At 40.4% G+C, this 245,259-nt stretch overlaps 4 protein-coding genes across 18 annotated transcripts; 1 reads left to right on the top strand and 3 right to left on the bottom strand.

Moving 5' to 3' along the window:
- Positions 1-19,595: 19,595 nt before the first annotated feature.
- Positions 19,596-26,787, bottom strand: NDUFA12 (NADH:ubiquinone oxidoreductase subunit A12). Its single transcript, XM_052667402.1, has 4 exons — positions 26,645-26,787; positions 25,414-25,496; positions 24,992-25,079; positions 19,596-19,873 (listed from the first exon to the last, which is right to left on the bottom strand). The coding sequence occupies exons 1-4, from the start codon at positions 26,731-26,733 to the stop codon at positions 19,693-19,695; spliced, it is 441 nt and encodes a 146-aa protein (XP_052523362.1). The 5' UTR covers positions 26,734-26,787; the 3' UTR covers positions 19,596-19,692.
- Positions 26,788-30,536: 3,749 nt separating this feature from the next.
- NR2C1 (nuclear receptor subfamily 2 group C member 1) lies at positions 30,537-81,487 on the bottom strand. Of its 10 annotated transcripts, none has more exons than XR_008202599.1 (17): positions 70,959-80,906; positions 69,852-70,035; positions 67,865-67,940; positions 62,715-62,822; positions 56,888-57,118; positions 53,604-53,685; positions 50,487-50,666; positions 50,152-50,299; positions 49,983-50,070; positions 48,808-48,992; positions 43,828-43,990; positions 42,716-42,837; positions 40,849-40,988; positions 39,677-39,814; positions 35,883-35,988; positions 34,859-35,365; positions 30,537-33,481 (listed from the first exon to the last, which is right to left on the bottom strand). XR_008202599.1 is itself a non-coding variant. In XM_052667380.1 (17 exons), exons 4-17 carry the CDS (start codon positions 67,916-67,918, stop codon positions 35,191-35,193), a joined length of 1,920 nt encoding a protein of 639 aa, XP_052523340.1. In that variant the 5' UTR covers positions 67,919-67,940; positions 69,852-70,035; positions 70,959-71,076; positions 81,397-81,487; the 3' UTR covers positions 34,806-35,190. The 10 variants fall into 10 exon arrangements, 9 of the variants coding, with proteins under 9 accessions (XP_052523340.1, XP_052523339.1, XP_052523341.1 ...); XM_052667380.1 differs by lacking the exon at positions 30,537-33,481 and adding an exon at positions 81,397-81,487 and having other exon boundaries at positions 34,806-35,365; positions 70,959-71,076; XM_052667379.1 differs by lacking the exon at positions 30,537-33,481 and having other exon boundaries at positions 34,806-35,365; positions 70,959-71,076; positions 77,796-80,906.
- A 2,771-nt stretch (positions 81,488-84,258) lies between these two features.
- Positions 84,259-151,504, bottom strand: FGD6 (FYVE, RhoGEF and PH domain containing 6). The gene is made up of 21 exons (XM_052667363.1): positions 151,340-151,504; positions 140,096-142,526; positions 125,748-125,889; positions 122,684-122,751; positions 122,561-122,591; positions 114,511-114,662; positions 113,623-113,779; positions 112,339-112,426; positions 105,798-105,848; positions 103,024-103,082; positions 102,854-102,925; positions 102,276-102,344; positions 100,824-100,907; positions 99,606-99,685; positions 94,755-94,857; positions 94,096-94,242; positions 93,381-93,483; positions 91,679-91,806; positions 90,901-91,029; positions 89,458-89,606; positions 84,259-87,396 (listed from the first exon to the last, which is right to left on the bottom strand). Exons 1-21 carry the CDS (start codon positions 151,350-151,352, stop codon positions 87,360-87,362), a joined length of 4,293 nt encoding a protein of 1,430 aa, XP_052523323.1. The 5' UTR covers positions 151,353-151,504; the 3' UTR covers positions 84,259-87,359.
- A 178-nt stretch (positions 151,505-151,682) lies between these two features.
- VEZT (vezatin, adherens junctions transmembrane protein) lies at positions 151,683-201,545 on the top strand. 6 transcript variants are annotated; one of them, XM_052667365.1, is made up of 12 exons: positions 151,683-151,822; positions 166,288-166,422; positions 172,881-172,970; positions 174,555-174,730; positions 177,339-177,614; positions 182,106-182,243; positions 185,995-186,142; positions 186,904-187,235; positions 188,053-188,246; positions 193,125-193,225; positions 193,645-193,852; positions 196,796-201,545. In XM_052667365.1, the coding sequence occupies exons 1-12, from the start codon at positions 151,787-151,789 to the stop codon at positions 197,380-197,382; spliced, it is 2,421 nt and encodes an 806-aa protein (XP_052523325.1). In that variant the 5' UTR covers positions 151,683-151,786; the 3' UTR covers positions 197,383-201,545. The 6 variants fall into 6 exon arrangements, with proteins under 6 accessions (XP_052523325.1, XP_052523324.1, XP_052523328.1 ...); XM_052667364.1 differs by having other exon boundaries at positions 182,094-182,243; XM_052667368.1 differs by lacking the exon at positions 196,796-201,545 and adding an exon at positions 195,980-196,782.
- Positions 201,546-245,259: the final 43,714 nt, after the last annotated feature.

Below are 245,259 nucleotides of genomic sequence, written 5' to 3'. Positions count from 1 at the left end.
TTTGACTATAATTAAAAGAAAGAGAGCTGGAACTCCAAAGTCTGGGTGTTGCAATGCTTAACTTACTGACATGTGGTTGTTAGTGTATCCCAACCACATTCCTCAGCACTACTGCTTTCTATGTACTAGGAGAGTCCCATATCTCAGAGCAGGTTTCCTAACAGTCTGTTCTTCCTCATGGTCCAGAGGCAATCTAAGGTCAGTTCCCAAACACGGTTCCCACAGAGCAGCCCAAGGACCTCCAATGACAGGCTGTTGGCTCCCCACTCCAGGGCCCAAGTCTTTGTCCTCTCAAAGTGCAGGGCTGACCCATTTGCCCTGGAGATAGACCCTGGTGTTTGTATCTTTCAAAAGCTGCGTTGGATCACTCACCAGATCACTCACTGTAGGCTGTTTTCATTTGTTGTCTCATAACAGCAGGAATACTGCTGTCTCCTTCTATTGTAGATCTTTTCTTTTCTTTTCTTCTTTTTTTCTTTTCCTTTATTCTTTTCTTTTCTTCTTTTTTTCTTTTCCTTTATTCTTTTCTTTTCTTTTCTTTTCTTTTCTTTTCTTTTCTTTTCTTTTCTTTTCTTTTCTTTTCTTTTCTTTTCTTTTCTTTTCTTTTCTTTTCTTTTCTTTTCTTTTCTTTTCTTTTCTTTTCTTTTCTTTTCTTTTCTTTTCTTTTCTTTTCTTTTCTTTTCTTTTCTTTTCTTTTCTTTTCTTTTCCTTTCTTCTCTTTTCTTCTTTTCCTCTCCTCTCCTCTCCTCTCCTCTCCTCTCCTCTCCTCTCCTCTCCTCTCCTCTCCTCTCCTCTCCTCTCCTCTCCTCTCCTCTCCTCTCCTCTCCTCTCCTCTCCTCTCCTCTCCTCTCCTCTCCTCTCCTCTCCTCTCTTCTCTTTTTTTTTTTAAACAGAAGTTTAAGTCCATCCCTTTATTTGGAATACACAAATATTTTACAGTAGATGAAAAGTTTGGATTGCAGACCTGTAGGAAAATGTAGCAGGCAGAGGACTTTTGATAAAACTCCAGGGCCATCTGGCCAACCAGCAGCAAATAATTAACTTTGCTGACTTGTCTTGTCTGAGATAACATCATTTTCAGCGCTTCAGCACTGCTTTTGTTTTCACTCTTTCACCACATCACTGTTTTTGTGTGATCTCTTTCAGTTCTGATTGCACGCAGCTCTTGGCACCCACTCCTTCTTCTGCCCCTGTGTTACTGTCAGCTCCCTCTGTTCCTCCCCAGCACACCCACTCCTATGTCACCCTGTGTGCCACTCTCCTACAGTTTCAGCTCATTTGTCATTTGTGCAGTGTGGGGCCTCTTCAGAGGAGCTCTGGCCATGAAGCAGTGTGTGATTTGGTGAGTTTGATCCAAGGTCTCCAGGACCAACCTTTGATTGTTTCTGTGTACACAGATGTACTCCCTCCTCCAAAATTCATACTGCACTGTTATTTTCAAGCTTGTTCTGATAAAGCCATCCTACTTTGCTGGTCTTCAGAGAGTTTTTCTTATGTGTGATAGTGCCACTTGATCACAAACCGTGACCGGATATTCCATCCCTGGTCAGCTCAGATAAACTCAGATAGAGAGTAACAGAAGGGCAACAGCATTCAGCAGGACGTTGCCTGCTTCTTCTTCTTTCCTCTGTCCTTTTAAAGTGTCTTCCTTCTGATACTTGGCAATAAATTCAGGGCCTTCAGCAATTAAATCAAACTCAGCAAACTGACATTTTCTCTTGGGAAGGTCTTTGTTCTTAGTTAAGAAGGACATCTGGAGCCCAAAAGCCGACTGTCAACATTCCACCAGCCTTGAGGAGCTACAATATAGCCTTCTAGGGTGGATAATAGGCACCATAACAAGGTCAAAGTGCTAATTAAAAACTCATGTCAACAACCACTTCTGAAACCACTCTGCTTTTGCTTTCCTCCCTCCAAAAACTTTGGGTAGTAACTGACTGCCTTTTAATACTGGGACTATTTTACTGTTTTACGTTACCAAAGAATGGTGTTTCACTACGTGGTGCTTTCAATTTGTTCCATTTTGTGTATGTACCAATAACACTGATATTCTTCATGTCATTATTTTGCTTATTGGTGTGCCAAAGTAGACACAGAATTCAGTGAACTGAAAAGTCAGAGGATGAATTTCCCTTTAAATATCACCGTATATGAACAATATTGTTCATAAAATGCTACAACACTGATCTATTCCATTTGTGGTTCTGTGCTCCCGGATGACTTTCCATCATGTTTTCCTGGACAAACCTACTGTGCTGACATGCTGACGTGCACACTGTGCCACTGATCTGTGTCCCTCCAATGAAATCCTGGATAAATGTGTGGAATTTTCCAGTTCTGTCTGAACAGGATTTGTGGTGAGTGAGAGCGTTTGGCTGACAAAACACAGATAGATGGCAGCCGTAGAGGAAGGACAGGTTTATTCACCCCCCTTAGAGACTCCTTTGAATTTGTTGTGTCCTGTCCTTCTCTCCCAATATTTTGCAAAAAATAAAAATACTCCTGAAGTTAAATTTGTTCCTCGTCTTGTTCCTCTGTCAACACCAAAGCTGAGTTCATTCTTCTTTAGCCACAAACACCACCCCTGTGTAATGCATGGTCGAACTTTGCCCTGTGAAGTGCAAAATACTGAGCCTAGACTGGATTTGTCTTCCACTCCTTTTCCATTCTGCACCAGCCTGTACTGGGAAAGACTTTTTCCCCTATCCTGTCTCACCACTCTGGAAGAGTTCGGCAGCCCTTCCCTTGCTGCTGTCCCGTATCTCTGACTCAGCTCCCACATGGGATTTCTGGTCCCCAGCCTCCTCACCACTTCCCTCCACATTAGTTTTCACAACACCACATTCAGCGCTGTCTCAGCTGAAGGTGAGAGAAGAACTCTTTACAAAAGTGGCACCAAAGCTTTGGACTGATTTTTACCTACAGTTGTGGTGTTTATTCAACAGCCAATAGTAAAGCTTAAAGGTTCTTCCCTGCATGCATATTCCAAGAAGAGTTCAAGTGATGCTCCACTGCACATCTAGTATCAGCAGGCTTAAGTTTAATGCATTGGGTTTTAAAGGTTTTTCTTTTTGTTTCCCTGGTGTTTGCTAAGTAATTGCCATCAACAAAAACACATCATAGAGCACAAGCAGCTCTTTAAATGCAGCATGTTTGACATGCCTCCAGGCAGCCTCATTTCTGCAGGCTCAATGCTAAATGTTGCTATGGGAACAAAACCTTCTCTCCACCCAATCAGCCAAACCAAGAGGATTTTATTTTTTTTAATTACAAAGATTGTCTATATCTGCGCTTCACCTAATCAGTCAGCATGAAATAAGAATTACTAGTTTCACAGTCAAACTGTGGAAGGATATGGCTTGTTAACTGCCCCCTCTCCCTGCCAATAAATAAATAAAAAATAAAAAAGGAGCCTTTTACAGACAGGAGATTGCCATCTTACTGTAGGACATGAACGGCGATAACTCAAACTGATAAATGGATCCTACTTGACAAGAAAATCAAGGAAACAAATGGGCATGAGGCTGTTCAAACCACAAATTGTACAAATGAAACCAAATCTATACATAGAAAAGAAAGCATTTGCTTGAAGAGGTGCCCAAAGAATTTGGAAGAGGAGTATTCCAAAGTATTTTGGAAGAGGACGAGATTCAGTGCTGTTCTGTGACTGCTTCATTTACCCTGCGTGCATACAGAGATGGCTTTAGGTGGCAACTCTCTTTTCCATGAGTTGGCTCCATGCTCCCTGAGCTGCCTCCCATGGCACTGCAGGGGTGATGGGCTGCCCTCACACAACATACAACCAACTGTACCATGAAAGCAGAGGGCACCATTGGCTTCCCCCAGTGGCTGGTGCTACACGCTGCTGCGGACTGGCCCAACCTCCAGCAACCTGCAAAACTACAGCAAACAGATATTTAAGTCCTGCCTCAGGTCAGTCTGTGAAAGAAAATGTATTTTCTAAAGGGAAAAAAAAAAGAAAGTTACACACCAGTGATTTTGTGGTATTTTTTAGACTAATTAAAGTCCTGTTTATTGATTTTTTTCTACGCTGTCAAGTAAGGGGAAAGTACTTAACCAAACTTTAATAATAATAATATCCTTCAAAAATGTTTTAAATTGACTAACAGATTCATGAATGAGAATAAAGCAAGTCTTCATTAATGAGTAATTGAGCTGTCAATCTCCATTCTTTCTTAGTCATTATAATGAATGAATGCACACCCGTATCAATCTTGGATTCTATACACATGTCACAGAATCACAGAATTGTAGGGGTTGGAAGGGACCTCCAGAGATCATCGAGTCCAACCCCCCTGCCAAAGCAGGTTCCCTACAGCAGGTCGCACAGGTCGGCATCCAGGCAGGTCTTGAACATCTCCAGAGAAGGAGACTCCACCACCTCCCTGGGCAGCCTGTTCCAGTCACAAACTGTCTCTCCTCCTGGAGCTGTCAGTTTAAAGTTTTGAAGCAGGGCAAAGGAGAAAGGAAGTAACAGTGCATTCAGAAGGCCCATAAAAACAAAATAACACCATATGCATCTGTACAAACTAAAATTTGAGCATCATTTTAGTTCTTTTCTTCGTAACTAATATAAAAGAACGATCTGTGTTTTGTGGTTCTTACCGGTTGATAGGAAATTATAGTGGCATAACTTATTAGATTACAGATCAGCCTATAATCACATCTAATATAAGCATTAACGTTTGTTTTTTTTAAATTAGTTTATTAGAATGAATTTAAAATTTAATTTTTAATTAATTAATTTTTTTAGCAGTGGGATTTAAAGCAGGAAATGGTGATAGCCTGTGTTATGGTAACACCTCAGTGTTTCTCTTGCTGTCAGGGTGCTGTCAGACACAGTGCTAACTCAGAAGCAGCGGCACACTCCAGGTTCAGCCCAGGCTCAAACCCTTTCAAGGACAAGTAAGTCTTCAAGGACAGGTCCTTCCAATGTAAGTACTTCAACAGTGCTTAAACTTGGAGCATTTTGTCAGTTTATTTCTTATGCTGAATTTGTTAAACTGAAGTCATCGTCACAGAATCACAGAATGGCATGAGTTGGAAGGGACCTTAAAGATCACTGAGCTCCAAACCCTGCCATGGGCAAGGCTGCCCCACCAGCTCAGGCTGCCCAGGGCCCCATCCAGCCCGGCCTTGAGCACTTCCAGGGATGGGGCACCCACAGCTTCTCTGGGTGAAATTTTCCAGTGCCTCACCACCCTCTGAGTGAAAAATTTCCCCCTAATATCTAATTTTTAAAGCTGCTTTACTACTGAACTGCTTGTTCCATGGACCTTCTGGTTTATACTGGTTATCTGGTGTTGTATGCATAGGTGCTTGGTGATAAATGACGCACAAGTAATTTAACTTTATTAAGTGGTTTTGTTTTCTCATTTGAAATTCCATTTTGCTGTAATATTCTGTAATACTCTCTTGCTATTTGCACATCTCAAGCTATGCAAAGCAACCTGAATGAGCTGTCTGTTCAAAACTGTACCTTCCTTTGCACAATTTCCAGGAAGCAGTCACTCAGAGTGAAGAGATACAACTATGAAGTGTGTACTTATTTAGAGTACCCTTTTTTTCCTAGAAATCTGAAAGGCATGTCATGTTAATCCAACAGCTGCTTCTGTTCCTGCCTCAATAAATGTTTTCAAATATACTTACCAGGAATTTGGTTATTACTGTAAAATGTAGCATTGCTCCTCATTCACAAAATAAAGAATTGGCTTACCTTTGCTCACCTGTATGCTAGCAAAATTGCAGTATAACTTCTAACTCACTGTGAATTTAACTGTTACATGCTCAGGGCCATGGTAGGGCACTTCATGCTCTGGCTTTTCAGATGGCTACTTGGTTGGTTTTGCTGCCCCTTCTGATTTGCCTAATAATTCTACATACACAAAGCCAAATCCTGTCACTGTTCACATACATTTGTCCCCACTGAGGGCAATCCTTAATTCATAACTGCATGACATTGTGCTGATAGCGTTGACTGAGGCAGATCCACAGCTTCTCATGTTAAGAGTGGATTTAAGATCTTGTTTGTTCCTAGGGCACCTGAAGTCAGAACACAATTGCTGTATTTTAAATAGAAATTATATAAATTGTGTCTTTCCTCTGCCTGCATAAGAGAGAAATACTACAATATATTCTTTCCAGCTTCTGTACCGAAGAGCATGGCAACTTCTAAGAGCTCCATAACAGATGCCTTGTGCATTCCTTAGTCATCATAAAGCAAACCATCCATCCAAAAACATATGCTCATTCACCTATGAACTCCAGATCAAGTGGCCATCGGCAGACATTAGGGTAAGCTATGTAGTCCCATGACTGCTAGCCAGACTGACTGAACAAATGAAGTGTGCATAAACAGCAAACATCCATCACCATAGATCATCCTCAAACTCCCCTTTCAAACACAGACATCCCCTCACATCTAATGCTTCTCAGACAACCTGCGACAACTGTGGCCTGAATCCTGCAAATGACTAGACTGGGTAGGAAACGTGCTCTGTAAACATGTTGTTCATTATAGCTATTTTACCTTCTGCCAGATGGATTGATTTGAAATGGTTTATTGCTTACTCATCCTTTTGCGTACTTGAATTAAATGAGTTAGCCTAACAGCTAGGAATCGAGTGCTTCAGTCAGGCAGAAAATTTGAAACGGCCCTTCCTTTTCTTCCCCCATTGGAAGGTGTGGGAGAGTAGAAAATTGTACATGGGAACATTTTTATTTGAGCTGTTGTAAGACAAAAGAGATCAGCTTCATAAAGTAAGCATTGCATTTCAAATAGGACTTGTACATCCAGCCTTTTCACAGGAGGAACAAATATAAAATATTATACCTTAATAATTGGTTACAGTATTGTCATTTTGATATGTTTTTAGCAACACATAGATAGACAGATCTAGATGTATAAGGAATGTAAGAAAGTTAATATTAAAAAGATAACTTCTCCCAAAACAGAAAAGAGAAAGGGGTTATAATGAACATATACATGTTCTGTGTCACTATTTCAATATCATCAGTCCTGAGGTGAAAATTATTACACTGACAGCATTACTACCACCATCTAGCATTTATTATTAAAGAAAATACAGACCAGTCAAACCACATAAGCCAATATTTTGAAGCACTTGAGTAGTCTTGAGGGCTAAAAATGTATTGAAATAAACAAAATATTGCAGTCAGGCTGAACAGACCAGAATTAATAGAAATACTGTGTGCTGTGGCTAATGAAACAAGCTCAGCCAGAACTGATGCTTTTCTCCAGTACTTACATAGCAAGATGGCAGGTAGCTTCCCTGCTCTTTATGAAACTAAGTGTGATTTAGCTGAACCCAGCATATCAAGCTGCATTCAGTAGATGCCATTCTGTTTCAAGCCTGCAGACTTTCTGAAAGATACAAAAATATTTTTGTACTGGGCTTCACCTTCTCTATAGATACAGTACTTCTCCCCCAGCTGCTGTAAAAATAAGCCCAGCCTTTGCTAGGGATGGCTAATTCAGATATGGTGCTTCAGCAGGGAAATATTTTGCATCTCTTGACTGACACTGACATTTGAGAGTGCCTGCCCTCCGGAGGGCTGTCTGGGCTGTAGATGATTTATCAAAGTGGGTTTTGACTTCAGTTTTGCATTCTGCCTCTGCTGACAGAATTCTGAATTTTATTTAAATGATCAGATATTGGTTCTGACTTGGGGAAGTATGTTACAGTATATCTTAGTCTCTTAAACCTTGCTTAAAGTGCTTTAAGTTTAGTACTTGTTGAAAAGATTTCTTGAACTTACAGAGCACTAGACTGTCCTGAAATTGTGTTACCTTAACATTGCTTTCCACTGCCTCTGTAGAAGAAATGTAGGTTTAGAAATATTCCTGCACTTCCTTCCTTCACAGTCCACTGCTAATACCTTCTCTGCATGGAGGATGATGCTGAGGAGAAGACCCCTTGTTGGGAATTATCAGAAAAGGCCGAGTGCTGAACAGGTGTACGCATCCACCCAAAACTGTAAATGTGGGATAACTTGCTGTACGTAAAGCACCGTTTCAGAGTTCTAACAATGACCTACTTTTGTTAGCAGCAAGGATTTGAAAACATAGTCAGCAAGACCAAATGGAGAAGCGTGTATCTGCCTTGAACAGTTTGTGTATTTCTTGGTGGGTATTCACACGACAGATGCTAAGAGTCTAGCTCAGCTGTTGGAAAGTTGTTTGCTTTTGTCTTGCTCATAAGGAGGTTTTTTATATGGCAAAAACATAGAGGTATCATAGGCAGTGTTAATATCCCCTTCACCATATAGAGGTAACATAGGCAGTGCAAATACCGCCTTCACTCAGCCCATCACCCCAAGCCAATAATTGTAGCCAGTTTCTTTCTTGCTGAACAGAGAACACTTTAAACAATAGGAATAATGAGAGAATAAATGACAAATCTGGCACAGAAAATGTAACATTTTCCAGAGTCATTTGGACATCAAATCGGGCCCCTTAATTCCCAGGTACAAATAAAGCTGTCAGGCATCTACTTGACTGGTTTTTAAGTGATTTTTAGCTCACAGAGTGGAATAAAAATTGTAACTTAGCGTGCAATGTCAGATCAAACAGTTTGTCTGCTGTAGATTAGAATGCAAGAATATATTAAATCTCAGGATAACAGCTGGTTTTTCAATTCAAAAATGGAATCTCTCAGGCTTGGAAAGATTTTCACCAAGAAAATTTCCATTTAAAGCTGAGCAATATAAACTGCGACCAGATCGAAGACCACAAGAGCTACTGAACTCAGAAACAAGACATGGAAAAGCTGACTTTCATTAGCTAGCATTTTCCTATCTGTTAACTCAACATAGTATGCTGCAAGTGGAATTTGGGCTGTGCAGAGCAACATGGAAAGCCGTGGATGGCTGCACTGAATTAGCTAAAGAAGGCAAGTATGTATGGTGGGTTTTATGAAATAGGAAACTTTAGATGTAATCATGCAAAAATCATTTCTTATACAGAAGATGTTTGTGTATGTTCTGACTGTTGACTGGTAAAGCAAACACTAGAACTACAAGTTCAATATGTGATGCATCCTGATGTAGGACTTTCTGTTTGCCTGCTTTTAGCAATTGCTATACCTAGTGGACTACATTTTCTTTTTTCTTTCATTTGAAAACATTTATTAAAATATAAAATAGATCTTCTGTGGCAGCACATATTAAATCAATTTGGCTCTAGTAGATTGGCAAGAGAAGGGAAGGGAAAGAACATGTGTCTACTGCAGCGTCATTCAGTCAAGCCATAGAAGGTCACTCTTTCTAAATAGAAAAAAAAAAATCCATTGGTAGCGTAGACAACTGGTAAAGATGGGGTAACATTTGACTTCATTATTGGGTTTATTATTTTCCAAAGATCCAGCTGATAAATGTAGGTAAACACAAACACTACCGCACAATTAATGTAGAGTGGAATGAGCTTGTGCCCCATGGCCTCATGTGGCCATCAAAACAGCTTTGTTTTTTCACCCTACATGACCCCATTGCATGCCATGTTTTCCTGAGCTCCCTTCATATCTCAGTGCTGCTGGTTGCTGTCCCACTGGTCCCATTGCATGCAGACCGTACAGACCAGCTGCGACATGGTAGGCTGTACTCACAGCCACAGCGCTGCTGTGCGTGAGGAGTTTAATTTACTTCGATTTCCTTCACCCAAGTGTCACTATGTATAAATCTTGCAGGGGCTTGACATCCCTGCTACCTGCACATCTCGCTTTCTGCTTGGTAGCACATTTTTATTCTCTGTGAAACAGCAGCAGACCTGGCGTCTTCAAAGCAAAAATGCAGCCTTGAAGTGGTACCAAGCTTTTCATAGGGTGCACATGTCAGAAAGCTGGTGATTCAGGAAGCACTGGTGGTGATAAAAAATCCTAATGTGTAGCACATTCAGAAACAGGGGAAGTGTAGTTTGGTTTCATAGAATCATAGAATCATAGTATGGCCTGGGTGGAAAAGGACCACAATGATCATCCAGTTTCAACCCCCCTGTTCTGCGCAGGGTCACCAACCACCAGACCAGGCTGCCCAGAGCCACATCCAGCCTGGCCTTGAATGCCTCCAGGGATGGGACATCCACAGCCTCCTTGGGCAACCTGTTCCAGTGTTACAGACAAGTAACACTAAAGCAGTGTGTCCCTAGACCCCCATGCACTAAATGCCATCAGCCATCAGCCCTGGCCATCAGCCTGGGGGTCGCCTGGGAGCTGCAGAGCAGAGCAGGGACAGAGGGTCCATCTCCAGGTCTGCCTGCAGGAGCCATGCACGCAATCCCCAGCAAAATGCGCCAGGGTGTCTGGAGCCCGCTGGGTAATTGTGCACTAAACAGACAAACAAGGTGTAATTTTAGCTTTTTCTGCTTCCCACACTCTAGTTTTGTTACAGCCTTGCAACGCAGAAAAAATAGACCTGCATTCCCTTGAAATGTCTCTGACGCCAGTGAGAAGTAAAGTTATTGAAAGGATTGCCACAAAACATATGCAAGAGGAGAAACAAGCTCAATTTAAACGAAACCTGAAACATTTAGAATATTAGAGGAAGCAGAATGTAATGAGAAGTCTGGCTTTGATTTTTTGTTTAAATTCTTATTTCCCATTTGATTGTAATGGATGTTGATCAGGGCAATGACAATCCTCCCTGATGATCAGGGAACACAGTCCTAGTGCAGCACTGGTGTTGATAGAAATGGAGAAAATCAGGAACACTCGGCAACTAAAAGCACAGCAAGAGCTTCCAGTGCTCTTTAAAACTCTGTTACTCATCAGGTGCATGTATGAGTCAGTATGCAGTTCTGGGGTCCTGAGGCAAAGCCAACTTGGGCAGGCAGCCCAAGGAACTCCGGGGTTCTGCCTTTGCCTGTGAGTGCTACCTGTTTCAGAAGGTAAGTGCACTGCTGTGGGTCACACTGCTCCTTGAACACCAGCCTGACAGAGGTCTTTGGTCAGCAGCATCTAAACATTGCTCATAAGATTGATTGTAGACCAAGGCAGAGCACCACAAGCTGATGCACATCAGGCACCCAGCAATCTTATGGAAAGGCATGCCGCGCCAATCTGAGCGCAGGGCAGGTTGCACTCACCCTGAGAAAAAGCACTTATCCTTGCCAGATAGAGCACTGTGAGTCATTGATCATTTTAAAACTTGCATTAGCTTGTGAGCAGGTTATCATCAGCAAAATGATTAACAGCCATCAGCAATGGGTGGCGAGCAAAAGCTGCTCCACGGCCTGCTCTTCCCTGCAGCTGTCATCGGCCTCATCACACCTCTGAGGGAGCAGTTGCCCAGCTCCTCTGGTGCAGCAATATGAGGAACACAAACACTGATGTGCCTAAACATCACACCGTCCTGCTGAGGCTAACAGCAGAAGAGAAGTCTGTGAAGAGCAAAGCGCCTTAGAGAGGGAGATGGATCAGAACTGCAAGGCAGAAGTGCCAATAAAACAGAGCAGTTCAATATTATTTGTTTTGTATCTAGAAAGAAGTAGGATTATTTGCTCATATCAAGTGGAGAGGAATTATTCTTTGATGGTAACTGAGGAAAATGGTTAAGACAGACACTGCTAACCTGACATGTTGAGATGTACCAGTCGACTCCAAGTGTGGTAGAAAAATTGACTGAGGATACTTCTTTTTCACAGGCCTGGATTTTGAAGGCACTGGGGGAATTCTAGAAGACTGGAAAAGTTCTTATTTTATACTAGTATATAAGATAGATAAAGATAAATGTGCACTAACTCTGACCAGGAGAATGGAAAGACTACCAGTGAAGACAACAGGGGGTGACAACACTCAAAGAACTGATGGTAGGTACACAGTGTCTTACTGTGATGTTCTGAGAATTGCCAAAGAAATCTCATTTCATCATTTTGGATTACAGGTTTGTACAGGTAAATGTGGAGATATAACACACCTAGATAATTGCAAGGAGTTTAATTCTGTACTGTGTAAAACCTGATGAAAAGTTAGTGATGTGCCATGTCAGAAAGCACTTCCTAAGAGGTTTAAGAACTGGTTAGTTCAGCAGCTTGCATGAATACATTTTGTATTTGGCTATTCTCTCATAAGGATATGTTCCAGCCTGTCCTTGCTCTCAGGGTCTGCTAACAAGCATTGCAGCAGCTCTTAACCCAGCTGTGCCTGAGAGCAGAGCTGGAGTAGCATCCCACAGCACAGGGGTGAGGAGGAATGGAAGGCACAAAAGGTAGATCTGGGGCACAGATCAGCGGTGCCCAGCACTGGAGCTGGAGGAACCCTGGCGTGAGAGCTGCCAAACCCCAGCAAAGTCTCTCAGATGGGACCTGTTTACCCACAGCTTTTGGGACACGTTTTCTGCTTCCCAGCTGGGAAGCAAGTGGACAAACCAACGGAGTTCAAAGTGAAATTGCAAAGGGGGAGACTCAGTGCCAAAGGGACAAGTTTCTTATGGGCCATGCAGTAGCTCTGTCTGGGACACTCTAAGCTGGATCCTGAGTGAAGACCAGTGTGAAGAGTCAGAAGTCAACGTGCTCCTACAGAAAGTGCAGGCTGTGCCACAGAACGGCAGCAAGCAGCGACCTGTGGAGAGATGCGGTGGGTTTTGGTGGAACACAGCTCACAAGGACCTTTTTTTGCCTGCAGAAAAAGGCAGAAAGAAAAAAGAAGAAGGTTAAATGTTGTTGATCTCTTGCCACACATGATGGAATAAAGCAATCAGGAGGAGAAAGACCATTTTTACAATCCATTTTTACACTGTGTGCAGGCTTGGTATGATAGATAATCCTCATTCTGAAAAGTCTGATGAAAAACCGAGGAGTGTAGAGAACCTCAAAAATGACATAAGAAAGGTGCTTTTCAGTGATAGATCTACAGTTCTGGCTCTGTCTGGTCAGCTAGAGAACTGAGAGGTGACTCCATTACAGCATACGTGTGCTTTCCCAATCAGAAAATGCTGGGCATCTCGTTTTGCAGAGAAGCACAAGAGGATCCAGCAGCTGAAAGCTGCAGACAAGCTAATTAAATTAGAAATTAGCTCTGTAACAGTGCAGGCAACTGGTCATTACAAATCATGACCGAGTATAGATCCCTCTACAGAGTCAGCCGAGATGCTTCACAAGATGTGCTTTAGCCAAATCTAAGATGGTTCATACAACCCTGAGAGATATAATGCAAGCTAGTAATCTCCAGGATGAGAGGCTGAATACTCAAACACTTTGTTTAAAAAAAAAAAAAAAACAACTTTCTGTTTTGAAGTGCTTATTAGCTTATTTTGCTCAATTCATGGGTGTCCATCTGATTAAGGGAACAAGGTGAAATCTTTCCAGTTGCTGTGGGTCACAAAAGAACCATGCATACATGGTTATGAATGATGAACTAGCAGGACAAAGTGGAAACCTCACATCTTCTGCTCAGTTCCTCTGTAGTGATAAGTTACCATTCAACCTCCCTGAGAGGTTGTTTCAAAAAAGAAAATGAGAGGCCAGCTTTAGAGGGGAAACTGGATTGAAGCAATTGCAGAGAGCACTCAGTTCCATGGGTGATGAGCGCAGTATTATAACACAGTGAAGGAGAAACCTGCAGAATTAGACAGGAAGTGAGAAAGGCACAGAGCTCCTGCCATGAGATGGGAGAGCAGAGCCTGATGTGGGAAGCAAGGGGTGGCACGGGACCTAAGCTGTGGGTGAAAGGAGATTGGATGTAAGGCAGCACACAGAGGTGATTACAGGTACAAAATACATTTGTGCTCCCAACCTCCCACTGCCTGCTGCAGTCATCACTGTAGAGCTGGGGAGAAGCCGTGCTGTGGTGCAGAGGTGGCTCCCAGGTCCCAGAGGTGAAAGCTGCAGTGCTCTCAGCTGTGCTTTGAACAATCCAGCACAGCAAGTGAAGAGCTTTTCAGTGCTCTTTGCAATTTCACTGCAATGTAGGGTTAAAACACACTTCCCCCAGGCTTCAGCTTTCTTGACCCACTACGGCACAGCATTCAGGGAGTGCATGAAGAGAAGTGGGAGCTGCAGGCAGTGTTGGAGGTGGAAGCAAGTCCTCCATGGATGAAATGCAGAGCTACTAAAAGAAATTGGAGGTTCAAGCAGCTCGGGTGATAAGCACAAATATTTCCTTACATAACCTTTGTGTGTATAAAGGTATGTGTGTATTTATAAATCTCTGCTCAGGATGTCAGTCTCTCTCCTGGGAGAGTATTGTTTTTTTTTTAATGGAGGCATAGAGGAAAAGCAGAAAGCAGAGCAGGATGGTGGTACCCATTGACTTACTGTTCCCTGTTAGTATAGGCAAGCTGCTCAGGAGTTATATTGTCCAGGCGCCCGCGAAACGCCATCCTCTCTGACTGACCCATATGAATTTTAATGCACCACAGTGAATCTTCAAGCAGCTTTTAAGCATCTGATGCTAGGCAGCATATGGTAGGTGATAAAAGTTGTTTGTTTCCTTGATGTATTTCAGTATCAAGATGCTGGTTTGTTAATTGCAGTGCATGAAGTCAATTATGCTGTATAATTATGCATTGTGACATGAGGGAATGACTAGCTGAGCATCATTTTGCCCAACACAGCATCAGATAAATGGGCAGAGGTCTCCCCGCCACCATCAGGCTTGAGCTGACACGCTGTCAGCCTTCACTTGTGTTTTCCTGTTGCTCAGTACCAACAGCAATTACAATCCCTGCTAACAGGAGCTACACAGAGACAATTCCACTCAGGTTTTAGAAGAAACAGAAGCATACCCAACATAATTTGACAGCTGCTACAGCACAGATTAATTACTGCTCACCGCTTTGCTTTTGTAGGTAGCTAATTGTGCTCTCAGCTTGGATTTGGAGGATCTGGTCTGTGCTTGGCTGTGACAGAGAGGTGGCTGTTTCAGTGTTAACTTTTGGATACAAGTTTCCAATGGCCTGTAGCACAGGTGGGTGACAGAGGCACTGACAGCCCTCTGTGGCTGTGGAGAGGCTTCAGCTGCACGATGTGTGCTGTGTTGTGCATTGTACAACCTTTACTTGCTTGTTTGCTCTTGGGTTTCATCTCTGTGCCTGAGTTTTTCTTGTCAGAGAGGCAAACAGCCATAAGTTCCTGCAGCAGTGGGCAGCACAAAGATGGTACAGGGCAGCACTGTGCATGGGGCAGGCACCCATGGCAGATCCAAAGGCTCCCAGTGCAGAGTGTGACGTGCAGGACAGCACAGAGCTCAAGAGTGCAGAAATTAATTCGGCACAAATTGCTTCTTGCTGCTACCGACCATGAGATTAACTAAGAACTGTGTTAAGCATGGTTTCTTCTTGCAGCGTTTGAAGTGATTCTGCCAGGATGCATTTGCCTCTGCTGCTGTTTTTTCAAATTGTAAACTTTAATGGCCAAATCTTTAGGCTTTAAAACCAACAGATGGGTAAGGCATTGTTTTTTGGAAGAAGAAAAAGCCATCAGAAAATATCCATCAGCAATCATTTGAAGTCCCTCAGAGATCATCTGAAGCTGAGAAAGCACAAGTTAATCCTCCCTGCTAGTTCCACAGCAACAGCACTGCAGGCTGGAGAGCCCCAAATTGGAACTGCTCATAAGCAAGAATGAAACCAGATCCTGCTGGGGGGTGGGGGGTTGGGGGGAATGCAAGTTAAAGAGTAAGAACTGCAGGAAAGCCAGATAGATTTCAATCTAATAGCTCTGGGTGTTTTGTTTGTTTGTTTGTTTTTATAATAAAAACAAGAGTAGTAACACTTTCATTCTGAGCAAATAGCAAATTCTTGAATGAAGGATGTCTTGCTCTGCCTGCCTGGGCAGACTCCAGCAGATTTCTGGAGACCAGAATGACTCTCACATGTTCGGCAGCTTCCTGGGACACCTGCCATCTTTTCACCTGTGATGTGGGAGACAGCAAAAGTCACTTGTTGACTTTTGTTCCTATTTACAGAATCATTTTTCTGAAAAGATTCACATTATTAATGGGCTCTCTGGGCACAGATACATGGATATTAAGCTCTGACATATCCAGAAGACTGCCAGTGCTGCTGGGATTCAGCACCTTACCCAGACCTGCACCAACGAGGACCACTCAGAGGTGGAGGTGACCTCCCTCAGCAGAGGCTGAGAGGTCCCGTCTCACCTTGCCCAGTCCCTTGGCTGGGCCCAGGGAGCTGCAGAGGTCAGGCAGGAGGTGCTGAAGGGAAGAGGTGCCAAATGACAGAAACTTCTTGCTTGTGCCAGCAGTGGTCTTATGGCTCTGTGGGCACACGGCTTGTAACCGAGGACCATGCTCCAAAAACCTGTCCCTTTCCTTTCCAAACAATAAAGCTAAGCGGCCCCATGAACTCCAGAATACCCAGAACAAACAAATCCTCTTTTCCTTTTTAACAGCTGCCTCAAATTAAAACCCATTAGGGTTTGCTTGCTTTCTCTGGACACTGCTTTGCTGCAAGGCAGGAGGGAAACGCCACACAGACAGATACTGCTGAATTTGGTTTTGCCTCATTGAATTTTCATGGATGGTTACCCTCAAAAAACAAACTATTAATAGGGCTGTGTCTGAATGCTCAACCACATGAGACTGCATCTGTTACGTGCAGGCTGTGTTCTGATGGATCGCTGTTCCATCAACTGAAAATCCTTCAGGCAACGAAGGAAATAGAACGGCTCTACAAGCACTTAATCTAAAACTAATATTTAAAAGATAAATTGCAGGTTAAAATGAAGTAGTCCATTAGAGGGGCGGAAATAAATTACCCCATAGAAAAAGAGAAACAAATAGGCATAATATTCCAGGAATATAAATCAGTGTAAAGCAGAAGTCTCTTGAGTGGCAGTTTGCCGAAGCGATGCTAACAGCAGTATAGATTATTTACACAGCTTCTGTATCCGTTGCTGTTATAGCAGAGATTAAATGACACCAAGCACTTAGTGTGGTGGTTTGTGAGTAATTTACATGAGGTGTAAGATCGACTCCTAGCATTTTAGTTTGCTGCCTAATCCTACATAATTGAAACAATTCCAAAAACCTCTGGATTTCAGAAACACACCTATGAGCACAAAGGAAAATGTTTGGTTGCAGTACCAATGTCTTCTGCCTTTTTTGTAGTGCAGGATAAACTGACCTAAATGAAGTGATTCCTGATTTCAATGACAAACATTTTACTTCATAATCCGATGTAAATCTTCATAATCTGATGAAGAAAGTTCAACATTGTTTGTTGGAAACATTGTAATACAACTTTGCTACTAACTACAGTCTCTATGCTAAATTTAACATTCATTATTCCTAGTTCAAATATACCTATGCACATGCGTGTGTGCAGTTGCTGCTTAGCACACATGCATTCATGTTCTAATTGTTTTTCAGTCTGCTGATATTTAATAGGAGAAAAATCCTGAATCACAACATGTAAGTAAAATGCTTAAAAGAAATTACAAATGTAGGTCTCAAAGCATTTATTAAAAAAATAAAATTAAAAATCCTGTAGGTAATTACTTCACATATAAACTAAAAGAAGCACTGCCCTTTTCTCAAAACACTGCTTTGGGTCTGCACTTTGTGTTCATCACATATGGTCAAGTAACATTCCTGAGCATCTGCAAAATCTTCCACTCTGAGCAACGATGTTGTGTGGGTGCAAGAGATGTGAAACCACAGCAGAAATGGCCAGGCCCAGGGAGAGGCACGGTGCCAATGGATGCCATCAATGGAGTCCTCTTGAAATGGTAACACTGTGCTAACCCGGCCTGTTGCACTACTAGGGCCATGCTGAATTCTGCTAGCAGTCACCTGTATGGAGGGGACAGGGCTGGTGTCCTGCTGTACAGCTCCAGTCAGCTCAGTGGGCCTTGGATATGGCATACAAGAGGTGCACGTGGCACTGCTTAAAGGCCTGTCTGGTCTCAGCCATTCTTCTCCAGACTGGAGACAGGGCAGAAGGTGCAATCCAGGCAGCCACGAGGGAAAATGGTTTTAAGTTGAGGGAGAGAACATTTAGGTTGGATTTTAGGGGAAGTTCTTTACTGTGAAAGTGGTGAGGTGCTGGAACAGGCTGCCCAGAGAGGTTGCGGATGCCCCGTCCTGGAGGTGTTCAAAGCCAGACTGGATGGGGCCCTGGGCACCCTGGTCTAGTATTAAATGGGGAGGTTGGTGGCCCTGCATGTGGTAGGGATGTTGGAGATTCATAATCCTTGAGGTCCCTTCCAACCCTGGCCATTCTATGATTCTGTGAGGAAGGAAGCAGTGCTCTGTTGCAGGAAGGGCCAGCCAGGACCACAGGGATGTGCAAAGGTACTCCCAAAAACCCAACTTTAAAAGCAGGCTTCAGCACTGCACTGCAACTGAAGGAGGGAGCTGTCTTCTTAATGGGACATGGTTTATGTGTCTGATAGTTGCTCCTTTTAAAGTCATATTTAGGAGAACATTCCTGTTATTGCTTCAGTTGCACTTGGTTGAAGATACCATCTGCTGCAGCACTCAGCTGGCTTGCCATTTGAAGTGTCATTTAGATCAGAAAACAATTGAGCATCCTCCATCTACTGAGGCAGATGTTATCAGCAAAGGTGAACTTCCACAAGTGAAGGACGTTGCAGATACACCGAGCTGAATAGCAGAGTGTTTGCACAGAGCCCTGTGAAAGACTGCAGGTGTTCCTTCACATGCTCACTTAATCTCCTGTACACATCTTCAGCAACCTACCACAGGAGGCAGTGATACAGGTGCTACCAGTGCAATTCCAGTTTTGAAGTCCAGCAGATGCGGTCCCTGCAGTTTACAGAAGGATCAGTGAGTTTGGGTTTGCTCTCCAGTGATGGGACTGACAGTATTTTCCAGCTCTCGAAGCCCAGGCTCACTTCAGCTCCATGGGGCAGGAGGAAGAGCCATTTTCCTGCCTTCCTCTGGGGTGCTGCCACACACAAACCTGCATAAAACTCCATGCTGAAACATGTTCAAGCTGCAGTCCAAAAAACCCATGCGACAAAGGAAGAGGCATGAAATTAGGTAAAACACATTAAAAAAGTTGAGGCTAGCAAGAATCAATGGCTCTACCCTGGTTTGTGCCTGTATGGCAAGCACAGAGGCAGGAAGGCAGTGGAGCTCTTCAACAGCTCAGGGAAATCTCTTCAGGTTCTTAAGGTCAGCGCATCTGCCAAGATGAAAAGGTCAGATTCCCACACCTGCTGCTCATTATTCCACAATTTGCTTTTCATGGTGCTCTGTGCTTTTGTTACCTTAACACAGGTTAAACAACATCCTTTTAAATTAGGTTAGGAGAGCTCAATAAGGGCTACTTTCTACTAACAGAAACGCTGGGACTGTTTCACAGCACTGAATGAAGGCCACGTGCAGGGTGTGGGTGTGCTGCCACTGTCAGAGTGGCACTGTATTCTTTTGAATGGTACAACTGCAAGAAGTAACTGCCATGGAATGATTACCATGCTAAAACAAGTGAGGGTGGCTTATATAAACACAAGAGCCACTAACAAAATGACAAAAAGCTGAGTATCTAGCAGAAGACTTGCTGTGTATTCTGTCCTCTACTTCTTCCCAGTGTTTTCTCACTTGGTTTTCCCCCCAGCTCAATAAACGAAACTACAGCAGTCAGAGGAAGCTTTTACTTTAAATAAAATTAGCGAAAACACAGTTTGCACTGAAGGCCAAAGTGGAGGCAAATCACTTTTTGCTGTTGTTTTGCCTGTTACTTGCTAGCTGTTGTAGGTGGGACCCACTCCTGTATCTTCTTGCGTGTGGTAGAGTAAGGGACGTACTGCCCAGGAGTACCACTCTGGTTGAACTTATGGTTCTCCCAGATAAATTTACGAGCAACTGGAGGATGAGTAGTTGGAGGGTCATCCGTCATGGAGTGAAGCCAGCGATGCCTTAAGAGGAAAAAAAAAACACCACATTGTTAAGGCATAGTAAGGGGTATTACATGACCTATAATGAGCAAGAAGTCAGGTGGTAAAAGTGGCACCAAAAAAATTTGTGGTTTTTTTCTGTTTGCTTTTAATCACCAGAAAATTGTGCTGCACAATGATATTTCAATAGCCACCTCCGAAGTCTTTGTGAAGCTGCCACTTGGGATATGGGATAATGATTTAAGTTCACCTAAACAATCACATAAATGTTTACTGGCTCCACAAAAAAGTGATTAATACCAGTCAGTAATGGAGCAATTAACAAGTGAGTATAGTCACTACCTTCTACCTATGAACTACATGTCAACTCTACCTCCCCTGCAAATAACACTGATGTTCAAGGAAAGCATCTTCCATAATAATTCACAGAAACACTGCAGCGGGGATAAACTGAATTGATTTTATCCCATTTCTATTTCAGTGCCCAAAGCAAATTTCAAAACTGAATCATTTTTGTTATAAGCCAGTTAACTGTGCATGCAGCATGAAGTACGTGTAATGAGACAGAAGTGAGGCTTTTTGCAAGCTTATGGATGTTTTTACTGAGATGGGATTAAAACAGGCTTCTGCTTATCAGCTTTTGTCAAAGAATTCACCTAAAAATATGAAGTTCTCTGATACTAGTTGTTATTAGAAAGCCTGAAAATTACATCTTCATCCTTTAGCAACAACTCCTGCAGACTGCACTGATACAGCAATACAAAACCTCAATAAAAGTAGTATGAGAGATGCACGTGTCTGACTGACAGAAGGTTGGGTAGTTTTTCAGTTGAGTAGATTCTAGGTATTCGTTTAGAAAGAAAAAGAAATCAAAGCCTTGGATATTACTTTAGTTTAAAAAAAAACAAAAACAAAACTTAAAAATATAGAATCACAGAATGGCTTAGGCTGGAAAGGATCTTATAGATCACTGAGCTCCAACTCCCATTCATGGGCAGGGCTGCCACACATCAGATCAGGATGCCCAGAGCTTCGTCCAACCTGGCCTTGAATGCCTCCAGAGATGAGGCATCCACAACCTATCTATGCAGCCTGTGTCAGAGCCTCACCACCCTCTGAGTAAATAGTTTCCTCCTAACATCTAACCTAAATCTCCCCTTTTTCAGTTTAAAACCGTTCCCCCTCATCCTCCCCTATCACACCATGTAAAAAGTCAGCAGATTTCTGTCTGGAAGAAGGAGATCCCATAGCAACTTGCTTCAAAAAAAGGTGAGTTTGGAGAAGTGGGGTCATACACTTACACTCAATAACCCAGCATCCCACTGCTAACAAAATGCAATGCAATTGTCACCATACCCCACCATCCTCCCATGTCTCCTGCCCCCCTGGAAAGCAATACACATCGAGAGGGAAAACAAGTGTTTTCTTGGCTAAAAATGCAGTTACAAAAGCCCTGACAAAAAAGCTGGAGCAGATGGAGCACAAGAAATGCTTTAAAGCTCAATTAAAATTGACTACAATTCAAGCTTACACAACATCTCCCTTCCAATACAAGTGTATGCACTCTCACTTCCTGAAATGTGAAATTATTGTAATATTGAGTTTATTTACTCATGTAACTCAGAAGACAGAATAGTTTTATTCTCCATTTCAGAGTGACTGCAAAGCTATCCAGTCTAAGACTAAGTCCACGAAGTTTTCCAAAACACAGTATTTTGGAGAAATGCTCTGTTTGCTTTCAGGACTTTCTGGCACACCATCAATTCAAAACTGAGGTCAAGTTTCAATGGACCAGCAAAAAAAGCCCCATTCAGTCATATTTTCTCACTGAAAGTAGAAATAAAATTGCTCACCACAGGTGCTGAAAGAATTTCTCCAGAAGAGATTTACAACATCTGTGGTCTCCTCCCCATTTAAAACATACAAAACTGAAAATTTCACTTTGGAAAGACTTTCCCCTTGACAGCATCCCTCAAAGAGTCCTTTGAAGCCTCGGTGTCTCAGACTCTACTCCCAGATGCTCAAGAAAAGCTCTTCATGCATTAGACTGAACAGCAGAAATAAAGAGATTTGACATCTTGCAGATGGCCAGATTTCTGTACAAACTCTGCCTATAAATCCATGCATGAAAAAATAGGATTCAAAAGCAAGTAATGACTTAGAACCTGAAAAGGAGCAGACGGCTTATACAAAGCAAAGAAAATGAGGAGAGCAGCAGCTCGAAAGAGGCTGAAGCAGTTTCCTGAGACACAGAGCAGCACTACCAATACTGAGGCAGGTAAAGCCTCCAAAGTTCTGCTTTGGAGACAGGAGACCCCTTAAAATACCTTCAAGTGCACTCAAGACCATGTGGGATGCTCTCCCCATTCTTAGACAAATATTTAAAAGCGGAGTGATTTCAGACTGAAGCTACGAAGGACTAGAGCCAATCAGATGTTGTATGAACTGTCAAACAGGAACTGGTGCAGCACGAACTCCAGAGCTACTAGCTCTATGTCCATCTGCAAGGTTCAGTCACTGGCTATGTAAGCTCAGGCTATTTGCCAACTTCCTAAAATCCACTTATTTTTTCCCAAACGAGCCAACCATGCTGCAACAAGAAAGATGAAGGGGTGTGCTACAGTCAGAGGGCATTTCAGTGCTGTCCCAAGTACTTTAAGTACAAAAGCAGGAATTTAACTTTGACTTAGTGTAACCAGAGTGTTTTTTATATTCTTACTAAAGACAGCCTTCATTCATCCTCCCAGGTCTGCGGATGGGAATAGAAGGAAAAAGGGACAAGAAACATCTCCCTTGTGTACCCATGGGAGATTGATTTCTCTGCAACTGATTTCTCATGCAAGCTTCTGCCAGATAAACTGTACAGTAATGTGACAGAATGCCACTGACCCAAAAACACTACACCAGCATTTAATATAGTTATGAAACACAAGTTTATTGTGAAGCTGCTAAATGGATGAAAATTCCCTCCCTCCTCTCCTTCCTGATTAAACTCTTATTCTCACAGGCAGACTTGAAAAAGAGTGGAAAAAAGAAAAAGAGGAAAAATATATTCCTTTCCATTTTGGGGTATGCTGGCACTTAAGTCTGAGATGCTACATTCCTCCCTTTTCTGGCTGCCTGATCAGCTAACGTAAACAGTGTTAATTATGAAAATTAACTTACATTTGAAATTTCATGTTATGAAGTTAGCACTCCTACAGCCTGCAATGCTGCACAGGTTAGTACCAATCGTTCCACAAGTGTCAAAAGGATTTAAAGAAATCAAAAGTGTCTCCAACGAAGTAGATACCATCACCTTGATTCTGATGCTAAGAAACCCTTGAGTAACGAGGTTAAATAAGATCATGTAAATCACAACAAACCAGAAGGCAACATATTCCACTAGGGCAATTTCTTAAAACAGCTGCAGCCCCAATTCCCTGCATAGCACACATCTGTCAAAGCAGCTCTTGATTTCCTTCATGCTGTGATTCCAGCACATCACTGTCAAAAGACATCACACCAATTATTTCAGAATCTGAAAACTGCAAAAATGGTGCTGTGCTGTATTACTGCACGAGGCATTCTTCCTTCCTGCTTTTCCCTTCTTGCCAATACCTGGCAGACAGCTAACGCTGACAACATTAATTCCTATTTCATTTTTTTCCCAGCCAATCGTTTTCAGAATTCTCCAATATGCCAAAGTGTTTTTCCCCAGTTCATCATGCATGAAATGCAAGGTTCACCTGACTGCATCTCAACAGTCCACAGCATTCCACAATCCTGAATGCACGCAGCTGCCCACAGAGTTATCCTTTAAGATGCATGGTGTACTCAACAGCCAGAAACATGGAGCTTGCTCAGCTTGAGTGAACAATCCCAGTTCCCTCAGCTGCTCCCCATCAGACCTGTGCTCCAATTAAAAAAAACAAAACATAACAAGAGCAAAAAATACTGCACAGCTACATCTCCTGACGCTTTCTGTGCACGTGTAACCTTTCACGTCTCATTGCACCAATCAGTGCTGATAATAACGACGAGCCTACTGTTTCTTCCAGTGCATTTTTACACAGTAACAGGAAAGCTTTTCACCTCGCTGCTTTACGTGATGTAAACATGCCATTCTACCTAGAAACATGACTGATACTCAGAAATAAACTTGGTAGAATATTGCAAGGACACAGCTAGTGACACATAAGCACGAGCAAAGAAGGAAAACACTGCCTCAAAGAAATGATAATAGTGAAAAGGATAAAAAGTGGAATCAAACAACAGTTATTATGCAGTCAATAAGGACCAGCTCTGCACTGGCATAAACATGCTGGTCATGGAGATTTCAGATATTAATGTCACTTCTAAAAACCGATGCCACAAAACTCATACTAGAGATGAAAGAGAAAGCATTAACTGCATTAAATGTAATTTGAAGACAGGGGGAGTTTGAAGCAAAACTGACTGCCTAGACAGCCTACCCACGCACTGCTCAGATGTTCTAATAAGAGCCACGTCACTCTGTCTCCCATGCCCACATAATTTTTAACCTATTCCATACATCTGCACATATATACAACATTTTACATTTCAGTTGCAGTGTCTGAAAGCTGCATTGTTGTTTTTTTGTGGTTGTTGTTGTTGTTTTTTGCTGGAGTAGGCACAAATCAAAAATCTGGGTTGTGGTGCTTGCCAGAGCCTAAAGCATAACCTGCCCATCCTGTGATCCTGTGGCTGTTCCAACATTTCTGAATACTGAACACCTCTTTCCAAGAAAAGAATGGGGCTTTGAAAAGGAGAGAAGCTACAAGAACAGGCACTTGTGCCTGCACAGAGCACTCCTGGACACACTGAGCAGCACTGTAGATTTTCTACCAGCTTTCTCCTCTCTCTCATTAACCAGCGTGCAGCTTAATCAAGGAAGAACTTCTGTATCTATGGGAACATTGTGTCAAATGGTACCCTTCTTCTGCAACTTAAGCATCCAGCAAAAACCTTTCTAACCTGAAATGAAAACTAAGCAGTCTGAAGCCTTTTTATCATGCTGCCTCCAAGAAAACTTATTGCCAAAAACTGACGTATTATTTTTTATCTTCTGCTTTGTAATACAAGAACACATACATGCAATTACACAACGTATTCAAGTTACTAAGTCAAATGTCTTACCATTCAGGGGGCACCATACTTCCATCAACTTCCCAAAATGTATTTTTGCCATTCATTTCACTAGTATATATGACCCATCTGTGTCGACCTTGATTAAATGAACAGAAACACTGTATAAACTTAAGAAATTAGTTTCACATAAAGTAGAAAACGCATGAAAACATAAGGAAAACTATTTTGCCTAAAAATATCTGCTATTATGGGCCATCACTGCAAGATAAGTATAGCTATGACTAGGAAGCAGATCAGGATTTGGTTCTTTTTGAGTTTTCTGCACTTTTATTGTCACTGCAGTCTCACATTACTGAACTCAGTGCTCTCACACAAGTAAAGAGCAAGGAAGATGGGCAGGCAATAAATCCTAATTCACCAGCAGTAGAGCTGGGCTGCCACTCAGGAGGTGGTCACATCAGCACACGTACCAAAGAAGTTTCTTTTGTCTTCATAGTACTTGTTTCCGTATTTGTCAACTCCTACCAGTGTACCAGTCTTCAATTCGTTGACCCTGTGAATTCCCAGAACAGCTTTGATTACCTTTGTCTCAGAGTGAAATTGCAATATCAGTTTTTGTTAGACGTTAGCAAAAATCTGTAATTAAAACTCAAACACGTGTATCTAAAGCAAAACAAACAAAGGAACCCCAAAATACTCAGACTTAAGTAGTGCAAAACGTAATCACCAATTCCTGCAACTGACAGCAGCTTGCCTTCACTGTGTGCCCCACTGACAGGACAATGAAGTCATACAGACAGGCCTTGGGGGGCTGTTCAGAAGTTCATAAACCTTAAATATCATGTGAAGTGAGTACCACAGGCACACCTATGACTTGCATTCCACTGACATGTTTTAAAGTGTTTTCCCCCACCTAGATCTGCATATTTTTCCCCCCTCTTCATTGACATTCACCTTAGGCAGGATCACATAAAGTTTCAGCTGCCTGCAGTGCTCTGGGCACTCTCCATCCAGAGCCAAGTGACAGAACACATGTAAACCCATGCTTCCTTGGCTGCAGTTCACTTATCACTTAAAAAAGCACTCAGACTCCCACGTTACTTAAGCCTAAGCAACTAACCTCAGGAAAAGGGATGTTCCATCACTGCTCTCCCTTCCTTCTTTCCTTCCCCTCCTCGTAAGGGTTGTTATGCCTTGTCCTGGCACTCGTGCCCTGAGCACTGACACCAAACACTAAGAGGCATTTAGAACCTCCAAAGGACGTTTCCCAGCAAATTTCAGTGAGCCCCGACCAAGGAAAACGTCTCCAGGCACACAAAGCCAGAATAATTTGATTTTTGGTGTACTGATGTTAAAGACTGTCCTGTTCTATTCTGCAGCCTCACCTCAAGCACTATGTGTGGGCACTACAGTACAAAATGGTCATAAAGCTACTAGAGAGCACCCAAAGGAGGGCTACAGAAATGGTGAAGGGTGTGAAGGCAAGGTGTGTGAGGAGCAGCTGCGGTTCCTCGGTTTGCACAGCCCAGAACAGAAGAGCTGAGGGGCAGCGCTGAGCTCTGCTCTCCAGGCACAGCCGCCAGGGCCCGCGGCCCGGAGCGGCCGCCAAGGTGACCCCACGGGACGGGGAGGGGGGGCGAGGCGAGAGCCAGGAGCCGCCCGCTGCTCGCTCCAAGCGCGCCGCGCCGCGCTCCCTGTTACCTGAGCAGCTGCAAGATGGCGCCGCGGACGCCACCGTGGCCGCCGAGGTGCTTGAAGGCCCGCTTCATCACCTGCACGTACTCCGCCATCTTGGGACGGCGCCGCAGCGGCTCCGGCACCGCCCCGCGATTGGCGCGCACGGGGCGGGGCGGCGGTGATGGGACGGGCGGAGCGCCGAGCTCCGAGGCTGCGCAGTGCTCGTTCGGTTGTTCTTTAACTTCACAAGCCGTTGTTTTGCTGCAAGAAGAAAAATCTGTGAAAAAGAAGTTTTTAAAAAGAGGGCAGCCAACTTTTGGATCACTAAGCAGCTGCAACTCCCAAACCAGTTTCTAAGGATATTCACGAAACTGGTGAACCTGGTCATCTTCACTAAGAATTTAATTCTGAGAACGTTTTCTCTGCTGGCAGCGGTCTGAGAGGTTTGTTTGTATCTTTTTCCCCGAGGGTTACAATGGATAAGCTGGGTCATTTCATGGATCCACGTGGCACTGTGTGTCCTTGTGGTTACACTGAGACGGCTCTGGAGGATGGCACTTTGTAACTCCAAGCTGGCAGAAGGGATTTCAGGCCTCACCTGCAGTACTGTGTCCAGTTCTGGGCTCCCCGATGCAAAAAAGACAGCGATCTCCTGGAGAGAGTCCAGCAGAGGACCACAAAGATGTTAAAGGGCCAGGGCCAGGAGCCCCTGTGAAGAAAGGCTGAGCGAACCTGTTCAGCCTTGAGAAAAGAAGACTGAGAGGTGATCTGATTAATGTTTATAAATATCCTACTAAGTGGGAGTCAAAGAGACACGGCCAACCTCTTGTCAGTGGTTTGTGGGATCAGGACAAAGGAAAACAGCCATAAACTGGAGCATAGGAAGTTCTGCACCAATATGCAAAGGAACTTCTTCAGAGTAAGGGTGACAGAGCACTGAAACAGGCTGCCAAGGGAGGCAGAGGACTCTCTGTCTCTGGAGATGTTCAAGACCTACCTGGACGCCTACCTGTGCAGCCTGCTGTAGGGAGCCTGCTTTGCAGGGGGGCTGGAGTCGATGATCTCTGGAGGTCACTTCCAGTCCCTACAATTCTGTGATTCTGTGATTAGTGTCATAATGCAACCTTAATCGTACAGCTTATTGAAGCTTTTATGGAACAACATTCATAGAAGCAGGAACTTCTTACAGCATCTTCACATTGCATTTTGATTCTTCCTCAAGCCAAGTAAGTCTCCACAAAGAATTTCATTGCTATTAGTCCCAGTGCTCAAATCCTATTGCATCTACTTACAGTGCTTTTGCTAACATCTGGTTACCATTCATGAAAACTCTATCTTACTGCTCTGTTCAATGTTATCTTCAAACCCTATGCAGATACCATGATTGAATAATGTGGAATACAAGCACAAGCGTAATGCTTTCCTAAGAATTTATATTGGGGTACCTTTGGAAGATAGCATTCACTTGACTGTAAAACTCATGGTCCCATAAATAATTCTTTATTCCCAGTTTCTAAGATTTGATGCCAAATCTCTGTTAGATACGCTGTGCCCCTAGTTTTGTATGTTGAACCTCACTGTCTTAAAAACTGCCTAATCAAATTTAATGCTAGTTTTTTTTTCCCCTGTGGTTCCAACAAGTCGCACACTTAGTGACAGAATGCCATTCTACACAAGCCCTGAACATATCAGTTAGCTCTTTCTTTTCTAATACAGAATCACAGTGTAGTACACAAGAACACATTTTTTGAAGATAAATCCATTTCTTGAATGATTCAATGATTGCGAAGAAGAGTCTCACTGAATCCTATGTTTTATTTTTTTAAGAGCTTTATTCAGTGATAAATTGATTTTGAGAAACCTAAGTTCAAGTATTTCACAGAAAGTGTAAAAAACCAACCCACAGAGCAATTCAATATTTACATTTTACCTTACAATATATATAATTGTTTATCCCACTGCAATTCCTTCTGTTCTTTGTATGAGAAGTCATAAAAGTTTATGTTGCAATGATTTCGCAGCTAAGGAATATACATTGGCATAATTAATTGGAATTCCTCTTGCAATTAAAATAATAAACCCAACACACAACAGACCCAGCTATGTAGATTTTGAAAATCTGCCCCATCCTTCTAAAATTTCTGAGTCTCAGAAGCAATGTCAAATTCACATCACCATTCTTTACATTTTGTGGGCCCAGCCTCTAACCGTAGTTTCTCTCACTCTGGTCTGCACAGTGCAATCTCTAATGCTTTCCCTCTTGGATTTGTAGCCCTCCTATAACCTGCATTTCCCAAAAGCACGATCAAAAAAAGTTTTTCACTTGTCTTCTGCTGCTCTTGGTGTGGAGCCAAGGCTCCAGGTGCGATCTTACTGAAGAACAGAGGTATTCCGTAATTTTCAAAAAACCCCACAAACATTCTAGTGTGACATACTTCTGACAATACTAAAACACTCAAAACCAACTGTGGTGGCACTTTTAGAAGTCTCATGCCGCTTCTTGAGAAGTGCCTGGGCCATCTCACGCAGCAGCTGCCTCTTTCATTTTTCAACAGCAAAATTCCACTGGCTACAGTGTGAAAGAAAAACTTTCATGAGAGCTATCATAAACCAAAGTATGTAGCCGTTCAGCTTGCTCTCTGGTAAGACCCAAAGGTAAAGCAGGGTTGAGGTCTCCATAGTGGAGCTTATGTATGTGTTCAGCATCAGCAGCCACAAAAACCCCATGTGTCCAGGAGTGACTGCTTCGAACGGAGGTCAGCTCCAGTGCCATGACTCAGGATACATTTGGTTCCTACACTGGAGCCAAAATGCACAACCCGAGTTCTGATAAAAGATTAATGTAGCAGAAAATTGTGTCACATATTAGCAGCAGCACATCAGGGTGAGGATAGTATTTCACACTGCAGAGCTGAGGGTAAAAGGAAGACTGAAGTGGCTGAACAGGACTGCTTACAGGCATGGGTTAATGTGACTTTGTGCACATAAAGGAAAAGCAGAGCTCAGGAGAGAAGGGCTCACATGATGAAGCAGAATCGTTATTTGGGGTTACTTTATACAGAAGTATGAGGAGGAAAGACAGGACTGTTAGAGATGTTGGTTGAAGACGCTGCTGAGTAACTGTTGGAGTTTCTAGACTTTTGTTATTTACCAGAAGAGCACTTCTGTCTAGAGAGCTCTTCCTTTCTTCCCTCAGAGGTGACCAAAAGACTGTGAAATATGACTGGTATGGGAAGGAGCAGGTAGTAGATTAGCAGTCTGACCAGAGAACAGGATTCTGTGGAAGTGCAGGGAAGGGTAAGCTTTTAAAACAGAAGCAACAAAGCAACTGGAGTACCTGCTAACGGAGGAGGAAGAGAGTCTGACTGCTTATTCCCTCATCAGCATTACCCAAACTTTCTCTCTCAGCATACAAAGCTTTCCTCTACAGTGCATCACCTACTTACTCCACAGTACTTCATTTACTTCAGGATGAATGCATTTCAGAATCTAGGCAAGGAGAGAATGGCAGCTCATTTCTCATTTGTTCTTGCTATCTGCATATTCACTCAAACATCACAATCACTTGTAACTGAAGACTAAAAAAAAAGCAGACAGCTCTTCAATTGGCACTGGGAAATCAGTTCTAGAAAGGACCCAAACTTGTCATCATTTCACAATCCATAATGAATTGAATAAACTTCCCCAAAAATAACTATTGCTTTACTTGGCATGAAGATCTGTGATCAGAATTCATTATATCAACGTCTATATGTAGTGCTTTAAAAGAAAAAAAATGTTGTTAAATTCAATTCTGTAACAAATCATTGATTTTCAAATAGCCAAATTCCCAGGGCAGAAAGGAGCAGTAAGCACAAAAACAAAGAGTTCACAGCAACAGGGGTAGAGAACAGCAAGATACTGCAGTGGTCACAAATCCCAGAGAACAAATCTATTGACAACACATCATTGTACAGTAAAGTGAAATATCCAGACTCTTTGGAATCATACACACTGCTTCAGGCTGTAAGACAACCTGTGTAGAACACTAACAGACAGGTGATGACTATTGCTTTCTCTAACAGGAAGTTACAATTTATTTTTAAAAATACAGCCAAAATAGACCTTTACAAATTCAGGTTTCAAGACATTTACAATGAATTTTTTATACCAGAGCAGAACAGGTACAGCCATATTCTAATGCCTGTGCTGGGAAACCACAGCTGCTGAACAGAGTAACAGAGCAGTGACTTTCACTGAAGCCAATGGTCACAGAAGAGAGGTACCAACAGGTTATAAGTGCAGAAGGTACTGCAGTGAAAGTGCTTTTGAAGCAAGTTTAAAGTAGAACAATTGTTTGTATCAGGAACTCTACCAGTGTGAAACAAGCCCCCTAAACTCATATATATATGCACAACATACAATTCCAAACTAGTCCATTTGTTCTGTGTATCACTGCTCCCATCTGAAGGGACAGGATTCCAAATGTATCATTTTTCCATTCATGTGATTGATACAGAAATGAATTTTCACAACATTGAACATTTTAAAGCTGTCATAACAGAGCTTGTTCATTCATTGGCAAAGCAAATTATTAGTAGTAAGTGTTGCAGTTTAGTTGTATTCTGACGAGGTATGGAAAATTTCAGAATGCTGAAGATCAGAAGGTTTAAAAACATAAAACATAAAGGTCACAAAAATAATGAGGTACTTTAACATCTACAGTGAAGTGAGCCTTACTGCTCGTATTTGTGTTGGCTGAACAGTGTGACTGAACAGCAGGAAGGGCAGCCCATTCCTGAGAAAGCCCAGTTGTACCTCACTCCTCATTAAGAGCATGAACTCACATGAAGAACCCAAAATGATAAATGAAAAGTCTTGGTAAGAAAAGTGAGTAATACAAACGCAGCCACCTGCACTATGGGATCCACCTTCTTGGTCATCAAGACAGGAGAGAATACTTGCCAAGCAGCACAGATCAGCACGCCTTTAACCTGGTACTGAACTTACACTGAACATTTATGAAGAAAAAATGCAACAAACATTGGGAAAAAGGTTACTTACCAGTAGGCAGCACTTTTTGCAGTGTGTTGCATATCTGCACATTCACTCTATAGAAGTCCAAACATTGGAGGTATCCAAGATTATAGTTTTTTGGGGAGGCCCTTACAATACCTCAGGTGTACATGCATCTGTCTCCCTCTTTTGTTTCACCTGACAGTCAGTATGGAGCTTACATTTGGTTAGCCACCAACAGCAAGGGGAAGGGAGGGCATGTGGTTATCGCACAGATGGACAGCAGAAGTAACTGGAATCTTTTTGAGATAAATACCTTTTCTTTTTGGATGAGTATGTGCATAGCCACACAATACATAAAAACTGTATGCCACTTCTTGGCAATGTGAAGATCTCTTGAACTAGCTTTCCCTTTTGTAACAATACTATACAGATATTGAGCAAAGCCCAAACGCAGCCTGGGAACTACTAGAGTACATCCTCATTAATGATGGTGACTCAACTATACTGCTATCAAAAGAGGGAATTGAGTCTGTAACTGAGCTTGGAGCGTCCTGTTTGACTTCTCACCTGAGAAAACTAGATTCTATGATATCTGCAAGTTTTTGTCACGTGAAAGGGTGTGACACATGTCTCTTGCTACCCAACACAGAATGCGTAGTCTCACATCTGGAAACACTGGATTTAAAAAGAAAAACATGGATGGATTGAATTCTTGATTTAAGTGATCTGGCAAAAATCTCAGATGAAGATCAAAAGATTTTGCCAGGAGAGTAACAGAAAGAGATGTGGGAAGGGGAAATGTCAGCCACTGAGATTTGAAACTTCTGCTGCCATGCAGAGGTGACAGGCATCCAAAAAGAATGTCACCGTGGTTCTTGTGCTTCTGAGTTAACACAGCCTAACAAAGATGTCCTGATCCAGCAGTCAGCAGTGACAGCAGTTCACACTTCCCTGCAGTAGGCCAACTTGTATTCAGACTACGGCGTGAAAGGGGAACAAGCAGAATTTCAGAGCAAATTTCTATAGCCACATCCTTCAAAACACGGCTCTCAAAGACAGATATGCTGAAGGATTCAATCCCTAAAGATGTACCTCTCTACAAACACTGGTATTTTCTCAGCTGTTTCGGAGAAACAATACCATGCAAAAACCACGTTTGCTGAATCTTCTGGTAAGCTGCAAACAAAGAACTGCTTGTCATGCCTGAGGCACAGGTCCCAAAGGCTAAAAAAATATAAATCTGCAATGATGCGGGAGAGATTTGCAGTCTCTACTGCATTTAGAAGGAAAATGGGTTATCTGAATTTGGAGAATATTGGGAATCAAATTCTTCCAATATTTGGAATGCCTGGTAAACCATTTACAAATTATTCAGGAGTAACCTCCTGGCAACTTCCTTGAAAGGTTTAAAACAACTATAACTGTTCCTGCTAGCAACAGAGAAGGGCTGGAAGACAGGGTCCAACTTTCTGAGGAAACACGAATATAACAATTCACTTCCCATCCACAATTTGGTCCTACAGACGGCACGATGGCGGGGCCAATAACCACTGGGAGGAGACAAGCACAGCATATTCGCAGCCGTTGTCTTTCACATTTCCATCACTACTGCCCTCTTGAGACAGAAAAAAAGTCCTCACACTTCATGAACTCCAGGGAACACGAATACAGAGCCTCAATCCTTCTCCTTTCGACACATGGACTGTGGGAAGGGCTCAGTCACGTGGGAATCTCCAGCATCTTTAAAGGCTGCTCTCCAGAAAGTCGCTACATGCCAAATTCAGAGCAGGGGAGAATGGTTCCATCCCATCAGAGGTCCTCAGCACCAAGCATTTCCATCTCTGGATCCGTGTATGAGCAATCCTGTAGTACAGCCTCTGGTTAGAAGGTGGCCAGTGAAAGATCCAACAACTCTATTAGTAGAATTAAAAAGGACACAATAATTCAGTGTCAGTTTTCTGCTTCTTTTTGGCTGGCTGAAATCCTTGGGTGCTGAGAAAAAACACAGAAATCAACAAAATCTCATCTACCTGTCCTCTCAATGGCCTTGAGACATGGCCTTGGAGTTGCAGGTACAAAGGGGCAAAGGCCCCCCTCAAAGCTGATCTTCTGGCTAATTCTGGCTAATTGGGCTCTTCCTCACTCAGTGCTGCCACAGAACTAAAAAGTTCAGGATAAATGGAACTAGGCCTCAATCCAAGATTTAGATAAACCTGCAAGCTGCTGTCAGCAGCAGACCATAACTTTTCCTAGAATCTCTAATTTTAAGCAACAGATATTAAATGTGCTAGGAATATATAGTTTCCCATTGCAAAAGGAAGCTAGGAATGAACAACCATCAGTGTTATTTGACAATGAGGCACGTTCCTCAAGACAGGAAAGCATGCGAACCCATCTTTTATGGAGCCATGATGTGTAATTCAGTCTACATACATAATCTAGACTCATTTCTAACAAGGACAGGCAAAGCAGCAGAGACCAATCTTGTATAAACAGCAGTACTGGATTCAATAATTTCTAATTTAAAAAATAATCACATGAGACTGGCTGACTGGAAAAGACAGCTAAATAGCCAGAGGATAATAATAATTAAAAAAAAAAAAACAAACCAAAGTCCTATGCAAGAGAAATGATATGAACGCATGCACACAATTCTAAACAAGATTCGTTACTTATAAAAGTGGTTGAAAGAAAACTGAGACACATCTCGAATGCCTCCCTCCCTGTGTGCTGAGTTTGAAAGAGGAAAGAGTACTGTGAAAAACCTTTAACTTTTGAGAGCAGAAAAAATAGGAGGCTGCTCTCTTTGAATACCTGCAGTACAAAGTTCTCAATTTTTCATAGTATCAAACAGCTGATATCTACCAACACACAATATTACAGCATAGTATACCCTTGCATCCACAGAACAGTCAATACTGATCCTTTGCAGCTTTACTTTTTATCAACTGCACCAACATGCAAGCAGAATATTTTTAAGTGTGAAATTCCTCTACCTTCCCTGCTCTTATAACAATATCCACTGCTTCATTCAACCTGAAATAATCTCTTTCCAAAAGAATAGAAAATAAAAGTTTGGTTATAAATGTCTCCCTTCCATAGAAACAATGCCCTTTTCAAGACGTTTGGTCTTATTTTCCGTTTAATCAGTGAGAAAGAACTAGCAGCAAAGCACTGAAAACACAACTCAGAGAGGAAACTTAATTTATTTGTCTAAAACACCAAACTAAGTTGAGATACCTTAGTTCAGTCAAAGCTTCTTCCGTTTCTTCACAAGCCTGCAATTCATAAACAAATATTCCAAGTTCATCTATCTACAAAAATAGGATGAACAATTCTTGACTTTCCTCAGATATCAAGTTAATTTACAAGTCCTTGAAGATCAGACGAAAAATAGGAAGCGATCCTATATTCCTTAAGACACTCCACCGCATTTCCCAAGCGTACTGGAAAGGAGGAACACGAGTCTTCTTTAGAAAGGTGCGTGGGAAGGCCTATTGCCATCTCTTGGAGACAGAGTACGCATTTACATCACCATGACTGCCATGGCACAGAATCCTTGATTGCTACTTTTATACGGCATGACCGATTATTTGAGTGTTGTAGTCTGCCGTCTCCATTCGCAGGATGTACGGGATGATGCTATCAATCTGAACGTTTCCTATTAGTCCTGCAAAGAACAGCTCTTCAGTAATGGCAGCGCTCATCAGCCTCAGGGCAGGCAATCGGAGAAGAAGTCGAGACAGTCTGCAAAAGTAAGTTTGGCAAAAAGTCACTTTGGTCACACATTTTGGCCTTATCCACAGCCATGTTACTGAGAAGAAAACAAAACATGAGTAAGGGACAACGGCGAGAGAAATTTGCTATATTTACTTCATGAGAGGCTTAAATACTTGGATCAAAATGCTATCTTTACAGTCAGTCATTTCTTCAACGGCACCAAAATTGTGCATATATTAGTCAATGGACTGAACAATATTTGGATTAGACTAAATGAGGAATTACTCAAATTAGGTGCAATTCAAAATGAAAGAAATACTTCCTCTATCTTCCAGTATTTCATTTTGGAAATTAATAATAATTAGGTAAACGATAATCACAATATGTATGAGCTCTTAAATATTTTAAGTGTTCTAAAAGTCATTTCTAAGCTTTAAGAAGGTAAGAAGAAAATATATGTGTTTACTCTAAGTAACACTGTGCAAATCAGTATCACTGATGCTCTGAAAAGAGAACCATCAAGTGAGCACGAAAGCATACACACCTGTAAGTATCATCTGGATATGCTTTTGTTACATAGTCTTGGAACTCCATGTATGCCTTTTCTTGAAATTTCTCAATCTGTACCACATTTTCCAGCCCTGGGTGATCTGAAAGACACCCTACATTGTTACACCTGTCACACCAAGATGTGTTAAAAGCTGTACCAATTACCTACTTGTAAGCATGCTGAAATGATTATTTGATAGCAGCAGCAACTTTCAGTTCTCCAACAGTTTTAATGAAGAGTGCTGCCTTACCTCCTTATTTCTCTTTCTCTATGCTGATGTTTTACCTTACTGTTCATAAAAACAACCAGACAACTGGAAAAGTTCAAACATGTGCAGTGCTTGCAGTGTTTACATCATTCCTGATAATAAACCTCTGTTCTCTGTGTCACATAGAACAGTACTGTTCCAATGCATTGATATTTATTGAAATTCTGTGTGCACAAATAGCATTTGTGAGGAAAAAAAAAAAAAAAAAGATAAATACACATAGGGAGGGAAAAAAAAGCTATGAACTATTTGTTTCCTAAATTTTGCAGGAATGAAAGGTTATTTAATCTAATGGCCAAGTCACAATTGGAAATTATTATCTGGTGATTCTGACCCCTTTACACAGTTTAATCTTTATTTTCCATCTGGCTTAATGTAAATATTTTACTGTCATAATACCATGACAAATTGAGTGATGTTATTTGTAAAAAATCAATGCAGATGACAGGAGGTTAGCAAAGGAAGCAAGAGATTCTGAAGAGTTAATGTTGACATGCAACATATATTGCTTCATGACGTTGCTTCTAGAGCAATGTCAGAAACAGCTAGAAGTCTGCTTCCAAACCAGTTCTTGCAGACTGCTAGCATGCTAGTAGCAATCCATACAGATGCCAAGTCTCATAGGCACTCCCTTGCACTCATCTCCTTGCCCAAGGCTGACTTGCTACAGTCATGCAGCTGGAGCGGAACGGAAGATTTTCATTAATCTTCCAACCTCCAGCTATGGCACACGGCACAGCAGCAGAGCCTACCAAAGCAGATGTTCTTACCTCAGGACTGCTGCACGTGCAGTCCAGCCCCATCCTGTAGCGGAGCAGTAAAATCCCTGAAACTGTAATTTCTGGCCTATAAATCATTGCCAGAATATCCCTTCTGTTCAGGGCACTGCTGTAAGTTTTTTATGTCTTGCATGTATACTGTCAAGAATATTGGCTTATGAGTCAATATGCCAACATTAAAGCAGCTGCACATCCTCAGGAATGTGATCATAAAAGCACGTGACCTAAAGAAAAGTCAGTCCAGTCACCTGACTTGATACAGGTTTTTCCTAGAATATCTGTCCTACCTTTTCAATCCTTGAATGCAATTTGGAAGGAAACAAGCTAACTTTAGGCTGAACAAAGAAATAATTGTTGCTTTGAAGGTGGAAGCTCTCTAAGGAAATATTTTCAGGTCTGTAACAGGATTGATTTCTTCAGTCAGGTCAACACATTCTGCTATAAATTGTTTCCTGGAGGAACCTGTGCTAGTTACAAGTATAGGAATGGCATGAAAGGACTGCTTTGGGGGTAAGGAATGCTTAATAGTGAATTAAATCTCCTGCAAGCACGACCTACCAAATTTACAGCAGCAGACACCTTCTTACCCCTCACCTTAAGGAAGCCTCTGAGTCTGTGTATTCAATCCTTAGCAGGAAGGAAGGAAAAATCATAAACATTTTCAAGCACTCTTAATATTGAAATTACTGGCGTCCCTGAACATAGCAGGGGGGTTGAAACTAGATGATCATTGTGGTCCTTTTCCACCCAGGCCATTCTATGATTCTATGAAATTAGACCCATAGTGGATACTGCTTATCATAAAATTGAAATAGTTCCTGTGCTTCACTGGACTACAGAAGCAAACACAAAACCGTGCAAAATTCTTCAAGTCACGAGGGCTGGTAACAAGGTTATGCTGTACAGTGAAAATATTCAGGGTCTGATTTTTCTGAAAAGATTTTAGAACAAAAGAACTCTTTGGGATCTCCTCTGTGAATCTCTCATCTTTAATAGGGGGTTGTGACATTACTTAAAAGGCTTCTCATTTGCAGGAAGGTCTTAAATCTCGGAGGTCTTCCAAAAGAGCAATATCAAAAAGAGAAGGAAAAAACAAAAAAGGGGGAAAATGGGAAGACACACAAGGTTTTGTTATGCACTTAGCCAAATTTCATGTATTTGTGCTGATGCTGACACTTTCTCTGGAAGATGTGGAAATTCTTTGAGGATACCACTTAAAGAAAAGATAACTTGTGTTCTTTTATATACATATCAGAAAACTTGCTTAAAATTTATACTTTTGAAGCGCCACAGTTCAAGAAGATTTTTTCACCTCAACTGATTTCTCTTGGAAAGGGTGAACTGCAACTGAACTGAAAAAGACAGCTCTTCTCAGACACGTACAGAAGTGGCAGGGACCATCCAGCTCTCTGCCACATCCCACACAACAGACAGACTACACTGTGACTCACACAGCTTTTAAAATACATTCTGATCTTTTCCACAGAACATCAGCATCTAGAAAACACAGAGCAACGAGAAGCTGCTCATGCTTTTAAACTTTCCTAATGCAAAATAGAACAACTCTATGTTTACCTGCTAAATCAAACAGTGAAAAATTCCTGGTGATACAAAAAATACTTGAGATTTACTTTTTTTTTTTTTTTTTTAATCAAAATATACTCATTTTTAGATTAAATTCCTAAATTCTGAATGAAATCTCAGACCTGCAGCATGAAGACAGAATATCTGAATGCATTTACTGAAAAGTTAATTCTACAGTTTTCAGAAAAAGAAATTTAGTTTTGTCATTTTCTACAGGCTGCCTGCATTTGTCATGGAATCCACTCAGTCCTTTTCTGTCTTAACCAGAGAACCTTTACTCCTCCACAGTGTGGACTGATCACTCAGAAGGAAAAAATAGTCATTTTATTTTAGCACCACTGCCTAATGAATAGCCAGTTAACTTTACTTACAGGACATTATGCAAATACTGACCAGAAAACAAAAACAAAAGGAAATGCTATGTTTAATATTCATTTTCATAATACTCATGTGAAGTGAGGTCATACGTTACTGTGATTTTATATGCAAGAATCAAGGCTTGGAAAGGTTGTCATATATTAAAAGCATAACTTGGATTCACCTCAGCAGGAAGCACAGGAACAATACTTCTGAAAATTAAACTCCAGGCCCTCAGAAGTAGTACCCCAGAATAGAGACATACATTTAAAAGTAATAAACAGATAGCAGAGGCAAAAGCATCATCATCATCCAACTATTTTCATTAAAAGAGAAACCCTCTTCTTCCTACTGTCCTGTGTCATCCATTACACCTTCCCGGGTTCCTCAACAAGGGACACAGAGATTCTAGAGGTAATAGCAGCAGCATCGAATGAAACAGAAATCATATGGAAAAAAATAACACACATACAGATACTTCTTTGTCACCTCATGAATCTTGTCCATTTAGCAAAGCCCTGACTTTCAAAACCGAAGACTTGATGAGCAGGCTCATCCCAGTTCCCACACTGCCTACTTATCTGATGTTACTTCCTTATTTTCTAAAGCAGTTCCATCTCTTTTTCCTTTCTCTATAAGCCCTTAAAAGGACACGAGGAAAAAAAAAACAACTTACCTAAAATATGCCTTTGTGGAAGACAGAAGATTTTAGATATGGATTTTTAAGCCAACTTTTGACCACTCAAGTCTCCATAGTCACAGAAAAAGAATAAAGTTTTACATTAAGAATGATTACATACCAGGACTGAAGAGTACAATTGCTTTCAAATATGCATATTCATATCCATCTAGGCAAAGCTTCACCATACTGTTACAGAACTCTTGCAGTTTGAAGATGTGCTCCATTACTAGTTTTCCTCTGTCTGTTGGCAGCTTGTCTGAGTTGACACACACACAAAATACAAAAACCCCAAAGTCAAGAGGCATGCAAAAGTGTAGTCATGTTGGAATTTTAAAAACATTCACCACTTAAAGTACATTCAAACAGCAGAAAATCTATGCCACCTACAAACTCTATACACTGAACTGAATTATCTTTACACCAACAATTGCTGCCACTTAAAATTTCCAATAATCAGAGGTGGACTACAGCTCCGAATGAAAAAGGAAAGAAAAGGTTACTTGTCAGTAAAGAACAATACCATGCTATTGCAGATCTATGCTGTACAACTAAGAGTTGGGTACTGTACTTAATTCATCGATGGAGTAGGTCAGTGTACATTTGCATGAGTTCCTTTAGTGGATGTGAGCACAGTGAGATGATGCATTTCAGCAGTGGTGACAGCAACATGGCAGACAAGCCACGTCCTGGACAGCCATGCAGATTGCTACAAGTGCAGCACGCAGGCTCTTGTTCATCTCTGGCAAAATCGTGCAGCTAATGGTGGTGACTGTGTTGAAAAATAGAGTCTTGTAGCAGAGCATTTGCTCTGTCTAATGACTTCATTGTGCTCTGTGTATCTGCTGTAGTTTTCATGCAAAATAAATAGGAGGCGTTACTTTCAGAGCAACCTGCATATATACATAAGCCAAATTATTTAAAGGGGTTGTATCACAAAGGAGGCGTTTGGCTGCTGTTTCACAGCTACAAATAGCAGGGACGGCTGGGTCCTCCTTCACATCCTAGGCAGAGAGGAATCATATTCACAGTACCCCTGTGTTCTTAAAGTTGGTGTTGCCTGAAAGACTCCTATTTTGAGTGACGTATCCTAACAGAACTAGAATGCTATCAGATATCATACACAATTAAAATGATTTAAAAAACCACACTGTGTTCTCATTATTTTGTTAACTTCCACGAATGGTAGATTTTCATTAACTACTGATAGATAAGTGACCAGCTTCTGCTCAGTTCAACTCTTCAAACCCATGAATTCCCTAAGTCTGCAGATGTGCTCAGTCAGCACCTTACCTTGCTGTAAGCTGTCGTGAAGGTGATTAACAAACGCAGCCAATATAGTCGCCACATTCATGACTTGAGAGCACTGTGCAAGACCAAGCGTAAACAGTTCGTTCCAGCAGGCTTTTACTAATGATATGCTGTTATCCTGTCTATTGAATTGAAAAACATAATAATTGCACTTAATGAAATCATTCACTTGCTCTTACACAGTTTTTCAATTTGAAGAACACTTTATAAAACACTGATCTGATTCAACCACTGCAGCCAGTACCAAAATGAAGTCCTGCATCAAAAGCATTTCTGTTTGCATGCTAGGATTAAATTGCTTATTATAAGTGACAATGTGAGTCACTCTTCTAAAAGTTAGAATTATACAGTGCATAATGTGCTGAACTTTAAAAAGGATCAGTAATTTCAAATAAATCTCCACTTGAAAAACAATGTTAGGATTTTCAGCCCTTCAAAAGGAAAATGACTAAATGGTGTTTAAAATACCATTGCCCATGATGTGGACTAGGACTGCAAGTGCTAGCACTCAGGAGAGTATTAACACAGGTGTTGTGGCAGCCTATTCTTCCCCTTGCTTATACAAGTATACTGGGAAGTAATATATATATATTTTTAAAAAGCAGATTTTCTATGCTCATTTATCTGTTAAATCCTTTTGTACAGACTGATCTTTTGTGGCTTTTATTTTTTAGAAAAACTACGTGCTGTTACAACACCGCTTTGCAATACTTGTCTTACAAAAAAACCTGAAAACATGTGCAGTGATGTAGTTCACCACGTTAATTTGCTAAGCATTCTCAGGTTCTGCAGCAGCAATTTGTACTGAAGTATCATATTTACCCACTTTTCTCCGCTTATCATTGTTTAGTTTTATAGAACTTGACTCCTTCAAAAGAGAAGTTTCAGTTATACAGAATACACTATTTTAAACAACGTAGAATGATTTGGCTTAAGCACTTCAGTAAATACAGATCATCCATGCTCTGCCAAGATCTCTGGTAAAGGGGACAATCCCTCACTGTAAACAGGAATTCTCTTTGCTATCACCATCAGATGCTATTTTGATATTCAACTAAAGAAGAACACTGAACATCCTGATCTACAAGATGATTTTGTGCCTCCTTTGTATCATGGCTGATAGATGTATATCGCATTGTAACACAGCCAGTTTGATGACAGACTTCATCTTGGTTTCTGAAAGTAATAAAAATCACTTTTCCTCATGCTGTCTTGAGATCTTTTTTCATGATGATCAGCAAAGTAGTACCACGTACAGCTTCAGAATTTTTAGTGATACACCAAATTCTGCTTATAAAAAGAGAGTGCTGCACAAACTGTAAAGAGAATAATAACAATGACTTTCTGGCTATAGCAACCATTTGTTTTTGGAAAATCCTCTGCAACTAAACTTTGGTTCAGCAAAAATTCAGGATTAACTTAGCATGTGTTCATACTGTTTATTAAATGCAAAATTATTACTAACTCACCTATAAAGACAGCAATATTTGGAGCTCCAGAAAGGAGCTTCTCTTTGGTGACTGATACGCATCTTAAGTTCAGGGGGTGCTATTCAAAAATGACAGGCAGTCCTACTTACTGAAAATTTATTAAAGAAGGGCAGTGAGCAGGCATTTGATCATTATGAATCTACTCCTTTTTTCTTCCAAACTCAACCAAGTATTTGATTTGAAATGAAGCTGGGAATCATTTTGATTGAGTGAACTTACCTTTGTGTTTAAGACCAATACAACAGTTTTATTAAGCTGGTTTATATTTTAAAAAGTCCTCAAAGATGGCAAAGATGGCAAATAACAAATTAAAAAGCGTGTAATCTCAACATGAGCAAATAGAGTAATTGAACACCTACCCTAAAGCTTGGAAAGATGGAATGGAACGTGCCCAGTGCATAGACAGGAAAAGCAACCTGGAGGCAGTCTCACAGATATAGTGAACGTTAAGATATTCGGGCATAGGAGAAGGCATGGTGAGCTGGCACAAAACAAAAAAAAAGTGCAAGTCAGTTGTTTTGCTTTCTCTGTATGAAACATAATAAGAAAAATCATTTCCAGGATTGAAGGGAAAAAAGTAACATTTTTTTCAATAACCATGAGATAATCCCAAAATAAAATAGAACAAATGCTTTTTTTGCTCCTTACTAGCCACACTGTGATACCCTAATGAGACTACAGAGCAACCAAAACAGTGAAAAATTTTTAATCTTAACTTAGATAAGGATTTATGTCTGGAACACCTGGAGATGAAGAATCTGAAATAAAACATTTAAGACAATCTGTACAGAAGCTGTAGAAGAACAGCTGCACAATTACAACAAAGTAGCTCAGAGCATATAGCAAAGTATGTAGAAAATACAAACAGAACACCACCACCACTTTCACTTGCAGATCTGAAGGGGGATTCGACCCCAAATTTTATCCTCAGAAATCAGTTTGTAACAGAATTTAAAACAAAACAAAACTGACATTTGCATTAGAAATATGAGAGACCAGAATGTGTTTAATCCTAGAATCGTATGAATCACAGAATGGCTTGGGTTGGGAGGGACCCCGAAGATCATCAAGCTCCAACCCCCTTGCTGAATGCAGGGCCTCCGACCTCAGTGTCTAATACTAGACTAGGCTGCCCAGGGCCCCATCCAGCCTGGCCTTGAACACCTCCAGGGATGGGGCATCCACAGCCTTCGGTGGGGCATCCACAAAACTTCAGTTTAATGCAAACCATATTTTTAAGGTAAGAGGCAATAAAATAAGCCGTGCTATAGAAATGGTGAGGAGAGCTGCCGATTCTCCCAAGCATACAGCCAACTAGTGAACAAAAAGCCATGCATTCATCAGCAATGAATGGCAATACCTGAATAGCTACCCTTCAGAGAAGTTCAAAAGATGACTTAATCAGATCATTAATTTGTCTTACAATGTTAAAACGGTTAGAAGTAGCCAAGGATAAAAAAGTATTAAGTACCCTGAATGCTACGTGTGCATCACTGAGTAGCGGCCCCTCTATTTCAACGATATTCATGCTTGTTTCTCCACCTCCAAGCTGCACGTTGGCCTCAACACTTTCAGAGTTCTGGCACGCTGCACTCTCTCCAGGATTTAATGCTTTTGCAAGAGTATCAAATGCCCTGTAAAATCAAGTAAAAATAAAACAAGAAAACTTCATCTTAGAGATAGTTACTAATAGTTTCTAATTTAGGAGGAACCTGCATACCTGAAACCTGTAGTTAGAAGTCTGTTTCAAATAAGCAGACTTGGAAAATATAAGACAGTAATATACTTTTCCTGACACTCAACCAAGTAAAATTACTGAAAACTCCAAGTTATACAGTCTTTGAAGCAATAAAATTAGCAGCAGATCCTATTCACACTAGTTGCCAACAAATTCACAGTTTCGACATACTGATTGTGCTGCTGCTGAATCACAGTTTGTCTTTTGAGATCTCTTAAGTGATGTTTACTGAGAGTGCTGGCATGAGCATTTTAAGCATATAAAGATCAGACTGCTGTTAAAAACAACTACTGCATGTGTGCATTTTGGAGATTTTTGCTTCTAAGAAGCACAAGCAGAAGGAATAAGCTTCTGCAAGTAATCAGTTACAGTTAGGCTATTCAACACAACTTGAGAAAACAACCTCCAAATACTTGAGAGAAAGCACTCCCATTCATTTGGTACCATTCTGAGTACCCTTGATATGGGGCAGTGATTTCTGTGAAGACCGAGGCGTGAGTGCTAACATTACTCGTGGATGTCAGAATGAGAATCACAGAATCATAGAATGGCCTGGGTTGAAAAGGACCACAATGATCATCGAGTTTCAGCCCTCTGCTCTGTGCAGGGTCGCCAACCACCAGACCAGGCTGCCCAGAGCCACATCCAGCCTGGCCTTGAATGCCTCCAGGGATGGGGCACCCACAGCCTCCTTGGGCAACCTGCTCCAGTGCGACACCACCCTCTGTGTGAAAAACTTCCTCCTAATATCTAACCTAAACCTCCCTTGTCTCAGTTTAAGACCATTCCCCCTTGTCCTACCACCATCCACCCTTGTAAACAGCCATTTCCTCTCCTGTTTATACACTCCCTTCAAGGACTGCAAGGCCACAATGAGGTCTCCCTGGAGCCTTCTCTTCTCCAAGCTAAATAAGCCCACTTCCTTCAGCCTTTCCTCACAGGAGAGGTGCTCCAGCCCTCTGATCATCTTAGCAGCCCTCCTCTGGACTCGTTCCAAGAGCTCCATGTCTTTCTTGTACTGGGGGCCCCAGGCCTGGACACAGTGCTGCAGATGGGGCCTCACAAGAGCTGAGCAGATGGGGACAGTCACCTCCCTTTCCCTGCTGCCCACCCCTTTTTTAATGCAGCCCAGAACACAGTTGGCCTTCTGGGCTGCAAGCGCACACTGCTGGCTCATGGCCAGCTTCTCATCCACCAGGAACCCCAAGTCCTTCTCTGTAGGGCTGCTCTCAAGGAGATCTTCCCCCCGTTTGTATAAACACCTGGGATTGCCCTGACCCAAGTGCAGCACCCTGCTCTTGGCCTTATTGAACCTCTTAGGTTCACATGGGCCCACTTCTGCAGCCTGTCCAGGTCAGAACAGATGTATGACTTTATTTCCTTGCTTGATAACACATCCACGTTGTGCACAAACACACCTGAGAAGCAAATCTGATCTGTGTACAGACACAGCCCTGATTACTGCCTACAGGCAGATGACATACTGTGATAGTAGTATCATTTGAACATTGGCACAAGAAAATCTCACACTGATGTTTAAGGGCTTTACAAAAGCTGATTACAGGTGTGCATACAGGTGTGGAGATGATTCTCAATTTGAATGCATATGTTTTTGCCACAGAATCTAAAATTACTGAATTAATGTCCAATCAAAATGCCTGATTTCTGAAGTAGAACTTTACCTACCTTCTCTTCTTCCATACTCCTTTGCTATTTACATTTATTAATACACTAAAAAATAATTTAAAAAAATTTTTTTTAAAGTGCTTACTGCGTTCAGTACAACCATTTACAATCCAAAGAAACAACACAATACCTAGCTGGTGATGCTGTCTCAGGTGATGGTAAATGAGCTGGAATGGTTTTGGGTCCTACCATCTGGGTTCCTGCACAGAAGGGAGACTGAGGCATGCCCAAGTGGGCATCACAAATGTACCTGGGAAGCTTTCCATCTCAAATATGTCAAAAGTGGGCATAAAGAGAAGACACTCTTAGGTAAGCTCTGAAGTTACATTGTTTGTCTCCTGTGAGGAAATCTGAGTCTCAGGTCTCGGTGGCTCCCTCTTGGTAGCCTTGGGTATAATAGGCAAAACCAGCAGCGTTGTGGCAACTGCTTAAGAAAAAGAGGATCTCTTCAGAGCTCTTGCATGTAGCAGGTACAGAAGTGTAAGCCAGGAACAAGATCTCCCCACTAAGTAGTGTTATGTGTCTCTACATATTATTCTAGTTTAGCTTAAATGGTCTTTTTTGAATATGTTGGGCATGTACACTCTGTAACCACATCTGCCCACGTTACTTTTCTTCCAAGTTATTCTTGAAAGTCTGCTTTCAAAGAGTCCTCTCCCTCCTTCCTCCTAAATTTGCAGAAGAAAGCTTGCAGAAGTTCTGTTCCACAACAGTTCCATGCTGTGGGTTCCCTTCATATGCTATGCTTTAAAATGAACAACGGCTGCAATATAAAACACTAAGGAAAAGAGGATCCAGGCTACAGCTTGCCTTGAAGTTACAGAAACAAGGCTCACTAAGTAACAAAAAAAGGTACAATCAGTGTTAAAATCCATGGTATTGACACTCTGTTCGAAACAACTGTGGTTGTCTTTTCTTGAGCTCAGTCACAGACACGTGACAGGACTTCTGATTACTAACATTCGAACATGGCCAATGAAGCCATCAGACGACAAAACATGTAACATTATAACATAAAAGCAGCAGAATACCTGAAACAAAGTTATACTAAATCTGTGCCAGCAAAACTGAAAGCTTAACTACAGTATCTGCAAGCAAAGGAATATAACAGAATGCATGCAAAACACTGATAGATAGAACCTGCTTTTTGAAATCCCATGAACTCATTTTTGTCAGTACACATCCGCATCAGTAAGATCAAGCTGGCACAAGGCCTGGCAAGGAAATAAAAGATTTGATTAAAAATATACTTTCTGCTTGGGTAACAACTTCCCTTTTGCAGGAGTATTTGAACTGAAAGTCCCCCCTGGAAATCCGTGAGGTTACCCACTAGATAAGGGCATGCCTACACTGAGTCAGAGCTCCGGCACACTCTGACTGAGAGAACTCAATGGCTTTTCACAGATGCATTTTTAAAGCTGAACAAAAGCAAGCACCTGGAACCAAAGAAACGAAAGATTATCATGCAAACTTACTATTAACTGCACCTTTATGAACAGCCATTTGATGTTTATCAGCACAACATAATAGCACTCCTTACACTGCATATTATTTAACTAGAAGAACACAGCAAAGGTCCAGACCAGCAGCTATAATACAAGTCACATCAACTTTACAAGCAGCACATATGGAGAAAGGAGCAGAACAAATGTGTTCTGCTTGACATTACACTGAGTAGGTGACTGGACTATAGGGAAAACCATGTATTTGGGGTCAGTATAAACTGCTTCATTACATTCTAATACTTTTTTCTGGATTGGTTTATTCTACATACACATTTCCAATACCACATGTGTAATATAGATGAAGTGTAAAAGAATACTTCTGAGACAGCTGTCAGAAGCCTGATGGAGTGACAATCAAGGAAGAGCATGATTCTCACTGAAGGAATAAACAAACAAGTACTATAAAAGATACATCCCATTATGTTGAGTTAAAACCTGTGCAAGACAGAAGTTTTTAAATACACAATCACAGAATCACAGAACTGTAGGGGTTGGAACGGACCTCCAGAGATCATCGAGTCCAACCCCCCTGCCAAAGCAGGTTCCCTACAGCAGGTCGCACAGGTAGGCATCCAGGCAGGCCTTGAACATCTCCAGAGAAGGAGACTCCACCACCTCCCTGGGCAGCCTGTTCCAGTGCTCCGTCACCTCACTGTAAAGAAGTTCTTGAGCACATTTGTGTGGAACTTCCTATGCTGCAGTTTCCAGCCGTTTCCCCTTGTCCTGTCTCCACTCACCACTGAAAACAGTCCGGCCTCGCCGTTCTGCCCCCCACACCTCAGATATTTATAGACCTGGATCAGGTCCCCTCTCAGTCTTCTATTCTCAAGGCTAAACAGACCCAGACCCAAACCCATAATGAATGCATCTGTATCAGCAATGAGCATTCTTTGAGTTTTTCTGCCTCTAAATAAAAGGCTTTTCAAGCTTTTAAGGCAATTAACATTTAGGAGTAATAAACCACTTACAGATGAGATCTTCAAGAAACAGTTTCCCTTAATACTAAGAATACAGTACAAAAATCGAACTTATTTTATTCTTACCTTTTAGTCCTTAACATCAGCTGAAAGATTTAAGTTGAAATTCACAGAATCACAGAATCTCCTGAGTTGGAAGGGACCCACAAAGACCATCGAGTCCAACTCCTGGCTCCACACAGGACCACCCAAAATCAGACTGTATCTGACAGCATTGTCCAAATGCTTCTTAAACTCCAGCAGCTTAGAGCTTTGCCCACTGCCCTGGGAAGCCTGTGCCATGCCCCCCACCCTCTGCCAAAGAGCCTTTGCCTAATACCCAAACTGAACAAATAACTAGAAGTATTTTCTGTCTCTAACTGAACTTTCTTATGATTTCCTTTGGGAGAATCCTACAAGACTGAACCGTAACATGAGTTCATGCTGTTACTACTATTATTTTTAATGCAGGCAAATCACCTAAACCATGATAATTAAATTAATTATCTCTGAACTGACAGAGATATTCTTGAGAAGGGTAACATCTCAAGTGGAACATGCTTTACCTTGTAACATCACTACTTCCTTGTTCTTCTTGCTGAAGTTCAGGTAACGATCCATCTCCATTACTTAAACTCTCAATCATAGACAGCTCTGTACTGCTTTGTGACAGATCTTTGGATTTACTGAGGTTTGCTAAAGATGTCACCACATTTGCCAGGGTACTTAAGTCTCCCTGACAGGCTTCAACCTAAGAGAAAAATACAGCTTTTAATTCTTTCTTATTGGCAGTAGATAACTTGAAACAGAAGAACTCCTTTACACTAATGAAGAACTGAGCTAATGAGAATAGACCTGTTAGAAAATTATTACTTTCAATAAATGGGCAATCATCATGCAGCAGTTAGACACTGCACTGTTAATAAAATATGAAATATTTAGACGCTTGGTTTTACAAGTAACAGCTATCTAGTGCTTTCAGAAAGAATGCCACAGACACAAGCTACAGGGAGAGATTTTAGCATCTCCACTCACTAGTCCATCATTGGGATTATAAAACTGCACTAGATTATATTTTTACCATCTTCTTTCCTTCTTTGCATTATCAAGAAAGTAGTAAAATTTTGAAGACAGAGGGAGGCAAAATGCACAAAAACAGTATGAGGTGATTTAATATTGGCTAGAAAAATACAAAAGCTTCCTACTGTGCATATGTAGGGCCATTACCACATCACTTTAGTGCATCAGTACCCATAGCACAATGGAAATAAAGGAAAGCCCAGCTTGGAAATACATCAGAAAAAAGATCACTACTGAGACAGCTCTCATTAGCTTTGGGAAAAAAAAGAGAAAAAGAAGAAAAACAACACAGGGGGAAAAAACTAACAATATTTACGAAATGCACTGTGATAATGCCACAGCCATGTGAGATTTTGCAAACGCCTTACTCTACTTGAATCAAAAAACCTCAAAGCGTCAGAATTGCCAAATACAAAGAAAAATAGAGCAGCCCTTAAAGCTGTCTAAAAGGAGGGAGGCATTTGCTTTGTAGAGCTTTTCACATTCTTTCTATGAAGGGCTAACAGCATTCTTCTGAAGAGAGACATCTGCAACACTGGGCAATGTTTTAAAAACTCAATTTATCAAAAGCATAGCAAAACAGAACAACCTTCCATCCCTACACACCCTTTCATATAACAATCAAACCAAAAGCATCAATACATCAGTCATGTCATCATACCTTATCTGGAGTCATCAGCACTGTAGGCTCGCTTTTAATGCCAGACTGAATGTTAACGAACATTCCTGATTCCAACAGACCTGTTGACCTGGCACAAAATAGCACAAGTGTCAACTCTGGGGTGATTTCAAGAAACAGAGGTAGCTTGTCTACAGTAGAATGCACTTACCTTGCTGTTTCATTGTCTGTTACAAAAGTTGGAGTTGCAGCCAATGGGCTGCGAAGATCTTTCCGAATGTAGATCTTTTCTGTAGAAGCTGCACAGTTTGAAGACTTTTCTCTTGACACTTCGATAGGTTTCCTCTCACACTGCACAGCTAATAAAACAGCACGCAACTAGTAAGTCACATCACACATTACAGTCTAAGAAATGTCCATTATCTTTGTTCTTTTTACTTAACCTTCCATTTTCATAACCATTTTGACTGTTCATAGTTATAACTCAGGAAAAAAACAACCTAGCCAACCAACCAGCTGAAATGACGGGTATTTTTCCAGACTTACAGTCTTGTTTCATCCCGAAGGCGATGCATCGCTGCAGCCGGCAGTACTGGCAGCGATTCCGGTGGTGTTTGTTAATGACACAGTCCTTTGTTCCTCGGCACGAATACACCAAATTCTTCCGAATGCTCCTTTTAAAGAATCCTTTGCAACCCTCACAAGTTACTGCTCCGTAGTGACGTCCTGGGTTCGGAATAACATAAATTAAGACTTTAATTTTACACTGTACTATCTCTTCTTCTTTAGACCTTTTCTCAAAACACTCTTGCTTTTCCTCCATAGGTTACAGCCCTTAAATCACGTGGATACAGAACAACAAAAATATAAGTGAAACGTATTTCTAGTTCAAAGCACTTCAGCCAGATACTTATCTTGAAAGGGCAAATAACCAACTTGCTTATGAAGTTCTTGCTGAACCTCCTGACAGCAGTGTTAAAAAGCTAAGAGAACAAGTTAGCCACAACGCAGAATAAACTCTGAATTTACACATTCTTTTCCATTTTTTTTAATGCCCCTGGAGTCCAGTGCTGCTATTGCTCATTACAAATTCAGCTGTATAAATGTTATGCATTATAGCTAGTGGAAGATGGAACCTGCAAACATCGTATTTGTCAGCACTAAGTGATAATTCCAAAGCCCTGCTTTCACCTTTCACTTTCCTTACAGACAATGTTACATCAGTAATTCTTTCAGTAAAACTCTAGAATGACAGAAATAAACTAATAGAGCTAGATCAATTTTTAAAAAAAATCTGCAGTGAATTTTCTAATTTATAATACCAACATATAGAAATTGCTAGGATGTACTACAGAAAGTCGAGTTTAATTATTTTTCAGGAGTAAATTGCTTTGATTCTTCCATAGCACAAATTATAAATACCACTAAAAAGCTCAAGTTCTGATTAAGGCATTCTTGACAATTCCAACAGTGACAATTCTATGATCCTGAAGAAAAAAATTAAACCAAAATCACCTACGAACACTCAAAATACATACAGTGCAGGCATCAAGGCTGTTCTTTGACCTGTGCAGGGCACTTTACAGAAATACATTTCAAATATGAACTAATTTAAGGGAAAATATATTTTTAGATTCTTTCCTCATTCCTCTCAAACTTTTTTATGCCTGAAATTTCCAGAAACTCTGGTTTCTAGGTTTTCTAGATTCCTTTATCAGAACCGTATTAACATAGGACTAAATATGAAATTTACAAAGCATCATACGTAAAATATCACTAAGTGTAACATTTTAATAGCAGTTGGGCTGGTGAGTAAATATTCACATATATCCATATTCATAATATCCATCCTGCAAAGCACCTGGGCTTTGCATTTCAAATGGAAGGAACCCTTAAAGGTCACCCAGTCCAACAGCCCTGCAATGAGCAGGGACACCTACAGCTGATCAGGGTGCTCAGAGCCCCTCCAGCCTGACCCTACATTTCTTCAGGGATGGGGCATCCACCACCTCTCTGGGCAACCTGTGCCAGTGCCTCATCACCATTATAGTAAAAAACCTTTTTCCTTGTATCCAATCTAAATCTCCCCTCTTTTAGTTTGAAACCATTCCCCTTCATCCTATCACAACAGACCTGCTGAACAGCCTGTCCCCTTCTTTCTTCACCTGCCCTTTGATGCAGCTTCTTGCACTCAGTTTGGAGGTGTCTGCAAAGCAGTCTGTGTAACAGTTCTTACCGCACAGGAGGCACCTACAGCCGCTCAGGAAATCATGGCTCTGCCTAAATTCACTACCAGGGTTCAGTATGTATGGGTCAGGCCAGAGCAAACTGCTCCTGGGATCACTCTCATGGGATACTCCAGCCCTGTGCTGGGATCCATAGGAGCCCTCCCAGCTGGAGCACTCCAACTAGATCTTACATTTACCTTGTCATCTTACAACCTATATTTGGCAGAAATTTCTTTTGTGAAGGGTGAAATCTGACATACATTTAGAGGAGCTACAATTTTAAGCTAAATTTGGCTTCAGTAGAAAGATTTCAGATTGTTTTCTATTTAAGCAGCTTCTGCTACATTCTACTGGCTTTCATGATGAAATCCTAATGTTATCTACGTCTCTTCCTTGCCTTCCATTCCCATTGCTTCCCAAAAGAAAGTATTTAATTGCAGTTATCACATTGTGATATTATTACTCGAGGATCATCACACAGATTTCAACCAGATAAAGCATAAGAATGTTCTGAGGGAGCAATCATTTTCCCTACATAGTCTAATTGTAGCTAAATAAGTAGAGTCAAGTTAACACCTCATTTCTCTTACACTACATTACCAAGTGAAAAAAGAAAGGAGCTTTCAGTTCTCCCTTCCAAGAGAAGTAATTTCAGCTCCCTTCTACCCTCTCAGTAATTTCAGCTCTGACAGATTTGAAATACCTGGTGGCAGGCACACATGCAAGAGGAATGTGGGAGACAGCTGGAAAAGCATCAGAGTTCTTCAGTACAGAACTCCCACCACACTTCCTTCCCATTTCTTGTTATCATTAGGCAAAATTTAGTGCGTGACACATTTTTCCTACCTTAGCACTCTATTTTGCCAGTGAATACACTGTTCATTTTTAACTGGAACTATAGTGCATTTTTGCAGTTTTAATAGTGGTTCTTCAAATAGTGAGCTGTCCCACAGAAATCTCACATTAGCACTTCTTTTCACATACCTACAATGTCTTCTTTACCTGTTGGTTTCATATTTTAAATAATTAAAAGGTTTCTCACCTGTTTCTGACTTGACAACAATAACACAGTTCACTGCATGATCTCCTTTTAAGTAACAAAAAGCTCTTAACAGCAAGTCACCTAAGTCATTTTTTCAGCCAATTTTTACAATACAAAATAAAACGTATTAGCCTAAGGAAAAAAAGGCAAAAATTATCTGGTAGAAAACATAGTTTGCATTTCTAAAGTAAAACAGAAGTAAACAAGTCCCACCCACAGACATTAAAGAAACATTTAGTTTAATTCTCTGCTGAAAAAGACAGTCTATCTTTTCTGTTTATGCATGTACATACATCTATTTATATGTGTGCAAACTGTTATATCCCTTAAGAAGAACTTTAAACTGCTGTTATGAAGTTGCACTACCTTATTAAAAACAAGCAAGTGAAATACCTGATGCCTTGTCTCCACACACAACACACAGATCAAACACTTTATTTAGGGCCTGCTCATTGGGAGAGTTGTCTGTTAAAATCTGAAAGAAAGTAGAACATAATGTCATTTTTATTTTTCTCACCATCAAGAAATATCACAGTAAATCACCTTTGTGATTTCTTCTAAGGGACCAAATCGACAAACTGTGAGGTTTTCTTGACTACGTTTTACAGCCTTCATAGACACAAAGGAGCAGAGCTACCTGCCATGCACTGTGCTCCCAATTTTACCTGTAATGTTTCCAAAAAGAATTCAAGATTTATTTAAATACTACCTCTGGAAAATGGGCTGACATTTTCAAAAACATTTATTCTCTGCATACTTGTTTTGTTGAATACATACCTTCTGTTGAATTCTGTATGTACAGTCTAATGAATGCAAATTATTTTTTGAATGTAAATTATGACTGCCACGTAGAGGCTGTTATTTCTATATTCTGATTTGTCAATTTTTTTTTTTTTTAATAATAGACAGAGATGGTGGCTGATAGAAAATGAATTCTAACTGTGCCATGAATTATCAAATGATGCACGCTTTGGTTTTTAATAACAGTTTGACATTATGACTACATTCATGTCTTACTCATTTCTCTCTGGCACCTGAAAAGCATCATTAAGCACATCAGAACCACAGCGCTGCAGGGCAGGCACTGTGGCCTTCCATTTGACCTTAAAAAGACCCATCTCAGTGAGTCAACAAAGCACAGAAAAATAACCAATGTAAAAAAGGAATCCAAAGGATCACAACAAGAAGCAGCAAGCAAATATCATCTTGACAATAACACGAAGTGGAAAACAGCACATTCTTCCAATTAAAAAGTGATATAATTTAGAAATGCTATGAGTTTCTAACTTCTACAGCATCTTAATAGGAAGTCTGACACCCTCATCCCCTCCGTGCTTATTCAAGACAAGACCTCTGATAACAAGAAGGGTAACTTTCTGGAAGAGAAGGTACCTCATCTTCCACAGAGACAATTAAGAAATCACTCGTTTGGAAAACAGCATAGGCTTATGTAAGGGAATGTTTAACAAGTCTCTCTCTTTCTAGTTAGCCTTTATTAATTAATAATGCTGCCTCAGAAATTCACCTATTATGTTTTTCTTTCAATATAACATCTTCTTAAGAAAAATAATCATGACAAGTTAAAAGAATGTTAACCTTTCATTTTGTTCTAATTCCCGTTGTTATACAAGTTCATGAGCTTATATAAAAGAAGAAAACCTATTTTAAGTCCTTCCATAGATGAAACCTGCTGCCCTGAAGCTGTAAGTTCCACGTAAGGAAGGACTACAGAATTTGGCCCAAGGAGGAAATAAAAATCCCAGACACACAGAACTCACCAACTGACTTTAAACACGTAGAATAAACTTGTTTACTGAGATGAAGAGCCACTGAGGGTGGAACAGATGATGGGAGAAAGAGCCTTGCAAAGTGTCAATGTAAAGATAAAATGTGAAGGAGAGATTTTCTGCATAGCAAATGAATGAGTATTTCAAGTGAAGGTCATGAAATAAGAAGAATGATGTGAAAGGCAAAACTGCAGACAAAAGATTGTGTAGGACAGAAAGTATGAAAGAGCCCAAAGAATATGGAGTTGAAAAGCACATTAATGACACTATTTTTTATCCTCACTGAAAGTCAGTGAAATACAATCTCTGCAACTATATACTAGCTGGCAATAGAACAATCTAACTGAAGTGAGAGCACATCCTGTTGTTTCTCAGACCCTCCCACGTTGCCCAAAATGTACAATCAAAACTACAGCTTTTAATTTTTTATCCAGACTGCCTCTCGATACCTCAGCCTTTATACAAGGGTACACACTTCTCATCTTTTAAATTCTCTTTGAAAGTAACTTTCTTCTGAGGATTACATCAGATCATACCCTGCTATTTAAAAGTTTTGTTAAAGTTTACCTAAAACACACAAAGACACAGGCTGAAATTTCAATTGAACTGCTTTCTGCTACTGCTTGCACAACACGTGCAACATGCGAATCGGAGCTGTGGACTGGCTCCCAGAAAAGCAGTAAAGTAGAAGATCAGGACTCTTCCCTTGGGAAAAGAGATTACTTGAAGGGGCCATGACAGTGATTTATAGAAGCAATAGAATCTTTTCACTTTTTTTAGTTTTATTGCCACAGGCTATTATACAGACCAAGACACAAATGGTCTGTTAGAATGGTCTCCTAGAAATAACAAAGAAGTCATTAACTTTAGTGGCAGTTATCAAAGAAGGCCTCACTGCAATCTCCAGGTCAGGAGGTCCCTCTAAATCATCGAGTAATGGAAAGGAAAGGATACGCTCAGAAGGATCATTATTTTCTTTCACAGTTTTTAACACTTACTTAAGCACCTGTTTCTGGCCACTGTGCAGGTGTAAGATACTGCACTAAGGAGACGGCAGCTACCCTCCTGTCACCCAGACTGCCACACCAATGTATTTTACCATCTGAATAAATGTACATTGGTAAATCAACATGCAGTAACTATGTGAAGTGCAATAATACCCTACTTCACACAGAAGGAGCTCACATCTCCCAGGTCTTCTGTGCATGTTCTTCACACCCTCCAAATCAGTGCCATCGCACACTGCTCAGCTGGGGATATGGGGCAGAAGACTTGAAAGCTGGAGTATGAAGTCTAAGGAAGCAGCACAAGTTGTGTGTGAAGGAGTGAAGAGCACCGTGCATCAGTTTAGGGAGATACAACCCTGACTACTGACACTCTGAAACCATTTTGGGTTTTGTAAATGCAGAATCTTTAGTGCTGCCTTCTTCCCTGCTCATAGTCTGAGAAACTGCCTTGGAATACAATTCACACAGTAGTGGACAGTGTATGAACAATGGCATATGAAAAGGAAAACAAGCAGAAGGAAATGTTAAGCGATAAAGACAAGGATGAAAAGATTATTTTTTCAATATGTGAATATAGAGGGAGAGTCAATGAAGCAGCAATAAAAAAGGACTGTTGGTACAGCTGGAAATGACAATAAAAGTAACAGTATTCTTTCTAATCTCACATGCCAGGGTATAAATTTTAAAAGCAGTACGTTTACCAAAAAATTTGTTTTCCTTGTAATTTCTAAGCAGTAATGCTAACTCCTAATGCAAGGGAAAGTAGAGCATTAAAAAATATAAAAACCTCAAAAAAGGAGAACGCAGACATACATATTTGGAAATAAAACATCTCTTCTTATTCCATTTGAATCAAAATTATGAAATAAAGTGGATTATCTACCTGGATGTGTTGTGCAGATATATCAGGGGATGCAAAAAACAGTTGGTTGACACCTGCAGCATCTGGAGTTGCTAGGATAACTTTTCCTGGAGTGGAATCTTGTCTGGCAAGGATCACCTTGCTTGGGGTAGAGCCATCATGATTTGTTAGGATGAACTGCTTGCCTGCTGAGTTCTGATCAAGTGCTGTAACAATCTGAATCTTCTGGCCCGTCTGCTGATCTGTGACAATCTAATAATACATTTATCTCAAATTGTTATGGTAATTTAAGATCACCTTTGGGGCCCAGCCTGGGCACTTGAAGAAAACTGGAATTTTGCCCTCGACATTTGTGAAGCAGGACTGTCTTCCCCTCTGTCACACAAGAGTTACAAAAACTAAGGCAAAATCTTGGATTTTCACTTGCTTTTAAATGCACTCAAGTCACTCTTACGTTCGAAATCAAAACCTGAATTAAAATCCAAGTTTTATAAATGGCCAATGCTTTTACAACTGCCAAATCTGCTGACAATTACAGCATCCAGAAATTGAGGTGTGTGTAACTCAGCCCTAAGACCCACAAGGTTATGAGAAATCTTAATTCTTGGACTCACTGCATGCCATGCACAGCCCTTAGCACCTTCCATATTGGGATGCTTCACAACAAACATCCTTCAGCACCAACTGTACACATCAAAGTGAAAAAAGAAAAGTATCAAACAGCAAAAAAATCTTGTTGAATCTTTACAAACAATTTGTGCTTCAGGGTTTTGCTCTGGTTTTTTTTACATATATGCTCCTAAATAAAATATGCAAGTAAAACAGAATCTCTCTCCCGGATACTTTTTTCTTTTTTTTAAACCAATAAACTTTTCATGTGTCATTTCTTAATCAAGAACAAACCTACAGGCTGCTGGGTTTTGGTTCGGGTTTTTTCTTTTCCATCTTTCCTATTTTCAAACACAAATACAGCAGACTTTTATTAAAGAACTCTCCAATAAGCCCCCATTTTTAGATTAAACAAAATTTGTTTTCAGATTATTGTTAATAATATTGTTGATATTTGTTGATAATTGTTTTAAGGTTAATCCTTGGATAAAATAATCAAGATTCCATATATGTTCCATTACAAAACTCACTTTTATCACTTCTTGCCTTTCTCTCCAAAAGCCTTCATGTCAGTCTGCCTGGCTTAGTGTAGGCATTAAGGAGAATCGTTCTGCAGTGACTGTTTGCTGCAAACTGTTTTTTAACTACAGATCAATCAAACTTGCTAATAACACTTTCAGGTGTCCAACTTCTTTTTTTCTTTGCAAAGAACTTTTTTAGGCTAGAATTATAAAATTCCAAGGGCTAAAAATATAAAACAAGAACTAGAGCTGTCATGAGATTGGGGTTGAGGGTAGCATGGTAGGACAAAAACCCCACAGCAGTTACTAATATGATGAATAAAGGGTTTTCCATTCGGTTTTCAAAGACATGCACACATTCAGGGCCACAAATGACTACTGCAGTCCTTTATTTCCTCTTTCAGTTCCTTTCTGATTCCTTAGAAGGCAAACTTCCTTACCCTTTCAGTTCCTTTCTTTCCCTAACTTATTCCTCACATTCCATTTTTCATTTTATAATCTTTATTTCTCATGTCATTTCTGACTATTACCCAGAATATTACTGAATAAATTACCCAATTTTCCATCCCCACCTCCAAACACCTCTACTCCATTGGGATCAGAAGAAATCCAATGCATGTAATCCTCAACTGGGTGCTAGCATGTACAAAGTCAAACACAGAACACTGTGCTCTTTCTTGAATATCTAGACCTGCTCTTTAAAAGATGCTCACACTGAAGATCTGTTTCACTATCAAAATTTCAAAGTGCAAATGTAAACATGAAAACAGAAAGGCATACACCTTATCTAGTTAGGTTTACACAAAGTATATTAAAAAACAACATATTCCAAGCTAAGGTTGAATTTCTTATATATATATATATATATATATGAGCTGAATTATCTGATTTCCAGCTTATAGTCCACCTCTTATTTTTAAAATTGTTACGTATTTGTGGATAAATATGGCAGAAGAGCCATTTCTACTTCACATGGTTCACTTCACTGCTACTAAACAGTCTTAATTCTTCAAATTGCTTCCTGGAATTCTAGGGGGATGCCCACATGGTTTTCACTGCATGACATAGTGGATACATTGTTATGCATCTATGCTGAGCTATTCAATCTGCACACAAGCTTTCTGCGCTCTCCAGGTATGACAACTGATAGATGTAACAGAAAGCAGTTTAAATAATTAAGAGCAGTTTGTCTGCAGCAGAATTCTTACAGTCAGATGCCTGCAAAAACTCCACCTGAATCTCAATGGGACTTAGAAAATGGAACAACTCAAAGTATAACAACCTTATAATAGCCCGAATTCAGGTACTTTAAATGTTGAGGTAAGAGAAAATAATCAGAAAGGAAAAGAAAAATCCACCTGGCCCCAAAGACAACACATTATGTTTCTTAATAATGTGAAACTCAGTGTTGCCAAAGAGATCATGCTATAAAGCAGGAATATAATAGCTCAGGACTGACTGCTTAAAAACATATTTCTTGTGTCTATTTCATTTAAAAGCCCTGATGGTAAGATAGCAATTTTCTTTTTCCTTCATTGCCTTGCCTGTTAATGTATTTTGACTATGTTTGAATATAATTTCAATAAATTAAATATTGCAATAATCCTGTTACTCTTCTGGGAATAATCAAAAACATGTTGAAACACAGAGCACTAGCTTAAAAAAAAACCCAGGGATTTGAAAATTTAATAACATGACATCCAACTTTTCTATGTGTTGGCTGTAAGTGGCAAGGATTTCTAACTGGGCACTGCAGGGAATGGCTCTATAAGCAGAGCCCAGCAGTGCCCCATGTCTGATCAGAGCCAGCTCCAGCTGCTCTAAAAGGGCCCCACTGATGCCAGAGCTGAGCCAAAAGAAATGCTGGGTGTGCCTCTGGCAGAGCAGAGCCAAGGAAGGGAAAAACTGCCACACTGCAGCAGCTGGGAGAGAGGAGTGAGAAAATGTGAGAGAAGCAGCCCTGCAGCCACCAAGGCCAGTGCAGGAGGAGGGCAGGAGCAGAAGTTCCCTGCAGCACAGGAGAGGCCCACAGAGGAGCAGGGCATCCCCTGGCAGCCCATAGGTACCACACAGAGCACTGCAGCCATGGAGGAGCCCATGGTGGGACCCGTGTGGGCAGTGCCTGAAGGGTGGGCCCCATGGTATGGAGCTGCACTGGGGCAATGGTTGGAGAGCTGCAGCCTGAGGGAAGCATGCATGGGATCAGTTTGGGAAGGATGGCATCTGGTGGGAAGGACCTCATGTGGAGCAGTGGCAGAGAAGGACCATGAAGGATGGCACAGACGTAGCATTATGAACCACAACCTGCATTTCCCTGTTTGCAGGGAGAAGGTAGAAGAGGGTGGATGGGGAGGAAGGTGTTTTCAGCCGATTGTCAGTTCTTACTGCTGTGGTCTTTTATCAGTAGCAAATAAATTATATTAATCTCTTTGCTTTCCCTGTGACAATATCTTGAGAGTGATCTTCCCATCCTTATGTCAACCTACAAGTTTTTTTTTCCCATTGTGTTTTCTCCCCATCTTTTTGTGGAGAATTCAGTGAGAGCGGTACAGAGGTGCTGAGCTGCCTACCACAGCAAAACGACCACAGAAACAAAGTGCTAACGTGCCCTAAAAAGAGTAACTACTGAAATATGTTTTAAAGTATATTTTAATCATGATTTTGAATTTCAAGATCTGGGATATCATCTCTTTATATACATTTAAGAATAATCAGATAAAGCAAAAAAAAAAAAAAAAAAAAATTATAAGCTCAAAACTAATCTAACATTTCACTGAGATGCATTTGGCTGTACAAACTTTTTTACTTTTCACTATAAATTCTGCTTTGTCAAAAGTTTTTGTTACTGATTTCTGTCTCCTACTGAGTCTGTTATTATTTATATGGCTGCCATGTTTGTAGATGCCTACTACAGGAAGGACATCATTCTCCCGAGTGCTGTCCCAAACATATCAAAAGAAAACCATTATCCCAAAGCACTTGCCATCCACTTTGAAGCAAGAATGGTTGAGTATGGTAAAAAAAAGACAAGGGACAAAGTAATAGAAACAAGTCATCTTCCAACTAGCTGTGATGATCAAAAACTATATAAAGATCCCCAGAACAAAACTGTCCCTATAAATAGTTCTTCTATGTGCATAATATTTGCAGTAGCTATAGTCATTCTCCAAATGTAGTTCTCTCTTCACCTGAACCCTGCTCCAGAAGCTGACACAAGGGTTTAGACAACTGACATTGATTTTGAAACAACAAAACTGACTTGCTGTTCAACAATAAAGGCTCATGGTTTTATACGTCACCCTGCACTCAGGCCCTGATACGGGAATTACATTAAATAGCTTTGCACTACAAGGGCTGAGGGCAGCCACTGCTCAGGGATTGGTGGGGCATCAGTTGATGAGTGGTGAGACACTGTGTTGTAGCTGGGCCATGGGTTGGCAAGCAGTTGTGGTGTTGCTAAATGTTGGTCAGTGGGTGGTAAATAATTGTATTATGGCTATATATATATTGTTATCATCACATATTTCTTTCAATTCTCCTCTTCTGTCTTAGTAAATAGTTTTTATCTCAACCCACAGTTCTATTTTGCTGCCAATTCTCTCCCTCATCCCACTGTGAGAGCGACTGAACGGCTGTGTGGTGTTCAGCTGCACAACAGCATACGTACAGTGACAAAGGAAACAGTATAAAGAGACAGCACTTAATTAATATAAATTAATTAAATGTACAGCTGTACATGAACCATTTAAAAGGAGTGGAGGTAGCTGAAAAAAAGATCTAGTGGATACATAAGGCTGGTACCAGGACCAGAGTACAAGAAAATAAAACACAGGATCATGTATGGGATGCCTGTGAAGACTCTTGAAAGGCAGGGCAAAGCTTGAATGCAATGCACTGAAACAGGAGTAAACAATGAAAAACACTGAAGAGTGAAGCAGCAAAAGTAAAAGCCGCCGAGGCTACAGCAGCAGCTGGCTCACAAACTAGTGGTTTTGTATGCACCAACATGTATCTCTTCTGCAGCTGATATTTTTCTCTAGGAGGAGATATAAAAATAAAAAGCTTCCAAGGACTTGCACTGACTTTTAAGGAACAAAATACAAAATCTCATCCCCCAAATCTTGCTAACCTCCATATATACACATCTATGTTTATCGTGGTTTGACTACCCACATTCATTGCCAAAAAACTCCTACCTCACTTGAATTGGAGATTTATTACCTGGTGAGGCTATAAATTAGCTTACTGGGATGTACAACATTGGTTGTGATGGCCAAAAGCCAGCATCCTTTAATGCACTGAAGAGATCAGACAGCCTTTTCATTTCCCATGACTTGTATCAACAGTGTGATGCAGAATTCCTCCCATCTCTGCTCCAAAATATTGAAACGTTCCAACAACTCAGATGAATTACCAAATCTAAAAAGTATTCAGTTTTTAAAGAGCAGTATTATTACAGTTTTAGGAATAACATTTTTTTTTATTCAGCAGTTATTATTTTTGTACCTCTTAAAAATCTTAAAAGAAAAAAAAAGAAAACCACCAAGCATTGGAATAATCTTTTTCTTCCTGTTTATAAATAAATAATCTCTGCTACCCAGGAGTGAGTATTTGCACTTCAGACAGTAAAATGAAGCAAATAAAGAAGGACCATAAACAAAACTTGGTGAAAATAAAGACTTCATTGCTGCTTTTAAAATACATTGGATGAAGCATACCTGTATACGCTGTGGTAAAGAGAGGCCTGAATCTGAAGGGACGATCTGTATTCGTTGTGCTGCCCCATCCATTAGTGTTTGTGCAACAGCTCCTTGGGAATGGGTGATCTAGAAAGAATAAATAAATGTAATAGATTGGCAGTGGATAGAATACCTTACGGAGAGATATACTACCTTAATGGATGTAGTACCATAAGATTTTATCAACTTCTGATTTCTCTGCACAAGGCTAAGGAAAGGGGTGACGCTTACTGTGCCAGGAACACAAGTGTTTGCATTTGCATCTAATTCAATCTAATTCAACAGTGTAACTTTGCTGGTTAAGAAGTTCTGTTCATGGCAGAGTTCTAAAGCCATTCTAAAAACACCTTCAGTTAGACATCCAGAAACACTGAGCAGAACAGTTGTTGACAAATCCATTTCAGTCCATTGGACCGAGTATTTTTGAATTATTACTGCTGGTGTTCATGAAGCACTTACTGAACACAGTACCTTTCATCATAGTTGCATTACATTTAAACCAATATAATTTTATCTTAACGGCTTATATAAAGCAGCTGAAGAATTTCCAGAGTGGAGACACAGCAATGCACAGAATTTTGTTCCACAGAGCCTTAGAGAGACAGAACCAAAGCAACAGAATTCTCTACTGGGGAACTACCAAGTAAGAACCTACCAATTAAACACATGAGTTCAGCAAGCATTGCATCCAAAAACAAATTTAAGCCTCTGCTCTCAGATACAGCTTATGGAAGTGCTTTAATAATTATCAGTAATTTTTGAAAATTCTTCACATGCTGTAGCCAAATGTATGTGGCTATTATTAATTAGATTATTTGCCTGCAAAAAACAAATACAGTTCCCATCTACAGAGGCTTGGTCTGAAACGTGGGGTTTTTTTTGTAGTACAAAAGACATCTGTCTTCACAGAGTTTTCAGATACCTTTGCATTTAATTATGTGTCCCTAGTAACTCCCCTAGTATTTTGCAGCATGGCTATACAGATCAAAACTCTGTCACATCCTGCAGTTCCTCTCATAGTAATTCCTAGCATTTACTTAAAAATTCATTCACTTAAAAATACATTCCCTTAAAAAAGTACCTATTCAACTTTTTTTTCTGCAGGAACTGGTATAAGGAATATATATCCACATCTGTACTGTTTCATGATTGGTTAAGAGCACTTTTGCTCCTCTTGAATCAGCTTCCTGAGTGCGCTACCGCACCACCATATAAGTGGAAATGACAGCATAAGAAAGGAGAAAGAAGACTGCGGGTTCTGATGCTGAAGGGGAAAAAGCAGGAAGCAAAACTTCCCCTTCCAGCACAGATACAAACTCCAATCATCTTAGCTTTACCTAGAAATGCATTGCTTTTGGCACCAGTCTCAGCTGTTATAAGCTGAGATCCTGTCCCTTCAGCTTCGTTGTGTTGTTTAGTCATTCATTGATCTGGAACAGGACACTCACAGGACATTCTGTGACTCTGTGACACTGAGGAAGGTCAAAAAATAGTGCAGCAAAAGAGAGATATGGGCTATTTTTAGTGTAGGTCAAACCTTCAGGCCAAATCTCCACAATGCTCAGAAGCAGATACATCAGAGCAAATCACAGAATAATAGAATCATAGAATGGTTTGGCTTGGAAGGGACCTTTAAGATCACCTACTTCCAACCCTCTGCTATGGGCAGGGACACCTCCCTCTAGACCAGGTTGCTCAAAGCCCCATCCAGCCTGGCCTTGAAAATGAGACAGTGGGATTAATCTGCTGGGGACGGGGGGGATGCTGCTTAAGTCACCTGCACCACCAAAAGAAATGGTTGCCAAACTACCACCCAAAATACCTTGGAACACTGCCTGCTAAAAATACCACGTATTTCATGCAGGTGAACACTTTCAGAAGTGACACGATTTGTCCACTTTGCTTAAGTAAAGGACAAAAAAGAATCCATTCTACAGTAATGTTGAGAGCTTGTAAGAAGTACCTGCACACACACAAATTCCACATCAGCCTTTCAAACTGCATGCACAAGTGGTGACTTTCAGGCAAACATATTTTTATGCAAACTTGTCCCTACTTTACAAAATAAGCTACGTATTCTGAAATGGCTTTATGCTTGCTCCCTGAAGTGTCGCAATTTACATGTGGTAAAAAGTAAAACCACCCATTATCCTCTAAAAACAACGTCAGCTTGACAGCTTATACAGAACAAAGATGTCATTGCAGCCCAATAAATAAATAAATAAATACTGATCAGAATAACCACACAAGTTGTTAAAGACTGTATTTTGTTTGAATATGGGAGATTCTGTTTAGACAAATGTGCAACTTTCCTCTATTATCTGAAAGGTCAATGGAAACAAAGTACCATATATCTAGCATACAGAACCACAGATTACATCAGGCATGTCCAACTCATGGCCCACAGGCTGCATGTGTTTCAGCATGGCTGGCAATGCAGCCCAGCCCCTCCCCATGCTGTAAAGGCAGTGGCTCTACCCTGCAGAGCCCAATCAGTCAGTGTGCTGTTAATGCTATGTTGACTGAAAGCAGGGCATGGGGAGGGCAGCACTGCGCAGTGCTGACTCAAGCAATGGCAAATCATTGTATCTGTTTAGATACACTGGCTAAACACAGGGCACAGCAAAGAATACAGAGCTGTGCTTTCCATATTGATAAAGGAATTTGAAAACAGAATCACAGAATTATTGAATCCTTAGAGTTGGAAGGGACCTAAAGGCCACGTTGTTCAATTCCCCTGCAGTGAGCAGGGACATCTACAGCTGATCAGGGTGCTCAGAGCCCGGTCCAGACTGGTCTGGAATGCCTCCAGGGACAATGAGGTGGGGATTTCCACCACCTCTCTGGGTAATTTGTTTCAGTGCCTCAACATCCTTATTGTAAAAACCTTTTCCCTTATATCCAGCCTAAATCTCCCCTCTTTTAGTTTGATACCATTTCCTCATGTCCTATCAAACAGAATCTGACCCCTTCTTTCTTAGAGACTCCCTTCAAGTACTGAAAGGCCACTCTCAGATCCTCTTGGAGCCTTCTCCAGGCTGAACAGCCCCAGCTCTCTCAGCCTGTCCTCAGAGGGAGGTGTTGCATTCCATGGATCATTACTGTGGCCCTCCTCTGGACACTCTCAAACAGCTCCATGTCTCTTGCACTGAGGACTCCACATCTGGATGCAGTACTCCAAGTGAGGTCTCACCAGCACAGAACAGAGGAGTATGATCACCTCCCTCACCCTCCTGGCTGCACTTCTTTTGATGCAGCTCAGGATACTGGTGGATTTCTGGACTGCAAGGGCACATTGCTGCCTCATGTCCAGCTTGCCATCCACCAGTACCCTCAAGCCCTTTCTGGCAGGGCAGTGGTTTCCATGGAAATAAATGGGAGGCATTACTTTTGGTGTGACCTACATATATGCAGGCCCAATTTCAATTTCTATTCACTAAATGTAGCTGAGGCAAGCCAAAAGGTTAAGCTCTCAGAGATCAAATGAATTTCCTACAAGAATCAAGTAATGTGCCCTTGATGTAGAAATGTGTATTATCTCAAACTCAGCAAAAGATGATGAGTAGTACGAAGAGATGGCTACCAGTCATCTCTTTAAATTGCCTCTGGTACCCATTAGATCCTTCTCCAAACCTATCAACTTCATCACTTCAGCAGAAAATCTTTCATTTGTATCAGCCAGATGCTGGTGCAGAACACAGAAAGACCTTCCCCTTCTTCTGGCACTGGGACACCAGATCAGCTCTCTGTCTCATGGAACCATGTTAGGAAATTGAGAACAATTCTCACAGGAGCTAAGCATCATAATTTAAACTTGCCATCCTCTTCTCCAACTAGGACACATGCTTCAGCTAGCTTTGACGAACCCCTAACTTCCAAAACACAAGAAACAGAAATTACAGCCCCACCAAAACTTCCCCAAGGAATTATACAACCAAAACAAAGCTACACTAGACACAGCATTCCCCCATGTGAAGAGGAAAAGTGAGAGAAAGAAAAAAAATTGCAATTGCCTTAGTAATTCTCAGATGCTACAATACTGAAAACCGTAAGATTTTATACAGAATAGATTTTCCATGCAGCATGTCCCCAACTGTTACATTTGAAATCAGGATTGAGAGGAACTGAAATTATTTTAAATTCATCCTATCTACAGTACTAGACAGGGAACCAAGAGTGGATACTTCAAGCCAATAAATAAAAGTTTTCTGCTCCTATCTAATTTAAAGCAGCGCTAAAGACGAAAGTATGTATGCTGTATGGGAACTGCTGAATCACGGCCTGAACCTCAGATTGATAACCTGAGGCAAGCAATGAGCCAGCCAGAGGAGCACAGGTGAAGGCTCCTAGACCTATTTAAGAGCTGGTTACCAGTGAGGAAGGATCTCTTCTGGAGATTGGCTTTGCTGGAGTTTTGTGAGTGAGCCCAGGATAGGGGAAAGCCTTCTATTTATTCTCTTTTGCTATCATAGTCTGCTTTATCAAACACTCTTGTTTATTTCATAATTATAACATCTTAATATTCATTGATCATACAGTATGCCCAGTATTCACACTTCCAAACTGCCTGTACATCCCTGGAAGTTCTTTGGCTGCAGTATGCAGACTCGTATATAGGTTACAAAAAATGAAAAACAGGAGTTAGCAGAAACAAGAGTTCAGTCTTCCTTCTGACTTACGCCAAATGTCAACCAATATTTTACAATGAAGATGACAGCAAGGCATTACTTATAAGAACAAAAATGACAACAAATGAAGCAATTCTTAAGTTGGAATGTAAAAGCTCTGTAGTGACAACTTTGACGGTAAAGTTCCTAAGTGAAAGTGAGCTAAGCAATCATATGATGAGGCAGCTCTCTGAAGACCACTACACATCCAAAAGGCACAGCTGAGCAGCTCGTCGCTTACTGAAAACACTTCTGTAACTTCATTGCTGTGGGGAAACTTTGGCAAGGCAGATTTTGCAGTATAACTTTAAGATGGACACAGTAAGTTCATCTTCTATGTAAGAGTCTCCTGAAGCCTGCAGTATACTAAAAATTAGTTTCTCTTGGGATTTTGGTTTTTACATCTTACTCTGTCCATTTTATTATTCAATGTCTCCTAAATATGATGAAAAATGTATGTACCTCTCCCATTTGCTGCTCAATAATTTGATGGGCCAGTTCCTCTATGGTTGCCATGACTGTTAATCACCAGAATTTCCTGTCAAAAAAAAAAAAAAAAAAAAGGAAAGAAGATGCTTAACATCTATAACCTTTCTAATAAAAAACATCTTTGGGAAAATAGAGTCCATAGAAGTTAACTCACATTCATAATTGTCTGAAGGTGACACCCCTGCAGAATTTGAAGCTTGATTATACTATGAAAGCAATAAATTATTTTCTATTTGCAAACTTCTGTATCTTTGTATTCAACTCACATAAAGACTTTGTAGTTTTCCCTCACCATTCTAATGAAGAGCAACTAAATAATAAACTCCCTGAGAACAGAAGTGTACTATTGGCCCTGACATCAGCAGGGACATAATCAGCACCTTAAAACAGAAACCTAGCCGTTTTTGTTGATGCAAATCAAGGGCAGAAAAACATAACTTCTTCTAAACACATACTGATCCATTTGTGCAAGTAGGAGTGCCTGAAGGTCAATGTTACAATTAGCACTGGTATTGTAGTTACAGAGTAAGAAGTCCAAATCTTCACGAGAAAAACACTGCTGTAATGTAGCATTAAGTATTGAGATGTATGCCTTGTTTGTCTGGGCATCCATATATAAATATTCATTAGGCAGTATGTAAAAGGAACATACACAAATTATGAAGCACTATGCTTAATTTTCTGACACAAGTTGTTTTAGAAGCACTTTTTATACAAGGCAAGACAGTACTCTGACTTTAAAGGATTTGTCTATACACGATACTTTGTTTCAAATATAGAATATATTTGAAATACATAGCTTTTACATTGCAAAGTTAGTGTTAATAAAAGTAGTTATAGATGTAGAAAAGCTGTACGTATAACAAATACAATCAATTGATTTTCCCCCTTTAACTTTGCTAGAAGTTCTAGGAACTATCTACTATCCCAGTAATCTCTAAACTTTCCCAATCAATTATGCAAATAAAAAATGTAATTCATTTTGAAGCCCATACTGTTCTTACAACCGAAAACTGAGATATCTTTTGACTAAGGAAAGAACTGCAGTCTTTGGAAGTGTGCACTGTGCACTAAATGCTGACTGATGGAAAGGAAGAGTACAAAAATACTTGGGCCCACAGACAATTTTTAATCTCCCACTAGCATGCTGCACTGTTCATTAAATTAAATGAGAAGATTACAGATATACATATAAAACATCTAAGACTGAACCTTACGTTGAAAAGCATTCTCTCCTTGGAAAATCTAATCAGTAGCAGTATCTTTGCAGGAGTGCTCTATTAAATCACTCATGCATACAGTGAGCTGTAGAACAACCACTATGAAAGATTTTCAAGTCTGCTAATGTACTCTAACAGATGTTTTCTTAAGTAGAATCACAGAACGGCTTGGCAGGAAGGGACCTTTTTCAAGCCCACCCAGCTCCAACTCCCCTGCTGTGGGCAGAGCTGCCCCCACCAGCTCAGACTGCCCAGGGCCCCATCCAGCCTGGTCATTAGCACTTCCAGGGAGGGACAACCACAAATTCTCTGGGCAACTTGTTCCAACACCTCACCACACTCTGAGTGAAGAATTTCCCCCTAATATCTAAGCTAGATCTCTTCTGGTTTAAAATTGTTCAATCTTTTCCCATCACATGTAGAAAGTTGGTCTCCCTCCAGTTTACTGGAAGGCCACAATGAGACCTCCCCAGAACCTTCTTCAGGCTGAACAAAACCTCAGCCTTTCTTCATAGGAGAGTTAAAAAATTAAGAACAAGTAAAATTCTGAAATTCTGATTTTGTAACTGACCCTGGTTTGAGTATGGGTTTTGGTTTGGACTAGAGATTTCCTGAGGTCTTCTCCTGCCTGCACCCCCTGGTGCCAGCACTGGTGTAACTGTGACCTCATAGCCAGAAGCAGTTTTGTGTTAGTTTGTGTTAGTTTTCAGCCCAATGAACGACTTAACTCATTACATTACCATAAAAATGCTACTGCTGCACCAGTGGTGGCGTGGAACTGTAGGATGACCCCTTTCCACAGCCACACAATTTATGTCCACTTAGGCCATCTGAAGTCTCCCATGCATTCCCACAGTTCTATAAACTGTTGTTAGGTGAGCCTTGGAGTTTAGACACACTTACTTTGGAATCTTATGGATGAACCTGGTGAAGAAACAAGAAAAAGAGGATGAAAAAAAGCAACAAGCAGCCCCAAGGACAAAACAGGCAACATATATGACCATGAAGTGGTCTTGCAGACTTCTGGTCCACATGCTGAAGCACTGTACAATCAAGAGGCTGACAGGGAGCAATCTTCTTGCTCCACTTCTTATTTCCAGGAAGAGTAAAATTTTATAATTGTAAGAACTATAATAGCTAAAGCTGTTCTGAAAAGCAAGGCAAGGAAAGCAATGCAGTTACGAAGTGTCAGACACATCAGCTTATTTATAGCTGAACCTAGTATTTTGACAATGAAATACTCTTCTGCAAAGACTTTTGAAAATCTCTTAGTACAAGATTTTATTCCTTCCGTTAATAGGTATTAATCTTTTCAAGTCCTAACACAGAACTAAGTGTTGTCTTTCCTTGGAACCTAAGTTTGGTTCCACATTTTTGCAGGTTCAGTATTACCACAAACATCCGTTCAGTTTACAGCATTAAGGCACTGCTGTCCTGCAGCACACACATGCAGAATAAAAGTCTATTTTATGAAGACTAGAATTACCAGATTAAATCATAAACAACACTTATTTAATCATTTAGTGCCTTGCAGACTTCAGTTGACCATGCTCACTGCCTTCACCTGCACAAAACATACCATACTTAAAATGGTGAGAAATTATGTATGAGAAGCCTGTCATCTTAGTTCAAAGGGGAATATAACTATTAAACACAACAGTAACTTTATCAAATGATCATCAATTATTCATTCTAAGAGGTTTTTTTCACTCTATGATACAGAAATCATCTCAGGTAGCTACAATCATTATATCCCTCCCTTTTCAATTTTTTGAATCAATTGTACTTTCTTCATTTACTGCGTATTCCCATTTTAACAGGGCTACCTGAATGTAATCAATTTTTACCTCACTTCTTACTTTTCAATGATTGCCTCCTTCATTTACTTCCAGAAAGTTTGCTGAAGCAATTCCAGGGCAGACTCCCAAACAAGCCAAACACTGGAGTTCTTCCATAAACTTGAGTCTGGAATTTCACAAGGACAAAAAATCCAAAGTGCAGAAATTATTTAAATTTATATACATGATATCATCAAGGACAAATAGAAAATCCTTCACTTGGCAAAGAATTTGAGGTCATTTGCTACATTCCCCAGGCCCTTTCTAGTACACATTAGTATATTATGCACTTTTGTAGCACAGCTTAAGTACTGTTCGCCTGCTAACATTTGGCTTGAGAAATACAGCTGAATCTCTCCTGAAACATTCTCTCCCGGAGAGAAAAATGGATCTGAATGTTAACAGGAAAGTTTATCAGACCCCAAAGCCATAACCGATTTGCTCAAACTGAATGGTCAGATCACTGTTTATACTGAGTTTTCTGATGATTCCAAGGCTCAGCAGAAGTCCAGGGAAGCTGTGACACTGTGCAAGAACTGTGCTTTCATGGCTAATGTGCTCCATGGGCTTACAAGCATCTCTCTCTGCTGTAGCAGGGATGGGCTCTGTAAGCAGAGCCCAGCAGCTGCTCCATGTCAGATCAGAGCCAACTCCAGATGCTCCAAAAGGGTCCCATAGACGCCAGAGCTGAGCCAAGAGCTACGCAGAGCCAAGGAAGGAAAAAACTGCTGCATCACAGCAGCTGGGAGAGAGGAGTGAGAAAATGCGAGAGAAGCAGCCCTGCAGCCATCAAGGTCAGCGCAGGAGGAGGGCAGAATGTGCTCCAGGCAAGGAGTAGAAGCTCCCTGCAGCACAGGAGAGGCCCATGGAGGAGCCGGGCATCCTCTTGCAGCCCGCAGGTTCCACACAGAGCAGACCTCCACATGCAGCCATGGAGGAGCCCACGGTGCAGCAGTGGATGAGGCCCGGAGGAGCCCCAGCAGAAGCAGCCCCTGGATGAAGCTGTAGCCCACGGGCAGAAGCCTGTGTTGGGGCAGGAGGGCTGGGGGAGCTGCTGCTGATGGGGACCCATGTGGGGCAGTACCTAAAGGGTGGGCCCTGTGGTACAGAGCTGTGCCGGGGCAGTGCTTGGACAGCTGCAGCCTGCAGGAAGGCCACACAGGATCAGTTTGGGAAGGATGGAGGAACCCCATGTGGAGGAGGGGCAGAGAGAAACCATGGAGGAGCAGCAGAGACAAAGCATTACAGACTGACTGCAGCCCCATTCCCAGCTCCCCTGTGCCACTGACAGGGTGGGGAAGTACCAGAGGTAGGGGAGGTGGTGTTTTCAGTTGGCTTTCAGTTCTCACTCTTCTAGTCTGTTTTGCTAGTGACAGTAACTAGTGACTGATGTCCTTGTCCTTACCTTAACACATGACATTGTTTCACATTTTCTCCCCGTCCTTCTGAGGAAGAGGAGTGTGAGAGCAGAATGATGGCGCTTACCTACCTACTGGTGTTAAATGACCACATCCACATACTCTGATAAAGAAGTTTTATTATCGAGGTATGTATATTCAGGTTGATATGTACTTGTGAGAGTTACAGTCTGTGTTTGAAGCTTGAAGGGGTTATCTGTATTCTGAAAAAAATGTCTTTGCTGAAGAACTTTTTGGAAGGGTGATGGGAGTTCATACCAACTTCCTTTCGTTTACTGAGTTCCAAGAATATGAAGCATCTGATGAACAAAGATAATGATTTGTTGTGTATCTCTCTATCTGAACAGCAAACATGAAGCACAGATTTTGTGTTTTCAGTCAAGCTGCCAAACACCAACAGCAAGACAAGGATTTGTACCAGCAAAATTCTGCACCTGTGCAACACTGTCTGTCCTTTTTGTGACAGAAATAAAATGTTGTGCACATAGCCATTTTTACATTATTCAAACAGAGCTAATAAAATATTGAAAGCACTCAGCACTCTCAAATCCAGAATTGGCCATAGGCTTCTTTCATTCTGGATGCTAGGAGCATAACTGTACCATTTTACTCAGAGGTTCTCTGAAAGAGATTCCCTGCCTTATCGTATTATTTTTGTAGGAATTCAAAATCAGAGAAAAAAAAGCAGGAAGGAAAAACTCAATGCTACAGGCATCAAATAGAGTGGCTGGAAAGCTGTGCAGCTGGAAAGAATCTGGGGGTGCTGGTCAACAGCTGGCTGAACATAAGCCAGCAGGGTGCCCAGGTGGCCAAGGCCAATGGCATCCCAGTTTGTATCAGAAATACAATCAGCTGATTGTATCTCTGTACTCTGTGCTGGAGAGGCTGCACCTTGAGTGCTGTGTTCAGTTTTGGGCCCCTCATTACAAGGACACTGAGGCACCAGAATGCGTCCAAAGAAGGGCAGCAAAGCTGTGAAAGGTCTGGAGCACAGGCCTGATGGGAAGCAGCTGAGGGAAGTGGGATGGCTCAGTCTGGAGAAGTGTAGGGTAGAGTTAATTACCCTCTACAGTGACCTGAAAGGAGTTGCAGTGAGTGAGGTGAGGATCAGCCTCATCTCCCAGTCAACTAGTGATGGGATACAAGGCAACTGCCTCAGGTTTGCCAAGGGAGATAAAGGTTGGATATTAGCAAGTTTCTTCTCTGAAACAGTAGCTGGGCACTGTCACAGGCTGCCCAGGGAGGAGGTGAAGTCATCATCCCTGGAGGTATTCAAGAACCACGATGTGGCACTGAGGGACATGGTCAGTGGGCATGGTAAGGATGGGCTGACTGTGCAACTCGGTGATCTCAGAAGTCCTCTCCAATTTTAATGCCTGCATTATTTTTGAACTTTCTTGATGAAACAAGCCCCTAAACAAAGCCAAGACCATTTAAAATTGATAAATGTTAGTATCTCCTTCTGGAGATCTTATTTTTTAAAGATGGTCACTTCTTAAGACTGATGTCCATCAGGCCTGACCTATGAAGTTAGGCTGATGATGAGGATACAACCTTATTCTGGCTTTACATCAGCAGGTAGAGTACCTGCCGCACACAAGAACAACCTGCAACCTCCTGAGTAACCATCATCTCAGTCTCACTGCAGCTGTTTCCAACAAAGCATCAATTCAACTTAGAAGAAAGCAACCAGTCTAAAACACTTAGTACTCATAAGCAGAGACAGTATAGCTTGGAGTGCCTCACTGAATTAACCCTCCCTCTCCTCACAAGTGCACGTGTGGATGAGCATCTTCTGAATTCGCTGCTCAATAACCAAGCAGCAGCACATTTTTCCTCAAGTTTGTCTTTACTGTTTGTATTAAAACACCACACAACCACCAATAACACTCAACAACTACTCAGCTGTACACTGGCCATCTCTGTATTACAGCTGGGATACAGCTAGGAACACTGATTTTTTCAGGAGTTGTGCTGATGCCCTTGCTTAGGAAGCACAGCCCTTGAAGTAAAGAGCAGAATCTTAATTTTGGCCTGAGGACAAGGAATTTCCATAGACTTCAAGAAAAAATGGTGCGACTTGCTGTCTCTGACATTTGCAAATGTCATACTCAACTACATCCTAAAATACAGGCTAATGAAAATTGGGTTCTTCCCTTGTTTACCTGATGTGACAGAAGTTAAGCTAAGATTCATATCAGTGCATAACCTCACGCACTTGAAAACATCCTTCCTTTGTAATCAGCGTGACTTCTAATTACAGCCTAATTTTGGCTGCCAAGGCTAAAAGCCCAACCATACCCTAGGGGCACCAGGCCCAGCACTGCACACTGGGCGAGGGGAGGAGCTGCCCTGCTCAGCATGGAGCTGCATGAGGGGAGGGTCAGGCAAGGTCCTTGACCACAGGGCACAGAACAGGCTCCCCTGTTCAGTGGGCACAGCCACAAGCTGTTGTTCAACAAGAGTTAGGACAGCTCTCTCAGACACAGAGTTTGAATTCCGGGTGATGTGGTGCAGAGCCAGGGCTGGACTCGATCCTTGTGGGCACCTTCCAACTCAGGATACACTATGATTTTACGATAATTCTTGCTTCTTTACATCAGACTTACAATTCTTGCCCTCACTCTTCAGAGCCCTCTAGGTCTAAAAAGTGATCAGAAAAGCTCTGCCCCATAACCATTTAGTCAATGACACCACTGTTATCGCTTAAGCTCCCAAATGGTTCCCATTCATAGCTTTCTGCAGGTCTACAGTTAAGATCAGAAACACTCTTTGTAAAACCTCCATGAAACATTCCTTTAGTTTTTCTTAAAGGAGACACGTTGCCTAAGGAAAACTGACATTCAGACTGTCAACACGATTAGATCACTGCCTCACTCCAACTGCTCAATGCTTTCTCTTTGTACCTTAATGCTCCCAGTGGGTGATGATCTGTTTGCATAGTTTCTCATTAGTAGTAAATTTCCAAGGCCAGAAAAAAAACAAACACACACATTTTCTTTATACATAACCAAACACACAGAAGGCTGTTTTTCCATTAATGTAGGTACAGAGATAGACAACTATTAGCATCTGTATTTGCAGTGATTAGATCTACTTTACATTTGTATCACCTTTGCATTTGCTTTCTAAACTATTTCTGCAGTGCTTGACAATATTATTTGCCATATAATTAAATAAAAAAAGAAAACTTCCCCCCCCCCCAAAAAAAAAACCTATGAAAGAGAAACCATCCCATGGGGAGGTCAAATCATATATCCATCAGTTTTGTTCTAAAACCTCAGTCCCTCAGCCCCGATTATTAGAAGCATCATCTAAAAGCAGACATTTTAACAGCAGACAGGCATCAGACCTCTGAGGCTCATAAATGAAATGCAACTTTAATTTCTTTATGTGAGTAAATACTAAAAAATATACATATATTAGTTTATGATCCTTCAGATAATCATTCCACAGTGTCAGATGAAGATTTTCATGAGCTTGCCTAAATTTCAACCACCATTCTTCTCTCCTTCTTCTTCTGCTTGAATGTGCCAGAGCTTTCCCAAAACTTTATTCAAACTAACTTAGGAAATAATAATTTCAGTGGTTTGCTTTTGGCTTACTTCCACAGAAGTGGGTTAAGAAACACTCCCCTGAGAACTGCCAGCAGATGAGAGAGCCTCTAATTCCTCTGCTGGTACAGCCATACCCAGGGAGACAGCAAGGAGTAACCCATACCCTTATCCAGGGACAGAAGTTACACGACCTTAATCATCTCAGTAGGAAGTTTCCTACTAATAGTATGCCAAAATATTGTGTGTTGTAGACTAAGAACTTCAAAAGCAATTGCAGAAAATGTCTGATGTTTGGACTTTCCATGATATTAATGGTAACATCGCTTGTTTCTCTATATTACATTGCACTGCTGGTATAATTGCTTTACTCTATAACATCTCAATTCTAATTTAACACCCTTTAGATGAACAAAGACTGCATCAGTATGAAGACACAGTATGTTTATAGTCCCTGTGCCCTGGAGATCTGCAGGTTACTTTAAAAAAAAGTCAAACCTGACCCAAAATAAGTTTCACTACTGCAAAAACAATGCTTGTAGAACTTGAATAATTTAACATATTCTCTTGGCATTGTCTAGTTTGATTCTATATTTATGTGCTATTTATGCACATAATATATAAACATTTACATATATAATGCATATGATTCCAGGAATGGCTCCATGCACATATGGAATGTGTGTTAATACAGCTTTCTTCTAGATCAAACCCACCTGAGAAAGGTATGCCTGCAGAAGATTAGATGCACATTTAAGTTAACAGAGACCACCACTGTGGTTGCTTTTGAGATACTGGCATGTTAACTGGTTGTGACCACAGAAGTTATTGTGAACTTTACTTTCTGGTCTTACATGAAGAAATAGAAGAGCAGCAACGCGACATGAAAGGTTAGTATAATGAAAAGCTGGCTAGAAAATAATTCCCTCTTAGAAGAAATGAACTTAATCTCCTTCCATAGTCATATTACTTCAGCAATAAGAGATTTCAACAAATCTCAGTAAATGAACCAAGGATGTGCTATTTCAGTTCATGTCATCATATCTGGGGCTTACAGCTGGTCCGTACCTTAAAATGAAAACTAATCCTCACTTCCATTCCCAAAGTCATCATATGATGATTAAGAATTTGGAGTAACCAATGCTGAACTTGTTTCACAAAAACCCACACGCAGAATGCAAAGCACTCAGAAATCCCTCTATGATTAACTGTAGAAGTCAGGAGGTTTGGTTACTTGTTTTAAACAGATTCCTTTACACTTTGGAACAGCATTCTGCAATGCTTTACAAATCATCAATTAAGCCAAGGAATCCAACACATCTGTGAGGCATGCGACACTGCTCTGCTCATTGTTTTCTATGTAGGAAGCTCAATGAACACAGAAACTAAATGAGCTATTCTTAGATTATCTTTCTAGAAGCCATAACACTCAAGATGGTAGAACAGTTACAGACTCAAAGGAGTAGCAGCCTCTTTATCCCCGAGCTAAGGAGTATTTATGTGACTCATGACACCCAGTCAGAGAGCATTTATTGAATCTGCATGGCATCAAGATTTAGAACATACGCATGTAAGAGACCAATAACCACAGGAAACGAGCAGCTAAACCTGCAGGCAAGGGAAGATGAGGCACTCACAAAGCACAAAGGAATAATTACAAGGCACACTGCAATAAAGTAAAAGATGCACTGGCAGCCAAGCCTGTGTAATTCATTTAAAATCATTGCTCTCAAAGCTTTAAAATTGCCATGTTTAATTTTTCATGGAAGCAAAGTGTTACAGTGGAAGGAATGGTGAAGCAACAACCGTGCAAACGTGAGAAGACAGCAGTCATTCTCAGTTTGGGCCACCAAAGGGGATGGTCTCACACCTACCCTGTTGTGGAGCTCCTACTGTGTGTTTGGTTCAGCTCAGCAGCCCCACGAGGCCTTGGAGCAGCGTAGAGGAGGAGAGGCACAGGGGATTGTCTGCAAAATGAACCAGGTCACACAGGCACTGACTACTGGCCAGAGCCAGGTAAGGAGAGACTCCTGTTAACCAGGCCAAACTGTCCTGCATGTCTTCTGCTTGAGGCTGGCAAAACTGTGCTGTTGCAAGAAGTAAAACAAGAACAATATGGTTCCCTACACCAGAGCTGAAGCTATTAAACAAACCAGATCAGGAAGTTCACCTGGCTAAGTACTTCTGCCTCCACTCCTTTTCTCCTCTATTCTGGGTTACTTTCAGCCAGGTCAGTTCCTCTACCTGGCACACTGTACTAACACCTAGCAAGCGCAAACCCTGCTTTCCAAGCACAGGCAGGCACTACACCCATTGCAAACAACATGGCTGCAGCATCTCATCAAGTGGGACAGCCACATTGCAGCTGAGGGTCTTTTCTCCCTTCTGCACTCAACCTTGCAGCTGTGTAACAGTGAGGTAAGCTGAACTGAATTTACTCACCCTGCAGCAAACAGCTACTAAGTATGACTCAAAGAAAGCTGAAGACAACTCTTTTGGAAAAAGCCCATATTGTTGCAGCAGCTTGCATAATAAATATAACATCAATCCTCTTATTTCAGAGGATATAAGGATATTTGTAAGCACATTCAGCTTTTTTTTTTTTTTTTCCCCTGTATCAGCTTTGCAGTATCACAGGATTTGGTTCTGTTAGCAGACCTTTAGGTTCCTGTTAGCATGTATGTGAGGCACTCTGGAAAGGACATTCAGATTAAGTTGTCAGGACTAAAAGCTTTACTCACATTGACACTTGCATTGTCCTACTAATATTTTGGAACAAACAAATTACCACAATAAATAAGAGTTTTCACACTACAAATTTACTCCCAAGCAACCTTACCTTGCCTGGAACTAAATAACCACTAATTAAAGCTAATATGATAATACAAGAGGAATTGGCTTCAGGTTTTTCTTTGTGTTTCATTTCATGTTAGGTTTTCTTTCATTTTTTTCGTATTCTTCAAGTTGCTGGTTCAGCTTCCTACAAAGGCAATGAAGTATTTGACTTATCCCAGTCTGTCTTGCTATCAAGCTGAACAAAATTAATTCAGGTGAAATTTAACAGGCTTTCAGGGAAGGCCTGACCAAACCGTTACAACTAATTTAAGTTACCCTGCACTGATACAGATACATTAGACAATGATTTTCAGAAAGAAGCACACTTCTTTTCAAAGTCTGTACTGCCACCTCATCAAATACATTGGACTCACTCCATCCTCACAATCTGCATGATTTGGAAGTGGAGAGTAGTTTTTCAAAGAGAAATCCTTTGGTGCTTTGAGACTGTGGTTGGTAGCACTCAGTGCACGCTCTGGAACCAAATGCTGATGTGTGAAGGGTAAGGCTATGAACAAGATAAGGATTTGATTAACTGCACCTTCATAATTTTACACATCATTTTTCAAACTGATAAAATTCTATTATGTGGCATCATATCTTACACCAACAATATGCAGGCACAAGTGAAAACTGCAACAAGCTTACTCATTTACCTAAGGGTTTATTTGGACTTAGGAACTGTTTCACTTCCCCTGATGTTGCCCGCTGAGCTCCATGCCACAGCTGTGTGACAAAAGAGCACATGCAGGCAGCTGTGCCAGTCTGCCTGCTGCCCCACAACCATATCATCCCACTCCACCTCCCTGAAGGGGAATGCTCCCATCCCCCTGCCATGGGGAAGCAGGCATCGCATGAGAGCTCCCTGACCCATTTCAACCACAATAACACAGGTTAGCACACCAAAAGCCAGGACGGCTGCTGCAGCAGGGAAGGGACACATCCCCCACCAGATGTAGTGCTGGCAGCTGAAATCCATTACTTCGCCTGTCCAGAGAACAAACATGCAAGTTTAACTTCACTTTGCTCCACTCCTTATACATCGCTAAGCGCCCTATTTTAAGCGAAGGGGATGGGTTTTTAGTTTTGGTTTCTTTCCACCAGAGATTTTCACCCAAACATTAGTTGTAGGCTAAGCATCTTAGTGCAGCTCCTTTCTTCCACAAGCTGGAAGAGAACTACAGCAACCTTCTTGGCTACCTCAACTTTAATTGCTCAACACAAAGAACACACAATAAAGCCAAATGAAAACTGTATCAGTATAGAGAACAAGCAAACTAATCTTGACAGTGTAAATATTTAGACTCCTCATTAGGGAAAAAAGTCTAGTGAGCACTGACTGGTATGACAGCTTTAAGTATGTTTTGTTTTGCACAGGAGCCCTTCCACAGCATGCTGCATTATCAGTCTCATCCTCTGCCAACCCATAATCCCCAATATTTCAATACAAAATATAGTTGTGAAATAAATCCCACTCAAAGTTAATTCCAGAGGTCACCCAGCCCAACCTGCTTCCTGCTAAAATAGACCCAACTTCACAGACACACACACGACCTTCAGGCTGTGCCCCAAGAATACAGGGAAAAAAGTTAAAGCTCCATGATTTATCTATTGGCCTCTCATGGAAAGGTTCCTCATCTGCTGCTGCAGACTGTGACAGGCTGAGCAGGCAGCACGCAGACACAGCACTGTGCAGAACCACAGCAGCCGAGTGCCGCGGGCCATCAGGTGACCGTGTGTCCCTCACACGAGCTCAGCGCTGACCGCTGTCACATGAGAATACCTGGTCCTGCCCAGGAGCAGGTCTGCAGTGCCTCTGGAGGAAGGGCTGCAGACAGCAGCAGTCCAACGCCTCACAGCTTACTGCTGCCCTCAAGGAAGCGTCCCCTCTGCTCTCTCGGACTGGCTCATCTCACGGCACAACCACCAGGGAGAGGCAAAATAATCATTATAGTTTCTTAAAGGCAGGAAGCTGTGTTACATAAAGAACGGATCCAAAACCACAAAGCCCAGAAGCAAGATCCACCAGGTGAACGCAGCCTCTCCAGCGCAGTACAACGTTCTGCTCCTCCTTCCCAACGGATCCTTTTCTATCTTCTGGCACCACCCTGACCCCAAAGCCAAGGGCTCCCTCACGCTGCCCTTCTAAGACCCCCCCACTCCCATGGGAACCGAGCGCAGCGGTCCCACCCGCAGGGAAGCCTCGCAGCTCAGCCCCGGCACACACCGCCCGTGCCCGGCGGCGGCTCTCCCCGCCCCCATCGCGGCCCGGACTCGCCCCGCACAAGATGGCTGCGCGCCGCCGGCGCTGGCGGCGGGAGGGGCCCATAGCGAGCGCTCGGCGAGTAGCGCCCGCCCGCCCGCCGCCTCTCCGCAGCTTCCTCGGCGCGGCGCGGAGCCGCAGGCAGCGGGAAGCCGTGACGGCGCGGCCCGGATGCGAGCAGCACAAGCGGTTCCTGTAGGTGAAAGGTCGGGGGGCGCGGGGCCGCCGCGGGACGGGGCGATGCCTGAGGCGGGCCGGGCCCCGCGCCGCGCCCCGCGGAGGAGGAGGAAGTGCGGCCGGGCGGCAGCCAGGGAGGCGGGAGCGAGCACACGCAAGCGCGGCAAGACGGGCAGAGCCGCGGCCGGGACACGGCTCACCTGGCGGCTCAGCAGCGGCTCCGGCGCTTTATTTGTCGGCGGCGGCTCCGGCTCCGGGGGTCAGAGTTCGTGGCCCCGCCCCGCCCCGCCGCGGCGAATGCGCCTGCGCATGGCGAGCCTGGGAGGGGCGGGGGGCTCGGCCGGCCCCCAGCGGCCGGTAACGGCGGCCGGGGGGAGGGGCGGCCTTTGTTTGGCGGCGGAGCGCCGTGCTGCCGCGCGGGACGCGAAGACGGGCGTCCTCCGCGGGAACGAGGAAGGCGGCGGAGCTGCACGGAACGCGCGCTTTTGGTTGTGGTAGCTCAGGGGGCTCCTCGGCTGACGCGCTTCTGCTTGATGTGGTTTGAAACGGTTGCTGCGTGGTGAAGTAGCACTTCGTCGCACCGTGAATGGCCGTGGGATAGCATGGAGTGGAAGGGACTTTAAGGCCCCCTCTAGTTTCAATTAGTGTAGGAGCTCAACCGGCAGCGTTAGTTAGAGCCATCCCCAGGTAGTGATGGCAGCCAAAAGCAGTTCGGTGTCGGGGCTGTTTGGGAAAGCAGCAGGCCCCTGACAGCACGCAAGTGGTCTCCATGCCGGAGCAGGGCATCCCGGTGTGCCGAGGGGACAGCTTCATGCTGATGCCTCAGAACCATAGAATGGCTTGGGTTGGAAGATGTCTCACAGCTCAAGTTCCAGTCCTGCTGCTTCTGGGGGGCTGCCAGCCCTAGATCAAGCACTAGACCAGGTTGCTCAGCACCTCACCCAACCTGGCCTTAAACATCTCCAGGGAAGGGGCACTGACAACCTCTCTGAGCAACCTGCGGCCAGCACCTCACCACTCTCAGTGAAAATCTTTCCCAGTCTAATCTACATCTCCTCTCCTTTCCTTTAAAACCATTCCCCTTGTCCTATCACCATCTACCCATGTTCATTTCTCTCATGTTTATAATCTCACTTTAAATACCGGAAGGCTGCAATGAGGTCTCCCTGCAGCCATCTCCAGGCTGGACAAGCCCAGCTGCTTCAGCCTGTCATCACTGGAGAGGTGCTCCAGCCCTCTGAGCATCTTTGTGGCCCTCCTCTGGACCCTTTCTAAAGCATCCCTCCTGTGCTGTGGCCTCCTGTGGGGCCATAGTCCTGGAAACAGTACTCGAGTGGGACCTCACGAGGGCAAAGCAGAGGGGGATGATCCCCTCCCTCCCCCTGCTGGCCCACCCTCTTTGATGCAGCCCAGGGTACCGTTGGAATTCCAGGCTGCAAGACCATACTGCTGGCTCATCTTTTTCCCATCTACCAGGACCCCTAAGTCCTCAGCAGAGCTGCTCTCAAGGATTTCTGCTCCCAGTTAGTATACATTCCTGGAATTACCTTGACACAAGTGCAAAACCTTGCTCTTCACTTTGTTGAGCTTCATTACATTCACATGGGCCCAACTTCTGAGTTTATCAAGGTTCCTCTGGATGGCATTCCTTTTTTCTGCTGCATCAACTGTATCATTCAGCTCAGTGCCATCAGCAAACTTGTCTCTACATTCTTTTGGACCGGAGTTATAAAAAAATACAAGCCATTTTTGTATTGACATTAATAAAATCATTCACTCTTGCCAGCTCCTTTACTGCTCCTCCTACCATGGCCCCACAGCTGCAGCACATCTCACCACACCATCTCAAGATCACTGATTCAGTATTTACAAGCATCACATTTTGGTTATTGATCTCACACATACCCAAAAGGCAAATGCAAATAGACATGATGAAAAAATTCTAAATTTGAGCAATTCACTGGCTCAGCATTTCCTGAAAGTGTGGAATGACAGAATACATATAGTGTATAATGCTCATCACTCCCCACACAAGCCTGATCTGCACACCCACTAATGAAGGAGCTTGTTGCAGATTAACAAATAGTGAGGATTTTGCACCAAAGCTCATTTGGTACAAGTACTCTCATATTCTCCATAGAGAACTGCTCCTGTAACCAACGAGAAATGTTTTGACTTTTTTAGCAAGTGACCCAATTCATGCTTGTTCTGTATTACCAAGGCATGTCCACGGAGCTGTGTCAGCAAGGACTGTAAGACACATCCTTATTGAAAACGTGTAGAAGCAAAACTCTTTTCATGCTGTTACTGCAAGTTACCAAAAACTGCTTTCAGACTTCGGTCATGGAAGCACAAGGAGCAGCAGAACTAACTTGGCAGATAAATCACTCCCATACAGGCCCTGCTGAAGTCCTTACGCCAGCAGAAACTGTGGTTCAAGCATTCTTAAATAGAGTAGTTCAGACAGCTGAACTAGATTTTGTCAAAGGATTTATTAATGCAGCACCCTTCATTTGACATTACATGGGTGCAACTCTCTTAATTCTTTAGGATGGTTGTTTTGTGGGATGCTTTCTTTGCCAGCAGTACATCTGTAACAATGTGTTGAAGAATTAATTCAAATAAACGAACTCAAATGTTATGGCCACATTGTGAATTCGTGAAGGTGAGGGCTTTCAGAGGGGCTGTGGAAGGGGTAGTAGGAAGGAAAGAACTAAATAGCAAGAAGCAGCTAAGGAAAGACAGCAGGACACAAATATGGAAATAATATTCATAGCAAATATATTGGTTTTTTTAACAAGTGCATGCAATGTCTTGGCTGACAGGAGCAAGCCCATTTAAGAGTACTGTGTCAGGCTGTCAGATCCAGCAGTGGGCTGTCAGTCTGTGCACACAACTTACCTTTCAGATTTTTTTCTGGTTCTAAGGGCAAAACATAGTACAGGCTTTAATACAGGTGTGCAAGATAATGACAGCCAATTTTGTTGCTTGGAAAGCTGTAAATAAATGAATTAGGTAACACAAAAACCTGAAAATATTTCAAAAACAAACAGAGACTCAGGTAATGTGATTTTGTTTATACAAAAATGATACATATACACAGGAATATTTACAACAACTTTGAGCTGTTTTCATTTACAAAATAAAGATTCTATTCTTTCATTTAGACAGCACAGTTTATGACTACTCCAAATAAAAACGTGTGTAGAGGGTACATACAAGGGATGGCAGTTACAGCAAACAAATGCATTGAATGTGTCTTTCCAAACATCTCTTTCCATTATGATGTAACATACATAATTTGGTACTCAATTTTCACACACACAAGTTATCTAGTAACACGTGTTCCATGGTTGCTCAGCTATCCGTTTGTTTCAAGTCATGAATAATTTGGGGGATAAAAGAAAGCTTGACATCAAGGATTTCTTAAAGACAATTCATTCTCATAGACCTTTCATTTACCCAAGAATAAAGGTTCTAGAATTAATCTCCAATGCTTGTGTTTGTCTCATTCTCTACCAACCAGTCTTAAATTACTAACTACGGATGTGTATAAGAAGAGGTAGGCAGGTGTTTAAAAACTGCTGGTCTTGTTCAGTGAATTTGCTGATGTAAGAGTGGAATCTAGAAGTGACACTACTTCTGATGGCAGTGAATGAGGATGGGAGGCAAGGTGGAGAAACAGACTAACAGTTTGAAAAGCAACTGTCTGAGAATGTTATGAAAAACCTATGTTGTGGGCTCTCCACATGATACAAAGCACAACTGCTGGAGAAAGAGGAGAAATAAATATTCAAACATGCTCATAAAGACAATTTCATTTATTTCACACATAATTAGACCTCAATGTGTGCACTATGGTATTTAAGGCTCTGTTCAGATCTGTTTCTGTCACAGACAATTTGTTGACTGATTAACTGTTTCTGGAGGAAGTCCTCTGACTTCTACAGAACTGCTGAACTGTTTTCTCACTGCACCTAAGTCATTGAGAGGTAGTTTGTTGCCACATGAGGCAGAACTCAGGCACCCTGCTCAGCCTGTGTTATGATTTATTGCTCTATTTCAGTTTTGCAGCAAGGAAATCAGTATTAGAACATAAATTCAATAAAACTTGCTTCTAGCCAAATTCCTTATTGTTTGCCATTTCATGGCTTTCCATCTTAGTTGGTGTGCAGTCCATGTAAAAATATTAAGCAGCTCTTCCCCTGGATAACATCAACCAGAACAGCTACATCATATCTGTGTTACACTGGTATCAGATTTATTTCGGGTACGGTAAAACCCATGTCGGAAATCACCCTGAAGAGACATGCAGATAGCTTACTTGGCTTCAGTCACCCGCTGGTTTTGAAAGAAAGTAAAAGCCCTTTACATATAAAAAGAGAAGAAAATCCATTTATCGTGTTAGCATAAAAAAGTGATTAAAGGCTTTGTTCCAGCTCCCACTGAATTTCAAACACTATCTGGTCAAATCTCTCGCATTCACCAGAGAAGCCAAATCTACAGCCTTAAATCCCTGATTCAGAAACATACTCTACTGAAATGCCTGAAGTCAGTAAAATTCCTCATACACTTCAGCATTAGGTTTTGAAGCCCACAGTGAACTTACCGGAAGCTCTGGAAAACAAATCTCCCCAGAGCTGTGTTATTATCTTAGACCTGATCTTGAGGTATTAGAGGGCATGTGAATTTTGGTTCGCGTTTTCATTCTTGACCTTTTTGTGATCACCTCTGTTCTATCATCATTTTCTTTCCTTTGTGAGGCTTTAATACAGCTATCAACGTGGATTAAAACTATTAATTTGAAAGTTAATTGCTCTTAATCCTGCTTCCGCAACTAGCTTGAGAGGACTACTGAACAGTGTTGCATACAGCATAATTAACTGGCTACATGTGCATTGCTTTTGACATAAAAATGGCTTCCTATCATGTGCTTTTCATAGTTCTAAGTTCCATTTATGCTATTACAGTGTTCACAATATCTAAAAAACTGAAGTAGAATAAATGCACCAAAATCATCAGCAAGTATTTTCCAATGAGGTATACTGACAATTCTCTTAAAGGAAAAAAAAAAACCCCAACCTGTTTTTTTAAAGTGTCAGACAGAACAAATCATAGTGTAAACAACAAGAATTTCAAATAATCACATACACTTCCATGCCATCTGCACTAAAAAAAAGCTGTGTTTTCTTGGTATGGCAATTCCAGTTTAAACATAACATTTAAATAGACAATAGTTTAAGTTTTGGGAGAAGGGCTGCATGCACGTGTTTAGTGTTCTCTGAACAATAGTTTAAAACAGTCTTTCCTACTGCATACAGAAGTCATTTGACACAGTTTTGAAACAAAAAATGCAAAAAAACCAATTTTTTAGTTAAAAAAAAATAAAATACTGCTTTAAATTACTAGTGGAAAAAAACCATATCCTGAAATTGTTTGAATGTAACTCATTTAGTCTCTTTGGTATCTGTCGGACTGTAGAAGCTCTACTGCTTTATCTCTGTACTCGCTAAGTCTGTTTTAAAATAGCTTACCCTTTTCTCTTTTTTCATTTTTACAAATGTACTTTGTAATTGCTTCTGTGATACATAATTTGTGGTACTATTTTAATTGGCATGCAAGAGTTCAACTGCTATTCAAGGAAAGGGACTGCATTATCATACAATTCTATTAAAGGAGTTTACATAGCCAACAAAGACTCAAAATCTCTAAAATTCCCATTCTGATCTGCTCCTGCTACATTGCAAGCTGTGTATCAGCAACTGAAGGCCTATACACAAACCATGAGAAATTACACAATTACAACAGATTTGCTGCTTTTGTTTTTTTTTTAAATACAAGCACAAACTTCAAGGATATGTTGACCAACCACCTGCCATTCTGAAGACAAGGGCACTTTAGGCCTCAATGCAGACCTCACCAACAATTTTGACCATCAAAGTAAACACTGGAACTTAATAAATAACACATTTTTGTATCAACACAGAAATACACACAATTCTTTAAAAAAATATTACCTCACACTAAAAATGCAACAACTCCTAATGCTGACAAATATACAGTTTGGGGTAGGTTGACATGGAAGGATTCAATTTCTTGTAACAGTTTCTGTACTCTGGTTTGCCATCATCTTGGACATTTTGCTTTGGACTCGCTGACACTGCTATAGTACGGTGCCTTCTTGAAAAGCTTCTATCCACCTATTGGAAAACAAAACCCTGTTAGGGAATTGCTGGTTAAACTGCAAATTACGCTGCCCGCTCCCTGCAGACTGACTCGTGTAGTATCACACTCCCATTGCCAGTTGTCCTGCTCGTGCAAATGCCAAAAATCCATCCAATGAATCCAAACATACAAATCTTGCTTAAAACGTATTAAGTATTCATACAAGGCCAGATTATACATATATGTGTCTATATATATATTTTTTTTTTCCCCAGACTTAAGTTACATCAAAGAAAAAAGCAGGAAATGCTACAGTTGCATCAACTTCAATAATGTCTCTGGATACCCTTTTTAAAAAACAACAATACCCTTCTCTGATTTCATGGCAGCTATGGCCCAGGATAAATGAGGACACTACCAGAGTTGAGGCAGCTGTGTGCATAGCCCAGGCTCGCTGCTTTTGCCACTGGTACAAGGACATTAGTGAAGGACTGCTGGGGCTGAAAGAGGAAGCCACAGGGAACACTCACATTTAAGCCAACACTGATATCTCAGTCCATTATCCCTGACTTCTTAGGGCTCACTGTATTTTTCACTGTCATTTGTTCATAAAAATAACTAAAACTCACAGGCATTTTCAGCATTGAGCGTTCTACTGGACTAAAAGTATTCAAAGCTCAGCAAAAGTAAACATCTTTTAAAGCTTACAAAAATACATCAGATGTTTCTTTGACCCTAAGAGGGAAAAACAATGTGCACTAATGAAAACAGGCCAACAGAGAGAGTTCTTTCAATTTTAATGCTATCAAAGCAGGATTTATCTTGCAAGTTCCACGTAAATCTATTAAGGATATTAAATACTTGGAGAAAGCTGGCGATTTAAGGTACTTAGCATTACTCCTAGCCTCAGTGAAAGCAGAACACACTCAATTCCAACTTTCTCTACTGATTACAGAAGCCACTGGCTGAACTGGAAAACACAGCTATTGGATGCCTCAGATTTTTTTTGTTTTGTTTTATATAGTACACATGAGGACACATTTCTGTGTTTCCACTTAATGGAAACGAAACACTGTAAAACAAAATATGCCCCCCAAAAGCTAACAAAGACTCTGTATACAAAGAAGTGTCATTAACCATGTTCCCTCCTGTTTAAAATTTTCCAATGTCACAGATGTTTTGTTTTTATAGAATGACCCTATTTACACAAAACTCTACCTACAGCCATTTGAATGTTTAAGTGTTAATAATGAACTAGTTAACCAATGAAATCTCTTTTGTTAATGTAAAATTCATTTGGGAAAACTTCACTGAAACCCTTCAAATAAATGTACTGCTTGCATGGTCACTTCTAGTTTACTCCATGATTCACACAGCAAATTGTGTTGGGTTTGGTTTGTTTTTGCTGGTTAAGGACCACATTTCTAGGTTATTTTATATAAAATAAACACAAGGCATAAACTGATAAGTGTAACTCCAAATTCAGATATGGCAGCAGGACTTAAAGCTGTTTGTGTGAATGCTTTGAATTCAGACCTATCATTTTGAGCATACTAAACATGCTCCTATGCTTGTGCACAGTTGCATACACACCTCAAGTTTCCATACCTTACTTTTTAGGCTTCCCTTTTTTTAGTGCATATAATCATATAAAACAACTCACACATATAGCTGGAAATGAAATGAAAACAGGGACAGGTCAGTTAGCTTTTAGAACATGCTTTGTGGATTTCTATAAAGAAAACATTCAAGTTTCACTTGAGTGGATGTGGGAGAGAGATGATGGAATAGGCTATGAAAAAGAAAAGATTTTTTCCATTCTCCTACATTTGCTCCTCTGCAGAGGACAGTCTGCTTCTTCGTTTAAAGAAAAACAGAAACAAAAACAAGTTTTTTTCCCAATTCCACTTGGTTTGATTGTGTTTTCCAAAGCCTTAATGAAATCAAAACCTGAATTTAAGTTATTTGTATTAAAACTTTATTTATTCAATATGCACCTTCTGTAAATGCGCTTAATCCATGAATATTAAGATTTATAATTTATGAAACATTATTCCTAGAAAAACTAACAGGAATGAATTCAAACAGTTTCTTACTTTTGAGCTGAATGAGGATCATCTGCTTTGAATATGTAAAATAAAGTGTTTTTGTGCAGTAAATGGAACACTCTAGACTCTGAGTTTTCATCTCTGACTTCACTGACTGTGAATCCCAGTAAAGGCTGGCTCTCTAGTGCTGCCACATCCTATTTGATAGGAGAAAAAAGTGAACAAGACAAAATTAGAGCAGGTAAGTTATATTAATGCATTGAGATTACATTCATGCAGTATACTATAGCAACAGATTATGCAGCAAGCAAGCTGTTAAAAATACTCATGCACAAAATCCTCTGCTTTTTGTTTTTTTAAATAATCTCCACGCATCCATTGAGGAACAGGAAAATAACAGATTGATGCAGACTTCAATGCTTCGCTTCTTTTTTTTCTTCTGATAACATCTGCCTTGTCTTTCACTGGGTAGTCTAACTATTCTGCCTTCTAAGGACCTCTTACATCAGAAGACCAACTCCTGTCTGGCAGCAGACAACGTCTGTCTAGCCCAGTACTCACTCCAACGACCCTTCTAAGGTCTTAAGAGGGGCACAGGATGCTCGTAGTTGTACTGAATACACTAAGAGGAGGAGCTGTGGATGTAGATGATGCTCTCAAGTACTGAAGTCACACTCCAGATGGTTTTGATGGCTAAATGTATTTTACTTTCTGTTACTGAAAATTAAAAGGACTGAAAAAATAAATTGCTGAGTGCTTGAAAATGAGGTGGCAATACTTTTAACAGATGCTTGATGTATTTTGCTCTTGAATGCTGTAATCAAGCTATCACATGTGACAAAACTAAAAGTTAGATCCTCCAGCTCTACAATACGTTCATATATGTTGCAAAGCATTAAAAGTTGCATTAAAATTACAGTATCCTCAGTACACGCTGAGATTATTCTTCACTGCAGAAAGATTAAACATCCTAAATAAACAAGGAAACACCATTAGACAAGATGCCATTTCTTATTTTCTTCTGCAGCACTGTATATCAAATAGTAATTCACAGATTCCGGGCTGTGGTACACAATTTGAGGAGAAATCAAGAGATTTTGTTTGCTCATTTTCCAAGCATTCAAAGTACCTCATGAAACTGTAAAACAATATATTTCCAGATGCTTTTATCACATTGGCTTTGCCACCATACTTGAGCAATGCATCTAAAACTGATGCCCCTTTATTCAGCTGACTCAGAACGTACCTACAGCTGCAATGGTGTGCAGTGCAGAGGTACTCACAGCTAAAGTCTGGAGTCAGAAACGTCATGGCTGTATCTATATTACAGTACCAAGCTCACCAAACCACTTCCAAACACAGTATTGCAATCTGATCAGTTGCTATGAGGTGATCTACCTCTACAGCTTGTTTCTAGATCATAAAAACAAGCAGATGTTACAAATATGGTATTATCATCAACCATTTGATTTCTTGTATGTCGTCTCTTACCTCACTAGCAGCATATGTGTACAGCACCTTATTTTTTATAACAAACCATAGGTGCTTCCATGGTTTCTTACTGCCCTTAGATCTGTGTAAGTAGCCACTCATTGTAGAGTCTTCTGTATTTGCTGAAACCTGAAATGAAAAGAACCCCAAGAGTATGTATGTGTTTATCCAGGTTTCTGCTGTACAGCCTTTTTTAATAACAGACCTCCAGAACTCTGTTCCGTCAAAGACAGAAATTTTCACCTCAAGTTAGCACTGATAATTAACACAGATGGCTGAAAGAAAAACTCATTTGTCTGCCACTTTCTATCCAGCCTGGAAGAGAAACTAAGTCACTAAGAACTTCATTGTATGCGGTAGGACAGGAGAGGGCTCAAACACTGAGGCCCACGTACATCTGGAAAACACACATTCCTGTGTAAGAAGGCAAAATTACTTCCTTCTGTTCCCAAGACCTCCAGTGTAGGCAGGCAGAGTTGAGCTCTATCTTTTCTAACTGTAAATCAGCAGATGAGTTGGTGTGGGAGATCCTTGAAACACAGGGAAACAAGAAGCAAGTCACAATTCCAGACTGTATGAATCCCAGTCTCATAGGCTCCTAATGCAGTTTATCCACTGCTCCACAGTTCAGAGTCCTGCCTATGTAAAACTGAGGCCCAAACCATTGTTACAGATGAATTGTGACTTTTGATTCTAAAGAGGACAGCTAAAATATGGAATTATTTTTTCACTGTTAAAATTGATGATATAATTATAATTTGGTCAATAAAGCACTTACTTCTTTGAGGGCTGCAGGAATTTTTTTCTGCTTTCTTCCAGAGGGAATACTATGTAATACTGTAGACAAGGCACTTGATGGAGATTTATGGTTGACTGGGGATCCAGTCTTAGGAGGGCACTGGTTATCTGAAATGCATAGGATGAACACATTGCTTTCATGTCACAGATGACTAAACAGAGGCAATGATTCCTGGACTTTTTACTAGAAAGCAGCTGGCATTTTTAGTCTGATTACAGTGTTTCAAATGTAAGAGCTAATCACACTAAAGTCAGTGTTAACTTTTTCAGTATTATCATCACCACTGCGAGCTAGAATCCCCAAAGTCACATTCAAGATAAATAATTAAAACAAACAAACAACAACAACAAAAAAAAAAAAACCATAGGAAATTTTAAACCAAACAGATTGGTCTTGTTTGTTTCCAAAGTACAATTCACTGATGCAAAACTGCTTTACCTACATACAGAACGAAAATTCAAGTCTTAAAAACCACATCAAATTTTCACAAACGTCCTTTGCAGCTCAGACTGTTTTATCTCTGTTCCCCAACTCTGTCTTCCAGTTCTCTCCATCTGATATCTTCTCTGCTTTTTGCAGCATGGATGCTGCAGGGTTTCTCTTCCACCATTATGCCACTACATGCACACAAGCTTCTAGATTGTTCCCATCTCCAGAGTATCCCTGTATTTTTCTCCACTGCACTACACAGTTCCTTCACTTATTTTGGAGGACTTCTGCAACACTTCACTCCTATAAAACTATTTTCCTGTGGCTACATACCACTAGTTTCCAGCCCAGCCTGAAGGAGGAGGGCTGCCCTAAGCTTCACTGACTCCCTTTCTTGAGATGTCCCTGAACCAGGTGAGGCTCTTCATGTGCAGAGAAGGAAAGTAATTGGATTGCCAGCTGTACTGCACCTGCTCTGCAGCTTTTTCCAGCTAAAAGCAACTGCAGTTGCCTGCAGCATAGCAGCCCCTACTGTCCAATGTGCAGACCTGCATCCAACCCTGGCAATCCATCTACCCTAACTTCACTGACTCCCATGGCCACTCTGAGAGATGTGGATCCTGCTTCCTAAATCCCCATAACAACTGCCTCTCCCAGCATGCTACAAGCTTTGGTGTGATTATTTCACTGGGGCATCACTTATTTCCTCTGATACCCTACAGAGCTACTGTCAACTTGGAGCTTCTGCCAGAGAAATGGGTAGTGAACAATTTCAGTCCCTGCCTGTCCCTCATCTGTGTGTCCTATACTGTAATCTTTGGTCAGAATTCAGAGCAAGGCTTGTGAGACAGGACTGGATCCCCACCTCACCCAGAACTTCAGCTATCTCAGCAGCTTCAATAGTAAAAATGTAGTCTAGAGGCATACAAGTTACAGAGGATAGAAGTACATGCAAACTCACTGAGGGGAGGTCATGGTAAGTTGCAAGGACTTCAGTGTACACTTCTATCCTGTCGTAAATGAAAAGTAATGTAACACAAGTTACCTCAGAAAGAAAGGAGGAATAAATGTATTGCAAATTCACTTCCTAGCTTACTCCACAGAAATGTGTTTGGGCTCCTGTCATCTGAGCTGCTCATAGCTCTCCAGACACTAGCAGAACTATGCATTTGAACACAGCTGTAATGATGAGGCACACAAGATGATAGTAAAGAGCAGGGAGATAAGACAGTTTTGTGCATATTTTCTTTACCTTGTTTTTGTAGCTCTCTGAAGCAATGATCACATACTCTTGCTGGCTGGTTTTTCATATAGTCTAAACCATGTTTATTTGATGAACAAGCTTGACAGACAATCTGGAAACAAACAGAACCATGACTGCACATGATAGCACCTGTAAATCAACAAATACTCAAAGATACTTATGATACAGTACTGATAAGAACTGAACCTCAAACAGGCACTATTTTACACAGAAAATGGATTAAGACCTTGGCTAGTCCTTATGTTCAATATATTGCCCTTCTCTCCTCTGAATACTAAAAAAAGTTAACTCAATTACAAAAGTTAATCATAGAATCATCTGAGTTGAAAGGGACTTTTGAAGGTCATCTAGTCCAACTCCCCTATAGTGAACAGGGACACCTACAGCTGATAAGGTTGCACAGGGCCCCATCCAGCCTGACATTGAATGTTGCCAGGGATGAGGCATCCACCACCTCTCTAGGCAATCTGATCCAGTGCTCCAGTGCAGGAGACAAACATAAATACTATCCCAAAATGCAAACTAAGAAACATGTTCCAGATTTATTGGTCTGTCTCAACCTTGTTCTCCACACTAAACAAGCTGGTTTTGATCCATACAACTGTTCCCACAACAGTTGCTGCAGTGCAATCAGGCTCTGCCTGTACTTAACACACAGGAACCCAAATAACTTAAAGAAAAGCTATTGAGAAAATTGTCCAACCTTTCCACACGCCCTGCAGTGATGCCTTCTCCATGTCAATGTGAACTCACTTGTACAGATCATACACATAGTGGCTCTAGTATCAGGAATCCAGATAGGAGCCTTTGATCCTAGTGGGCTAGTTTCTTCCTGCTTCTCAGTATCTGCCTAAGAGAACATGGGCAGAACACATACATTCAGTGGTGAAAAATAACACAAGTACTTACCAGTAATCATAGATTAACTCTCTTAATGTTGGAAAGCCTTCTCTTATAAATTGCCAGGGCCTTAACATTACCTACCATCTCACTAGTGACCGCTGTAATGCAAGCTTAAAGACAGAGTGGTATTTCATTTGTTCAAAAAGGCTGTGTGACTGCCGAGCTTTACCAGCCTATTTCTATCAACAGCTGCTATGTTTTAAAATATTTCCCAGTTATCTTTCTGTTTTCAGGGTTACAGAGGGAACTGAGAAGGCTGGTTTGGGTTTTTTGGAAGTAGGTAATTTTAAATTTCTGAACTAGATAGTGTTATGAAACATCATTCTGTTCTGTCATCACCTATTATCAATTAATGTTCTGTTATTTATCATTGGAAGCCTCCTGCTTCTCTAGAAAGCTGCAAATAATCTTTTTATTTAAAAAGGAAACAAAATGGGCTACAACAATAGTGTGATATACCTCTTCAAGACTTTTGCTAGGATTAAACGTGATTCTCTTTTTTGTATAGTCTTCAATTGACCTGGAGATAGCTTCTAACCATTCATCTCTTTCTGTAGCAGAACTGTTGGGTTAAAAAAAAAAATCAATTTATTAACATTTAAAACTAAGAAATGAGTGCTGTTTAGAATTCTGTTACCTTTACCACACGTTGATTTAATTCTCTTGCAGTTTCCAGTCTCCAGTTCCTATGAACTATAGGAAATATATGAACTATAAACTAGTATTACTTTTATATATATTATATATATAAATATATTTAAGCCAACTGCACGGTGTCAGTTATTTGTGTTAACAATGAAAAATGATCCCCAGTCTGTTGTTATAATGTAGATTCCTTTCCTCCTTTTCTTCCTCCCATGATAGCCTATGATTGCTTCAAGGTTTGTACGTCCTTTCTTCCTCCTCTTCCTCCATGTACCCATGAACTGCTTGAGTACCACTGGTGTAAATGGAGCTCCCAGAACACAAGCACAGGTTTTTCATCTTAAGAAGGAATCTGAAATGTCAGCAAGTATTTTAAGTATTTTCCCCCCCTTCCATCCCATGGTGCAGTCTGTTATACCCTATGAAACCCCAAACTTTTTCCCCAAAAATGTAGTTTTTTTCTCCAGTCCTGTGCTGCTGACTCTTTACTCCTATAAAGTCTTCATAGAAGAATTAAGCCACTTTAATATATTTTTTTTTCTCCAAAATTTTCCATTGGATTAGCCAGCCTACAGAGAGAAACATCCTCTGTCTGATGAGCAAAGCGCAGCTTACCTTTCAGCCATGAGGACTTACCTTCTCCCTTGTGCCAGAACGTACGTACACATGGCTACACAGTGGGATCTAAGTGCAGTAAATTGGACTGGGAAATCAATTCAAACTGAAGCAAGCTCTTCCTCAAGATCAATTTACTGCCTGGGCTCATCAGACCACTGAGCAATTGCCTGGGCCAGCACAAAGGAGTGGGAGCCAGGGGGAGGAGAATGCAGTCTGGCAGTGGAAGAGCAGGGCTGCTTGTTTAAGATGCAACACCAGCTTAGAAAGGGCTTCTGACATTTAAACCAGAAGTGTCTACCAACCACGTATCTTATTCCTCACTTCTTAAATAGTATCACATATCTATATCTCTTTTTTTTTAGCAAGAAATTGAACATGAGGCACACAAAAAAGGAGAGTTAGGGAAGAGGAAAGCAAATATTTGGGTGTGACATTAATTATTATTATTTAATGCCTGTTGTAGCTGAATTTGAAAGCTTTGATTCTTTATATTTTGAGTTGAGGTTTTGACCTGCATGAAACTGGGTACTACATAGTTTCACAGGACAAATCTCATAAGGCAATGCAGGAGAAGCCTGCAAGGCACAGGGGAAAACATGATTGAGTGCACACATCAACAAAATCAGAACAAAAGGAGAGGAAATATGATAGAAGCAAGGGCAAAGCAATGTGTTATTGGCTGCCTTAGTATCTCACAATCCGGGTAGAACATTTTGTTCAGTGTATTTACCCTTACTTCCTCATTTGCTAAGAAGGATGTAGCATTAGCTACATAACATTCTTAATTCCAACCAATTCCTCTGGCTTTTTCAAAATCTGGTTACATTATTTATGTTCTTAAAGCTATATTAAATAAAGCTGGTTCAAGCGTTGCAGATTAAGCATCCTGCAGCCATGTGTGGAGCGTTACAGATGGGGTTTCATGGCTTAGGTCCTAACCTTTTCCTTGGGAGCATGCACTCAGTAGGCCTGCTGGCACCAGGCCTTTAGGGCTGTTTACAGTTCTCTAAAACTTGAGAGCAAAGGTGGTTTCATTAGGAACCAGGCTGATGTCACAGCAGCAGCACAACGGGCAGTGCTCCTGCCGTCCCTCTCAGCCGCACAGCACCACCACCTCCCTTGCAGCAGTGGTTGCATCCTTCCTAAAGCTGCCTCGTCCACTAAAATTACAGAGTTTTCTTAATTTTACCCATCTCTTTAAAACCTTAGCTAATAAAACAGCAGAACACTTAAACAGACTGCAGAGTCCCAGCCATTGCTGTTTCTGGCAGCCATGTGTGAGGAGCACACGTTGCAGCTGCTCCACGCAGCCAAGCTATGAGGTGTCCCAGGAGGACATCCCTGTTGTTTCCAGGCTCAGGGCCCTAGGGCTCCTCTCACAGTTGCACCGGTCCTGCATGAGCTGCCTTTTGGTCAGGAGAGGACCCAGCTCAGGCTGCCTGCTCTGGCAGAGAGAGGCAGGGCCAGCTGGCCTTGTAGCATGCAAGCTGGTCTGTTGTTTTCAGGACCTACACTTTACTTCTGCACTGTACTGTATCATGCAGATATTCTTGTTGTTTTTTTCCGTTTTTGTTTTATTTTTTGTTTTTATTACGAGATTTCTAGTACTGTGCTGCACTGTAACATGTAAAATAATCCACGTTCCTACAGACAACCTGAGAAAGCTGAAACCTCGACCCACACTAGAAAAAGCAGAATGCTACTGCAGTCAGCAAAATTAAACCTGAAGCAAGAAAGCCTTGTTTGGGCATTAATCTGTGCTTTTGTCATTAACTGGCTTACTAGTTATTACTAGCTACTACATACTACTACAATACTACCCTTATATACTACTATTAAATATTACTATATTACTAGCTATTTTTCACTAGCTTAATTGCTCCCCCCAGAGTTATTTCAAAGTCTCTTCTTTGGTGTACACTTAATATCATGTTTATTATCTGAAAAAATACACACTTGTCCCTGATATCTGTAAGGTTAATTTAAAGTGTTTTGTAATAGAGATTTTTTTACTATATAGGAATGAGGAATCAAGTGGAAGATGCAGTCTGTATAAACAAGATACCAACTCTCTACACACTTGTGCTGTTTATCATGGGAGCAATGCCACAAGCACATGCAAACAGCTACTGCTAAAAACAACAAACCCAGGCCTTATTTACAGACAAATAACAATCAGAAAGTCCTCATTCACACCTGGATCCCCCAACGTCTCTTTCATCCCAACAAAGTGCAACCTCTCCATGTCACGGCTGTGCAACTTTGGGCTCTTGCGCACGCACATAATTTCCAATAAATTCAAAAATAACAGAAACAAATGCTCTCCAAATGGAATGTTGACAGTGTAAGAAAGAAAGAGCTATTCAAAGCAATTTTAGTAGGTAACATGACGCTAATTTCAGGAATTCAGGAAAAGGAAAAGTGGAAAGTGTGTCACAAATGGCACTCAGCATAATGGAAAGTTACAGGTTTTCCCTCGTGCACCAGCATGTATTTCATAGGAATTACTTTTAATTTACCATTTAATCAGCTCCTCAAAAAGAAGAGGATAACCTCTTCTATAAAAATATATGTATTTCAAGATGATCATCTTTTCACAAGACCCAATTAACCTTTCTACACTACTTTTTACATTACAAACATCTTTGTGCGTGTGTGCAAAACCTAGTCACTAAAGCACCTAAGCAGGACAGAGCTGCTCATGTAACAGTGGTGCAGAACCATACATTAAACATGAAATGCATCTTTGTTCAAAAGAATCATGAGAAACATTTATAAAAATTTGTTGGGAAATACATCAATACTTCTTTCAAGCCTGCTGTTATAAATAACTACTGCTCAGACACAACTGAGCTGCTTCCTCTGGCTGCTCTGCCAAGGCTAACCTTGCTTTGGCCCTCAGCTAGAGATACTGCTATCTCTCAGCAGATATCCTAATGTCAGTATTTACAAGGTCACAAAGAAAGCAGCAGTCTACGCTCAGCTTTGCTAAATAAAAGAGAAAACATGTCTTTTTTCATCGATATCAGCACTGTCACAAGTGACAGACTGTATCAAACTCCAAACACAGTGAAAACAACAATCCCCAAACCAGGTCTTTGTCAGAGGCAGCTCACTGACCGTAGACCAGAACCACTCCAGTTTAGTGGCTGTTAGATGGAAAATGTATTTATCTGGTAAGGAAAAGCTTCATTCCTGTTCTTTCTTTCATTTCCGTACTTTCATGTCCCATTCAGCACTTCACTGAGATCCATTTCTCATGTCCTGAATTATGCTGTTATTTTAGCTAGATGACCAGAATGACGACTTACAACTTTTATCAGTTAACAGAAATGTCAAAGTGTATTGATATGCCCCATATTCTGTCCTGCTAACGCAATGACACAGAATATCAATTACTCTGGAAGAAAAAAAACATACAGAAAAGCAAAGCCCAACATTAACTGAAGTGAATTTTAATACTTTTTCATCACAAAGAAATGCAGTGAGAAGATAATATTTCAATTTACTTAAAAGTTTTTGAAGGTGCAGCAAAGCTGAGAAGGAAGAAAAATCAAAGAGTTTTGTTCCATCTAATTATCAGTTTGCTCTGTTGAGGACAGCAGAATCCCTACCAGCTGAGCAAGCCTTAAGCCTAGATTGCTCAAATACCAGCCACATTTATTACAGATTTTGTGATTCCAACTATTACTTTACAACAGGGAATCTTCCTTACAGGTCAGAGTGGACTGTATTACAGGCTAGACATTCATGTGATATCTGTGAATCTGATTATGTACAATAAGTGTCCTTTCTGCCTGCCCATTAAAAAAAGACTAAATATTCAAAATCAGTTTTTAAATGTGAACAAAAGGAATTTAGAACAAAGCTCATTTTATTTCTAGAAATCCATCTGTCAGTCTCTCTATCCTTCCGCAGCAACACAAGCAAGGAGTAACTTTTCATTATGTAAGTGTGGAACAAGCTGTAATGAACTTAGGTAAAAAACTTTTGAGGCCTGTTTGAAATCACATACTTTTAAAGTCATTATGAATTCATGAGACTCACCTTGCTGAAAGAATGAAGGATCTCTCTACACTTTCTATGTTCAGTTCATTCTGATAAGCTTCCTGGGATGGCTTTTTAACCTTCAGTCAAGAGAAAAAAAAAAAGGCTTACATTCAAACTGACATGGTACTTTCATGCTGCTTTATTTTTATTTATTGCAAAGTCTCGTATGTTTACTATAGAAAGGGCAGATCTTACAGGGATGAGATTGTACAACATCCTTAGAGCCAAGGATTGCAGTAAGATTACAGAGTGCCCACCATTTTATTTCACTGTGGCAACACAGGAAGACAGAAGATTACAAGGGAATGAAGTTCAGGGGCTGTCAGACACCTCCTGATGCGCTTCAATATTCTCAGGCCCAGCATCTTGTAAGCTTCTCCTGCATCTCTGCAAAAAAGCACGCTGCAGGACAACACACAGGCCACTGGTGCGCCCTACATGGGCATCTGTCTGATATCCCCTGGGCTGCATCTCGTGATTCTTCTGAGATACCATGTTTCAAACACGCAGGATTTTAAAAGTTAAGGGTTTCTGAGCCATGATGAGACATCTGCTGGCAGAAGAGAGGCTGCAGCTCTGCCTGTGAAAGCTCAGGCCTGGGAGCCAGATCTGCATTCTAGCTGAACTCGGTGCTCATTTCTGACAGAACCAGAGATGACACACTCGATTCCTGAGGCGATGGTTTGTTGTTCTCACTGTCATGCCAGAGATTGGGTCAATCCATGGCATACAAGCTCCTTGTTACTACCTACAGGGGTTGGCTTATCTTGGATGCTTTTCACAAAGACTCAGAATCAAAAGCTGCATCTTCTCTCCCTCTCAGCAGGTCTCTGTAAACCACGGAGTTCTGACCACCAGAATGTTTCTCAGGCAAAGGTACCTGATCTCTGGGTGTCATCAAGAAAAAGCATTTGCAAAGCAAAAGATAGGCAGTTTAAACATGGTATAACACAAAAAAAGGAGGCAGACTACTTCTGAGTAAGCCAGCTCTGGATGAAATGCAGGTAAGATGATACTGTGACAACACAGTTATTAGGAAAACATAAGACAGTACTCCAACAGTATTTTGCCAGAAACTTTATGCCTGTAGAACTGCTCTGCAATACAAGCATCTTTAGTATCTCTTTCCAACAATAAATATAGCTGCCTTTTGAAAATTTGAAGACCTAAGTTTAAACACATTTAGAGAAAGACTTGTTTTAGCAAATGACTCACCTTCATTCCAGCCAATGACAGCATGTTGTTGAGTTTGTACATCCCTGACTGAACTGGAGTAGTATACAACAGGGCATCATTAAACTGTAAAGCAGAAGCAACACTTATTAACGACTAAAGACTGGTTAGAGACTGATAATTTCAGATGCATTTTGCAGAAAGTACAAAGCTCTAAATTCAGCTGTCCAAGAGGGCATCTTCTACATCTTATTATTCCACAGACCCCAAGAAACATTTTCTAGCAAAAATTCAGATAACAATAGGTATCTATTTATATCCTTCCTTATGTAAATATACATTTGGCAATGAGCAAACAGTACACAGATGTCAAAGAACATGCTGTTAAGAAGAACAAAGATGTTTCTCTTGTACACAACTGTATTGCATAACAACTTCAGAATTAGGTTAATTGAGGTTAATAGAATCAACCCTCAAAACAATGTAAAATATTCCAGAAACTAGGAGATGGCAGAATTAAGATATTAATTTATGATTATATAGATAACCATAAATTATTTGTTTGTCTCTATGAAATTTACCAGTTTAAATGTGCTCAGTTCTACCAGACTTAGCTTCATTTGATACACCTACTGCTCAGCTGTCAGATGCTTTATTTCCTGTGTTGTTCAACACATGGGTCCAGGCTTTATTTACTAAACATAAACACAGATCAGGAGACTGAACTGTCTCAAGAGTTTTTGCTATGAGGCTCTTTGCAACATAACCAAAGGTTTCAAGAGCCTACACAACATGATCAATTAAAATTACTGCCTACATCAGTCCTCTGCATGCTACAAACTCATCTCCAGAGAACAAGACAGGCACTTCCAAGCTTAGAATGCGAACTTCATGACCATCTAGGGAAATACTTGTCCTGCGATAACTGAAAGCCAGATTTCAGGCAAGACCCTGGGCCAATAATGTCACAAACTAAACACAATAACAGTTGTTTTGCTGTCTAAATAGAGGAGAGAAACAAATATTCAACTGGAAACAGAAACTTCAGAAACGCGCAGAAATTCTAAAACAAAACAACAGCAGGACAGGAAGAGAAGCCAGCACTTTGCTTCCAACTCAGTGCTCCACTTGGGAGGCAAGAGGAGGAGGGAGGCAAGGCTGCAGTAGTAGCAGCTGAGCTGTAGGTTTTACAATCTGGTACAAGTGGGATGGAGTAATTGTTTCAGTGTTTCAGATAATGTCTTCCCATAAAACTACTGAAATTTTAAACAAGCACTGTTCAAAACAGAACTTTTTGTTGAGAAATTGCTTTCTATTACAATGTTACTGCTTATGCAGCAATCTGTCCAAACTAGATTGAGCAAGTGTAACAGCAACAAATGGTCATTTTTTCCCCTCCCTGAAGTTACTACTTCTTCACATTTGTGGTGCAGCATTTCAATCCCTCAAAATTACACTGGCGTTAGGCACACAGCAACATGCACACCATCTTACCAGAAAAAACATCCGTGGCTGCATGACCTTTCGAGACAGCTTCATCAGCGTTCCTTCCTTCAGAAATATCTAGCACATTAAAACAAGCAATTCAAAACTCAGTTTTTCAAGGCATAAGCTGTATAAATGAGCTGATACGTTCCTTCTTTCTTTTTTTTTTTTTTAATTATTACACCTGAAATGCTGTAGAAGCTTTGTGATTCATGGTCTTCCTCCTCAAAAAGGCTGTTCATCTGTAACTCTCCCTAAGAGATAAGGGACTGAGTGTTTGCATTGATTTTCCATGCTGCATTTGAAACTATGACAAATAAAAGGTTATGTTTGAGGAAAAATACTGTCTGCAAGATCAGGCAGAGAATCACATTCTAAAAAATGTAAGTTTTCATCAGATACATGTTTTTAAAAAAAGAAAATAAAATAATTATACATGTGGGGAGATAGAATTCATTTGACCGTCAGCACCAAATAATTAAGTGATGGATCATTTCTCTCCTCTGTGTCAGCTTCAGTACTGTGTTGGCATGTCACCCATGTCACACTTTTGTTATGATCATCTCAATGCCATCTGGAGGACTTACCCTTCCTGGCTGTACAATCTCATGGTGTCCATTTAGACTGTACTGAATCTGCATGAGTTTCTGAAAGTTATCCTACAGAGGAAAAAAAAGGCAAAAAAAGATAAGTAGTTTTCCTTTTTAAATAACAGAAAAGGCTTTAATTAGCTAACTTCCTAAGTCAAAATACTTACTCCTTGCTTCATGATGTCATTGGCATGGTTTGCGACTTCTATGACAACAGCTAGAGCATCTGAAGAGTGAAGAAACAATGTGTCACGTAGACCAGTTAGCAATGGTGTCATGGAAATCCAGTGAAAAAACGTAGAATCATAGAATCATTAAGGTCAGAAAAGACCTCTAAGATCATCTAGTCCAACCGCCAGCCCATCACCACCACACCCACTAGCCATGTCCATCAAAATATTGCCCTTCTACACTGTGGCAAGATTCAAGGACCTGACTGAACTGCAGAGTGCTTCCTGTGGATCCCAGAAGCTTTGGATCATGGTTTCGCAGGTGTGCCCTACCAAATCATTGCTTCAACTAACAGGCACAACATCAATCATTTCCTGTAGCTAATAAAGCTGTTTACAAGCAAAATTGCTTCTTAGTTTCTCACATCAAGGATTGCTTTAATTTCAACGTCTCTACTTAGAGCAGAAACGTTAACAACATTTTAACTTAGACTATATAGAGGTTAATTAAGCTTTTTCAATTTGACAAAACTGCCCCCAGTGCCAGTCATGGAAGGCTGCCTAGAGAAATTATCCAAATTCTTGTGATTTCTTTCTTCTGCCTTTAGTTTTGTGGTTCTTTAAGGTAACAGTATAAAATTCAAGCTTCTAAACTTCATACTGGAAGAAAAAAATCTCTGAAATAGAAGAGTTAAGAAGAGGAATTTTATTAAGTACTGATATTTAATAACTAGCAACTCTGCTGAAATACGCATTTAGCTCTAACTGCAAAAAAGCAGTTATGTAAAAGGATTATGTAAGTTATTGAACAGCAACTCTGTGTATTACACAGAACCCATTTAAGGATCTTATCCAAAAACCTGTGATTGATTTATGTAGGAAAAATAAACCTCATTTAATTGAAAGCTAGCACAACTGCACTGATAAAATGTCATTTAGCACTGAGAAACAGTTCAACACTGCAAATAAATAAATGCAGTTAAACACTCCAAGTAAACATTGCTTAAAAATACTCAGAGAAGCCCACCAACCCAGTTATACCAAAGCCTTGAGTTGCTGTAGGTATTTTGTTTTTTAAGATATCACCACACTGTTAGCACTTTAGACTATATGTACTTCCTTCTTGATGACTCCACATTCAGAAAGAAAGCACATTAAAAGATGCAGATTTTTGAACCAAATGGTTCAGAAGGTTATGAAGCTACATATGAAACTAAAGCAAAGTATGAATATGAACTAAAATCTCCTCCTAAGTCAATCTAAGGAGAATTTAAATAAAGCAAATGTGATTACAGGAGTCTAACTGTGAAAACACAGAGCACAGAGCAAGCATTAGATAAAAAATTAAGTTTAGATTTAAACATCATGATATTAACTGAGCCTGCTGAAAAACAGCTAGTAGTCTCCTACTAGGAAGTTCTGGAGCTGCTCCATCCAAAACACTCTCCAGCTTCCTTAGCTTGAAAGAAAATGAAGCCAAGGGAAATTTAACTAAATCCACGAAGAAAGGAATGAGTACCTGACTTTTTTTTTTTGTTTGTTTGTTATACTTTCCTTCATCTATCAGCTATACTATCTATCAAAAACTTTAAACTGTACTTGATGACTTAAAAAAACTGAAGAATGTTACAGAAAATTGGCTGGTTATTGAAGAGAAACTTCCAAGATTTCAGAGCTACTTACAGAGCCAAGACTCTAAACAAATCTAAACAACAAACCAAAATTATCTATAGCATCAAAAAGTCCACAAGCAAACTGCTTTTTGGAAGGGAAGAACATTCCACTTCCTATATCACTTAGCTGGAATAACTTATTCAAAGGTCATCAGGAAGAATTGTGTTGTTTTTTTTCCAAAAATGCTAATCATATCCAAACTCTTGTCTTTTTTTCCTCCTTTTTTTTTTTTTTTTTTCCCTAAATTGAATTAAACAACAAAGCAAGGTCAAAAGGAATTCAATTATCACAACAAAGATTTTACTGAGTAAGGATCAGATTTTCTTAATCAGTTTCAAAAACTATCAAACATAAACTATCATACATATACTATCATACATAAAATTACATACATTGTTACAATTAAGTTTCTGCTTTTATCTTCAGCATAAGCAGTGAGACAAAAATACTGTGGAGTGTACCACCATTAAAAAAAAACAAGAAACACAGAAGCTGGAGAAATCACAAGAAAACGTTACATAAAACATACTTCTTTTAAGTTGACTTTTTAAAATGCTCAGTTGCTTATCACACAGTGCAGGCATCAGCTTGTTCGCAACTATAAGAAGTGCAAGACAAACCTCAAGACTCTGAAAGAGTGATTTAAAACATTTTTGGGATTATATTTTCACCACTGTCAAATAAACAAATATATCTAAATGTCTTGAGAATGATAAATATTCATAAATTTTATGGCACTATACCAAGAGACATAGCTGTAGGACAGTGAACTTGGCTCAGCACATCCAAGGCACTCATGTAGTGCATTCCTATCAGCTACATCTGTGCAGCCCTCCTGAAGATATGGGCTTGCACAAATGCCATCAAAGAGAACAAAATAAATAACTGGGCCTCATGCAAATGGAATGGAAACACTGTCTAGAAGCACTCCTAGGACTGCGGAGCAGCAGAGGCATTTAGACTAAGCACATGTACAACTCAGAACTAAACAGAAAACATTTCTACTTACCAGCTTAGCATTCTGCATGCATTTAAAATTTAGAAACTTTGTCATATTTACATAAGCTGTTGTTTCTTAAGAATAAGGAGACATTTACCTTGAGTATCCCTATAATCTGCAGATTCTTCTAAAAGGTTTTTTAAGTAATCTGTATAAAGAAAAATAACAGAGGCGTTTTTGTTAAAGAAATGAACAGCATCAGAAAGCATTAAAACCCAACATTTTCCTAGCAATCTGCTTTTCAGGCACACCTATGCCACAAAGGTCTATCACCACGTAACCTTTTAAATTTGTCCAGGTAATAACATAGGGAAAACTAGCATTTCCACAATGAAAGTATATAATGATATCTTGCTCAGGGAAGAACAGAAAAGCAGTGACTTTGTCTAAAGGGAAGTGATATTTATGAGTATCATTCTGGAACAAAACAAAACAAGCGGGTGGAAGACAAGTACACACTTGCAATCATTTATAATTAAGATGACACAAGAAAGTTTGAAGATTATAGATAATCTTCTGAAGATTATTATAGATAATTATCTACAGGAGCTGAGAAAAAAAGTAACCCAATACAGCAAATCTGATTATGATCAATATTTTTCAGTTAAAAAATTATAAGTTTATAAATTATTCTCATAAATTATAAGCCAGTTTAGATGTTCTCACAGGAACTGTTGGTTTTCAATTGCAAATTTAGTTCTTCAACCACGAGGTGGCACTCTCAGTACATTCAAGACAGTAGTTTTTTCATCTATTTTACTCAGATAAAATTAACTCCAAATGTCTGACAACATGAGAAAACATCCCTCCTGAGATTCCATTCCCTGGTCTTGTGTCCAGTTCACCAAAAAGTATGCTATCCTGTCAAAGGCAAACATACGGCCTCAGTACAGTTCTGAACTGCTTAAATTCGAAAGAAACACAACTTTCTAAGGCACTTCCAAGGGAATACAGGTTTCAGGTTGATATTATAAACAAATACTAATTCATAATTGTCTTTTAAATGAGGTACTCACATTCTGGCTGATTTAGAGAAAATTGATTGTATATGATCTAGGAAATGTTCAATTTCAGCTTAGCAGTTGTACACGTCTCATGTAGGAGTGAAAGAACTCAGCTCCCAGATGTTTGCCCTACCCAGATTCATCCTTTCACTCAAGAAGGATCGAGAGCCAATTGTTCCTGCCTTCATAGGACGTCTTGCTTCATGCATGCCCCTCAGAGAGCACTCAGAATACTGTAATGGTTTCCTTATGCAAAATAAGGGAATTATGAAATGCGTTTCTGCAGTCGAAACACCACAAAGAGTGAGAAATCTTGTCAGTTCATGAAAGCTTTGAGACAAACAAAACTACGGGAAGAAAAATATTTGGCACTGAAGCTTTATGTTTTGGCAAAGACCTAAGGGAGGATCCAAGAGAAGCATGAAGAGCAGGTTGGGATGAAGGAGCAGGGCCTTGCTGGGGGCAGCTGTGGGTGAGCAGGGGGGTGGGAGCGCTGGGAGGTCTGGCTGGGCCTGGGAACACCCACAGCCTGCTGCTCCACTGCAGGTTCTGGCTGATCCTTATCAGGGAATGGCCAACGCCTGATTTTAACATGAGCCTGACATGGCACAAACTTTTCCAGCTCCATAAAACTGCATCCTTCACGTGTCTCCACATCTTTTGCTGTAGTATCTACCAGACCTTCAAGTGCAGCACTTAGGTGCACACATGTTCCGCTAAAAAATGAGTTCACCTTGTCTCAGCTTGGGTTGTGTTTGTAAGAAACTGGCGTAAGACTAAAATCAACAGGAGGTATTTCACAAGGAACTGAGATGTGTCCGCATGGTTTTTAGCTTGGTTCCTGCAGGAACCCACTTCACTCACACACAGCAGCTGCTCTCCCCTGCCTCAGTGTCATTAAGTAGGAGCTGCACGTTACTGCCCAGGCTGAGTGAGCATCATGGGCACCTTTCATAAAGAAAACAGACAAGTTATATTGCAACTCAGCCTCCACCAGAGCCAGAACAAAGGGCTCCAGGAGACACCTCCCAGCATAAAAGCGTGAGTCCCTACAGCTTATACAGAAACTACAGCTTCTTAAAACTGCCAGCCACAGAGTCACTTCTTTGAGGACTGGGAACAAGAGGTCAGGTGGATGTAATTCACTAATCTGCAAATGCTCCACTGGCACTTTCTAGTACATGGAAACATCCAATTTAATATTCAAAGTAACTGCACTGAAAACTTAAAACCAGAGACCCAACACGGGAGCTAATTGCTTCTTGGCACATTCATGCCTTATGACACATTCCCCCAAAGAACAATACTTCACCTCATACCATTTGTGGGGTTTTGTTTTCAACTGTACATATTAGCACTTTAAATCATATCCACAGATAACAGAGGGAAAATTAAAGAGAGATTTTAACATAGCAACCTGATCTAGAGGGAGGTGTCCCTGCCTATAGCAGGGGAGCTGGAGCTGGGTGATCTTAAGGGTCCCTTCCAACCCAAACATTTCTATGATTCTCTGATAACTGCAACCATTTAAAATTCTGTATTTAAAAAGGAAGGCAGCTCTTGTACTGCAAGACGGAAACAGACAAAAAAACTTCCTGCTGTAAAATCCTGGAAGTGTTAAATAAGTAATTTTGATCTCTTTATGTGTATCTGGCAAGTAAACAGCTAAAACTCAGCTTCAGAGAAGCAATGTGATAGACTGTTTTAGTTTCTTCTGCGCATACACACTGGAAGTTCTGTGCTTGCAACAACTGTCTGGAGGTACTGCCTTAAACTCTGCAAACAGACTATTTCACAGACATGAACAGATTTAGCAAAAACATTCCTAGATAAAATAAATACAGAAGTTAAATACTAAGGTGGAATGGTATCTGTGTTCTTCGCCAAATTTTTTCCCCTTTGAAATGTACTTCAGTTATTCAGACATTTTACTCAGAGTTGTTCTACACGAGACACTGGTTTCTGGGTGAAAACATGAAACACATATACATTACGGACCGCTTTCCACAACTGCAGAATAAAATATAAATCATATTAATAATATTAAAACTATCAACAGCGTCAGACCCTCAGCACCGGGGTTTCCTTCTGTTGGTTTAAACAGAAAGGAGATGATCATACTGATCATCCTAGGACAAATCTGACAGTAAGCACAGACCTGCTTTAATGTAATAGAGAACAGTACAAGCGATGTAACAATAAAACAGATGTTGAGACTATGCAAGAAATTAGGTGGAAAGATTATTTTTAAATTACAGAGCGCTGAAAGAGAACTGTAGCATTGTAAATGGCACAGAAGTCTGACTAACAGCCAAGCAAGTCGCAATCTCTGTTTCACAACTGATAGCAACCTCCCAGCTGCATGACAATGCAAGCCTCCCATTGATCACAACACAGCAAAGAGGCCATCCTAGCAAAACAAATCGTATCAACATATCTCCATGAGAAGAGAAAACCCATCCAAAATCCCTGGTCACCCAAATACTACATTTCATGCCATAGAATAACTGACTTCATGTAAACAAGATGCATGCATTAATTTACACAAACCACTTCAAGAGGAATACAAGTATTTACATTGGGAAATACTACTTCTCTGAAAGAGTGGTCAGGCAGTGGAATGGGCTGCCCAGGAAGGTGGTGGAGTCACAGACCCTGCAGGTGTTCAAGGAATGTCTGGACCTTGTGATGAGGGACATGGTTTAGTGAGAGCTATTGGTGATGGGTGGATGGTTGGACTGGGTGATCTTTGAAGGTCTTTTCCAACCCTGGTGATTCTGTGATTCTGTGAAAAGAACCACACTACCAGAGAAAGGCTTTTTAATAGCAAACACGCTAATTTTTGTCTGACTTCTTCCTCTACTTATATTCTGAAGGCAGACCTTAAACATGTCTTCAGAAAGGTAGACTTAAAAATTAAAATTCATAATTTTGCTACATACCCCAAAATACAACAAAAATCAACACACAAGCATTGGTTTACGACAAATTGTTCTTATGCCTTCCATCCACCTGACAGAAGCCAGTAATTCACTTTTCCTTCATGCTAGAGGCCAGTAGCTATCACTTCTACTCTTCTGCTTTATTAACTACTTCTTGTCTCAAATTGTCCAATTTAATTACACTGAACTCAAAGCATTCATTCTCAAAATGGAATTGGCCTCAAGTCTGACAATTCTATTTCTGAGCTGTGAAAGAGCAGTGTGCGCTCAAAAGCGGATTTTTCAATCGCCCTCAGCCTCCATTCACTCAGCTGAGGATAACAAGAGACACCATCTCTCTCTCTACAAGCCTTGTGTTGTGAAAAAGAGGATAGAAACTTATCATATGACAGGGAAGTACAATACAAGCAAGCACAAGTCTTCTACTCAAACCAGATTTTCTGGAGGAGAGATTCACCTCACCTTCATTTCTTCCTGTTAAAAATACGAAGTCTCTAATTAACCTCCTCAGCAACTCAGTTAATATTTGCTGTATAGAGCTCAGGGTTATGTGGGAAAGTGGAATTTTCCTTGGTGGGATGGAAAAGCTGTATAATTAAATAGAAATACAGCTGAGTTGTGCCTCTCCTTGCCAGATTTGTAAGTCCACCTGCTCCTTTTGTTAGCACAAAAGCAACTATACTTCAGAGCACAGCAACAATCTTGTAGCAGCAGGTTACTAGTACAAAGCTGTCCTACCGACACAGCATCTCAATAGCAAGAAATCCCTGCTGACTCAGGCCTTGCAGCTTCGTTTCCTGGATTGTTTTTTCTCCTCTAAGCCACTGCCCCCTCCTCAGCCACACACAGATGCCCATTGTCTTTGCCTGGGGCTGCTGCTGCATCACTGCAGCATCACTTTTGTTTTGCTCACTCCAACAGCAGAGCCGAATATTCGGTATATCCTCCAAAGGCTTTGTTCAGAGATAACTCAGTATTACACAGAGCTGCTAGAAAGTAACAATGTGGAGAAGTCATCCACTGAGATATAGGAGAGTGAAATCTCAGAAGACAGTGTGAAATGGCGTGAATAATTGAACACAGCAAAAATGAAGGAGATCCAAAATAAAAGCCCCCTGCCACAGCATAATTCATTTCTTAGTCTGATCTCTTTCATTCCTCTCATGGGACACGAGAAATTTATTTTTCTAAAGCAGTAACTGCAATCCAATTCATGTAAATAGCATGTGTGTTTACAGATTTTATTAAAGTTGGGTGGCCCCAGCCAGAACTCCACATAGCCAGTCAACAAAGGATGAGATTTTCAGGTCTTGTCTAAAACAGCTGCTCCCTGCCACAATGACAATTAACAGTTACAAAGAAGTCTCCTACTTCATAGTAGTAGTGTTTCTGTGCCATTCATCACTGACATCTCTCACTTTGCTATGTATATTGACAAAGGAATTGCTCCCCTGTTCCGCCTTTTTATTGGAAACCTTTGAACTTATCCAAGGCATCTCCACTGATTGAGGAATATATAGCAAGCCTACACAATGCCTTGAGCCAGCGTCCTCATAAAATAAAGCAACTCCTCAAATGCCTTCTTGTGGTTTTTATTTTATCAATTAAAAGACACTAATATTTTCTCCCACAAAGTAGTTTGTTTGATAAAGGCTTTTAAGCTCTTTTTCCCAACTGTGATTTCCATGAGACAATTAAAAAGAAAACAGTTCAGGTTAATAACTTAGCAACTTCTCCACAGCGCTGAAGTTTGTATCTCCCACAGCATCACTAGTCTAAGTACTTGCTGGGGAAATGCCAACAAGCTGCTACTGAGCCAAACAAAGGGTCATACAGCATTTTATTTTGCAGTTACTGCATAAACAGAGGCTATTTTTAAATAGGTCATCAAGAAGCAACTTCCAAAAACAATGCCTTAAGTATTTCCAAATCCTTACAGGAGCCATCCCCCTCTTACAACAAACACATCTCAAAATACTTCACAAAGGAGAGGCCCATACCACTGCACTCCTTTTACAGAAAATGAAAGTACTGCATCAAGGAGACAACTTCCTCAAGGTCACCTAGACATGCCAGTGCCAAAGCCCAGTACAGAGCCCAGATTTTGTAGTCCTGTACCAGCTCATGCCCCTGCAACAAGTCTTGAGTGCTTAACAGTTAACATTTACCAAACCCACACTTCCTTCTTTTAAAGGAGAAAGGTTTTCAAAGCCAAAACACATGGGCAGGAGAGATATGGAGAAACTACTTGCAAGAAAAGCTTACAGATGTACAGACAAATCTTTCAGTTCCTTCTCCTTGTTTTTAGTTTTCCATACTACTATTTTCCATTAAAAAAATATATATATATATTCAAAAGGGGAGCTTTCCGACCCTTAGTGAGAAAATTACTGTCTTTAATTACCACAGAAACAAGCGAAAAACACCAACAATTTCATGTTTTCCAAGTACCACTGAATTTACCACCAGGGAACACACCACAACGCTGGGAACATTGGCATTTCACTTGTGAATCTTGTTGCAGTCAGTGTTACCAAAGAAAGCCTCCAAGCCCATGCTGCATTTTCAAAAAAGCTTTATATAACTGAGGTCAGAGAAACAAGCTTTGCAGATGGATACAACCGCCCAAAAACACGTTTTCTGGAATACACGAAGACTGGTTTCTTAAGATTGTATAAAAGCTTGACTGTACCTGTCAAAAGGAGTCTGTACTGGGGAATCCTCTGAACTGGCTTGAGCAGATAGTGCTTGAGGGCCAGACTAGCACAGCGGGGGCTCATCTGAAAGAAATAGTCAACATAAGCAACAATTCTATGGTAGTCAAGAGCTCCAGTAAAAGCAAACTGAACTACAAAGAGTTGTCGACAATATCAGATAAGCTGATCTTAAAGGTGAGACTACTGTAGCATTACATTACACCACAAAGCAAGTATTTCCCTGTGTGGAAGATGTATGTAAAATTAATCATGAGTTAAAAGACATCAGTAAGCATCCATACTCTCTCTGAATTCAAAATAGGTTATTTTGCTTATAAAGGAGAGAAGTGGATCCTCCCAGAAATAAAGGAAAGGGCAGTTGCAAAGACATGCTAATTTGTAATCACTGTAAATGTCCATTAGGAGGAAAGGCAGAGAAGAGAGCAGTAATCACTCAAGGAGTTTTAATTAATCCAAACATCTAAAGACAACACACAATTAAAAGATCCATGCTTTAAAAAAAAAAAAAAAAAGCAATTATCTTGAGTTTGCCTTCAAAATAACATGTATCAGAAATACTGAGTCCTTGAAGACTTCTTACTGCACTTGTGGACTCTACCTCAAGCTCTTCCTTTGCCTGCTCTAAATAGCCTTTTTAAGGATTTGTAAACTAGCAGAGAAGAGATTACTCAAGGGGAAGCTTGCATCATAGGAGGTAAATTCATAGACTGTGTGGATCGTGTTCTGATCTCCTTTCTGATTTAAGAGGATTATGTAAAAATCTGGCATTGCTTTTAGTGACATGAATCAGCTTTCAACTGATTGTTGCATGGGCTGGATTTAAAAGCTTCTACAAATATGTAGACTGTTAAGAGTCACTTTTGTATGTTTCTAACTGAAATGAAATATGATTCCCATGAGTAAGCTACTACTCTGTATTGTGGTGGAAAAATCAACCTGCTTAAAATAAGACAGTTAATCATTGCATTATGGTCAAGAGACCAAGCCCAAAAAAGCAACTGGTGATTTTGCTAGTATGCCTTTAATACAACTTGTAGCAAGTACTGAATTTTCTGAAAACGAAAGTCTTTTGGCAGCCAGCATCTCTAATTACTTTGGAAAATTTGAATTTCTTTTCACTTTCACCCTATAAGGGCTCAACCCAAGAGCCAGCAGAAAAAAAAAAATCAAATTAGAGAGTGGTCTCTAAAGTCTTACATAAAAATGACAACTGCTAAAAAGTTACAAAATAGGATATATGTTAAAAAAGAACACAGTACCTCAAAGTCTTTCACTACCGAGGCAAAACCTGCGTTCTTCTTACACTGTTCATCTAACAGTGCAATATTTTTATCAAATTCTTTGATGTAAGTTGAGTACATCTTTAAGTAGGGGCCCTTTTTCACAAATATGTCAGCAATTCTTTGATGTTCAAGCCTAGAAACAAGAACAGAGCAATTAGTCACAAAAAGGTATACATGCTAACCTTGCAGCAAGACATCGATCATCTTCATGGTAAGATGTGACTGTTGATTTCACACTTCTGCATGCTAATTTGGAGTTAGATCGCAACCACTTGATTCACAGTCTGCTCTAAATGATCTGGAACCATTTGAACACATTAATACAAGCTGGATTTCCAGGGAAACGGATCTTCAAACTTCAAGATGGTGTCTCACTCAGGATTACAGTCTTTACTCATTTCGGTGCCTCTGTCTGTACACTTTCTTTGGCTGCCTTAGGTCCACCCACCAGTGTAACTGAGAATGGACTTCAGCAGGACTGCCCATCAGCACTGTCTGGTTAGTAAACTTCAACTACCTTGGAAAGGCAAATCAATTTCCATAAAAGCCTCCTGTTCCTCTCATGCAGTCCATTTATTGTGCCCACGCACAAGCAGAAACAAGAACTTTCAACTGAAACCTATGTTTTAAACAAAAAAGTGTGGTTGCTTAAAGCATGTGCTGACATGCCTTGTGGATGCCCCTCAGTGCCAAATCAAACAGCAAAACGGAAAGGTACCCCTGTACCTTCAAAGCCAATTCTGTCATTTATGAAGGCATGTGAAAAACAAACGAGAGTCAGACTGTGGTCACGTGGAGTCTTTAAAACCCCACAGACAAATCTTAACAACATCAAAGGAGCGGTGCTCCTTCACTGATAGTCACCAATGAGACAATCGCTCCTCCAGCTCCCTCAGGAGGTCCCGGTTGAGCTCGTACAGCTGAGGTAGGTAGTACAGGATCTGATTCAGGATTCTATCCTCAATCACAGGCTTCCCGAGCTGCCTAGAGGCGTGTGCCACCGCGTCCCGGAAATCCTGCCGGAGCACAAAGAGAAGCCCTCACCATGAGCCAACAGCCTTCAAAGCACAGTGCAGACATCAGTGTTTTCTCTGCAGACATTCCAGGCCCTGCTCCCTATTACCAAAGAGAGGAGGGTGCCATCTGGGTTATGTTTCCCTGCAGCTTCAACTCACTCCCTTGGGTCAGCCTTAATCCCTTCAGTTTGATGCCGGAGCTTGACTCTCTCACTCCTGGACGTACGCTGTGGAGGTTGTTCATTATTTTTTAAACACACCCTTAAGAAATGAGCTGATAGTACACATGAGGAAACTAGAGTGAAAAAGCACTTCTATCTGCAAAGGTATTGGTCACCTTGAGCATCTTCTTGCTCAGATTTGGGTCAAAAAGCAAAAACGTTACATCAGTCAATGCAATCATAATAATCATAATCTAAAACCATATTTTTTGTTATTTGGCAGCTATTTACAAATGCATTCTAGGAAGATGTGCTGCCTGGATTAAAAATGCTGTGTCACAAGAACTTTCTATACGTAGCAGCTCTCACAGGAAAATACACATTAACAAAGAGCTATTTTAACAATGCACTGGAACTGTGAGATTTCAAATGTTGCCCATTATCAAAACAACACTGCTACCTTCAAAACATTCCCACGAAGGAACAAAACTGCATTAACCACTGAAGGCTCCTGGAGTATTTTTATGCTTCAACCAGCTCTCAACAGGGCAGAGCTAAGTTTATTGGCCCTTATTAAACTACTCAGAATTAAAATCTTGGCCCTGGTCAAGTCAGCATGGCTAGGATTGTACACATAATGAAATGTGGTACCCATTAGGCAAGGTGTTTTTCCTGATCACAGAGAATTTCCAAAAAAGATTTAGCAATTCAGCATTTCACTCAAAAAAAAAATAATCAAAAACGTAACTTTAAAATGAGAAAAAAGAAAATCCAAATATCTATTTTATCATGTCTTACTTGAAGTTGGGCATCAGCATAAAACAGTTTGTAATAGCTCTTCTTAGTTTGCATCTGCTGAAACCTAATAATGCATGCAAAATCTATAGGTGACCCGAAAAAGGTGACTATATGGCATGTTCCTGTGTGCAGTGATGAGGCACATTTTTAAATACACATAGGGTTCACATCTGGCTTTGAAATTTTGTAGGGTTCTTCGGTTAAGATAAAAAAAAGAATGAGGCTCACACACACACAAGTCTACTGCTCCAGGTCTCACTGGCTATCTCATCAGCCCAGCATCTGGCACTATTTAGGGTTTGTCAGACTCCAGTCTCAGCTTTCTCCTGGCCTCTCCTCATTACATCAGCAAGCTCCAGACAGCTTCTTGCTCTGTGACCCTGGGTCGGGAAGGCTGCGCCAGGGCACAGTTATGACAAGAAACTGAAAAGAGATACAGGGCGATGGCTGTGATGGGGAAGGCTGAGAACTAAATGCAAGGGAGTTAAAAAACAGATGGCGTTATTCATATGGAAATGCTCTGTTTTACATCCTCTGTGTAGACTAGTGACACATGGGTTAACTACCAGCTGCATCTTATGGGTTTTTCTGACCCTAGGGCATTGCTTAACACTGAAATGATACATGGAATTACAATGGCAAAAGCTCAAACGAGGCCTTCTGAAGAGCTTCATGCAAAATGCACCATCATATTATGATAATATTCCCCTCAAAAATCCCATGCACACACAATATACTGTATATGCTCTGCCATGGGGTGGAACAAGAATTTTCTCCGAGCGCTATAAGCCTACTTGCATGATGAAAAGAAAAGTGGTTTTGTCTGTAACGAAATCAACAAGCCCAGCTTTTCCCTGGCCACACAATAAACGGCGAGCAGGGAGCCAGGTTTAAGCACCAGTAGATAAGACAGGAATGTCACTTGTAGTTAAGAGCATTTATTTAACTTCTAGATATAGCATTCAAAGAGCCTGCAGGATGTTTTTCAAATGCAGGGGGTTTGGGTTTCTCTATTGGCTTGATCCAAAGTCCATCAGCCTCTCTGGGCTTTGGATCATGCTGTCAAAGACTGGGCCATGAGCACAGCCAACCAAAACTTTGTTTTCTCACCCCTGCTTCTCCCTTCACAACCGAGGAAAGGGAGGAAGCCCTGCAGAAAGGAAACAGAGGGAAGAAAGATAACGTGAAGCTTTCAAATGATGCAAACCAGACTGCTGAACAACAAAGGCGATAAACTTCAGAGCTTTTTTTCCCCTTCTTTTTTGGAATCATCAAGTCTCCACTTCAGAGGCGGCGCAATGTATTTGTCACTGCAATCATATTAAGATTTATTTATAACCTGGCAGTGGGTGTGAAGTAACTGTCATGCCAAGTTCATCTCAAGATAAACCTGGGAGGTGAATGCAGAGAGCACATGCCTGAGGAGAGGGGGTAGGAAAGCCAAACAAATGGAGCGGGTCTCCAGCTAGCAGTGCTGCCATTCAAGTACTGCCTTCCAGAAAGCAGTTTCTCATCTAAAAGGACCAGAACCTACAGCGGCTCTGTTTTAATTACTAAACATAAAACATATTAACTTAAATAGCAAAATCTGAAATTTTACTCCAAATGGCAGAAGCTATTCAGTCAAGTTCTTTTTTTTTCGTATGGGAAAGTTCCTTTCTTACATACAAGTGGCTTCAAAATTAGAAATTACAGGAATACCAATTTAACACACCAGCACCTAATTCCTTCTGAAACTAAATCTGTGCACCAGATTCATAAAACCAGAATAAAAACAGAACCACTGCTGCAAATAATACACGCATTGCTCTGATATCTATAAATACCTACAAAAAGTGGCTCGTGTTACAAAGATATTTAGCATATAGTACTAACATAATGCTGCTGACAAGCACTGCTTTCTTCAGTCTGTTCAAAGACGGCCACCTGAGCTGTCCTAGAAATTACTGTGTTGGAAGCAGTGCAGCAATTCACCACAGTTAATTTTAAAGCAAGGTTTTATAATTAAAAATGAGCCTTCTGTATTCTCATAAAATTCTTTGCAGTACTTTGGAATTAATGTGCTTATTTCACTAAAAAACACCACCTGCAACTCTGGACCAAATATTTCATATGCTGCATGACACAAAACAAGAGATTATGAATCTGAAACTGGGATGATTCATACACTTTCAAGCTTACTACTTCCTTTCAGAAGATGAGAGGCTGTCGTACACTTCCTGAAAACTGCTTTTTGAACTACTGGGTTTGAGTTTCTACATCATATTCTGGTCCAAAGGTAATCACAGAATCATAGAATGGTTTGGGTTGGAAGGGACCTTTAAGATCATCTAGCTCCAACCCCCCTCTTAGTGGCCAGGACACTTCCCAATAGTCCATGCTATTTATGCAATGGCAATTGCCTTCACCCAGACACTTGAAGAGGATGGCATCCATAACCATCCCTGGAAGGTACGTTCTTCCCAAACCACTGAAAATAATCTCATTCATTCTAGACTAAGACAGCAGCCCACTAGGTACTTCTCCATATGAAAATCTAGTTCAAGCAGTTTTCTGAGAGCAGGCTTATGAGAGTATGTCTTTTTGCTGAATTAATGCCTGGTAAAACATTCTCAATTCAAAAACCTCAGAGAATTTTATTTATTCTATCAGTATACCCCCCCTGCTAGAGCTGTTCCACTTTTTAAACAGAAGAAGGATACCAACATTGCTGTTTCTGCTTGACCCTCTCTCCTTCAACCCCTCCTTTAATGCAGTTTCCTTAAATAAGCAAACAGCAGTGATATCTGAAATAATTCTGACCCCATTATGAATCATCTATGCCCAGCCCACGCACTTCCCCTCTGCAAAGGCCCTGAGTCACAATTCCTCTCTTTCCACTGGAGGATTCCCAGTGCAATGCCAAGCAACCTGCCCATCTCAGCAAAGAAGGAGCAAAAGTAGATGTTTAGCTGTGTACTAACAGGACTAAATTCCCACTCAGTTGCTGACTAACTGCACCTTCCGGTATCTAACATTTGAAGGAAGACAAGTCAAAATGGGTGAAATTAAACTTTCATATGCATTTAGCAGGAAGAGAAAGAACAACATCATCTAAATTTGGCTGCATATTTTACTCCTAAGGTTTCAACCAATATTCATCTTGGATCTGTTCTCCTAGAACATACCATCAGCAAAGCAAAAATAAGCCATAATCTCTTCTTCTGAAGTATAACTCCAGCTAAATACACCTGCAGATAGCTCAAATATCAGTTTAATTTAAGGAGAAAAATATCTTTGCACTTGGACACTTTTCAAGGAACACACACACACATCCTATGGGGAAAAGAGCAAAGTACCCTGTTTGCATTCCAAGGAGCAGCCAGTCTGCTGCACTGTGACAAACTGTAACAGGGCTGCCAGGAATACACTTGCATTTCAAAACATATTTAAAGCAAAATACAACTAGGCAATCTTAACTATAACTTTATAATTAACAAAGATCGTGAATAAGCATGGATCACGACATCTCACAAATCCATCAGGTTGCTTCTGGAAAACTGACAAGGAATTCCGTACCTTTTCTCCATAAAATCATGTACAAGTTTTTAATAACATAATGTAGCTATTTTTACAACAATTATTTGACCATGACATATTCTAAGCAAGAGTGAGTAAATGGACCAACGTTTCCTTCCAAATCAGAACTATTTCATCAGCCTTTTCAACAAGATAATGACAGATGCAATTCATTGTCAAATGCCTCAGTCACAAATTCTAAACCACTTCAAAGATTAAAAATTTATCATGTTTTCACCTCAGACCAGTCAAATATCAAAGTTGGAAAAAAAAAACCAAAAAACTGAGAGGTTGAGAGACATGTATTTTTTTAATATATAATTTCGCAAATGCTTTCTGAAAATGAAAACATATCAAACCAAAATTTCCCATTCTTCTAAGTGCCTCTGTAAGGACACAGAACAGAAAATAGAAAGATGTTTGACCTCTGATCTGCCTGCTGCAAAAAGAGGGTGACCTTGTGGCTGCAGAAAAGTTGCAGGTGCCTCCTGACAACCTCCTTCTGGCTCTCAGAGTCCTAATAAGGACAGAACTGGGATGTAAGTTGGAAGTGCTGACTTAAATGCTCAGGCAAAAGCTTGCAGGCCTAAGCTTTCCTTTTCTAACATAGCACAAAGGAGCACACTGAGCTTTGCATAAGAAGGACCCATCCGAAAAAGCACATTTACTTGCTGGATCAGAAACCTCACTACCCATTCCACAGCAGGAAGGGGAAAAATCTAAAAGAAAAGGAGAAAAAAGAGAGCAGTGGGTTTGGGGGAAAAAAGACCAAACATGTATTTACATATATAGAGACACACACATATATATATTTGTTCTTATACATATATAGGAAAAAAATGGATAAAAGAACTGACTAGGCCAAGTACTAGTGCATCTTTACAGTGACAGGGGTGGCTTAAGGAGCTCTGTCACTTGTGCAAAGCAAAGCATTCCCAAAGAATCCCATGACAAAGAGGCACAAAGAGCACTGGCCCTACATTACTCCCACCCAGAATCGTGCCCTATTCCCTCACATCTCACATCCAGCTCACAGCTCCTTTCTTCTTCTCTGAGTGCCCCTAGGGGAAAAGTAACACTTCTCATTTCTCAGCCCTACAGAAACTACACATGGGCCACAACTCACAAAGATGCATACAGGTGTGTTGTTTTAATTCCCTTTGTTTTCTGGAGTTTCTGAGCATTCTACTCAAATCTCATCCACTAAAACAGATTTACAATAATTACAGAAGTGCAAGGAATTCAAGATTACAACTCGTGTTTGATTCCTCCCTCAAGCAAACCCATTTGAGAAAGCACCATTGTACCAAGCCAGTTAAAGTACATTATCTCTACTGTGACTGGCTTACTTCATGGTATAGAAATGTCTCCAAGCATTTATAATTTTGTAGAGATCTTTTGTAGTCTGCCTTCAGCAGAAGAAGCCATGCATACTCACAAAGCACAGCAGTGTCCAGAGAGGCACCCTGACAGTCCAGAGGAGCTGCACCACCTAACATGACAGCATTAATATAAAAGAAAGAAAAAAAAAACCCTCTAAAAAAATCAGTGGTGCTTGTAACCAGTTTGCAATCACATTCCCACCACCTCAGCAGCTTTAGGTTCTACTTCAAATTCTTCAAGCATCAACAGTTCTGTTCCCTGGCTGTAATAAGAGCCACTATCTGCAGAACTGGCTTTGGTAATACAGACTGAACAGAATCAGCAGAATTAGTCACTACATGTCAGGTATTTACTTGAACCCTGGCAGAGAGTACAGAAGGTGTAATGGGGACTTACCTGACAAACTCAGCAAAGACCTGCTCCTCACTATTCATAAAGTAGTAATAGCCAGTACGGGCAGAGCCAATGTTTTCAATTTGAGAAGTCTCTCAGCCTCCTCCGTTAGGCAATGTTGAATACATGCTGATTGTTACTTCTAGCCGACAGAAACATTTCTAACCTGTTGGTACTTGCCAGTTACAAACTAGCATACTGGTTTCATGTGAGCTATCCAGTAAAACAACACAAAACACTCCCCGGAACACTGCATGTTTACAACGCTTGGACAACCTTAAGCTTACACCAGAAACTTCCCTAACTCCCTTCTATCTTCCTTTTCCCCTATTCTTCCTCTGTCTGTGTCCTCTACATGGACAGCCTTTGTTTCCAAGGGCTTTAAAACCCAGATGTCTCTTTAACACATACAGGCATGGGGTATCAACTGCTTTGCTGGGAAACCTGCTCCAGTAAAATCCATACATGTTACCTGAAGCTGGATTTTCAAGAACTGGCACACTGGAAAGTGAAGACACCTTTAAAGCATAAACTGATACTGGAAAAATGTGATAATTAAAAACAAATAGCTTAAAAATCGTCTATACTCATTACAACAATTCTCTTCCTTTAATCAGCATTTAGACTTAAGTTTTCCACTACAAATAATGCTGAAAATAAATAATACATTGGCCACAACTGCCTGAGCTAGCATTTGAAAATCAAGCTTGAACAGGCTCAATTACTAATCAATTACAAAAACGGAAGGCAGAAGAGGAATCAGCAAGTGCTGTGGGAATTTTTTTTGTTTCCTTGAAGATCTCCACATTATAGCACTGTATACAACCATACATAAGAGTCTTTGTTCCCAGTTCCACAGAACATGCTTCTCAAGAGACATGGACAAACTCATCTGTTTGTAATGCAACTACTTCTGGCAGGAAAAATCACTGTGCTTGTACTACGCAGAGTGGCAAAATGGTACAAATAGATATAACTTAGAAGTTGATAGAAATCTTATCAAATGAAGCTAGAGAAAGCTAAAGCTAATTAATATACTATTTTTTTCATCTTCTACAGAGCACATTTAACACACGACTGGTTTGCATAAACGAGGATTAAATACTTAACCCTTGCTTTGGACATCATGTTGTGCGTACTGCAGTCACAGCTGCTATCAGAAAACAAGCACCTGTCAAAGAGCTGCAGCCTAAAAAAATACACCATATGATGGATGCAAGAGAAAACTAACTAATTAGGTTATCTAAATAATGCATCTTTTTACTTACTATTTCTAATGGCAAATTGGTCTCTTCCTCTACCCTTTACTTTAAAAATCATTCTAACCAAAGATTCTATTCAGGTTGCTATGGTAGAAATTGGTTTATAAATATGGTGCTACTTAATATGGATCTATCCATATATGTTAAGTATTCAGGCAGTATCCCCAACTCAGCAGGAAGACCGCATACGTTAATAAAGGAGACACAGAATAAATCGAATTCATCCATTATTAAAAAAAAAAGAATTTAAAATTATGCAAACACTGCAGGAAAAAAAAAATCACATTCACTGCAATAAAACCGAAACACTAAATTTTAACAGAAGAATTTTTTTTATACTTACAATGTGTAAGAGCTTTAGCACGTCCACAAACCTATCAGAAAGGCAAGAAAAAGCAGACAGTTAAATCTGAACTGCCCAATTAAAATAAACTGAGAAGCTGCTCAGCTTAGCATTGGCACTTACACTTTCTCTGAGCTCATGATCTCCTTGGCAATATGGTAAACTTTTGTCTTCTTTCCAGCTGCCTTGCTCTGCAAATAAAATTGTATATTATACTGTTATTTCAGGCTAGTAGTTCCTCAAATCCAACATGATTATTCAGTAATTATTTCTAATAATAATAAGTGTAATAAGTGTTTTATACTGTTTTGAAATTCCTGCCTTTCCTGAATCCATGTGAAAATCAATTTAACTTGTAGCTAGAAATAACACTAATTGTTAGCAGCAATATTTATATAACTGTCAGCCTTTCTACTTAATTGTTACAGGAAGCACTGCTGCCATAATGAATGAAGCAGTAGGAAGTGACAATTATTAGTTAGTGAAAGTATGGATAATAAGTGCATATTATACTTTTTTCCTGATTATTACAGCATGAATAGTATTTGCAGTAAACTCAAATGGCTTTCTCAAACATCTTAAAAGAAAGACGGACTTTATTTATTGAAAAAGATGAAAGGAAGAAAATGTCACCACAGAACAGAAAAGTCGGCTTCTGACAATTTACTAAACAAGTTGCTAGGATAAGAAGCAGCCTTGCTGTAAAGTTGTGTGAGCCTTATAATCTACTTGTGACATAGTTTAGATGTTGCTGGTTTTTACATACACAAATACAGCTTCCAAAAATCAAGGCTACTGTTCAACACCAGATAGAAATAAACAGGAATAGCAAAGCAAAAGGAAGTAGGTGCCAAGATGCAATTATTTTTTTCTGCACAATAACTCCCATGCATAATTTCCTTCAGATAAAATACACTTTTTTTCATCACAGCTCTCATGGTTTGCCATATGCCTCTCTACTGCCAGCTGTCACTACATCTATTACGTATTCAGGCTTCCATTTCAATGGGCTGGAAAGAAAGCATGGATGAGGAGGACTGAGACATCATGAGGTACAGAAAACACACACAATCAAAGTTGTGGGGAGGCAGTATTGAATATAGGAGGTACAGCCATTAAACAGTTATTTTGAAAATCAGGCCTCAGTGGCACAGCATATATGGAATTTTGTCTCATAAGCCCTAATGCTGCAAGATTCAGCTATGGTTATAATTCTTAATATTGTTTTTAATTTAAATGCAATTACCAGTCCCAAATTGCTAAATTAATTTCTGAACTCAGTAATTCAGTGTTGTATTTCACATATGCTAAATATTTCACATATTTTCATTTATTTTATATACACACAGGGATTTTACTTCAAAAATTAAGCTGATTTCCAAAAAGTACTTAGATCTACACAAGTCAATCAGATGAAGGCAAGACTGTAATGCTCATCCTCAAGCCTCAGTGACATTTCAGACAGCACAGCTGATACATTCACAGCAAGACTGAATTCACAAACACTTCCATTATGCAAAGCAAGGTATTGCTGTGCTTCTGGCAGTTGCAAATTAGATGAAAATTAGTATTTTGAGAACAAGATGCTAATGCTAAACAACTACAACATGTAACATCACAGTCCACTTCCAGCTCCCTTTGGAAGCCTTTTCATGTACCAGCTGGCACTGAAAAGACCACTTGGCATTTGTTCAGCCAGAAGATCCTCTGAGCCTAGAGGGGTGTAAGTTAGGAAGATCAGAACTGGGCTCCCTCTCAGCCGCGTTATTGGAAGGCAGCCTTGTGACTTCTCTAACAGGCAAAAAACATCAAAACACCCAGATGCTTGTGGTGGGAACAAACAAAAACAGAACCAGCTGAAGGCCAAGGCAGGGATTGCTTCATTTCTCTCATGCAGCTGCCAGAGCTGTGAGGAAGTTGGAAGCAAGGAGCGGCTTGCTGCTAATCCCCAGCTGCCGGCTGCACGTGCCACAAGCCGGCTGGCGTGAGCCGACCAGCAGATGCTTCACAGTGAGCTCTGAATTACTTGGTGGCTGTGCACGTCCATGAAACCTGTCTGAGAAGCCTCCTAACGGGGACATTTTTCTAAAAAACTCTGTCACGGAAGGTTGAGAACATTTCTAGGGGCACACAGATCAGCAAGTCTTGTAAAGTGAAATTCAGACCTGATACTACATAATCAAATCTTCTTTTCCAGCATTAAAATATCTCACTTCAATAATCCTTTTTTTTTTTTTTTCTTCCCAGAAAGGAGCCAAACAGAAGCCTACCACTGTAGGAAACAACGCTTCACTTGCAAGGAGATGAAGCGCCACCAAAGCTGCCAGGACTGCTGCTGAGAAGAGGAAGTATATCTGTATACATCTATATCTGTATACGGGTACTTACTATCTATACTTACTATGTATCTGTAAATATTCTACACGCCTGCTGGTGTCAGAACTTCCAGAACTACAAAAAAGAACTTCTAAAAATGCAACAAACTGAGAAATAAGATTAAAAGAGAGGCAATCATTCTGATCAGCCATTCGCAGAATTTAGCAGAAAGTTGACAACTATGGCTCTCTCTCCTTTGATGACCACAGAAGAGAAAGCTGCCTGCAGAGACAGAAGCAGTTACTGAAACACAGCCTTCATTACATGGCCAACCTTCTGATAAAGGACCACCTACACAAAACTGCAACTTCTAAGAGATTTTCCAGAAGGAGGTCTTTGGACCTTTCAACCTTCATCTTGCTCCATTCTTTGGGCTTTGCCAATGCTGACAAACAAAACAATTTTACATTCAGTGCATGGGAGACATGATGCACTCAAGGATCTATGAGAAGATAACCTCCTTAAAATATTTACAGTCCTGATCATTTTAAAGTTGAAGATCTGTAAATATACACCTGTGAATGTAATTATTAGAGGCACAGTAGGCAGCACTGCAGCTCAGTGAAAGACAAAGAACAAACGTGCTGAGCAACACACTTTCCAAGAGCATATGTATAAACTAGGTCTCTTAACATTAGGATAATGTACGCAAATCAAAGTTTTGTAAATAGCACACAAAACAATAAAAATGGAGAAGTTGAATATATCCACTTATGTCAACTCAATGCTTTACTTGAAAATACCTCAACAGGTTCTCAGAAAACAGCACGGGAGTGGGGAGCAGCTGCGGAAGATGAGGATGAAAAGATACCTGATCTTGAGAATCAGGCTCCCCTTTGCTGGAATCAGAATTGGTGTCGTCATCTTCATCAGAACTGTTCATGATATCTTCCTCATCCGACTGAAGATCTCCTATTCCCATGCCAGGATGATCATGGTGCTCTTCTAAGGATCTAAAATTAAAGTATAGACAGTTGATAAAAATACCACGTTTTATTGAGGTAGAGCCTTCTGCTTTACCCCACAACAACTAATGTGCTTGGTATCAGAAGCACTGAGTGCAGTAGCACATCATCTGAAAACACTGATGACAATGGTAGCATTTTCCACAGAGGACCCCCAACTCTGCAATATTTTATTTACATTGGTATTTGTGCAGTGCTCACTGACAGCAGCCAAATGCCATGGGAACTTTGGAGTATTTACGTTATTTTTGTCCTTCAGAGTTTACTTCACAGCAGATTTGATAAGTATTCTCTTTTTGCTACAACCATCTATGGTGTAATGTTTGTACCATGTGCCAGAAGGACAAGGAGCCAACATAGTTGTTTTGCCTCCCCCTCTCAAAACAATGGGACTCAAGCAGATGCAGTACTCAGATTGGAGCTTTCTGTCTGGAATTTTAGATGCATTTATGTGTACAAGGTTATTTATCACTGCATAAACTAGCTATACACGTGCATCTGGGATGGACCAATAATTCTTAAAAAAAAATAAGAATTTTTGATTCAAAACTCCCATTTCTGAGAGCTACCTTCCGGGTAGCTGTCAAAGCTATAAAATATAAGCATGTTCTGCCGCTTTACAAAGATTACAGAGGTCTCTTTTCATTAACTTCAGCTGTATTTTCAACACAGAAATTCCATGAGACAGGCACACAACCTTCTTCCTCTAACTAGCCTTGACAACTTTAAGAGAGAAATGCATTTCTAGAAGAAAATAAGAGGGCGTAGGGAAAACTAAAGAAGAAACTAAAATGGCTAGAGAAGGTAGAACCTGAAGCTTTCACAAAGTCATGTTTAGCACATCAAATTCCTGGGCTCCTATTTTTAATCCTTAAGAATATAAAAAAATTGCAAATCACAATTAAGCAGTGTTGAAACTCATGAAATCAGTGTTCAAAGCTTACAAAAAGATGCTGGAATACCACAAGCTTGTTGTAATATGAAATAAAAGCAATCAGCTGTTCTGCAAAACATAAAGCAAATCCAGAAACCCTATCTCCAAGGCTGTTCCAGCCATCCCAAATGTTAGTATACTGACCAACACATATGCTTTTGTGCAGCTATCATCTCTCACAGCTACCCATTTCTTCCCATAGATGTCCTGGGACACCATACGCATGGCTGAGACTTACTGTTATTTTCCTAACTTTGAATCACTAACAAGCAGAGATGGAGGGCCATCCTCCAAACACGACAGCTACCTAAAAGAAAACATGTCAGTGTGGATCCCATGGGAGGTGGCTGCTGAAGTAAAGGACAGAGCTGTGCGAGAATGCTCTGGCAGCCACTGCAAGGTGTTGATGAGCCAATGCTCAAGGCAATCTAAAAAACAAAAGCTGATTGCAAATGGACAGATATTTAGAGATGAAGACAAGATAAGCTGGCCTGTGGACAGACCTTGGTCAGCCACGAAGACACAGAAAAGACTAAAATAACTCGGCTCTATTGAAACAAGACAGGAAAGACTAGGGAAACACCCAAGTACTTATTGTCTCCCATATTCAGAACTGGGGAAGGGGAAGAAGAGCCTGAAAGATCATCACTAAGTCCAGACAAGAATCTGAGACAACCCCAGGATACAATCAGGTGTTTCAGCTTGAAAATGACCAACTTCATGCAACAGTGAGTGGTCACCAGAGAGCCCTGGTGCAGAGGATGCCAGGAATGGCTCCTGCAGACTCCAGGAGGGCAAAAACAGAGGCTTTGCTGTGGAGCTCCCTCTGCAGCTGCCCTATCAGGGCTCTCTAATTTCCAGTTGTTAGCTTCAGCATTTCAGAAAATTCCTTGTCTACTCTAATTCACAGTCCCATGACCTTGAAAGCATTTAGTTTTAGTAGATGCCATCTCCAATCCTTTTATTTTGCAGATCATATTCATCTTTATTTAACCTGCAAGATTCCAAAAGCAGATCTATCCTCCTGCTTGATTCTAAACCTGCAAAAGAAATAATTGCTGCTATTTCTTTCTTTACTATATAATTACCTAGTTTTACTTTTCACATCTAGCACTTAATCTAGATTTAGTCTGGAATTATCTTTTCAACTTGAAAGTGTATTCAGCACTTTATCTCTTACCACAATGCAATTTAATTTTTAGCCTCCTCTTCATTAATATTTACCTTAGTCAACAGACATCTTCTTGTCTTTTTTTCCTACCCTTTGTACTTATTTTAACTGATGCTTTAATTTCCTATAACTAGGATCAATTATAACCCGGTCATCATTTGATCCTCATCATGAGGATTAAATACTTGACTTATGTTGGGTGAATAATTTTGTAAATGCAAGATTAAGCTACTTATTTAATAGAAAGTTTTAGTAAAAAACTAGAAGTTTTTAATAATTATCTATAGATGATTTAGAATGTTTAGTAAGTCTGCAGATTAAAGCCATTCAGCATGTGTTCTTTTTTCTTCCTGTGAATCACATTAATTCCTTTTTTGAATTCATGCACATGCACCTGCTATTCCTGTAAAGGAAACTGTGATTGCTGACAGAAACTGACCCACTAAATTTTTCTTACTGCATCTCCCTAAGAGCCAAAGCACCTCAGCGCAACTCCTGTTCATCTTCATACTGTATTTCTTCAGCTCACAGTCCAATGCATGCCTCAAGTTCTTCCACCTGATAAATTTATCTTTTGGGTTTGTTTTGTGTTGTTGTTATTATTATTATTATTATTATCATTATTATCATTATTATCATTATTATTTAATTTTATTTTATTTTTTTGTAAAACAGAACCACACAGGATGAGCAGATGACAAATGGTTGAAAGGCACAATAGACAATTTCTGGAATCAAACAAGCTACACGTTCAGAGATGGAATGCAATACTGTGAATGTGGGCAGATACACTCTGTGGCTTTGTCCTCTACTAAAAAGCTGTGCAGTGTCCCTGTGTGGCCTGGCCTTTAGCAGATACGTTTGGGAGAACACATGCTTCTCCTCAATCTCTCATCATAAACACTGCTTTATCAGAAGAGCCATAAAATAACTCTGTATATACAGCATACTCTCTCTGTATTTTTACCTCTTTAGTAATCTATATGCATATATGGTTTCCTTAAAATTATTTCTGGACTAAGTGAAATTCCTTGTAGCCTGTAGGCAGGTTTGGACATCATAGCACAGGCATGCCTAGTGGATATTTTTTAAACAGTTCTACTACCAGTTCACAGTATCCCCCAAATACCCATCTCTATTTTGCTCCCTCTTCATCACGATTCTTTGTCCCACCAAGAGAAACTTCTGCATTATCAGTCATGTGAAACACCATCAGTGCCAGCTCACTGTACTGCCCACTGAGTAAGAACATCTTGTCATAGCATGTGAGCAACCTACCTAAATATAGATGCGGGCATTTTTTGACACTTAAAACCAAATAAATGCTGATTTTTTTTGTAATCGAGCAGTTTATGAGATGAAGCATATGAACTGCGCTGTACATTCCTAATGCAACATTAAACATTAATGAAACAAAACACAACAGTCTTAGTCAGATGTACAGCAAGATGAAACTTTGAAAATCTACATAATTGCCACCTGAATTGCCAGCTGAAAAGTATATCATGCACTTCCTGGCTTGAAACGCGACCAAAAAACCCTTCATCAAAACACTGCAACTTAAAACTGCAAGCACACACCTTCACATATCTTTCTTTCATGTAAAAAAATCCACATCTGGCAGTTTCACAGTTTGCAGCTTTACAACTGAAGGTATTCCATTATTCAGTGAGGCTTGTACAAGCAAAAAACATCAAAAAACTTAAATCACCAGCATCTTTTTTTTAACAAGTTGTTTGAACAGACTGGAACTGTAGATTCAGATGTTTATGTTGATCAGGATAGGATTTATTTTTCTGTCTGGAAGAGCTTGGTGGCTGTTCTGTTTATTTGTATTATGATAGAAGTTCCAAACAAGCCTGAGGCCTTGCTTTCAGGCAGTGCTCATTTAGGACCTGCATAGGACATTATAGCCTGAAGTCACACTGAACATTTCTGTGCCGGTTCCCAAATCATTTAGAAGGCAATTATTATCCTGAAGAAGACAACTTTAGCTTGTATTTCGTTTTCTGGACTGCAATCTACCATAATCTTATCATGTACACTTGATATTCTCTGATGACAGTAATTATCAACCATTTTAGCTGCTACCGAACAGCTTCATTCTCCTCTTCATGTCTCCATGCTTTTTGTTTCTCATCAGGCACGCCAGAACAGCAAGCGAGGATGAACTGCAGCCTAGGCCAGGACACTTACTTATCTTAAGTTATTCCTACTGCACCTGTTACCTCTTGGGTTAATAGCAGGTGCAAGGATGGGAAGAGCTCAAGCTGACCTCATGTCTTTCCTCTCTAGTGTGCTGGGCACTGCTAGAAATGCCATGGGCACTGCTGTGGCTAGAAGCACTCGGCACAGCTTGCCTTCTTGCAGACAAGGTACTAGGGCTCACCTTCTCTGCCCAAAATGGTGCTTCTCTGCAGCCAGATGCAGAGCAACATGTCACCCCAAAAGCATTTTACAAGGTTGCATGAAGTTACACCACTCATTCTGTCCAATGACAATTCAATGGTTTCAATAAGTTCTTGGTATTACTGGGACTAATAGGAAGGACAAAAAGGCAACAGATTAGCAGGTTTTATAGATTTGATGCTAGGCAGCTCAATCTGCCTTTTCTCACTCTCATTTATTTATTTATCTTCACAGTGAGAGTGACAGAGCACTGGAACAGGCTGCCCAGAGAGGTTATGGAGTCTCCTCTGGAGATGTTCAACACCCACCTGGACAGGTGCAACCTTTTTAGGGAACCTGCTTTGCAGGGGGGTTGGACTTGATGATCTCAAGAGATCCTTTCCAGCCCCTACAATTCTGTCAATCTGCGATTCAGTGATTTTTCAGGCCACCTGTACAGATTACTCCTTTAAGGTTCATCAGTTACTACTAGGATCTGCTCTTTCATAGATGACAATGCTGAGGAAAAAATCAGTCTTATATAAAACATCATAAAAATTAAACGGTAAGCAAACAAGACCAATGACTATTTGCCTTTCTTATAATTACTCTGGTCTGTTCTCTCCAGGCTGGCTAGGGAACTTTAAGGATACAATTACCAAATTGTTCCTCAATGATCACAGACAGAAACACCTTCCTCTGACCCATCAGCCACAAGTGGAAGTGTTTTATGCAAGGAACAGCCATTTTATCCTGGCCTTTACCCCTGATCTGCCCCTGCTCACTCCTAGATTTTCAGGGCAGGGGTCTGGCTTGTCCCACCACGCACCAGCAGCTGACTGTGCATGGCAGGCACCTGATATGCAGGCACCAGGCAATCCCAGTGCTCACAGCCAGCAGCGTTTATTTGTGTGGCCATTCTCCTAAGGTCACGACAGTCGTTATTTCTTTTCTCTGCAAGAAGGGAAAAAAAAACCAACCTGATTCTCATTCTAAGTACAAATAAGCAAGGCATCTGTACCCAGTGCCGATGTCACCAGAGGCCTAAGAGGCCACGAGGCCACCCCCAGCCACAGGCAACCTCCTACGGCCCGACAGCATTTCTCAGTTTCTGCTCTGCCTGACCGTTTGTTGACAATTCCCTGCTCCATGTGCAGCTCTGCATAAACACACACGCATGCTTCAGATGCTTCCACGATCACCACAGAAAAGCTGTGTATAAAAAAGAGGTCTCCGTTTTAAAAGTCTCAGGGAAAAGCATCCTCTGACGTGACTCAGTGATCAATTTGATAGAGGAACCAAAACAGCTTCTGCCACATCTCGGAGACCCGCAGAACCTCGATTCATCTGCCCAGCACCATGGCACATTCACAAGCAGCAGAGCATGCAGTCAGAGCACCCTGCCTCTGCCTGAGCTGCTGTGAGAGATTGCTGTGCAACAAAGGACTCTGTGAAGGTTCAACAGGGCATTACCCACCCCAGTGCCATGTGCCAGCCTTCAGCCTTAGTACTGAGCAGTGAAACACAGCAATAAAACCCATGGATTTAAACCCCTGCCTTGAGGCTTGCATAGGGGAAGGACTCACTCTATCAGTTCTTCCCATCACCACCCGAAAATGTCAGCTATTTCTCACCTTCAAAGGTGGGTAAAGCGAGAAGTCTTCACATTATGTGCAGCTTTTCGCCTCCACTTATTGTGAGCACCATTGCCAAGCCCCCAGTTCACAGTGACAGCTGCAAATCCAGAATACTAATGGCCAAGGCCTTCAGAAAAGCTCTGGGCATAGAAGTGCTAATAAACAGTATAGAGCATCATTTATAGTTAAGACTTGCTCCTCATCTTCACTCATACAAAACACGACCCCAGTGAGAATTGCTTACTGGGAAAGGACAGCAGCACCAGGAGAAGAAAACAATACTTAACTTTTCCAGACACATTTAAAAATAAAAATTAAAAAATTAAAAAAAAGAGAGAGAGAGAGAGAAACCACCACACCAGTCCAGCAAGCACCGAAAAGACTTCTAGAAAACTGTGACAAAATCTCAAACTAAGCACATCAAGTAGGAAAGGGAAAACTTCCACCACAAATTCCTATCTAATCTAAATTCCTATACTAATCTAAAAAAATCTGACCATACCTTGCCAGGACCACCGTGAAATTCCAATGTTTAACTACTTTTCATCCACTAAAATCAAAGGCCATCATTTGTATTGTTCATTATTTTTATGACTTTTTTGCTTACTACTTCTGAAGTCAGGGCTGTAACACCCTTCTTCAAAATGTTGTTTGTTCTATTTAAAAATAAGGCACAGCCTACCAGAGTGCAAGTTTTACATGTCAGATACTTCCAAGATGACGAAAGAAAGCTAAATATCAGAGTACTCAAAAACTAGTGACTTACAGCTAAAATAAACACTGCATGACTTAACTCTTAAACACATGTCTGTCTGCTCTGCATACACATTAGCTGGCACGGCTTCCTGAGCAGCCTGCTGAAAAACACTGGATGGAGTAGCTTGGTTGAAACCAGCACACACTCACTGCAAAGAATCACTGAGTTGTTTGCAAGGTCCAACTTGTGTTCCCTCATCCTCCAGTATTTTGCATAGATAAGAAGAGTGGGTTTTTGACACTTTTCCTAAACTTTTCAGCTCATCTCAAAATCAACACAGAACATCTGATTGAGTGGAAAAGAAAAATATCAACTTGCATTTGAAATCACTGAGATCGTCAGCTCAAGCCGGAGCTGTTGAACTGGTGGTTCTGATAATATTCTTTTTGTCTACTCAGATGCACCTGGAGTTTATCGTTTTACTTGGTCCACTGTTGCTTAACTGGGTGGAATAGTTTTACATAAACACAAGGAGAATAATATCAAGGAAAATTAAAACTTGAGTAAAATTAATGTTTTTAAAAAGGAACTTCTTGGATTCCAGTATCTAAACAGACCTGCATTCCTTAATCTAAATTTTGTCTAGGCCATTGAGAGAGGGTTGCTGCAAGCAGTTCACCAAGTCTGTTCATTAAAACAATGGAGCAAAGATAAATGTGGGGTAAATTATGCATAATAATACATCACTGTTGACATTTAAATAAAAACTGAAGTTAATATTTTGACCGTTTTGTTTCCCAACATTTACTTTATGCCAAAAAACCCTACTGTTTCACATATGTAATTACATTAGACCTTGCTGCTGTTAAAATCACCACGCATAACAGCGTACTAAGGAGCTTCACAAACACGTCTTCTGAGCCAATGCTGAAAATAACCCACAGGAAAAGGCTGTTGTTGAGCATATAAATGGGTCTTTCATCGATTCCTATCTGAGATACTCTCTGAAACTACATGTTGGGAACCTGCAGCATATAGCACTGTTGGCAACTGGAGACAGGGAGGCTTGTGCTTAATGCAGGGTGCGAGGCCAGCATCAGGTGACAAATGCTGCATAGAGTTAGCTTTCTTCTTCTTGAGGAACAAAAAACATGTAGAAAGAATGCTGAAATCCAGAAAAAAGCAACCGTGGAGTAAAAGCAGAAAGGAAAATAAAGCCTTGTAGACTGCGGGAGTGACACTCGGGTTCCCATACCCACATGAGAAGGAATGGGCTGAAAAAGGTGGCTCCGTGCCTGATGGCCTCGGCGCTCCTTCCGATGCCTTGTCACTTCCCCATGGCCTGCGAGGCCAATGCGCCAGCCTGATACGACGTCACTGGGAGGAAGGATGAGGACATCCTTGTTTTATAACAGGAAACAGCACAGCTACAGCATTTTTGCCATCTGTAGAGAGTGCTTCTTTGGTGGGAAATGAATGACAGCGCAGTTTAACCTTAAGCTTGTAACAGGTAACGTTTGCACTCAAAATGGCTCTTTTACTGCATATGGATGGGAAGTAAGCCAAGATTAACATGCCACAATTTGCCAGACCGTACAAAACAGTGACATAAGGAGCCACACAATGGCTTTTTGGAAGCAGCAGTGGGATTTGCCCAGCAAGCAGCAAGCACATCTCAGCAGAGCTGGCTTTGTCTTGGCCACCACTGCTCCCCTCATACACATCAACACACCTAACCCAAACTGGTCTTCTCAAAAGGCTAACATCAAGAAATTAAGCAACATCTACGTACTTGTAAAACTGGATAAATTAGAGAGCTTTTATCATTTCTCTTCAAATTCTGTTAAAAGTTTCACTATGCATGGTATGTAGGTCAACTTGCTGCACCTATTTCTTTCTATCCATTAACTGTGAGCCCTTCAAAAGAGAATGAAAGATAAACCAAATCCACTCAGAAGACAAAAGATCTATTCCGTGACAATCTTGGAGATTCTGAGTTGTTTTAATTTCCTGAGGCTTTCCAAACAATTTGAAGACTGGACTGCACATGAGAATTATAGACTTGGTTTCGGACAAAAGCAGTTTTCCAATTAACTTATGTCCTTTGGATCTGACAAGACAGCATTGGGTCTCAGAATCTGTCCCAGCATAAAAACAGATGAAATCAGCACATCTCAAACCCATTTGCACAAGAATGTGTTAAAATTCTTTCAATGCAAAGAAGTTCCTGTTTATTCTCATTTAAAAAAAAATGCTTGGTATAATTCTCCCAGGGCACTTTAGAAGATACAAGTATTGTCCCAGATCATGTATCTTCTTCTCATAATATATGTATTTTATTTCAAGTGATATAGCAGACCAAATTATAAGCCCGTATGACTGAAAATCAACCCAATGCTACATAAAATTTCTCCTCCAATTGGAAAACTACTCTGTGGAGACAAAGACTTGCATGAAGACTCCTGCAAAAAAGAAAAAATAAGAGACAATATACCCCACATATTTTCTTGAGCTAAAAATTCACTTTCCTATCCTTCATGCAGTTTCACTGCACTACCCTAGCACTACGAAATAATTACCTTGACAGTACAATATAGAGCACTTCCCAGGCCCAAGGACAACTGACTTTGGAAAGAGAAGGAGATCCCAGAGTGGTGTCCAGCCCCAGGGTAAGGGCTCCTGAATACATGATGTGCCCAAATCCCTCCCTGAGCAGAAGCCAGCTGGAAGCACGGAAGAGAGCTGAGAAGTGGATGCAACCAAGGAGCTGGTGGTGGAGAGTAAGGAACCTGACTTTTGCAGATCAGAAACTAATCTGCTGTAACTATAAAGAAGCTGAAATCCAAAATCTACACACTTGGCCTCTACTCATCAGGAAATTGTATTCACTTTTTCTGAATTTTATTAAGTGAATTATTTTTTTAACACCAAAATGCAAATAGAACGACTTCAATACCTGAAAAGTACTTCATGCATTTAAATCTCAGTGTACTTGAAAAATATTCTAAAATGCTATAGAGACACTTCAGTATTTTAGAATTTAGTGTTTCCCTTTAAAAGTTTCTGAGCAGCAACTTCACAGTTGCAAGACACAAACAAAAAAACCCAACACTTCCCTAACACAGCCAGTCAGTAAACACCACATTTATCTGGTGTGACACTACTTCTACAAAGCATGCCTCAAAATCCTAATGAAGTTCAGTACATCAAAGAGGAATGAATGCCAATTAAGGCCAAGTGCTTAATCACACAGATTTCAGTACTAAATTCATTATTCCAGGAAGGCTTTCATGGAGACACAATTGGCCTCTGGGGACTTGGTCATCAGAGCAGAATTTAGTCTTGATAACTAAGCTTACAGAATCACAGAATCACAGAACCGTAGGGGTTGGAAGGAACCTCCAGAGATCAAGTCCAACCATCGAGTCTTACATTTTGCATTGAGGTGTCCATTTCTGAAAAATCAATAGGCTATTCTAAATCAGCACAAATGGAGGAAAATAGGAAGCAGGGTATACAGAAAGCAACATTAAGATCTCAAAGCATTGTTGTCACATGGCACTCCCCCTCCACAGCCCTTTCAGAAGGAAAATGCTAGCAGGAAATACAATGACACAGCTATACATTTCATGCAAATCCATTAGTAACCATGTGCAGTTTCAAGATCTTGAAGGAACGCTGCCAAAAATAGCCAGGAAATACATCATGCTCTTCCTGAAGGGTGAAAGAAAAGACTCGCTAAACCGGAAGAATAATTCCGTTGCCAGAAACTATGCAAAAAATGCAAAAAGGTAGCTCACAGAATCCAGAGAAGTTTATGTTTTCTGCATCGTGACAGATGTTTCAAGCCATTTTTGCTTCTCTTCTGCATTTTTAAATTACTGGACATAGGTACACTCAATTTTACATTCTTACTTAGTTTCAAGGAAGATTTTGCCTTCTTCAACAGAAAGTTTGTTATTGAGAAGGATAACAGATGTATGAACATTTCTCCCTTATTAAGAAGTGTTACTTCAAAATAGAACTGTTTCAACTGCTGGTCTCTGGCAACACTAACAAGAATGGCTGTGTTGGTACAAGCAGCACTGACTTTTCACTCACATTTCAGGCCTGGACCGTATTTCTCAAAACCACAACACTTGGGGAAAAAAAAAATAAAAAAAAAAAAATAAAAAGCTGCTTTCCCTGCTGTTACCAGCAAGCAGATAGTGATATTTGAAACTTATTTTACATGTTAACCGTACATTATCAATCCCACAGCATCTGCTCCTCACTCACTTCACAGAATCCTCCTAACAACAAATGCACACTTGCTAGTCATTTTAAAATGGTTATCAAAGAGGGAGAGCAGGCAAAACAAACAATCCTGAAAAACTATTTCAAGAGACTGCTTTATTTTACTGCGGAAACAATACATGGATTATCTGCTACAGAGGCTCTGTGTGACTGTATTCAGAATATTCCCCCGAGGTGCTGATAGCCACCTGGGCCCACCAGCCTCCCCTCACCAACTGTGCCTCCCCCCATGGCTCATAGCCCATCTCAGGACACTCGCTCCCCTCCTCCTAAAGTCAAACCCCACAGTGGCAGCAGGAAGGCCAACATCAAATAACTCAAAAATGAAGTGGCTAGCAGCAACTGATACCCACACTATTAATTACCCAAGCCTGCCATTCTAGATTTAAATTCCTGGGGGGAGGCCAAAGCAAATAAAAAGTATCTGAATTTAGTCAGACATATGAATTTAGCCTAAAAGCAACATAAGCTGTTAGCATTCTCCGTTAAAGCCTACCAGTTTCACTAGATGGGATCAGGAGGAAACTTGCCAGTAGCTGCTGAAGCCCATGCACACAAAAAAGTAACTTCGGGTACACTTTACTGAACTCTTCTGGTCATGATAAACTTTGTGTTCAGAATGAATATTCTGCATATATGCTGTATGATTAGAAGCGTAAGGAATCAGACTGTGAATCTTGTACACTGGCTTTAATCATAAAAAAAATTACATCCATTAGCAGTGCATTACAGAAGTTCAGTGTGCTCCAATGTATGGAAAAAGGTAAGCACATGTTCTGACAGGTTGAGAAAATGGTAGCAGTAATTATTACAATAACATCGGCGCTGTTTCTCTAACCGGTTTTATAACATCACTTGGCACAGGGAATAATAAGAGTTTCTTAAAGAGCTATGCAGAAAGGGAAGATGGCATTGATAAAGAGGCTTCGAAGGAGGTGGGAAAATAATGGATGGGAAAACTGGCAAAACTACCAGCTTTGCTCTGGGTGCACAAGCACCCTGGCATCTTCCAAGCAGAGTTGAAACCAATTCTGGCACTTGCTCCTCCATCTCCAGCTGATCTAGGGCAGCACTGCCCTGTTTCCATCTGCTCCTTGGGATTTCTTTGTCCCCTGCCCTATTGAAGCAATTTCATGCATAAATCATTCCCTATGGTAGATTCTGATTATGCAATCTAGTTTAAAATAAAGACTTAAATGAAGAATTTTTCTATGTGTGCTTTCAAAAGAAGAACACAAACAAATCCAGTTCTTCCAAAAACACCCAGCTTAGGAAGCACAGGTACAGATTTGCCAGGGTGCAAAACCCTCAAACCCTTACATAACTGTTGGTACAGTGGGAGGTGTGGAGAGTGAATAGCTATAAACCTCACACAGTCTTCCAGGTGAGAAAACTGAGGAGCTACTGTAGACTCACGCCTGCTGTGCTTCATTCAATCAACAAAACATTTCTTCATGTTTCCTAAAGCAAAGACGAACAGACACCTGAGCCACAACCACAACACAAACCTACAACAGATCAAACACATAAAATATATCCTTCTGTAAGTTTGGTCTTGCTCTTCTTAGATAAACCAAAACAAGGCAATCCTAAAAGAATTGGGTCAACACTTCCAAAAGATACTAAAAAACTGTGTTTAAACAAAAAGTCATGAACTCATAGCACTAAAAGAATGCAAAGATGAAAATAAAAAGCAACCTACTGTAAACAAGAAAAATATTCAACGTATGAACAAATATACCAATGCCAAAAGCTCATAGCTTGAAATCCTACTTCCCACAGTAAAGCTTCATGCTTTGCATCAGTCCAGTGTTGAAAATATCAAGTCTATCAACAGTTATCAACAAAGGATGCCACTTAAAATATTTGCCTCCTCCTTTAAAAGAGAACACGCTCCTCCAGAGAATGGCAAACTCCGAGTCTTCAGAACATACATTTGCAACCAGAAAGAAGCTTAGTAATCCTAAGTGAAAAGTAACGTTAAATGTGATTATAACCTAGCTCATTTGTTCTCATCAATATGCATATACTCTCAAGAGTATAAAGAAGCTTGCTGGGAACTATGAATTATACAGGCTGCCTATTTTGTTTAAATCCTTCACGCTGCTGTGAGACAAAACTTAGGGATCTCTAAGACTGACAGACCAGCTGAAGTTAGGAAGTTAAGTAATACCAAGCTGGGTCAAAACAATGCTTTACCCGTTACCACCAGGAGAATGTGGGAGCCTCCTGCTCCACGTGGCCCACTCTTCTTGCCAACACCCACAGTCACACCACCACAGATGTTACAAGGTCTGCTCCCGCCTGCTTCAGTTAGCATCTGTTTTAGACCTATCTGTGAATCAGTCCAATCCCTTTTAGAATCTGCTGATACTAACTACCTCCTCCATCTGCTGGGACAACAAAGCCGCAGCTCTCTCCCTTCCCTGCAGCAAGTGCTTTCTATCACCTGCCACAAAACCCTGTATTTTAGTAATGTTTTGTACAGGTCACACAGAACTCCTGCATTTCCACTAGTTTTACTGTATCTGTGGTCATAGAAAGGTACAAAAGACTCAGTGCACTCAAGGATAGGCACTATCTTTTCTTAAACCAGAAAAGCCTTCAAGACCCAATGAAGAATTTGCACACCCAAAAGTTCGCCTGCTTTTTCCAGCTGTATCCGCTGATCTAAAAATATATTCATTTCCCCTACAAACACAGAAACTATGGACTCTACGAACATTTATTCCACTTCATCCGGAGACTGGAGTAAGGTTCATTCCTCCCTATTTAAGTGCTCTTGAATACAAATATGTGACTATATCAAAACACTTTAATTGAATCTGGGAAAGCACGTGCATGCATTACCCAAATTTTAATCATATTTGAAGAAGCTTATTTTTCCTCTTGCCTCTCTTCACCAAGTGCAGTTTTCAGAACTTCAAAAGCAAATGCAATGATACACGTCAATGACTGTTCTGCTGACATCTAATGAAAGGGATGTAGCCTCTAGGGTCATCCTCTAAATGTGTTTACAACCACCAGAGCTGCAAGAGAGATGTTTAACCACCCCTTTCTTTTTATTTTACCTGCCATGTCTCACACGCCTGCTTGCTGCTTGAAAAGGCTCCTCCATCTCATACAAGCTGGGGCTCGGGTCTTCCACGTGGCTGGAATTCTGCCATTCCAAAGACAGATTTTTACCAGCACCCATAGCAAAAGGCAAGTTCTCATACTCCGGTATTTCCTCATAGTGACGCAAGTTCTCATACTCAGGAGCACAATTGCTGGTTACAGAATTCAAATGCATTTGGGACAGATTCTCTCCTGGCAGTGAGTGCCCATCTAAAGACTCCAGCCTTTGGTTACTTCGCATCTCAGGCTGGCTTCTATTTCTCTGCCTCTTCTTCTGCAGTGCTGGACTACTTATTTCTACAGAACGTGCCTTGGCAGATTTTGCTTTCCTTTCACTGCCTACAGATGATACATGTCGGTTGTTACCATTCCCATACCCTTCCCCAGTGGAAAGGTTAGCAGTAGAACTATCCATTGACTGGCTGCCTTTAGACAGAAATTTCTGGAAGTCGCTTTTCATTAAGCAAACCGACAGTTTCACATTGAGAAACTTTCTCAAACTGTTTTTCTTCTGCGGGTCTTTGCAAGGCTTGTCTGTCCTTTCCATGTCCACAGAAGAGAGAGATTTGGCTCTGGGCTTTGTCACAGCACTCACGTGGCTGAAGCTGGGAGCAATGCTAGCAGTTTTTAATGACTCCGAATTTCCTGAAAAGGGAAGAATAGGGTGAGGTAACTTCCAGACGGGTTTCTCAGAGGAACGTTTGGGGATGTCAGAGGAGGATAGCGCACCTTGCTCCCTGGCTTCAGTGCGTGTGAAGTGAGATCCTTCCAGAACGCGGCTTGATTTGTCTTCAGAGGAGGCATAAGAACTTTTCTCAATCAGCTCTGCCGACGCAGCTTTCTTCAGCACTCCTGCAGCTGGTAGGCTGTGCCGCTGTGGTTTCTTAGGAACGATTTTTGGAGAACTTTCGTCCATGATTTTAGCTTCCCTATCTTCCACTTTTTGTGGGGAAGCATGGAGGCTATTAGCAGCAGGTGAGTGCTGACTGCCAGTTAATTTTATTTGCTTTGGCAAACTCATGGACAAAGCATCGCATCTGATAAAGCTAGTCCTTTTGTCCACAGTATCTGGCACACTAGCATCATCTGTCATCCTATCTACTGAGCTATCTAAGTTATGGTCTATATCTAAGGAACATTCAACATTTTCCACCAAATCAGAAGTTTTGTGTGATAACTGAGGCAAAAGATTTTGCAGTGTTGACTCTTCAGTATCAGCAGGTTCCTTCCTCAGATGTATTCTGTCTGTAACACTTTGAGTTATCGCAGATTTTTCAGGATTAAGCACTTCTGTATGATCGTTATAGCAAACGCTCTGACCAAGGACATTGATTTTTGCTGGCTTTTTAAAGCTGCATTCAGCAGGACCAAGGGAATCATTCTCTGAACTAGATGGTTCCTTTGTTCCTTCTCCTATGCTGTCTACGCCATCCTGACGGACAAGACACGCAGCACGTGGCTTTCTTGGCTTAGGGATAGGAAGCATTTTTGAGCTCAGGACTGAACATGTTTCAGAGGAAGTTTTATCAGTGTCTATTTTCATGCCCATTTCATCTGAAAATGAACTACTGCTATTTACATTTTCATTTTCAAGGATTTCCTGGTTCAATGGGCAACTGTTGTGATTTTCATTCAAACTAGGACAAGTTTCAGACGTCTGAAACTCACCTTCAGTGAGCTTACTGCCAGTACTTTGTTGCCTCCCATTAGCTACCTCAGAAGATGACTGTACAAGTTCCAAAAACTCTATGTTAACATCATTCCTGGAGCTGTTGCCATCCCCTCTGTAAAGTTTGTCTGCATACCTGTGCCTCACAGGACTTCTGTTGGGGAACACACCATGAGTTAGAACGTCTTTAAGTTTCTCTTCCAAAATGCTGGCTTTCACAACCACCTGGTTTCTATTTGCCATTTTTTCACTGGGACTACTCCCCAGAGCCAGTGCAGTTTTTTCACCTGTTTTGATATTCTCTAAGTTTTCAAAGTGCTCAAGAATGATCTGAGTTTTACAAGTGTTCTCCCCATTTCCAAGCTTATGAAGGCATTCGAATTTGCAAGATGACATTGGCAGAATATATGCTGTGTTATCAGTACCCCCTTCTGAGACTTCATTTTTGTAGTTCAAGTGGTCCAGTGTTTGAGAAGAATCTCCTCTGTGTTCTTCAAAGCTTTTGGTGCCTTTCCTTGCACAGGATGGAGGCTTAACTTCTGGAATGGATGAGCTCTTGAGAACCTTTGGTTTTGGTGCAACAGCTGGCTTAGTTTTCCTTGCTGCTTGTAAAACACCAGAAAGCATGACATCAGGCTTCGGTGCAACGGGTGGAGGTGTTGCCTTGTGTCCTACCACAAATTTTGGTTTGGGGGCCACAGGCGGCTTCTTAATTTCTAGGAAGGATGGAAAACAAAGACATTAGTCACCATCAGCCTACAGAACAACTTCACCCGCACCACAGTCTTTATTTAAACCACATCATCAACAGGATATTAGTATAGTATATGTATATATTTTTCTCCTAAAAGCATGCCTCCTTTCCCTACCACTGCTTTTTTGTGAGTTGCCTTTCTTCTTTTTAATAGATCCAAACAAGGAGTGAGGGAAGAAGTTCAAGGGTCACTTATTTGTAAAAAAAAAAAAGTTTAACTTTATGAAAATGCATGTTCCTGATCAGATACTGAAGTATGATGCTAAGAAAACAAAACAGATTAACTTGGTTTTGAAGTCTCAATCATTCTAACACCTTCCAAAAATCTTGCAAATCTATTAAGTGCCTATTGTATAATAAGAAACAAAGATAACAGAATAGACAGGGTAAATACCAGGACAGTTCAGTTCCTCTCCCTTTGCCATCTTTGGAAAACTGTAAACTAAAATTCCCCTTTCCTTTCCTTTCCTCTTCTTTTCAAACAACATTTAGATGGATTGTTGTACCATCTGTAAAACTTCCATGTCACCACCACCAGTTAAGTGTAATGAGGTGAGGTGTGAAGTTACTGCAATAATTTGCAACAAGTCAGTGCTTTCCTACTGTTTGAGTCAACATATAAAATTACTCTTCGAACATGGTACTGTGACCTAAAACAGCCACCACTGCTATCTTTGATTTATGACCCCACTGACTACAGTGGATAACAAAGCCCAAAGAGAGTAGAGGGCAGGAAAAAGAGCACAAGAAGAACTTGAACACTATTGTGTTCTGGGTCTGTTTTATTTTGGTTTTGGTTTTGTTTTTTTAATATGCCTGAAACATTTTCACATTGCAGGAGATAAGATATGACCAGCGTATACATTAGAAAATAATTTCTAAGTGCTCCAACGGATTTGATATGTGAAGATTCACTTGTACAGTAATTGAGTTTCTCACTCTATTTTTGTATGTACTACCTCTGTATTTATTAGCTGTATTTTGAACAATATTTTCGTACGCTTTCAGGAAGTCATACATATGTTAAGTAAAAATCTCAGGAAAACACGTAATTGATCTTACACAGCACAAGGATTGGATAAGCCATTTATTAATTATTTCATTTGAACTGTGAGCTTGGTGGCTTTTTATTCTCATTCATTAGTATAAATTTGCAACTCTATTCAAGCCTCTAGCTTGAAAACATAAGAATAAGGCTTCAGGCGTGAGTGTTTTTCTGTTTTGTCTTTTTGTTTTAAAGGAATCTAGATATTTTTTTTTTTAAAAAAGGGGAAAAAAAAAAAAAAGACAGATGCACTCAGATGCAAGCATTTCCCAAACACTGCGCCACTGCTTGAAGCAGCCAGCCAGGAACAATGTCTCCACTATAGAAACAGGAAAACGATGTTTTTCTAGGACATGAATCATTAAATGGTATCCAGACTGACTTTGCTTAGACTTAGAATAGCTGTCCTTGCTGCACTTCTATTGAAGAAGAGATAAATCTGATGGCAGAGACAATTTTTTTAGACATTTTGCAAGAAGGAGTGCAGAACTGTTTTGAAAGGTGAAGCTCCACATAGCCAAAAATGAGAGCCACAATGACCTGATACCACTGCAATGGATGTACCACCTTCTATTTCCTCTCCAAAGATAGGGATTTCCCATACAGTGAGCCAATAGTTTGCTGGGAAAAAAAATATTAACCCTTTGGATAGGCAACCCCTGATCTGTGGGTCCACGCTCAGTAATATTTATTAAGCTATTATAGCTCCCTGAAAACTGGAGAGAGACAGACTGCCTGGGAATCCTTCCTGACCCCCCTAATGAGAGGAATAGATTGCAGAAGATTTGGGGGATGAAACGCCAACTAGGTAAGTGATATCCCACAGATTAGTTGTCCCCCTCTACGAACTGATGTCTGCCAAACTCCAAAGCTTCTTTCATACTAGCAGAACTGCCTAATATTTCAGAAAGCAATCAAACCGGATTAACCTGCAGGGCTTTCAGCTGGTATTCATAAGGGACGACAATGAGAAGGTACGATGTAATACTATGAGATTCACAGCTAAAACATGAGAACACAGAGAATGTAAAGTTGCTTGCGTGCCAATACTGGAAACCTGGGTAATGAATAGAGCCAGAAAAATTCCCTCTCGTTAAGAAGCGTGATTCGGTAGGACTTCCAAAGCCTACTAGAATTTTTCAAATGACTTGAATGTTAAAAACCATTGGAACGGGAAGAAGAGACAAAGACCCCACTATCTGCTTTCACATGATTGCCAGTTTCATCTAGAATGGATAAGGGTCAGTGTCTTAAAGGCATGTGACAGTCTCAGCATGAAGAGAGATCTGCAGTGGATGGCTGAGTCAGGAGTTGCGAGATGAGCCCATGTATACATTTATGTTGTAACAGTGAAGAATACAAGAAGGGAATGCACACCAATGATTTTTCTCAACCAAACATCTCTGAGTCTATAAAAAACACAAGTGATGAACTTCTTTATGACAACAACAAAAAGTAGCTAAGGGTAAAAGTGTAATTACTAGACAGCAATTAGAAATTGATAATAGAAATACCATTAATTATAAACTTAATTCAGTGTGTGCAAATCCAAACCTGGTTTATGTAGCGCAGTGTTTTAAAAGGAACATTTCTCCCACCCTAAAAAGAAAAAAAACTAAGTAGGAGGCAACTGTTATATATAAAGGTGTAAGGAATGATTGGAAGTCGTGAAAGAATGACTTCTTGTTAAGAGTGAAGTGAAGGCAAGCCTTCTGGTGAAAAACAAGAAATAAAATCAAGGAGGCATTACAGAACAAAAGCCTAATGTGGTGGCTTGTTTGAATTGCAAGGTTTTTCCTGGTACCAAAATTAACTATTCATCTAAGAACAGAAGCTGTTGGTTACACTTAGGATAGCAGAAACTGAAGAGAATTCAGGAATCATTGTAGATAGATATTCTTAATAAGATAAATGCAAGTCTACAGCTAAGCTGATTAAATAATCCTTCAGATTACAAGCAAGAGAAATATTAAAATATGAGAGGCATTGAAAATATTTCTATGTGCCACACCTGCCAGACACCTATTATATGTGATATGCTATATCACCACTGGCATTCTTAGAGGAACACTCGGGATGAATCCAAGAAATAGCTGTAACAAGTATCTGAGGTCTAAAAATCACACATCAAATGCCAAGAAACCTCATCCTGCTTCCTTAGCTGAGAATTTAACAAGTGAGATAGTGGCAACATATATTTGCGGAACGTGAGCGATTTTCACTGTAGATGGCTCTTTAATCAAGAAACAAAGACACGCTGAGGTTCCACAGCTAAACTCAAAAGAAGAGTTATTATTACACCTGGAGATAACTGACTCCAGGAACATCTTGGCTATGGTTGTGATTGAATCACCAGCACTTACAATCAACCTAAACTCAATTTCTGAGATGCATGGTAATTTCAGAGGAAATTTGAGACTGAATGTTGGATTCCCTACCTTGTGTTACTGAGGAGACTGAAAAACAGAAAATCACTGTTTCTTCCCATCCAATCTTAACCAATGTTCAGAGGGGAACCCTGCATCCAGACTAGCATCACAGGTAATCAGAAAGAAAACCAAGTGTAAGAGTAGAAACACACAGTTTTATTCTCACCAGTGAACTAAATAGCTGGGAGAAACAGAAGAGGGCAGAGATCTCCTCTGTCCTGCTTGGATAGGGAAAGGAAGAAATCCATAAATAAAGCAACTAACAAAACTGCCACCACCAACAGGAAATCTATTGCTTATCTGTAAACAGCCAACACTACGTACAGTGCTGAAGGGGAAAAAAAATGTTCAGAAATACCAAAACACCCAATGCTTTAAAAAAAAAAAATAGTTAGAAACAGACATTATTTTTCTAACAATAGCAGACATTAGCACAGAGGGTGAATGCATACACTCCCTCTTTGTCCATCTTCAGGTCACAGTACAGAGCTGACGTCTGTCCCTCTGGTAAATTATCTCCTCCAGTGTGCTAAGGAAAACGTTACACCCATCCCATCCTGCTGAGTTTCTGTGTGACACTCAGCCTCGTTTGAGGGGAACACGCTCCTGTCCTACCTTCACTTGGTTTTACAGGAGGAGAGAAACATCCTGGAGCAATTTACACTGAGTACTTTGGCCTGAAAATGCCTGTTTCTGTCCGTCAGATGATTGGATTTGGCAACTAAGGATTTCATTTAAAAATGTTCATCTATTTACTTATGCAACATCATGAACGAGCAGGAAAGCCAGTATGACAATGCAGACTTAAAAAACTGTAGCAGAACAGCTCTAAGTCTCCTGTGATTTTGACATCATGTTATCTTGCCCAGCCAGCAATTATATGTAGGAAAAAGACAGGGAGAAAGAAGCTGAACAGAGTTGAACAGTGGGAAGAGCTCACATAGCGCTGTCTTATGCAATAAACCTAGTGGTGTTAAAAGAACGTTTTCCCAAGTTGTGACTTTGAACAACCTAACAACCTCCACTCTTGGGAATAGCGAAAGAACAGAAAAAAGTTCTGTTCACCTGCATCTGGCCAAGAAAATGAGGACAAAAGATTCCAGCTGCAGGAAAACAAGTTTGTGACCTGTGATCATTACCATAGTCCTCCTTCACAAGCCAAGCCAAAAGGATACTGACTGAACACAAAAGCCCAGTAGCCTGTGTGTTAGGCGGCACAGGCCGTCGTGCAGCCACAGCTCCATATCCTGCTCCCTGTGATGCTCCCCATGGGCAGGAGCATCTCTCCCGGGCTCCACCCTCCTTGCAATGGGCTCCAGCTGCCCAAGGCCACTCTCCTCTACGGCCCTGCATCCTGTCCGAAGGTGATTTTCTTTCTGAACATGAAATGGCAGGAAGGCAGGGAAGTGATTCATTAGGGTGACATATGGGGATTTTTATGGGAGCAGATCCTAGATCTAGGGTACAGGTACACAGTCAAGTTGCAAGTCAACAGGGTAAGCCCACGTGTGAACCTGATAAGTCAGCTACTCTGTAATAGCTTACCCTATGCATATTCCTGTCTTCCCACACAGAATATAAGGCTATATGTTATTGCTGTACGTTCAGGACAGATGTAAAGATCAGCGTGATGGCAGTTAATACAGAAAAACAGACAGAGTGCTGCAAACCCGTTCTCAAGCAACTTGGATTTTCATGACTCGAATAGACATTTCAGTTCAATTCCTTTACTTTCATTTACACAAAGGTTTTATTAGATGAACACCTCAAAAAAGTATTTTGAGTCCATTAATTTATTTCCTGTGAATGTGTGTTTGTTTTATTAAGCAGAGACTTTGATTTTTTCAGGTGTCACAATGTTAAAAAGTAAACGAGAAAAGGAGTGAGTCATGACATCCCGGAAGAGAACATGTGTAGTTTTTAAAATACAAGGGAGAATGATGGTTTCCAGCCACCACATTTTTAGAAAACATCCTAAACAAACTGCAAAAGGAAAACATTAATTTAAAAATCTCAGGTTGTCCAGCAACTTGTTGAAATAACACAGGAAAGTTGGGGAAAACTTTCGGATAAGTGCAGGAGACACATAAACAACCTTTTAAGATCACATCTGGAGATAAAGCCGAGTAACTATAATAAGAGTTGACATATTGGAGGGTTAAACGGGCATTAAACCCCGTGGGCTCCATTTCTTCAGTCCTTGGAAGCAATGAGGTTTGATTGGAAAAGTCACATTGCTCTTGTTTATTCTGTTCCTGCTAATTTTTTTTTCCTTTGATTTACATTTTTGACATTAAAATGCATTACATATTTCTCATTGCTGCTGTCAAGTCAGATTTTCAATCTGACCTGTATGTTCTGCCTACATTAAATAATCTGTATCGATTCACAAATAAGGGCTGTTTCTTCAGCAAGAAATAATAACTGTCAAACTCATAACTCAGCTTTTGTTTTTCCCTTTTAAAGGCAAAGCATATACTTGGAGACAGCACAATAGATCCAGGCAGAAAATGACTATAAATGATTTCATCAGCATCACATACAATAATGTGCAGCACATGAGCAAGCACTGCAACATTAGCTGCAACTGAACGGTGAAACCATCCACGGGTTTCTCACTGCAGCATGATTGGTTTTAAGTAAGTGCTATAGTTACTTAACTCTGAAGAAGTCCAGATTTACATATACATTTTTGTAAGTGAAGGCAACAGCTATGAAAGAACTGCTTTACCAAATGCTGAGTAACAGCCAGCTTTGGGCTGCGATTTAATTGAAACAATTTTGTGGAGGAAGCAGGAAAAAAAAAACAGAAAAAGCACGGTGTCATGTAGAGAGGCACAAGGCAAGCTGTAGCAGAGCTGAGACTGAGCCACTGCTGCTTCCGCAGCTTGGGGCAATGGGCAGAAGCTGTGCTCAGTACTTCTCTCCCCACCTCTATCCCTTCCAGAGTGTCCTGCTTACCAAGCTGAGGTCACATATCTCTGCAAATCTTAACCTCAAATACTGAATCAATACTGATGACACTCTACCAAATTGCTTTGTTGTAGAGTTATCTTAAAACAAGACACCAGAGAAATCCTCCAGCCCTCCAGACTCACCTGGATGAAGAGCAGAAGGCAATGCAAGTCCTACCTGAAAGCTTCACATGAACACTTATACATTATATATATATATATATATGTATATACCTATATATAATCTGCATTATCACCCAGTTATCAGAAAGCTATTTTACACATCACAAAAAGCAGCGTAATGACTAATTTGCAGTTTAAATAATTTCAATACAGGAAATAGATCCCAAAGGTCATTGGGATCCTGAAACCAAAACAGAGTAGGTGATGTGTTTCTATTTAAGCCCCAGCCTTATAAAGCATGTCTATGTATTTCAGAAGTCTCATGCTGTAACAACACGTAGAGGCAGATGTGCAGCCTTTACAAGTGTCTCCTCAGCGCTCAGTCTCCTCAGCCGTGCCCTGCCATGAGCTTCTTATCCAAACTGCCAAAAGCTGTCACAACGCTGTCAACAAGATCATGAATCTCTGATCCCGTTCTGCCTGTTCCCCAGATTATGTGAGGGTAAGAAAATATCTATCACATAGCTTATATTCTTCACACCCTCCACAGCCTCTCACCTTCACCTTCCTGCCTACCAGCACTCCCTGTGCCTTCCCCTTCTAATTCCTCACTAAAATTCACATTTTCCAGAAGCCTTCCCACTTTTCCCTTACCAATATTCCTCAGCATCCTTTCCTCTTTTGCTTTCCAAGTGACTTTGCTCACGTGAATCCCCCCTTCCCACCTTTCCCACTCACTCCATCACAACACGACCCCTAACAGCACAGCAGACCCTGCAAGCCCTGCAGTGACTACTAGTAGCTGGCAACCCACTCAGACTTCAGAAACTTACTGCTGTATCCAATTTAATTTTCACAGCCCAGCTCTAAGCTCTTGGGCACCCCCTAACACAGATCTTCTATTTGCACAGCTGTTTAACTCTTACAAAAAAAAGAAAAAAAGGCAGCAGTGAATTGTACTACTGGTAGCACTACTTAATAATGTGAACATGCAATCCAGCTGTTAAGAGGGAGGTGATACACTGTTTTATTACACGGTTTTCAGAGCTAACCAAAATCAGTTCCACTGGGGATAAGTGAAATGGAGCGGAAGGATGCATTCTATGGCTCTTTGCTTTCCAGTAAATTCTGATCAACTAAGCGAGCCCACAAAACTTAATTAATGCTAGATTAGAAAACAAATTGGCATATTTGAGAGGAAAACACTGAGAACCTGGCTTCTGGTTTTGCTTGAAATCCGTATTCCTTTTGGTTTAAAACAGCCCTCCCCCCAGATCCTTACAGGAAACACTTTGCTGCTCCAGGCTTGCACTGTAATTAGTCGTTTCCACTCAATACATCATGATTCCACAGGGCATCTTTTCAATGCAGAAATGACTCCCATCCCCATCTTCAAGCAGCCTAAGAAAGGAACCCACTAATGCAGCAGATGGGTGAACAAAAGTACTGCTAACACACAACCGGATAAACAAGCAGAAAGGAAAGCACCCGCAACTCCCCTCAGCACGGGCAGCTCTGCTTTTAAACCAGGAATTTGCCTCGCAGCTCTTTTGGCCTCACGTTGAAAACGGTAAAGGGAAGTGGGAGGAATAGCAGCAGGTCGGTACGGCAGGAGCGGGACGTCCTGCACCTAAGGGTGAAAGCTGGGGAGGGACTCTTTGTCAGGGGATGCGATGACAGGACAAGGAGGAACAGCTTTTAACGAACGGAGGGGAGATTTCGGATAGACATTAGGGGGAAGATTTTCACTGAGACAGCGGTGAGGCAGTGACACAGCTGCCCGGAGGCACTCACGGCCAGGCAGGACAGAGCCCCAGGCAGCTTCATCTGGCGGGAGGCGTCCCTGCCCATGGCAGGGGCTGGGACCGGACGGGCCGCAGGGTCTCTTCAGCACAAGCCGTCCGGTGACCCTCGGAGCACTTCGTAGCGCCTCCGCTCCGGCAGAGGGCCGAAGCCCGCAGGCACCCACCGGACCGGGGCTGTCCTGCCAGCAAAGCTCCCGGCCCGGCAACCGCTCCCGCGACGGCGGCTCCGATCGGCGCCCTCGGGCAGTGACAGCCGCCGCGCCGGTCTGCTCCGCGGTGCCGGGAGCGAAACTCAGTGCGGCCCCGGGGGCGCCGCGCTGGGACGGGACGGGCCGGCACCGGAGCGCGGCGGTGCCCCGCGCCGCAGTCCCACCTGCCTTCCCCCCACGGCCGCTCCCCTACTTTCCCCCGGCACTCACCGGCGGAGCTCATGGCGCTCCCCGCACCGCACCGCTCCGTTCCGCTCTCCCCTGTCCGTCACGGCGCGGCCCCGCTCGGGGCCTGGCAGCAGGAGTCCATTGTCCGCCCGCGCCGCCCCCCGGCAGCGCCCTCCGCCCGCTCCCGCATAACGCCCCGCGGCGGGCGGCACACTGAGCGCAGCCAGCGCCCGCCGCGCGCCCCGCAACCCCCTCTCCGTGCGCGGCAGCGCCCCCTGCCGGGCGCCAGCCCGCCCCGCCCCGCCCCGCCGCTCCCGGTGCCCGCCTGCCCGCCCCGCACCCCCGCCCCTTCCCCCCACCCGGAAGCGGGCGCGCCGTGCCCGCCGGGAGCTGTAGTTCCGTCGGCCGCAAGGCGGGGAAGGTGCTGCCGCCGGCGGGGCGGACTCCGTTTCCCAGCGTGCCCGCAGGGGGTGGCATGGCGGCGGGAGGATGACACCGGAGTTTGACGAAGAAGTGGTGTTTGAGGTGGGCACGGGGGAGACCCGGGGCGGGCTGGGCGCGCATCTCTCCGCCCCTTGCCGGGGCGTTGCGGGGCGGCCCCAGGTGACCGCTGGGCGCGGAGCGCTACCGGGGGCCGCAGAGAGGAGCGCCGCCCCGGGAGGCCCGAGGGCCGCAGCGGCGGCGGTGGTGGGGCCGGGCGGGGGGAGAGCGCGGAGCCGGAGCGGCGGGAAGGGGATGGAATGGAGGTGTGCGGACAGCGCGCCGTTCTGCAAGGCGAGATGGGGCAGGGACAAAGGGTCCGGGACCTCTTTGGGCCGACGAACCGTGTGTGGAAAGCTGCCTGACTCGCGGGAGAAGTGCGTGCACGCGCACCCGTGTCCAAGTGCTGCCCCGTCTTTCTAACGGCTGTGTTGCTTACAGTCTGCGTAAAGCATTGTATTGCATCACAAATCGCGTTCTTAGTCATCTCTACAATACCGTGTAGACCTTATTTAAATCAATGGGTAAATACATTGGTTATCATTGGGTGACCAAATGGGATCGATTTGCAGTAGATCACTGTAACTACATCTTCGTGCTGGCCACAACTATTCTTTAGACATCTAGAAGATGCGGTTATACAGAAATACTGTCTTTAAAGGAATTAATTATATTAAGAAAGCCACTGCTTTTACCAGGATGACAAAAGCTCCTTACATGAGGAATACTTTATTTTTTTTTTTATTTCCAGCTGTGTAGGTACTGCCTGCTCATGGCTTTGGTCTGTAGCACAAAGTTGTTATCCACAATCAGCCTTAAGTGCAGTCAGTAGTGCCTGACCCTTCTGCTGCTGTGGTATTAAATCACTTCCTTGAATGGTGTAAAGCTTTGTTGAGAATTTATTACACAGGTGCAGTGCCTGCCTTCTGCACTCACTGCTTTAGTAGAAGTGATGCTTGACTTATAGTTTCACAGTTCAGGCAGCACTTAGAGTTTTGATTAAAACAGGAGGAAGTTCTGCTACATAGGGAGTAAAAGATATCCTGGCATGTGCATTTGCACTTGACTATTTTCTGTGTTTGTTGGTAGTACATTTCTTTCTCTGTTAGAGTCCCTTGGTGCACTGCTGCGTTAAGTGTGTGTGTATGCAGAATTTACTATGTCACTTGTTATACTTTCGTTTAATAATGTCCAGCTTATCTCTTCCCAAGTCAGCAGTCACTTTTGCAAGGAGACCTTCAGGATGTGGACCTAAGTTATTGTGAACTTCTGACTCCTGTGAGCAAAACATTGGACAATGTTATAAGCAATGGTGGCAGATTCAGCCATATACATCGCATCAGCTCTTTGTTTACAAAGCTGGTCATATTCTCTTACTCCTCCTGACTTGCACATACCTTCAAACCATAGAAAGGCGTTTTGTGATAGATTTCCTGTTCTAAGCAGCTGAACTCTTCTTATACACACCGGAACAGGTTGCCCAAGGAGGTTGTGGATGTCCCAGGCTTGGAGGCATTCAAGGCCAGGCTGGATGGCAGCCTGGTCTGGTGGTTGGCGACCCTGCACATAGCAGGGAGGTTGAAACTAAATGATCATTGTGGTCCTTTTCCACCCAGGCCATTCTATGATTCTGTTCATGGAAACATCTGTGGAAGTTTTGCCCATTTTCTTATTGTTTCTTGCTTGTGTTTAGTCTAATTGTTCGTTTCTTATCATGTCTTAGAGTCTCTGGATAGTTTCCTTGGAATGCACGTGTATATCGGATGGCAACATGGGAATTAGCATAGAGAAAGAAACAGACAAAGCAGGGAAGACATCTTTTTGTGTTCTTGACAACTCCTAGTCTGAGGCCTCTTTTGTAAGAGTAGAGAAACTCCTGACAGAGGAAGAACACTGAGAAATGCCAGGATTTTGGACAACTCTTGGGGTAGCATACGATCTCAACAGAACTGCTGTGAAGGAAATATGTGAGAGTGTGGGCTTGGAGCCTACTGCACTTCTACCTCTGTCTCATACCTTTAGTATTTTCTTTCTCCTCTTCCTTTTCTTTTCTGTCCACTGAGGTACCACGATACAGTACGACTCAACATCTCTTCTGTTCACCCATGGTAGAAGTCATGGTTACTGTTTCAGTGTGACTCGTGAAGGAACAGCCAGCATCTTACAATAATTTCTGTCGTGATACTGCTCGGTAAAGTCTTCCAGTGGGAAAGCAGGTCATAGAATCACAGAGTATCCTGGCTCCACACACAAACTACAGAAAGCTCAAACTCTGTGTCTAAAAGCATTGTCCAAATGCTTTAAGCCCGGCAGCATGGGGCTTTGCTCGCTGCCCTGGGGAGTGTGCTCCTGTGCCCACCCACCCTCTGGTAAAGAACTCTCCCTGATGCAGCTCCACGCTGTTTCTTGGTTCTGTTGCTGTAACCAGTGAAGAACTAATGAGAGTTACTTGTTTCTTTTGTTTCACTAAAATTACCTGGAAAAGATAGACAATTTTCCTAGGTGAAGATGAATACAATGTTACTTGAGTGTAGATCAGATGGGGAGAGGCTGAACAGCTTTGTACTCAGTGGGTTTGATGATGTGTGTTATGGGTATGAAGGTCTTGCATGCTCCACAGGCAATGCATGGGAAAAGTGTCGTTGGTATTGTATATAGGTATGAAAATGATAACCTGCTTACTAGATACAGTGTTTTTTAAATCTTTGAAATTTATGTATCTGCATTAGTTAAATTGAAGAAGCAAACAACCAGGCTGTACCACCTATTTGTGTGCTTCCCTGCACGTGTCAACTGTACAGCACTTTAGTATTTTCTTGTAATGCTCTTGACACCTGTCTGGTAATCTTTATACTTTTCCATTCCAATTACACTTACTATTTCCCTTTACACATACAATGCAAGAAGTGTCATACACCAGCAGGATAACTCAATTTGCTAGATCCCCAGTGTTCATGAGGCATTTCCAGTATGGTCTTTCAGTTGGTTGGGAGCATGCAGAAAGCTGTCCTCTTCCTGCTTAGTAGGATAAAACACTTTGCTGGGCCTGTTTAGCCTTGCATGCTGGTATTCTAAGTCAAGGGGGCTGGAAGTACCCTAGGTCCTTGAGGTTGCTGTCACTTAAAACAAGCGTACCAGCCTAAGGAAAAGGTTCTTTGTTACAGCTTTTAAAAAATTCCTGCATTCCTGAAAGTGAGTATTGATCACAATTCTTATATCAAAGAAATGTTACCATCAATGTTCTAACAAATGCATAATCGGGAAAGAAGAGCTCCTTTGCATTTTCTGTGCTCAAATAGAATGGGGAGTGCATCACCTGTTTCACATCACAGTTATGTCCAGAGTTATTTACTACACATTTTTCAAGTCATAGTTCTGTCCATTGGGCTTAAATATATCAATGACCACTGCCTGCATTATAAATTTTGCCACATCAAACAGATGATGGTTCACTTAAAGGTATTTATCAGACCACTGATCCTTATCGAATAGCTCTGATGGAAGACAAGCACAAGGAAGGTATCACAAGAGCCATCCCTGTGATTGAACAACAATGAGTGATGGTCACTTTACTGGTCAGAAATGTTGCCATCCTCTATCCGGTTTTAAGTGAATTCCTACAGCACCCAAAATTCTCATGTACTGTCTGCATAGTCTTCTTCTGCCCAAGTTTTTACTTTTGTTCCACTTCAGTTCTTACTTCTTAACTTCAGTCCTTGCACCTGTTCTGTTTACAGTCAATTGTTCTTTTAATGGAAATGCTAGAAATATTAGGGGAGAGGAGGCAGAACTCAAGAGACATGGAGGTGCCCCTGATGCTTGGCGTGAATTTGCCTGCCAGCAGTGTGGTAAATCAAAAATTGCTTTAATGTAGAGCAAATTATGGATAAAAAAATTTTAATTCATGCCTTTTATTTTATTAAAGATGTTAAGGTAGGGTAGAGGAAACTTGATAAGTTACTTGAGATGAGGTTTTTCACAACCCAAACAGAGATTTGTTTCTTTGGACAACATTTGTTTCTTGATTTCTTTTAATTTTTGAATATATAAATTTAAAATGTTTATTAAAACTATCTAAATTTATGCATCATTATTCCAGTGGGAGGAATGTGTCAGAACTTCATTGTTTTGATAGTAACTGCCATCTACTTTCTGACTCAAAATTCATTCATTGCTTCTTTATAGTTGCACTTTTGCTAATGTTGTCCATTAACATAATCCATTCTTTTACATCTCCTGAATTTATCTCTCGACGTATTCATAGAAAGCAGTCCTATTTTGGCTAGGGATTTTGCTTAACTGACTAATCCAAGATATTTAGTCTCCTTTTACAGAACGTGTTTATTGTTATTCACTGCTTCAAGCTTGAGTTCATCTTTCTTTACATGAGCCTGCAGTGTGATATTCAGTGTTCTTGCTGGGGCCTTGTAGAACTGTAGGCACTTGTTTCTGCTGGGACTGCTTTGATTCTTGCATCATAGGCCTACAGGCAACTTTTTCAAGTGTTCATACTGTTGATTCAGTTCTAATGCTACTCATGTTTGTGCTCTAATCATCATTACTGGAGGAATTGTTTGTATTAGTCACTGTATGTAAAATCTTGCTGTTGTCTACTGTTAATTTGCATGCCATTATCACTCAAAGTACCCACCTGAGATCATCCAGGTCTTTATGTATGATATTTCTACACGTGCTTTTCTACGCGCGATGTTACTTGGTGTTACCAGGACATTTCGTTAGCATCCTCTTGGTATGAAGATGAAGCTTTGATCAAAGTCTGATTCTGGAGGAGCTCCATTTGTAACTGTCTGACCTGATGGTTTTCTATTCCACACAACCCACTGTTATCTTTGTCATTTATGTATTTAGTTCATTTTGTATCTTAACTGATATGGCATGGTACTGAAAGCCCATACCCCACAAGGCATAGTCTCAAAAGTGCATATAGGCTTTCTCAATTTCCATTATTTAGAAAGCGAGCTGTCTCATCAAAGGATTTGATGCCATCTACCTCTGGTAAACTCATGTGGTATCTTTGCTGATGATCAGTTCTCTTCTTTGTCTTTGAATTTTGAAAGGAAGATTAATTATGTGCAGTAGCATGCTGGCTTTTGATCAGATTCATAGAACTGACATACTGCTTTTTTCTCCTTGGCAGCGTGTCTGCTGTTTTTTCCACTTGCAAGTTTATAGATTTATTAAAAAATCTTATCTGCTGGATCTTTGATCTAATGTGCCCATTCTTTCAGAACACTGGGATGAAGGTGATCCAAATACTGTTCAGTAAGTGCATTTTCAGCTCCATAGTCCTGCTTGCAGCTAAGTCATTTGTCCTATATTTTAACGAGCTTGCACAATATTGTTTTGCGTTTGGGTTGTTGTTAAAGCTATGCTCACAAAGTCACTGAATGGCTCAGTTTGGCTTCCTAAATGATTTTTGTCACTTGGCAGGATTAGAAATGTTTTTTTTTTTTTTTTTTTTTTTTTTTAAATCTCTAATGTTATAAGTAATGAAGAAGGGACTGGAAAAGAATACTAACAGTCTCAGTGTAGTGTCTGTAGTGCTCCCTCAGCAGGATTATTTTCACTGAATATCTTCTTTACACTTATGGAGAGGTTTGTGAGTGGAACTGTAAGCAGGATCAGGAGACTGACTTGACTATAAACTAGGTGGCTAAGAAAGACAGGAGGGAAAAAAATACCTTGATGTTATTTTTTCAGTCAGATTGTTTCATGTTTTATCTCTCCGCTTGGCTGTATAAATATTACCATTAGTGCTGTGGAATGATACTGCACCTTTCATCTGCACCCACTGCTAATGTCAGATTAAATTGGCCGTGTAACTGCAGCCTGGAGCGATCCCTCTGCTGCAAGTCGTGGTGCACTTTAGAGGCACCTGAGCCAGTGGCAAGTGGACTAATTCAGTTGTTTTGCTTCTCAGCAGTCTACTATGAGGATAGGGAGGATAGACTGTGCTCTCTTTTCATCACATCACTGGGAAGACGCAGGTGATAGCAGAGTGAAAACAGAAGAAAGTACCAGCTTAAATCTATGCAAGAAACCTTCTAGTGATTGTGGGTGCTAAGTATACTCATCAGGCATTTTTGAATAACATTAATGTCTTACCTAAGCAGGCAAAGGAAGGTATGGTATGGGCCATATGGTGCACAAACCCATATTGTCATTATTATTCCCAGCAGGAAATTTGAAGACAGAAGTACATGCTGATTCACAGTAATTTATTTTTTAGATCTCTTGGTCCAAAAATTTGGAATCTTCTGTGCTAATTCCTCCAGGTTCATTTTTACAGGAGAGTTAATACTGTATGCTGTTCCCACCATTTTGTCACGAACCAACTTCCTTGAGACACCCAAAATATAAAATCTATCGCTGTGCTTGGTTGGATGGGGCCAACCAAGAAATATTCTATTTTATGACTGGTTTGCCAGTCAGATGCATTAACTTCATGAATTTCATTGTACGTGTAAATGAAAGTAAAAATCTGTGAGCATTAGTAACCGATATGAAACCAACTATGAGTTTCGTGTGACAGCTCAGTGTGGTGACTTGTGCAATCAGTGACTTGCCACCCAAGGTTCCAAGTCTGTGACAGGCCTCTTTCTCTGTCTTCCAGGGAGGATACGTTTACCACTTCTGCCTTCAGTTTTTCAGTTACTATTAATTTCTGTCTTTGACAGAGAGGTCAGCTTTTGTATTCACAAGTCCATTTTTGATTGGGTAAATAGCAGTGGGAGCTTTGGATTATTGAGATTCAGAGCTGTCCTAGCATGTAAGACTACTCCATAAGACTTTTCCATTATGGCAGTAATGTGCCACCTCCTGCTGAAAATGCAAAGGGAAGAGCTTTCCCGTTCCGTAAGTTCAGTGACATGGAACTGTGCGTGGATTATAAAGCTCTTCAGAATGCAGAAGTGCATGCAATTAGAGATATACCGTGCATCAGAAAATATCCAGGAATACATTATGGCTTCAAAGTAGTTCTCGGAAACTGCTTCTAAATCACGTGGTGGAGTAGCATTGAAGAGACCAAAGCCTGCCTACTGTGGCTGTGAAAATAGAATAGAAAATGTAAATGATTCTTTCACTGTCGAAGTCAGTCTAATATTAGCCCTGCCAGTGACTGGCTGCTTGTCAGTTGGATGAAAGGAGGAGGTAGCTGCCAGCCAGGAGGATAAGACCAAGGCTTTTAAATACTGTTGTTTGGGAAATCTTATTAATGACTTCATGTAAGATCGATGTGCAGTAATTCTTTCAGGCAGTATCTTTTTAAAAGCCTTTAGCAATCTGTCATCCTCGCCTCCCTCCCCCCCCAGTTATAAAGCCACATTAGTCAGGAGAAATTGCACAGTCCTGGGAAGTTTCAAACTGCATCCGCTGATGCTGTCAGGAAAATGCTACTGTGCAGGAGCACAGGTGCGACTGCATTGACTGCTACTCTTCATCCTCGGCTCGGGTCATCCTGGAGGGACGAGTGGAACGAAACGGGGAGGTGGGCGAGATTCTGTCGGATGCGTGGGAACAGTACAGGAGAGAAAAATGGAATGCCCTCGTCCAGGAGACAAAGATCGCGCTGTCTGTAAGTGCTAGCTCAACTTTTCCAAGCCACGTTTTGAGAGAGAGGGAGAGATTTCAATACGGTTTATTTGGTTGGGAGCTTTGCCACCTGTTAAGCTCATCTGTTAGGCTTTGTAGATAAGCAAAATCTTTTTCAAACCGAGAATTCAGAGCTTGTTGTCTGTTTGGAGGTTGTTTGATGGTGTTCCTGGACCACTCAGCTTTGAAAAACATTTCTGTATTTTAAGAAGAGATCTTTAAACCCTTTATTTTGTGCAGTCACATTAAATGCTACTTTTAAGGTTATTCTGCTCCGTTAGCTGTGGTTGAAAGCTGGAGCAGGGGGTTTACTAGATAGTAAATTTTATCTTAATAAAGAATTTGGGGTGTGGGAAGACCCCATCTCTAATGGAGAAATCTCTAATGGAGAAATCCTGAGTCATTTAGTTCACGATGCATCAGCAAAAATAATTTGGGTGTGGCTTTCATATTCAGCTGCTGTTGTAACACAACCATGACAGCTAACAACATCTTATTTGTGATTACAAAAGTTTTTTCTCAGCATATGCATAAAATGCACATATTAAAGTGCAATGTTTGTGTTTGCTGCAATAGATTAAGGATATTTGAGAAAATATCAATTAAAAATCAGCTCTCTTCTGCAACTAAGAAATCCTCTATGATAACAGCCTTTCCATCATGTAGCAGTATACAGCATTGTGTGTTTGATTTTTTGTTAATATTTGACTTGCTTTTGGTATTTATTTTTGCTGTAGGCTTGGAGTTGTGAACAAGATGATTGGTTCTGATCTTTGGTTCAGTTTAGGAGCTGGGTTTTTTTCTAAGTCAGTGCTGTGTGGAGAGTGGCTTTAAAATAAAGCTTGGAAAAGAGGTAAAGAACAGAATCTTGGGATTAGATTGAGACTCAAGTGCTTTCAATGGCCAAGAATTACAGTTGTCATTAAACATAAGTATTTGAAATGTAAAATACATAGGCTGAGAGAGCTGTGAATAAGGAGGAAAGGGAATTTTTTTCTTGATTCTGGACATGAGAGCTAATATAAACCTACAGTATATTATGAATTTCTGTTAAAGTTGAATGTCTTTGCAGTGTGACATAGTAGTGCATTAGAAAAGTCATACAGAAATAAGCAGGAGTTTCTATTGTTCCTGTTGTTCCCAGAAAACCCAGCTTCTTAAAATCTGGGAAAGTTCATTCCTATTTCAGCCCATGAACCATATCAGACAAGCTGTTTCACTTACTAACCAGATTCTCCTTGTCTAGTCTGTTAGAAGTGCACGAAATAATAATGGCTTTTTGATTATTGGCTGTCCTGAAGCTGTTCTCCATTTCAAGAATGTGTTTTTGACAAGTAGCACAATAAAATGATGTTCTGGTTGTAAATGTAACACCTCTCTCTTGTATCTAGGTGATCTCAGAAAGCGAATTAGAAGACACAGCTTTGAAGAAACTTCAGAAATAAATACACCATATTGCTGAAAAACCCTATCTTGGTATCCTCACTTGCTTTAGATGGTGGGGGTCCAACTTGTTGGCTTGCCTGGGCCACACTGAGTGAAGAGTGATTGGCATGGGCTGTGTATAAGATTGATAATTCGTGTACTTATCATAGCAAAACTTCTTTTTAATCCACTATCAGTGTGTGGCGGGCGTGAGAGGCAGAGTTAGCCCTCATGCCCTTCCCACCACAGTGTTCAGTTGTTGCCTACACGGTCTGCACTCAAGCTACACACCATCAGTTTGTGAAAAACATCACTAAAAAAATCACGTAATAATGTTAAAGTTGATGGTATTTGGGGGACTCGTTACTGACTGTCCCAGGGCTGCGTGTGGCCTGTGGGCTCTGGGTTGGACATCTCTGGTTTAGATGGCATTTCCCATTAGTAACTGGTGCTATGATGATGATAGGCAGGCTGAATGATGACTGTGTCATTCTGATATAGGCAACTAGGAATGAGTAAATGAGACTGATATTCAAGCATGAGCAATACTAACTATTCCAATAGTATCCAGTTTGAGCTATTGAATGTGAAGTTAAAGATTGAAAATACATAGAAATAGATTCCTTTAGGATAATATGATTCTGTATTGATAGTAGAATGAGATTTTGTATTTTACATTTCCCATTCAAATCATCTACTGAAACATTGTTGCTATCCCTTTCCCTGACATTCTAACAGTTTTCTTTCAAGACTAACTTATATTTTTTTGTACTCCAGCCTGCCAATCATTGCAAGGATACATTTCTGTTATGTCCAGAATTTCTCAATCTGAAACTGTAGCACTTATAATACGTGGATAAGCATCAAAATCAACTGGGGGGTTGTTCATTTTAATTTTTATTTTTTAATATTGGACTGCTGAAAAAAGAATGCATGAATATTAAGAAAGAAAATTAGGAGGCAAAGAAGCAGATTCTGTAAATTCAAAGCTATGATTTATCAGGCGTCATACGTATTAGGATATTAAAGTATTGGTTTTTTAAGCTTCGTGAGGATTATGAGTATTAATTATAATGTTTCTGTTGCTAGTCTTGAAATGTAAGTATATACTGTAGCATATTTTAATGCTATCATATTGCAAGGAAATGCTTGCATAGTCTTTGACTGCATTGGTTGAAGAAATCCTCAGTGAGTTATACAGACTGCACAGCTTTGCAAGTGAGAGGCTTGTCAGTAACACTTAAAATCAGACAGTATCTAGGACATTAAATATAATGTCAATAAATAGTTTGTGTGTTTATGTTAGTGTAGGCTAACGCATGACGTAGGTGATATTTCTAATAAAAGAGAAGTTGTAAACCTCAAATTTTATTAATGAACAAGCTGTAAAGCTGAGTGGGCTATGCAAGAGAGCTCGTTTGTAATGGAAGTTCTTCATAATCTAATTTCACAGAGGCTTCAACCCACTTCTTAGTTCTTTCTGTACCCACATCTCATATACTATAATGAATTTAGAAAAAGGAAATAATGGTATTTTTTCTTAGAGCACAGGGCATAATTCTTCTTCATTTAAGTTAATAAAAAATGAGGTTTTACAGTGTGGACTGTAAATTTAACTAATAATCTCTTAGGAAAAATAGGAGAGAGGAAATAGGTGGCCAGAGGAGGTGTACTAGAAGAGGGTTGCCAAAGTCTAAGTTCTTCCTGAGAAACTCAGAGAACATTTGATGTTTACTTGAAGGAATATGTGATAAACATTCAAGTTAAATTTTAATCAATTATAATTTGCCAATTCGGTAATCAAAAAAGTCAAACTATAAGGGGAACGTTTAAAAAGCCTTTGAGAAGTTAATCAGAAGGATTTTACTTAAAACCTAGTAAGGTGCTGTATTCTACCTTGATTACAAGAACAGGTGACATCGTCATCACAACTACAGTCCAATGTTTCATTAACATTTGAAGAGGTGTTTGATTTGTTTTGTTTAGATTTTCATTTCTGTGCAGTAGAAATTACACTAACTAAGTTAACTGTGCAGTTTTAATGTAGTGTAAAAATAAGAGAGAAGAGCCAGGCATTCTTAGGTCTATGCAATAATTCACTTACTAAATATAGCATTCAGGATTTTAGCTGATTCTCTCTGGTTTTAGTGGACAGAGTCTCTCTCTGCGTGTCCCTTCCTCTGCCTTCTTTTATCCATTCCTGTGGGGAAATGGAACCAATCTAAACAGCTTTATGCTGTTTTTCTTGATCAGCTTTTAAGAAAATGATCTCATAGTGTATCATTCCCTCCTGTGCCTTGCACATTTAACTGACCTTACATAATCAGAATAAAAAAACTCTTTTTTTCATCTCCTGGAATGCTGACAGATTGCTTTCTTTGTACTGAATATTTGCTCTGTGGTGGTTTTGGATCATTAGCAAAAACATAGTTTGCATTTCCTTTAAGTTGGTTGGTGCTTGCTTGAATCCCTTGTAAGGATGAGCTATCAGCAGTGTGGCCTTTCTGCAGTGACCCAGAAGGAGAAGTAATTTTACCTTATTTCCACAACAGAGAGCTGTTAATATCACCAGCATCTCTAGCATTATTTGGTTAGCTGAATGGATTCTGTCTAGCCTTGCCCCTGCAGGGAAGAAAGCAGAACACACAAGATATGCCCAAAGACAGTGGGCAAACCCCTTGGTATATGTATTTTGACAGCTGTCCGTATTTAGGTGAGTATCAATAAAGAGAAGAATAGTCTCATGTCCTACTTGTGGCAGGTGTGATTGAGATGATTGTCGTCACTGAAGACAGCAAAAACATGGTTTTTTTTGCTTTTTTGGATTTGCAGATTACTGAGGTGAAATAGTCTTTAAACTTCTTGGTTTGTTTTCACGCCAAAACACAGTATTTGAGATGCAGTCTCACTAGCTGTGTACAAGGGCACTGTCACTTCCTAGTCTTGTTGGCCTTACTATTTCTGATGCAGGCCAGGATGCCGTTGGCCTTCTTGGCCACCTGGCCACACTGCTGGCTCGCGTTCAGCAGCTGTCAGCTAACACCCTCAGGCCCTTTTCTGCTGGGCACCCATACTGCTGTGGTTATGACCCACATGTAGCACTCAGCACCGAGCCTCATTGGATGCTGTGAGGCCAGACTGAACTCCATTCACTGTGATTGAGCCCAGCCATCAGCCAGATGAACTCACAGAACTGTACGTCTGTCCAAACCAGGAGAATATTGTGGGCAGCAATATGAAACATGTTACTAAAATTGAAGTATCCATAGTCTTTACCTCATCTAAGTGTCATAGAGGTAAATCAGGCTAGTCAGGCAGGACCTGTCCTTCATAAACCCATGCTGGCTTCACATCATTTGTTTGTCTTATCTATACTGAGTGATGGCATTCCAGATGACCTTCTCAATTACCTTGTCTGGTACCAAGGTCAGACCAATAGGCCTGTAATTCCTGGAGTTTTGTCTACACCCACTTGTCTAAACTTGGAACGCTTTTGCTGATTCTGTCTGAAATATCCATGCTACCCTAAGAGCCTCCAGTGTGTGCGGGTTTGAGTTGTTCAGGTGTGCTGGCAGTGTGCCGCCTGCTTTGTGTGGAGACCATTTCCAGAAGACATAGTTATGCATGTCCATCCCATTTGAAGTTTTGTCCTGAAGTTACTCGGGTAATTTAACATTGCCTTAAATAAAAGAAGTATTCTAGTCTATTATGTTTTCTTTTGCATTTTAATTAAGTAATTCTGGTGAAGAGGCATGTTGCACTTTTAGAGAAACATAGCTTCTTTCCTGCCAGTCTAGGATTGAATTGTTTAATTAGGGTTGTCTGCACTTGAAAAAGTACTTGATGGTGAAGAAAGGATCCTTGGAAAAATGACAGGAGGTGTCACACTAGAAAAATTCCCACAAGGAAGTGAGTCATTAATGTAGGGTAGTGCTTTGCAGCATCATTGTCATGGCTGAGGGGACTGCCTGCACCTGCACAGAGCTGTGAGCTGGTATGAATGTTTGAGTTTCAGGTTGAGTGGACTCTGAATCTGATGTGAGTAACTCAAGGGGAGTATGCAGAAGTGTGCATCTGCATGCTTTCAGTAGATAAGACTGGTCCAAATAGCACTTTGGTGATGGGTTAGAAATAGCCCTGCCAGTAACAAGTTCATTTATTAAGCTAGAATTGATGATTGCTTCAGTTTTTCTGTACAGCAAGCAGTCATTTGAGGTTTGCTCATGTTGGTTCTTGGTCATGGTAGAGACTATTTTCACAGCTTGTTTCTGCAGACCTCCGCAATTGTTTGCCAGTTACAGTGGAACTTTTACTTCTTACTGTTCTTTTTGTCTCCCTGATAGTAAGTTACAGTTCTTTAGATGTTTCCTGTTCTTCTTACGCAGTTCTTACCTGGTTGCAGATTACTGTGGGAAGTTGGTAAAGATTGAAAATGAATTTCTAAGCAACGAGACTGAGAAGTTTTCTTAAAGCGAAATCTCTTTACATCGACTGTGTAGAACTGGAGTCAATGTAAATTTACTCTTCATCAGATATGTAATAAATATTGCTGTACGAGTGAATGCTAGCAAATAACAGTTATTTAAATCTAGGTATCCAGTTAGGGGTAAAAAGAGAATGCAAAAGTCTGTATAGGTAAATATTTAAAAATGTAAAAGTCCATTCAGTGGTGATCAGAATCTCATGCTTACTCTAAAAGATTTCCACAAGGATTTTTCTTCAAGTAGTGGTTTTGCCAGCAACCTCAAGATCTTGATTTGGGTTGTTGTCTTTTTGTTTGTTTTATTGTAATTTTTTTTAATAACTGTGACACTCAGTTGCCAGAAGTGCCAGTGTTCTCAGAGAGAGCAGAAGCCATTTTCTAGATATATTTTTTCTCATTTGTGTAAAAGGCTCCTTAGGTCCCTAATCTGTACTGAGTTTTCATTTACTGAAGTTTGAAACGTGCTCTAGTTTTCAAGTTTGCTTCAGTAGAAGTAACACAAAATGTATTGATTCAGTTTTTATGAACTTCAGAGCACTTGATGACACTGTATTCTTGAGACACACAAGAATATTTTAAAATATATTGCCAAGTGTTTAGTTTATGTATTGATTACGTGTATGTTTTAAGCTAAAGAAACATCTGGTAACCTGGAAAAATATGGCTTTGAAAGAAGTTGGTTGGTTGTATGTTTCTCATCACACCGTATATTGACTTTTGCAACCTTTTTCACTGCAGTCAAGATAAAACTTGAAGGAGACTGAAAACAAAGGTTTGATTTATTTGTTCTTGCTGTGACACTGTGGGTTTTTTCCTGTTACATGCCTCATTGCTGACTGCATTGTTTAACTGTGCTTCATCATGTTATAGTCATATTTTATGGTCAATAGGAAATATCTTTTGCTCTTGGTTTTTGGTTTTGGTTTGTTTTTTTTTGGTTGGTTGGTATTCTCAAATTTTTCCTTTTATTTTTTTTTAACTCTTTCAGAATTCACCACTCTACGAGTATCTGCAGGATTTGGGACACACTGATTTTGAAGTATGTTCACCTGTGTCACAGAAGGCAAAGCAATGTGCAGTAGAGGAAGGCCAGAGAGAGAGGACTGTGCACACTGCCCAGAAAGTGAGTGTTCTCCTTTTTCTTAATATTTATCCTCCCAAAGAGAGCCACATTACTTCACAGGTAGGCATAATTAGAGAGGATAAAGATGGAATTCTTACTGTAATAATTAGAAAGAAAAGTTAGTAGTAACAGTTTTCATGTGTTGTCTGCAAATATGTTTAGGAATATCTGATCTGCCATTATATTTTGAGGTGTTCTTTGCTTTTATGTGAATTAGGGAAGAAAAATGCTTTGATAGTAAATTCTGTAAGGGTTGTAAATGACATTATTTATTGGATATTATTACTGTGGCTTGGATGATAATTCTATGAATAACACCTGCAATTTTCTGGAACAAAATGTTTATAAATCCCAACCCTTCTCAATCATTCAGTTCCTAAATGTCACTTCTTATGTAACAAAATACTAAGAAATACTAATAATACTAAGAAAGAGGATTTCTGGGAAGTAGAAATACCAGCGCCAATCTGAAGGAGAAAGTAGAACAGTGCTTAGGTTCTGGCAATTTTATAACAGTAACAGCTGACAAGGTCCATTGGCTAATAAGCTCAGACTTCTTATTTTTCTATTATTTTAAATAAAGGCTAATGAATTTTTATGATCATTTTTGTATTAAAAGTATTCTTGAGAATTAAGAGCTTGGAGAATACTGAAATACGGTAATGCTGAAAAATATAGCATTAATTTGGTCACTTAACACATACAATGGTCTACTCATTTCTTGTTTTCCTTGTTAAAAATAAATGTGATTTTACTCTTACTGATAGCATGTAGGCCATGTGGTTCAGCTGATGATCTCTAGTGCGGGTGAGTAAATTTCAGTCTTGAGGCAACCAATGTACAACTCTCTTTGCTGGTCCTAAAAAAGCAAGTACATAGAAAATTCCATAGTCAGACAATCTGCCTGACTATCCTCAAATCAGAGGTTCACAACCCTTTCCCTCTCTTTTGTAACCTCTGCTGCTTCCCTGCTCCACAATGTCACAATGTTCCACCTTTCTGATTAGCTGGCAGTGAACTAGGGAGCAGTGTGATACAAGTGGTCCTGAGCTCTCCAGAAGGTCTCCCTGCAGGATGTGGTGGATGGGGGGATCATATAGTGAATGAAGTGAGCTGATATTTCTCTTAGGCTTCTCTTTTTCTTTTTTTTCTTTTTTTTTTTGTTTTCCCAAATAGTTCTTAAGATGCTTCAAGGAATGAGTCGGGTAATAGTTGCAATTAGTTAGGCATTATTTCGGCATAAAACTTTCAGTTTTGAATGTGTCCTTCCTGTTCCTCCTTCATGTCAGATCCAGGCATTTTTATTTCAAGGTCTTTTAATCTGTTCTGCTCTGTGTGGGGTCTTAGGTAGGTAGGCTTCAGAAGTATGTGAATTGATATGGATATCACTGTTGTTTTTCTGATCTGGAGATGGTGCACGTTGTTACAAAAAATAAATGCAACTATGAAAGTCAGTACAGCAGTATGATTCTATGTTCATGTATGTGTCTTCCACTGAATTTAATGCGAAACTGCTATAGGGTTAAGAACCTTGAAAGTGTAATGATGTACTGATTTTAAAAGCCTCAAGGATTCTGTTGTTTGTTTTTTTTTCCCTTTGTTCCCCTTCAAATATTTTACTGCTTTGGGAGGAAGTCCTCTGGTATTACGTCAGCTGTAGAAGTAATTCATCATGGCTTGCTGGGCTACTTGAAAGCACAGGGCGTTTGAAAATGGATTGCACATTTCTTATGAATACCAGGATGACATTCATACTGTCTCATCTCAGTCTAGACAAGGATGCATGTGGGGAAAAAAGGAAGAAGCATTTGTGTAATTGGTAGTAATAAAATTTCGTAGGTTCTTCTAACTGTTGTTTCAGTAATTTGGGAACGTCTTTTGTAATCTAATGTCAGAAAGTCTGTTTTTGTGTCCCATTTTTGGCAGAATATTTCAAAAGGATTATATTAATTATATTATATTATATTATATATAATAATAAATATAATATATAATATATTATATTATATTAATATAAAAGGAAATATTTCAAAAAGACAGCTTGCCACATGTTTGAAGAAGTGCACCAAAATAAGGAGGATCTGGGCCTTTGTTAAAACTTCTCTGTGACATACAGGCAAATCATTTCAATTCCCATCCAATCATTTCCTCATTTTTAGATCGGACTATTATCACTTCCCTTCTCTCACTGTTTGCTGATGTAGTCTCCTGACATAAAATATCCGGGAAGCAAGTGGTTTCCAATCTCTGAATATGTACCTCCTCCTAATGTGAAATGATCTTAGCTGAGTCTTAAGTGTAGCATAAATAACATGAACACAGTAGGTGTTCCATGTCGAACAGTGCTTAGTACATGGATATTATTTTCTTACTATTGTGAAAAGCAAGTTTACAAATGGCTTCAGCTTTAAAAGATACTTCAGAGTTAAATCTGAAGAGTACAGATCAAGTGCATAAAAAATTAGAGTTTTGGCTTTCTTGGTTACTATAGTCCATCTGTCTTTCCTACGTTTTCTAAAAGATCTGAAACACCATGGCATCTGAAACAATACTCTTTTCTTTAAAAGGTGGTTTACTTTTTAGGGGGAGCATCCAATTCTGCTTTATTTCTCCATCTTCATCCCATTCTGCTAAATACAGGATTTGTTCTGAGTAGAAAAGGAGATAAATAATGTTCCTGAAGAGAAAAGTAAAATAATATTTTTTTTCTAGGTTGTCAGCTGACTGATAGTGGAAAACTCATGTTAGAAAGGTTGCAGTGTTGCTATGTCTTTGAGTTGGGATTGTTTACTCCTCTTGTAAGGCAAGGGGGATCCCTGTTCAGGTACAATCTTGTGACATACAACAGTATTTTGGCAAGGTAAAGATCTAGTGTGGGATCTTAGTAGATTGAAAAATCAAATCTAGGAGATAAAGATGTTCCTAGTGACTGATAATAACGTTGCTGTGTTTTGCTTTCCTACAAAGCAGAGCATGTCGTTCAGGCTTAGTGAGAGATAAAGGCATGAGCTGAATTTGAAGTGCACCTTAATTAGTTTTTTGGTTGGTTAGTTTTGTTTTGTTTCCTTAATCAGGTCGTGGTCTTAATGAACACTGAAATGAAAAGCTGTAAAGGTACTTCAAGACTGCTCTGAGGGCTGAGGGAGTATAGAGAAGTGGTTTAGCATGGTAATTACAGTTGCAGTGCTTCTGGCTGTACCAATCTCAGGAGAAAGTTACAGCCAAAGTTCTGATCTCATGGTCACTTGATATTCAGAAGCACTGTTTAAAGGAAGCTTTAGATTTGTTTTCTGGAATTAAGCCAGAATTATTTGTGCAATTCTGCTTGATCTTTAAGGAATATGCTTCTTTCATATACATTTTTCCTTTCTCATTCATTTTCCTAGACTGCTGTGCATATCTGAGTGTCTTGACTGATTTTACTCTCACCTCATCGTGACTCCAATGTGACAGTTATCACTAGAACAACGCAGGTACTAGAGGCAGATATTTAGCATTCTGTTGAGGCCATCCACCGAAATTGGAAAGGAGGGACAGGTCCTTGCCTTTGCCTATGGCTTCCACCTACGTAAGGCCAGCTTGGAGTAGCTGGAAGGTTTTACTGCTTAGTATTAGCATCTTTCTGAGCTGCACAGAATTGGAAGGCGCCAATATTAATGATGGTGTTTCAGATACTGCTGAATTGCCATTTCAAGTTCACCCTGCATAGAAGAGAAATATTTCTAAGAATTTTATTTTAGGTTCAAAATGAGTGATCCTAAAATGTTTGATGTTCTATGCTACTTTTTAAATGTTAGACAGTGGATATCTTCAATTCTGCCAATTAAGCTTAGTAATAAACTTAATAATAATTACTTATTAAGCTTATTAAGAGAATTCATTTGGCTGACTTGCTTTCTGATGTTGTAAGAATGATGCTCCAGAAGCACTAGCAACATGACCTGACTTGTGTGTTGATGCAAGTTGTTTTACTTGTCAGTAACACTCCCAGTGGGAATGCAAACTGTGAGACACTGTTCCAGGGAACTGAATAATTGAATGTGTTACTGCACTCTACTGGGTCACAGCCCAAGACAGTGGGTTGTCTTGTTTTGTTTTCAAGCACTGACATGCCTGTTGAGCATTTATGCAAGCTCATATTTTTATTTTTAATCTAAAACATGGTGAGTAAACCAAACAGTTATGTAACACATCAGTCTGGTTTTTTCAGTAATTCTACAGTCTAGTTTAGTCAGCTGGTAGCAGTTTAAAACTGTCTTTGGTGTAGATTTAAATGCTTATGATAAAAACAGAAGAACTTCACAAGGCCAAGCAGTGGAAAAGCTCCCAGAGACATCATTTTAAATGAACAGCTCCTTTTGCACTTCACTGTTCTAAGGCAAGTACTTCAGAACAAAGTATTTGCCTGCTGCTCAGATGTAGAACAAAGTATTTGCTCTTCAAATGTAGGGCAATGGCTTTATTTATTTCATCTCAATTTTCCACAAATTGTCGTCAGATAATTTTGTTTTGTTTGCACCACTTCACAAGAAATTCTACCTTGGAATATCATCTACTGCTCCAGTTTGTGACAGCCTTCTCCCCCTCAGACACATGGCAGTGCCTTTGAGTAGCCTTGAATTCTTTACCCATACAGCAAAAGTGATTCTTGCTTTTACCAGCATTACTGATAGTGATGATAGAAAATAGTAGGAGAACAGGCCTTTTTATTTTTTGATAGCTTGACTGTGTTGCACTTGAAATTCTGTAACATGCTTGAAATCCCCATCTGCATTTATTCTGTAGGCTAAGTTGTGTGAATTGCAGGGGTAGCCCCTCTTAAAAAGACTTGGTGATAGCTGTGTTCTGGAAAGAAGCATCATTACAAAAACCATATTGTCAGTTTGTCTATCTACTGGTCTACTAATTCTTTTTGACACAGGTCTGTAGTTCTAACTGTATACTGAAAAGTGCATGCAAGAAAAACTTGAGTTAGGTTACCTAAGTGGATGCAAAAGTGAGTTAATTCTAAAATTGTTCTGTGAATCATAAAGGCTGCAGAGCGACAATTTCTGGTGTTGTTCAAAGCCATTCTGCTCTGCATCAAAACTTCTGTCAGTGCCTTTCAGAGGTCTGTTAAATTGATTGGTGTGTCTGTTCTAGCTCCCATCACTGGCCTTATGTGAAAAAAAATCCCAGGCTGAGCACAGCTCAGTACTTTTGTTGTTTAATTTTATTCTTCCATTTCCAGCCTTAGAGTTGGAAGCATGATGGAGAAGTTTGTGTTCCTCTTATCACACAGCTGCTTCAGGGGCATTTCTGTAGTTTGCATTGGAACAGGGTTGTACCTGGAATCCTGAAATCAGAGGCTCAGTGTCGGTTCCTCTGGGCAAGTGACCTTTCAGCTGTTTTTACACTTCTCTGTCTTAAAAAAGAGAGAGAGAAGAAAAGGAAGAAGCTGATTTAATGCAGATACCGTTTATAGACTAAGCTCTTATGATTTTTTTTATTGTTGATGTGAGGTTGTTGTTTTTTTGTTTGTTTGTTGTTTTTTAAATAGTATGGCACAAAATGTAGGTGCTTCAAAATTCACATTTTTTTGCCCTACATTTCACTTGATTGTACTGTGTGTCAGCAGTTTGAAAATTAACATGTAGGGCCTCAGAATTCATGAAATAGTCATAGGTAAATACTTTGAAGAATATTTCCTGACAGCTCAGTCTGAGGAAAGTAGATGTAGAATGTCTGTCCAAAACTTTGCCTTTTTCATGACAAGTCTGGAGAGGGAAGCAGAGTCATGCATCTATTTAATTATGATATCTTCATGTATTTTAGGAAGAGGAAGATGTGCGAGTAAAATGCGTGGTGATAGAGAGCAGGTTCCCCTAATTAGTGTTGCTCAAAGTTACATTTACAGCTCAGATGAAGCTGTGTATTTAGATTTCATGGGAGAGGCAACATGGGGAGAAAAGTAGCTGATAGCAAGTGCTGGTGTGACAGGGAGTTTCTGAGACAATTCCTGTTAAAATCATGCATCCCTGCTTCTATTCACTCATCTTTCAGTATCTTGTCCTCCAAGGAGAAGTTCCTCTCCCAGTCTTCTACTTTTCTTCAGTTTCAGTCAGCCATTTAACACTGCTGCTTTTTTTTATCCTGAAGAAGAGAGAAAATCTTTGTACTGAGTTGTTGCCAATCTGAGATAAAACAAATTCTAGCTGTATTTATTTTTAACAGTACAGCATAACAATTCATTACATTCAGTAGGTGGGGTGAATGAAGCTTTATTTCACAGTCTTGTGTACAGGCAAACTGAGCGGAAGCAGATGTTCCCGTACTCTGAAGTTAGGCCAAATAGACTAAGGGAAACTTCCTTGCAGGTACACGTGTCTGATTTAACAAGAAAAGAAATAAAGAAATTGTCTGTCTGTTATTTCTTCCTTTTTTTTGTTTTTAATGGAAAGAATTTCTGTTCCTTTCAGCAAAGCATCCTGTCAAAACTAGTTGAGTTCTTCAGAAGTTGGTTTCCCTTTCCACAATATAAGAAAAACGATGACATACTGCACCGATTGGTAAGAGATTTTTTTTTCCTTTTTTATAATTTCCTTTCCTAATCCACAGGTCTTCCCCTCCTTTGTACCTTCTCTTCCAAGCACCATCTTTAGTTTCTCTTGTTGTTTTTTTTCCTTCTAGCAGTTTTACTTAATCTTTAGGCAGTATTGTTTCAGGTTCTCAGAGGTAGGATGCATGGCAAATTGGGCACACGCACAGTGAAGGAAAACTGCCAGCAGCCAGCTTGAATATATTCACAGTGTGGAAGAGACGGTCAGAAATTAAATAAATTCTTGAAAGCTGAAAGGAATTAATTCACATTAAAACTTCCCCAGTCAGTGGAAGACACTGCAAAAACACTGAGAAAGTCCCTAAGTTGCATTCAGTGACTTGCAGACACAGCTCAAGATGAAAGCCTGTAGAGCATCATTTAGTGCCGCTTTGCCCTCGTGCAGGTTCTTAGCTCAAGCGTAGCAGTGTGCTTGGGCAGCTCCACCACTCTTGGTCCTGTCCTGGGCTATATGTTCTGTTTCTGCTCTATTCTCCGTAGTGCTTTTGCATTTGGGAAAAGCAAAGTAAACTAATGCACCACCATGGAAATGTTGCGTTAGACTGTTATGGAATCTAACAGTTAGAAGTTTGTTTTTTCTACTGTGATACAAGAATGAATCACTATATATAACTTAGGGGAAAAAAAAATGTTGAGTTATATGAGAAGTTAGGAGTTTCCATTTCTGAGAGTTCATCCGATTGCTATCACTTCTCCCTCATTTGAAGAGGCAAGATCTCTGCAACATCTTGTTACTGACTGTCCTTTTAATTCCCTTCCTCCTTGTTTCTCTTTGAATTAGAACTTTTGGCTTCACAGCTTTTCTAACCTTAATTTCTTGAGACAGAAATGCAACCAAAGAATATGGAAAACGTTTCTTCTGCTGCCTGCTACTTCAGGGTAACAAAATGACACAGGATATTTTGGAGGATGGCAGTTTCCTCTTGAACACAGCCCTAAAACTGTGTTTTCCAGTAAATGTAGAGTGCAGGTAGTCTGGATTAATATCAGTGTAAAGAATTTAACTAGCTAGTTTGTGAAAGCCTGGGTTTTCATAAATAATCTAATTTGGTCAGTGCAGACTTCAAAAGCTTCTGTAATGTGAAATGTCAAACTTCTGTAAACTTCTGTTAACTTTTGCTCTCCTTTCCTTCCTGTAATCTAGCTAGATTAAAAAATGCCACATGTTCAGTTTTGGTGCTTATACAACATTCTCAATTGGAAGGGTTCTGTATTGATAGTTTGGTGCAATATTTTGGCATAATTTCACGTGTTTTCTAGATATCACTACTGTCTAGATCTGATCACAAGTCAATGTGAAACACCCTGCTAGGCTGAAGTAATAGATAGAAAATTAGTTTTTAAATTTAAGCATGTTTAGAAAAGTGAGGTAGCCACTACTGGTATACCTGAAATATTTCTGAATCTTCAGGAAGAGTTAGCTGCCAGTGAAGTGTAGGGTGTCTGGATGTTTTCCTTGTTATCATAACTTAATTTTAAGAGTTTACATGTTCTTTACTAACATTTGTTTTTTCTTCTGCTTATTTGTGGTAAGGATGTTGGATTTCGATTTGACACGCTCCGTACCATCCTGCAACAGGAAGTTCTGCTGCAGGAGGATGTGGAACTGATTGAGTTCCTTGACCCGAGTATCCTGTCTGCAGGGCAGTGTAAGCAACAGGAAAATGGACAGCTTCCAACACTACGCTCCCTAGCAACTCCTAATATTTGGTATTGTACAGAGAATATCTGTTACAGTGTTCACTCTTAAACAACAACAAACAAATATTATATGTTCTTTACATAAAATGCAGCAATATAGTAGCTTTTTTTTTCTCAGATCTTTGAGTCTTTGGTCCGCTACTACTCACATACATGGATAAACATATTTTTGCCTCAGGCATTTTATTGAAAGAACAGTTTTAATCTGAGATAGATACATAAGCGTAAGTCAGTACTTATAAACCCTAACAGATGCCATGAATAAGAACTTAACATAGATGAATTAATGAATTCCGAAAGCCATATGGGGGTGATTCTGATAAATTAGGCATAGTTGTGTGGACTGAATTGGAAAGTGTCTTTTTCACTCTGGCCTTTGTAAAGTATGTTAATTGTAAGGGTGAGCAATTTTTGTGGGTTTAGAATACTAGAAGAACAGACAAAAGAGCATTTAAATGCAATGCACTGAAATTAGAAAAGGCCGGTGAAATTCATCCTGGAATACTGAAGGAGCTAGCTGCAACTGTCTAAACAAATACCACCTGTGTTTGAAAAATAGTAGGAATGCTGGATGGTCTGACTGACACAGGCCAATGTATATTCTCTTACATATGTTAGGATAGTAAGTGGAATGATTCTAAGTTCTCAGCCAGTTAGAAAAGGAAGAAAAATGTTTATGATATATTATGTCATAATTGATATTCTTTCTCAAACAAGAACTTTCAAACCACCGTTTCTGCAATGTTTTGTTCCTGGTCCTAACACTATTCATGGTTTCTTAAACTGTTCAAATGACAAAGAACACTGAAAAATTTGGAAATATTGCTTACTTTACATATGACACCACTTTTTAAGTGTTTTGGTAGATAGGAGTTCAAAAATATCTTGACAAATTGCAGAAATATCTTGAAATCAGTGGAATAGTCAATAAAGACAAGTGCATAATACTTCCATTGGGAATGAAAAATCAAATTAACAGCACAAAGCTGAACAGTTGAGTAGACAGTACTACTTCAGAGAAGGATCTTCATGTTGTTGCAGAGCATAAACTGAAAAAGTCAGTAAATGGAAAAATCTTATGTCACAATCCTTGTTATATACAACACACAGGGGATTTAACTTTTTCTCCCTGGTTCCCTCTGTGTATCAACTCTGAGTTTTGATGCCATTTTTTGTGAGGTACAGTTAATTAGAAAAAGTACAGAACAAGAAAAATAGTGAGTATAGAAAATGCATTCTTTTGAAAACAGTTGAGGTAGGAAAGATTGTTTGTTCCAGCATGGAGAAAACTTAGGTGGGATGAAACAGTCTTATGGGTAGTAGAAGGTAGTAAGGAAGCGATGTCAGCGTGCGCAGAAAAGCAAAAGATTCGAAGAAAAATAATTTGATTAATTTCCAAAATATTTAGGCTGAATTTGGGGGAAATCTTTGGAACTCTGAGGATGCTTAGCAGTAGGGATAACTACATGGGTGTATTTGGCATCGTCTTTATCTTCCTGGGGCTGTCAGTGATGATTTAGATAACCAGAAACTGAAAATCAAGAAGCTGGTCTCTTTGACCACTTCCAGTCTTTCATTTTGGAGATTTTTGGGGCAGATTTTTATTATTATTTTTTTTTCAAATATGCTAATGGAGTTACAGACTGTGTGTCCCTTCTTTAAAGTTATTTATGTACCTGTAATATTTTAACTGTACTTTTGCTGAAACCTGTCACTAGAGCGAAAGAGTTAAAGAGTTAGCTTTTGTAAAGCTAATTGAAAAATGACTACAGAACTGTCCAGCAACTAGAAAATCCAACACCATGTTTGATTTTAGGGGGGAGAAAAATGATATTTTTATTTGAAAAACTTCAAAGATTGAAGTTTTTTATGTAGGTTGAAACCCATATCCTGTCCATCTCTGTGAAGACTGATACAATTTTACAAAATTGCAGCTATAATACTAGATGTGAAACATCGTGTATTTTTTAGGAGTTACTTGTTGTAGATTTCTTTCTAGATGAAAATAACAGCCTTACCAGGTTTTGGAATTGTTCTTTAGAAATAACTGAACTGAGATACTAATTACTCTGTCAGTTTTTTTTTTTTTTTTTTTTTTAAAGGATTTTCAGAGGCTGCCAAATAATCTAAAATAATTATTCTATCTATGCCATGAGAATGTGCTCAAAACTAGTTGTCTGTTGGTATCCGAGTTAAATGAGTCAAATGGCAAAAAATAAAGCTAGTGTTACATGAGAGTTTCGTTTCCAAAAAAACCCATACCCTTTCCTAATGTATTTTTGAACCAGGAAATACAGATATTCCCATTCCTACCCATTCCAGCTTCTAATGCTGAGTAGTCAGATTGGGGTTTGGCTTTGTGGGTTTTGTTTTGTTTTAAGGTCATATGAAATAAAGTGGCCATTTGAAGTGGTACGTCTTTCTTCTACTTTTGCCATTAAATAGCTGGATAAATGTTTCTTTAGAGTATTCCTAAGGTGTAATATCATGTGAATGTACATTTAATCTGCAGCTTAGTGTTTTCTGGTGTTTACTTTTTTTACTTAAGAATCTATATGTACTTCCTGCTTGTTTGACCTCAGGAGTCTGTGGTTGAAACGACTTTCTGTATTTGCAGGGATATCTCACTCTTGCTTGCCTTTGTAAGTGCCCTGCTTATGCTTCCTTCATGGTGGAAGGAGTCATCGTGGCTACCGTGGGGACTGGTTCTGCTTGTGTATGCAGTCTTTCGAGTGTGGGCCACATGGAGGACAGCCAAGCTACAAATGTCCCTGCAAAAATACTGTACCCAGCTGGAAGAAACAGTAGCAAATAGTCGAGCTTTTACTAATCTTGTGAGGAAAGCTCTACGGCTCATTCAAGAGACTGAAGTAATTTCCAGAGGATTTACCCTGTGAGTCTACGTTTCACTTTAATGCACAGATCCGTTTAAGCCAGATGTGTTCTGACATAGTCTTGTTGCACTGTCTCCCATAACAAATGGACCTGCTGAAAACCATGCTGCTTAAAGTTTTGCATTTATGTAAAATAGTATAATTATCATAGCTGTGTTCACCAACATGAGAGTATGAATCCTAACAAGACATTGCTAAAACTATGCATCCTGAAGGAGCATTAAGTATCAAATATCTACTGGACACCTACATTTTTGAAAATCTCCTGGAGTCTTAGCAATGAAATACTGAAGAAAAAAAAAAAGGACTTAGAACCAATTCTGGAGGGTTATTTAGGTTGTTTCTTTCACAGTTTTTTGTACTTCATATTATCAAATCCATGTAACCAAACTGATCTGCAAGTAATCATTCATGTTTTAGAAAACATGATTACTTCAAAATTATCAAATAATAGTCTAAAGTAATGAGAGCAAAGCAATTAGCAAGACCTATTCAGAGGTCAGTTTCAACCTCAAAAAAATTACAATCCCCTTTTCTTTTCTTGCATGCAATTGTTAAGATGTTTAGAATTTTAAGTTATTTATTCCTGGATTTGCCTCTTGTCCACTTAAGGTATTAAAGTTTCTCTAGTTATTTAGCTCTCTGGGTAATGTTTAACTCCTTGGATAACTTTACTCTTATTATGTTGAAGGACATTAGAACATATTCAGTGTGTGCAAGACCCACTCTCATTGCCATGTATGTCCTTTTCCCTTGTAGCAGCCTATTTCTAGACATATGCCTGAGTCAGTTTGACTTGAAGTTTAAGAAGACAGGAAATGCCCGCAAGTAAATGCTGCTGACTTCGTTCTAAAACCAATAAAAAGTTCCCCTCTGTGCACCAGAAATGGTTAATGCCAGACCAACTACTCAACTTGTAGGCTTTTGTTATGTGCAAGCTTTAAACTGTGGAGTTTGCATTTTGAATTAATTTTTGAATTTGAGACACCTTCAATATACTTAGCTTTATTCTCCCTTAGGAATGCATAAACATGTCTTCAGTCTGCCTAGCTGTGTTTTTTGTTTGTTGTGTTTTCTGAAGAAGTGTATAGTTAAGCAATAGACAGTCTTATCTTTGCAGATGAGTTCTTAAAAGAAATTATTATTAGGGCTTGTCCAAATAACAGATGAGAAAAAAAGTTTGGGTTTTTTCCTAAGTTTAAGCAAATGAACTTGTGGTCAGTGTTAAAAATTGCTCGTTTCTTGTTTTTTTACTACATATCTTAGATAACAGATTAACAAAAAACAGACTGATCTTTAAGCTAGTGCTTGATCTCATAGCCCCTTTACTTAAAATTCTGGCAAGCTTTTCAAAAGCTTTTATAGTGTGGATGGAGTGGGAGAATGCCATGTCAGCATTCTCATCAGAATCATCATCATTCATACTCAGTATGAAGAGGTTGGTGTCATACAGGTTTTGGGTTGGTTTAGTCTGGAGGAAGTTTGAACTCAAGTGTTCCCTCCAGCACCCACATAAGTAAGAGATGCTGCTGCAGAGCACGGTGAACTTCTTTGCTTGATATTATGCTTTATGTGTGATCCAAAAATCTAGCTACCCCCTCTCGGTGAATTTTGATACAGTGAATCTTAGAGGAACTAAGTTTGATATGTTCTCCAGTAGTAACCTCGTCAAAGTCTTAATGCTTGTTCAGGGAGAGTCTTGAGGCAATAGGAATGGTTGCACCTGGAAAGTTAATGAGTATCTTGTATTGTTTTATATCTTTAAAGGAATGGGATTTTAACTGGGTAGTGCAGCATCCTGTTGCATGATACATATGCTGCTCTTTGAATATTCTGCAAGCCTAGAGTAGTCTGGGCTGTGAATTCATTTTGTTATGAATGAAAGACAATGAAGCTGACAAATAATACCGAGTCCAGGTTTTGACTGATTGTCTTAGCATAGTTCTGCAAGCCCAGATCCTGGTGTTTGCCCAGGTCCTATGTTTTTTTCTCTCTATCGCACCATCCATTGCTATGTTCTCATATGGCTAATTTATGTAAACTTATGGCTTTGCTTTATTCTACTCTCCATGTCCCCTTGTTAATTAATATTTGGCTGTTTCTGAAAGTGTTAAATTATCCTTGATGAGATTTGGGTCAGTTCTCCATTGGTTCATCGGTTTACTACTGCATGGCAGTGACTGCTATATGATCAATTGATTCAAACGTTGTTTTGCCTTTGTTCCAATCCCACCTAAAAAAAAAACAAAACAAAAACAAAACAACAAAAAAAAAAACACAGTATGCACTTAAGGGGGAAAAAAAAAAAAAAAGCCAAACCAGTAAGGACCATGTCATGTGTTTCTTATATAATCTGCTCTTCAAAGACCATTGAATATTCTGATTTCAGTGTGGCCTTCAGAAGAGTTTAATACCTCTGTTAGCTTTTAAGCCTGCACAGTAAGAGCTCTGTGATGCAGAGATGCTCAAGATCTTGCCAATGTAATTTGGATTTCAGAACTTATGTAGCCAGTGTAGGAAAGGGCTCTGCTCAGGCAGAACAGCAGTATTTCTGTCTCTGTTGCAATTAGACAAATTAATCTTGATCACGAGTTGCAGCCTGGATTTTCTCCTGGCTAATGAAAGTATGTTCATTATTAAATCATAAAATGAAAACTGTACAGATATGCAATGAAAGGCTGCAGCAATAAAAAGCAAGTAGTTATTTCCTTGTCTGTCATTGATACAATTAACTTTATTCCAAAGTACTACCTCGATATAGTTTCAACTAGAATCAAACTCTGTGAGTGTATGTTGTTGTGTATAGCATCTCTGTAGAAGTTGCTTTTGTGTCAGAGTACAAGAATAGTTTTTTATTCAAGTGTATATGCAGGTTTGTTAAAGGAGAGATTCTATTTAAAACTTGATTTGTGAAACTAATGGAGAAATAAATAATAGTTCTTTACAAGGAAAATGGATATGGAGCAGCAGAGAAGAGGAAATTCACTTTTAACCTTTTTTAAAATTTTTTGCTGCTTGTGGCTGATATCCAAAGCTGATAATATATTGTAAGTTCAATTAAAGTATGTGGAAGATAAATGAAAACCTAGGAAGCTAGGGATATGGCATGTCTGTCGCATGGAAATTTATAGCAAGTTATATTAACATTACTGCAATGAAGAATTATTCCATTAAAAAAAAAAAAAAAAAACCAACACTGAAACAAGCCTCCCAAGAAGCAATACAAATTGTTTTGTTGAATACTGGCAGTACTGCACGTACTGCATGAGTTGTGCAGAAGCTGAAAATGCTTGCATTGCTGTAGCAGAACATAAATTTCTTTCTCTTTTTTACTAGAGAATAATTTTTACTAGCAGAATAGCTTTACTCTCCTCTTTGGTCCTGCTTCTGACAGTTCACCCAAGGCTGTTCACCCACACTACGAAGTGATATAAGAGTTTGTCCTTGAACACTTCTAATTTTATCTTCACAAGTTAGGAAAATATTAGAGATTGGCACGTCCTGACTTAAAGATACAAGGTGAACTCATCACTTTACTCTGAATAAGGTGAGAGCAGAAGCAGGCTTCCAATCCCCTACCAGTTGGTCAGTCTTGATGCCCGCACCACGTCCATTCCCAATCTGGTTCTAGTGAACACAGTGCAGGAGAGGATGAACTGTGCACTTAGGCCATTTTCAGTGTTGTAGCTACAGGTTTGGCATCAGATTGTGTCTTAAGACTCTGTAGATATATTTAACATTTACTCAGTTCATAATCCAATTTATTTCCAGATTAGACAATTTCTTACTCTTCTAAAGACATTTTGAAGTATAGTCTAATAAGCAAATGGTGTCTTTTAAATTGTGTATTCATCTGAACATATGAATACCAAAATATATTTTCAAATATACTTTATACAGTTGTGTACATTTCATGTTACTTGTCTGACTTCCATGAAACACTGCTGTCATTCACTGCATGATTGACAAAAGCTGTCTCACCACTTAAGTAACATTTCTTTTGACCTAGAGAGTAATTCTGCAGGGGGGTTGACCAAAAATAGTGTTTTGCATGAAAAACAATAAATAGTAGCACATTCTTCTATAAAAAGTATTTAAAGAGCAAATTTGCATGCAAAGAGGAAAATGTTAAATATCTGCAAACTTACAGTGGGCTTAAGGTAGTTTTATGGCAGATAATGTTGTGGCCTGCCTACATTTACTATGTTCTTTTGGAACACTTTGGAGAAGACAAATGTCCTCAGGAATTTTACTGTGGCTCAGGTAGGACTGGAATCAAGCTGCCTACAGAGGAATCCTAGCTGCTTAACTAAATGTTTGACTGAATAATTCACTGATGTGAATTTCTTGTGTGTGTGGGGGGGGGGGGGGAATAGTTACTGAGCAAAAAAATAGTGATAGAAAAAGAAAACTTATGTATTATCTTTTAAAAATACTTTAGGACATCTGTACAGTTGTATCACATTTTACTTTTCAAGTTTGCTTGACAGGGTCAGTGCCGCTTGCCCACTTAATAAAGCTGGACAGCATCCTAGTCAGCATCTTATTGGCCTCCGGAAAGCCGTCTACCGGTCTGTCAGAGCCAACTTCCGAGCTTCAAGACTGGCTACTCTGTACATGCTGAAAAAATATCCTTTTTGTAAAAACCCATCCGTTCAGATATGCTATTAATATGGTTTTCTACCTGCATTCATGCTGACGTTCAGAGCTGGCATGACTAGAAGCATATGGTATCTAATTAGATATATAATTATATATCTAAACAAAAACTGAAGAAAATGTAGCATAGTAAATTTTGTCTTATGCTTGATTTGGAGCAGTCAACATATTTCTTTTTTTTGCACTTTGCAGTGTGAGATAAGATCCTGTGTGTTGAAAACATTGCCCCAGGTATTGATGGCCATGCCTTTGATGTATGTACTTTTTTATGATTATTCCCAAGCCATCTTTTTTCCTCACACACAAAAAAAAATCAAAACACCTCTCCTCAGAACAATATGCCCTTTCACTCCTTGTCTCCATGTTCAAAGATAAGTTGATTTCCTGTTTCAGACAAGCTGGGTGAACTCTTATTACATTAATTAGCCAAAAGAGTGAGGATTTTCTATTCCAAATCAAACTGTGACACTTGCTTCACAAAATCAAATCTGAATCATCATCCTGTATCTTCTCAGCAATTCAAGATTTTTGTTGTACTCTGTAGGAAGTGGCAATGTAGAGAATTTCAGACTGTATTGGAGTAAAAACAAAAACAAAAAACAGGTACGTTTCTGATATGAAAAACATTTGTGTCTGTCTTTGAAAGATTTTTAAAATGGAGGTTCAAATATACCATGTTATCATGCAGATACCTTAGTAGTAATGCCAGCTGAAATGAATGGTCAAAAATAGGTTGGAACTGTATGTCTGTAAATCCTTGGTGACCAAATAGAGAAGCATTATATAGAAGCATTCCATATGCAGAATGTAGTGGAATGTAGTAGAACAGGTGTTTTGGTTTTTGTTTGGCTTGATTATTTGGTTTTTTTGGCTGTTTTGCTTTTTGATTTTTTTTTTTTTGCATTTTTGCTTGAAATATCTTCCAGTAGAAATTCAACGTGTGAAATGCATCTTAGTCTCCAAGACAATAGCATTTGAATCTTCCTACTTAATATAAGAATCAAGGCTTAGTGAAGGTAATGGTAATGTGTATCTCAAATGAGTAAGTGGGAGATCTGACTAATGAAGTTGTTACAGAGAATTAAAAAGCTTCATTCACAGCTTTACAGTTTAAATACAGATATGCAATACAGATCACTTAAACCTGACACGTTATCATTACTCACTTCAGTAAGACAAGAAGCTTGCCAGTGTTTGCTTGTGGTTGGTATGCCACTTTCTAAGAGTGAATTGAATAAATTAATATCTTCCTAATTACAATTTGTTCCCATGTAAAATAGAAAAACATACTATGATGCTGTAGCTTAAATTAAGTGTTTTTGTTAAACTCAGTGGACCAGTAATATTTCACAAGAGGGATTCTCTACGTTTCATGTGAAGTGACAGTTATTTACTTGCAGAAACTACTCAGCATTTTCTCATGTCATCCTTACTCTGATTTGTTCATGCCAACAAGAGTGCATTGTTCACAGTTGTAGAAGAAAAAGCCATAGAGGAGAAAAGAGTATTTCTCCTTAAGCCTGAAAAATGAGGGTGTAGTGGAATACAATATCCTTATTTTAGCTTAAGCTAAAAGTTGGGTTGGGTTTGCAGGATATGATGCAGATTTGTCACTACTAGTGTAGGAAACCTCTGCACTGCACTACACTGAGTTGTGTAGTAATTTAGAGGTGATCAGGCACTGGCACAGGCTCCCCAGGGCACCAAGCTGCCAGAATTCAAGGAACATTTGGACAGTGCTCTCAGTCATAGGTTTAATTTTGGTGTGGTTCTGTCCGGAGCCAGGAGTTGGATTTGATGATCCTTGTAGGTCCCTTTCCACTTGGGATATTCTGATTATTATATTTTTAAATTTAATGTTCTTTCATTATGATGAAGTGGATGATAAAATACATTCTATGTATTTAAGATGCGTTGAGTTCAGGAAAATTTGCTCTTATTACATCTAGTTAAATTTTGTTCCTTCTCCTTTGAAAAAGAAATTTAGTTAATCACGAAATGTTAAAAAAAAAAAACACTTTTTTGCTTAGGAAAGACAGCTAATACAAGAAAACCTTAAGCTGAAGGTAAATAAATAAGTAGATGTACTCTCTTTGGGCTCTAAAAGCCTACATCAGAAGTTTGCTTCTGGAATATCTAAGTAAAGATTTTTGTTGTTGACCAGCTGTCACAGTCGTCACATGCTTTGTTCATCCAGCAGGTTCCAGAATTTTATGAGACAACAGAGCATCTTGGATTTATTAGGAATTCTATGAGGCCTTGTTAGATCTTTAGATGGGAAAGAACTTCTGAAGAGCAAAGTACTACTATTAAATTGTTACATATGTGGGTGCATTAGTCCTTTTGCTTTTTTATAAGTATCATCATCCTCCAAGCGGAGACTAGATATTCACTGTACATATATTTTATTCTGGATTTGACAGTTTATTATTTAGTATCTTTGCCTTCTCTTGCTCTAAGCTAATAAGGAATGTAAGTTAAATATGAGAAAAGTATTTTTGCAAAAGCAGGAGTGTTTAAATAAGGTACGCTTATTTACTCTACTTGCATCTCTTTAGTTAATTTCACAATGTGAAAAAAAAAAAAAGACATGCTTTAGATCAAAGAGCACTGAGGAAATGTCAGTACATTTTTAACAAAAATTATTGGAAGAGGGCATGGCAGGAGACAGTGGGAGTTTAATGGGAATCCCTAGCTGAGACGCACTGTGTGTAAGTGGCTCATTTGGTCAAACCATCTGCTTAAGAGATTCCCTGTAATTTTTTAATAGATTTAAAAATCCACATGTTCAAACTGTTTTTCTTGCTGTTGCAGAAAAAGATTAACACAGACTGTGGTTAGTCTCTAAGATAACAGGTCCTGAAGATTTTGACCTGTTTTTTTCAGTCTCTGGTGGAGTTAATGTCCCTGTGCTCCATCTGCTGGACACACTTTCAGGTTAATTTAGACTAGCTGACCCCACTGACACTGTGTTTATGTGAAGCAGCAGATGCTGTGTTACTGAGTCATTTGCATTGCAGATTTTCATCTGCATTCATGCTTCTGGAGAGCACTTCACAGGCATCTTTCTTCCTGTCTTTGAGGAGAAATTAGTGAGAAATATATTTGTTCAGAGCCTGAGCACTTAGTATTGATGTTTCCTGAGCCACAGAAATTTCCCTTTGTGCAGTGTGCTCCCACTCAAACAAAGAACACTTTCTTGAGCATTATTGCAAATACAATCCTAAGAGAATGTAGAGGGTGGAAAATTTGGGAGTGAGAGTGAGTAGAACTTGTGGCTTCCCCAGAAAACGTATTAGCTGGATAAGAGAGAAGTACTTCTAATGGCCTTTACTTGACCAGAGAGGTGAAAACATTCAGTTTGTAAATCAAAACATCAGTCTTTTCTCTGATCTCTGTTGAGGCTGACATGAGCTATTTATTGGGAATTTACTGATTGAGGATAATTTCCTCGCTTGAAAGGAATGCTGAGATTTTGCATCAATCTGATTGTATTTGTTTCTTTCTAGGTGGTTGCATTTAGACATGGAAGTTTATTTGGTGTTCTATCTCTCATCCTTCTATGAGCTTGTAAAACTGTACTGTGAAGAAAGACGGAAAGTTCAATTAAACAGGATTTAGATTCAACTAAACAGATTGGATGCCATTTTGTTAGGTGTTTTTTTGCCTTATGTGTTTAATGCAAAAGTACTTTGTTAGCCTCCTTAACTCTGGCTAAACCTACCCTCTGAACTCTGAGAGCGACAACGTGACCAGCTACATCTGTGTAGTCCCTTTTAAGGACCTGGGACTGGGACTGAGTGAAGAGCAGGTATCTGAGGAGGAGGCACACAATCTCACGGATGGCTTCAGCTTGCCTGCACTCAAGGTAATCGCTCTTAGAAAGACACACGTGCATGCAGGCTCGGCATGAGAATCCCTTTCGGTTGTTGTGGTGCATACAGCTGATGGTCTTCTCTAAACAAAGACAACTGCTCATTTCATTTGAAGTGGAAGTTCCTAAGAAGTTAAGTTGTGGGTTTGCTTCTTCCCAGTTTGCCTAACCTCTTCTGTGCCATATAAAATGTTGTGACTCGTGTCTTACAGCTCTTTAGTGGCATTCATCGAATTTCTCACTTTGGCTGAAGAAAGGAGTTAAGTCAGCTTTCTCCTGAAGTACAATGTTTCTTTGTTGAAGTAGAGTGCAATTAGGCTTCTGTTTCAAGATTGGTTGCAGGCCAATGCAGTAACTTTTAAGTGGATGTAGAAATTATAGCCTAATGTTATAAAGGAAAAATTGTCTTTGCTGCCTCTAGAATTTTGGCAGCTCTTTTTGAGCTGTAGGCTATTTGAAGATCATAGCAAATAATGAGACTGCCTGATGAGAATATGAAAATTGAGGTCTCTGACAGACTTTTGAACATAATTGCATATAATGCACTTCATTGGAGCATTAATGGTCATCTGAGGTTCACTAGATCTGAACCCACATGGTCAGAGATATCCTTCAAAAATACTCCGTGGATTTTCTTATTATTTCAGTGTTTCTGTGGTAGGCTGAGGAATGTTTCTGCACTCTGTATCTGCACCTTTATTTTGGAGGCTGGCTGTGTTCCAGGTACACGGAGCTAACCTCACTCTGTTTTGCAGGTTCTCTTTCAGCTATGGGTAGGGCAGAGTTCGGAGTTCTTCAGGAGACTGGTACTGCTCCTCTCCCCAGCCAATGCATCCCCCAAGCCCTTGATCTCCCCTGAACGGTTGCCTCATCATATCTTGTGTGATGTGACTCAAGGCCTACCTCATACACATGCTGCCTGCTTAGAGGAGCTCAAGAGAAGCTACGAGTTTTATCGGTACTTTGAAACTCAGCATCAGTCAGGTTTTGAACGACCGACCAGAACAAAACAGAAGTCAAGAGAGTTGAACAGCCTTCAAACAGCAGTACGCAGTCTGCAGCTTCATCTCAAGGCACTGCTGAATGAGTAAGTTTACACATGAATTAAGAGACTATGCCTGTGGGAAGAAGGCTTCAGACTGGAGTTCTTTGGGTTGTCAGTTTACTTTATCCCAAATTAGAAACTAAAAAGGCAGATACAGTCACTTTAAGTACATCATGCCTGTCCTGTTCCTAATTGATTTTACTAAGGTGTCTGTTTCCAAGGTAACAGCTCTACTTTAAAGTAAAGTAGTAAAGATGTTTTTTGACGGTATAATTATCTGAAGAATGCTTCAGAGATTCTGTTTCCCTATTTACATTCTCACACTCTTCCCATTGCTGTGTCTGAACTCTCAGCTGTCATCTAAGTACATCTTTATGTAGAATGAGGTCAAAGACTCCTGGTTCAATGGGGAATCCAGTGTTATTTCCTGATTATTCTTCTGATATCTAGTGAAAATTCAAAGCTAAGCAGTACTTTAATTTCTATCTTTGCTTTTGTCTAACCCTTCAAAAAAAAAATCTGAAAATGTACTTACTATCCCTTGACTTTTTAACATCCCAAATGCTTTATAAGAAAGTTCAGCTCATAGTAACTATAGTAAATATTTATAAAATGTCATCACTGGCTGGTGAAGTAACAGAAACTATCTATTCCTTTAATCTTACATGTAAGAATTGCTATGAGTGAACGGTGTATCTCAATGTGGATAAATGGATCTTACTTTTCAAAATGTGTGGCATTATTGAGGAGATGGCCAAACTAGATCTTTACAAGCTAAAGAGAATAACAGGATATTAAATAGCTGAAGAAACTGTGAAGACAAATATTTATTTGTGTTTATTTCTGTTCGTTTTATTAGGGTAATAATTCTTGAGGATGAACTTGAAAAACTTGTTAGCACTAAGGAGACACCTGAATTAACAACAGAAGCGCACCAGGTTCTGGAACAAAAACTAAAGTTTATTCAGCCTCATATGCAGGCAAGCAACAGCTGCTGGGAAGAAGCCATTTCTCAGGTGGAGAAAATGGGTGGAAGAAACCCAAATAAAAAAGGTAAATATGAGAGGTTAATTTAGCAACTAAAGGGATGTGCTTTAGAGTTGGAATGGATCAAAAACTGCATTCAGCCTTTATTTTCTGAATTTCAGCTTAAAGAGATTTAACAACCTTACTCTTTGAAAAGCTATCTATTTGTCAGACTTCGTCATTGAGATGGCCTTAAAGCTTTTGTTTCAGGACAAAAAAAATATGAAAAATAAAATGCTAACTTAGTCTATTAGGTATGTGGATTTATGTGGTACATTTGCATTTCCAAGTGTAGCCCAGTAGTGGATTTTTCCCTGTAATTGGTGAGCAGCATGTGAAGTGGTGGGATTTTGATGAAATATCTCTGAGGTTTTTCTTTTATCTATTGCATAAATATTAGATAGGTAATTGAAATGACAATTACCTTGTCATGAAAATTTCTTGATAATGACATTTCCTGAAACATTTTAAATTGATGTATTGAGTTTATAACACCTGCTTACCTGCTCTCTCAGGTATAGTGAGCTGATCTCCTTTGTGTTTAAAAGTGATGTGAACAGCACATGCCAAAGTTTTGCCTTAGTGAGCTCTACTGTCCATGCTGTTATCTTTGTGATTTACATTTAGCTTAAGTGATTGAAGTGAGCTGAAACTCTCTTGACATGGAGTTGAACATAAAATTTCTGATCGTGTTTCCAGGAACTTTTTTACCAGCCTAGGAAGGCACAGCCCAGCATCTGAGTAATGCTGGTAGTAATGGAGACTATATTAGGAAAATTATTATCTGGGATATGTATCAGCAAGTTACCTACAGAAATCCCAGTTTGTAGTGAGCTAGGCTCTTAATTATGTATGGGTGGGGTATCCAGTAGGTGGATGAGTACTGCTGTGGTCCAAGAGATGCCCAGGCTGACATTGTTCGTGTTCGCATTAGAACTGGGAGCACTGGTGAATCCTGTGTCTACAGGCTCCACGCAGGTCCAGACATGGCATAACAAACTTGCTGTTATTAATACATATTATGAGGCAAAATCATTAAAGAGCCTTCACTTTCAGTTTTGTCCAGTGACTTGCCTGATGGGAATGTGTGTGGTTTGAATCTCTATTTTGTAACAAGTTTACTGAATCACTCCCCAGAAACTACTTTTAAATTATGATTAAATTATGTTATTTTTATCTGACTACATTTGAATGTCCTAATGTATTTCTGAGCAGTTCAGCTTCTGTGAGTTGAACTTTTCAAGCTGAGCATGAAATCATCTCATTACAGAATCACAGAATTGTAGAGGTTTCAAGGGACCTCAGGAGATCGAGTCCAACCCCTCTGCTAACTTGTAATCTCTTTGTACTCATCTTAACAGCTCATCTGTCAGTCATGATTATGTGAATTAATTATGTGAATTACATGTGGGGCTTTTTTTCAGTACTTCCTTAAAACTCTCTGAAAGAAGATACCTTCCTGCTGAAATAATATAACAGCTGAGCACATCTTTATTTTGTCTTTATTCACCATTATGTAAAATCAAATGAATTTTTTGAAAAAAGCTGTAGTTAAAAGCCTAACAATACAACTTTGTGTCAAAGTGGTTGAATAGTGCTTTTGGTGCAGTAGATGTTTAGTTCAACTAACCAAAGAAAAGCTGTGGAGATATATCATCAATTATGAACAGTGATGAAGAGGGAGTTGTTGTTAATGGTTTAGACCAAGTTTTGAGAGGAAATATTTCATAACTTAAAAGCTGTATATATTAAATATTTTCAGCAATAACTTTCAATTGTGCTTAGTATTACAAAGTCACTCCTTTTTACTCCATCTGTAAATGCAAAGCATATCCAGTGTTTAAATTTACTTTTTCTTGAGTTTGATACTTACTGGAATGCTTTTGCTGAATTATTCACTGGGAGCATCCAGCCACTAAAGAACTGCTTTGAACTGTGCTCTGTCCTAGTTGTGGCACCCTAGGCAGCGGCATAGCACGTATTTTTCAAAGCGGTTTTCATAGAATCATAGGATGGTTTGGGTTGGAAAGGACCCTTATGATCACCTAGTTCCAACCCCCCTGCTATAGGCAGGAACACCTCCCTCTAGACCAGGTTGCTCAAAGCCCCATCCAGCCTGACCTTGAATGGTTCCAGGGAGGGGGGGCATTCACAGTCTTTGTGGGCAATCTGTTCCAGTGTCTCACCACCCTCGTAGCAAAGAATTTCTTCTTGATGTGTAGTCCAAATCTACCCTCTTCCCATTTAAAACCATTTCCCCTCATCCTGTCTCTATGCGCCCTCATAAGAAGTTTCTCCTCAGCTTTTCTGTAGGCTCCCTTCAGGTACTGGAAGGCTACTATAAGACCCCCCAGGGCCTTCTCCAGGCTGAAGAGCCCCAACTCTCTCTGCCTGTCCCTGTGGGGGAGGTGCTCCAGCATTCTGATGATCTTTGTAGTCTTCCTCTGGACCCACTCTTCAACTGCTCAGTGCCCTTCTCATGTTAGGGGAATTGGACATAATACTCCAGATGGGGTCACACAAGTACAGTAGAGGGGCAGAATCACCTCCCTCAACCCGCTGGTCATGCTTCTCTTGATGCAACCCAGGAAATGGTTGGCTTTCTGGGCTGTGAGCACACGTTGTCAGCTCATGTTGAGTCTTTCATCAACTAACACCCCCAAATCCTTTTCCTCGGGCTTCTCTCAAGCCATTCTCTGCCTAACCTGCCGTATCTGTGCTTGGGATTGCCCCGACTCAGGTGCAGGCCTTGCACTGGTCCCTGTTGAACTTCACAAGGTTGACATGGACATTGAACCTGTCCAGGTCCCTCTGGATGACATCCCTTCCCTCTAGCATGTCAGCTGCACCACTCAGCTTGGTGTCATCTGCAAACTTGCTGAAGGTGCACTCAATCCCGCTGTCCATGTTGCCTACAAAGATGTTACATAGCGCCGATCCGTGAGGAATACCACTCATTACCAGTCTCTTGTTTCAGGAAATGTCACTTGGACATTGAGCCATTGACCACAATTCTCTGGGTGCAACCATCCAGTTCCTTACCCAGTGAGTGGTCCATCCATCAAATCCATTTTTCTTCAATTTGGTGACCTGGAGATTGTGCAGGACAGGGTCCATGTTTTGCACGTCTTTGTTTTCTCTTTAAGCATCCAGATCTTAATTGCATACTTACTGCTTCAAGTTTTGCATGTCAAAGCAGATTTATTGCAAATATATTAAAAAGCTCAGTTTGTTAAATCAAAAACCTTTAGGTCAACCAAATGAACATTCAAATACTCCCGTAGGACCACAGTACCCTGCTGCAAGCTCCTGGCCTTGCAGTCCTTTGATCCACCAGAGAGGAGCTAAAGCCACAGCAGCGTTAGTGAAAACATTGAATTTGTGCTCTTGAAGCGTCTCCTTAGCAACGTTATCACCCCAAACAGATGGCAAATAGAGCAGCCTGTACATATCAGTGCAGCTGTTTTGTTCTTCTAATTCAGGAAACCAAGCTTTTCATTGATAAATTCCTTATTACACTTCCAAATTTGTTTTCATACCTTCAGCAGCATATTTTTTTAAAATGTTTTTATTCCAAGATGCAATTGTGCAGTGAACATCAGTTTTGCACTTGTGCCAGGTTTCACTTCATGCTTTACCTTTCTTTTAAATTATCATTTTGCATTTAAATACATCTGGAACATCAAATCTTTAACTCAACCCAAGCGAACAGGGAATCACATGTTTTTCCTTGTTTGCAAAAGCAGGTAACTGAGCATCATTAGAGTCATTGTCAGTGTGAACTGCCTATCTTAAGAATACTATGTCTGTGTATTCAGATAGATTAAAAATTGAAAATAAAGGTGAATGGGGTTTGTTAAGTTTGTCTTGCCCATTTCTCTTCTCAGTGGCAAATTTGTATTTTTGCGATATGTAAATGTTGTTTACCTGCTCTTAGAACATCTGCATAGAGATATTTTACGCTATTTCCAGGCATCTGTTCCAGCACTTACATTTCATTTACCAGTAGAATGCTATTTCTGATATTCAGTATAAATAGCTTTTGCTGCAATTAAAAAAAAAAAAAAAAAAAAGTGCTTTTGACCACCCACAATGGAAATCCATTTCCTCCTTATAGCCTTCTCTTACATTTTTTAAGGAGGCTAATAACATTTCTGTCTTCTCCACGTAACCACATATCCTTTGGATTTTCTATTACGGCTGTACTTTATTTAGCCCTCTGACCATTTCCATTGTTTTTCCTCTGGACACCCTTTAGCTGGTCTGCAGTATCTTTGAATGGAGGAATCCCAGCCTGAGCACTATGTTCCATCCACAGCCTGATCAGTGCCAAGCAGAGCAGAAAAGTAATTTCCTGTGTCTAACAATCTGTGCTGCTGTTTATATGTAGTCTGGCTTCTTTCTTACAGCAGGGTATAATTGACTGGTCTCCTCAGATCCTTTTCTCAGTGGTGCTGCCCAGTCAATCAACATATATTTATGCAGTTGGCTATTCAAAAGCGCAGAATGTCACAGCTGCTGTCACTGAACTGCTGTATCTGAAGTCCAATTCTTCCTGGGGCATCTCTGATTTTCCGTTAGTTTTTTGGTTTTTTTTTTAATTCTACTTTTCAGTGTCCTTGCAGATTATCACAATGTCAGGAGATCTAATGAGCTTAAATACTTTTTTTTTTTTTTCATCCAATGGAAATATTGAAGAGCATTGGACTTGGGACAAATCCTCACTAAATGAATTGTTCCTGTCTAAAAGTGGTAACTATACTGTTTATGCAAGAAAGCATTTGATGCACCAGATAGCAACTTCTTCTAGCCTGTGTCATAACACATGACTGAGTCAAAAATATCACTGAACACTCAGAATTCTTTTTTTTTTTTCTTCATCCCTTTTTTTCCTTTCCCCTGAAGGCAAGCTTGAAGCTTCCTGTGATAACCTACAGCATACTTCAGTACCTTTAATACAGCCTACTGTGTACATAGAAGACAGAGATCCCATCCCTGAAGAACAGGTAAAAAAAGTAGGATCAATCAAATTAAAAATTGGGCTTGGTTACTTTTTCAGTTGCTTGTGCAGTGACCTTCTTGTCTTGTCAAAGCAAGCCAGGTTGGTATCGGGAGCTATTTCATAAGGGGACTTGTAAAAGAAAGGAAAAAAAATGATATATTTTCCTTCTGCTGTGTTTCATGGGAAGGTATTCCCCATTCTTGGGGAATACTTGTAGATGAAAGTAAGTCTTAGGTGGCTGCAGTGATGTTAACTTTGCATTGAGTGGAATTAAGAATGTCAGATGCACTGGCTCTGCTCAAACTAGGCTCCATCCTTCCACTGTGGTTGACTTGCATTGAGATCACTTGATCATGCATTAGCTTCTAGAATAGGGTCTACACTGAAAGTGAAAAATGTAAAATATTTCTTTTCTTTATTCAGGAATTGGAAGCCTATGTTGATTATTCTGATATGGACAATGAATATAATAGGGAAGCTTTTGACTGCTTTTCCCAGGAAGAGAGAGAGAGACAAAAACGAGAGAGAGAGGAATCTAAAAGGGTGTTACAAGAATTGAAATCTGTACTGGGATTTAAAGCTTCAGAAGCAGAAAGGCAGAAATGGAAACAACTCCTATTCAGTGACCATGGTAAGCATTGCTTTTGAAAATTACTCCCTTTCTCAGAAAGAGTAAATGTCCATTTACCATCAAGTTTCTGACTGCCATAGAATTTAAATAGTGCTCAAAGATGGCAGTGTCTTTGACAATACTGTGTGACTTCATTTTTTTTATTCCATCTCTTTAAATTTTTATAGCAATCATTTGGCTCCAAACAAGAATATTGAGCCAAAGTATTAAGTACACAAACTATGAAGCATGGCATAAAGAGGACTGTCAGGCTATAATCCTTGCAAAATACACTGACTCTCTTTCATTGCTTTCTCATAAATATGAATTTTAATCGGGGTTCATAAATATTTTTTGGAATTTAAAGAAACTGTCAGAATTTATCACAGACAAACAAAAATTGAGAGATTAAAGTGAAGAAATAATTAAAGATTCATAACAAACTAAGACAGGCTTTTGTTTCTGTGAGAGAGGAAGCACACAGAATGTATTTTGCAAAAAAAAAAAACAAAAAAGCCTAAGAGGGAGGAGTTCTTTCAAACTTACCTTTACTAATTCTGGGGACTGCTTGTAGCTGTAGCCACTTAAACCTGAAAGCAAGAGTATGAAAATTTACTTTGCCTCAGCAAGACAATCTCAGTTTCTCTGAGTCTGGATACAGCTTGACTGCTTCTGCTGCTTGAGCTGTTTGATTTATTATCTTTAATATAATGAGTGAGTGTTTTATATAACGAGGGAGTGATTTGTATTTTCTTCTTTCCTTTCGTATTCCCATTTTCATTCCTTCCTCTTCAGGATGGGTTAGGAGGAGCCCTCTGAAAATTGTCATACTCTAGCTTAAGAAAAACAACCCTCAAGTTTGGCAGCATATTCAGAATCCAAGGATTCTACCTCTGCAGTTTTTGCCAGAAAAAAACCAGCCATCGATTGCATCTCTCAATAATGTAGTGGAAACACACAGTAACAGACCATACGTATTTATGAGACGGTTTCTATTGATATCAAACCCACAAAAATACCTGAGCATCACAACTTTTTTTTGTTATGTCCACTTAGCTATAACTATGGTAAAGACAACCTCCCAGCTGTTGGTATTGGCTGCTCTTCTCTTCTAGATGAGTTAAAAAGCAAAGATATCAAATTGCATCAGAGACTACTCGAGTAGGATTTCTGTATTATCCTTCTGATGTTAGATGGGATACCACACAACTTCCCAGAGGAAGCAGAAGGGAGAAATCCTACCCTCACTTCAAGTCTTCATGAATATAGTGACTGTTACAGAAAGACTTCTTTGTCAAGAAAGCTTGCGTAGGAAATTTCCTTACCTAAGCTAGCAGCTGATGCCTATCCACATTAGTATCTCTTTAGGTCATTTGTGGTTATAGCTTTGTAGAAATCAATGGACTGGCTTAGCTGAACAGCTGTAACAGCTGCAGGAGGAGTCAGCTAACTCCTGTAATCTTGAGTAACCATTCCATTGTAAGCATTTGTGGCTCATGCTAGTTCCTTTCCTTTTCGCATAGAGATATTACTTTTTTTTTTTTTTTAGGATTAGAAAGTCTATAATGGGAAGTGAAGAAAGTGTCATTTCTTTCATCTGCTCAGGACTTATCACAGATTCCTTCTAAACAGTACAAAAGTTGAATATATGAGGATGGTTTATAAAAATAATTAATATGGTCTCCTTTTAGCTCTGAAACTAATATGCAATTGTTTTGGGGTGAAAAAAAAAGACCCTGAGAGATGCTGAGGCTTTAATCAAGGCATGTAGCAAGCCATTTAATAAGGATTTTGGTTCACTGATGGGAGAGGCTGGTTTCCACATAAAAGAGGTCAGCTTCCAGCACATTGATATGCCCAAAGAGCACAACACATGGTCAGCTACTCAGTAATTGAAATGAGTCTGGTCCAGCTCCTTCAGTATATGAATTTTTAAAACAAACAATAGAATACAAATTCTAATCTATAGCCTTTGCGTGCTAGTGAAAGTAATTATCCATGTGACAATTGTAGTGATACGCCTACCTCCAACTAGCTAAAATAAATGTGACTGCAATAGGATGCAATGGAAAAATCCTAATACCATACGTTTTGTTTCCCATGAAAAGTTTCCTTATTTCCCAGAGTTATTTTCATCTCTGCTTACAGGGGTAAAGTCAGAATGGAATTAGAAAGGGAAATGCTACTTGGGAATCTGCTGTTGCCGCTCATTTATGTTCGTGCTGCTACTCTAATGGAGCTACTGCAGTTTAGGGAATCTGTTACTTGGAAATGGACATTGTATCGTTTATCTTAAAAAAGAGAGACATCTGTTCTTCAAGAAGTGATTGTACCAAGTTATACTAACCCTTAACACTGGGAGGAGAGACTTCCTGGCAAGCATCCCGTTGCTGGCAATGGGACTCGCTGCTGCTACTAACTTCAAGAGAGGCTAAATTAAACCACACTTAATTTGTGAGGACATCTTACCTGGCTGTATGAATACGTGTTGTGTTTGTATGTTGTGATGTGAGATCAGACATTGCGTGTAAGGACTTTTTTTCTGTACCAGCTGTCTTTATTGGATTAGGTGAACCGTTGTCTAAAACAAAGACAGTTCAAATCTGTATCCAGTGCAGAAGTTTTACCTGTTTTTTACTTGATCATGGAATGCATCATCCACATTCGATTCCATTGTTAAAAATCAGTTTTCTGCCATCTTTCTGTATCAAACATTTTAGAACTTAGTTCTAAGGAGCAGTTATCACATTTCATTTCACCTCTGTGGCTAGAAAACACCAATTTGTTTTAGGTTTTCTTTGATTTTTTTTTCATTGTTGTTGTTGGTTGTCGTTGTTGTTTTTTGGTTTGGTTTGGTTTTTAATCCATTTTGACACTTCCAATCTTGCATCTTTTCAGACACAATTATTATTTGTACATAGCAGCTTGCTTTCAGTTATCAATTCATTTTTTCCCCTTTTTAAGCTGCAGTGAAACCCTTGTCTCCTGTAGAGTCATTGAAGCTCCTAAATAGTTTGGAATCACACATGAATTCAAATACAGAAAAGCAGGACTGCAGCCAAAGTTGTGATAAATCTGAAGAAAGCGACTCTAATTCAGAAGTGAATGCTGCTGATAAAAGCAGGACAGAATATTTGTATGAAGGTCCTGAGATGGAGAGAAACAAAGACAGTCCTACTGAAGAAGGTGTTTCTACAGAGGCTGAAGAGACAGTGTGCTATCAGTATGAAGGGGATGTTGAAGATCTCAAGCCAAGTGATACGGATAGAGTTTCACAGCCTCCCTCTGTGGATGCACTGCATTCAAAAATTAAGCAGAGGCTGGCTCAGCTTCACATATCAACAGATTTTAACTTCACATCCGGTCTGGCTGCACAAGCTGCTGCCAGGTCTTTCTCTTTTACTACAATGCAGGAACAGACTTTTGGAGATGATGATGAGGATGAAGAGGAGGAGAAGGAGGAAGGGAAGGAGCAAGAACATGAAGACCTGATGGAAGATTTTAGGTATGAAGGTGGTGGCTCTGAGAGTGAAGGAGAAGTACAAGCCTGATCTGAACTTTTAAAAACCAACAACAGACAATTTGGTAGGAAAAAAGAAAAACAAAAAAACTAACGTGGGGGTCTGAAGTTAAAAATGCTGAATGGAGAAAAAGAAAAATAAAATTAAAAAAAAAAAAATTGGGAGACCTAAATGTAATATGTCTTGTTCCCTAAGTCTGAGACACTAAATGGGACTTCTGAGTATGTGGAAAATTTGCAGGTAAGACAACTTCAAGCTGCAACCACTAAGCAGTCGGCTGTTGCCTTTTTAAGATCTTAGTGATGAGTTTTGGAATTACCTTCGTGTTTTCTGGTTTATTTATTTATATCATGAAGTGCTGTTGTTGTTTTTCTAAAAAGAATGAAAAACAATGTATTGAATTACATCAGACTGTCTTCTGCTTTCTGATTTTGTTGTCTTGAAATCAAACGTTAGTTCCAATAGAAAAAAAAACAAAACAGGGCATTTGTTTTGGAAGAATCTGAACTGTTCCCTGTGATCTTCCTCCACCACTGCTCGTGTCCACAGTGAGTTGGCTGAGCCACCGTAGACACTGGTGAATCTGTGGCTTGTGATGCTCCTGGCTAAAACAGAGTCTTAAGTAAAAACTTGAAAGGTCTTGTATTTTATGTGTCCTGGGGCATGGGAATGAAATGCATGAAGTTGGTCGTACTTCATGTTAAGGTTTATATAGAATTTTATGAAAGGTTAATAAATGATTCATAAATGTTGTAATTCATGTTAGAGAAATGTGTAGCACGCGTTAGGGAGGGTTTTGAGCTAATCAATATAAGGTACTATAGACGAGTAGAAGCAATTTGTTGGGTTGATAATAGGTGAGAATTAAATAGCTATTTAGTAAAGCTATTACTCCTTTGTTAACCTTTTATAAATTGAGCCTTAATATGTTTGATTTGTATATTACTGTTTGTCCAGAAGCATCGGACAACTTATACAGTATTTTCCTTAAATGATGTATTTGCTTTTCCCTGATGTTCTTTCATTTTTCTCTTAGAGAACGACTGTAATCTCTGTGATTAAGATCCATGATAGAACAAGAATTACCTGTTTTCTAAGGTCTATCTTATAATTTAGTTGACATCTAAGCATCGCTGTCCACTTACATGTTGTGCTAAGGGATGTGGTTTAGTGGAGAGGTATTGGTGGTACATGGATGGTTGGACTTGGATGATCTTGGAGGTCTTTTCCAGCCTTGGTGATTCTATCTGAGATTATGTATGTTGTTTTTTCTGCAGTGGTGTTAGGAAAAGCAGCAAGCTGGTGTGGCAATGGTCACCTCACCGAGGAGCTGGTTAATGGTTTTCCTGCCTTCTCTTCCTTTTGCTCTCAGATACAAAATGAAGCGAAGGACTCATGTTTCTGATGGTGAGAGAACAGCCTCTTAGTGTGGATGTGGATAAACTTGCAGTCACAGAATGCCTCAGCAGTTACTTATTAACTGTCTCTTAAGGCTTGCTGATTTTTTTAGAATAGAGGGTGTGGAGATGCCAGTGGTTCAGAGCAGTATCTTTCCCTGGGTGCTGTCTTGAGAAGTGGGGAAGCTAACGAAGGTTAGCAGGTTAGGATGGGACTCTTGATCATATGTCAGGAAATGTGCTTTCTTTCAACCACACTCTCCATCTGCTAGTAATTTTGTGTGATTGCTGCAAGTATGTACATTTTATCCACAGTTCTTATAGAGTTGAATATCAATTTATAGAGAAGGCTGTATGTGATTTAAGCTATTCTTTCACAATATAATGTCTGTTTTCTCCCTCACAGACAAAAAAAGAATGTTTTGACGTACTTCACTAACCAGTAACACTGGATTTTGTATTCCTAATTATGTGCAACTGGAAGCTGAGTGGAGTTGATGGGTGACTGGAAGTGGGAATGGGATTAGGGAAGATGCTTCTCAAAGTACATCCAGAAGCCAAGCCTCCTCTAAGTGGCAGGATGTATTCTTCTCTAGGCCCATAAAGGTTACAATAAGTTGATGAAAGACTATTTTATTTTCTCTGTGGTAAGCAATCGAGTCTAGAACAACTGTTTTGGATAAGTGGTGTTTGAAGCAATGCCCATGCTTCTGAAAAATAAGTCTTCCTCATCCTTGACTTGAGATCCTTGATCCTTCACTAAGTGCCCGGATGTTTTTTGTTCCTAGCTGACTGTTCTGATTGCCCAACTGTATGTTCCATTAATGCTTTCCCACAAGGTCACCTACCAATATCTTATTATCTGGTACTGTGTATCCCAAAACTGATTCTTTTTTCACCTAAACTTAGTTCACAGTGTAGATGGCTGTGATACCAACCTGGAAAAATAATAAAATTTAGAATATGAGTTATAACTCTTTTCACAGTTTTGGGTGAAATCAGTAGGCACATGAGTTCTTTGCAGTGCTACTAAAATAGATTTAAGATTTTACATCTGTAAGAGATGCTAGTTCTTCATTCCTTTGCTGCAGTCCTTAGCAAAAGAAGGAAAACAGACCTTGCCAGCTCATTTGGGACCTAGCTTAAAAATATGCTGGTCTTGGTAATAAAACTGGCCTCCTAAGAAACCCCATCTGCCATTAGTTGTTCACTTTCACCCATCAAATGGGTTCAACACAAGTTTTTGTGCCATTGTTATTAATCAGCCTACTTAGTCAACCTGGTCCAAAAAAACAAACCTTTTTAGAGTTCACTTTTACGTCTCTTATTCCAATGATGCAATTTACAGCACTGACCCCCAAACTGCTGTATTGGCATATACTGTGTTACTTGCAAGAGGCTCAGGATTGTTCACATTTATGTTACTGGCAGAGACTATGTACTGTGAAATTACACTTCAATGTTAGAGATGAGTATGCTGAAAGTATTGCCTTTTGGAGCAACCTCTGATTTCTACTTGGATGGATATATTTTCTGCAAGAAAATTAATTGATTTGTACTCTTACTTAGTACAGTCTTAGAAGTTGTATAAATGAACGTCTGTGCTCACTTGCTTTCTCTCCCCATAATCGCATTATATGTAACTGCCATCAGGTCATTTATTTTAATTTACTGAATATACTCCCTGCACAAAAATTTGGCTAACAGTCTACAGCTTGCAAAGCATAGCTTCCTTTTATTTCATAACTAGGTTCTGTCTACATATAGTCTGTTACGATCCAGAGTCCCTTATGATAATGTCATCTGGCAGGACTGTGTGTACATGCTGTAGATTCCTTTAAGAACCTGACATTCTTTTTCTGCATTTAAAATAATGTGTAAACACACTGAACCAGGTATTAGAGCTAAAGAGTTGTGTTAATATATTGAGCGTGTCAGGGTCTAAGTGCTGTTCCGTGTTCTTTGGCTCATGAGCGTAGGTAGGGATTTTTGTAAAAACAGAACATTTACTTCTTAGTGCTTTGTAACTTTTTGAAATACGTTAATCAGGAAATCCACACTAAGTAATGAAGCAAGCCAAAGGGTATCGCAGCCAAAATTCTTTGTGAAGAGCAGAGCTAACAATAACTGTATTCCATTCCCAGTTAAGAGCTCTGTGAAGTTGGAAAGAAACAAGCAATGACATAGAATTAAATAATTTCTTTTCTTCCTATCTATCTGGAAAGCATTCCAAAGATGGTATTTGCTTCTTAGGTTGGATTTCAATCTACGATTACATCTTTGCTGTAGCATAACTTTACAGCTAAAGATACAGGTAGGAGGTAAAGACTTAAATGGGGACAAAGATCTATAACAAAGACAGCAGTGGTTCTTTTTTTTTTAGTGTATGTCTTCGTGACATATAAGTAACACTGATGTAATGGCAACATATATTGAGAATTACAGACAATACAGACTCTTTCAGATGGAGTGGAATGTGCCTGTGTCAATTGTAAGCAAGACTGGCTAACATGAGAGGTCTTCTGGTTGCACTAACAAGGCAGTTTTACTGCTGACAGAGGGTTTCTAGATATCACTGAGCCTTGCATTTTGTTACAAAACCTCAAGACGACATTTGGAAGGGTGGCCATTTTTAATGACATTTCAGACTTTGCCCTGAATGCATTTATGTTTACAGCACTGGAAATTTTATGTGCATCTGAACTGCAGAATTTGCAATCGTCTTACTAATCTCTCTGCTCATTTAAAAAATAAGAATAAACGGTGGACTATGTAGAGTTGGTGGCCTACACTGAACTTTGTAATCTTGTTGTCTGCCTTCTTTTTCAAACAGGAACAAGGGCTCAAGTATACTAAGCTTTTAAAGTGTTTAGTGAAGGGTTGCTCTGCAAGTGGCTTGTTCCCATGGTTAACTACTCTTTAGAATGAAGAATTGTTTTCATAAGAGAAAAGGGTTTTTTTGTAATGTCTTATCTGAAAAAAACGAGCGGAGTAAGAGAAATGCACTTGGTCAGTGCAGAGGGTTGGCCCACTCTCATATCTCATCTGTGGCAGGGACTAATAGCAGATGGTGAGAGAAGGGTAGAAAGAAGGGAGCTTATGTAGTGGTGAGCTGCTTCTCAGGGAGTTGTTGAGCCAGTGGAGGTAGCTGTCAGCTTAACAGCTCACGATGGAATTTTCTTCCAAACAATTGAACAAATTTGCTCAGACTCACATTTGGTTGATTATTACTAGTTCCAATGCCATGATGTGCTCATCTTTTTGTGGTCTTCCATGAGCTAGATTTGTCAGTATTATGTTTGTTTGTTTGTTTTTTAATTGAGCAAGCCCACTTATGTTGGCTCATCCACAGAGGTCATGTTTTCCACATTTTGATTGCTTTCCTTAGAAATCTGTCCTGTGCTTTGATGTGTAATGGCCAAAGTTTGCTGCAGTGCTCCAGATGTAACCTCAGCATTGCTGAGTATGGAGTAAAAATCACCTCCCATAAAACACAGAACCATTAAAGTAGTTCTGAGTCCGTCTAGGAACAAAGTCTTCTCCGATCTTTTATCCCTAGATACTATGATGATAAATGAAAATATTTGGTCTGATGGAGGAGAAATATTTATTCACTCTCAGCAGGATTTGGTTGGACAGCGTTTTTCTTTGCTAACAAAACAAGGAGTTGTTAAATCAAAATGGTCTTTCAACAGCTGCCACCTGGTCTAACAAAAACTAAAGATGCCAAACAGCACTTGTTTAAATCCCAACGCTTGTTTAAATAGGTCTGATTTTTCAGACCTATTCTGATCTCTGATGAGTAGGCATGTATCACAGTAGGCATTATCACACAAAAATGTGATGGAGAATATGTAAGTATCTGAGATCAAGCTGAAGGCTTCTGACTCATTTGCAAACTGCTTGGAGGTGTGCTTTATTCTCATTACATTTAATTCTTTAAACTGTGTGCTTTTATTCTACCACCTTGAATTCTAAATGCCAAAAAAATGTGTAATTTGATGTATTTGACTTGAAATTTTGTGCACTAACCAGGTAAGGGATAATGGAACTGTGATGATAAGGCATGACCGTAGGTAGGGTTAAATCTGCCTTCCATGAATTTTTTCTGTGTGTACAGATAAAACAATACAGTTTGAGCTACAGTTACTCAGTATGTAACTGTTTTAGATTGTCTGCCTAACCTGTCACACTGCCAACTCTTAAGTCATTGGCAGGTTTGTAGGAATAAAATTTGATCCAACAGCTTACATGCTCTGTTAGCCCATTTCACACTTTATGAAATTACTACAGGAATTTGGAGCAGTGACTGTAATTTAGAAGAAGAAAAGGGTTGTTACTCTGTTACAAAGTGGCTTATTTTAAAAGGGTTGAATTGGACCAAAACATGAATACTTTTATGCAATCAGCATATTTTGACCTTTATACCTGCTCAGATTTAAATTTCACAGGCTTCACAGACAATCTGCTCTAGGGGATGCTGTTCTATGGCTGTTTAAACCCATCTAAGCCCAGGCTGCCATGGTGATCTCAGTGCCTCCTTTAGTCTGGCTTTTGCAACCGCTCAGATATCTAGGAGCCCGGCCTGGCTGAAAATGCACTGCAACTTTTAGTATGGCTGGATCTCTCAGCTAATTTACTGTGTGGTTGAAGGAGCACCAGTAGCATCTCAGGGGAGCTGGAAGGAATACATGCCTTGGCAATGAGGAGGAATGCTGTAGCTCGAATTTAAATCAGTGTTCACGTGCCACAGATTGCATCATTAGTGTCAGTGCTGAGGTGGGAAAAACTCAACTCCTTGTGTTACTTCATCTCCATCAGAGGGCTGGAGCACCTCTCCTGTGAAGATAGGTTGAAGGAACTGGGCTTGTTTAGCTTAGAGAAGGGAAGGCTCTGGGGAGACCTCACTGTGGCCTTCCAGTACTTGAAGGGAGTGTATAAACAGGAGGGGGAATGGCTGTTTACATGGCTGGATAGTGGTAAGATAAGGGGGAATGGTTTTAAACTGAAACAGGAGAGGTTTAGGTTAGATATTAGGAGGAAGTTTTTCATTCAGAGAGTGGTGTCGCACTGGCACAGGTTGCCCAAGGAGGCTGTGGATGCCCCATCCCTGGAGGCATTCAAGGCCAGGCTGGATGTGGCTCTGGGCAGCCTGGTCTGCTGGTTGGCGACCCTGCACGCAGCAGGGGGTTGAAACCAGATGATCCTTGTGGTCCTTTTCAACCCAGGCCATTCTGTGATTCTGTGATTACGACTAGATCTAGAAGTGTATGCTGACTTTCCCAGCTGACTTGAGAAATGAAACAGAAGATGGACACCCTAATGGGGAGTACTACAGTCAAAACAGAAATAATGGTATATAGCAAAGTCAGTATACACTGAAAGGCTTTTATATGTAATTCTGCCTTGCTGAAAAACATCAGGCTGTGTTATGGAAATAATGCTGATTTTAATACAAGGTCCTAAAATAACTGTCATTAGTCAACTTGACCTGTGCACAAATCTTAATATTTAAAGACTGCTTCCTGACCTTCTCCAGCTGCACAGACAAGAAATGAAAATAATCTCAAATTTCCAAATAGAGAGTGACCACTACTTTCCATTAGTTTGTGCTACTAAAAAGGCATCCATTCTATATAAATGAAAAAAAGAGTTAGTGCTTAATATAATTCTTCAGCAGTCTTTATGAACAGTCATGCATTTGATCTCAATAGAAGCAGCGTAAATTAGGATTGTTTATAACATTTGATGTGTGTTTCTAAAAATAATAAAAATAAAAGGCTTTAAATGTAATATGGGATAAAAGCCAGAAGTCTATTAATTGTCCTAGAGATCTTTCATCCAAAGTCACAGGTGGTCAAATTTAAACAAGTTTACGCTGTCGTTTTTTGTGCTGCTCGGTATGGCATTGTTCTGAGAGCTTTTAGTATTCCCAAGTGAATGCTCACACAGTCTGCATGCGTGTGCTTGAGGTCTGCAAAGGTTGTGGAGGTATGCATACATCATGCAACAGCACTCAGAGGAACCTGTTCAGGAGCAAGAAGCTTCAAAAGCATTTGAGGCTTGTTGTCTCTGTCTTGCTCTATTTCCATGTCTCATGCAATTCCAAATTTTCCTTTCTCAGCTTTCGTCTTCATAGACCTTGCAAACCGATGGTATTTTGTTCTGCTTTTCGGTTTCCCACCTTAGTTACTATTCTATAATGCACCAAGTTGTATATTCTCTGTAGAAACAACCATTAGTCACCATAGTTCAAAGCATAGGGCCATGGCTTGCAAGGGCCAGAGCAGCTCTCCTGGCCTGACCACTTCTGGGAAGAGCTGTGGTGAGATGACAGACTAGGGGCTGAGATGATCCTGCAGCTATCTTTCAAAGTTCCAGCTTTTGCTAGGTGTTTTCTTTCCTCCAGTGGTCCCTCTTAGCAACAACTCTCTTCCAGCATTCTGCTACAAACTTCTTAGGAAATTGGCCACTTTTCTGCTTTGTTTGTAAACATGTCCAAACCTGATGATGTGACAGATTAGAAGGAACCCACATGGAGGCACTGCTATGCATTTCTTGTCATAAACTCATAAACAGAGGGATTCTTATAGCTGGTAATTTGTCTGTCCTGACTTTCCTTCCAGGGACCTTTACCTGCATTTCCTGGCCCTCCTGTTCCTTTATGGACTTCAGAGCACTCACTCCTCCATGGTCATAAGATGGTAATGTCTCCCCAGCAAGTCTGATCCTTTAACGTGTTCATCACTACATGAACTCTACCTGTTCTTTCCAACAGGAAGGGTGCACAGAATAGGCTGAGTAGGAGTTCCTCTAAATAAACTTGCTTTTTCCTGCTGCAGGGGAGAGAATGTGCTCTCTGTTGCTGTGCCAATGTGCTTTGGCCCCACAGCTGCCTGTCCGGAAGCTCCAGAAGCCCTGAAATCTAAGCAGTTGTTCTTAAACCTTTCCCACTGCCATAGAGCGTATGTGTTCACAACACAATTGCTACTGAATCTCCTCTGAATCCAAATTGTTCTGAATTTTTATCGAGCAGCGTTAATGGATTGTTTCTAAAGGGGTTTATACACACGTGTGTACGCACACAAACACACACACGCTTCATATAGTACATGTGCATTGCCAGGTATCACACTGAAAGTCTCATCTAGCAAAGAAGTCGTATTTTTATGTTATCAAACTTTCAAGTTACTCAGAAGAAAAGCTTAATTCTTGTTTATCTAATGGAAGAGAATTTTCTACCAAGTAGGCTGCATGGAGTTACTTAAAATGCGCCCTGCTTTTACACCATTAGTTAGAGAAACTATTTAACCAAGTTTTCTCTTACCAGGGCTTCGTACCTGAGCTGCTGTGAGTGCCTGTATGCCCATCTGCCCTGCCTTAAGCCTCTAAACAAATACACGTTCCTCAGCATTTCCTGCCTAAGTCTTAGCATTTCCCAAAATAAGGCCTAAGGGCACCCTAGATTTCCAAGAAAACCAAAGGAAAAGAAAGAATCTTGATAAGCTGTTTTTTAATTGGTTAATAAATGAAAGCTAAGCTATAAGAGGAAATGTTTGAAAGAACAAACTGCAACAAGAGACTTCTGGCAGGGCTACAGAGGGAATTCACACATGATACTCTCTGAAGTTCAGACGCTGGAAAGGATCTACAATTCCTTTTCAGTGTGGAGACAGGAAATACTCACCAGACTGGTAGTCTTCAACAGCTCTTAAAAAAAGAGCTGTATTTTAGCTACGTTTCATTGCCACAGAAAGATTCCTGCTGTGCTGTTGTATCAAGCTGTATGTAAATCTATCTCCTTTTTTTTTTTTTCTTTTTTTTTCTTTAAAGCTGAGTACGATGTCAGTCACTTTCCTTAGACGGCACTGAAAAATCTGGTTTGGCTCCACTGGGGGCCTCTTCTGCACCCAGCCTGCCAGTTGTTGGCGTTGCTTTAAGCGCAGTGTTGTTCAGATGGGCCTCAAGCAGGCTTAGATAAGCAGTGCTTTAAAGCAGCTGTGAAGCCTATGGGCTGTCCACATTAAGGCTTTGAGAACTAAAACCCTGGGTTGGATGCCAGGAGCAGGAGGACATGACCCACTTGTATTCCTGGGCTTCTGCCCTTCTGTTGGGACAGAGGTGCTTGACTGTGAAATTCTCCCCAGTTCTCATCTTTCTCTTTCTCTTGCTTTTCCATTTTATATCATTCCTTTTTTCCCAAGGATATGAAACAGGACCTGAGGTCCTTTGCCAGTTTTAGAAAGCATTTTCTCAATTGTAATTTTAATCATCATGAAATTACTTTGTGTTTCTATTATTTCTTCAGGGTCTGTAATAAAAGTCTGCTTCACTATTGCATGTGTGACCCTTTCTCTTTATCTCATATCCCTGACAGCTGTCTAGGTGGCATGAGTACTGTTTACCTATCCTTCAGTAAGTAATGATTGAATGGAAGAGGGAATGCTTTTACAGCATCGCTGCATAAATGCTGTATCAGCGCTGTTGTTCAGTCTCTTATGCAGAAGCTTCTTTATAATTTCACTTTCATCCTGAAGATGAAATTCATTTTAAGCGATCTTGGCTATAGTTAATTCCTGCAGTGTATTTTGCTGGCTCGTTAGTACGAGCACTTTAGTAATGAGCACTGGTTACTCCTGTCTGTGTAAGTGCTGACTGAGGAAAGAATGTTTTTCTGGGTGTCCTATGCTTCTGGCTGCACTTTGCCATAATCTTTCAGAGACCCATATGCTGTGCAACCATGTGGTGATTATTACCAAAATCCCTTTTAGCATTACGTAAGTGGCTCTGTGCATGGGGCTTTAGGAATAGAATAACAGAAGACCAATAGCAGGTAGATCTTTAACCTAGGAACCGGGCTTAGATGTCCTGCAGGAGATACTTTTTCTCATCGTCTATTTGTATGTTTCCTAAGAAACAGACTTTTTCTGTATGCTCCAGAAGTGCCAAAATAGTGGCAACAGACTGACTCCTCTTAGCCAAAACATCGTGGCTCACTCATAACGCTTAGACTTGAAAGTAGAACAGGTTGCCTGGAGAAGTGGTGGAGTCTCCTTCTATGGAGCTATTCAAGACCAGCCTGGACGCCCACCTGTGCAACCTATTGTAGGGAACCTGCTTTAGCAGGGGATTGGACTCAATGATCTCTTGAGATTCCTTCCAGCCTCTGTGAACAAATGCTTGTAGGTTCTCCTGGTGTTAGGAGCTACGCTGCACATCTATTCCTGTAAGTCCTCCCTGTACTGGCTCTGAGGTTAAGGACCGCTCTTCCCACTGGTATGACTCACCCTCACCTAATTCATGTCCCCAGGAAGGAATCTGTAGAGATGATCAGGGAAGAAGGCAAGGAGTTTGACCTTGAAAGGCAAGGGGATGCTTAGTGAGGCAGGACTATCTATTCTTACATGTTTAATATTGATGCTTAATTGGTGCGTGACTTGGTAGTACAAAAGGTCTTGCTTATTCTCTGCTGTTTCCTGCTTTCTTTGTTTGTTTTCACATGCAATACTGAACAGATCCAATTGCTGCTGTTAGAAGAAGCTGTCTACCAAGAGGACTCCACAGTGTTTTTCTTGGAGATTTTTTGAATGCTTGCCTCTATGTGTTCTTCATAATTGTACCATATGCAAATATTCTTCAGGAATTGATATGACCACTTCAGATAGTCAATATTTTCTATGTAAGAACTGTACATTTCCTATACTGCCACGAATGTATATATATCTATGAAGACTTAAGATTGTATCTTTTAGAGTATGCCTCTTTTCTTCAACCATCTGGAACTTTCTTCCTGTTCTCCAGTTCTCTGCTGATTTATTAGACACTTGTGTTATATTGTGTACTATTTTGTATCAGCTGTACCTCTGTTTCTCCTTTCGCTCATTAAAACCTGTTCTTCTCATCCTTTTTCTGTGCTGCTTCATATTGGAAATATTTGTATTGTTTCAGGTGACCTGGTCTCCTCTACTGGTACTGGCTAGGCTGGAGCCAGATCAGCCTTAAAAAAGCCAGTCATCCAGATCTCCCTCGCATTGTTCCACTGATCCCAACATGTAATTACTGTCACCACTAGTGTACTGTATTAAGCTTCCCTACGGTTGTTTTGCAGCCCATGCTTTTAGAAGATGGAAAAGAAGGAACTTATAGTGGACTACTTATAGGGTAAACAAATGGGCAATACACAAAAGATGTACTGAGAGACGAAGCGTGTCAAGTCTCATTGCTGGTAGGTTCTGATGGTGTATGTCAGCAAAGATGTGGTCTTGGAGTGAAGCAAGATTTGAAGAGAGTGAGAGAGGAATCTAAGGGCACTCTGTTTCTAGAAATGTGGCCTTCAACTTAAGCCAGTCTGTTCTGTCTCCATGCTTAACTCATCTTCCAGGCATACAAAGAGCAAAAATGAAGCAAGTGAAATCAGGGTCTGTTTGCTTACTTCCAGAAGAGAAACAACTGCTTCACAAAGAAGAAAATGCTGTCCAGCAAGAAATAAGTCTGTGAACAGGTAGAGAAATGATACAACTCTCCTTATCCTCCCCATAAAAAGCAGAATCTTCAGTATTTCACTGATAATTCCCTTTTAGCAGTGCAAGATCTTCCTTGTTATGCTGTCCTATTCTCCATATTATTGTTTTCATGGCATGGTATACAGGAAGGAAGAGTCTGAGGCATTGAAATCAAGTAAGTAGTTGAACAGAACATGCACATGCACCTACCTATATGCTGAGTATCTGGCAATTTTTGAATTCAGTATATTGGCTGACAAGAGGGAAAATACCATAAGCATCCACTCTTGGAGAACCTACTGTTTTGTCTATAATTAGGCACTTAGTGAAGGATGAAATTAATCACCTCTTTAGCACTGTATGAGAGTGTATGGAAACAGCTATGTCACCTAGCCTTGGCTTTTTCTCTGGCTTCATCACCTTCTCCTTCATTTAGACTGTTTTTTGTGTCTCCAGTTGCACCTGCTCATGTCCTCACAGCCTGTGCATAAAGGACCCTTGTGGAAGGTCCCAGTGGTGGCATCTGAGGATTTCTTGTCATGATGCTGTGGTAGCAAGGAGCAGAAACACACACAGAGTAACTGTGCTGGCTCTGTGACAACCTGTGACATCAGTTACACTCAGCTGTAGGTTTCACAAACGCCTGTCTGTGTGACTGCGTGCGCTCACTTGGAAAGCTGCATTTAAGGAAGGTGCCACAGTGGGAAATATTTAGAAAATTCTTGTGTAGACAAGAATCTGCACGTGGAATTTCACACACCATTGCAGCCTTTCCAGTCATTCAGAGGAGAGTTTGCAAAAACACCCAGCCTACAGCTAATCTGTTCTGGCTGCAGCTTATCACTGGCAGCGAGGGAAAGCACATCATGCCAGTAATTAATATACTGCAAAATGTTGCTGCCAGTTACCTGCCGATTTTGATCCTTGTTTTATCTACAACACCAGTAATTGATTTCTGTGCACATGAAGCGATAAGCTTCCTTCAGAGAAGAATGTTCTAGCATGTGCTGTTTTCTGATCCTCAATACAAATGAGATGCATTATTTTCTTAACTTAAAAAGAAGTGCACAAAAGGCACAGATTTTCTGTGCCCTGCTATCTGTGACCTAATAGCTAGGAGCAGCTCAGTAAGAGAGTGCATGCTGCGTTTTGGAGTATGCCATGTGTTCTTCTTTCCTATCATTGCTGTCAACTGCTTATCAGTTTTTAACAGTACTGCTCATCAGCATCACACCCAGTAAGATGTCTTGGTTAAACGAGTGGTGGAATGTGAGAGCCTTTGCATTCATACCAGGCTCTCTAAAGCTCAGGCCTGATTACTTGTTTGGAGCACCACCAAATTGTAAATAATGATAGGGCTCTCAAAAGCTCCGTAAGAAATACATTGCAGAATTTACTGCTATTTCCCTTTTCTGCCCCATTTGCATTTGCTCTTTGGGAACTGTTCTGCAAGAAAGCTAACTGCTGCAGCATGTGCTTTAGCTACTGGGAATGCTCCTCCTGAGCTATGTGCTCAGTGTGCAGATGTGAATTATTTAACCCTCAGCTGCTATTTTTCCAGGTTATGCCTCTAAAGCTTCTGTGCAACTATTACTTAAATGAAGAAGCTCATTGCTGGAAGATATCTGACTAAAGTAATTAATCAGTCTTTTAATAGCAGTTTAATTGTTATGGATAGCCAGGAAGTAAATACAACAGCCCTTAAAACATCTAGGTCTGTCAGATGTAGTACAAAAGAAATGAAGGATGTGCCTAAGACCTTCACCCGCATTTTCTTATTTCCTTCTTCCAGTAACTGGCAGGATTGATTCAAAACGGTTCTGCAACTCAGCAGTTATGGGCAGGCAATCTCAACTGCTGAATGACACAGGAAGGATTATACAAGAAGGAGAACTTGTAAGTGCACCAAAAGTACCTTGATGCCAAAACTGCTGTACTTGCTACTTTGGGTCACGGTGCTTTTTATTTAAGACATTGAAGAAAAGTGCCAAAGATCTTGGAACAAAGCAATTAAAAACGACGATGGAAAGTAAATACCTGAACCTGAAAGCGGCTGGAAGACAGTAACCCATGCGGTAATTGTTTCTTGTCTTAGCTATTTGTTTTTGAAGGTCTTTAGTTGACTTGCTGTACCCGCTGAAAATATAGTTGGCAAAGAGTAGCTTTCCTTGAATGGACATCTGCCAAAGAAGAGAAGAAAACAATGCAGAATAGGCAAAAACAACCATTTATTCTAAATGAAAACATGAAAACTACGGGTTGAGGAACAAACAAGCAAGGTTCTTAGGAGCTCTGACTTACAACTTTATTATGGCTTAAGTTTTAAGTTTTCAAAACACTGAGGCTAATCCCTGCTGACTGGAGTGCGTAACTCAGCGTTTTGCTTACTGCTTCATGGACCGCCAAAACCCAGCGCTGTCCGCTGTTACTATTTCATTTAGGTATGGCCAAACATGGCATATTTGAAGATGAGAACAGACAGTTAAGTTAGGCATAGGAAAAAGAGCACTTTTTTCCCCCTTTTTTCTGTTTTGTGCTAGAACTTCACAATTCTTAGGCAACTCAGATTTGTGGTGCAATTTGCAGTAATAAATAACTGAAAGGAGAATTCCTCATGGATTTTGAAGTGTTTCTGTTGGATTTTGATGTGTTTATTGGGTAGAGTCTTTGATTTTGAGTCCCTGGACTCAAAATAACCAGAGCAAATTAGATAAAAAACAAGTCCTTTTTCAACATGTTGCAAAGATTGTTCCACACAGCTGTGCGATGTGTGGAATATCCATGTGGATGGTCTCAAAATTAGAGCATGAAGAAAAGCCTGTAAGTTTTAGATATCGTATGAATGGAGGTGAGAGCCTTTTCTGGCAGTGTAGGAATGATGGCATGATGGCCTATTGTCATTGTTGTGGCATTGTAAAAGGGGCCTTTGTGTAAGTGAAAACTGGCTTCATTGGATTTTAAACAGTAAGGACCATTTAAGCAAACATTCTATCCAAAGCTGCTTGTGTTGTGGGATGTTCCCAGTCTTCCACAGCTGAAAGCATCTGGATTATTTCATTGAAGATCTCAGCATGGAGGACAAAGAGTCAAGAATCTTTGAATACTTCAGGATAATCTTGGGTTTTTTTTCTAACCTTGGTGATTCTGTGTTTTGCCCTCAGAGTCAATGCAATGAGTATTCACTAGAAGGAAAGCCAGAGAACCACTGAATCATTTTCCTCTTATGCTATTATTTATTCCTCTGTAATGTAACCAGTATTTAATATGATGTAGAACACTGCTTTTGCTTGTGGGTGATAGAGAAACAAGTGTTTTATATCAATTTTTTTCAGTTTTATAGGCAAAAGTTCTTACAATAGCCATGTTTTACTGAAACATTTTTCTTTCAGTCCAATAGTTTGTCTCATAATGAAGAGCTCTCTTTACCTGCACTCACAGCAATGCAGAATTGGAAGGAGTGAACAGTGTATTTCATACCTGCTCACTGTTACAGTGTCATATATGTCCTCATTTCTGCATTTCTTTGCTTAAATCAAATGTCATGAGCTGTGTTTGTACCATAACAAAGCTCTCTTTGGGGTGAATTTTTGGGTGTATGTCAGCAGGTGGAGATGACAATAACATTTGGCTAAACTTGTGATTCTGTGGCTGTAACGCTTCATCTGTTTTCCCCTTGAGATGAACTCTGCACTCATACATTCTGACTTTTCTAACTTTCTCTTGGTTTTCCTATCCTCATTTCAGTTTCTTCCTCCTACTTTATCTGTACATGCATTCCTTGCCATGCTTATTGCATTTTTCAGAATCCTATCCTGCTCCCCGTAACTGACTCTCTTAGGCTGCTCCCCCTTCCATTACCTGCTTCTCATTGCACAGGTCCTTCTGATTTGACATCCAGGTTCTCATACTTCTCCTTCATACTTCTGCTATTGCTCTCCCTCAGCTCTGCACACTCTTTCCTTGCCTATGGTGAAAGCACAGAGGGCAAAAGAAGAAGCCTCTGGCCACCCATAGCCCGGATTTCTGCCTCTGCTTCACATGGAAGGAATTTCTGCTTTGGTGTTGTCCCTATGCCTTGGTCTGTTCTAGCCTTTGGGTTCCCCATAGTGATAACTGAAATGATTTTCTCCTGCTGCTGAAGCATTATGTTGACCTGTGTAAGTGCAACACCCAACACACCTCTTTGGCTGGCTTGCTTGTCATGGCTCCATCAAGAATTTCAGTCCGAGGTCATTTGCCAGAACTGTGTTGAGCTAACCACTGGCATCCTCCCACTGCCAGAACCTGGTGGGCATGCACCATTTCTGTTACTTTCTTTAGAGCTTTGACTCCCTTTCAGCCTGGCTAAGGTGAAAAGCCTACAGATAGCATTGCTACGTTCTGATAGGTGTGTTCTGTAATTGTACAAAATGAAGAGGCTGATGGAGGTAGTGGATAAATCTCTTGCAAAGATGCAAAATCTGATGCAGTAGCATGCAATGCCTTGAAGCTGTTCTAAGAGCAGGGCTGAGCAGGCTGCCTCTGGCACTGCCCATTGCTGCCAGGGGACTGCTGCCCCTTCCATTACAATTCACCTGGTTGATTGTGTGGAGTTAAGACATGGGGGAATTTTGTTATTCCTGCCCGCAATCAGGTTGTGCCTTCTCTCCATGGTGTAACCTTGGTGTAGCCCTACCAGAGTGAGTCAAGTCCAGAGTATTATAAAGCTCAAGCTTTTAGTGAAAGCTGAGAGAAAAACTTGGATGGCTGCATTTTGGAGTGGGAGGAGGTTCTTCCTTCTCTTGGGGCTCAACATAGTTCTGGCAAATGGCCTCAGACTGAAATTCTTGAGGGAGCCGTGACAAGCAAGCCAGGGCAAAGAGGAATGTTTTTTCTCCCCAACTAATTCTTCCACATAAAAGGGTGAAAGGTCAAAGATGAACTTTAATACTAATGAATTTCTGAACCTCAGAGCAGTAAGATGTCAGAACATTAAAAAAAATCAAAATAAAAAATGTGGGGTTTTTTGTTGGCAACAGTAGGTTGCATACATATACATAAATATATGTCAGTCCTGATTCTTTGAAACCTTTTGGAGAATGGGAACTTTTAAATACTAAACACAGACATTAAACAATCCACAGTAGGGTCTTGGGAGTTCATCCCATACTTTTCCCTTTCCGTCCCCTTCTGTATCTTTCCAGCTGACTGATGGAATAAAATGGGGCCGTCTTTCAAGTTAGCACAAGTTCTCTTTGCCCTACTTTCTGACTGAGATGGTCATTCTCGAGGTTAATTTCCTTCTTCCTTTTGTCTAGGAACATTTCATGCAGATTAGCAAACTTCCCATATTTATACTACGGAAATAATTCTGTTGATTCAAACTGCCCCTTAGAGCAACCACTTGACAAATCTGTTTGTATATACATTCATATGTTCAAGGGAAAAAAAAATATCATGCTGAAGTTCATTTAAATGTAATTGCCAGAGTTGAAATACACTTAATGAAGGCTTTGTTATCTGATTAGGTTTTGTAGTACCACCCTTCTCGGGCTGGTTGTGTACCAACAAAGAGTTGGACTGTCCTTTTCATGTTACAGATTATCTGTGCTGATGGAGACAAATGCCTTTTACATCACTGTGGCATGTGCAGATAGGTATTTAAGCTGTGAAATACAGAGTATGATTGTAAGCTCCACCTGGCTGGGGTGGCCAAGGGGTTATCAACAAGCAGGAATCCACCACAAGAATAAGCAGAGCTCCAGAAAATATGACCTCTAAGGACAGGTCAACTGTGCTTCTTTAACATATAGAAGTGAAGGCTGTGTGGGAGTGCAGGGACAGGAAGGACAGAAGATGATCTACTACAGGAAGACAGGCAACAGTCTGTTTACCATGGCCACGATAAACAAAGCAAGAACCAGTGGACTATAACTGCAGAAAGAAAAATGGAATAGGGAAACCTGTCAGGCAATATGAGGTATATTTTTGACATGATAGCTGCTCTATCACTGGGTCTGTTTAGTAGGTCTCTGAAGTTATGTGTCACTGATGACCCGAGAGTTGATTGTGTGCTGGTGGGAATGGAGATAGACTCTGTTAGTTGTCTCTTGACTATGAAGGAAATTAAGAACTCTTGCTGCAGGTCTGCCTAACTAAATTTGAACACTAGCACTGTTTGTTCAGTTGGATGACAATGAAAAGAGTGTTATTGTTCAACGGATGAATAATTTTGAGTTAGATATTGAATAATTAATTGTACCTAAGCAAACAAATAAATGGCTAGTCAATGATAAGAGTAGTAGAAGCTTTGAGGCAAATTATCCTGTAAATTTCTGATTTCTGGCCCTTGTGGAATAGCTTTCATGAAACTGAAAGCTGTACAAACCATTGTTGGGCATCTAGTCAGGTACTGTGTATAAACAGAAGATTCCACAGCCTGGGCTGATCTCATACACATTACTTTTGCTGGAGAAACATTAGCAAAAACATGATCATTTTGATTGCCTGCAGCAGAAAATGGCCAAGAGAATTTTGAATGGTGTCCCCAGAAGACTCTCATTCAGCTCTTGGATCAAGAGAAGTTCAAATTCACTGAATGGCCTGAAACAGCAAAAATTTCTTTCATGCTGTTGATAAGCTGCAGAGTCAGCTCAAAACATTCAGCCTGTGTCATAATGAGGGCACTTAAGAAGCTGGCAAGTCTTCAGTCAGCTGCACAGCAAATGCAATTACAGAACCCAGTCTTCTTTTAAAGACTTTGGATCTTGAAATCAGATGTAATGAAATGGATTGCTGTGATTTTCCCTCACCTTTTTCAGGGCAATGCTATTTTCTTTCATGGGGTAAGAATTGTGAAAAGCTCATTTGTGAAGGTCCTTATTGTGATAGTTTATCTTGCCTTGTACAACCACTTAGAAACATGTAATGCCCCTTATCACTGCGCTGACAACCTGCAGCAGTCTGGGAATGGCAGCAACCATGTCACCAGTAAATTTCATGACATCTTCCTTGCATCTTCTATCCCTGTCCAAGCAGGGGCTTGGATCTCTATGATCTTTTAATGTCCCTTCCAACCTGAGCCATTCTGTGAGACATGCGTGCCTGAATGCTGGCTAGGGATGGGAACACTGGGAGATGCTAAGGCCAGGCTGTGGTTGCACTTGGCTTTTTCTAGAAGGTTTGTGCATATTTACATTTTCGGGGGGGGGGGGAAGAGATGGATTCCCCGGTACCTCATCGTACACCTTGTGTTCATGCTTGGATGGCTCATTTCTCTTCAGATGTCTGGTTTATGTGCATATGAATTTCACCACTAATGAAAAATCCAGCAGGTGCTTCTGAGGGCAACCTTTGTCCCCTTCCTGCTTTGTTTCCTTTCTATTTCTCCTCTTCTGTCTCCCTTGCATATCATTCCCTTGTTCCACACACAGCAGAAGGTTGCCAGGCACGTGGCTTCTTGCTGCATAGGCCTGTTATCTATGTCATGCCTGGGATAAGCGGGGAGCCTGGACACATGGCCTGAAATCAGAGCAGCTGCCTTCCATTTGTGGCCACAGGACCACAGAGCCAGTGAAAGCTGTAGCCCAGTACAAGCAACTTTCCAGCTCCTGTGGCATTCTTAGAGTGCAGGATTACGTTCCCAGCCCTATGAATCTGCTTTTGACTGCAGGTTCCATTCTTCTCTCTGTTGTACCAGTCTAACTGCTCCAGAAAGTGGAAAACATTCCCCTGTAAGAATGGTGCTGCTGGGCCCCACTCACATCCAGAGGTAATCAGAAAAGTAATCATTTGTTGCTTGTTTTCCCAGCTAGCTCTCACAATATCCAACCATTGTTCCACGTATTATGGTACTAATGAATGAAAGCAAGTGTATCAGCTTAAGTTTCATCTTTAACTGCAACGTGTTATTTTGTTTTTAACTCAGCACAAAACAAATCCTTTTGAAAACGACAACTTTTGCAAAATAATAGTAAATACCAACAGCAATAAAACCTTCTGCCTCCTGCCTTCAAGTCTACAGCATTCTGCAGGCACAGGAGCTGAATCCCGCCTGAAGACCTTCAGATGGGGCAGGAGAGAGAGGACTGTCACAGTGGCAGGAAGCCCACGCCAAGCTCAGAGAGAAGCAGCTGCCCCTGACAGCAGCTGTGTTATAGTCATACTTCTGCAAAAGGATTTCCTCGAGGCATCTAAGGCTGCACAGAAAGCTGACTAAAAGTGGTTAATATCAACCAACATTTCCTTCTTGCCTAATGCGTTGATTAGAATTTGAACTTAATCCTTTTTCTTTGAAGGCATAAATTTCTTCCCTTAAACTCACTTGTATTTATTTAGCTGAACAATAGTTATTTTAGTGAGAAATTAAGGATGGGCCCTGTCCTTTGGAGTGAGCTAGGGGTACCCTTCGGAGTCATTAAACACAGAGGACAAGCATGTTTCAGTTTGAAGTTTTTTACCCAATCATTTGAGGAAATTCCCAAGGCGGTCGGTCCAGACAAATCTGCCTCCAAAAGAAAACAAGTAAAATTAAATGAATTTGTAGTCCTACTTGTACACAATTTGAAAGAAACCTTCCTCTCCTAGGGACGTCACTTTTGCGTTATTGAAGCTTTAAAAATTAGGAATATGCAAAACTGAAACACGTGACGTGTGTGTAGCTGAAGATGAGGCAAAGAACCTTCTCGTGAACTCTGTGCGTTTTTGCCCCCTAATCCTCTTACAGGAGCTTTACCCAAATTACAGCAACAACCTGGCATATGCTGATACAAGAACGGCTGCACAGCGCTGTATCAGAGGCTCATCGAGGCCGCCCAGCATCCTGTCCCTGCAAGTGTCTAGGAGCTGAGTAAAGGCTGGAAGAGCATTTACAGGTCCTACCCTGGACCCATACTAGCCATAAGGAATTAACGACTCGGGGATTTCTTTAAGCAAACACTGGCATTGTGTTTCATAGCTGCCAATGGAGCTAACCTTTAGGGGTGTATCTAATTCCATCTTGAATACACTTATGTCTTTTGGCTTCCACAACATCCTGTGGCAAATAGTTTCGCAATTTAATGACGTGCTGTGAGAAAAAGAATTTCCTTTAGGTTTAAATCTGCTGCTTATCTCTTCATTGGTGCTTGGTCGTTCCTGTGCTTTAAGAAACAATGGACAATTATTTCTTATTCCTTTGCCACTCCATTTTTTCTTTTTATAAGTTTTTTCATATCTCATCTGTTTCTTTAGTAAGTTACTCTTCTCAGTTCTTCCTTCAATGTACAGCCATTCCATGTTATATCCTTTTTGAGATGCAGTGAAGACAAGCCACATGCTGTATATCACAATCTGAGGCATGTTTCCTCTCTATTTACCCTTTCACTAAACAATAAGTGTGTATGGTGTGTATTGCACTGATCTAAGGTGTTCAGAGATAGGTCTACAGACAAATCCCAGATCTCTTTGTTTAGCTTTTACAGCTATTGTGTCCATCTTTGTATAAGTAATTACAAATCTTTTCTCCCATGTAAATTTATTGCCAGAGAATTTCATGCAACAACTGATGAGCAGTTACTGATCTTTGCACAATCTCTCTGGTGCTGCCTGTGACAGGGAGTCTGAATGTCTTTTGCACTACTGATTTTTCAGAACTACAAAAAGAGCTGTATTCTACCCTAAAGGTAGGGACTTTGTCCTTATCTGATCATTACTTCTAAATTTCAAGCAGCCTGGGCCCGTTTCTATGGCAGACGCAGTGCTGTTGTCCAGCAGAAAAGAGCAATGGCCCATTACAAGCTCCATAACTTCTTCAAGTTATCATTTACTTTTGAGCTGCTCTGAAACTGACTATGTAAAATGCTCTGGCCCTTTCCAATTGGTGGCTTCTGACAGAGTTGCAACCTAAAGCTTCTTGTCTTCTTCCTGTCCTTTGCAAGTCACCTCCCTATGTAGGTAACGTGAGGAGAGATGGAGCTGTCACCTCTGGCAGCTTTCCTTTGGTCCACAGGGAATGCTCATGCTCAGGCAGCATGCCTTTGGTTGAGCTTTGCCCTTCCAAGCCAGTCCCATGCAACTGTTCTGGTCTTGTTGGTAGGTGAACCTGTTCTGGTTGAGCACTGTAGCAGCTGGGTAAGTCTGACTGGGAATTGCTTGAGGATGGGATGAATCCCTGCAAACAGCAAAGGCAGCAGCTCCATCTGCGTAGGGTGCTCACTGCTCAGCTATCATCTGGAAGATCATAAGGATTGTAACAGGTGAAACTGGCTCACACTCCTGGGACTGTTTATTTGCTTGGGCTGATTATTTGTCATCTGAGAGACATTAGGAGTATTGGTAGAAATGACTCTTAGCACTTTCCTTTTAAAAGAAAACTTCATTCTTCCTCAAATAACACAGCTTTGTTCAGGCAAAAGAAGTGGCCACCTTGTCTTTACATTCAGTTTTTAAATAGCTGTAATTAAGGCCATGCTGACAAGATAATTGGATTTCTGGTTACTCCCACAGTGTTTAGTTCCTATCTCTGTGTACCTGAGTACGGACTGAAACTGATCTTGTGCTGATGACTTTCCTTTGTAGCAGTGGGTTAAGGGTGAAGTAACAAAAAAAATCAATGCCATCTAATGTCGGCAAATGCTTTTTATAACAAAAGAAGCCTACAAACATTTTCTAAGGACAAGCTATTCATCAGTCATAAGGTATTGCTTGTTATCCTGATTTTTCTTTTTAAAATAATGCATTACTTCCAAGCGGGAACACAAAAAATGTAACAGAACAGAATCAAAGTGCACCTCTGTAGCTGGCTATGTTGGCTCCTCAGAGCCATTAGCAATCGTTCTCATCAGCAGTGGGTGATTCGTACTAACATGTGTCATCTCAGTTTTTTTTGTGCAGCAGGCCCTTAATGCATTGTGACTTTACAGGGTATTTGCCTGCTTTGTCTCCTTCTGCTCTGTAAACTACAGCAAGTGGGATTGGAAGTATTGGGTGTTTTTGTTGCATTTTGCTTGCCCTATTTATGTCACTTTGCCACCAAGAAGGGAGGAAATTATTATTATCAGGATGAAAGAAGTGGGGTGGCTGGAATTTCATCTTCTTCATGTATGTATTCTGTGGTTTCATATACTGCAAGCAACGTCAGACAGTCTGCTGGTGTCACCCAGTGGACAGAGAAGTTGTTCACAGCTGGGTGTCCTCATGCAGAGTTTTCCTTTTTGCAGGAATAGCTCATTTCTAACTGACAGAAATAGCCCTAACTTTGCAGTAGCTGAAGTGAGAGGATATCTGAAAGCTCCTCTGTTCTGGTGCCATGGTCACTGCTAAAAATGTACAAAGCGAACACAGGATGCAGCACTTGTTCCTCACCACTATTAAGGAAGTGGACAAAGACTCACCAAACAACAGTTTGTGGGAGCTCTCTCCTACTGGGAGAAAGTGACTAAAATAACCGAGCAATCCGTGTTGCGGAAAGATGTGAGGATTTTTAACATCCAATTGTAATGCAGTTCTGTGAGATGCAAAACAAGATTGTTTAGTCTTAGCCTAATGATAACTTGTGACAGAGGTGAACAAGACCTGGAGAATCCTCTCTCCACAGTATTGTAACAATACATTGTAAGACACACAGTGCATGCCTTGCATGCAGTGCTTTGATATAACAAACCAACTATGAAAAATCAATTCATCTCCTGCAAGAAATTCTAACGCTTTCAGACCACCTATGAAAACAATATAAGTGCTTTAAAACCAACTTCACTCCATTCTTCATCTTAGACTTTCTCCTGATTTCCAAGGGGTATTTCTCAGAATGCTGTTGAAGATTTTTTTCCCTTTTTTACGTACTGAAACACACTTTTGTGTGATATGCTTTAAACTTTTTGCCACAGATGACGTGGGGGATGGGGATAAGTGCATAGCTCGCTACATCTAACTACTGACATTCACAGGAAAAAATTGTGTTTCTTTTGTAAGGCTGTAGCAAGTGGCACAGGCTTCTTGCCCTTTGCAGGTGGATTGGGAATGACGTGATGTACCATAAATCCTGAACTGGTAAGAGACAAGAGTGAGGCTGCCATGCTCACATCCTGTACTTCTGCAGGAGGAGTAGCATTCTGCTCTCCTGCTGGCCCAAATGCTGGTGGCATGTGGCAATCCCACAGACACTTTTTTTAATTAGATAACAATGATAGCATTATAAAGTTAAATCATTGACAGTAACAGTTTTAACATACCAAAAACATGCCAGGAGCTACACTATGTCTCTTCTCCAACAAGGAACCTTTATGATCTGTAAATGCGTTAGCAGGGGTGATGTTGTAATTGAGGAGGCAAAAGGAGTCCAGACAACCCTGAAAAAACAAGAGAGGTACAATGGTATCATTAAGTAGATGGAATGTTTTGTATGATCAATTAAGCCAGCAGTTTCTTCCAAACAAGTCCTTAAGAAGTCAATTGCATTATTTTTCTCTTTCAGAACAGGTAGCAGCGGTTCTTCGCTGTGTACATTTGATGGCAGAGGCTTCTAAATTTCTCAGTTTCTGTTTGAGAGTATATTTTCCTCAGAAGAAACTGCTCCAGAAGTGGTAGCTACCCAATATGCAACATCTCTACTGATTTGCCATAATCCTTTGGAATTCTGTCTTTCAGAAATCTCCTGCCCCTACAAGTAGTGAGCAATATTTTAGCAAACAGATAAAAAGATAATTATTCCAAAAAGGATCTTGAAGTGTTCTACTACATGTAGGAAAACCAGTCTACTAATAAAACCCACCTCAGCACAAGGCACACTTCTGTTTTTGTTCTGTCTTTCGTACAGCTGCTCTATTTCATCTTCACTGGGATCTTTTCTTTGTGAAGATGAGACACAGACCACTACAATCTGCTCCTTAAAGGCCACCGTGTTGCTAATGAGGTGATCATACTCCAGGTCTGACACAGAGAATTCCATGATTGCTACACCTGCATGTCTTCCCGTCCTCCCCCATCACAACTCTTCGAAGCACAGCAGGAGAGGCAGTCTGGGATGTGACCCACAGCTTGTTCCTGTCACACAGAGGAAAAATAGAGGGGAAACTATTAGCAAGTTAGATTGCCAAATAAATCAAGGAAAGGTTGAGGAATCATTTTCAAACATCTCTTAGGCCCAGGCCCTAAGGCGTGCAGTCATCCAAATGTTTCAGGTATTTCTTAAGGTCTGATGCAAGCACGAGTTCTGTGAAGCTGCTGGCTTCTGCAAAAGCCCCGCCTCTGAAACCAAGCAGGGAGAGGAGCAAGATGGGTGTGCTGTAATCCGAGGAGCTGGCCCAGCAGCCAAGGGTAGCAGCCAAGAACTGATGTCAAAGGATACTCCCTTATTATCTGAAGGTCTCACAGCACCTCTTATCTCCAGCAGCTGATTGTAGTACACTTATATTCGTGTGTATGTGCTACATATGTGTGTTGGTTTTATTTGTCTTCTCCAAGTGTTGTGAAGAGTCATGCATTTGAGAAGCCCTTTGGTTCTGAGGTGGGGGAAGGATTCTGTAGTTGTTTGGGCCTGGAGCCCATGGCATGCAGCAGAAGTGCCAAAACCCAGAGCCTTGCTTTCAGCTAATGAAGACATAATTTCATCATTAAGTTCTGGTAAAGCTCTGGTAAAGCATCTTTGAACAGTTCTGCAAAGCAAGAGCAAACCCAGTGAAAGGTTAGGACCAGGGGAGTAGGAAAACAACAGAATATAAAGCCCACAAGCCTCCCCTGAGGCCTTCTGAAGTTGATGGAGGGATTGTTGTTGTATTTGGAGATGTTGGGTCAGTCCCTTAATGGCTGTGACAGGAGAAAAGCATCAGAACACAGGAGTACAGCCCTATGTTAAACATTTGCTATACATCTATTGTGCTGGTGGGACCTGAAGGAAAAAGGAAGTCAATCTAAACTAAACAGACCAGAATAGAGAGAACATAAGTGATCTCATGGACAGCAGGAGAATAAGGAAAATTTTGGTTTTCAGCAATGTAAAACAAGATCAGAGTTTCAGAATCCCAGGAGCAATCAGAAAATGCTTGAGTTTCATGATATTTCTTCTTCGTGAGTTGAGCTACTGGCTAGACATGTGAAATTAAAAGCACTTTGTTCCTTTAATTTTGCTTGTTTAGAAAAGTTACCAATAAATGCAATCTTTTCTCAATGACATAAGGGATCTTTGAGCCAAAAATACAGTAAGAAATTGTGTCATCTTGTTTTCCTGTTGTAAAAAACTGCAGGCGCTGTAGATTAATGGCTGCTGTGGATTACTTAGGTTTGAAAAGTTATTTTTGTTTTTCCTCCACATGCAATGTATCCTATATAATGGTGTAAAGGCTTGGAAGCATGGGTAAAATATTAAATCATTTCCAGAAATGTGTTGGTAGTAAACTACTACCATCAATGTTTACACTGGAGCCATCACTGTACAATCTTAACATAAATTTGCTTACCTAGTAGTGAATTACTGACATTCAGTACACTCTTCCTTTTACTTAAATTGAACTGAGTCGTATGCAGCCTCTGTTTTTATATTGCTGTTTAGTGAAGCAGAAGACCTGTAGGAAAGAATAACAGCAAACAAGTAAAAGCTTAATGATAAAACAAAACAGACATGGATCTTGCATTAGTATGATACATCTGGATGGATGAAGCCAGATTGCAGATAATTACAAAGGAAGATGCAAACCTCTTAGCTTTAATGGATTGAATAAAAAGATATTTGTCAGAGAATAGCAGATAATTTGAAATGAAATACAAACTGTCTTGTGCTTGAAAAGACTGGGGAAAGATGCTGGAAATAATATTTCCTCCGTTTGTCTGATTTCCCCTAGGTATTTTAAGAAGCAAAATGAAATAGCATAGTTAGAACCCTGAGCAAGCTCTGAGAAAGCCAGCGTGAAGCTCAGATTTCCTATACATTGTAACCAAGAGGTGATGGCACTTGGAAGAGCAGAGTGTCATTCAAGTGCGAGACACACAGGGTTCCATCTTCATAAGTGCTGATATAGGGAGGCACTGCACTCAAACACACCTTTTTGGAAGCTACTATCTCAAATTCAACACATCATTTAAAAAAAAAATAAATTAATTAAATATAAAAAAAAAAAAAAAGAGTTAATCTTACTTGCTGAAAGGTTTTTCTTAAAATATCTTTTCTAGGCATTTTTCCAAACCCTCCCAACTGCTATTTGTCACTGCTGTTGTGCTTTTACAGTATAATGCAGGGATACATGAAGGCTATGAAGTACTACTAATGATAGGGAAAAAGAATGTAAATTCTGTCTGTATGGCTTAAGTAAGCAGTCAAGAAAGAACCATTTAGTGGCTTGGGGGAATAGTTTCATTTCTTCCTCTTCTCCTTACCTGAGAGGGTAAGAGTGTGGCTCCTGCTGCATGCCAGATGGAAGAGTCAACTTCATTTGATCTAGGAGGGGACATTCGGACTTGGGAGCTTGGCTGTTCTCTTTCCTCTTCCCGTGTGATCTCTGCACAACCAAGGTAACTGGGAGAGAACCTGCAGACTGAATTGTACCTTTTCTTAGGGGTAGAAGAGGATGCTCAGATGTGTGCAGCTGATTCCTGAAACACACCACCACTGCTGAAATCACTGCTGACCTTGATATGGTAACTGATGGTGTTCTGTGTGCTTATAATTGTGAACCAACTGCTGTGTGATCCAGACTGGAAAAATAATAGTGAAAGTGAATCACAAAATTACAGAATCACAGGATGGCTGAGGTTGGCAGGCACCAATGGCTCCATCTGATCTTACCTTATGTTCAAACAGGAACATCCAGAGCAGGCTGCCCAGGCCCATGTCCAGGCAGCTTTTGAAGATCTCCAAAGAGGAGACTCCACAGCCCCTCTGGAAAATATGCACAGCACAGAAGTACTTCGTAGTGTTCAAACAGAACCTTCCGTGTTCCAGTTTGTGCCCATTGCCTCTTGTCCTGGCGCTGTGCACCACTGAAAAGAGCCTGGCCCCTTTGCACCCTTCTTTAGGTATTTATAGACATTGATGAGATCTCCCCTGAGTTTTCTCTAGGCTGAAAAGTCCCAGGTTTCTCAGTCTTTCCTCGAAGGAGAGGTGTTGCTGTCCCTTAATCACCTTGGTGGCCTTTCATTGGTCTCCCACCGGTAGATGCATGTCTCTCTGGGGAACCCAGAACAGCACATAGAACTTCAGGTGTGACCTCACCAGTGCTTAATAGCTTGGAAAAATCATCTCTCTTGATCTGGTAAGGTTAAAGTTTTAACTCACACGATAGATCTTAAATCTGATCCTTGCATTTTCATACTTTCTTCTTCCTGCCCTGAACAAGACCTTGTCTGCTGGATTAGGTATAACTAACTGGCAGGTCTTTCTGGTGGATAGGTTACATACAAGTAACAGAAAATAACTGAGTGTTGACAGTGGTCCAGAAAATGGAAAATGAATCCTGTATAAGGAATATGGACATGCTCATTCTGTCTTCCCAATGATTATCTGGAATGTTTCTTTTGCTAAATTAATCAGGAAAGATACAGAATTCAGGCTGTGCCAATTTTACTGAGCCATGCTCAATAAGCAAGAGCATGTGCTTATAGCTTTTGTCTCTATTATTAAGGAGACTTTTATGTATCAAACTCTCACAGAATGATTCCCATGGCATGTAATGCATCTGCACAAGCTCTCTAAATCATTTTAGTTCCCTCACTTTCAAGGCTGCAGTCAAGCTCCCATTAGCCTTCTGCCAAGGCCTGGCTTTCACGCTGCCAGGGGTTATATGTACTTACAGTGGATTACGCTACCAGACAGTTCATATAAATGTTATATCTAAAGCATACAGAACAACAGTCTTCAGCAGAGGCTTGTGGTTACTACACACTTTTTCTCTTCTTTTCCAAACCTTTTGTCCTTTATGTCCAATAGTCTCAGTCTAACAGAACTGCAGTACCAGGGAAGTGGGGAAGCAGACAGGTCATTCATTACCTGTCCAAGAAACTGCCTCAGCATAGGGCTGAAATTCTCTGTCTGTGCTCAGCATGAACACAAACACCTGTACTGTGCACTGTACCTCACTGCAGAGATCCCTGAACAGGTGGATGCATTGGGCTGAGTGCAGCACCACGCAAGGTGTTAACCTGACCCTGGGAACAGCACATCATCAGTGTGCTGCTGTGTCTATGTTAAGCCACCCAATTCCCACTGAACTGACCAGTCCACATGCAGTGGCACTAATACTGTTCTAATACTGGAGGGGACTCCTACAGCACTTGCAATTTTAGTGCCATGCTGTATGGAAATGCTCAGCATATAAGTATATCTGCTGACCTCAAAGAACCACGTATCAAAGTACTTGTCACCAGTTTGAGAAACAGGCCGCCCATAAGCCTCCTGCCTAGTTTGGTGCTCAAGCCAGCAGTGCTGGGGATCTCTGATGGCCAGGCTGAGGCTGACTTTCAGAGAACTGCTTAGTTTACTCCAGTACCTGCTGAGACATAACCAAACCCATACAACCAAACCTCAGCTTTTCTCTGACCGTGTCTGATAATACTGCAGCCAGTCAACCAAAATACTCCAGATCTTCTTCTGTAAATGCCTCAGCTCTCTGGTTGCACTGATGTCATTCACATGGCTTGTGGTTGCTTCCAGAACTTCATTTCTCCACAGCAGCTCTGTCCTTTTTGGCTTTAAAAAATATCAATGGAAAAACATAATGAACAACATAATGGTTCCGTTTAGTGTCCAGTGGTGCTCACACTGACACAGTATTATCAAATGCATCAGAGATACAAACACCTCCTGACTACTATTGTCAGAATGAACTGTAATTTAAAAATATATACCTCTAACTGACAGAGCCATCACTAGAAATAGTTCAATAGTGAATTCTGCCTTCTTCTAACCTGGACAAAGGAAAAAAAAAAGTAAGGTATGACACAAATGAAACTGCTGTATTTTTCATTGCACTGCTCACATCTTTTTATCCAAACAAATGCTCTGAACATACACAGTAACAGCTGAACACATGTAACAAACAGTAAACCACCTATCAGTCCTTTTCTTACTTAAAAAGGACACAAAAATATAGGCCCATCTGAAAAATATAAATACAGGTTTGAATTAATATAAAATTAATTCCACAAAGAACTCCTTCTTCATACCTTAAGTAAGATACTTCATATAAAAAATAAATATTTTCAATATTGTGCCCCCTTGTGATTTTTTTTAATATTTTTTTTTATTATTTTTTTGCTTGTTTCAGACAGAAAGTTGCTATGGCAGGACTGCTGTGGTTTTATTTTCCTTATCTCCTTACATTGGAGTAAACACCAGGTAAGCCACTTTTCTCCACAGTTGTACGAGTATCTGCAGTTAAAACTGAAGTTTCTTTTTCATTCTATGCCAGATTTTGGTCTCATTCATTTCTTGCATGAGTCAAAAACAGCCCAACTCTTGCCTCTACTTGTGATTGGTTGGCTTACCAGCTGAAGATTCATGTAATTGTTTTTCCTTTTTAACAAAATCTTAGTTTGCACGTCAATATTCTGTATTCTCTAAAAATGTTGCAGATTCTATCATGCCACCATGTGACTATTAATTTTAGCCTACCTGAAGATGCTCCTTCTCTTTCAGATTTATCCCTGTGCAGTAGGTTTTACCTCTCCCTTTCAAAATAAACCAACATGTCTCTGAGGCTAAACGTTTCTGAGGGCTAGAGAGACAAGAATCAGAAGAATTTCCTTGGGCTAGTGTGGGAGAGCCCTTGTTGGGGCAAAGAACCTTCACAGAGAGTGCAGGGATGTGAAAATGGCTACTAATAAAACTCAACTCTAAAAAAACATTACTAGTCTTACAAAATCTTTTACAGTGCAGATGGTGAGGCACTGGAACAGGCTGCCCAGTGATGTGGCTGATGCCCCATCCCTGGAGACTTTCAAGGCGAGGCTGGATAAGGCCCTGGGCAACCTGATCTAGCTGTGGTGTCCCTGTTTCACTGCAGGGGTGTTGGACTAGATGGCTCTCAGAGGTCCCTTCCAATCTAAAGATTCTATTATTCTATGATTCGATGATTAAAACCGATCACCTGAAGAAAGACAAATAGCTGGCATGCTTCATGAGCTGCAAAGAGAGCATTTGTTTCTTCTGCGATGATGGTTCAGTTTTCATTCTAGGGATTTAAACTTTTGTTGTTTGGAGAAGTTTCACAGTGTAGTACCTGTAATTATTTGGATTGCTGACAACTGGAAAAAGTAGAAATATTTTAATTGCTTAAAGAGTGCTTACTTTGATTTTTGGAAGAAGAAATAATTGATCTATATATATATTATACACATAGAGAGATTTTTGCTGACTGTAACTGTGAAGCACTTTTTAAGTTCAAAATTCAGGGTAAAGATTATTATAATGAATAGGAAACAAAAGGTAAAGTACAAAGGCAAATGCTGATTTACCTAAAATTGTAGATTTTTTTTTTTCATGTTGTACAGATACAAGTATACAAAATGGCATCAACTGCAGCCAGTAATCTGATGTAAGCAAATGTCACCTTACATCCATTTTCAAGAAAGTTTGCCCTTTAAAAATAATCAGTTGCTTTGGCCCAGTAGTGTTTAAAGAGAAATAATGTGCTTGTAGGAGGGAGAACAATAATCATAGAATCACATCATAGAATCATAGAATGGCCTGGGTTGAAAAGGACCACAATGATCATCTGGTTTCAACCCCCTGCTATGTGCAGGGTCACCAGACCAGGCTGCCCAGAGCCCAGAGCCCAGAGCCACATCCAGCCTGGCCTTGAATGCCTCCAGGGATGGGGCATCCACAGCCTCCTTGGGCAACCTGTTACAGTGCGACACCACTCTCTGAGTGAAAAACTTCCTCCTAATATCTAACCTAAACCTCCCCTGTCTCAGTTTAAAACCATTTCCCCTTGTCCTATCAATATCACCCTCATAAGCAGCAATTCCCCCTCCTGTTTGTACTCTCCCCAAGTACTGGAAGGCCATAATGAGGTCTCCCCGGAGCCTTCTCTTCTCCAAGCTAAACAAGCCCAGTTCCCTCAGCCTTTCTTCACAGGAGAGGTGCTCCAGCCCTCTGATCATCTTAGTGGCCCTCCTCTGGACCTCTTCCTAGAGCTCCATGTCATCCCTGTACTGGGGGACCCAGGCCTGAATGCAGTACTGCAGATGGGGCCATAATATTGTGAAGTACTATATACTTCACATATGTGTATGTGACTGAGTTGTTTCTAAATGAGTCAGACCTGAGTCTTAGAAAGAGGAGACCCACAATCAGATTAAATTGACTCAATGAAAGCTCCTGGTGATGCCTTCTTCATAACTTTTTACTGACCCTCTCTCATGCCAGCAGGGTAACTGAAGGCATTTTGGCCCAGACTCTCGCTCCCACATCTCTTCTATAAAATTTCTTCAGGTGGAATTTGCTACATCAGTTATTTTAAGTCAAATCCTCTTAAGGTCAAATTTTCCATCTCAGTGATGTGTTAAGAAATGTTTTGAGTGTAAAGTGGTCAGAACTGGTAAATAAATAGTGAATGAATCTTGAACACCTATTGAGGGTTGTGAATGAACCCAGCGCTCCTGCTATTCCACTTCTTCCCATTTCACTGTAGTCCCTCAGAGCAGTGACCCTTCCAGTTCCACCAGGGAAAGATATCCAGTGAATCATTAATCTCAGGAAGCCTTGTTCTGGTGGCATTTCAGATGGCAGTCTTACAAGAACTCAAGAGTAGCTCTATTATTGTTATGGCCCAGGCTTTTCTGGAGCTAGAAGGAATAAGATGTTGTTTCTCATCCCAGTTTTACAGAAGTATTATAGGCTATATTAGGAGTCTCTCATCTTCTTTAATCAAAGAATTGATAAACTCTTAAAAAAGCAACAGTCCGTCTTATAAAACATAGATGGAGTGACTTTTGTTTCCAAACAAATGAAAAATAGGTAATTTTTTTAGTTTGTTCATTTACTACCTTTATCTTCCCTCATTTAGAATGTTTCCTTTCCCACATCAGTGGAAATGTGCAGGAGTGAGAAGTCAAGTTTTTCAGCTAATGATGGTGATGCTACTTGAAGTTGTTCAATGGGCCACTTTCTAACACCTAAGCCTATGAGCTACATATAGTGAAATACTTCTTTCATGAGAACCTATTTAAAAACCCTGACAGATTTAATTTCTCAGAAGTTTAGGAGTTGATCTAAATTTCTTTTAAACTCAATGATATGTATATACATATACACGGTATACATATACCCACAGTGTATGTTTTTACAATTTCTAGACTAAATACATATTTAACAGGAAGAAGGAAATTAACTCTGAACCAGCATTGTCCGTTTTGTTTTTGTTTTACTTAGATGATAGATTTCTTCTGCTTTTCCAACAACTGTTTCATAACTATTTTTTCCTGACCCTTAAATCACACACACAAAAAAATCTGTTCCAACAGCATGTATTTCAACCCAACATTGAAGTAAAAGAGAGTATTTGCCATGAAGATGTCAGGCTCTGACTGGATGATTAACCTAACTGGACAGCCAGCTCGCTGCATAGAAATGAAGAAAATGAAGATTTGGATCAGGATTTATTCGGCCTTCATTCAGTACCCCATCTGCAGCACAATAAGTTATAACCACCTCGTACTAGGTTGAGTTCATGCACTTAGTGCTCTATCCAGTAGGCCACACAATTCTACATAAATTACAGATAATATATAAGCATCTTTTCTGAGCAAAAATGAACACACAATGTGTGAATGGGCAACTGCACTTACAGAACAAACTCTGGATATAGCTGAGAAGAACGTAATCACCAAAAGGAGTTAACAGAGCATACACTAAATTGTTAAGCCAGAGGAGAGGGGGAAGCATGAATAGGAATCTAAGCACGTGGAAAGCTGTGTCCCTTTGGGCCAGACCTCTAGTAAGTGGACATCAGTATAAATCTGCTGTTTATTCACTCTCTGGAAGGTCTAACTTGATCACTCTGCAACACTGCTTTTAGTGCCAACACTGGGAAGCATATTTTATAGGAAAGCTCATCAGTTCCTGAATCTGCAAAGCAAACTTGATAAAGTGCAGTACTGCAGCAGTTACAACATAGCAATTCTTCTAACTGCAGAAGAGCCGCACCCCACAGTGGTGACAAAGACAAGCACACACTTTCATGTTGCCACTTGTAGACCAAGCTCATTGCAAAGCGTCCTGCAATCCTCACTGTGATGAATTCATTAACCTGAAAGACCAACAAAGCAGACTTACTTACTCCACTGTGTTTTCACATTTATGATGGATGGAAAGACAGACTGAAGTCTCAGCAGGTTAGTTATCCCACACAGTTGGTCATGAGTTATTCTACAAACAAGTTTCAGTGCTGTCACTCTCCATTTGAATCCTGCAAAGTTAGCTGCTGAGCTGTGGATAGAGATGATAGCTCCCAGCCCTTTGTCTGGATGACTCCTGCCCAGAGCAAACATCCTGAGACTGAGCATGAGTTGGAAGGTGATGCTGTGTATCAGAAAGGCATGAGAAACTTTCAGAACCGCTCAGGAAAGCATGTCTACATCTGAGTCAGAGAAACAGTGGAGTCAGACAAGGACAGACTCAGGAGAAGCTAGTCTGTGCTTGCCCTGTAACTGCTGTTGTTAGTGAGAATAGGCAGTGTTAGGGCAGTTCAGTCACAAGAAAAAGAATTGGGATTTTGATGTATACAGTGTGATTTATTGAAATAATGGTCACTATAGCCTTTAGCCTGTGCATACAGCCCATGAAAAATGACCTGGTGACAGCAGCTGGGCACTTGGAACCACTTTTCCTATCTTCCATTTAATCCAGTTTGCACCACCTGTATCCAGTCTGAAACTCCTACTCATTCAAACAAAGAAGTGTGTTGCAGATACTAATGGCTTTACTAAACTCACATTTGTTTTCATGTGACTCTGAAGTTAAATCCATTTGCTACAGCACATAATTCACAGCAACATTCCATAATCTGTACTTGGTATTTCAAACTGTTTCAATAATTATCTGACGTTTACAGACTCTTTCAAAATCAAAACTGCAGATAAAGCATGATATTTCAGACATCTTAAACTCTTGTAGACCTTAGAGAGTAAACAGAGGTCAGTATATGGAACATATCAAACCCAAAGAAGAGTGTCTATCAATATCAGTCACAGCATCTGTAAGATTTTCATGGCCATTTGCTTGTTTGAAGTTACTCCTTCCTATCAGCAGCATGAGCTAAGTGACAGAAACCTGTTATGTGTTTAGCTACATGTCATTCTGTCAGTATTAAGTGTGCCTCCTACAAAACACCAAGGATGCTGCCAGTAGCCCTGTATTAAGTAGAAAAGAAGAAGAAATCTCCCAACCCAACCCAAATAATGTGTTCTTACTAACACTGTGCCTGAAGGCATGCTTACTGACTTGGACTGCAAATGTTTTACCTGCCTTTCTGGTAATTTTGCAGCATTTTAGGCTGAGATCTGGTAACCACAAAGCAGTGGGAGGCTTTTCACAGACCCCAGTGGGAGCTGGATCAGGACTGAAATCAGGCTAAGTGCCTGCTACTGATCATGCCCCAGAGAAATGTGAGAAATAGCTTGTTTCGTATCGACTAGAAAGAAAAGACTCTTCCAAAATGCATCTAGTAGGGAGGATGGGCTTCTTGTTTGCTGAAACCCTGAGTTACAACAGTTGTAGGAAATCTGCTTCTCTTTCTTTACCTGAAGGAGCAATAGGATTTAAAAAAGAGGTAATTCATATAGAGGTTGTTAGGAAAATTATTCAGTTTAAAGCCTGTTAGAGAAGGAGAAATATAAGCTCTGTGTTCCTTACAATTTACACACCTCAGAGAGACTAAGGGATGTGGGAGGAGAAAGCAAAAGGTAAGAACAACAGTAAAAAAGGTAAACCTTTAAATGTTACCTGTGCTATAACTGGCTGGGCAAGCTTGCCATCCTGAGGCCATTTCCATTCTCTGACCATTTCTTCATCTTCATTAGTCACCAGACCTCCTTCCTGATCAAGCATCATGGTTACAGCGTTGCTGTAAATAGGCAGAAATGTAAAACCTGTTTTTCCTGGTGTATCTCAGGAAAACCTTAAACAATCCAAGAATCTTGCTTTGATCTAGGAGTCTCTAATTAAAAAGCCACTTTGCATAGCCACTCCTTCACCCAGCTTTTCTCATGCTACAGGCTTGTGAGGAAGGTATAAATCATTGTCCTTTTGCTACAAACAAAAGCTAGGGTTAAATTCTTGTATTAATAATTCAAAGCAGAAAGAAGCTGGGGTCAAACAGTGTGATTTCATTGCCATTTCCACTTACCGCCACAGTCCTGGAAGTTCCAAAACATTTCAAATTTGGCTGTAAGTTTAAAGGAAGAAGCAAATCAACTAAAATGGCACATAGATGGTATTAATGTATTAGCCTTCAGCTGACAAGGCTCAGGAATATTTTTGGATCTTTATCCTTAATATTTATTAACAATAATGTGCATTCTGATGTTTACCTCTTGTGTCTCTCCGTGAGCAAATAACACGTGGCATAAATTTTGTAAGAGAGGGAAGATGTCCTTTTGTCATCAAAACATCTATGTGCTGGTGAGGAGGTCTCCCCTGCACATGGCTGATGAGAGAATTTGGGGTTCTAAAGTAACATGGATTGTTCATAACTGGGTTCTCTTAAACCTTAGCTGAAGAATACTGAATTTATTTCCTTAATAGAAGAGATATATTGAGTTTTCACTGTGTTTCTTGAAAACGAACATATAGATTGTAACAAGAACAAAGAAGGAAGCATCAGGAATACTGAGATTTTAGCTTTGCACTTTGTATACTCTATTCTTTTTGTTTGCTTTTCTATAATATAAAGTTGGCCAGTATAGGTAAATTGGGCAGGTGCTATTTAAATGCTTTAATGAGAATTGTTTAAAATATATATTTTTGTACACCTGGACACGTTTTGTCAACAAGGGCCAGCTCCTTCCATTAACTGTGAGGGCACTGAACTCTTTTCAGTCCTTTTTATACAAGACCTGAAAAATCCTTGCTAACACAGCTCCAGTAAAACATTCCTCCTATCCCAAAAGTTCAACTCCCAGCCAATGATCTTCACTTCTTTACAAACAAAGAAAACTGCAAATCAATTAGTTCCTCATTTTTAGCTACTATTCCTCTCTGCAGAGCATTAAATTACATTCTCATGCTATGTGTTCAAGGCAGCCAGAAGGCTGGCTCCCATTTGCCCACCATCTCCTCTGTATGTGGGAATTTTTTAGTAAACCAAAGTGCATCCTGTCCTTACAGCACTGGTGTCACAAATTAGGAATTTGCTTTTCCCAGTGACTTCTGTCTAGCTCAGCAATTTAGTCGTCAGAGTGCTTTTGGGCTGCTTGAACACCTGATGACATTGACTTTTAGAGGGGAATCAGAGAGGACAGGTTTCTTCACTTCCAGGAGATATGAAGAAGTTGGAAGGGGTCTTCTTTTATCTTTCCACACTTGTAGATGCCAATCTCCTCTAATGTCAGACTCCCTATGGAGTGGACTATGCTCGGCTTTCATTTTTTAGCAAAAAAGGGTAGATGAAAAACAACCAACCAAAATAAACCCAACCCACTGTCAGACACCCAGCGGAGTTACAGAAACTTGTGTTGCACAACATACCACTATTTTCATGTCTGTTCTGATTTTGAACACTGCTCAGATCCTTGTATACCTTCATGTTCTCAGCTCTAATTTGCAGAATCCAGCAACAGCTTCGAGTGCATCTGTCTACCTATTAGGAAGATAGATGCTGCTATGCCCAAAAGGGGTGAAAGTTGCAACTATAGAATGATCTGGAGAAGGGCTAAATATGTTGGTATACATCTCCCCACATGGGAGATTGCAGCAGCTCTGGCAAATTGCAAGATATTCAGATGGATAGCTAAAATGGGAGTCAAGGAGTTAAGTTATCATTCTCTCTCCTACTCTGTAGCTTTTATTACTCACCCATGCAGACAACATGGGGACTAGCATCATCAGCTCTAAGACAGGGTATTGGGTCCATGTGCATAAGAGAAAGTGAAACTACCAACCCAGTCATCTCCTTCCTTGAATAAGTGGATTGGAGTGATAGAGGATGAGCAGGCAAAGCTCTCAGTACAAAATTCACCTTACTAAACTAATACAAGGTAGCAGGAAACTCATGCTGGTACAGGTCAAAAGTGTCCTCTGCAGGAACAGTGTATGACTCAGAAGTATGTTTATGAAGCATAGTGTCCTCTGTGGACTTGTAACAGAGCAGACTTGCACAGTTCCTAATCCAATTTGATGTTTGTGAAGTGGTCTTTGTTCAAGAGAAGGTTATACTCTAAATAGGTTGCAGTCTGATGCTGTTAATTTAAAACTGCATTTTTCATTCTGAATTTTTATTTTTATTTTTATTTTTATTTTTAGGCCTTTCAATCCACCTGACACATACTGAGCTTTGCTGTTGTAGACTGACTACAGATATGGTACCATATAAATAGAGTCCGATAAGAAGCCCAAAGAATAAAGCCTTGTTCTTTTACCTCTAGCTGGATTTTGGAAGCTGTTCATGCTATGTGATTATTTTGCTGTAGAAGTCACAGAATCACAGAATCACAGAATGGCCCAGGTTGGAAGGGACCTCAAGGATCACTGATCTCCAATCCCCTGCCACAAGCAGGGCCACCAAGCTCCCCATTTGATACTAGACCAGGCTGCCCAGGACCCCAACCTGGGCTTGAACACGAATTTAAGTGAGCTGTGTAAACAGAAAGGATATTAAATGAAGGATGAGCCATCATTCAATCTATAGTGCAGTTTTCTCTGTGCTGTGTTTGTGTCTTGACCACTGGAATCTGAGGTTTGTCATATGGCAGCTCTGATGTGACAGTCCTGCCAGCCTGAACCTTCCATGTCCTGGGGAAAGTTTCTTCTCTGTAATCACCATAATGCCATAGAATAATTGCTTTGTCAGACCCAATTTCTTTCAGGTTGGATGCTTGCTCTTTTCTGTTTACATGAGGGAGGAAAAAATAGAACTCTGATTAGTTCTTGCTAAGTGGAATCCTGCTGATTAAGAATGAAGTTTGACCTAAGCAGAAAACATACGGCGGTTTCTCATCAATAAAATATCACACATTACTCTCATATACAAAGGAATCAAACAAGTTACCCAAGATCACACAAGTCACCTGTGGTTAAGCTGGCAATAGAACTGACTGCACCAATCCTCCACACCTACACATAGCAGAGATCCGCTGACAGTGAGAGCCAGCACTTCTGCTGCAGATCTGTCCATCTGCTTCAGTAGGTCACTTCCACCATTCTGGATTACATGCAGCCACTGTGTTATTCTTTTTTCCTATTATTTATTTCACCTTTCAGAGAAACAACAATATTAAACCATTTTACAATTCCCTTTAAGATTTTCTTTGTATCTATTTCAGTCCCTGATCATAAGAAAGAAGCACAGGAACAGAGTTTGAGGCTGGCTGAATGGTCCCAAATCTAGCGGGAAGCTTGTTAGTCCTGCCAGCCTTTGGCTGACGTTCTTTTCAATTAGACTTTCTATATGTAATGTCTTACATGTATATATGAATCCATGCATGCCTTCTTTTGCTCTTTATCAGTTACAAAAAAAAAAAACCATGCAGGTCATCATAGAAGCACTAGACAAATAAAGCCATTAAAGAGAGAAAAAGAGCAAAAAAGCCAGTCAATTTTGAGGAAAGCTAATTACGTAAAACGTTAGCTGGTAGAATTCAAAGGAATATTTTTGTCTTCAAGCCAAAATTTCTTGCCATTAAATATTGCTCACTATAAAGTTTTTGCTGACTAGGCTAAGCAGAATTATTCAGGAACACAAAGCCAACTTCCACAGCACTGACGCAGGAATCTGGCAACAGCATTTGGGTACTGCAATATGAGGGGCATCATTTTACTTCCAATCCAATGGGCAAATGCTGGAAAGAAAACAGGCTCAGATACTGTGAAAGGCACCACGTTGCTTGCTGGGAGACCCTACCACCTTATTTGTGGCATAAATGTTGCCTTCAATTAAGTCAACAGACTGGAGAGCTTTTGGGAACAGTGATATGGTAGACTCCAGAATAGTTGTGCCGGATGGAAGGAAATGCATTCTCAGCGCTTGTATGAGCTCTATCAGTTCTCAGCAATTACAGACTGGGCTGTGTCAAAGCCCACAGTTTGGAAGAATAAATAACAGATACATTTAATGTGTTCTCTAAAAGATGTACGTATAGGACATGGCATGTCTTGTGGGTGGGAAGACAGCAGTGCTTATTGTAATGATCAGAACATAGACAGTTTTCAGGATGAGTTGCAAGTACTAAGCTTAATTGTCACACTGCTTTTCTTTCTCTTTGTTTTGCAGTCACATCATATAGCTATTGGAAGCAGATAGAGGTTGGTAAAACAAAGCCAATTCCAGTGTTTCCTCCAAAATCAATTATCTGGGACTTTGGGGTACTCAGTTCCACAAGGATTAAACAGTGACAAAGACCCATTTCAGGAATAATATGCAGTGCACTACTATACTTTACGATGTGATGTATATATTGTAGCATGTACATTCTTACTGATCAGTGCTGGTTTTTACACAGCCACTAACTGCTAAACCTATTCTCACCAATTTTCACCTGCAACACAATACTGTTTTCACTCAGTCTGAATACATTCTTAATTTTTTTGCCAATATACAGGAACTATCACTTAAAGAGTATGACATATAATAGCTGAAATTCAGATACTGTGCTATAGATAAATTATACAGGTTAACTTTTAATAGCTGTCCTTATAAGTAATTAATGCTCATAGTTATCAGAGAATATTTTCTCATTTAAACTTTGCCATGTTTATAAAATCCCAACACTTGTTCTTCAGATAATTGATCCAGGCAGGGCAGATCTTAGCTACTTCAGACATCTCCTGCTTTCCTTTGAAACTATTTTAGCAATATAGTCAGCATCTATATGACTGAATGACTGACTAATTGGGAGGCCACCATACATTTTTAACACATGGCTAAATCTCTGTGGTAAGTCCTCAGGGTTGTAAGTCTATCTTGTGCTACGTAAAAACAGGAGGTTTAAGTGTAAACAGCACGAAGAAGTCTCAAGGTCTGATTCTGGCCACAGTACCTTATGGCAGCCTTCTCTCAAGCCCTGACAAGTAAACAGGCTACAGATCACTTCATATTATCATAATGCTAAATAGCCTTACTGCACCATGGTTTCTATTGCAAAAGATATACAATCAGGTTTTCACAACTACTGGGAAGTTTATCTGCAGATTAATCAAAATTACAGTCTCACCACTAATCCTTGAAAATGCTTCTGTTGGGATAATTATTATCTTCCATTACCTCCAAAAAAAATAAAAGTATGTTTCCCTTTCATGAATAGTGAAATGCTAAACTGAACTGAGAGTTTTCAGAGCAGTAACATTCCACCATACAATCTGTTGGTTTGGGTAAATGTTCTACTTCATAAAAGCATTGCCACATACTTTGTTTATGGAGGTAAAAATCTCAGTTTGTTACATTTGTTTTTGAACTTGCTCAGGTCTCTCCAGGCTCCACACATAAGACAGATTCTGATGAATACCTTCAGACTTTGAGTCAGAAAGCTGGGAAATTAAACCTAGAGAAACAGAATGAGAGATTAGAAACAGATGCATAAGTAAAGACTGACACTAATGTTAGCCCTATTCCATATTATTCTTCTATGGAAAATAAGATTCATTCATATGAATATATTGTGCTGTAGCTTTGAGAACTGTTTTCTTAAGCAGATTCTTTGCCTTGGAAAATATGGAAGGAGAAAGAGGTAATATGTATTCTGGGTGTCACTGTTCAGTTGGTCTACAGCCAGACAGGTACAGGATTGTCACTGGAAAGGATGTAGTGTAATGCCCCTATACGACAAGAAAGGGTAGAGATAGTTCAGTGGGAGCTGGTTATCTCCATCCTTCAGGCATTCATTTGTCATTAAGAAACCTCCAACAGCTGCCTGGCTGTACAGTGCACTGGCAAATCCTCTGGTGGTGTGCTGGAGGATAATACACAATGTCAAGACGACCAATGATCTTGAAATCACTGAGCAGAATAAAGAGGCAGCCTGTGGACACAAAAGCTTAAGGTGGAATCAATAATCTTGCTAATTCAGCAGCACAGTGACACCAAGGACATGCAACACCACAGGAACACATTTCCAGATGGTTCAGGTGTGCTGTCCCATTGTTATAACCAGAGGAAATCAGATGCTACATTTTTAGGAAACACCAGAAGAAGTTATGAATCCCTCCTGTTTCAATATATTGGTTTACACAGCTATTCTTCTGTGCTAGGGTGATAGATGTCTGCAGCACTTTCAGCAATGCACAGACACTATTTTTTTTTTCACATGGCAATGTTCTCAAAGAAATAATAATTAAGAAAAAAAGGTGCAGAATAAGCAGCCCTTCCCTTTAGATCATCAGCAGTGCCCATACATTTTAGGCAGAGCTTACATAACGCCTTGTGATGGACGTTTCAGTGGGTGCATTAGTTCTGCCATTCAGAGGAAGTTATTAACTCAAACACATGTGGTCAGACAGTTCCCAGCAGGGAAGGATTAAAATAATATCCCAAAGCAGTTGTCGGTCCTGCATTTTGCTAGCACAGAGAAGTGGACTCATAGTGGCTACATACGACAGGTACAGAAACGTTATTGGCAGATGACCACAAATAATCAGAGGACTGTGTATTTAAAACCAGACTGTAGTAGAAAGGCAGAATATTATTACTTGAAAATTACTCCTTTCTCATGGTAATCCATTCTTTAATTAATTCAGGCATCCGTAACGGTAGTTCAGTTAGTGCATCATTCCAAACACCTCTGCAAAACACCAGCTTTACAGAGCAGCTGCCTGCTTCTCTTACCTTGTTCCTCACAAACGTTGGATGAAAGTGAGAAGCTGACTGTGATGAGTGACTGGTCAGCATCATTTTGCACAACAGGAGCTAAACACAAAGAAAGCAGAATGCAGTGCTTAGGAACGCACGTGGAAAGGTAAATCTACTTTTAAAAACTAATACTAATTTCTTTTTAAAGAGATGAGTAACACCTGGAGAATTGTAACAGGCTTCTTCCCAACACTAGGTTCAGCACTGACAATCACTGACACTCGCAGAATGAAATGCTTTAGATGCAAATGTTCTCTACTGGTGCAATATGTTATGACTGTATCACTCACCTTGACAGAGGAGACTAAAAATGCTTTGCTAAATGACTTGAAACATTGCCCAGTTTCACCGGCTTTGTTCTTCTAAGTGCTTGTACCTCTTGCTTCAGCTGCAAAGCTATTTCATCATGTCCTAAACCAATTCTTTGCAAGGAACTGCAGTGTATCAAGTTATAAGCTGGAGCACAGTGGCCTATCCAGCCAACAGTTTAGTCTTAACAGAAAGCACTTTTTTCTTTTTTTTTTTTGGCCAAATGTTACAACACAGCACATCTGTGCAGCACTGTATTACCTTCAATTTCTGGAGGTGCGTTTGATGCCGTCTCAGGATTTCTTGCTCCCTTTGTAGTGCAGGCTGGTAGAGTAAAGCCTTTCTTGTGTTGTTCTTTTCTGATGGCAGTGATTTCATGCTCCTTACTTTCGGATGCCAGAGTACTATTCTTAACATCCTTTGAGGCCTGGCTTCTCCTGGATCTCATGCTTTTGTATGACAGCAATTTCTGCTGCCCTTTACAGAAAGCAGCCCCCTCAGTGAGTTCCCTCCAGCTGCAGGTAAGCACATTTACAAGTTCCAGTGGAAAACCAGTCTGATATCTAGCCAGGAGCTGCAACTTCTCCCCAAGTTTCTGTAACATGTCGGCAGATGCAGACTTATTCAACATGTTAACTGGTGAGTCCTTATCTGCCCGTGGGATCACAGCACACTGGGAGATCTTCGGGTTTGAGTCCTCTAAAGTGGTTTTATACAGGGAATGACAACATATTTGATGCAAACTGGATCTTTTTCTTTTTGTGCATCATCACTTAAGAAACCATCTTCATGTCTTTCTGTACACTCCCCTGCGCAGTCTTCAGTCAGGCTGAGGAGTAAAAACAGATGGGTAGTTCAGTGAGAGCAATAACAATTAAAGGACACACAGAACAGTTTTGCTACCTCAAACCAACGTGGACAGGCTGGCAGTGCCCCTTCCACAATTGAGACTGCACCACATTTCCTCCCAAGGACACTCCTAGATCAAGCTCTGAAATACCTGTGCAGAGCAGCAGGAGACAATCTAGCGCAGCCATTGCCGAACCAGGGAACATCTGCACTGACAGCGTACACTTTGAACTGTGCCTGCTGAAATACAGTGTTCAAGATCCTTAATTCAAGATTTGTACGTTAAATACATTAAACTCATGAAACATTGACAACAGAAACAAATATTAGGTAACACACCTCATGAAGTGAGAGGTCTGTACAGGACACTGCCCCCTTCCCACTCTGCTCCCATTGCATGGCAGTGTGTCAGCTGTGGTCATTTGCCTCCCCAGCTATCCCATTCTGCCTTGACCACATCTGCCTCAGGACTCCTTTGTGCCTTTCCTGAAAAACTAGTTTACAGAAACTTGCCTGCTTCCACCACTACTGGCATGACACCATTACCTGGGAGCAAAGCTGACAGGATGAGGATTTGCACTGAGCAATGGCAATATGAGGACACTTCTCCTGATATCTCCTTGTCCCTCTCTTTCATTCTAGCTTTCATCTACAACAAAATAAATGTTTCCAATTTAACATTGGAGGATGTATGAAGGGAAAGAGGGAAGTAGAACAATGTCCTGAAAATGAAAGAAATTACCTAGTCAAAGAAATATATGGGTCCTGCCTCTGGCACTGCAGCTCTACTGCTTCCATTACTTCAGCAAGGGCTGAAAAATTTCAAGGGAAGATAGTTATGTCAGCAGGCTGTGAGAAAGAAACTGTTCATTCTTTTCATACTAACAGTGAAGCTGAGCCATTATTTTCTGTGTGAGGTTCAAGCATAACATGAAACACTACTGTACAAATAGGAATGCATTCACATGTCAGTGGACTAAATTATAGGAAATCAACTATAAAATTGAAAAGTTGAGTGTCAGTTTTTGTTCATTTAGATTCGTATCAAAAAAGAGTCTTCATGAGACACAGCCTACTGCTACTTTATAGGACAGATGTCTCAGTTTGTTTGTTATATGAGAAAAAAAGACAGGTTTCGTATGACTCAGGGACTGTCATTAAATATTCTTCCACTCCAAAAAGTTTTTTTATAACTCTATCATGAATATTAAAAGAGGATTTCAAAGATACCACTGTGGCAACTTCTGATTCTGTGCAACTTTTCATCATACTCTACCAAAACTGCACAAAGGCACAGGGATCTGCCATCGGGGCATCCCTCACTGTAGCACATTCTAATACACAAATCTGCACACATGCCTAATTCACTCCAGCTTTTACTTACAAGCTTTCATACAAGCTCCTTACCACCAAAATTTAAGGCGCCTTTTTGAAGCACAGGTTCAGACATCAGATTGTTCTGTTTATTTGAAGCCTGTCATTGAGAAGTATTTTTAAAAAAATGAACTCCAGAGGCAATTAATTGACTTACATATATTGGTACAGCATATCTCTATTCATGCAAGATGAAGAGCATTTGGTTTGGCACAGTGTGAGTTTACAAGCAATGTTCTGTGACTCTCAAGGTAGTTTTAAGACATGGAATTTGGAATTTGCTTCTTTTCAGAAGCACTCACTGCATCCTTTGAAAGTCTGGTCTCCCAAGGACACTGTTGTGACACTAGCAGAAGCAATGCCAGGATATTTGGATTATGGCTGACAGGCTATAATCAAACTGATGGAAAAAAGGGAAATCACTATAGGATGTGCAAAGAAGTCCACAGTAAATAGTATTAAATGAGAATTATTCATCTGCTTTTGTCACCTTAAAATTTGAATGAAATATTTCATCAAGCTTTTAAGAGAAGGAGTAGTTTCAGAAGAAAGGATGTCTTTCATACTGCTCGTGCCAGAAAATGGATGTCCAACCTTTTGGCTTGCCTGGGCTGCACTGAGAAAACAGGAATTGTCTAGGGCTGCATCTGTGAGGGCTGCTCTGAAAGTAATGCCTTCTAATTATTTCCATGGAAACTACAACAGACACAGCACAACAACATTGCTGAACAGAGAATATTTTCAGCTATAAAACACTCTTTTTCAACACAGTCACCACCATTAGTTGTAAATAAACAATTAACAAAATGAACAAAAGCCTGCATGCTGTGCTTGTAACAATGTGTACTGGTTGAGGTCACTGTTGCTGTCATCACTGCTGAAGTGCACCAGCCATCACCTCACTACTGACATCCATGGTTTGGTCTTCAGAAAGTGTCGGTGAATGTCAGTGGGTGCAATGTCATTTTTTCCACATGAAGGAATTCAATGACACATCTTTGCTTCATATGCACTTCCATGTTAGATTTCATTGTGTCAGACTGTCCCTCTGCTGGCATCTGTCACACAGCAACAAAATGTAGTGGAATATTGGTGGGAAGGTTCAACTTCTGCCATACCATCAATCTGACATCCTGAGTCAACACAGTAAAACAGGAGGTACTACTTTTGGAGCAGTTCTTATAATATTGATAATGTATATAAGTGACAAAGTTTATTTTATTTTTTAACATTCTTCTATTAAAACATATAAAGAAGAGAGCAACAAAAACATAAAACCAGTAGGATATGTGACCCTGTTTTTGTGAAACTAACACATCAGCCTCGTTCAGAGGAAGTAGCTGCAATTCTCAGTGAGCTCTCAAGGTGTTCCTCAGAGATTCTTGGTGAAATCTGGCTGGACATTACTGTGCTAAGGAAATCATTATCAAGAGACAACTGTCATCCCCACAGTGAATGCTATGGATGATGATGGCTGAGGAAGTACAACTGTCCTCTGTCTTCAGCAACCAGTGAGTGGGGAGCAGCCTGTACATTTGCTTTCATAGAGTAGATGTTTTCCTTTGACTAGATCCAGCCTTTAGGCCTGATATTAAATATTGTGTCAGAACGACTGTCCCACCTACCTCAATGGATTTTTGGAGCTGGTCAGGACTATGAGCTTTGGGCCTAAGCTAGGAAGAAGGGTTGAAGTGTTGTAAACAAATAATTAATGACATCATCTCCAGAAATACAAACAGAAAAACAAATACAGCCTCCTTCTGTTTGGATTCTTCTTGGGACAGATGCAGGCCATGTACTTCAGTCCTCCCTCCTCCTCTTTCCAAGATGAACCTGCAGCTGTCCACGCTATTTCCTCACACATATCAGGTTGAAAACACCAGCAACAACAATTAAATTAAAATACAACCCACTCTGAAAGAAGCTTTTTCCTGAAGATCATAACTTCTTCTGCCAGGAAAATGGTGCAATGGGAGCTGCTTCCCTGGAAGAAAAATAGTTAGGAGGTGAGTCTGTGTTGTTTTTCTGGACAGCATCTCAAGTCCTGCTGCTTAGTTACTGTGTGTTTTGGACTCAGCCCTTCCCTTAGCTCCCCAGCCAGTGCCTGCCCGTGTGAGGCAGGTGGTTGAAAACAACCAACAGCCTCCGTAAGAAAGCGAAAAAATTAGTATCTTTCTCCAGCTAAAGGTAGTTTTCATGCATCATTCTGCCTACTACCTGTTTGATACTGTCATCATATCATGCTGTTTGATAAGGTATGAAATGGGAAAATGTAGTATCCATTAACACAAAGCATAACAAATGTTAGGAACAGCTTACTGGAAGTAATGGACTACATGATCTCAGTGGTCTTTTCCAACCCTAATGTTTCTATGATTAGTGAAAATCTGGGCAGAAGATGGAGATCCAAAGATCCCCACTGAAAGACAGGCAGAGCAAACACCAAGTTAGGCGGCAGCCATCTGCACACATTGCACAGCACGATGCCTACTATTCTGTCAACCCACAGCATCAGAGATGGATGTTGATGGT

This window comes from Tympanuchus pallidicinctus, unplaced genomic scaffold, assembly GCF_026119805.1.
Source record: "Tympanuchus pallidicinctus isolate F22 unplaced genomic scaffold, pur_lepc_1.0 scaffold8, whole genome shotgun sequence".
NCBI classification, from domain to species: Eukaryota; Metazoa; Chordata; class Aves; order Galliformes; family Phasianidae; genus Tympanuchus; species Tympanuchus pallidicinctus.
This window is presented reverse-complemented; position numbering and strand designations above follow the sequence as displayed.

Coding starts and splice junctions, on each gene's coding strand:
- NDUFA12 (XM_052667402.1), bottom strand. CDS start 26,733: ATGGCGGAGTACGTGCAGGTGATGAAGCGGGCCTTCAAGCACCTCGGC. Junction 25,497..26,644: donor GCCATCTTGCAGCTGCTCAG/GTAACAGGGAGC, acceptor GGGAATTCACAG/GGTCAACGAATTGAAGACTG. Junction 25,080..25,413: donor AGACAAAAGAAACTTCTTTG/GTACGTGTGCTG, acceptor CATTTAATCAAG/GTCGACACAGATGGGTCATA.
- NR2C1 (XM_052667380.1), bottom strand. CDS start 67,918: ATGGCAACCATAGAGGAACTGGCCCATCAAATTATTGAGCAGCAAATG. Junction 50,667..53,603: donor GTGTGGAGACAAGGCATCAG/GTATTTCACTTG, acceptor TTCCGAACCCAG/GACGTCACTACGGAGCAGTA. Junction 50,300..50,486: donor CTTCGGGATGAAACAAGACT/GTAAGTCTGGAA, acceptor CTGTTTTATTAG/CTGTGCAGTGTGAGAGGAAA.
- FGD6 (XM_052667363.1), bottom strand. Junction 113,780..114,510: donor GAGGAGCGATTGTCTCATTG/GTGACTATCAGT, acceptor TCTTGTTTCTAG/GCTTGAACATCAAAGAATTG. Junction 103,083..105,797: donor AGATTATAGGGATACTCAAG/GTAAATGTCTCC, acceptor TTCACTCTTCAG/ATGCTCTAGCTGTTGTCATA.
- VEZT (XM_052667369.1), top strand. CDS start 157,728: ATGAGGATAGGGAGGATAGACTGTGCTCTCTTTTCATCACATCACTGG. Junction 177,615..182,093: donor ATTTCCAGAGGATTTACCCT/GTGAGTCTACGT, acceptor TTACTTTTCAAG/TTTGCTTGACAGGGTCAGTG. Junction 187,236..188,052: donor CTCAAGGCACTGCTGAATGA/GTAAGTTTACAC, acceptor TCGTTTTATTAG/GGTAATAATTCTTGAGGATG.